Source organism: Mustela erminea, chromosome 16 (assembly GCF_009829155.1).
Source record: "Mustela erminea isolate mMusErm1 chromosome 16, mMusErm1.Pri, whole genome shotgun sequence".
NCBI lineage: Eukaryota > Metazoa > Chordata > Mammalia > Carnivora > Mustelidae > Mustela > Mustela erminea.
Genome location: NC_045629.1, coordinates 78627930 through 78916287, shown reverse-complemented (window position 1 = coordinate 78916287; position 288358 = coordinate 78627930). Strand labels below are relative to the sequence as shown.

The 288358-nt window shown below is 41.9% G+C and overlaps 1 pseudogene; it reads left to right on the top strand.

Annotated features, from left to right (window-relative positions):
- Positions 1-54199: 54199 nt before the first annotated feature.
- On the top strand, positions 54200-56072 carry LOC116574986 (annotated as a pseudogene).
- Positions 56073-288358: the final 232286 nt, after the last annotated feature.

The window sequence follows — 288358 nt, the reverse complement described above, 5'->3', positions numbered from 1 at the left end:
ACTTGTTATTCTAGAATAGAACAGAATTTAGGGCCAGAAAACTTAAGGAAGCTACAGTGATGGTACTGCAGCAGTAGGTGGTATTTTGAAAGTTAATTTAACAGAAAATAGAAGATGCTGAGTAAAAACACTCGAGGCCTTGAAAAATATCCCTGAGTCTGTTGGGACTAGGGAAAGAGCAACAGGTCCTAGAGCCATAAAGTAGGCAACAGATGGGCGAAGAATAAGTATGAATGGATGGATATTCACTCACCACACTGTAACTCTTTCCTGTGACTTGTGATATGCTGAGGATGATGCTGGGATCCAGGGACAGAACACAGCCCCAGCAATCTCAAGAACAGAGTAGAGTTGAAGGGATGAGTAATAAGAACTATGGCAATTTTAACATCATTATCTATAGTAAGACTTTCATCATGCACAGTACTGGTTAGGATTTCTATTCAATATAACACTGATCTGGTATGAGGATTCTCTCTCTCCAAGATAAAAACAAATAGAACGCTGGATAAAATATCACCAAAATTCATTATTTTTTTTATGTAAAGTAAGATTAATGCAAAAAAGAGATGAATAACAAGCACATTGGAAAGGAGATAACAAAACTAAAGGACTTCCAGGAGAGTAGGAATTAGATATGAAATTCTATACCTGGGGATGGGTCTTTCACATCAGGAAAGGTCATGAAGTCAAGGCCATGGTCCCTGTGCATAGCCAGAGCTATCCACTAGCAAACCAAAGCATCAATATCCAGGCTTTATGTGAAATGGGAAAAAAAAAAAAGTTCTACCCATTGACCCAGAGGGTATCAAGAAAGCATACAGTTGGGGCACCTGGGTGGCTCAGTGAGCTAAAGCCTCTGCCTTCAGCTCAAGTCATGATCCCAGTGTTCCAGGATTAAGTTCCACATCTGGCTCCCGCATCAAGCTCTCTGCTCAGCAGGGAGCCTGCTTCCCTTCCTCTCCCTCTGCCTCTCTCTCTGACTGTCTCTCTGCCTACTTGTGGTCTTTGTCCGTCAAATACATAAATAATTTTTTTTAAAAAAAGGAAGAAAAGACATTTTAATAATGTTTATTCTTCAGATCCAAAAGCATGGAATAGTTTTCCATCTTTTTGTGTCTTCTTCAATTTCTTTCATGAGTGTTCTTGAGTTCCTTGAGTACAGTTCCTTTCCTGTACTCTTTGGTTAGGTTTACTCCCAGGTATCTTATGGTTCTTGGTGCTATAGTAAATGGAATCGATTCTCTAATTTCCCTGTCTGTATTTTCATTGTTAGTGTGTAAGAAAGCCACTGATTTCTGTACATTGACTTTGTATCCTGCCACGTTGCTGAATTGCTGTATGAGTTCTAGTAGTTTGGGGGTGGAGTCTTTTGGGTTTTCCATATAAAGAATCATGTCATCTGTGAAGAGAGAGTTTGACTTCCTCATTGCCAATTTGGATACCTTTTATTTATCTTTGTTGTCTGATTGCTGTTGCTAGGACTTCTAATACTATGTTGAACAAGAGTGGTGAGAGTGGGCATCCTTGTCATGCTCCTGATCTCAACGGGAAGGCTGCAAGCTTTTTCCCATTGAGGATGATATTTGCTGTGGGTCTTTCATAGATAGATTTTATGAAGTTCAGGAAAGTTCCCTCTATCCCTATACTTTGAAGGATTTTAATCAGGTCAAATGTTTTTTCTGCATCAATTGAGAGGACCATGTGGTTCTTCTCTCTTCTCTTATTAATTTGTTCTATCACATTGATTGATTTGCAAATGTTGAACCATCCTTGTAGCCCAGGGATGAATCCCACCTGGTCATGGTGGATAATCTTTTTAATGTGCTGTTGGATCCTGCTGGCTAGGATCTTGTTGAGAATCTTAGCACCCATATTCATCAGTGATATTGGTCTAAAATTCTCCCTTTTGGTAGGGTCTTTGCCTGGTTTGGGTATCAGGGCAATGCTGGCTTCATAGAAAGTGTCTGGAAGGTTTTTTTCTGCTTTAATTTTTTGAAACAGCTTCAGGAGAATAGGTGTTATTTCTTCTTTGAAAGTTTGGTAGAATTCCCCAGGGAATACGTCAGGTCCTGGGCTCTTGTTTTTTGGGAGGTTCAATCTCGTTACTAGACATCGGTTTATTCAGGTTGTCAATTTCCTCCTGGTTCAATTTTGGGAGTTTATAGTTTTCTAAGAATGCATCCATTTCATCTAGGTTGCTTACCTTATTGGCATATAACTGTTGATAATAACTTCTGATGATTATTTCTACTTCCTTGGTATTAGTTATGATCTCTCCCTTTTCATTCATAATTTTATTGCTTTGGGCTTTCTCTCTTTTCTTTTGGATTAGTGTGGCCAATGGTTTATCGATCTTATTGATTCTTTCAAAAAACCAACTTCCACATAGACTGGTGGAACAGAGTAGAGAGCCCAGATATGGACCCTCAACTCTGGTCAAATAATCTTTGACAAAACAGGAAAAAATATACAGTGGAAAAAAGACAGTCTCTTCAATAAATGGTGCTGGGAAAACTGGGCAGCTATATGTAGAAGAATGAAACTCAACCATTCTCTTACACCGTACACAAAGATAAACTCAAAATAGATAAAAGACCTCAACGTGAGACAGGAATCCATCATTATCCTAGAGGAGAGCATAAGGAGTAACCTCTTCGATCTCAGTCACAGCAACTTCTTTCAAAATATGTCTCCAAAGGCAAAGGAAACAAAAGCAAAGATGAACTTTTGGGACTTCATCAAGATCAAAAGCTTCTGCACAGCAAAGGAAAAGTCAAGAAAACAAAGAGGCAACCCACAGAATGGGAGAAGATATTTGTAAATGACAGTACAGACAAAAGGTTGATATCCAGGATCTATAAAGAACTCCTCAAACTCAACACACACAAAACAAACAATCATATAAAAAATGGGCAGAAGATATGAACAGACACTTCTCCAATGAAGACATACAAATGGCTATCAGACACAAGGAAAAATGTTCATCATCACTAGCCATCAGGGAGATTCAAATTAAAACCTCATTGAGATACCACCTTACACCAGTTAGAATGGTCAAAATTAGCAAGACAGGAAACAACATGTGTTGGAGAGGATATGGAGAAAAGGGAACCCTCCTACACTGTTGGTGGGAATGGAAGTTGGTGAAGCCACTTTGGAGAACAGTGTGGAGATTCTTCAAGAAATTAAAAATAGAGCTTCCCTATGACCCTGCCATTGCACTACGGGGTATTTACCCCAAAGATACAGATGTAGTGAAAAGAAGGGTCATCTGTATCCCAATGTTTGTAGCAGCAATGGCCACGATCGCCAAACTGTGGAAAGAACCAAGATGCCCTTCATCAGATGAATGGGTAAGGAAGATGTGGTCCATATACACTATGGAGTATTATGCCTCCATCAGAAAGGATGAATACCCAACTTTTGTAGCAACATGGACAGAAGCAACTGGAAGAGATTATGCTGAGTGAAATAAGTCAAGCAGAGAGAGTCAATTATCATATAGTTTCACTTATTTGTGGAGCATAACAAATAACATGGAGGACAAGGGGAGATGGAGAGGAGAAGGGAGTTGGGGGAAATTGGAAGGGAAGGTGAACCATGAGAGACTATGGACTCTGAAAAACAATCTGAAGGTTTTGAAGGGGCGGGGGTGGGAAGTTGGGGGAACCAGGTGGTGGATATTAGAGAGGCCACTGATAGCATGGAGCACTGGGTGTGGTGCAAAAACAATGAACACCGTTACGCTGAAAAGAAATAAAAAAATTAAAGAGAAGAAGAAGAAGAAGGAGGAGGAGGAGGAGGAGGAGGAGGAGGAGGAGGAGGAGGAGAAAAGAAAGCATACAGTCATATTTGTGATGAAAATCGAGACTTGTCCCATAAGAGTATCTGGCCTGCATAGATTAATATTTCAAAACTCTTTTAGGATCAGTGGAATTCATACCGCCCCAACTCTCTGAAGCAGATACAAACACAAATCTGTCTAAGTGAATACTCTACAACCAACAGCCCAGATCATTCTCCAACATGTTTAACAGCTTCTGAGACTTAGCTCATAGTCAGAAATTAAAAACCAAAAAAGACTGCAGTGCCCAGGACAGAGTTATCAGAAGGTACAAACAAGAAGATGTAGAGATAATGTATTTAGTCAACAAATATTTATTGAATGCCTACTACACACAAAGCACATTTTTGGCATTGGGATATATCAGAGAATAACATAGGCAAAAATCATCACCTTCATGAAATTTATACTGCAGTAAGAAAGTTACTTGAAAATAAGCATCCAGGTAAGACCTTATAGCTAATGAACTAACTATAAATGATATGTTTCCTCCAAAGAGCTTGGGGAGCCACCCTGGACTTGAAACTTCAGAGATGCACCAATTCTTCAGGATCTTTATTCATTTCTTAAGATGAAAACATTATCACATAGTAATACATACCATTCAGTTATAGTACATTTCTGATGATCCAGCCCTGTACTGGATTTGTGTTCAACTGTTTCTTCTGCTCCTATCACTGAACATCTCTTACATCTGGGACAGAGCATATCCAGGGATTAAAGTGCCAGCTATGGAATCAGCTAATCTGGGTTTGAATGTCAACTCACATCCTAGCTGAAGGACTTCAGGAAAGTTGTTTAAATCTAACCATTTCCACTCTCTTAAAAAGATAGTTATCATTAGGCTGCAACTCATACGGAAGTTATATTTATCTATGTAAAGAACTTAACAGTGTTTGACATATAGTAAGTCCTCAGTAATTATCAAATATTATTATACCAGGGGTGCCTGAGTGGCTCAGTGGGTTAAAACCTCTGCCTTCGGCTCAGGTCATGATCTCAGGGTCCTGGGATCGAGCCCAGCATTGCACTCTCTGCTCAGCGGGGAGGCTGCTTCCTCCTCTCTCTCTGCCTGCCTCTCTGCCTACTTGTGATCTCTGAGTGTCAAATAAATAAATAAAATCTTTAAAAAAATTTTTTTTTAAATATTATTATACCATTTTGATGCCAGATAAAATTTACCCATGGTAAGCATTTATGCTTCTTGATTCTTCATTCAAAAGATGAGATTCTTTTCAAATCCTGGGAGGTGCCACTACTCAAGCATTTAAATTTTTACAACTTTAGTGAAATGTGTCCCTCCCTTTTCATGGATAGACAGCCTTAGGAAGAGAGGAATGCATATGTCTAATTGACAAGGGATGGCAAGGATCATTCCAGAACTAGAGTAAGTAAAAGCTGTTCAATAGGGGCGCCTGGGTGGCTCAGTGGGTTAAGCCGCTGCCTTCGGCTCAGGTCATGATCTCAGGGTCCTGGGATCGAGTCCTGCATCAGGCTCTCTGCTTGGCAGGGAGCCTGCTTCCCTCTCTCTCTCTCTCTGCCTGCCTCACCATCTACTTGTGATTTCTCTCTGTCAAATAAATAAATAAAATCTTTAAAAAAAAAAAAAAAGCTGTTCAATAAATTTTGACCAACATGTTAACTGTGGTACAGAAGAAAATTGTTCAGACATGTGATTTGGGATGACTTAGAAATAAAGCTCCTTTGAAATGTACATCCATTCTGTCATCTAATACCTCCTGAAGGTTGATTAACTCACTAAGCTGGGTTTTATGAGAAAGCCCCTGTGATATCTGTGGGTGAAGTCATGCTGAAAATGACAGAGTGTGGCATTTAGGGCAGTTAATCTTACCTTGTGGCCATTTGATGTCAGTAGAGTCTGATCTGCTAAGATGTGTTACCCATACCCACTAAAGTCATCAGAGACAAATATGTAAGCCTTTTCTTTGGGGACAAAGATGCTGTTGATGAGGAGGATGATAACACTGCTGTGTTGACTACTGTATGTGAATACTATATGTGAATTTCATCCATAAAATATTTTGAGGTATATCTATGAATATCTTCATTTTATAATTCGAGAAACTAAGAGTCAGAGGTTAAATCACATTATTAACTGGACAATCAAGATTCCAAATCAGGCAGTCTGATTCCAAAATTTCTGCATGGAATCTGCTTTAAAATAATCAAATCAAGGAAATCTGTAAGTAGATTTTCTCCATGTTACTCCTCTTTAGTAAAAAAAAAATAATAATAATATTAAGTATAAGGAGAACATACTGAACCATATTTATAAATATTATAAATAATACTTTTTAATAATAAGGTGCTTTCACTTGAAAAATTGCTATATGATTCTGATATTTCTGTGGTATATCATTTATCTATCCTGCATGCTTGGTTTCACAAACACTTTCCACAGTGCTCACATGTCTCTAATAAAACAATGTGGCACTTGCATTATGGGCTCTCCACAAATTAGCTAGACAGCTAGCAAAAATCATGTTAAGAAAGAGAAAAATCTCAGCTTCCAAAGTGTGATGGGCATTTATTTAGACATTTGACAATAACATTTAAGCATCTGGAGAACACACCCTGATTGTAGTTTACAATTGTTTGGCCAGCTATCTTATTCTGTTGCCAATGGGTGTTATCTAGACACATATCTTAATCATTCCTGAGCTTTGTGGAAAGATTCCAAGAGGAAAAAATAATGGGGAGACCATTCTTGCCTGGATGCTGTCAGACAAGATGTAGAATCCTCAAATGTCATAAATGAAAAAAACACAAGTGATACTTTAGCCTAACTACCTCTTTTTACAAACTAATAAACTATAGCCCAGAGAGAGGATGTGATCCACTTAAGGTCAATGTATTAGTCAGGATTAGGCAAGGTTACATTGCAGTAACAAGCAATCAGTGTGTTTTGTTTGTTTGTTTGTTTGTTTAGAGAAACATTCCACTTTTATGCTATACTACCCAAACCATAATTAGTTGGGTATACAGGTCATCAGAGTCCCTCCTCCCACATGGGTTTACATTGTCATAACAGTAGGACTAGCACAAAGCAAATTGTACCTGGCGCCTTGCAGTTTCTTCTGCTTCATTTTGTTGACTAAAATAAGTCATGTGCTTAACTTCAAAGGGAGAAAAAAAGTATAATCCTGCCAAGTACTCAAAAGGAAAAAGCCAGAAATATTTTTGAATTCCCATAAATACCATAATCCACAGTAACTACTACCACAAAGGTGACATTACCACAGGATTCAGCAAAAGGCCTGATTTCATCATAGGATAAAACTCAGAAAGATACTTTTTGGCAGCCCTAAAGGTCAGTGACAGAAGTGACAGGTAATACTGGAAGTCAGAGGGAAAGCAGGCATGATGTCCTAATAATCTCTCCACCTGGGGCAAAGTACTTCGGATAGTTCAGTACATCTGGATAGCTCAGGAGGTGGGTGTACACTTCTGATCACGTGGACAGAGAAAACCATGTTGGAAGAAGAATAACACAAAGGAAAGTAAACATTGGGGACTAATCAAACTCCACTGTAGGTCTACAGATCGCCAGCAAAGGTAGAACCCAGACCAGGATGGAAAATAGTCAAAACAGGAGGTAGAATATTTAATAGCAGGCATAGGGTAGTATTGGCCCTGGAATTAGCCACAGTGGGAATCTACAGCTGCCCCTGGTTAGGACAAGGGGGCAGTATCTCAGAACCTGATGGGAGTGTCAGGGGAACAATTTGCTCATGCGAGCTATAGCTTTAGATACAAGTACACAGCTTGTACTCAATCTCTGGTGTCACAGGGTCAGAACAGTGTGGTGTCTTTTGCTCCAAACTTTTGTGAGTGCCTTCTACCTGCAAGTAGAAACCAGAAACATTTCCCAGATGATGTGGTCCACAAGGGCCACCTCCAGGGCACAAAATAAAGTGAGGAAGGATGGAGAAATGGATGTCCTGGGCAAATGGAGAATAACTGAACAAAGGACTTGAGATTCTTGAGGAACATGACTAATGTCATAGATCCAGGCAGACACTGAGCTTGTCAGTAGAGGCACAGAACACTTCCAGACCTGGTCTCTTCCCTAAATACAAAATTTGCCTGGTTGGAGCTCTACAATACTGATCATTTATTTTACATACATAGAAGCCAAAGGGGAGAAATTGATGCCGGCCATCCTGGAGTTCACTGAGCCAAGCCAGGGTCCAGGTCCTCTTAGGGTCAGTCTTACTCTTTACATTGGGACATTTCTCACTCCTTTCATCTCTTTATCACTTACTATTCTTATACGCTAAGTTTCAACCACATTCATTGACTTGCTGTATCACCAACACCTTGACACTCAAATGGTGGTCCATGGACCAGCTGTAACAGCATCACCAGGGAACTCAGCAGTGAAGAGTCTCAGGCTCCATTTCAGAATCCAAATCTACATCAAATCAATATCTCCAGATTCCTGTGTACACAAGAAGTATCAGCAGCACTGCCCTGATGTACTCTGTCTTCCCTGAGTTGGAGACTACATATGGGATGGACCCTCCTAATCTTTGGATGATGTAGCTTATGTAACATAGATTTTAATTTGTGCACAGACCTTATTTTTTTTTAAAGGGACTCCCCTGTCCAAATGGTGGGAATACCAATTATATGGATGGTTCCCCACCTAATGGGGGCCCAGTGATTCAGCCTGGCTGAAGTGTACAAATTCCAGAGTCCAGAGGTTAACTCAAGAACAGTGATTCTAACTAACTGCACTGAATGAATCAATACATGAGAGTGAGAGATTGAGGATGTGACATGGATAGGACAAATCAGCATCCTTTTCTGGGGAACTGACACAGGCCCCAACAGAGGATTCAACCATATAAGGACCACACAAGTCTTCATCTATTTAGGGTCTCCCCCTTGCTGACTAAGAAGAAGACTCAAAGAAAATAAAGAAGAAAATTAAAGGTATGTGTAGGAAAAAGAGAATTGTAGACATTGTCTGAACTCAGGTGCCACATTTGTCTAAACAGTCCCTTGAACCCCTCACTTATGGAAGCCAGTATATTCATATTTTAACTGAGATTGTTCTTTTTGGTATTTCTCCCTAACATCTGAATGATTTCCAATGAACCCTTCTGGGTATTTGATATCCATATTCACCTTTCTGGACAGAACTTAGGCATCACCTTCTCTTGGCAGACTTTCATGACACTACTTCCTCAAACAGAGACAAGCGGCCCATTTCTTTGCCAGCACAATCTTCTAAGCATGTCTCTGCCAGCACATTTATCATACTGTATGACCACAACCCTCCCTCGTGTCTCCCACGGGGTCACAGTGAGGATCAAGAACAGGTCCACAGCTGTCTCTCCCACCACGGAAGCAAAAGCATATTGGAAAGTATCTGGCACAAAACAGGTGCTCAGTCCATATACTTTGAATAAAAATTCATCAGAAATAACTCTCCCACATTCTGCATTCACAGAATGCATTTTAAGTCCTTGTGAAAATTTCAAATTAGTAGTATTTCAGCAAAATTGGACAAATTCTCCTGGGCAGGTCCAGTAATAATGAAGGAACAATGTAATCACCACTCTTTTCAGCTTCATTAAGTAGGGAATTGGAGGTAAAACTGAGAAGGCAGACAGCACTTGGGAATTTGATACATGTCTTTTAAAGAACTTAAAAAGAACAATTACGAAGACAGGGTTCCGCAGTTAAAATGAATCTTAATTGAATCAGTCTGGAAAGAGAAGCCTGAATTAGATTTAAAAGGGATAGTTTAAGGGATTCTTCATAATTAGGTAAGTTAATCCAAAACATTCACAGTCTAATAGTTTTATCCACTCCTGGGCTGGATTGAGAGGAAAGAGAACACATTAGGAAGAAGTACCTCTATAAAATCTAGGTTGTGTATTTCGATCTCATTTCCTTGATGAACTTGGACCTGAAGTAGTTTAATGAAGATGGTGCCTCACACTGAAGATCAGAAAATGCAAAATCTGAGGAGGATTAAAAGGAGTTGTTTTCCAAAGACAAAATGAACTAGAACACCAAAAGTCATATTAACAAACCTAAATAAAGCCTAAAATGCAAAAGGAAGCTAAATTATCTTCCCCAGCCTACAACAGATACAGAATATGTTTATGTACATCTAGAAATCACCAGAAAGTACTTCCAGGATTAATTAAGGGGGCTTGGGGCATCAGGTAAAGTGAAGTTACCTGGCATTGGTGAAGAAGAGAGGATGAAGTGGGATTCCCCAGAATGGAAGTGATCTTGACCCCTACTGTGTTTGCATAAGACATCAAGAGAATGACTGAGTGCCTACTGTGTATGCATCTTTGTAAGATGCTGGAAGAGTTGGAAATTGATATGAGTACTTTAACCGATTCCATTGTGTGAATTTTATTTTCTCTCTCCACAGCTTCTTGAAATGAAATCAAGTTTAACTAACTTCATAAGGGTTTGTGCATATACTAAGATGAGTCACAAACAGCCTTTTCACTGTAGAAGTGCATGATCATGTAGAGATATAACACATGACACCAGAATGTAAATCCTACCAGACAAAAGTAACATGAGACTTCTAAACAAAGTAAAGTTGGTAAAGAGATTAATTACATCCAAGGAGATGGGACAAGATTGGGTAATCTCTTCACCAGCCTCTAAGCTAGGGAGCATTTTGAAAGTAAGCGAAGTAAAGGAAAGGGACCTCCAGCTAGAGAAATCAGCATGAAAACTTTTGATTAAGAAGTCAAACTCCCTCGGGCGCCTGGGTGGCTCAGTGGGTTGAGCCGCTGCCTTCGGCTCGGGTCATGATCTCAGGGTCCTGGGATCGAGTTCCGCATCGGGCTCTCTGCTAAGCAGGGAGCCTGCTTCCTCCTCTCTCTCTCTGCCCGCCTCTCTGCCTACTTGTGATCTCTGTCTGTCAAATAAATAAATAAAATCATAAAAAAAAAAAGAAGTCAAACTCCCTCTCTTTGTGGATGACATGATTCTTTATATGGAAAACCCAAAAGACTCCACCCCAAACTACTAGAACTCATACAACAATTCAGCAACGTGGCAGGATACAAAGTCAATGTACAGAAATCAGTGGCTTTCTTATACATTAATAATGAAAATACAGAAAGGGAAATTAGAGAATCGATTCCATTTACTATAGCACCAAGAACCATAAGATGCCTGGGAATAAACCTAACCAAAGAGGTAAAGGATCTGTACTCGAGGAACTACAGAACATTCATGAAAGAAATTGAAGAAGACACAAAAAGATGGAAGACCATTCCATGCTCTTGGATCGGAAGAATAAACATTATTAAAATGTTTATATTGCCTAGAGCAATCTATACTTTTAATGCTATTCCGATCAAAATTCCACTGGTATTCTTTAAAGAGCTGGAGTAAATAATCCTAAAATTTGTATGGAATCAGAAAACACCCCAAATCACTAGGAAATGTTGAAAAACAAAAATAAAATGGGGGGCATCATGTTACCTGATTTCAAGCTTTACTACAAAGCTGTGATCACCAAGACAGCATGGTACTTGCATAAAAACAGACACATAGACCAGTGGAACAGAGTAGAGAGCCCAGATATGGACCCTCAACTCTATGGGTAAATAATCTACGACAAAACAGGAAAAAATATACAGTAGAAAAAAGACAGTCTCTTCAATAAATAGTGCTGGGAAAACTGGGCAGCTATATGTAGAAGAACGAAACTCAACCATTCTCTTACACCGTACACAAAGATAAACTCAAAATGGATAAAAGACCTCAATGTGAGACAGGAATCCATCAGAATCCTAGAGGAGAACATAGGCAGTAACCTCTTCGACATCAGCCACAGCAACTTCTTTCAAAATATGTCTCCAAAGGCAAAGGAAACAAAAGCGAAAATGAACTTTTGGGACTTCATCAAAATCAAAAGCTTCTACACAGCAAAGGAAACAGTCAAGAATACAAAGATGCAAGCCACGGAATGGGAGAAGATATTTGCAAATGACAGTACAGACAAAGGGTTGATATCCAGGATCTATAATGAACACCTCAAACTCAACACACACAAAACAGACAATCATATCAAAAAATGGGCAGAAGATATGAACAGACACTTCTCCAATGAAGACATACAAATGGCTATCAGACACATGAAAAAATGTCCATCATCACTAGCCATCAGGGAGATTCAAATTAAAACTACATTGAGATACCACCTTACACCAGTTAGAATGGCCAAAATTAGCAAGACAGGAAACAACTTGTGTTGGAGAGGATGTGGAGAAAGGGGAACCCTCTTACACTGTTGGTGGGAATGCAAGTTGGTGCAGCCACTTTGGAGAACAGTCTGGAGATTCCTCAAGAAATTAAAAATAGAGCTTCCCTATGACCCTGCCATTGCACTACAGGGTATTTACCCCAAAGATACAGATGGAGTGAAAAGAAGGGCCATCTGTACCCCAATGCTTATAGCAGCAATGGCCACGGTCGCCAAACTGTGGAAAGAACCAAGATGCCTTTCAACGAAAGAATGGATAAGGAAGATGTGGTCCATATACACTATGGAGTATTATGCCTCCATCAGAAAGGATGAATACCCAACTTTTTAGGGGTAGAAGTCCCGTCCAACATGGATGGGACTAGAAGAGATTATGCTGAGTGAAATAAGTCAAGCAGAGAAAGTTAATTATCATATGGTTTCACTTATTTGTGGAGCATAATAAATAGCATGGAGGACATGGGGAGATAGAGAGGAAAAGGGAGTTGGGGGAAATTGGAAGGGGAGGTGAACCATGAGAGACTATGGACTCTGAAAATCAATCTGAGGGGTTTGAAGGGGTGGGAGGTGGGAGGTCGGAGTACTAGGTGGTGGGTATTATAGAGAGCACGGATTGCATGGAGCACTGGGTGTGGTGCAAAAATAATGAATACTGTTATGCTGAAAATAAAAAATAAATTAAAAAAAAGATATGTGTATATGTCTGAGGGACATTTTTTCTAGGGCAAAGATTATATGTGATTCTATTACCGTGACATCTATACACAACTATCTCCACTATGATAGATTCTTTCATATAATTTTTCTTGTTTTATTGTGTTATATTACTATATATTATAATTATAATACATATTATAATTATATATCATTATACACTATGTATATAACAATTACTAATATAGTTGCTTTACATATTATATATTTTATAACTATAGTTATATAATATAGAATTATAATATATATACATGATACATATATAATTATATGTATTGTATATATTTGATATGGATTTTATTCTTTTCCATATGATAATATTGAAACTAAGGCTGGTGAGCCAAAAATGGCAGAGCCAAAGCTAGAGGTTTACTACTCCCAAATCTGATTATTTTTGCCATTCTACAAACCAATGAAAAAGGAGCAATATGAAGGAGAAGGTCATAAGACTATAACCACACTTTGTAACACCTTTAATTTTCCTCTGAAGAGTTCAGAACATAGAATGCGTTAGGTAATGGTTATTATTGCACTATTATTTTAATATTTTGAGCAGGGACTATTAATTTCAATTCTGTTGGAAGTCTTCATATGCAAAGATAACTTTGGATCAGATGTTCTTTTAATCCAAGTGTTTATTAGTGACACACCAATCTCTAAAGGAGTTCAAATCACTCTTTGACTTCCTCCAGCCTTCTTTCACCTGCCCTACAAAAGAAGCCCTGATATGTGTGTGGTGAACAGTCTCCAAGATGGCCCCCAATCAAGCCTGTGTTCATGGCCTTGAATAATACCTTCCCTCCTTGCATATGGGCTGGAATTGTTGACCCACTTCAAACAAATAGAATACAGCCAAAGTAAAAGGGTGCCACTTCTGATTAGGTTTTAAGGATTGTGACATTCTCATTTCCCCTTAAAGATCTCTTTCCCTGAAAGAAGCCAGATGCCATTCCATGTGTAAGTCTGTGGAGGGTCCCATTTAGTGAGGGATCACGGCCCACAAACAGCCATATACGTGAGCTTAGAAGGGAACACTCTTCACTGGATCAAGACCTCAAAAAAGACCACAGCCTTACTTGGCAGATTGACTAAAACCTCATGAGAGCATATGAGTCAGAGCCTTCCAATTAAGTTATGCTCAGAGTCCTGAACTCCGTTATATGTGAAATCATCAATACTTATTTTTTGAAGCTGGTAAGTTTTGGGGCAATTTGTTACATGGCAATAAATAACTAGTACAAATTTTGAAGACTGAATCTTCAAGAATATATAAGTTGACCATCCTGATGTGGGTATTTCATTTTTTAATTTCTTTTCATTTGTATTAGTTTTTTATTATTATGTTCAATTAGCCAACATATAGCACACCAATAGTTATTGATGTAGTGCTCAACAATTCATTAGTTTCTTATACCCCCCCCCCAGTGCTCATTAGTTTCTAAAAACCAACATTCATCTTATTCATTTGTTTGTCCTAAAAGAAACATGGCGAAATATGAACAGAGCGAGATTCAACATGGTCAGGGCAGGACTCAGAGATTTTCATTTCCAAATTCTGAAATACAGACTCTGAAGTACACCAAAACTTGAAATCCATAGACTTTATGGAAATTCTGTAGCCTTTGGGATAGTGAGAGCTAGATTCATTCCTATCTTCATTATATACTAGCCATATGATATAGAACATGTTACTTAAGTACTCTGAGCCTCGATCCCCAAATATATAAATGAGATTTCTATCACCCTCTCAATGTAATAAGAAGGATCATTTAAGACTAACAGAGGTAAAGGTCTGCTACTTGGCACATAACAAGGAGTCAACAAGGAGCACCTGGGTGACTCAGTTGCTTAAGCATCTGCCTTCAGCTGGGTCCTAATTTTAGTGCATGGGATAAAGCCCTGTGATGGGCTCTGGGCTCAGTGGTGAGTCTATTTCTCCCTCTCTCTCTGCCCCTCTTTCAGCACTCATGTATGCTTTCTCTCTCTCTCTCTCTCTCTCTCTCACTCTCAAATAAATAAATAATTAAATAAAATCTTTATAAAAAGGTATTCAACAAAATTACATTTTCTCCCAGGCTAGTGGAGTTTGATCTCAAACAAAAACTACATATGTTTGATGATTAATTTCACTGTGTCTTCTTGACTAGGCCAGGGAAGCCCAGGCACATAGTAAAGCTTTAGTTCTGTGTGTGTCTGTGAGGGTGATTCCAGAAGAGATGAACATTTGAACTGGAATATGGAGCAAAGAAGAAAATCCTTCTTAGAGTAGGTGGGCCGCTCCCAAACCTTTGAGGGTCCAAATAAAACAAAAAGAAGGGGAAGGGCAAATCCACTATCCACTCTCTCTTTGCTCGAACTGAGACATCCATCTTCTTCCACTCTTGGCATCAGTATCAGCCCTCCTGATTCTTACATCTACTGACTCAGATTGGGATGCTACCAATCAGCCCCCAATTCTCAGACTTTCAGACCCAGCCTGAAATAAGCCACTAGCTTTCCTGTTTTTCTAACAGATGGGAGATGGTAAGACTTCTTGGCCTCTGTAACTGTGTGACCCAATTCCTATCATCTCTATCTATCTATCTATCTATCTATGCATCTAATCTATCTATTTATGAATTATCTCCTATTGGTCTGTTTCACTAGAGAACTCTGGCTAATACAATATGTAAAGACACACAGGGGCAACACCACTAGAGCAGATAGCTTAGAGCAATGTAAGGTTATTGTTATTTCCCTCAAGGACTGGAAAAATTATCACCTGATATTTTTCTCTTTTAGGTCAAAAAGTTTGGAGCAAGTGGAAAAATAAGATTGAGGCATGTGCTTTCACCCAACCTCTCAATCCTCAGAAAGAATGCTATTACTGATAATGAAGTTTTTTTCAGCTGAGAAATGCTAAGACAGTTGAAAGATAATAACATACATACATATAGGTAGATAGATAGATACACACACATACATACATATATTCTCAATATATGCATATGTATACACACATGTGTACACATAGACACATACACACACATACGTATGCATGTATACATGTATTTATACACACACCCAGACACATATGGCCTTAGAATCAAACTAGAGAATGAATGTGTTGCATTGTCCAAGGATGTCTGTTGTTTTTTCTTTTAAATACACACAAGCTACCTGGCTCATGAGCTGTCTGCATGCATTTATTACCCCAGAACCAGGGCACCAACAAGTTCTAACAGACACTGCAGAATTACAGTCAGACAAAGACATATGTCACCTGATAACTCCCATACCACACTGCACAGCACCCAGAGCAGAAGCCCTTTGTCCTTGCATCTCACGGTTGGCAGCCTCCTCCTCCCAGCTCTGCTCTCAAGGATCCTTCCTGCCAGCTCACTGCCCTATATTGTCCCTGCCTCCTTCTTGCTACTGCTTCCTCCTTGCTGCAGTTAACTAGTTCCACTCACATGCCATGTGACCTTCAGTTTTCCTCCCCTTGGGAGCTTCCAAGTGACAATAAGTTGCTACGGAAGACCAAAGTTGCCAGCCTGGTTGGGGAGGGCAGGAATTTGGTCAAATCTCAAGGGTAGTTTATAACTAACTGGAAGATCTACCTATGCTCTTGCCTGTTCTCTACTTTTTACTGCATGAATGATCTTAAACACATCTCTTAACCTCATGAAGCTTCCAAATTCATGAGGTTATCCAGGAGATTAAAGGAGAATGCCTGTATAAAACACCGCTCATGGTAAGAAATCTTTAAATGTTAACTCTTTTTTTTTACTTTTTTAAATTAAAAAAAAAATTTTATAAACATATAATGTATTATTAGCCCCAGCAGTACAGGTCTGTGAATCACCAAGTTTACACACTTCACAGCACTCACCATAGCACATACCCTCCCCAGTGTCCATAACCCCACTACCCTAAATGTTAACTCTTATTACTGTTGCACTTTTATTATATTTAATTTTATATGTAAATCAATATTCTAATATATTTCCATGGTGTTATGGAAATAATTGGATGAGATAATCTATGTATTGTAGCTATGATAAGGCCAGACACATTGTAGAAGTGCAATAAATTTTTTTTCTTCTATTTCTTTTCTTTCCTTTATCTTCTGAAATCTTCCAAAACCTGGAAAGATATGTCAGTGATAGAAGAATAGATGTGTCTGGTTCAGGAAACTATTATCAGCCCCTCAGAGAATTCCAAAAAGCTATTTGCTACTCTAACAATCCTAACACTGTCTTTAATTTCTTCAGAAGGACAATGGCAGTGCCCTATTCTTAATGACATTTTCTGAGAGTCCCAGTTTCCTCCACATTCAAGAATATTATCCAATATTATCTAATATTATTCAATACTTTTCTCTCTGAGAACAAAAACAAAAGGAAAAGAAAATGGAACAAACAAACAAACAAAAAACAGAAATATAGAATTTGCTTGGAGTTTCTCATATCCCAGTTTTACCTGGAACAAAGTGTGCTGAAATTATATATTCATTCAACAAATCTTATTGTGACAAAGGCTAGTACCTATTCATCAAAGAGTGTGTTTCCCTTTCAATATAGAGGTGTTACTGACACATGGGTGTTACCGTTTAGCCAGGATCCAAAATTGCTAACTCTTCTTGTAGGGAGCAATTTGTGATTGAGTCTGGCTGATAGCAGGAACAATTTACATCATTTCCTGGCTTGATTCCACTCAGTAATCTCCCAGATCATCCTCGGTTCTCCCACTACCTCACTCACCTGAGCTGAAATGAAGAGCTGGACACTTAACAGACTGCACCACTGAGGCACCCCTCTCAGTCATCTTTAAACCAGTATACTAACAAATGAACTCATCTCAAACCCAGGACATCCCTGGGACTTCCAGGGAAGGGTAAGTGAAAATTTTTCCATGGCAACATTTCCAAAATCTAAAGTTTTCCGATCAACACCAACAATAAAAAAAAATCCCTTATGAAAATATTACCTCTGATACCCATATTTGGATACCAGCTTTCTTTTAATATAGGCAAGACTGATACTAATTAAGTGAATGCAGAAAGCATTAATATGGATAAAGGTGACCTTTATAAATGATAAAATGAATAATTCACCAGAAAGATATAATCCCGGACCTATGAGTCCTTAAAAACATAGATGCTAAAAGTAAAAGCAAAATGACAGTTGATTAATTAAGGAATACTCAATGAAAGATTTTAACACATTTTTGTGGAAAATTATAAATCAATCAGACAAAAAAAATACTAAAGACATAGAAGAGATTGTAAAATGTTTTCTGTAAAAACATTTCTGTAAATAATTTAAGATTAGCAGGCTACATACAATCTGTGTAATGTATTCTCTCTCTATCTCTCTCTCTCTTTCATATACAAAATCCTTTAAAGATATAAAAACCATTCTGAACTCATAAGCCACACAGAGCAAGCCTGAGCTGTGAGCTGAATCTGACCAGTGGGACAGTTTGCCAGACCTTCATCCAGAAGTTAAGAAAGCAGATAATGACTTCATCTAATGGATATTTCTTCAATACTGCTCCAAACAAGTAAAGTGTTCTAATCATTTATAGATTATCATCCATTCATTCCTTTTGGGCAAATATGAAAATTTTATAATAATTGATCACATAATGATCTGTAAAGCAAGACTCAATCAATATAACTAAGAGCCAATATCATGAAAACACAATCTCATACCATAATGCCAGAGAATTAGAAATTAATATAGGGGCACCTGGGGGGCTCCGTCGGTTGAGTATCAGACTCTTGATTTCAGCTCAGGCCATGATCTCAGGGTCGTGGGACTGAGTCCATCTCCCTCTTGGCTCATGCACATAGTCTCTCTCTCTCTCAATCCCCCTCTAAAAAAATTATCACAAAAGAAAGACCAAATGTGCAAACATTTAGAAATTTGAAAACAAAACTTCTAGCCTCTGACAAAGCCTGTGTGGGGAGGAACATGTGGGGCTGTAGATGAATGTCAGTGGTTGGACTGACAGCACGTGCCCAGTCACCTGAGTGGGCCTTTGTTAACCACCTCAGCCCACCTTCTCATTGCTTTCAGGAAGGCAGGCAGGACTAGCCACATGGCTCTCTAAATGGCTGCTTTCCACAGTGCACCTTGTTACCAGCAGTAGTTCTTAATCTTAACTTTGTGCAATGCTCTTTTTATGACATATTAAGTGCACCTTTAATAATCATAAAATAATGGGTGATGTAAACAATTTGGTATAGATGATACAAAAATGACAAAATGTTTAAACTTTATTTAGAACAAAATGAATCTTAAAAAACCCTAAGCTTCTAAGTTCTGTGTTGAAAAAGAAGTCACAATATAAATTACACAGTATTCCAAATTGAGTGAACATGCAAACACTACTTTAAAATGAAAATGTACAGACAAAAATGCATATATTAGAATGGAATTAAGATCAAAATAAAGAAACTACTTTAATTGCATTAATAGTGTCTTCCTGAGAATGTTAAAAGTTTTTCTTTAAATTCAGGAACCAGCACACAATGTTTACTTTCAGGGTACTGGAGATGCCTGTCAGGGCAGTAAGGCCACAAACAGGAAGAAGAAATAGTATAAGGACCAAAAGGAAAAAATCATGTTGTCACCATGATAAATTGATGAGCAATATGATAATACCCAGAAAAATGACAGTGTTCAAATTATTAGAATTAAAAAGATCAAGGTTGCTAAAGATAGGATCACAATAAAATACCAATAATGTTCTAAACATCAGGAATAATTGATTAAAATAAATTATTCTTGTGAACAGTGTAGACACACAAAAAGATCTAAATTATTAAAATAGATTTTGTGCTTTGAAAGAAGACAATCAATATTGTAAAGGTGTTGAGATTACTGCCAATTAGTCTTTAATCAAAACCAATGTGGTTTTGTGTAACATAACAAGCTAATACATAAAGTTATGCAGAAAGATGCAAATCCAAGGACGGCCACATCAAATTACAAGTTGGAGTGGAAGGGCAGGAAACTCAGCTTACTGAAACTCAAATACATTATAAGGACACAGAAAGAACAGTATGAGATTTGAGTAGGGATAGAAAAAATAAATTAAAAAAAACAATACAATAAGAAACATATTAAAGAACCAAGAAAAAAAAAAGTTTGTGCACCTGTATGGGTGTATTTGAGATAACTTGATACATGATATATGACAAAGATGACATTACAGTTATATAGAGACTATTTATCACCTACATGAGAAAAACACAAATGAGATCTTTATCTGATATTGAACTCATGCACACATATCACATATAGATGGATTTGGACAAGGGTGGGGGATAGATACAGACATGATACAGATATATACATAGAGAGCAGGTGGAAAAAGATCAAAATAGAAGAAAAAAATTTTAAGCACAAAAATTCCTTTTAGTCAACATTATTTGGTAAAATGCATGATATAAAAAGAAAAAAATTAAAATATAATTTGGGGGCACCTGGGTGGCTCAGTGGGTTAAGCCGCTGCCTTCGGCTCAGGTCATGATCTCAGGGTCCTGGGATCGAGTCCCGCATCGGGCTCTCTGCTCAGCAGGAAGCCTGCTTCCCTCTCTCTCTGCCTGCCTCTCCATCTACTTGTGATTTCTCTCTGTCAAATAAATAAATAAAATCTTAAAAATATATATATATAAAATTTGATAAAGTTGCATTGATTAAAATTAAATAATTCTGTGTGACAAAAGTCATATTTAAATAAGCAAAATTAAAAGATAACTCACAGCATGAGAGTAGACAAAACATATAAATACACATACAGATATATCACATTACTGTATAAAATATATGAAGAAATCCTACAAACAAGTATTTTCAAAAGTAAGTAAACCATTGTGAAATAAGAAAAGAATAAACAAACAGTATGATAGAAAAAACTAAAATGTTCAAATATTAGAATATTAAAAAACTTAGAAGAGGGGCACCTGGGTGACTCAGTCGGTTAAGCATCTGACTCTTGGTTTCGGCTCAGGTCATGGTCTCAAGACTGTGAGATCCAGCCTCAGCCCCACATTGGACTTGCTGATCAACATGAAGTTTGCTTGAAATTTTCTCTCTGCTTATCCCACTCTCTGTCTCTCCCTCTGCTCTTGAGCTCCCTCCCTCTCTCTCTCTCTAAAATAAGTCAATTAGTAAATAAGTAAATAAATAGATAGATAAAATTTTCTAGAAGATTCTTAACCTTTCTAATGTTTAAATAATGTAAATTAAAGCAACTTGGATATATCACTTCTTAACTAATGGGAAAAATTAAAAGATTTAATAATAAAAGTATTGACTTTGAAGTAGGAAAACAGAAATAATTGATACTCTGAAGTTTGAGTATAAATTGATTGAACAATTTTGGATTATGTTTTAACAAATTTTATCAAGTTCAACCCAGCCGTTTTCTTTTTAGGAAAATAAACTGGAAATAAAACTGTCATACAGGTATACAGGAAACATTTCATGTGTCCCCTGTGGTTATATGAGAGGTTTTATTATTATTTTATTTTTATTTTTTATCTTCTTTTTTTTATTTTGTTTTATTTTATGTTTTCAGTGTTCTAAGATTCATTGTTTATGCACCACCCAGTGCTCCATACAATACATGCCCTCCTTTATACCCACCACCAGGTTCACCCATTCCTCTACCTCCCTCCTCTCCAAAACACTCAGTTTGTTTCTCAGAGTCCACAGTCTCTCGTGGTTTTCTCCCCTTCCAATTTCCCCCAACTCACTTCTCCCCTCCAGATGAACAGCAGACTTAGGAGGAAAAACAGAAGCTTGGCTTGCAGATGGCTAGATTCAGGATGTAAATGTGAGCCAAACATGGAGAGCAGCATCCCAACAACCTCTCTCAGAGATGGTTGAAGATAAAGATAATGATGATGGTAAATCCTCCCAGTGGGCAAAACTTCAGGAGGTATACATGGTCAACCAATTTATGTGTAAAAAGAAATAGCCCCAAATTAAAATACATAAAGAGTAAATGGTCTGGATACATGTTCAGGGGTTTCAGGAGAAAATATTGGAATTCCGATAATAAGGAAGTTTGGGATGGATGTATGAGAAGGATAACAAAGTGTGAAGTTCTTAGTATCAACATTTTGAAGTCCAACAGGGAGCATTTATGATGAAAGGAGTTCCAGCCAAGTAATAAAAGGGCCAAGCTAGCTGGTATCAGCCAGCCTCTGTCATTGGCCACCCAGAAGCTGCCAGAGTAGGCACATGGATGGAGTGTCCTCAGTGGCACAGGTGAACACTACTCATGGGTCTAAAGGCAAAGATTCACTCACTGAGATTGATCTCTTCTTACTACCAAATGTCAAACCTATAAACAGCAGAAATAAATGCCTGTTCTCACAATAATAGACACATACTCCAGGTACAAATTTGCTTTCCTTCCCTAACCATAGGGTCTTAGTCAGCATGACTCCTCAATGGATTATGGAGCATTTAATTCACATTTAAAAGGTCTCATATAATGTCATGTGAATCCAGGGAATCTATCTTGCAGAAAAGATGTTGGGAGAGTAGGTCAAATGACCATGGAATCCTCTGGATGTATCATACCATACCATACCACCTGGGAACTTCTGCCTTGATAGACTGTTGAACTGGCCTACCAAGCACAACTGAAAACAACAGTATGGAGATAAGAGTTTGGAAGGGTAGACTCAGTCTACTTTCTGAACCAAAATCATTACATGACACTCTGTTCCCAGTCGGAAGGATATATGCTCAGGGATTCCAGGCAGGTACACAGCACTCAGAGAGACCCACAGAGTAAGTGTGTGCTTGCCTTCTGTTCAAGTATGAGTTTTTTCAAGTTATATGTTCTGGTCCCCAAATATATTGAGAAAGACATCTACCAAACAAGGGGAGCACCACATTTGACATGGAGAAGTGTTGTCTAATCTCTTTTCAAAGGGAGACTCACTGCCCATGGCAGAGAGTGTAGCCTGGAAATAGTCAGTGATAACTTCCTATATTTAGCTAACTATCTGTTATTTTCTCTCTTCTATATATGTCCTTTTCAAATGTAATCTACACAATTTATACATGATTAAATACTGTTTTATGACATTTTGTACTTCACCAGATATTGTACACATTTCTGAATATGACTAAATATCCTACAATATGACATTTGTCACTACATTTATGGCTAGTTCTAGAAACTATAAATATCATTTACTTCTCTGATTTTGATACTTATTTAATTGCATTTCCCTTCTCTGTATGGAGCAAGTCATGAAGTTTTCCTACAGAAAAGGGCAAGCAGGAATTCCTAGGATATCCTGAGAGGAGGTACACCCACTAAAACCTATCCCAACTCAAGTTGTAAAGTACTGTTAAAAATTTAGAGATGAGACTTGCAAGACAGAATGGACGTATTACGCTCTTTATACATCTTATTCAGGTCTTTCCTGACTTAGAAATTTAAATACCACCTGCTATTCTTGAATCTGCCTCCTTCAGTCCCGTGTGTCTAGCCCCAGGTAAAGCAGGCCAGAGCAGATGGGACCTTCCCCAACCCAATCTCTACTGACCCTATTTCCCCATCATAATTATTGGGCACAAAAGTAACTTCATGGTATGAAAAAAATAATAAAGTGTATATAAATCTGTTTCTAATTTATGCCTGGAACCTAATAGCTGTGCCTAATAGCTTAAGCCAACCACCAAGTCATAATAGGAAGAGAATGATAGTGTGTATCTAAGACTGGACTTGACAGGGGCTGCCCCTAGATGACACAGACCAACCCTGAGAAGGGGCAGAATGGCAGTTTGCCCATTTTCAAGGAACAACTACCAGGACTTTTAAAAGCATATGCAAAATGTGATTTTTCCTATTTGTGTTTCTATTCTTATTTTGACTTGCTTCTCTGACCCCAGACCCGTGATTGGAGTGCCTGGGTCAAGGACCATGATAACGGCACCAATAATAGCAAAAGAGAGGATTTTCTGGGAGCCTTCGGGGAGCACAGAGATTTCTCTCCTTCCAGATCCAGCCTCCTCCAATGAGGCAATGAGGCCAGGGAGTTGGTGGGGAGAGCAGTCTTCCCTGCAGAGCTGACTCACTCTCGGGTTGGCTGTCTGAAATGCAGACAACATACATGTTCTTTAGGGAGAACCTCTGAAGGGGACAGGACCGTCATATGCACCACCGAGGAAGATAGAGAATATAGAAATCACGGACAAGTTTTATGACCAAGTGCTAAGTATCCTGTGGTCCCCAAAGATATTAGCACAAATCTTAAATATGTCCCTGAAAGGAATAAAGTATGGCTAAATTGCTTAACCTTTCAAATCTTTAGCTTCCTCTCTTCCATATGGAAAAAGGATGCCTATCTCTACGACTATCTGTGAGGAGAAGTAGCCTAACTCTTAGCAAGCCCTTACAGGTGTAGAAGACAGTTTTGGTGTTCGGCTTGTCCAAGCCTCAAATCAGTGTGTTCTGTCATGTACACAGAACAAGAAAAGGCACTTTAAACTATTTCTTAATGTAGTCCTCACAGCTTTGGGAGGGCATGATTTTATTCATGACACACATAAAAAACAGGCTAAAGAAATCCTGTGACCTGACCAGTGCTTCATTATTGGTGATGTGATGAAACTTGGCCTTCTTTTGTTTTGTTGTTGTTGTTGTTGTTGTTGTTGTTGTTCTTTTGTTTGTTTGTTTGTTTGCTTGTTTTGGGGTTCTTTTTGCCTGTCTTCTGAGTCCAATTCAGAAAATGCCACATTGTCACCCTGGACGAGCCCACAGCACATGGAACAGAGCTGCCGCTTTAGCTCCTCTGGACAGTCTGAACCATGCAGGACCCATGCTAGCAGTATTACTCTATTGTGTTCAGTTGCTTCCCTCTTCAGATTTTTGAAAGTAAGAAGAGTTAGAAATATGCCCTGAACCCACTGTGTGGGAGGAACTACGTCTGCTCAATAAAATACCAACAGATTGTGAGTCACGGGGATGGTCACCAGGTATCACTAGTGCTTTCCACACACCACCTAAGCATATATTGACTATGAATGTTGTCCATGTCAACACAACAGATTTTTAGGCAATAAGTACTTGTCTACATAGACATTCATAAACTTTAAATCAAATCTTTGTTACTGAAGAGTGGTAAGTTAGAAGCACCTCAATGTGGGTCACTAGCTACTACTTTCTCATCACCGACAACTGACTGTGCTCTCCTAGGGATAAAGGCAAATCTGTGTAACTTCAATGCCAACCTTATATTTATTTATACTGTGGTTTAATTAAATAAAATGCTAGTTAGTGTGCATTTACTCAGATATGATCCTTAAAACAGGGAAGAACAGAGCCTTAATTACCCAGAATGTATAAGCAGTCTATATAGGTCTTTAATGATTTCTGTCCCCCATAGCTATCTGTAAATCTATGAAAATGATAAAATTCAACAAGTGTGGCTCTCTTTGAATGCAAGAACATGACAATAACCTCTGTAAAATGCTATGGAGCTATAGTGGGAGGGGTTTCATTACCCTCTGTGGGTCTTAGGGAATAAAAAATGTCATTTTCCTGGCTGACTATTGCCTGGAATGCTCACCCCAATAACTATTGTACCTTTTTATTTTGTTGATTTCCTATCTGCTGCTTTCAAATATCATTCCTCCCCCCACCTCACCTTCCACGTCCAGCCTTCCTGTCCTGCCCAGCCCTGCTGCAGCAGATAGAATATGAAGCCCCACAGAAGCACAAAATGAGTTCTTCCTTGGGCTCTGCTTTTCAATCAATGCATGTCAACTTCATGGGAGTTAAATTGAAAACATATGAGGAAAGAAATCACATTGTTTTTGCTTTTCTCTTTTTGTAGATAATACATTTTTTGCTATAAAAATTCAAAGATATATATGGGAGGAAACAGAAATAACCTCTGAATTACATACTGACATGTTTATATGGAAAGATATTGATAGAATTATTTAATTCAAAGGGGGCATTTCTCATGTATGATAACAAGGACAAAATATGTGTTTGTAAGTATGCAGGTACATATAACGTTTTAATCATTCGACAAATAAGGTGCTTCCACATGAGGCAGGATCTAGGTGTGGGATGTGGAGATGAGTAGACACAGTCCCGGCCCTCAAAGAGTTCACTTTTAGGAAGGGGGGCCAGGAACACAAATGGCACAAGACATGAGCTATTTAACATGATCTCCCAGAGTGCAAATACGCAGTGACACGGCATGAGACCGAGTTTCGTTGCCTGAGTCTCTTAGTGATCTTAGACCAGTTTGTGTGACTAGTGTGAGGTCAAACAGCTCATCAGTGCGAAAACTTCCCCACACTCTGCAGCTGTCAAACCAGAGGGTCAGAGAACAGTCTTCTCTCAAGAGAGATCATGTGCAAGATGCCTGGGGGAAATCATGAACATTTTAAGAAGAATCAGACAATAATTGTCCTTTACAGAAGAGATGAGGAATGGGACAAATCAGCACTCTTTTGTTATTAGCCTCGTGTTTATAAACAATCCCAGGAAAGACAGACAGAAGAACAGCTTTTCTGGTTTCTCTTAGACATCTCCTTCTCGGTTTTCTTCTACTGAACAATCCCAAACCAACAGGTAACACACACGCACACGTTTCATCAAGCACGTTGTCCTTGGGCAACTGTGACATAATACAGTTTCCCTACAGTCGTGTTGGATAACAATCTTCATGGGTGGAGAAGGCGAGTGCAGGAGGCAGGTTGAGGAAACCACTCCGAGAGAGAGAGTGGGGGATGCTAGGGCACAAGGTTGGGCGGTTGTTACATGTGTGGGTTCCCGGGGGCTGACGTGGAGTGGGTTGTTCTATAAAAGAGAAAATCTCTACTGAACTGAAACTAATCCCTTAATCCCTTCCATTTGTACATCAATTTACAGTTCTCCAAGCTCTTTTCCAACCATTATCACATTTAATCTTCACAAATGCCAGGAAAGAACATAGGACAGGGATTAATCAGTCCTTTTAATGTAGAAGGGAGAGGAAGTGATTTGGCCAAGGTCACAAAGACAGGAGGGACAGACTGGCTGAAACTTCTGCTTCTTTTTGACCTTTCGTCTGACACCTCCTTTTTTGGGACTATTTTTAAGCCTGGAGGTAGATATTAATGCAGACCATGGGAAAAGAGAAGTAACACATAAGAGTCTTGTGTTGTGTGCCAATCTTCCATACCAGGTAAAAACAGACTTCTCCTACTACCCTGCCTGGTCTCCAACACTCAGTCAGAGGATGTCACAATTGTGGTTCAAGGACATCTGCCAGCACAGAACTGAGGATTTCCATTCCATGGTGAGATAAGGGTTTTGTGTGTGAATGCAGCCAACTGTCCCAGACTGAGCACTGTTGGGTGACATGTTTTTCACAGCAAGGTTCTCCTAAGAGGAGTGCACTGTCCTGTATGCTTGCACAAACACACATTCCCATCATGACCCTGCCTAAGCAGTTGCAGGACAAACCCTTAGAGTATCATGGCTCACAACCAATAAAACGAATAAAACCAAATTAATGAAACACCTAGTGTGGAATTTCAGAGAAAACTTTCTCCATGATAACCACCTGAGTTCCACTAGAGAACTTTGAAATTGGGAGGTTCCTCACACCCATAGTGTCCTCATCTTCCCGCCCCTCCCAACTGGAGTAAGCACTTGTTTTTCCAAACACACACTTTTGAGGTCTTGTTTCTTCTCAATGGTGGACCATGGGATCATGAAATTTTAGAGCTGGCAAAAAGCATTTATAGGAGAAAGACTAAGGATAAAGACACAAGCATGCTCAGAGGGCTCTGCAGAGACCAGGCGGGGGCCCCTACATTAGAGTAAGTGAGGGAAGGTCTTCAGGAAAGATGCCAGAGAAGAAGTGACAACTGCACAGAGCCTGATGAGTGCTGGAAATGTACCAGGTAGAGACTAGAGGAAAGTGAATATCCCACAGAAGAAATAGTGCATGAAAAATCAAAAGGAGAAAGCGTACAGAACTCCAAGCATGTTATTATTCAGCAGGGAGAGAATAGCATAAGTGGGAGGAGCCTGATCATAAAGAATCATAAAGGACATACTTTGCCAAGGTAAGAGGCTTAGTTTTTATCCTGTGGGCAGTGGTAAGCCATTGAAGACATTTATTCAAGGACAGGAAGAATAAGGTCAAAATTTCTAAAGAATATCACTCTGGAAACAAGATATTTGGAGGCTGTTACTGACGGCAAAGAGATCAGTTGACAGATTTTTGCAGCAGCCCAGGAGGCCAGTCTGCTGAGCCAGGAAAAGTCGAGTCTTAGAAAAGAAAACTGGAATTTTTACAAGGTTGAGTTTGATAATTAATGATAACATCGGGGTGCAGGGTTTGGAGGGAGGGAAGTATTGAGGGCAATGGAGTTCTTGGTTGGTACGAGATGCTAATGTACTGGTTCCCAACCCAGCCCACATTTCTCTCCATAACGAAGTAAGCTGTATGAGGCAGTCAGAGCCCACCTGACCCTGTCCCTTGGCCTCTGTCCAGCACTAGCCAAGTTCTGTAGAATAACCAAATTGGGTCAGGGTCACAGCCTATCACTCAGGACACTCTGCACATGTTCACAACCTGCTCCTCTATAGATTAGGGGTCCAGAGTTCCTGGCCCTTGCTACATCTCATACCCCTCCTCTCATCCTACTATCTCAGACCTGGAGACTGTTTCTGTTCGCCCTGCCTTTTGACTCTGCCTCTCCTCAGTGATCCTGAGTAGGATAACCCATCTCTTCTCCCTGCTTTGACCTGCCTTGGATAAGATGCCTAACATAGCCAGCACTCAGGATCCAGGCTTGCCTGATCCCAGCTCACCAGCAAGCCTCCCAGTTTTGGCTGAGTGCCTCTGCTCAGAGCTCTGTGCAGTTTTAATTGTCCCAGTGGCCTGGTGTTTGCTATATCCTCCCCGAAGACTGTAGGATGGCCACTTCTCTTGGAGATTGCATAGCTTAAAGGAAAGGTTTTGAAGCCTGTTCTGCCCCACTTCTCCAGCACACCCTGCCATTCACCATTGTACCTAGCAAGCAAAGGGATGGTGGACAGCTCACAGCATGTATTGGAACTCAGTGGGGATGAGAGACCAGAAGAGTAGAATAATATTGTCTGAATTGCATTGTGCCTCATTGAAGCCTCATAACAAAAGTGGTTTGCTCAACATGGAACTGATATGTATTGTATCCATATTATGTAACAAGTACTCTAGAAGGAATTCGAGATTCAGGGGGTAGAAAAAGAGGAAAAGTTTCCTTCTGGTTGTGAAGATAAGGTTTTAGTGGAGGATAGATGGATATGAACAAACAAAAATATGGTTACTGTTAAGTTCTACGGAGAGAATATACCGCATAAAGAGACAGAGAGAGGTAGAGGCTAATTTGGGTGAGTGGGTAGGGAAGGCCTCTTTTGAGCATTGGCCTTTGCACTGAGATAGGAACATAGGGAGGAATCAGTCCTGTTTTCTGAGAAGGCTGCTAGGAAAAGCATTTTTGCCAGAAGTAGCAGCTGGTACAGATACTCCAAGGCGAAACCTGGCATAGCTAAATGCAAGGATCCTACAGCAAATTTGTCTTGGATAGCCATGTAGGAGCTAAAGCTCGTTTCCAAAATTCTGTTCTGGAAGAACATTATTGCTTCTTAATTTCCCAGTAGATACCTCTTTTTATTCTTTAGAGAAACACTTTGGCACATTAGAAAGAGCACAGGATTTGGGGGAAGACATAATTAGGCTTGAATATCAGTTCCATCTCTCTTTATTTCTATTGGGTTAGTTAAGGTATTCAAGATCGCTCAGCCTCAGTTTACTCACCCGTGTATTAAGAATGGAAAGCTTGACTGCATATTTGGAGAGAGACCCAGACAAGATAAAACATTTATTAACACTTAGTTTCCTGAAACGTAATGAGCACTTAATAAATATTAGTTCTTCCCTTTCCTCATTAAAAAGCCTTAAAACTATTATAAACAAGAGCATTATTAGAACTACTATTAAGTTCATAACCCTCCTCTTCCATTTAAAGGAAATTCTTTTTATTAGCAGAATAGAATATGAATAGAAATGAGAACATCACACTATTTTTAAGTTCTACTAAATATATTTAATGTAGTAGGTGGGTAGTCTGTTAGGATACACCAATTTCAACGGGACTTGAGGTTTTAAAATGGCAACAAAGAAGAAAAAGAATTGAGCTTAGTCCAGGGCAAACTGGTCAATGAACATTCAATTTCCTTCATCTAAAGAAACAATGAAATGAACCTGCCATTTTTGGAATGATTACTGTGTGCCTCAAGTTTCCTGTGTTAGACCTCTAATTCTTTTTTTTTTTTTTTTTTTAACATATAATGTGTTCTTTGCCCCAGGTAAACCTATAATTTTAAAATAATCTGAAAGTTAGGTGTTTTTATTGGAACTCCAGCCACTGCAAATGACAGCATCTCAGTTTTAACTCACAAAAGACATGATTTTGTGAAGCACTCACTGTGAAGTTCAAGCTTGGGACCAGAGTCAGTCAGGGCTGGATTCAGGCGTTCAAATGAGGTTTTGAATTTTGTTTCGACTTTGCTTTCCCTTTCCATTGTCCTGCCTTTCATCTTCCTGGGTTGGCTTTCTCATGAGTTAAGAAAGCTCTTCCCAGGAGAGGAGGCATCATTGCTGGGGTCCCAAGAGCCTATGACTCATGATCCAAACCTCAAGAAATTTTCCTTTCACCGAGTTCATAGACCAGTCTCAGAGAGGACACTCATGGGCCCTGCTTGGAACACATTTTTTGTGTAAACACTTTCTCATGATCAAGGTGATGAACTCAAATGCCCACCCTGTAATGATGTCAAGAATGGTATTTAAGGACTGATGGGAAATAGGGTCCTGATTGTCAGCCCTATCAGGACCAAATGGATATGGTAGTGTTGTCAAAGAAAGGATGTTAAACAGACATACACTCTGTGCTATCTTGCACTCTCAGTTTGCATATAAGAACACTGAGGCTTGGATATATAAATCAACAGACAGACAGTTACCCAAATCACACAGCTGTGCAATGGTAGAACAAAGATTCAAAATAATGACTGATTCTGAAGTCCGTGTCAAGTATGTCAGCTGCTTTTCTGACCCTTCAGTAATGCACAGGTACTTCCAATATTTCAGCAAGGAGAATTAGATTATTGTTTTCCAAATTTGCAGTGTCCAATTTTTAAGGTATTTTTTGTGCACCATTTTGTCTATGTTTTGGCCTTTTTTGTTATACATATATTAGGTTATTTGGGCATGATGCTTCTTTGTGCTGTTTTGTATTTTTCAAATGCAATCTACTAAACAATGAACTTATCAGAAAAAGAACAGTTAATTGGAAAGGACTCAGGCCATGTGCAAATGAACTCCATTAGTCTTGCATTTTGACCGGTATTTATTTTCCAGTCAAATCCACAGGGCCGTGCAGAATGCCAGAGAAAAATGAAGGAGATAAGTTGTGATGGTTTCAAATTGTCCTCACCAGAGCCATGGGCCTCCAGCACTCCCCAGGGACTCCAGCAGCAGCCAAAAGGAGGTTGAGAGAGTTCCATGGCTCAAGCATGCCCCATCCCCATCCAGTTCTATCTGCATCATTGAAAATGTAAGGGTCACTGCTTTAATAGAAAAACCTGCAGCCTCACTCACAGGTCATGGTCATGGGTGCCATCTCTAGTACACGATGGTGGGGTGGTTGTTTTGGCAAGTTGCCTATTAAGGTGAGACTTGGCCTTCCCCTTTTGAGGTATTGAGCTTCAGAACACTCCCCACAAGCAAAATCAAGTATTTCAGAGGTTTATTACTGGCACAGGCATAGACCAAGTGGTCAGGAGCCCAGAAGAAGGAACTCAAGATTTTTATTAAATTGCCCAGAATCAGCAGAAAAACAGATTAGTGAACTTGTTGGCTGTCTGGGCTCAACAAAAAGACTTGGGGCTCAGCCGTTAGGGACACTAGCTCCACAGTAACCCATCAGTCCTCACCAGGTGACCAGTAATTTGTAACCAGTCACTCCTCTTTGTGTAACTGTGTGGTTCTGCCTTTGTCTGAGAGAGGTAATCACTGGAGCTACTCTCGCTCATACCCACACTGAGGAAAATCCCAAGGCTTTAAAACAATGATTTCTAATTATTCTTCACAGTTTAGTACGCACTGTTCTTTTTATTGTTTTTTCCCCTTGCATTAGTATTTTTTTTTTTTTTTGCATTTTGACACATCACACTGAAGAGTTTTAGGCATCTCTTACTTATCTCGTCCAGTGGTATATGGATATGTCTATGCACTCTGCAAATATTTGTTCAGCAGGGATTCTAAACCATGTCCTGTGTAACACACCAGATCTATAAATCGAATAAATTCCCCCAATACCAAGTGCCCATCATGCAGTGAGGGTAGGGGGAGGATGGAACTACAAATACAAAATGATAACACAAAGGTAGACTCGTACTCAGAGAGAGTCGTGTTCAAGGAAGTGAATAAGTACAGAGAAGATGCCCGTGACCCAGCACAAGGAGAGTGAGGGTCGGAGCAACCTTCCATAGAAGGGGACGTCTGGTCTTCCTTTTGAGCCATTCTTCCTTGTACTATGCATAAAGAAGTGGCTAGAAGCTGGTTGCAAATGTTTGTTTAAAAAATGCCAGCTGCTGGGGCGCCTGGGTGGCTCAGAGGGTTAAGCCTCTGCCTTCAGTTCAGGTCATGATCTCAGGGTCCTGGGATCGGGCCCCGCATGGGGCTCTCTGCTCAGCGGGGAGCCTGCTTCCCCCACCCCCTGCCTACTTGTGATCTCTCTTTGTCAAATAAATAAATAAAATATTAAAAAAAAAAACCAGCTGCCAACTGAGGACAAACACCTTTACGCACCATTGGATAATGATTTAGGTAGCACATACCTATGGTACCATCAGGAAGTCTTATGAAATCTTGACCTTCATGGAGTCTGATGCTCAGAGATGGTGTCCGATTTCAACTGACCCCATATTCACTTCTCTTACCTCTGAGAATGTTGCTCAAGACATCATTAAAACTACATACTTTTTTCCTTAGGCATGTTATCTATCTCCCCATGAAGATACCTCCTTCCAACACAGGCAAATTTCAATAGGAAAGAAAAAGAGAATGAAACAATGTGACTGTAGGACCTCCCAGGTTCTAGGAATCCATTAGCTGTGTGGTGTCCAGACTGGATGGTACCAGAGGGAATGCTATTTGAGGGTGTCCCATTACACATTTTGCTCATACCCTCAAGAAAATAAGAAATGTGGTTTTGTTTTGTTTTGTTTTGTTTTGTTTTTTTGTTTTCCAGAGCAAGAGATGCAAAGCAGAGTCTTGGTACAGGTGCATTGGGGGCTGAGGCTTAAGAACATTGTTTTGGGTATCAATAGAAGAGAAGTTCACACGCTAGTTCTGTCGATCACTGCGTGAACTTAAACATGTTAGTTCACCTGTCTGATCCCCAGTTTCCACATCCCTGAAATAGATACTGTGGGGGTATCTACCTCATAGTTTGAGAATCGAACCTGAGAATATGAGGTGAGGAGAGCTTTGGCCAATAGTTGTTTGGTTTTTTATAAATATATATAAACACTCATCTCAATTCCTATAATGTATCCTTAGAGGAAGTTAAGTGTGGTTCGTGTTTAGGAAATGAGAGGAGACTCTCATGACCACAGAGTGAGGGCAGCCTCAACAAGAGAAGGAAGGGTGTTCAGTCCACTTGGAATGTATTTGATGAAAAGCAAGGGATGGCTAATTGGACTAAATGCTGATTTAAGTGAGGCATTCTACAAATAGCCTGGTTTCAAGAAATAGGTTTTACATCTCGTCTCTATCATTATCAAATACTGGGCAGAGAATTTTGGGGGACACAAGGGCAAACTGATGCCTTAATGGCAGGGATTGCATTTATCCATTATTGTCTGTCAGATAATAGATGGTCAATAAATATGATCTGAATGAAAGGAAGAAAAGGTTTCTAATTTATAGAAACCAGGTGTGTGAGGCACAATGCAGTGTACAACATGGTGACTGATCTTGAGTTCGTCACAAACCAGGAGCATAATGGAATGGAATAATCGCGGAAGTGTGATGGGTCAGGAGGAAGGAGGACTTGTCACCTGCATAAACTTGGCTCAGATGGGTGTTTGTTGGGCTCCCACAGTCACACTGCCCCAGACATCAAACTTTCAACGTGATGCACCATGCTTCTGCATGGGGGAGTGCCAGCATGCTGTCTGTACAAACGGGATGGTGCTTCCACAGACATCCTTTGGTTCTCCGTGAAGTTTCAGTGAAACAGAGTATCCCCACACGCTATTTCCAACTAATAAGCGGTTTTCCAGTGTGCCTTGTTGTTGAGAGTTCTGCTATGGGAGTTCATGAAAGAGAATGAGAACTTCTAGGTGGAGTAATAAACAGGCACAGCCTCATAGGAACCCAACATTACCTGATCCTAATACATTTTATCTATTGAAGCATCATGTAGCATTTATGAATGTTTCCAAAGAGAAATAAGAAAAATGTACTAATTGAATAAAAGCTAAATGTTTAAAAATGTCATTCAAATGGCTTCAGAAAACATGCTTGGCTAATTAGCTATTCTGAACAGGTATCTATGGAAACAGCTGTATATCACTACTCAAAATAGACAATCATTTAACCATTTAACAAAGAATCAGAAAACAAAAGCAAGCCTCGTTCAGTGATATTTCTCTTTTTTTGCAACACACATAGTAGGAGAAAACTGCAGATATTTTTAAAAAATATATAACATTAAGATAAAAAAAGAGCCAGGGTAGGGGTGAGGACACAGAGCAGAAGCAAGAATTTCACATCTCTGGACACTGTGCCTGCTTTATGTGCATTAGTAGCAACACACTTTGTACCCCTGATGAGATGATAATTGGTAGTAATCTTCAATATATATTATAATACAAAATGCTTTGAGTTTCACTTTCATTGTCTAGTAACACAGAGATGAACTCAACCTTTGTCCTTGAGAAGCTCACCGTATGGAGATCCAGAGGAAGATTGAACAGGAGAGAGACACGTGGAAAGCGTGCTGGGAGCATAGATAAGGACTTTATAAATCTGGTATTGGAATGAGGTATCGGCAAGAACCACAGGGAGAGGTGGCTTCTAGGCGTGACCTAAAGCCAGAGAGATATGTATGCTTGTGAGCAGAGATGGTAAGAAATGGTACCAGCAGCATCCATGCCCCCTGAATTATATGCATGGTGCCCTGGGAAAGGGAACAGCAGTGGATTCAGAGATTTTTCCAAGACTTTGAACACATTAAATATATCCTAATTTAAGCCTTGTTGCAACCCTATATTGGGTAGGATAACTTTATCCAAGTTTTACAAATAAGAAAACAGGTGGCTCAGAGGTACTAAGTAAGTTGCCCATGAGTGCCCTGCTAAGAGTCAGGATTTGAACTACCTGACTTATGACATTCTAGAAAATCTCATGGACAAGAACAGAAGAATCCAGTGTCACTAACATGCCCTCCACATGCCTCTATTAATGTAAATCACACCTCTACCATAGTGCTATAAATTACAAACCGGGAATTACAATCAGGGATTAGAAACTCAGCATTGTTTTACATTGTTTTACAGAACCTCTGACGATATTCAACTACTTCTCCAATCAGCATAGTCCTGCATGGAATGATTTGGTTAACAGTGGTACCAGAAAATTTCTAAGATGGTAAAAACACACCCATGCACATATATACATGTATGGACACTAACATACTCATTATTACAGATGCATAAACTTTATAACTACATTCCAAAGTGCTTTAAGAGGTATACCTGCAGATGGGAATTATTGTTCTACATCTAATCCAAAATAAACTGGGATATAAATGAGCATATTTAATAATTAGAATGAATATGATTTTTTTTAATTAATTTTTTATTTTTATAAACATATATTTTTATCCCCAGGGGTACAGGTCTGTGAATCACCAGGTTTACACACTTCACAGCACTCACCAAAGCACATACCCTCCCCAATGTCCATAATCCCACCCCCTTCTCCCAAACCCCCTCCCCCCAGCAACCCTCAGTTTGGTTTGTGAGATTAAGAGTCACTTATGGTTTGTCTCCCTCCCAATCCCATCTTGTGGTGATGCAACATGGGGGCTTAAGTGGGTAGGAGAAGAACAAATGAAAATAGAATGAATATGATTTTAAAAGCTAGAAATAAATCAAGTGCTATTAAAAAAAACACACACACACATTGGTGCAAATTACAATCCTGGTGTCGAGAAGAGGAATCACTAAGTAAGTCAGAACTTCCAAATACACTGATCCAAGCTACATACAGAGGAATATGATCTGATTTGGAATTCCATCCCTTTTAGTCAGATTTCCTATCCCAAGTCCGTGTCTTGGCAACTCCTTAATAACTCTGAGCCATAGATTCTTGATTTATAAAACAAAGAAAATAATTATTTGTCAATGTTCTTGGATTTCTATAAGTGCTCATGACTTTCCAAAAACTGTCTTAAGTCCTTGAATATATTTCCAGACTTTTAATTCTCATAGCATGCTGCCAGGTAGCATTTTGCACATGAGGGAATTGAAAGACAAGGAGATTAAGCCCATCCTTTTCTTGATCTCCTGCTAGTCTCTGATGCTTCCAAGTCCATCATCAAGTAGCCACAATTTCCAATCCTTTTTTTTTTTTTTCAGCATAACAGTATTCACTGTTTTTGCACCACACCCAGTGCTCCATGCAATCTGTGCCCTCTCCAATATCCACCATCTGGTTTCCCCAACCTCCCACCCCCACCCCTTCAAAACCTTCAGATTGTTTTTCAGAGTCCATCGTCTCTCATGGTTCACCTCCCCTTCCAATTTCCCTCAACTCTCTCCTCTCCGTCTCCCCTTGTCCTCCATGTTATTTGTTATGCTCCACAAATAAGTGAAACCATATGATAATTGACTCTCTCTGCTTGACTTATTTCACTCAGCATAATCTCTTCCAGTCCCGTCCATGTTGCTACAAAAGTTGGGTATTCATCCTTTCTGATGGAGGCATAATACTCCATAGTGTATATGGACCACATCTTCCTTATCCATTCGTCCGTTGAAGGGCATCTTGGTTCTTTCCACAGTTTGGCGACCGTGGCCATTGCTGCTATAAACATTGGGGTACAGATGGCCCTTCTTTTCACTCCATCTGTATCTTTGTGGTAAATACCCTGTAGTGCAATGGCAGGGTCATAGGGAAGCTCTATTTTTAATTTCTTGAGGAATTTCTACACTGTTTTCCGAAGTGGCTGCACCAACTTGCATTCCCACCAACAGTGTAAGAGGGTTCCCCTTTCTCCACATCCTCTCCAACACATGTTGTTTCCTGTCTTGCTAATTTTGGCCATTCTAACTGGTGGAAGGTGGTATCTTAATGTGGTTTTAATTTGAATCTCTTTGATGGCTAGTGATGATGAACATTTTTTCATGTGTCTGATAGCCATTTGTACGTCTTCAATCCCTTTTTATCACTTCCTCTGGCTTCCAGGCCTCCAGCTCCTCTAGGCTTGGTCCCTCACTGGCGTTTGGAGGTTAAGAGATGCTCAAGGCTCCAAAAGTGCTGACCAGGGCCATTCCCAGCAGGATCCTTGGAAAATAGACACTAGTATATCTCTCTACCCCTCAGAGAGTTGTCCCCCCAGACCACCATCTTTCTTGGAGCTCCTCCAGTATTTGGTACACATAATGGTATCACTCAACCATCAGAGATTTCTTGTGAGGAAGAGATAATGTACCTTCTTTTCATAGTAAGGAAGACAAAATGCAAGAAGATGCTGTTCCTAGAGTCAGAAAGTGGTGAACCGGCTGCAAACTCCAGAACAGGTTCCATCATGTATGACTTAGTGTCTGTAACTGCAATAGTTATTTCTCACTTTATCAGTCTTCTGTGGTAGAATTAAATGGTACACTTCCAGGAGTATACAGTTTTTTGATGCTCATCATCTACCCCACACTCAGAACACCAGCATAGAACCATACAATCTGGATAATCTTTTTCATGCGGCTGAATCCCATCCAAACTTTAGGCTTCCTTAAACATGATAAACTCAGGGAGCTCTTTCTTGACCTTTACCCTACTTTAAGATCTCTGGTTATATAGTCCTGTGATTCGTGTGTGTCCCCTATCATGGCACTCATTGCATTTAATTAAAAGTTCAATGACTAAAGGAAGAGACGGTCTGTCTCATCTACAAACACACCCCCAGTGCCCAAAGCCTATTTCAGGGCTTGGCACCAAACACATGTATGATATATATTAATGTAAGACTGAAGTAATTAAATTTTGATGCATATAATAATTACTGTCGAAGTTTATTAAAAATGTAGGTATGTCAGGTTGAGTGGATCTGTGAGAGGGCTCAGGTAGCTGCACTGAATCAAGCACTTTTTAAATTTTGATGCAGAAGGTATTTTGCAGATTCTATCAAGTGAATTAATGTTTGGGTGGATGGGTAGATAAATAAAAATGAACAAATACATCAATTAGCCATTTAATTAATGAATGGACAGATAAATATATTATCAAACTGAGGCTAGATCTGAGATTGTGTTGACCCCATTAAGATTCATTCTGTTTTGTTGTGAGTCTGGCCTGAACAGGCAGTAAACCTCCTCTTGACATCTCTTTGAACACAAATGCTTTGAGATGAAACAGTTCTCTGATAATCATCATTATATTTTATACGCCCCAGCAACACTCCAAATGAAGCCTTTGTGCTAAATCTTTATAGAAACAAACAATTGGAAACTAGTAAAAGTCTTAATCAACTTGAAAGTAAACACAAGGTTGCCATTTAAATAACTATCATCTCCCCAAATGCAAACTTCTCACGACCAACACTGAATAAATGCAGAGAACACATCTATTAGCTGAAAATGAATAAAACAGTATTTATGAAATGAGTAATTTGAATTTGATTAATGTTTATAAATGTGTTTACATATGAATTGAATATTAACCTATAGCTTGAAAGGGTTTAATTAGCCTTGGAATATTGTTTTGGAGCACAATGAAAAATAACCAATTCACAAAGGGAAAGGCAAAGGATATCTGCATGCACAAATGAGGTCAATTAATTAAGCAATTTGCATATGTTTGAATGGTTATTTCCAGGGCTTTTTTTTTTTTTGACATTTGGCTCTTCTTATTCCCATATGTGTCTCCAGTGTTCTATTTATACAACACATCAATCACTCAGCCACTCTGAGTGCATCGTGATCTGCTCAGGTGCAACTCTGGAGGCCACAGTCTTCCCTGAGAACTAGTCATCTCTGCACAAAAGACACAGTCACTTGCCCAAATGGGCCCTAGAATGACAAACAGGGAAATCAAGTTTAAGCTGAACCAATGAATTTGATAGAGAACCATAAAATATGTGTAGTAATCAGAATATAGCGAAAGCTCAGTAATTATTCATTTAATGAATGAATAGATGAATTAAAACTATCATGGATTTCAAGAATTATGCAATCGTGTTTCTAAAAAAATCATTGCAATAGTATCATCTCAAAACTTTTTTAATCCAACTCTCAACATTGCTTCAGCCCTCTCTATTTTGCATTTATCCATCTCTCAGGAAGATTTTGTGAAGTCTTACTGTATTTCAGTTGCTTTTAAAAAATAAAATGCATATATCATATGCTATTACAAATGAGTTATTTTGGCCCTCCAGGTTTTGAAAATTCCTGCAAGTGATCCTCTATCTTCTCCAAGACCAAAGCAGCACTATTGAGGCTCTTAATGCGAAGTCAAACACCTCGTTAGCCAAATAACAAAATATGCAATAAAATAAACAAAAATAAGATAAAAATATTTTGCATAGTAGATATGCAATAAAATAAGATAAAAAGATATTACATTATACATATGCAAGAGAACCTCACCTCTAGTCTCTGTCACCAGACATAGAAAGAGACCACTGTTAATCAGCTGTCCAAGCACTGGAAATGAGGCAGAGGAAGGAATAAGCATCATCAAAAAATAACTTATCCCTTACATATTTTACACTGTATCAAATTGTACTATACATGTATTATTCAGTATCAGTTTGTGAAAGAAGTATGAAAGATGTTATTGACCTGATCTGAAACAGGAAGCATGTGTTCTTTGTATTGGAGTAGGATAGCTGAAGCATTATCACTGCTACACTAATTCTTATTTCCAGGGTTTCTCAGATTTTAAGGCCATGAAATGGTCTTAAAGAGAGAGCAGTGCAGGAAAAAAAAGAAAGAAAGAAATCCATATACTCAGAGTAGGACTGGCATTTTGTGCTGTTGTGTGAGCATTTCCTGCAAGCCACAACTGTAGGGACACTAGAAGGGATTCTACCTATCACCCATGAAAACTTTCCCAAATTTCTTGAAAGATACTTTCAAGTATTTAAGTGTGGATGAGGGCTCTCTTTCCACAGAGATGAATAACAAATAGGAAAACAGTGATGCTAAGAGCAATGATTTTTTAGGCTAATAATAAAAATTACACATGTACGAGGAAGAGTAAATCCTGTCTCTCCAGTTTTCCTGGTTAGTTGGAAGTTGAAATGGAGCCTGATAGAAATAAATTATGCAAATGAGGTCATCAGAATGAGTGTCTTTAAAAGACAAAATAATTCACCGGAGATATTCTGTTGTACTGAACTCAGTCTTCGCCAACTCTCCAACTTCACCAAGATCTATCCAGATCTAATTATTTGGCACATGAGGCTGCACTGGGTGACTTGGGGTATAAGCATGGCATAAAGTGTGTTGACATTGGAGAAGTATTTTGTTAGGAAGAGCAGGAGTCAATATATTAAGAGCGTGCAATCTTTCAGGCATTGTACTAGGTCCATGGAAATACATTATCTCACTGAATTGTCTCAAGAATTCTTGGAGGAATAAATTATATCTACTTTTATTTATTTTGCAGCTAAAGTTCACAGAACATTTAATATATCCAGTTTCCCCTTAGAAACAAGTAGCAAAGCCAAGACCATGCTTCAAATGTGTCTGACCCCAAATCTCAGCTTCTCACTTTTGGCTCTATACCTGTTTGCTGTGAGGTCTACTCACACAGCCCACTGAGTACCATGAGCTCTGGTCCCAGGAAATGAGATTGCTCTTGCCAGATACTAAGATCACACAACCTGACATATAACCTGACTAAGAACATATTACCCATCTCCTCTTCTACATTCAGGTCAGAGAATTCAGACTCCTGGCAGAACAACCATTTCCAGGAACTGGAACCGAAAGCTTTATTCCTGCTGTCCTCCACCCCATCCTCTGAAACACACACATTTACTTCTTCTTACCTCTAATCTTGATCTCCTACCTTCCCCCCTTCCTTCCTAATCAATGAAGGCAGGATGCCACAGGCTAGCAGGCTTAGGTTTTGGATCAGGTGGCCATGGGCTCTGATCACGATGGAAAGGCTGGTTCACAGTGGGACCTTGAGCAAGGTGATCTCTCTCATTCTTATTCTCCTCATTCATTTTTAAATCAAAGTTTTGTGAGTGTCTGGTTTACAAATCTAGCTTTTATTACTCTCTTCCTTCCTTTAATACAATTCAACAATGACTAAGGGTGCACTATATCAGATGATGGCCATGGGACAACTGGACCTTTCTATCAGACTAAGTACCTCCCAGCCAAGCCACTAATCCCAAGACAGGAGAACTTCCTGGTTTACTCCATGGTGTGGTCCTCCTCATCCTCTGGTTTCTTAGGTTGATCCTTATCTCCTGCCCCTGTCTTCCACAGGCCCCAAGAACCTAAGACTTTACTTCCCTCTTTGCCCTCTTTGCCCTTGCATTATTTCCTGGGTTCTAATTGCCTGTTGTGCCTGTGATTATACTCACCTCCAGCTACAAAGAAAAACGGCTGTCCTTTGGCATCCTATCACAGGGCAGGCATCCTGGTGTTAGCTTTTTCGAAGGAGATGCACCCATTTGCACAAAAAGAAGCCATCCAGAGAGTCCAGACCTAGGCTTTGGGAATTCCAATGAACAAAACACTACTAATGTTTGTATTCAGTGAAGGAGAGTGTATCAAATTTGCATGCTTTTATTGACCTCTTGCAGATGTCTATCACATGAGCTTTCTTCAGAAATAGCTGCCAGTTCCAGTGTTCTCACCCTGCGACTTGCTGGGATTCCCTCATTGCTCAGTTTCACAGAAAAACTCACAGATCTTTAACAGCAAATGCTGTAGTTTAAGTTGTTACCTTGCTTAGATTGCTCTTTTTCCTTCTGTCTACCTGTATGTCTACCTAGTTTACGCTCTTTCATTTAAAGAGAACAGGAGGTAGACAGAAAACCAATATCTGAGACACTGTTCACTGCCCCACCTTCTGAAAGAGGCACCGTGGTCCCAAAGAACTCCCTTTCTCAAGTCTTCAGAATCAGCCCATCCCTTTCACTCAGCTCTTTTGATTCATTAATGCTGACAAACGTCAACCAAAAAGCTCATATATTCTGAAAAATAAATCCCAAGTGAAGTTGTACTACCTCTGCAACTGAAACTCCCTAAAATTTCAACTAAATCAATTTAACTGAAATCTGGTCATTTGAAGAGGAAATATCTTTGCTAAAGTTAAAATCTGGGCAACTATCAACTGTAGGAAAAGGATATTAACAAGCCCACATTTAATTTAAGATTCAGGGTAAATTGTAAATTTGTGTTCATTTTGAACAACCTTTACTTATTTATTCTTTATGGCAGGGGTTTTCACAAGAAACTAATTCATATGGATGAAGTATTGCTTTTTTTTTTTTTTTAAGTATTGCTTCTAAATATCATATTATAGGGGCTCCTGGGTAACTCAGTTGCTAAGTGTCTGCCTTCAGCTCAGGTAATGATCTAGGGTCCTGGGATGGAGCCCTGCATCGGGCTCCCTGCTCAGTGGAAGTCTGCTTTTCCCTCTCCTACTCCTCCTGCTTATGTTCACTCTCTCTTTGTCAAATGAATAAATAAAATCTTTTTTTAAAAAAATTTAAAAAGTGAATAAATATCATATTGTAGAAAAGCCGGAGATGTCAGCCTCTTAATTCAATTAGCAAATTGAATGGCAAGATACTAATAAAGTTTATTAAAAGGATTAGGTTTATTAAATTTTATTAAAGTTTAAATAAAGTTAGTTAATCTTTAAAATAAAAAGTTTAATTAAAATAGCATGCTCAGATTTAATAAGAAAAATCATAAGTCAGTTATAGATGAATTATGAAATCCTAAGTACAAAAAATTAGTTAGCTTGTGGTTTTTAGTGATACATATTTTACTCATTCATTCATTCATTCATTCACATGCTGATGAATACCTATTATGTTCTAAATTTCATGGTAAGGGCTGTGCGAGATACAGAGATAGAAACGCACTGATCTTTTATTCAAGGACTTCTCATTGAGTGGGGAAATGATCCTTGTATCATACTGTGGTGTCAGACATGTAACTCTGTAACTCCCAGAGTCTTTGTTAGCTTACACATGCAGTAAAGTCAGCTGTTGTAGAGAAGCACCCCTTATATGAGGAGTAGCAACAATGTATTCATGAAGAGCACTGCTGTAAATCCAGGAGCACATACATGATGTATACATACATATTTGATCTAGATATATATGCATACACACACTTATATAATCTGTCAAGTCCAAAGATCAGTTCTGAGGAAAGAGTCCATCATACTAAATTATCATAAGAAAGAGAAATGAGCTCTGGGAAGGAAGGGTTGATTCTTTGTGACCTCAGGAGGAACTTCTCTTGGCTAAAGGGACTGGTAGTCATACCGGTTCTTTTTGCTTTAAATTTTAATTGCCTCTTGAATGGCAGCACCTTGTTTTGGAGAGCGATCCTGTTCCCTTCTACCTTGTGCATCATAGCAGGAAACATGAAGGGTTCAACAGATGAATGGATAAAGAAGATGTGGTCCTTATATACAATGGAATATTACTTAGTCATCAGAAAGGATGAATCCCCAACTTTTGCATTAACATGGACGGAGGAGATTATACTAAGTGAAATAAGTCAAGCAGAGAACGTAAATTATCATACGGTTTCACTTACTTGTGGAACATAAGGAGTAGCATGGAGGACATTAGGAGAAAGAAGGGAAAAATGAAGGCTGGGGAATCAGAGGGGGAGATGAACCGTGAAAAACTATGGACTCTGAGAAACAAATGGAGGGATTTAGAGCGGAGGAGGGTGGGGGGTGGGTTAGCTCAGCGATGGGTATTAAGGAAAGCGTATATTGCATGGAGCACTGGGTTCTATATGCAAACAATGAATCATGGAACACTACATCAAAAACTCATGAGGACTGTTATGGATATTGGTGAGGGTATGTGATACAGGGAGTGTGCTGTGAAGTGTGTAAACCTGGCGATTCACAGACCTGTACCTCTGGGGTTAATAATACATTAAATGTTTATAAAAAAAATTAAAAATTAAAAAAAATGATGACTAACATAACAGAAATAATAAAAAAGCAGTAAAAAATAAAAATAAATGAAAATAAAAATGAGAATTTGTTACAAAAAATAAGTCTGCTGAAATTCATGATAAAGATAACTATTAATTTGAATGATAATGTACATCTTGGATAGATTCTTTTCCTGAAAGGTATTAATAATTAAAATTTCCTGGCTCTCTATTAAATGATATATTTAAAAATCTTAAAACAAAACAAAACAAACCAGAATAGGAAACATGCAGCGTATGCTAAGCCTTGAACATGTTTTGGCTCACAACCCCGAGGTTTCCAATCAGAGAATTTCCCTGGGATTTTTCAAAGGGGAACAAGGCTAAAACAGCGGCAAAATTAGCCTTGCAGGTGCCCAGTATCTGTCCTGTCTTCAGAGAGAACAGACCATAGCCCAACTGCAAGCAGAAGCAGAAGGCTTTGAAGGAAAGAAAAGTGCTGCCATTCCTTGGGTTTCTATTTTAAGTTCCTTACATCATTTAACTACATCACTGCATTCCAGATTTTAATTAATTCAAATTAATTAAATGCTAATTATTTATTATTTTATGATTTATTTATAAATAATTTACAAATAATTGATCATTATTTAATATTGATTAATTATATTAATAAATCAATCTAATTAAATTAATTAAAATTTAATTTAATTAAAACTAAATTTTAATTTAATTGTTCCAAAATAATTAAATTTATGCTTAATACATTTCAGTTTTTTCTGTCATTTGAATTTTATTTTTTTTAATCTGTTTCATATGCCTCCTAAAGAGAATGTAATAAATTTGTTATTTCAAAGATACACAAAATGCCTCCTGTGTGCAGCACCATGCTGGGTGGTGGGAATCGAGTGTAAAATTGGAACAGATTTGGCTCCTGATGAGGAATATAAGAACTATGGAAGACAAAGGTGCTGTTTAATAATAATACAATAATACAATACACAGGTTTGATATACTCAGGAATATCAGGGAAGGATTCCAGAGGAAGTGACACTGGAATTGGGGTTTCTTGATGTCCCTTCTAACTCCAAATGTTACTAATCCCCTAAACTCTCAGGGAGGACAAATGTCAAACCCTTCATTCCCCTGGTGCTCACTTAAGGGAATAAAGAACAGTTTTCAGTGTCCTTTGCCTCCTTCTTCCCTTCAGAGCTTTCAGGTTCTTTCACCAGACATACTCTACATTTAACTTGATTTTCTCCAATTTTTTCAGTTTGCAAAATGGCCACCTTCTGCTGAAAGAGCAATCTCTTCCCTGATTACAAATGGACAAGAATTATCCCTGCAGCTTCTCAGATCCAAATGGTAGCTATCTTCAGGGATAAGAAACTGACCTACGCCACCCCCAGTCTGTTGCCTTTGGGGTTCATCTCAGTTTCCAGAATATACCGGGTGCTGTTGCTAGGAGTTAACTGATCAAGAAAATTATTCCCCCTCACTGCCCTTCTTATAATTTCAGGGACAGGAGCCAGATAGATCATATAATCAAATATTTCTAGACTCCAGACAATGAGACTTGTTGTTAGACTAAAGACATTACACTTCATTACATACTTAAGCTGAATGGAATATGCGATGGCTCAAAATTTTTAACAGATTCTAAAGTAGATTACAGATAGCAATGAATAAATCATAAGTGTTTGTTAAGTTGGTTAGGTGTTCAAAATACCCAGCTTCTCACAATTTAAACTTAAATCTTCCAACTTCCTTCTGCAAGTTTCCCTTCAAAAAATCTCCTTGACTATTAACTATATTTTCCCCCAAAATGGGAAGAGACAGAACAAAGTAGTAAGGGAACCTTGTACTTTTTAGTCCCTGTTCTGAGCCAAACTCTGTGCCCAGTACTTTTATAAGGATTTCATATTACAATAACAAGCACTTTCACCCTTAGATATTATTATTGCAGTCACAGGGAGAAGGGAAACAGGACTTCACCCAATTCCCCAGGTCATCTGAGGGTGGTATCACCTTCTCAAGGTGGGGATCCTGGTGATCTGAGCTGAAATGATGGGGGAACTACCAACTGATGATCAATAGATGACTTTTTTTCTTACAATCACTTCTTTTATACTTTACTCAAGATCTGGTTACCAAGAGCATGTAGATTTACGTGCAGGACATGAACTGCTTGTGAGATGTGAGCTACGTGCAGGACGCGGGCCACATGCGGGATGAGCTACGTGCGGGACGCAGGCTACGTGCAGGCAGTCAGGTCTGGCAAGTGAACAGCAATGATTATCTCTTAGCTTTAAACGACAGGAGCAAGTTAAGGATTCTCCACCTTATCGGATCCATCTGAAGGAGGACATGAAAGCACTCTGGGGTCCTCCCATGTTTATTTGGCCCAGAAAGACTCTTGCCCTCCATCTCCTGGAGTTTTCTCCCAGGATCCGAAATGACCCCAGTCACATTGACGAGGATCCGGGCTGTGTTCCAACAGTGGGACTCACACCTTCAATTCTCTTTCTCCCCACTTCCCTACAAGACAAAAAGTGCCCTATCCATTGCACCAAGGTACCATTTGGCTGCCTCAGAAAACCATACAAGGTCCACCATGCAGGTCTTCTTTGCCTAGCAGGTCTGTGAGGAAGAAAGTGCATTCTCTTTCTGGCCATGTAAACCCTCATGCCTCAGGGCTCAGGGTCTACCTCCAATTCTGCCACTTCCCCTCCTTTCTCTCTCCAGGGTTCTGTGTCTGCCTGAGACTTTTGTCTTAGCCAGGAAAATCAAATGAATGTTTCTGGGGTTCTACAGCGTCTGCCGGTATTCTGAGGCCATCCCTCCTTGGAAGGTGACTCTGGGACTGCTGAGGGGCCAGTAGCTCCTGACACTTTCAGCATGAGTAGGTTGATAGAGCATCAGGAATGTGGCTGTTTCTACAGGAGTGCGCACAACAGCCCTCTGAAAGGACTAAGAATTCTTATTGTCCAGTGCATTTCTCTGAGTTCTCAGGATCAATGTGCAGAAGGGAAAGGTGCGGTAGCAGTGATTAATGAAGCAAGACTCATAAACATGAGCAAAGACACTAGCAAGGAGAGGGGATGCAAGAAGGGATGGAGAAAAGTGGAACCTCTGAACTTCTATCCTTGTAAAATGTCTTTACAGAATAAGGTCCTTGCTGCCCAACTTTTTGCTTCTCTACAGACCTGTCACTACATTTTCCAGGTGAAGGTCAATTCCACTAAATACTTAAGCATTGTCTGAGCTCCTCCAGTGTTCCAAAAAAAGCTCTCCACGTGGGGGATGCAGACAGTAGTAAGAAGAGTCCTTGCATGGTCTTCGGAAAGAGCACTTCAGAGTGAAAGAGTTTGAATTTGGTTCTCAGCTTTGCAATCTACAGCTGTATCACCTTGAAAAGGTTAATATATGTTTCTGAATCTTGGTTTCATCTGTTAAATGAAGCAACAACGTATTCTTCAGTGTGGTCATCTACAACAGTGTGCTCCAGAGTGTTAGCACCAGACCAGAGCTGGTGGTCAGTGCACAGCAGCTATGGCAACAATCCGCTCCTGGAGCAGAGCACGTCCCCAGCCCTTTCCCTCCATCTCTTGGGATGCCTGGGAGAAATCAGAATGGATGGGTTTGCAGTTTGGCTTTGAATATGTAAAGTAAATATAGAAACAGAGACCGGGTAATAAAAACTCAATTTTGAATAATTCTTTATACTTCACTGAACAATCCCACACCTGTTATCCTGATCCCCAGCAAAATTTCAGGAGATCAGTAGATAGGATGTAGCATATTTTTTTAATTGTTATTTTCAGAGGCTCAGAGAGCAGAAGGGCATTTCCCAGGATCACCATTTTAAAGGGGAAGAGACAGGAGCTAAATTAATTCCATGATTTTTACCTAAAAGGTCAATCCACGCAAGCCAGCTAAATGTTCCAATTATACCTGTCCTGCTGTTCTGTGTTTATATAGCCTAAAGCTGAGTACTTAGAGAACAGCGTGGAGAGTGGTCTCTAAGGAGTTGGGCTTGTCGGACACAGTGCATCTTCCTTAGCTGACTTTGTAGAATCAATCACTTCCTCTGTGCCTGAGGTCTGGGCAGGCAACAGGAGATAGTGTGGCTGACAACATTAGCTCTCGACATAAGCAACAAGAGTCCATCCCAGAGCCCCAGGGACATGCCTCCTGGCCAAATGGGCAGCCCCCGCCAGTGGCCTGAGAATAGCTGCCTTCTCATCCCACAGAGGCTGCGAGAGCACGGCCTGGCTAGCTCACGCTTCATTAACTGCACTTCTATTTTTGAATTCTGTCTTGTTTCCATTTGGCTTCAGAATGGAATCTCACCCTGGGGTCAGAAGCACTTGTGTCAGCAGCAGCCAGAAACCCATACATCTTAGTGTAGTGAGTTTCTTTCAGGGCTGCTTGGCCAACATGTGCTCATCTGGGTTTCCTAATGGAAGAGAGGGTGACAATGGGGTGGTTTTTCTAAACCTAGTTTAGCACGATGCTGTCTGCCTGCCTGCCTGCCTTCCTTCCTTTCATTTTCTGTCCTTCCTTCTTTCCTTCCTTCCTGTCATTTTTTTTAACTTGTTTTTATTTAATGAATGGTAACTCTATCCCATGCACCCTCTAGGTGCTGGACTAAAAAGTTAAGAGGAACTTAATCTTTTAAATCTCCAACAGCTTGTGAAGGAAGACAGGTACCTCAAAAACACTAATCACTTATTTGGGGAGCATAACAAATATCATGGAGGACAAGGGGTGTTAGAAAGGAGAAGGGAGTTGGGGTAAATTGGAAGGGGAGGTGAACCATGAGAGACTATGGACTCTGAAAAACAATCTGAGGGTTTCGAAGGGGCGGGGGGTGGGAGTTTGGGGTACCAGGTGGTGGGTATTATAGAGGGCATGGATTGCTGGAGCACTGGGTGTGGTGAAAAAAAAAATGAATACTGTTTTTCTGAAAATAAATAAATTGAAAAAATTAAAAAATTAATATGTTTGCCTGTTTCGTGTGTGTTGAGTTTGAGGAGTTCTTTATAGATCCTGGATATCAACCTTTTGTCTGTACTGTCATTTGCAAATATCTTCTCCCATTCCGTGGGTTGCCTCTTTGTTTTTTTGACTGTTTCCTTTGCTGTGCAGAAGCTTTTGATTTTGATGAAGTCCCAAAAGTTTATTTTCACTTTCGTTTCCTTTGCCTTTGGAGATGTATCTTGAAAGAAGTTGCTGTGGCTGATATCGAAGAGATTACTGCCTATGTTCTCCTCTAGGATTCTGATGGATTCCTGTCTCACATTGAGGTCTTTTATCCATTTTGAGTTTATCTTTGTGTACGGTGTAAGAGAATGGTCGAGTTTCATTCTTCTACATATAGCTTTCCAGTTTTCTCAGTACCATTTATTGAAGAGACTGTCTTTTTTCCACTGTATATTTTTTCCTGTTTTGTCGAAGATTAATTGACCATAGAGTTGAGGGTCCATATCTCGGCTCTCTACTCTGTTCCACTGGTCTATGTATCTGTTTTTATGCCAGTACCATGCTGTCTTGGTGATCACAGCTTTGTAGTAAAGCTTGAAATCAGGTAACGTGATGCCCCCCATTTTATTTTGGTTTTCAACATTTCCTTAGTGATTCGGGGTCTCTTTTGATTCCATACAAATTTTAGGATTATTTGCTCTAGCTCTTTGAAGAATACCGGTGGAATTTTGATCGGAATGGCATTAGAAGTATATATTGCTCTAGGCAGTATAGATATTTTAACAATGTTTATTCTTCCGATCCAAGAGCATGGAATGGTCTTCCATCTTTTTGTGTCTTCTTCAATTTCTTTCATGAGTGTTCTGTAGTTCCTTGAGTAGAGATCCTTTACCTCTTTGGTTAGGTTTATTCCCAGGTATCTTATGGTTCTTGGTGCTATCAATTTCCCTTTCTGTATTTTCATTGTTAGTGTATAGGAAAGCCACTGCTTTCTGCACATTGACTTTGTATCCTGCCACATTGCTGAATTGATGTATGAGTTCCAGTAGTTTGGGGGTGGAGTCTTTTGGGTTTTCCATGTAAAGAATTATGTCATCTGCGAAGAGAGAGAGTTTGACTTCTTCATTACCAATTTGGATACCTTTTATTTCTCTTTGTTGTCTGATTGCTGTTGCTAGAACTTCTAATACTATGTTGAACAAGAGTGGTGAAAGTGGGCATCCTTGTCATGTTCCTGATCTCAACGGGAAGGCTGCAAGCTTTTTCCCATTGAGGATGATATTTGCTGTGGGTCTTTCATAGATAGATTTGATGAGGTTCAGGAATGTTCCCTCTATCTCTATACTTTGAAGCGTTTTAATCAGGAACAGATGCTGGATCTCCTCAAACTCAACACACACGAAACAGGCAAACATATCAAAAAGTGGGAAGAAGATATGAACAGACACTTCTCCCATCAAGACATACAAATGGCTATCAGACACATGAAAAAATGTTCATCATCATTAGCCCTCAGGGAGATTCAAATTAAAACTACATTGAGATGGGCGCCTGGGTGGCTCAGTGGATTAAGCCGCTGCCTTCGGCTCAGGTCATGATCTCAGGGTCCTGGGATCGAGTCCCGCATCGGGCTCTCTGTTCAGTGGGGAGCCTGCTTCCCTCTCTCTCTCTGCCTGCCTCTCTGTCTACTGTGATCTCTCTCTGTCAAATGAATAAATAAAATCTTTAAAAAAAAAAAAAAACTACATTGAGATATCACCTTACACCAGTTAAAATGGCCAAAATTAGCAAGACAGGAAACAATGTGTGTTGGAGAGAATGTGGAGAAAGGGGAACCCTCTTCCACTGTTGGTGGGAATGCAAGTTGGTGCAGCCTCTTTGGAGAACAGTGTGGAGATTCCTCAAGAAATTAAAAATAGAGCTTCCCTATGACCCTGCCATTGCACTCCTGGGTATTTACCCCAAAGACACAGATGTCGTGAAAAGAAGGGCCATCTGTACCCCAATGTTCATAGCAGCAATGGCCACGGTTGCCAAACTATGGAAAGAACCAAGATGCCCTTCAACGGATGAATGGATAAGGAAGATGTGGTCCATATACACTATGGAGTATTATGCCTCCATCAGAAAGGACGAATACCCAACTTTTGTAGCAACATGGATGGGACTGGAAAAGATTATGCTGAGTGAAATAAGTCAAGCAGAGAGAGTCAATTATCATATGGTTTCACTTATTTGTGGAGCATAACAAAAAGCATGGAGGACATGGGGAGTTAGAGAGAAAGGGGTTGGGGTAAATTGGAAGGGGAGGTGAATGGTGAGAGACTATGGACTCTGAAAAACAGGCTGAGGGGTTTGAAGTGGTGGGGAGGGGGAGGTCGGGGTACCAGGTGGTGGGTATTATAGAGGGCACGGATTGCATGGAGCACTGGGTGTGGTGAAAAAAATAATGATATTGTTATGCTGAAAATAAATAAATGAAAAAAAAATCCTTAAAAAAAAAAAAAATAGAAACAGAGCTACCTTATGACCCGGGAATTGCACTACTGGGTATTTACTCCAAAGATACAGATGTAGTGAGAAGAAGGACAATATTCACCCCAATGTTCACAGCAATGCACCCCAGCAATGTCCACAATAGCCAAACTATGGAAAGAGCCGAAATGCCCTTCAACAGATGATGGACAAAGATGATGTGGTTCATATACACAATGGAATATTATTCAGTCATCAGAAAGGTTGAATACTCAACTTTTGTATCAACATGGACAGAACCAGAGGAGATTATGCTGAGTGAAATAAGTCAAGCATAGAAAGCCAATTATCATATGGTTTCATTTACTTGTGGAACATAAGGAATAACCTGGAGGAACTTAGAAGAAGGAAGCGGAAAATGAAGGGGTGGAAATTGTAGGAGGAGATGAGCTATGAAAGACTGTGGACTCTGAGAAATAAACCAAGGGTTTTTAGAGGGGAGGGGTGGGAGGATGGGTTGGCCCAGCGATGGGTATTAAGGAGGCATGGATTGCATGGAGCACTGGGTGTTCTACGTAAACAGTGAATCATGGAACACTACATCTAAAACCAATGATGTACTGTATGGTTACTAATATAACATAATAAAAAAATTAAAAGAAAATACCAATTGAAAACATTTTTTTAATTTGAAAGCATACATGGTGAAATTAAAATGGGTTTCATTTTGTTTTTTGTATTGTTTGAAATAGTTCTGTACAACTCAATTAAAGATGAAGTTTTCTCCTTTTGTTTCTCAAGTCTGTTTGTAGTCCTCTAGGCTTGGGGGTGGGAGGGGTTTGGCAGGCAGTGCAGGGGATTCAAAAGGATGTCATAGTCTGCCCAATGCCATAGTCTGCCCCAGCCTGGCCTCTGGGGACGCCGGAATGCACGAGGCTGTTGGAGGCTGTTGGAAGTTGTTGCAGGCTCATGGCATGTGTGCTGTGTGAGACTGGCACACCAACACTGCCGGGAGCACATGTGACATCTGTGCAGGAACATAGGCCACATGTGAGTAAGCTGGGATGGCTCGGGTCATGGTGCCAGTGTCTCTAGCTCTTGTCACTAATCTGGCTGCTGACTCACTCCTCCCTCTTGAGATAATTCCTTTTGATTCGCAGAATTTTTAGAAAATGCAGGTTGGCAGAGATAACTTGGGGAAGGAGGCTAAAGAGGGCATGGTGGGTGGAAAGGGCCAGGAGAAGAGAGCCTCTGCTCCCCTCCAAGGGGACCTGTGTGGGCATCCCAGTAAATCAAGGGGCAGGTGCTTATCCTTTGCAATTGTCTATGCATTTTTCCTGAAGAGGAGAACGGGGTTGTGACCTGGAAGTCCAGCTCCTCTGAGTTCTGTCCTGCCTGAGTTTCTGGCTCTCATTAGAGGATTTAAGATAAAGGAAACCCCATCCCCTTTTAGGCTTCACCTCCTCCTGCTACCCCAAACACATCTGCCCTTTTCCATGCTAATCATATTCCAGATTCAGATCACACAGGCATCCCACAACCTAATTCCTTGGGTGGGAGCAATATATCTCTTTGGTACTGAGACTAGGACCTGTCACTTTTTCTCAAGTAATGTTGGCATGAGAACCCCTCATTTCTTCACCAAGAATCCAGAATCAGATCTGTGCGTTCTGTCGCTCTTTCTCCCTCAATTCCTTTGTCTTGGTCCCTCTCTCTTTTTCTATCTCTCATATCCCCTCATTTCTAAGACTCTTCTCTAGCAGTGTAGAATTGTTTGCCATCTCTTTCTTCCCTCTGTGATTATAAACGATGTCTCCTTCCTTTTCTAGCTAATTCCTATTTGTTCTTTAAATCACAGATACCACTTCCTCCAGGAAGCCCCCTCTGACACTTTCCAGGCTGGATTAGCTGCCTTTGCAATGAACCTTGACAGCATTTTGCTTTCCTGTACTGCAAATGCAAGGCAACTCCTGCAAAAATATTTTGCTTCTCTTCCTGCCATTAGAACATGAGAACTCTTAAGGGAGAAATTCTTGATTTTAATATGTCATTGATGATAACACACATCGTCAGTTTTGTGACTTTTTGTTGATTTTTAAAAAGACACTACTTTATGGAATATAAACATTGATTATAAAACTTACTCCAATTTCATAATGTAAGCTATAAAACAGTGTGAAACTTTATATTGAGAAAATGCGATTTATTTGTGAAATGCTGTATTCTTAGCACCTGACTCACAGTAGGAATATAGCAGAGGCTGTTAATGGTCACAAAAACCCATGCACTCTTCCTCATTTCCCAGATCCCCACCACCACCACCAGCACAAACACACAACAGTGACATCCTGTGACTGCCCTTGCAGTGTGACATAAGCAGATTTGATGTGCCACTTCTGGTAAGAGGCGGTGAAGAGAACAAGAAGGAAGGGGAGAAAATGGTGACCATGGATCACAGTACCTGTGGCCAAGCTGTAGCCCTGCAGGGCTAGAGTGCATACACCTCTCAACCCACATAAGGATATGCACAGACCACCCAGAAATGCAGGCAACAAAGTTAGGGAACCTGACAGCCCACTGATGACAGCTATACCCAGGCTCAGACCTATGGGCAGACCACTTATGCAACTCTGATGGACAGTCTCCCACTGCTTATACAACTCCAACGGTCCCCCAGGCATGCAGTCATCCTGTCCAGGGGTACAACAATGGTGCTTACAATACCACCACTGCTTTGGTCCCTACCACCCAGGCCTCCTATGCAGCTCAGTCTGCATATGGCATTCAGCCTGCTTAGCCAATTAATGAATAGCAGCCAGCAGCCACCACACCAGCAAGACCACAGATAGTAACACACCCACTGAGACTAGTCAACCCCAATCCAGCACAGGGGGTTACAACCAGCCTAGGCTGGGATATGGATTGAATAATTACAGTTATCTGTACATACCTAGGACCTACCCCAGGCAGCCAGTTACAGCACCACCATCTCTTCTTCTAACAGCTATTCTTCTACATGGCTGCCTAGTTATGAACAGAGTGGTTACTCTCAGCAGAACACCTATGGGCAGCCCAGCAGTTATGGAAAGCAAAGTAGCTATGGGCAACAAAGCAGCAATGGACAGCAGCCACCCACTGTTTATCCCTCCCACACTGGATCCTATAGCAGGGCTCCAGGTCAACATAGCCAATAGAGCAGCAACTACAGGCAGCAGAGTACATTCCAACAAGACAACCCCAGTAGTATGAGTGTTCATGGGCAGGATTCTGGAGGATTTTCTGGATCAGGAGAGAACCAGAGCAGGAATGGCCCTGATACCTGGGGCAGAGGAAGAGGGATAATTGACTGTGGAGGTATGAGCAGAGGTGGGTGGGGAGGAGGACATGGTGGAATGGGCTCTGGAGAGGGAGGTGGCTTCCATAAGCCTGGCGGAATTCTGGACAAAGGACCAGATCTTGATCTAGGCCTACCTATAGATCCAGATGAAGACTTTGACAACAGTGCAATTTATGTGAAAGCCTTAAATGACAATGTGACTCTAGACAATCTAGCAGACTTCTTTAAGCAGTGTGGAGTTGTTAAGATAAGCAAGACCCACCACTGTGAAGACCCACAAACTGCCAAGGCTTCCATGGAGTGGATTGATGTGAAAGATTTTCAAGGGAGCAAACTTTAGATTTCCTCGCTCAGAAGAAGCCCCGGATGTGGGGTAGTATGCCTTCCCAAGATGGCAGAGGGATGCTGCTGCCACTCTGTGGAGGTCCAGGGAGCCCAGGAGGTCTTGGAGACCCCATGGATCTCATGGGAGGCCATGGAGGAGACAGAGGTGGCTTTCCCCAAAGGAGCCATGGGGTTCCCAAGGAAACTGATCCAGAGGAGGAAACATCTAACACTGAGCTGGAGACTGGCAATACCCCAGTCTAGGGTGTGGAAACCAGAACTTCACCTGAAGAACAGAATGAACCAATGTAAGTCTCTGGAGCCCTCTCCCCCAGGTGATGACCATCACCATGGCAGAGGCGGTCCTGGTGGCATGCAGGGTGGAAAAGGACTGTGGTGGTCCTAGGGGAATGTTCAGAGAGGGCTGTGGTGGAGACAAAGGGGGCTACTGTGGTGGCTGGGGCATGGACTGAGTTGGCTTTGGTGGAAGAAAATGGGGAGGCCCGGGTGGGCACCCTGCCCCTTTGGTGGAACAGATGGGAGGAAGAAGAGACCAACATGGAGGGCCTGGAAAATGGATAAAGGCGAGGACAGTCAGGAATGCGGACACCCGCCCTCCTAGATGCATAGACCCCGCAGAGCTGCACTGATTCCCAGATTCATTCTTTATTTTATTTTATTTTTTTAAAGATTTTATTTATTTATTTTACAGACAGAGATCACAAATAGGCAGAGAAGAAGGCAGGGAGAGAGGAGGAAGCAGGCTCCCCACTGAGCAGAGAGCCCGATGCGGGGCTCGATCCCGGGACCCTGGGATCATGACCCAAGCCAAACGCAGAGGCTTTAACCCAATGAGCCACCCAGGCATCCCCAGATTCATTCTTTAAACCAAAAACTGTTTTAAATTTGTAATGTTGGCCACAACAGTTTGATGATTCCTTGTCTCTCCTTTTGTATTTTTTAACATTTGTGAAGAAACATTAAAACAATTTAAATGGTAATAATAATAATAATAACAATAAGAAGAAGAATAATAAACAACTTTAAAAAAAAAATAAAAGGCAGTGAAGAGCCTCTTTTATTTTCCCTGCCCTGGAAATGAGGGGCCCCCCCAAGGTGGTGGAGTTGCTGGTTAGGTCTGCGTCACTGCTTTACCTCATCCAACTTGTGAGGAGACCAAAATAAGCATTTGTTGTGTTAAAGCCACTGAGGTTTCCGGTTTCTTCTTGTTCTGGAGGTTGTCCGTAGACCACAAGCTATCTTAGCATCATTAATGCAATAGGTCAAAATAAGTGCTTTATAAATTATTGCTTGAGTCCTAAAATTAGAATATCAATTGCCATCAATTATCCTCAGACAAATGAGTAAGCAGACATGATTTAGTTTTACAGGCTGACAAGGGCTGTATGAACGTGAAACCCTCCTTTCAGGAACGCAGCTGCTGAAAGCTATTACACTGTCTATTTTAATACCCACGACTCTAGATGATGCCATCTCCCCATGCAGGTGAGGAGCCCGAGCTTCAAAGAGCTCCAGATTCTGCAGCTAAGTGACAGGGTCCAGACCCCCAGTGCCTCCTTCAATGTGAAGTCCAGACTGATCTCCCACCCATCTGCCACCCGTTTGCCACAAAAAAAGGCACCGTCATTACTTTGGGTCATCACGAGTGTCAGCTTTGCACACAGGAAGCTCACACACAAGGAGAGTTTCCAGCTCAAAATGCCCCCATTGTGTAGCAGGTTTTGATGACTGAGGTCTTCCTGTGAAAGCCACGTGACCCATATGACCTCTCTCTCTGGGGAGAATCTCCCACTCTCAACAGAAGTTCCTCAAGTAATGCAGAAGCAGCTGTCACTGGACTGTTGTCTGGGGCCCCATGAGGGCACTGTGAGCATGTGACCCATCAAGGGCCCTCCATCTGGCAATCAGCGGATGGGGCCAAGTGGGGAAAATCTTCAGGGGTGGCCCTAGTCTGACATGCAGGTGTTCTATGAGTTGAAACCTCTGCACACAAAATGAGCCTTCTTTGAGGTTACAGGAGCAGCCCCTGGCTGCTTTGTGTGGGTTTCTTCGCCTTCACATGGCACAAGTTTGAGATGATAAATGATCAATTAACAAATATTTGTCAGGTGATTATCCTGACCCAAGTTCTATGCTAGAACCTGAGTCAGAAGGCTGAACATTTCTTCAAAACAAGGCAGATGTGCTCCTGCCCCTGATGAAGATTTAAGCCTCAGAGAAAACAGGCACAAAACTAATAATTACACCAGATATGAAAGTCACAAGGTTCAGGAAGTCAGAATTAAGTAGTTTAAAATTACGGTTTCTGAGTGAATGCCTTACTCAGACCCCAGTCCCAGCTCCCATCCTCTGTGTTGTCCAAATGCTCTGAATTTCAGTTGCTTTGTATGTGAGACAGAGATAACACAACCACTTCTTATATAATGCAGCTGTGAGAAGCAGGGTGACAACTGATGGACACTGCCCCAAAGTGGCTACTGCATAGCAAACCCTCAGGACATGTTAGCTATTAATCATGTTGTTACTCTAACCAAGACCCTCAGGGAGCTGCATTAGTGTACACCAGAGTCATCGCAGTCAGTGCAGTCAGGAAAGTCTTCCAAAGAAATGATATTGAAAGTAAGATCTGGAGAAAGGCTGGGGATTAGCCAGGTGGAGAGTTCTGGAAATGTCTCCCAGAGCACTCCAGGTAAAGGACTGGCATGAATAACAAGCTCAGGTAGCAGAACATTGGTACAAATGTAAGTATGTCAGTGTGGCTAAAGCCTGAAGGCTTTGCAGAGAGTACGTGGGAGGTCAGTAGGGGCAAGGGTGTGGAAAGAATGTGAAGCTCGGTTAGGGAGGTCAGAACGGATCTTAAGTACACGGTGAGTTCCTAAAAAGCTCTACACTTGCTTTACCTGGTTGCGACATGATATGGGAGGCTGCTTAGTCTGGTTTGAAGAGTTTTGCCTCTCATGCCCTCCTTTAGTAAATAGTGTCAGTATATCTCCAAAATGCATCCTGACATTCTACCAAGTTCCATTTCTCCATGACCATGAACTGAGCACAAGCCCTGTCTGCTCTTCTCTGGATTTCCCACTTTCCCTCTTAGCATCCTGGACCCTCAGCAGCTTAATACCCCACACTCAGCAACCAAAGTAATTTCTTAAAGCATAATAAGATTATGTCATCCCCTGCTTAAAACTGTCTAATCAGGGGTGCCTGGGTGGCTCAGTGGGTTAAAGCCTCTGCCTTCAGCTCAGGTCATGATCTTGGGGTCCTGGGATGGAGCCCCACATCAGGCTCTGCTCAGCGGAAAGCCTGCTTCCCCTCCTTCTCTCTGCCTGCCTCTCTGCCTGCTTGTGATCTCTGTCTGTCAAATAAATAAATAAAAATCTTAAAAAAAAAGTGTCTAATCATTTTCCCTTTTGTTTATGAAAAAAAACTCTAAAATCCTTACCATGCTCTACACAGTCCAACATAAATTGGAGTCTCCTTTTTAAATCATTTCAGCTTCAATTCAAACACCTGCTACTCAGAAAACTTTTTTCTGACAACTCTAGGTAAAATATCTATATCTTCCTTCCCTGACCAAAGACAATTAATAATAACAATGATGGTGATAATAGTATCATTGCTCTTTATATGTAATTCCTGCTATAATTTTAAGAGATTTTGTTAGTACCCAAACATATCTCCTGTATTTGTTTGTCCATGCACTTCCATTTACTTTCCCTCTTGAGAAGATACATCCTCTTGGGCAGACATTTTGTCTGTCTAACCTGTCACTGTGTCCTCAGCACATGGAAGAATTGATGACCCACATTAGAGAGGAAATTTGGGTTTGGATGTCAACTGAGTAGGTATTTCTTCCAATTCTTCCAGTCAACAGTATGTTCCCAAGTCAATTTGTTCATCTTTACACTAGATTTTAACACCTTTGCTCCACAAGATTGCTAAGCAATGAAGCTGTGACCATTCCAAATCCCAGACACTTAGATATGAATTCATTGGTTATTACCAATGCTACTAATCATCACCACCATCACCATCATCACCATCATCACCGTATCATCCCCAACACCATCATCACTGTCATCCCCATCACTATCACCATCATCACATCATCAGAATCACCATCATGACCATTATCAGCATCACCATCATCATCATCACTATCATCACACCACCATCACTAACACCATCACCATCAATTCCACCATCCCCATCCCCATCATCACCACCATCATCATCATCTTCATCATCATCATCATCATCATCACTATCATCATCACCACCATCACCATCATTACCACCATCATCATCAACATTGTCACCACCATCATCATCAATCTTCATCAGTACAATCAGCAATATAATAGTTGTGCTTCTATCAAAAATATTTCAAGTGCCAGAAACAATGCTACTTTTTCATTTAGTTCTTACAATGAGAGCAGGTTGATACCATTTTCTTTATTTCAAATGGAAAGGGGGGCTAAGAGCACAGAAAGTTCCAAAGACTTGTTCAAAATCACATGGCTAATATGTGGGGAAGTATGTTTCAAGCCTAGGGGCTGCCTGAGTCCAAATGTGGTGATTTCCACAAGGCAATCTTGCCCTCTTATTTTATTCCAGATTCTCCCAACTCATAAACATTGGTTGGGTATCTAGGCCTCCAGCTCATCACCACTTTTATTTTTTAAAACTCATTTCATCCCACTCTTTCTTTCTACAAGGACTATGCCTTGGAATTGACCTGATTCTTGTGCTATTAGCCACCCTGGACAGTGTCCTCAGGCCTCTTAATGAAGCCCTAAAACCATGTTCATTCCAGTTCTCATCTCAAGTGGAAACATATGATAATATGTTTATATCACTGGATTGGTGAGATAAAGTGATTAAGACAAACTCTCTGAAAGACTCTCAGTGTCCACGTGTGATCTTTTGTCGTCTACACTGAGTGCTTACTGTCTTAAATTTAATGGAAAAGATTGAGCCTAGATAATCCAATGTCTTGATGTGCACATCCCTCACAGACAGTGATTGGTTGAACTCTGTTTGCCAATTCCCTTGCAAAGATTCCTTAATAGAAATTAAGAGATCTTCTTGAAATGAGTGTGATGAGATGGAGCTTTCATCTCTCATCATGTTAACCACATCAGAGCCCAGCACATTAAGCCATGCTTCTGGAATTATACAAGATGCTGAAGAGCTGCAGATTTGAGTTCAATCTTTGACATCTCAAGGAAAAAAGTAGTCAGGAAACATGTCTCATATTTTCTCTCCCTTGTCAGACAAATTGGTATTCTGTTGATCTTGTTTTTGAAATATCTTGCAATTCAAGCTATTAGAGAGAGAAAACACTTATTTGTCATCACTTTCCTGAGATGCTTAGATGTGCGCTGTCAAGGATGATTTTTCAGACACAATCCAGTCACATGAGGATTGCTATTTGTGTTAATTAGTATGTGACAGCTCAGATTTCTCCAGAGGGCTTCCTAATTTTGGTGGCTTATTTAAAGCAGGGAGCAAAGAATCTATTGCACAGTAGGTGGGATAGAGGCCTAACATTTCCTCCGTCAGACTTCTTGTCATAAGTGGTTTCATGTTTATTTCAGATATGGCCAAGGGTGTTTGCATCTGGTCTGGCTCCTTTCTTAAGGTCTATATAGGCTGTCTCTCAACTGCAATTTTGAAATCCAAAATTCTGAAAACTAAAAGTCTTTTTCCAACCTATTTGTTAGTAAAATGTCATCTGACTCAACATGAGGATCTTTATAGTCTTTATGTATCCCATTGGTGAGAATGGTCTTATGGTTCATTGCAGAAACATCCATTTATTTGCTATCTCTGACCCCACTGAAGACACAGCCTTTCTAAAGTGATGAAGGAAGGAAGGAAGGAAGGAAGGAGAAGAAAAGGAAAGGAAAGGAAAGGGAGACAGGAAGAGGGAAGGAGTTGGGAGGGGAAGGAGGGGAGAATTCTCAAGCATATCAGGCCTAAGGCTTCTGGATATGTGATTGGAAAATTGAGTGTACACTGATGACGCTCATGAAAGTACGTGCAGTTGTCACCAGTATTAACCCAGAGTTCAATGGGTAAATTGATCCAGAATTGACAAATTAGATTAAAAACCCCAAACTTGCCTTTTCTCCCTATGAAACCTCTCCTCCTCTCCCCTTCAACACAGATGATGTCCTCTGGTATCTATTAAAAAAAAAAAAAAAAAAAACTCACCATATCCCAAATCCTAAATTCACTCCTCTATGATGCCTTCCTTATCCCCCAGTTATAATAATCTACTTTATTCTCCAGGACAGCAGGACAGCTACCTTCCTCACATTTGAATATGGAATTATAATTAATTGCATGTCTCCCCTACTCAACTGTAGAGCTTATTCATTCATTCATTCATTTATTCATGCAATTATTCAAGTTTTAATGCCAGGCTTTATACTAAGTACTTTTATATATTTTTAATTAATCATTGAAGAAAGCTTAACATACTTATTAATGCCTCCATTTATTTTTTTCTGGAAGAAAAACTGAAAATAAGCTCAGGAAGTTTAGACTATGGTTTAAGAACATACAGCTAGTGAGTTGTAGCGTTGGGATTTGAGTCTAGGTCTTTGTAATCCCAAAGTCATGTTTTATAGATATTCCACAGTGTTTGGGGAACATATCATCTTACTTGCTTTGTTTTTGCCACAATATAACACACTATAGAAGTGGTTTTGTTTTTTTTTTAATATTTTATTTATTTATTTAACAGAGATCACAAGTAGGCAGAGAGGCAGGCAGAGAGAGAGGAGGAAGCGGGCTCCCCACTGAGCAGAGAGCCTGATGTGGGGCTCGATCCCAGGACCCTGGATCATGACTTGAGCTGAAGGCAGAGGCTTTAACCCACTGAGCCACCCAGGCACCCCTAGAAGTGGTTTTAAGTAGGTAGTTGGATATATTATTCGTTTTTGTTTTGTTTTGTTTTGTTTGTTTGTTTTTCTCCATTACATGACTCAGAGCACCTCCTAACTCTGCGTGATAGAGTTAAAGCATTATGTCTTGGCCTTAGGTTTTGACCTACTGTTTTCTATACAGACCTTATTTGTTGAAGTTTCCTTTTTTAATGCATGCTCCAAAAGAAAAGATGATATCTAAAATCCCTGCCACTTAAACACAAGAGAACATATTATTTTTAGTTTGAGAGCTCTCTTTACAACTGGCTGCCATAACAATCAGCCGAAAGTAGGGCCCCAGACCTGCTGGGCCCATGGCTTGCATCTGCTCCAGGACTCCCACCTCGGATGCCGTAGCACAGTAGCTGGAATCCATGGTCTGCCCTGCAGAGGCAGTCAAGAAAGGGAATCTGAACCTGGACTACATTCCTGGAAATGACACTCTAATCTGTGGCCCCTGGCTTTGGTAAATCGGACCTGATTCTTTGTGTGGCGACTTCCAAAGTTCTCTTGATTTTTTTTGTCCCCCCTCAGCATTATATAATGAGACTTATCCTTGTTGATAAGTGTCGTGGGGATTCATTCTGCTTTACTGGCTAGCAATCCAGTGCTGAAGTACACCAAGACTAGTTCATTCATTTTATGGCCAGTGTGTGTCAGGCTGTTCGTAATCTTCTCCCATTCCTTCATCCTCCTATTTATCTAGTCAACAAATATTTGTTGAAGGCCTAACTGTGCCAGATGGAAACAACAGCAAACAAATGGAGTATTGGCCACATGGAGCTTACATTCTAGAGAGTAAACTAGCAAACAAAAGTAAACATAAACACAGAGTATGTCAACTGTGGAGGAAAAAAAAAAAGCTGAGGATAAGGATTATTAGGCACAGGATATGATGAGCACTGGGTGTATATACACAACTGATGAATTATTGTGCTCTACATCTGAAACTAATGATGGCTAATTAAATTTATATTTTAAAAGGGATTATTGGGATTGAAGCATGTAGGTTTTTTTTGTTGTTGTTTTTTTTGTTTTGTTTTGTTTTTTAGCATAGTCAGAGAAATCTTCAATGATACGGTGACCCTTTGTGTGGAGATCTAAATCAGGAGCTCCTGGGAAAAAAGGATTCCAAACAGAATGCAAGAGGCTTAAATAAGGAGGGTTTGGGAATATTCCAGATGTGGGCACTGGGCCATGGTGCCTGCATGTGGGTGACGGCGGAAAGGGAGGAACTGAGATGAGAAAAAAAAGTTCCAGGGAAGCTACTCATATAAGACCCTGCGAGCCAAGAGAGAGATCTTTGCTTCATCTCTAACGGGGATGGGAAGTCCTTGGAGAGATGTGATCAGTGCCATGATTTGAATTACCATTTAAGAAAATCACTCTGGTTACTGTGTTCAGTGCGGACATTCCAAGAGCCACGGACGACTCAAGGAACCTTGCTGGGAGGTGATTGTGAAAATCAACTTGTACCAGTGCAATGAGAAGGAGCCCAATTATATAAAGACAGTAGTAGATTGACATCGTAGGGGGTTTGCTGTTTTCTACCTCACGGTGCCTATACTCACACTGACTTTGGGCTTGGCAGATGACTTATTTTGCCCAATAGGATGGCAGCAAATTGAAGTAAACAGGAAATTAAAAACTGCTTTCTTGTCACCATGATACCAAGATGCCTGGACCAGCCTGCCTAAGGGATGTGAGAGATGGGGAGTAGCACTGAGCCCTCAAGCCAGAGCAAACAGCACTAGCTCCCAGCCAACCACAATCACACAAGAAAGCAGAAATCATCCCCGACAGGTCCGAATAATCAGAGCTGTTCCGCTGACCTGCAGGCCTATGAAACATAGTAGAAGAGCATTACTTTAGGTTTTCAAGTAGTTTGTTGTAGGTAATTAACTCACTGATGTCATATGATGAAGGAGGACCAGGTAAGTCCTTGTGTTGGTGGGAATTTGACAGTTATTCTCTGTTTACTCCCAGATAGTCATAGAAACAGAAAATAAGGTCAGTGAGTTGAGTCATCTTACCCAAAGGTAAGAAAGCCAGGGTGTATATCCAGCCCTTCTGCCCATCATGGGTTGTGGCTTGTTCCCTGGGGAGTTACTCTGCCCCATTCTGCTGCCTCTGCCCTACTTGGGGCTGGGGTTGGAGGGGAAGGGAGGGATCATGCTCTGGCCGGCAAGGCCTCAGCTAAAGAATCCCGGATACTTGCAGAAGAAAGGCCACAGGGTAAAGAAATGGTGAGAGGTGGGGACCAGATAGCTAACAGCTGCTGCCATAAATAAATGAGGCATTGGAATTTAAGATAGCAGGATAGAAGGTACAGCCAACTTCACCACAACTGCATTATACATATTATTGCTGAAACACACATTACAACACAAAACAAAATGTAAGTGAGAGAAAGAACCTATATTGAACTGGAGAACATGGCAACTCATAGGCTCAAGGGTTCAACTCTCTTCCCTGAAGATTTATATATTTTTTAAGATTTTATTTACTTATTTGAGGTAGAGAAAGAGAGAGAAAGAGAGCACAAGTGAGGAGATGGACACAGAGAGAAGCAGACTCAGGCCGAGCAGAGAGTCCAATGCTGGACTCCCTCCCAAGCCCCTGGGATTATGACCTGAGCCGAAGACAGAGGGGACGGAGCCCCCCAGGCGCCCTTCCTTGATGCTTTAAAAAAGGAAAAAAAAGCAAAAACAAAAACCAACCTGCAGTTCAATGCTTTTGGCATTGAGGGAACAAGGCCAAATGACCTCTCTAGTTTCCTGCGTGAAGAGCTTCTGAAATGTCAAATAAGCTAAACGAGATTTGCTTCATGTTGGCAGAGGAAAAAGGTACTATAGAGGATCTATAAATCAAAGTCCCTCATTTTTTTTTTTTGTTCATTATGTTTATTTTTACTATCATGTATTTCATTGTAAGTTTCTTCTACATTGCTTTTAATAACGGTTTTAATAGACCCAGGGTCAAAGATCTCACACTCGGTCACTCCAAAGATTGGACAGTTTGCAGATTGACCTCCCTGGACTCAAAAGTCCTCCGTGAGGATTATCCAAGTTCTCTTTTCTAGTAAGAAAAAGTGCTTTTTCCCTCTTTTCTATTTTTTCTATTTTTACTTTTCTGTGTTTTAACTCTCATTAAAAAACCACATAAATAAAATGTAGTGTCATCCCCATTTCTCAGTGCTGAGCCCAGCTCAGCTGTGCTAAGTACATGCACTCTGTCGTGCGACCATCACCATACTCCATTGACAGAACCTCTTCATCTTGCAAAACTGAAACTCTGTAGCTTTTCAACAATTATACCACATTTCCCCTCCCTCCGGAGCCTGGCAACTGCTACGCTACTTTTCATCTCGACAAATTTGATGACTCTAGATATGTCATGTAAGGAGCCTCGTTTTACAGTACATCATTTGCTTTTTGTGACTCCCTTGTCTTGCTTCACATAACGTCGTCAAGGTTCATGCCCCCTGCTAGCAGGTGTCAGAATTCCCTCCCTTTTTCAGGCTGCATAGCACTCCATTGTAGTGACCGACCACACTGTGTATACTTGTCCACCTGGCAGTGAATACCTGGCTGCTTCCACCTCCTGGCTGCTGTGAATAATGTTGCTGTGAACACAGATACAGAAGCCCTCATTTTCTCCCCTGGGGAGGCCGAGTCTTGACAATATGGATTTAATTTACTTCCTGGTTCCAAGGTTATTGATGGCAGGATTTGGGCTCTGATCCAGGTTGCCTAAGTCGAAAGGTCAAGTGATGTTATTTTACTGCATCTTTCCTGCGCCCAGACCCTCTGAAAGCCACTGGACATAGAGAAGTGAGTAAGACAGACACAGCCCTTGTCCTCCTCGTGTTCCCATTCTGCCGAGGGAAAAACAGAAAGCTGATGAACAAGGTTACTGATTATGATATATTCTGCAAGAAAAGATGACAAGATTCTCAGAGAGAGTCACTGGTGAGCAGGGGTCTCTCCAAGCACTTGTTCCTGAGCAGGCCCAAAGGATAAGAAAGATCTGGGCAAGAGAGGTGGAGAATGAGCCATCCAGGAAGAATGCATGGAAGGAATGCCCTTGCGCTGGAGCAGGCTTGGTCTGCTGAGAAGTCCACACATGAGCCATGGGTCTGTGGAGTCTACGGAGCAAGGATAAGAGTATAGGACTTGAGGATGAAGAGGCAGGCAGGGGCTAAGTTGTGCTGGGACTGTACTGAGGATTTTATTCTAGGGGCACCGGGAAGTATTTGAAGGGGTCTGAGCATCAGCATGCTATAACCTGATTAAGGTTACTGCTCTACTGTGCTACACTGTTTCAATAATAATCCCCATCACTAGCTTACTAGTGTGCTAGTAAGCATAAGTGTGTTTTCTGTATGACTGATAGGGGTTCAGCTTATAGTAACTTATTCTTATAACACTTCTAATAATCTACTACTGTCTGAGACACAGAGAGGTTAGCAATTTGCCCAAAGTCACACAGCTTATAATTAGTAGATGTAAAACCTAAACCTTTGACATTTGATTTCAGTGACTATCCTCTTAGTGAAGACCACCATGTCAATGAAATATCTTGATACAAATCTGTTTGGATTTAGTTTCCCACTTGTTTATTCTCCAAAGGCCTAGTGTATAGGGCTTTCTAGATAATAAAGACTCAATGCCATCTTATAATGGTAACTCCATTTGGCCATCATTGTTTTCAACCCTCTCCATAGTCCTTTGAAGTAACAGACATGAAACAAACATTACGGTGCTGGATGTCTGTGGGTAGAGGGGACACCTCCTTCCACACCTGACACTTCCCTGCGAGTGCAGGCAGGCCCTCGGAGATCACACCACTGAGTTCTCTTCCCCATGTGTCCTTCACTGCTCTTCTGGGGAGGTCTAGAGACATATAACTGGCACGCACGAAGAGAACCTGGAGCCTGTCTGACTTGTGCGTTTTCTCCTCTCCTTGGGAGCTGGCTGCCAACAGATAGCTGGAGGCCTCCAAGCCTCTAGGACCTGCAGAAAACTTGGCAACAGAGTCTGAGGGAATGCAGCCCGATCCAGGAGTCTGGTGACCAGGGAGTGAGCCTGGCTCATTCCCAGGATCTGGGTTAGAAGCCTAACTGTCTGGCTCTGTCAGCTGAGTCCTGTAGCCTCCCTCAGCTGACGGTACGGGGATATTTTCACACTCCAGTCCCGATCTAGACACATTTTTGTTATTCTCTGGCTGGTTTAGAACACAGACAGGAAGGAGAGGCCTGGCATTTACTGCCCTCCCCCAACACTAGACAGCCACAACACTAGACATATAATGGTGACTCCATAACTTTCAGGTCATTTCTGTTTTTCAGGCAGGTCCAGGGACCCCCGGGGAGTCACAAAACTCATCAGTGATATTTGAGATTCAAGCTCACATCCGTCCAATGTGCCTCAGGGATTTATGAAGCAACGAATTTAGCAGAAACATGGATAGGGCCCAGTGTACGAGAGCCCCACGGGTGCCGACCACAACAGCACACGTCTCGGGAGGGTTTCTCAGACCTGGAACCCTCCCTGATGAATTCTAAGAGTTTCCAGCAAGGCAGTGGTACCTCTAGCTATGCCTCCGATAAGCCGGGTGCCTAGCTCTGGAAACACAGGTTCTCTGGTGACTCTTGATTGGGAGGGAGACAAACCATAAGTGACTCTTAATCTCACAAAACAAACTGAGGGTTGCTGGGGGGAGGGGGTTTGGGAGAAGGGGGTGGGATTATGGACACTGGGGAGGGTATGTGCTTTGGTGAGTGCTGTGAAGTGTGTAAACCTGGTGATTCACAGACCTATACTCCTGGGGATAAAAACATATGTTTATAAAAAATAAAAAATTAAAAAAAATAAATAAAATAAATAAAACTTAAAAAAAAAAAAAAAAAAGAACCATAATAGCTTCAGGCACCGCTGGCCACATGGTGAATCTGCTATCAATAATTCAAGCAGACAGAGAAGCCAATGTCTGCTGCTCTGCAAAAACACTGGTCCTTCTACTGCTCCCAGCGCTTCAGCCCTCTGTGGTCATGATGAGGCAACTGCTTCCTCGTCAGGTGGGAAACAGACACACTGAACCAGGAATGGTAGTTTTCTCTTCTGCAAGAAATAGGTACAAAATAAACACCCGCAAGGGTAGATGACATCAGCTCGCACTGTAACATTATACAAAGGTCAGAAGTTGGAGTTAAATGTCAAATGCTGGGAGGAAAGGTCGCTGCTCTGCTTTGCATCTCTGGGTCTCCCCAGTACCTGCTGTCAGAACTTCCAGCAGCGGAGGAAGTTCACGGCCTTAGGAAAACCTTGTTTGCCTTCATCTCTTGACACTGTTTTCCTCTCTCTCTTTTATAACAGAAGAAATAGGAAATAGGTGCCATTTGCATATTAAATTAATCTTTAGGTATTGCTTAAAAAATATATTTTCACCATTAATGAGAAGTTAATGTCTAAACAGTGGTTTGATTACATTTTATAAGTTTTTATTGCAAGAATAAAGTGAGGCCAGAGATTAGGGTTGTAGTGGTAGTCTGCTTCTATAATAATTGAAATAAAACAATAACATGTACATGTGTTTGGGCTGGCATCCAACTGACTGTTGTCAGCATAGCTCACGTCATGATACTTTATTCCATATAACCTGCCGTGACCTTGAGTTCTGTAAGATAAAGTGCTGAAGTCAGAGTTCACAGTGTCTTGAATTTTCTCAACTTTTTTACTATTTTTGCACTACTGTGGACAAAAATTCCGATAGTTCATTCTTGAACAATCTTTAGAGTATAACATAAAAGTTGGTTTTTTGTTGTAGTTTTCCGGGTTTTTTTTTTTTTGTTTGTTTGTTTGTTTGTTTTTAACATCTGACTTCAATGTCTCATTCTACACTCATCGTCTAAAATCTCTTCCCATTCCCCATGTTATTCCCTACTGGGCATCTTTAGAACAAGAAAAGGGATTGTAGCCAAGCAGTTTCTAGGATCTCAGGTGTCTTTACTCACACCTGGACTGGAATACCTGGGCTCCTTAAGCCTCTCTCTTTTCTTCTGTCTCTTTCTTTTTCAGTTTTTCATCTCTCTGTAGGATGGTGAAGCTATTTGTCCATTTGGCCTCCCCTGATCTGGCCTCACGAGTCACATGGTGTCACATCTGCCACATTCTGTTAGTCCAGGAAACCCCAAAGCCTGCTCAAGGGGCAGGACACATTTGCTGTCTCTTGAGGGAAGGTGTGACAAGGATTTCCTGGGTGTGTTCTATCCATTTACAGAATACCTTCCATGTTCAGATGCTGTACTTAAACCTGTAATAACCTTTTTTAATCCTCCTACCAGTCTCTTTGCAAAGGCTGGTTACCCATTTTGGAGAGGAAATTTGAAGCGTAGAGCAGTTAGGTAACTTCACAGAGGTAGGGATTGATAATCCAGGACTCAAAGCCAGGCCCACCTCCAGATTCCTGGGTGTGTCCCTCTTACCTCATCAGGCCTACTGCATTGTGAGTTCTCAAGTCATACCTGGTCAATGAATGAATGAATGAACATTAAATTTCAAATCCTATAAGCATTCTATACTACTGAATACAAGTTAAACATCACAAACTTCTCTTTTAGACTCTAGACTCTGTTTTTAGATTTAAAATGTGAACACAGATCATTGATTTATTAATTCATTCATACAAGTATATCTCCACCATGAATCTATCTTAGATTTACTATGATTCAAAGACTTTTCCAGATGCTAAGGGAAAGCAATGGACAAGCCCAGGGGTCGCTGGCATCACAGAGTTTACACTGCAGGCAGAACAGCATTTAAAGAGACAATGACCTGATGAGTCAATGAATCACAGTTGTGATAAATATAACGAAGGTTTATCTTAAGGTTCTGATCTAAAATTGCTTTCCCCAAACAATGATACTTTTTACCAGGAGTCTCGTTATTAGAAAGACAAAACGGTGCCTCCAACTGGCCTGATTAGACCACCTTTGCTTGTGATGCCAGATTCCAGTCAGCTGGTGTTGACCAGATCCTTGGGCATAAAGGTTTGCAATGGTGTCTGTGGGTGTCTGCTCTGTGGTCATTTCATTATTACATTGTGATTATAGTGTGGAGGTCGATCAGTCTAATTGATCATTGGTTAAAGCACATTTGCTAAACTTTGGCAGTAGTGATATTTGGGTATGATAATTCTTTGTTGTGAAGACTGTCCTGTGCATTGAAAGAAGTTTAGGAGGTCCTAGGCCTCTACCTCCTATAAGCCAGTAGCACCAACCTTCAGTTGTGACAATCAAAAATGTCCCCAGCCATTGTCAAGTGTCCCTAGCAGACTAAAATATTACCTGTTGACAACTAGAGGGTTAAAAACAAACAGACACTGATATAAGCCCAAGGACTTCTGCTTTTTAGTTGTGCGATCCTGGAGAAGTCACTCTGTCTCCCAAGGCACTCTGACAGTGTCTATAAAATTGTCTTATATATAAGTGAGTTCCTCACAAGGTTTTTTATAAAAACTGTCATAATTTTCACTCACATTTATTAAGTGCTTATGATAATCTAGGCACTTTTTTCTGGATGTATTAATTTGTAGATTATTTATTCAATTTACATTTTCATGAAGTAGAATACTATAATCCAAAATACTCAGCTAAGCATGAAGTACCCTTACTTTAATCATGGAACATGTCATGATAAATTTAAAAGAAATCATGCCCAAAGCATATTTTTAAACGATATGTGAATGACTTGACTACATGATGTTCTAGAACTGTGCTGTCCAATACAACGTTCACCTGACCACAAGTGTCTATTAACATTTAAATTCATCTAGGTATCCTTTTAAGTTTTTACGTATTGATTCACTGAACCCCACAGAAATGTCATGAGGAGAGTGTAATGATTTATCTCCATTTTATAGATGAGGAAACCAAGAGACCTATAGTCTATGGTCTATGAAGTGTTTGTGGAGATGACATTAGCCACACTGTGCACCACTGTTGCTTGTCACAAATGGCCACTGCTTGCCTCACAGATAAACCCTTAAGAGTTACAAAATAGGGGCACTTGGATGGCTCAGTCAGTCAAGTGTCTGCCCTCAGCTCAGGTCATGATCTTGGGGTCCTGGGATTGAGCAGGACATAAGGCTCCCCTCTTGGCAGGGAGTCTGCTTCTCCTTCTCCCCCAACACCACTCCTTCTCTCTCTCTCTTTCAAATAAACAAAACCTTAAAAAAAAAAAAAGAAAGAGTTACACAATAGATATCTGGACATAAAGTAAAATAATAAAGAGGAAAGCTAACAATTACAGAATATGCTCTCTATTCTTTGAATCTTATTAAGTGTTGGAAATCCCAAGGTGAACAAAGGCCACAACTAACCCTCAAGGCTCTCAAAGCTCCCAGTGATGCCCCTGTCTGGAAGACTCCAGCTCTCTTCACTGCATTGCAGAGGTCCTGGAGGACATGGATGCCAGCAGCATCCTCTGTCCTGAAAGTGGCCCATCAGAAGGAATCTGAGAACACACGTGATCTCCCTGCTATCTGATGGCTGCCTGAAGGCCTCAGAAAGTGTTGGAAGAAATGGAGCCTAGCGGCAGCAGGTCCACAAAGGAGTTGCTCCTTCTGTGCCTGGGCAGAAGTCAAGCCTGGGCTGGAGCACTGACCATGGAAATACAAAGAGGAGGATCTTACAACCTTTGTGATTTGGAAAGGCAAATGTTTTGAGTCTCAATTTCCCTATCCACAAAGTCAGGATAATGGTACCAATTATCTAGATGCCATAAAGATTAAACAGATAAAATATACAGCACAGGACAATGGTGAATTCCTCAATAATTTTTAGCTACTATAATAATTACTATGAAGCAATAAGCACAGAGTAGGTCTGAGAAACTGATGGCTTTTTCTTGCCTAGTCCTCTTTTCTCATGCTTTCAGCCTCTTTCTTACTGCCCTGAGGATAATGTTATTGCAAACATTGACCTAATAAAGATGCACAGAAACCTCTTTTTATACACTGAAGCAATGCAAAACAAAACAAAATCCAAAAAGGCAAAGCAATTCTCTTTCATGTTTTGCAAGTTCCAGTGGGATTTCTTTTCCAAATGAAGATATTCTATTTCTATTCCAGGAAATAAAGATATTGAAAATAAGAAAATTCCCCTTAAGATTCACTATTCAGGAGCTCAGCAGTTTTTCCTTTTTATTTTCTCATTTTCCCATATATCATCTGACTTATATTCACTCTCCTGTGTTCTGCCAAGAGCATGGTGAATACATTTAAAGAGGAAAAAAAAAGTCACTCAATCCAAAGCATCCAAACCTAATAAATATTGTTCCTTCTATTCATTCATTCAGAAAATAATCACTGTCCACGTGCTACATGCTGAGAATGTTCTAGGCACTGAGCAAACAGATTTTTTTTTTTTTTAAGTCCTGTGCTCCAGTGGAGCTCCACTTGAATGGGAGAGAAAAACAAGCAAACAAGTAATATCATTTCCACTAATGCTTAAAGTTATTCATCAAATAAAGTGTCCAGTGGTAGGGACTGATGGAATGTGGGTGCTTCCTAAGACAGAGAGAGGTCAGGAGAAGTCTCCTCTGCAGAGGAGGTATTTGAGTTTGATACCCAAAAGCAAGCCGAAGGAAGCTCTGGAAGGGGCAGTTTAGGTGAGAGAAAGCAGGAAACACCCTTGATGTGGGAACCATCTGAAGGTCTCCGGAGGATAGCAATCCATCAGATCAAGGAAGGATGGGCAGGAGCAGCAGGGTAGGGGGTGACTCTGGAGAAGGAGTGGAGGGCAGGTCACCTAGCACCTCCTAGGCCATGGGACAAATGTCAGATTTTCATCCTAAGAGAGATGGTCAGATAATTTGAGTGGAACCATAGCAGAATTTGAGGGAACAGATTTACATTTGAAATGATCATCCTGGCTGATGGATGGAGAAAAAGACCAACTCTGAGAGAATAAGTCAGTACTCTGAGTCAGGTGGTGGTGGCCAGGCAAGGGTGGCCATCCAGAAGCTGGTGAAATATGCCCACATTGGAGTTCACCAGTTGGGAAAGAAGCAGCAGATGGAAAAAAGCACTCAACAGTCATGAAGGTGTGGATTATGGAAGCTAGGAAAGTCCAATATCTTTAGGGTCGGCTGGCAACCTGAAGACCCAGGAGACCCCACTGTGCAGATGAAATCTGAAAACCATCCGCTGGAGGATTCTCTCTTACTTGAGGAGGCCAGTCTTTTCCTCCTAGTCAGGCCTTAAGCTGAATTGAAAGCAATCTGTTTACTCAAAATTGACCTACTTAAATGTTAATCTCACCCGAAAACACTTTCCAACTTGACACATAAAATTCACCATCACAAAGCCTGATGCACTGTTTAAAAAGAGACAAACAAGTATTCAAAACCCAACTTTACCATACTAGTTCAACAATAACAATGCTGACCATTCCATTGTGTGATGAGTACTATAGGAATCATTTTATTTTAACTCACTCAATCTTCACATAAACCCAGTAAGAGCTGCCGATACTCTTCTCTTTTACAGAGAAGACAAGTGAACTCCAGAAGACTGAATACACTTTCCAAGGACAGATGAGTCAGAGCAGGGTGTGGTCCCTAGCTGATCTCAAAAGCCATCCTCTTTAACCAAACTCTGCTGTGACCACCTGAGTCTCTTACACTCAGTTTCCCTGACGGACTATGGAAATTAGTCATACTAAGAGCTGGTAGAGATTAAATGGCATAAAATCAGCTAGCAAGATAGCTGAAATTTAGTAGATGGCAAATAAAATCTGATGTCCTTCCTCTCAAATAGTCAGTGGCTTATTCCGTTCCCTTCCTTCCTTTCTTTATTCACTCATTCACCCACACATTTAACCAGTAACCATCAGGGTCCAATATTATTAATACCATGATTGGTATTTACAGAGAGATTTGATTCCCATTCTTTACTGATCATGGTTTGGGCATTGGAAATATGCTACATTTGTCATAAAACAAAATCCAAGGTGTCCCAGGCCTTTCAGCCTTGAGCTCCCATGGCCATATCTCCAGCCCCATGTTCTGCGTGGTGATAAGACACCGTCATAACCTACGCGTGGCCCCATGGTGGGCAGCCACATGGGCTTGTAAGCATTACACAGACATCTCAGTCTTAGGCAGAGCTTTTTATTTTTCCTATTATCTTTGCTGTTATCTTTTCTGAGAATTATGGCAAGTACTACTACAGTTATAAAGTCGCTATTATTTTTATTACTATGGGAATTACTACTTTGGTTATAATAGCATTGTGAATTATTGTGAATATTCAGTGAATATTCAGCAAGGTATTCATTCATTTAAAAAATATTTATTGAGCACCTTTTACTGTGAGTAATCTGGGGACCTAAAGAAGGGCTTTGAGGAAAGGTGATACGTTCTAACATAGACTTCAAAAATAGGATTCTGATTCCTTTATTGAGAGGACAAACAAGGCAACAGCAGAGGGACGCATTGAGAAGCTATTGTAACGATCCATATGAGAGAGGAGGGGAGTCTCAGGCCATTGTGGCACTGGTAGAAGGGGTAAGAGGTGGCCGAATTGGTTCAACTGTGAAAGGATGGGAGTTCGCAGAGGTAGGTGAAAGATCAGATGCCAGTTATAAGAGAGAGAGAAGATCCAAGGATGACTCAAGAATGTGGGTCTGAGCAACCAGAAGTCTGGAGTCACCGCTCACTGAGCCGGGAAGAATGTGTAAAGAGCAGGATGGATTGGTAATGCTTGATGTGTCTTAAAAGTCCGTGTGCAGATCATCAGCTAAATGACTTCCTTAGTAGTGATGGCATCAGGGAGGCTCTGTCCGTTAAGTTTCCAGCTCTCCATTTCAGCTCATGATCTCAGGGTGTGGGATCGAGCTCCATGGGAGCTCCTCTCTCAGAGCAGAGTCTGCTTGAGATTCTGCCTCCTCTCCTTCTATCCCTCCCTCTTCTCTCTAAAAAAACAAACAAATTTAATTAATTAATTAAATGTTTTATAAATAAACAAATAAATAACTTGCACCAGACATTTTAGAATGTGGGTGGGAAGTGGGAAAGTAAAGCTCAAGGACTTAGTCCTGCCTTCAAGTGCCTCACAGTTGGCAGGAGTTACTGGAGCTATTTTAACACTGGTGTTGAGAAGGTTTGCCCAGGTTAGAAGCCCAGGGGCACCAAAAAGGAGCACATGCTATGCGCAGAATTCTGAGAGGAGCAGAGACTTAAAATGTCTCGAAATCCATGTGAGGCCTTTGTAGCCAATGAACTGGGGATACTATAGTAGATTAATTAATTTAAGAAGTCTGCTAAAGAGAAGATCATAAAAATGATACCTACACATTTTAAACATTTCCTATTAATTTAAAACTTGAGGTTTGCTGGGGTTGGGGGTGTAGGATAGGGTGGTTGGGTTATGGACATTGGGGAGGGTATGTGTTATGGTGAGTGCTGTGAAATGTGTAAGCCTGAAGATTCACAGACCTGTACTCCTGGGGCAAATAATACATTATATGTTAATAAAAATAAAAAATAAAAATAATTTTTTTTTTAAATCTAAGAATAAAAGATACCTTCATTTGCCAAGATTCAGATGTACATCCAAGTTCTTGATCTGAAGACAGGTCTCCGGTTAATTATTCTTCCTTTAGTCTTTCTTGCGTAGATGACACTCATAATGTATGGTCTTTGGTTTCCGGTATGCATTTTTTGACAGTAGAGTAAAAATTTAAAAATATTTAGAAAGTTATAGGAATGCAGACTTCTGGGTTGTTCAGCTTTTTTTCCCCATAGTCTTTCACTGATCCAACCGTAATTTTTTTCAACTACTCACCTTCATCAAATCTTCCCAAAGCATTTAGTATTATAGAAACAACTCTTGTCTTTGTGTTCATATTTCATTATTTATACCATAATTAAATCAATGTATAAATACACCAACAGGCACAAATGAAACAAATATAAGTGCTTTTTTGGAAGCAGAAACTCTCCCTTTGGGAGCAGAAGAATGCCGGAGTATGGAGAGTAGCTTACTAGTGCTCTGCCATCTAGCTTGCTCTAGACATCGTCAGTACATTTCATTAAGATGAGCGAGGTGCTATTTAACCAGCACATAATTAAACAAAACTCATTTCAGAGACTCCTTGTACAGGATAGGGAGATAGAAAGTCTCTATAAGCATCTTCTCTTTCCACCTGCATCTCTCTCCTTCCACCCGGATTTCTAACACCATTTTTGACTGCCGACAAGGTAATTAATTTTAAATGAATACAGATGGTCCCCAATTTACAATGGTTCAACTTCAATTTTTTGACCTCACAATGTTGCAAAAGCAATGCACATTCAGTAGAAACCATACTTGAATTTTTTTTTAAGATTTTTTTTTAATTTATTAATTTGACAGAGAGAAATCACAAGTAGATGGAGAGGCAGCCAGAGAGAGAGAGAGAGAGAGGGGGAAGCAGGCTCCCTGCTGAGCAGAGAGCCCGATGCGGGACTCGATCCCAGGACCCTGAGATCATGACCTGAGCCGAAGGCAGCAGCTTAACCCACTGAGCCACCCAGGCGCCCCCATACTTGAAATTTTTAATGTGGATCTTTTCCAGGGCAAGCGATGTGTGGGCCGACCCTCCCCTGGTGCTGGGGGGTGGCAGAAGCCACAGCTCCCTGTTAGCCGGAGATCACAAGGGTCAACAACTGACACACAGACAACAGTTCTGTACCCCTATACATGTTCTGTTTGTCACTTCCAACACAGTACCCAATACATTACAAGAGACAGTCAACACTTTATTATAAAATAGGCTGTGTGTTAGCTGATTTTGCCCAGTTGCAGACTCATGTCAATGTTCTGAGCATGGTTAAGATAGGTGTGGCTAAGCTGTGAGATTCATGGGTTAGAAGTATTACATGCATTTTTAACTTACGATATTTTCAACTTAGGAAAGGGTTTATTGGGATGTAATCCTGTCATAAATTGAGGAAAATCTATATGACTTGGAACACACATGCTATCCAATATCTGATTTTTCTTCTTTGGCTTCAAGATAATTAATAGTAAACATATTTTGACTGCCCCTGACCACCTTCTATGCATTAACCCATGCTGAACTCAGAGAACCACAGAAGATGGGTACTACTACCCTAAGCATTTGACAGATGGTGTGAGAAAGGGGGCACAGAGAGATAAAATCCAAATTCCTTAGTGGAATCAAGAATCTTATTTCCCATCTCCTTTCTTCTTTCTGTGTCTTTACACAGGTAAAACACTAGAGCAGAAAACGCAATTTTTTTTCTCCTGTAAAAGGCCAGAGAGTAAACATTATCAAATTTATGGACCATATAGCTCTACCACAACTAATCAACTCTGCTGTTATAGCATGCAGACAACCATAGATAATAAATAAATAAATAAATAAATAAATAAATAAATAAATAAGGCCCTGTTCCAGTAAAACTTTATTTAACAGACAGATGATGGGCCAAATCTGAATCGTGCACCATTTTAAGTCCTTGCCCTGGATAAAGGGAATTACTTACCATTTATCCAACAAACCCCACAACTCTCAGTCAGATTGCTTCTCTCCTTGCCTTCTGAAGTTCACTTATTTAACTCACCACTTTGCTCTATAGTGGATTATTATTTTGTTTTAGTTAAAGTAAACCCTAAAATTATGTGGCCATCAAAGTAAAACCTTATTTCTTACTCATATAAAGTCCAAAATGATTGTTCTGGCTAGAAACAAATCTCCTTGGAGTGATGATTTAATCTCCTTGAGATTAAAGTGGTGGACAAATCTCCTGGAGTGGTGATTTAGGGATCCAGCTTCTTTCCACCTGGGCTCTACCATCTCCTGAAAGTGGATTCTGAGGTCATTCCAGAAACAGAGCAAGCACAGAAGACTGGGCATGGGAAGGCTAGAGGTGGAGAGAAGAGACACAGTAGCATAAAGGAAATGTCATCTAATAAACATCTTGAAAACCAGGCAAGATTTTAAGGAATGACGTGGGTAAAGGCTAACAACTAAGGGAAGAACGTGAGATAACATAGATTATCTTCACAGGACCAAAATGTCCTGCTTGAAATAGAGCAGACATGATGAGTAGTAGATCAGGACACAACATGCAAAGGTGTACATAGTGTGTCCCTGCCAGAGGACAGATGGTATTTAAAATAGTCAACAGTGGAAACATAGAAAAGAATTTTTAACCCTGATTCGAGACTCTCTGATCCTCTAAGGACAAAATCTGTTTAGGGAATTTAAGCAAGAGGCCGTTTGAAAATTGGTTGAGAAAGGGGATCAGGGGAAGCAGGAGGCACACTAAGACATCATGGCCAACACGGAATCTCATTATAGTTACCTGAATAAAACCTGGAGAGGAGTGTGATGTGAGGGAGAGGAGAGAGCATTGGACTTCAAGGCAGAAAACTTGAGCCTGAAGCTTGGCTCTGGCAATAAGCAGTTGTTACCTTGAGTAAATCACTTCTCATCCCTGGGATCTAGAGTCTTTATTTCTCATGGAAGAAAGTCACGGTGTAAGAAAACAGAAGCATCTTCTTCCAGCACTAAATTCAGGGGCTTGGTGAAAATTAAAAATAAACAAGGAAAGTCTCTAACGCCTGTAATCCAGATGCAAGGTCTAATGACAAATTCAAGAAGGCTCTAGAATGAACCAAAGGCTGCAAATGAGAATCTTTTGCACATTATCAACTCCATGTGCCTGTGAAAGAGTTAGTTCCCTCAGAGTAAAAATAAATGTGCTCCTTTAAGAACACCTGAGGGGGGCATTATTTCCATGGATAATAATGTTCATTAATTTATTCAGCTTGCTTGCACTATTTTTTCTACTATTGTCTGGAATCCATCAAATGTTCTTCCCTCTCACAAGAATTGCTGATGGCCATTGATCGATTACTTTGTTTACAGAGGCTTGCAATGTTCCAGCTTTAAAATAAAATTAAAATGGGGAAAAAATCCTAAAGCAACCTTGCAGCAATTGGGAAATTAATCGTTGGCTTCCAAAGCATACCGGAGGCTGAGATTAAAAACACCGGCCCTCCTCTCCCCCTCCACAAGATCACAGTGCATAGGGGCATCCATTCGCCACCAGCAAATTGTTCCAGAGTTTCAAGAGAAAGCTAAGTAAACGGTTTTCTTCCTGGCTGCTCTCAGAAACGTTCCCCACAGCACTCGGCCTCGACACTGATGAGTACCTGCGGGCGTGCTTACACAAAACAGAGCAGTTTGGAAGCCATTTTGATAAATGATACTTTCCTTTCTGCAAAGGCTGGACATGGAGGTGTTGTCACTTCTAAGTGCACCTAAATTGCCCAGCACAATTAAGATCATCTAAGCTCTAGGAATGTTTTGTCTGATTCTGAAACACAGAGCCACTTAAATCATAGGTCTGGGCCAGACACATAATAAAAGTGTGGGGATTTTTCTTAGCAAATGCCTCTCAAACTCTGGCCCACCCTGGAATACCAATATCTCTCTGTCTGTCTATGTATCCCACATGCATCCTCCTGAGTCGTATCAGCCATGAGAAAAATCCTAAGTGTGGTTGACAGTTAGAAAAGTCCCAAGACCAAAACACCACTCAGATTTCCTGAGATTTTAAACTTCTTCAACTACTTTAGTTGGTCTGACGTCTGGGAAAAAAAAATGTGACTTCGATTCTTGCTATGAAACATGGCAGCAGCAACTTGCACAGGGAAGGACAAGAAACCATGAGGTGGAAGGAAGAGGAAAAATCCGTGTTTTTTGACTTGTAGAGGCATAGTAGATTTGTTCTAACACAGAAACAAAGAAAGCTCTAACAGAAACGGGAGCCGGGGGTTGAGGAAAATGGTGAGATACTGGTCAAAGGGTGCAAACTTCTCGTTAGAAGACGATTAAGTCCTGGAAGTCTAGTATTCAGCACAGTAACTGTAGTTAACAATACTATGTTATATACTGGAAAGGTGCTGAGAGAGTAGATCTGAAATGTTTCCACCACAAATACGCGCACGTGTGTGTGTGTGTGTGAGTGTGTAAATTATGCAAGGTGATGGGTGTGCTGAGTAACCTACTGATCATTTCTCAACATACACAAATATGAAATCATCATGTTGAACACTGTGAGTTTATATAATGTTACACATCAGTTATATCTCAATAAATTCCAGGGGAGGAAAAAGCAGAAAGAAACTAAGAGAGAAGGAAGGAGAGAAGGAAAGGGAGAGATGGAGGGAGGGCGGGAAGGAGAGAAACAGAGAGAAAAAGGGAGGGAGAGAGGGAGGAGGGGAGGGAGAGGAAAGAAGGAGGGAAGGAAGAAAGAAGGGAAAGGGAGGGAGGGAGAGGGGCAGGTTGAGGAGACAGAGATACATTTGGAAGCAACCTACCGGTCCAACTTTTTATTGTAGGACCAGCAAACTCAGTATAAGACACGTGATCGATACCAGAGAAAAACAGATACCATCCGGCTCTCCTCATTCCTGGTCTCTTTACTGGTTTTTCTTTTTTTTTTTTTTTTTTTAAATTATTTATTTATTTAAAATCAATTAGCCAAGTTGTAGTAACATCATTAGTTTTTGATATAACGTTCAATGATTCATTAGCTGAGTTTATCACCCAGTGCTCCTCATATTACATGCCCTTTTTTTTTTAATTAATTTTTTTATTTTTTTTATAAACATATATTTTTATCCCCAGGGGTACAGGTCTGTGAATCACCAGGTTTACACACTTCACAGCACTCACCAAAGCACATACCCTCCCCAATGTCCATAATCCCACCCCCTTCTCCCAAACCCCCTCCCCCCAGCAACCCTCAGTTTGTTTTGTGAGATTAAGAGTCACTTATGGTTTGTCTCCCTCCCAATCCCATCTAGTTTCATTGATTCTTCTCCTACCCACTTAAGCCCCCATGTTGCATCACCACTTCCTCATATCAGGGAGATCATATGATAGTTGTCTTTCTCTGCTTGACTTATTTCGCTAAGCATGATACGCTCTAGTTCCATCCATGTTGTCGCAAATGGCAAGATTTCATTTCTTTTGATGGCTGCATAGTATTCCATTGTGTATATATACCACATCTTCTTGATCCATTCATCTGTTGATGGACATCTAGGTTCTTTCCATAGTTTGGCTATTGTGGACATTGCTGCTATAAACATTCGGGTGCATGTGCCCCTTTGGATCCCTACGTTTGTATCTTTAGGGTAAATACCCAATAGTGCAATTGCTGGGTCATAGGGCAGTTCTATTTTCAACACTTTGAGGAACCTCCATGCTGTTTTCCAGAGTGGCTGCACCAGCTTGCATTCCCACCAACAATGTAGGAGGGTTCCCGTTTCTCCGCATCCTCGCCAGCATCTGTCATTTCCTGACTTGATGATTTTAGCCATTCTGACTGGTGTGAGGTGATATCTCATTGTGGTTTTGATTTGTATTTCCCTGATGCCGAGTGATATGGAGCACTTTTTCATGTGTCTGTTGGCCATCTGGATGTCTTCTTTGCAGAAATGTCTGTTCATGTCCTCTGCCCATTTCTTGATTGGATTATTTGTTCTTTGGGTGTTGAGTTTGCTAAGTTCTTTATAGATTCTGGACACTAGACCTTTATCTGATATGTCGTTTGCAAATATCTTCTCCCATTCTGTCAGTTGTCTTTTGATTTTGTTAACTGTTTCCTTTGCTGTGCAAAAGCTTTTGATCTTGATGAAATCCCAATAGTTCATTTTTGCCCTTGCTTCCCTTGCCTTTTGCGTTGTTCCTAGGAAGATGTTGCTGCGGCAAAGGTCAAAGAGGTTGCTGCCTGTGTTCTCCTCAAGGATTTTGATGGATTCCTTTCGCACATTGAGGTCCTTCATCCATTTTGAGTCTATTTTTGTGTGTGGTGTAAGGAAATGGTCCAATTTCATTTTTCTGCATGTGGCTGTCCAATTTTCCCAGCACCATTTATTGAAGAGGCTGTCTTTTTTCCATTGGACATTCTTTCCTGCTTTGTCGAAGATTAGTTGACCATAGAGTTGAGGGTCTATTTCTGGGCTCTCTATTCTGTTCCATTGATCTATGTGTCTGTTTTTGTGCCAGTACCATGCTGTCTTGATGACGACAGCTTTGTAATAGAGCTTGAAGTCCGGAATTGTGATGCCACCAACGTTGGCTTTCTTTTTCAATATCCCTTTGGCTATTCGAGGTCTTTTCTGGTTCCATATAAATTTTAGCATTATTTGTTCCATTTCTTTGAAAAAGATGGATGGTACTTTGATAGGAATTGCATTAAATGTGTAGATTGCTTTAGGTAGCATAGACATTTTCACAATATTTATTCTTCCAATCCAGGAACATGGAACATTTTTCCATTTCTTTGTGTCTTCCTCAATTTCTTTCATGAGTACTTTATAGTTTTCTGAGTATAGATACTGTGCCTCTTTGGTTAGGTTTATTCCTAGGTATCTTATGGTTTTGGGTGCAATTGTAAATGGGATTGACTCCTTAATTTCTCTTTCTTCTGTCTTGCTGTTGGTGTAGAGAAATGCAACTGATTTCTGTGCATTGATTTTATATCCTGACACTTTACTGAATTCCTGTATAAGTTCTAGCAGTTTTGGAGTGGAGTCTTTTGGGTTTTCACATATAGTATCATATCATCTGCGAAGAGTGATAATTTGACTTCTTCTTTGCCGATTTGGATGCCTTTAATTTCCTTTTGTTGTCTGATTGCTGAGGCTAGGACCTCTAGTACTATGTTGAATAGCAGTGGTGATAATGGACATCCCTGCCGTGTTCCTGACCTTAGCGGAAAAGCTTTCAGTTTTTCTCCATTGAGAATGATATTTGCGGTGGGTTTTTCATAGATGGCTTTGATGATATTGAGGTGTGTGCCCTCTATCCCTACACTTTGAAGAGTTTTGATCAGGAAGGGATGCTGTACTTTGTCAAATGCTTTTTCAGCATCTATTGAGAGTATCATATGGTTCTTGTTCTTTCTTTTATTGATGTGTTGTATCACATTGACTGATTTGCGGATGTTGAACCAACCTTGCAGCCCTGGAATAAATCCCACTTGGTCGTGGTGAATAATCTTTTTAATGTACTGTTGAATCCTATTGGCTAGTATTTTGTTGAGTATTTTCGCATCTGTGTTCATCAAGGATATCGGTCTATAGCTCTCTTTTTTGGTGGGATCCTTGTCTGGTTTTGGGATCAAGGTGATGCTGGCCTCATAAAATGAGTTTGGAAGTTTTCCTTCCATTTCTATTTTTTGGAACAGTTTCAGGAGAATAGGAATTAGTTCTTCTTTAAATGTTTGGTAGAATTCCCCCGGGAAGCCGTCTGGCCCTGAGCTTTTGTTTGTTTGGAGATTTTTAATGACTGTTTCAATCTCCTTACTGGTTATGGGTCTGTTCAGGCTTTCTATTTCTTCCTGGTTCAGTTGTGGTAGTTTATATGTTTCTAGGAATGCATCCATTTTCTTCCAGATTGTCAAATTTATTGGCGTAGAGTTGCTCATAGTATGTTCTTATAATAGTTTGTATTTCTTTGGTGTTAGTTGTGATCTCTCCTCTTTCATTCATGATTTTATTTATTTGGGTCCTTTCTCTTTTCTTTTTGATAAGTCGGGCCAGGGGTTTATCAATTTTATTAATTCTTTCAAAGAACCAGCTCCTAGTTTCGTTGATTTGTTCTATTGTTTTTTTGGTTTCTATTTCATTGATTTCTGCTCTGATCTTTATGATTTCTCTTCTCCTGCTGGGCTTAGGGTTTCTTTCTTGTTCTTTCTCCAACTCCTTTAGGTGTAGGGTTAGGTTGTGTACCTGAGACCTTTCTTGTTTCTTGAGAAAGGCTTGTACCGCTATATATTTTCCTCTCAGGACTGCCTTTGTTGTGTCCCACAGATTTTGAACCGTTGTATTTTCATTATCATTTGTTTCCATGATTTTTTTCAATTCTTCTTTAATTTCCCGGTTGACCCATTCATTCTTTAGAAGGATGCTGTTTAGTCTCCATGTATTTGGGTTCTTTCCAAACTTCCTTTTGTGGTTGAGTTCTAGCTTTAGAGCATTGTGGTCTGAAAATATGCAGGGAATGATTCCAATCTTTTGATACCGGTTGAGTCCTGATTTAGGACCGAGGATGTGATCTATTCTGGAGAATGTTCCATGTGCACTAGAGAAGAATGTGTATTCTGTTGCTTTGGGATGAAATATTCTAAATATATCTGTGATGTCCATCTGGTACAGTGTGTCGTTTAAGGCCTTTATTTCCTTGCTGATCTTTTGCTTGGATGATCTGTCCATTTCAGTGAGGGGAGTGTTAAAGTCCCCTACTATTATTGTATTATTGTTGATGTGTTTCTTTGATTTTGTTATTAATTGGTTTATATAGTTGGCTGCTCCCACGTTGGGGGCATAGATATTTAAAATCGTTAAATCTTCTTGTTGGACAGACCCTTTGAGTATGATATAGTGTCCTTCCTCATCTCTTATTATAGTCTTTGGCTTAAAATCTAATTGATCTGATATAAGGATTGCCACTCCTGCTTTCTTCTGATGTCCATTAGCATGGTAAATTCTTTTCCACCCCCTCACTTTAAATCTGGAGGTGTCTTCGGGCTTAAAATGAGTTTCTTGGAGGCAACATATAGATGGGTATTGTTTTTTTATCCATTCTGATACCCTGTGTCTTTTGACAGGGGCATTTAGCCCATTAACATTCAGGGTAACTATTGAGAGATATGAATTTAGTGCCATTGTATTGCCTGTAAGGTGACTGTTACTGTATATGGTCTCTGTTCCTTTCTGATCTACCACTTGTAGGCTCTCTCTTTGCTTAGAGGACCCCTTTCAATATTTCCTGTAGAGCTGGTTTGGTATTTGCAAATTCTTTCAGTTTTTGTTTGTCCTGGATGCTTTTAATCTCTCCTTCTATTTTCAATGATAGCCTAGCTGGATATAGTATTCTTGGCTGCATGTTTTTCTCGTTTAGTGCTCTGAAAATATCATGCCAGCTCTTTCTGGCCTGCCAGGTCTCTGTGGATAAGTCAGCTGCCAATCTAATATTTTTACCATTGTATGTTACAGACTTCTTTTCCCGGGCTGCTTTCAGGATTTTCTCTTTGTCACTGAGACTTGTAAATTTTACTATTAGGTGACGGGGTGTGGGCCTATTCTTATTGATTTGGAGGGGCATTCTCTGAACCTCCTGAATTTTGATGCTCATTCCCTTTGCCATATTGGGGAAATTCTCCCCAATAATTCTCTCCAGTATACCTTCTGCTCCCCTCTCTCTTTCTTCTTCTTCTGGAATCCCAATTATTCTAATGTTGTTTCATCTTATGGTGTCACTTATCTCTCGAATTCTCCCCTCGTGGTCCAGTAGCTGTTTGTCCCTCTTTTGCTCAGCTTCTTTATTCTCTGTCATTTGGTCTTCTATATCACTAATTCTTTCTTCTGCCTCATTTATCCTAGCAGTGAGAGCCTCCATTTTTGATTGCACCTCATTAATAGCTTTTTTGATTTCAACTTGGTTAGATTTTAGTTCTTTTATTTCTCCAGAAAGGGCTTTTATATCTCTTGAGAGGGTTTCTCTAATATCTTCCATGCCTTTTTCGAGCCCGGCTAGAACCTTGAGAATTGTCATTCTGAACTCTAGATCTGACATATTACCAATGTCTGTATTGATTAGGTCCCTAGCATTCGGTACTGCCTCTTGTTCTTTTTTTTGTGTTGAATTTTTCTGTCTTGTCATTTTGTCCAGATAAGAGTATATGAAGGGGCAAGTAAAATACTAAAAGGGTGGCAACAACCCCAGGAAAAAAATGCTTTAACCAAATTAGAAGAGATCCAAAATTGTGAGGGGGGAGAAAGGGGATAAAAAGAGGTTCAAAAAGGAAGAAAGAAAAAAAAAGAAAAAAGAAAAAAAAAAAAAAAAGGAAAAGAAAAGAATTTAAAAAAAAAAGAAAACACCTAAGAAAAATGTAAAAAAGAAAATATATATATATTAGATAAACTAGTAAAAAATCGTTAAAATAGAAAAAGGTAACAGTTAAAAAAAAAAATTTTACCCAAAGGCGAGAAGAAAAAAAAAAAAAAAAAAAATTAAATTAACTGCAAGACTAAAAAAAAAATCACAGGGAAAAAGCCATGAGTTCCATGCTTGGCTTTCTCCTCCTCTGGAATTCTGCTGCTCTCCTTGGTATTGAAACCGCACTCCTTGGTAGGTGAACTTGGTCTCGGCTGGATTTCTTGTTGATCTTCTGGGGGAGGGGCCTGGTGTAGTGATTCTCAAGTGTCTTTGCCCCAGGCGGAATTACACCGCCCTTACCCGGGGCCAGGCTGAGTAATCCCCTCGGGTTTGCTTTCAGGAGCTTTTGTTCCCTGAGCGCTTTCCGTAGAGTTCCGGAGGACGGGAATACAAATGGCGGCCTCCTGGTCTCCGGCCCGGAGGAGCCGAGCGCCCAGGGCCGCACTCCTCAGAGCGCCCTCAGAGAACAGCGCCCAGTTACTCCCGTCTGCCTGACCTCCGGCCGCGCTCCGAGCTCACCGAGCCTGCGACCAGCTCAAGGTAACACCGAGCTGTGAGCTTACTGTCGGCTCTGTCTCTGTAGCCGGCTTTCCCGTTCCAATACCCGCAAGGTCTGCGACACTCAGACACCCCCGATCCTTCTGTGACCCTGCGGGACCTGAGGCCACGCTGAACCCGCGTGGGCTTCGCCCCGGTTTAGCCTCTGGAGCGATGTCCCTCAGCGGAACAGACTTTTAAAAGTCCTGATTTTGTGCGCGGTTGCTCCGCCGCTTGCCGGGAGCCAGCCCCTCCCCCCGGGGTCTATCTTCCCGTCGCTTTGGATTCACTTCTCCACCGGTCCTACCTTTCAGAAAGTGGTTGTTTTTCTGTTTCCAGAATTGCTGTTCTTCTTCTCTTCGATCTGCCGATGGATTTTCAGGTGTTTGCAATCTTTAGATAAGCTATCTAGCTGATCTCCGGCTAGCTGAAGCAGTCTCAGCCTGCTACTTCTCCGCCATCTTCTCTTTACTGGTTTTTCTGACCCAGACCTCTAGCTTTGATTCTCCATTATGATCTGGGTTCTTTGAATCCAAGCCATGGAAGTAATTTTCTAGCCTTGAAGTCATTTCCTCCCTTATAACTATATTTCACACTCATTCTTTGTATTTCAACCAAGGTTTCTACAGATTAATGGCTTGTCTATTGCACCCTATGGTGAAGACTCTATTCTGGATAGAGAGTGGTTAGGATTTAGAGCTAACCTATTAGAGCCCTGGATGCAAGTCTCTAATAATGTCCAAATGGACATGGCAGAAATTGGACCAATGTGGCATGAATTCCAGACCCAAGGAATATGGCAGCAGGAGGAACTTGTTTCAAGAGGAAATACAAAATCCACGCTATTTGATCGTAAATTTGGGCCCTTCTGCCCTGGATGACAATGTTAAAAACTGGCATGACCAGTAAAATGTCACAGAAACCCATCAGATCTAGTTCTGCAAGGTGTTTTTCAATCTTCCAATTCAAGCAAAACTAATGCAGCAATGAAGCCTGGACATGTACCTTCCTTCATTTGTACTAGCCTCTGATTCATGATCAGGTTCTTTTAAGATAGAATGCATCCCTCAGGTAGTGGCAAGATCAAGACATTTGGAGTCACAGAGGGCATGGGTCCATGACTCAGTTCTGATACCCATTGGGTCTGGGGGTCTGAGGAAGTAATCTAAAAGTAATCTATACTGCAACTTCTTCATCTCTGAAATGGAGAAAAAGAAATACTTGGCATTACTGTGGATCTAATTTAGAAAGTCCCAGTGCATACCACACTGATCTTCAAATGCCCATTTGTTTCCTGTCACTATGATGTTAAAGGAGGAAGCAACCCCCAAAATTAACATCTTATGAATCAAAAAAGTTTAGAGTAATTATGAGATTTTGCCAGAGTCCAAATAGTTAGCTTGTATCAGAGACTGACAAGAGCTCAGGATATCTAATATTAATATCAATTTTAATATTAATAATTATAGTAGCAGATATAAATTGAGTGGTTCATTTTAAACTTAATCATATAGTTTAATTAATTTTGAATAAGTAATTCATTAAGTTCATTCAAAATAAAAAGGATAAGAAATGCTACAGTAAAAAATCTTTCACCGTTCCCTCTTTCCCCTCCCCTGAACAAGTAACCCCTTATTTATAAAGTTTCTTATGTGTCTTTCTAGAGTTTCTCTATGTATAAGAAAGCAAATGAAAGTATATATTCTTATTTTTCTCCAGTTTTATACAGAAGATATGATTACACAACTTACTAGATTTTAGAGATATTTTCACATGGATTTTTCTCCATTCTCTTTTACAACAACAGCAGTTGGTTATATGAAAGTATCAGAATTGTTTTTACAAGTGCCCTGTTAATGGGTATTTACATGGTGTCTTCTCATGTTCCTAAAAACAGTGCTGTAGCGAATAATCATTTAAAAATCATCTTACATATGAGAATTAACACAATAGGATAAACTCCCAGAAATGGAATTTATGAAATAAAAAAAGCATATGTGTTTATCATTTTGATAGTCATGGCCCTTTGTATGTGGCTCTATGTTTCCACAAGCTGTATGTGAAAGGATCTGTTCCCCCCTCACCAGTTTTGCCGAAGAGTACAACCACTACCTTCTTAATCCTCGACAATAGGTCGGTATAACAACTCAGGGGAGGTTTAACTTCCATGTGCCTTACTGCAAGTGATGCTAAGCATCTTCTTAGAGGTTGAAGAACCCGTTCTGTGAACTTTCTCTTCATATCTTTTGTGTATTAATGGTTGTTGCCTTAGTCTCTTAAGAGGATCAGGTTTTCCTCTCCGTCTCTAATTATATTTTTAACAATGCTAATGACTACGTTTTTATTCAATGATTTCTTCTAGAGTTTGAATTTTGGCTAGAAACTTCATCCACGCTCGAAGATGACTAAGTACTTCTTCCATCCTAGGCCTTTTGTGTGTGCTCTTTTGTCTGCCCCAGACACCCCTTCACCTCTTGGAGGTGCTGACTCAAACCACCTTGTCGAAGAAGTCCATGGGTCCTGCTGGAAAGTGTCTTCCCCCTCATTCTCCTTTCTTTCTCCCCATAGCAATTGTTCATCTTTTGTATGTGCATTTTAATTTGTTAATTTATTTTATTCTTTCATTTGTTGCCTATTTCCTGCCTTTCCACTATGTAGACCTAAAAGGAGCTGGGGTCTTGTTTCTTTTGATCTGCACTACACCCCCAGCACTTCTAAATCCTGGCATACGACAGGCACTCAGTAAATATTTCTTGAATAAAGAAACACTTTTTTCCCCACTATGTTTATGGTTTCATTTTTGTATTTAAATCTTTAATCCCTCTTAATTTTATCCCAGTTTATGGTATGAGTTTCAGATCCCATTTTGTAATTTTACATGATTAACTAATCATTCTAACGCTGCGTATAGAATAACTATATTTTCCCAGCCACTGTGACTATGTTTTGTATATTTTGGAATTTCTCTTTAGTCACATGTAATTTATTTGCATTTAATCCTCATAACAATGATCTCAGTATACATTAATATTTTGATTTTAAAGATGGGAAGATTGATCTTTCTTGAGGACAATGAACTAAAATAACAGGAAGTAGCAGTATCACAGCTGAATATACACACCAGGTGGTAGCAGAACATCAGTCCAACCTCAAATGCCACATTCATTTTATGCTCCATGGAAGTCTCCATGGTACTCTGTGGACAGGGCATGACAATGTACGCTGCTTTTTATGAAAGCAAATTCTGAATTGCTTTGCACAACGAATTTTCATGAATACGGTGTCACAGAATATAATTAATTTGGATGTCAGAGATGCTCAGAAGGTAGTATTGTTACTTCCTCAATGCAACTGGAAAACTCATGTTCTAGTCTCTGGTCCCCTGAGAACTTCATCTCAGACCTGGGTATTCTCTAGGCAGAATAAAAAACCAAGCTCTCAAAGATAAAACAATAAATTCAAATATTCTTGGTCAAAGGATTTCTAATTTTAATATACTGAATATATTATATATGTTTTTAAATTTATAATTTACTAAGAAAAATATGTTAGAAAGAACTCCACAGGCTTTAAGGTTTTCCCATGGAGTGGAATGTCTTCATAAGACTTTTCTTATAATGGAGAGATTTTTGGGTTGGGCAGCTCACAGTTATAATAGTAATTACATTCATTGAGTAACAGTAATGGAAGTGATGGGATTTATGTGGTATAAAATATTGTCATTTGTTCAAAAATACTAATATGATTATTCCTTGTACATATAAGAAAACCAAGACTTGGATAAGGTAGAGAACCTGCCTCAAGTCTCTTGGCTAATGATGTTGGATCCAAGATTCAACACAATTCTCACATCAAATGTATGATTCCCCCCACAATACCCTGCTGCTTCCAAACACGTGGCTGTTCTCATTTTGGTGTGGTTATTGAGCAGAGCAGGACACACTGAAGGGTCTGAGATATTATTGTAGTACCTGCTGGCATACATTCCTTTTTTCTTGCTCTCCTTACCTCAATTCAGTGAGCCATGGAGGGAGGAATCTCCTTTGCTTGGGTCCTTCAAGCCATTCCAGCCCAACAATGTTCCCCACACCAGCTGGCCCTACAGGCAAGTGACAAAAACCACTGTTGTTTCTACCATCATCTAGGTAGGTCCACCTTCTGGCTCCTGACCTCATCTTTCCAAACATGACTCTGACTGTTGTCTCCAGGTTTGGAGCGATTTATGCACCAAGACTTGGACCTTGGTGTTTCTTGACTGATTTTCCTATGATGAATAATTTTCCTTTGATTTAAATCTTAGGGGTGCCTGGGTGGCTCAGGGGGTTAAAGCCTCTGCCTTCAGCTCAGGTCATGATCCCAGGGTCCTGGGATGGAACGTGCATCGGGCACTCTGCTCAGTGGGAAGCCTGCCTCCCCCTGCACTCTCTCTGCCTGCCTCTCTGCCTACTTGTGATCTTTGTCTGTCAAATAAAAAAAATAAATAAATCCTAACTCTCCTCTACTGCTTAGACTTATCTGATCTCTCCACTTCTGGGTATTTTGGGGGAAGCTTCAGGTAGGAAACATTCACTCTAGATGCAGACGTAAGACCAGGTATTCCTAAGCTCAATCTGCAGGATGAAGAGTCAGGCAGGTGAGTCCAAGACATGTTCACTCCACTGCCTTCCTGATTCTTCTCTCACTGTTCTCTAGTCTCTTTTTAACACAGTGGGTAGACATCATTCTCTTCAAAGACTTCTACTGGCTTCCACTGACTCAGAGTAAAGGACAACACCAGGTTTGCCCAGGTTCTACAGAATCTGCACTACCTTTCCCAGCTCTCTGGCTGCAACTCTTACTTTTCCTCTCATTTTGCTCAGCCACACTGGTCTTATCATTTCTCAAACTCTGCAAGTATACTTCTCCCTTATGGTCTCAACACTTACTGTTTTTCCCTCTTTCAAATGTGGCCTTTCACTGAGGCTTCCCCAAAATATATTACTTACCATTACACCCTCCTCAAACCCTCACATCCCAACTTTATCCACACTTTCACTTTCTCTTAACATTTCAACATATAAACACACAGAGACACAGACACACACACACACACACATTTATTTTAATTATTGTCGCTCTCCCCGCACAAGATTATAAATTCCACAAAGGGAGGATTTTGTGTGTTTTGTTCACTGTTGTCTTCGTAATGCTTCAAATGATGCTTGGTACTTATTAAGTACTTAATAAATAACTGTTGAGTGATTGAATGAACAAAATGGCAGCCAGGGAAAGATATCTAAGTATTAAAGAATATTCTCCCAGATCCTACATAAAAGGCAGATAAGGAACCAGTGAGGAGGTTTGGGAGGTCAGATTTTCTAAATACTATTTTTTTTATAAATACTATTTTGTAACTGTTGTTTTATAGTGAGTATTTAAAGAAAAATTTTACTTCCATTTCTTTGTGAGATAAGAAAACCGTGATTCCCTTACCTTGAGGAAACAGCTCTCGCTTAGGACAAAAGATGCCCTACAATGAGAACCAGTGAAAACTGAGATTCCCAGAGTGTAGTCTTGTATGCAGTATGGTATTGCTTTGTTTGATGGCAGTGTTGCCCCAGACCCCTTGAGTATACGTGACATATAGTGTACCCATTCAATATTTTAAATGATTGAATTTCAAAATATATCTGACTCCAAGGAGTTCAGATAAGTGGCTTTGATCTTGTATTTTCACAGCCAGATGCAGCAGAATTGCAAATAAAAAGATCACGAAGTTTAGAATTTGGAATCATTGGGACAGTGTGCTACAGAGACACAAATTTCTTATTTCTAAAAAAAAGTGTCAATAGTTTATTTATGATTTCCCATTTTATTGAATATGAATCATTTACTGGGGTCCTATTCCCAAAGACCAACTGACAATGTCTAAATCTGATAGGGAGGGATTGGAGTGAGAGTCTCTGCAGAGAAGATTCTAACTTAAATAGGTTGACCAGTGAAGTTGGACACAATCTAGAGGATGAGTAACTGGATTTCAAGAACAATCTCCCCGTATTTTGGTGGAAGTTATAATTTTACTAGTTTTTTTTTTTTTATGTGATCAGCCTATTTGAGTGACCAATCCTTTTGCTTCTTAATGATTATCTTATACATCCAAATACAGGAATGGTTTTGACCTTCAAATGTCAAGGATCTGGGACTCAGAGAGGGAGATAAAATCAGAATAATATCAAATCTTATCATCATCAAAGACTCGGTAGGTGAGTTCTATTGTTTCCTAGATGCACCAATAACCTAAACTGCAGTATTAACAGACATGACACCCAGACTGGGGCACAAAGGGAAAGCAAGTTCATGAAAAAGAAGATGATGTGAAAGTCAGCTCAGAACCAGTAAGTCTTTACTTGAATGAACATGGTTGGAGTCTGGATGACCTGGAAGTCTAGAAAGTAGGATTTTTTGGAGGGGAAACATAATATTCACATGGGTGATAATGAAGTTCAGGATATCTACTGAGTTTCAGAACAAAAGGGTAGAACCCAGAAATAGAAAATTAGACCACAGAAAGGCAAGTAGAGATTTTCATTTTGAGATAGGATATTCTTTGGTTATCCAAAATTCCCAAAACAACGAGAAAAGCAGTGTCCCTTTCCCTGACCTTGGGAGAGAGTGGAGGCAGCACAGGAGACTTGTCATACTGAGTAGAAGCTCTCTGACTGCCCTCTCCCCAACCCCTGCTTAGTTCTTAGGAGATCACACTGAGCTCATGCTGCTCCCTTCCTGAACTGGCCTCTTTTCTTCCTTACAGCAGCATCCACTCCACTGAGAAGACTTCCTGCAGGCCCGAGACACTCCCCAGCCTTCACTGCCTTGACCTCCTATTAGGGCTTGCCTCCTCTTCCAATACAGCATGCTCATTCAGCAATGGGATTTTTCTTGTGTCTGTTCCTGGACCATACTGTGTAGACCTTGAGGGCAGGGACCACGTTATATCTTCATAGGTCCGAAACCTACAAAGGACTTTCCCTGCAGAGAACCTGTGCCTCAAAAGGGGGCATTTCCTAAAGCCAATGGAGAATGGAGCTGGTATATGTCTATTTGTATGTGTGTTCAAGACACTGGGCTTTTCTCCCACACAGTTTCATTTGCTGATGAGTAATCAGTTCAACCTGAAGAAAATTATTTTATTATTGGGAATTTGATTAACTTTTAGCTCTGTGGGTGTGTGGACACTCTGTGCTTGATGTTGAGGTTAGAATATCAGCATCAGGAGCTAATTTAATTTTGATGTCTCATTTTTCTCTACTTTTTCTCCTTGGTAAAGTGCCAACAAATTGTAAGTTAATCCTGCTTCTAAAATTACCCAAAGTACATGACCAATTTGTTTGCAGGAAATATAGACAGGCTATCACCTGATTCTGCTACGTGCTTTCAATATATGCCATTACTATTTTAAAAATCTAGTTCTGTATGTTGGGTTCACTGTATAGCTCATTATTCTGTCTTTTCTCAATCAAAAGAGGCTGAATTATGCAGATCTCTGGCTAGCAAGAGCTTCTCTGTGCTAGGACAAATGCTGAAAAAAGTGTCCTTATAATGTGGAGAATCTGTCTTATAAGTACAGATGCCTGGTGTGGATCAGTGACGCCATACACGTTGTTGAAAAGAGGGAAAGGACAACGAATGGAAAAGACATAATAACCAATATGCTGAATATGTATGTTAAGTATCTTATATCTTATTAAAACATATTTAATCCTTACCATACACTTTGGGATGGCTACTTAAAGACAAAGAAACTGAGGGATAGACTGTCATGTAACTTGCTCCCAAGTCTATGTGTATCCAGAGCACATGATCCAATATGGACACAATAGAGGTTAAAAGTGGGTAAAGGATAAATGAAACAAGATGGAATTGGGAGGGAGACAAACCATAAGTGACTCTTCATCTTAAATCTTAAAACAAACTGAGGGTTGCTGGGGGGAGGGGGGTTAAGAGAAGGGGGTGGGGTTATGGACATTGGGGAGGGTATGTGCTTTGGTGAGTGCTGTGAAGTGTGTAAACCTGGCGATTCACAGACCTGTACCCCTGGGGATAAAAATATATTATATGTTTATAAAAAATTAAAAATTAAAAATTTAAAATTAAAAAAAAAAGTGGGTAAAGGGCTGATGGTGGAATCCAAGTTCTGTGCACTTAAGTCACTTAACTTGTCTCATTGAGCCTCAGTTTCCTCATACTTAAAAATGGGGTTGCTGATATCTATCTCCTATGGATGTCCAGAGGAAAAAAATGAGACAATATTTGTAATCTGCTCAGCTTAATCTAGCACAAAGGAAAGGTTCAGCATACAGTTCCACCAAGTTTTCGTGGTGTCAGAGCTATTTGGATGTTATTTTTAGTTTTGTTGGTTTTGTTGTGGCTGCCCAACTTAAATCCTTTTAGAGCTAGTGCCAGGGAAGAAGGAGGAATGAATGATGCTCTGACCACAAAGCTTGCGGTAGGAGGAGTGGCTCAGACCTGCTTATGGCACCTTTTCTTGAGGTAGAGGTGAAAGAAGTGGACTTTGAGTCGGCTGACAACAATAAATCATAGCTTAAGTGTATCCGACAGCACAAAAGCCATAATTGCTTCCTTTGTTGCTCACAATTGTTCATTATGGCTTGGAAAGGCCCCCAGATCATATAAAGGTACATCTGATGTAAAATATCATTAGCCATAGCTCTCTCTGTGCCCTCACCTTTGCATGTTATTGAAAAGAGCTGGGAGAGAAAGAACCAGCCCCAAAGCAGCTCCTAGCATCACAAAAAAAGTGACAGCTTGGCATAAAGGTGGAGATTTTTAGACTTTTTCCCCAAACACTGATGGAGCACCTATACCAGACCCTGTCTCCAAGTGAGCTCTGTCATCCCACCCACCATCCCAGCCTAGAATGCGCACAGGGTGGCATGTACTCAGCCTGGAGACCTCCCATTTAGCACCCCACACAGCGTCCCATGTCGACCAAAGGGAAATACTCATGACCTTGTAAAGGTAGTCTGTCTGAGCACTGTCAGGCAGAGGGAGAGGTTAGTTTCTTGCCTAGCCTAGGCTTACCCTTCCCAAAACACCACTGACCAAATTGGGCTAGAGGCTGGTTCACCTATTTGAAAGGTCAGTGGTCTCCCCTGAACATGGTCTCCCCTTCCACTCTACTCCACTGCAAGATGATTCCATAGTTATTCAACTTTAATGGCAATTATAATAATGATAAAGAGAGTAAGAAACTTAAATAAGCTTGAGGCACTGTTCTAAATGCTTTATATATAGTAACTAATTCTAACCTCAAAGCAAAGTAATGAGGTACATAGTATTTCCATTTTACAGGTGAAATAACTGAGTCACAGAGCAGTGAAGACACTGGATTAGATTACAGGACCAACAATCTCAGGAGTCCAGAGAGGACCACCTATGTTTCATTCTCTCTTGGGTTGGCAGTTAGAATAGGCAGAGATGATAGCTCCACCGTCTCTGCAACTTGACACAACCAAGGTCTACAACCTCATTCACAACATATCCCAAGGGTTGGGAAGGGTTGGCAAGGCCGTTTGCTCTATATTGTCTTCACTCAAGAACTTGGGAAAATGTTGTCCATGTTGTCTCTGTGCTTCCTTTGTCAGTGGTACAGGATAAAGAGATTGCAGTTGTGTCCTGTTCTGGAAATCCAATGCTTCTTTTCAAAAGCAACACAATAGCCCACAATTTAATTAATCTGCACCTCCCGCACCACCCCCACCCAGCATCTCTGGTCTCCAGAGATCTCCATATCCTGCAGTAGCTGCACTGGTTCTCTCTTGTTAGACACTTAGGGATCATCCATGTTTCCTATTGCCCCCCCCCCCCCCGTGGTTGACAGTCACTCACAGCGCCTCATCTAGATGTTCCCTGGGAAGCCCCTTCCTCTCCATCACTACACCATCTGTCCTTGGGTAGGCTTCCGCCATCTCTCCTGAACCACTACAAATGCTTTCTGACTGCTCTAGGGAGAGCAGTCAACTCCCTCATAATAGAAAGGGACAAAGAGGTGCCCAAAGCACCTCATTCTCCCCTCCCAGAGACAATCTCTCCCTTCAAGTTTAACTGCTTACTTGGACATTTGCTCCACCTCAGTGATGTTTAAAGTGGTAAATGGAATTTATTTGCACAAACTAAGTTGAATCTACTATGTATTTCTAGGGTAACCACTATTTCCAAGCATTGGTTTTAGGATCATACAGACCGGGAATCCTAGCTCTGTGGCCCATACAGCACTGAAAGTCACTGAACGGCCCTGAATCCTGGCTTCTGATTTGAGTACCGGCAAAAATAGAAATAATATTTATCTCCCAACATTTTGATCAAAAATACATGAGAGGATGTTTGTAAAAAAGTCTAGCATATTTCCTAGTGCAGTCGAGGAACTCAGAAAATGTTCACTGCATCTAAAGTACACAAAGTATTCACCAAGAGTGAGCTGGGGAGTTGGAGGGAGCTGTCCTTTGCTCTCTTCTTGGAGAAATAGTAAAGTCTGTGAGTTAAGTGTGGGCTCTGGAGCTAGACCGGAGAGTGCACATGCTGAATTTGTTGCTTTATCCTCTCTTTGCCCCAGTTTTCTTGGGGTTGTAATCATGATGCCAATACTAATTGTGAGGTTATTGTGAGAATCTTCATTGTCATTTTTCATCTTCAAGAATTTAGGAACAGGTTGAAAGCACAAGATTGGTGTAGATAAGAACTTGGATAATCCCGCAAGGGACCGCATGAAGCATCCCAGGACAGAAAATGTTCACGCTGGAGAAAGCAGGTAGGTGTTTCATGAGATCTTGAAGAACCTCCACATGAATCCCGGATCACTGAGGAATCCTGGCATCACTGAGGGATCACAAACACTGAGGTCATAAGAGGGTTTTTTTTTTTTTTTTTTTGAGAAAAACTACTCTGATCATCTCCAACTCAGTGAGCAGAAATGGCATAGTGTTGTAACAATGAGGTGAAACGTGGTGTTGTGCAGTACCTTCCATGCAGCCAGCATATTTTTGTTATTGTTGTTTAATCTTAAAAGCCCTGTCCTGCAGCCTTAGCTTTATGAAATTGAAATGGAACTACTCTGACACATCTCCTGACCCTTTGATCCATCACTCTCCAATGCCCATACTCAGGAACAGTCTAATTGAGTGATTGAAGACAGATGTGTCACAATTGCCTGAGACCCTTTGCTATGACAAGGGTGCTGGCTTCACTTCAGCAGCCCAGGAACTATGCTTTCCTGTAAGAGCAAATCCCACTATACAAAGTATTCAATTGCTACAGTAAATTTAGGTCTAAAGAAGAAAATAGAAAATTTACCCCAACTTTGTCTAAGGAAATGTGCTCAGGCTATCCCAGAACGCATTCTTTCAGAAGCATGGACTGAGCTGCTGTTATCATCAGGAGTTTTGAGGGCCTGAGCATACAAACACAGAAGAGCAGGCCAAGGACTCAAGGGGATTCAATGACCACCATGCTAGTCCCAAGTCCCCAGGCTCCATACAAGCTCAAACTTTGCCAGTCAATTAGGAAATCATGTTGGTCCACAGAACCGCATTGTCTCACCACAATGCATTTCCATTTTGCATGGCATTCCTTTGGATCTGTGAACAAAGCTGTCCTGGAAAGTAGCTAGGTCCCTCAAGTTCTTCCTATGTTGGTTACATTCTTCTTGTGAACTGCTTAGCCAGCTTGTCTGCTTTTCTTTCTTCTCATACTCCCTGTAGAAACTCACAACTTTGGTTAACTACCGACTCGTGCCCTCAACCCTTGACATCTCAGATCCAATCAATACCATTGTTGGGTCACCTTAGGATAGAGCGGTGGCCTGAGAAATAGGGCAGAGGTCCTGGACTCTAACCATGCCCACTTCGCCTCATTTGATTAGCACCAGCTGCATGCCCCCAGGTAACAAAGCAAACAGATGCCTCTCCCCTCCTGCCCCCATTCCAAAGGCACAGGGATCAGATTGGGGTTTCATTTTGCTTGTGGCCAGACTTCAGAGCATTGTGTAGTTAGCAGCCTGCGGTTTAAAGCTCAAGAGTGAGGAATGGAAAGAATAGGATTTACTGTCAATCTCTCTTTTCTGAAAATTAAAAAATTCCAAACTCCCTTATCTGTGACGCGACAGTCCCAGGGCTCGCCCTGGTCCATTTCACGGTGTTCGTGACAACCAGAACAGTGTAGGGGATGAAAGCCCTGTGGGAATCACTGGGCACCCAACAGGTGCTACAGCTAATTCTTTTTTTTTTTTTTAAGTTTTTATTTATTTATTTGACAGACAGAGATCACAAGCAGGCAGAGAGACAGGCAGAGAGAGAGGAGGAAGCAGGCTCCTTGCCGAGCAGAAAGCCCGATGTGGGGCTCGATCCCAGGACCCTGGGATCATGACCTGAGCCGAAGGCAGAGGCTTAACCCACTGAACCATCCAAGCGCCCCTACAGTGAATTCTTGAGCAGGTTGGAAACAAGATGATATTTGAAGTCAGATGTCACTGGGTTCCAGTCGCAACCAGGCCACTGTAATGACTCCTGAAACCCAGGACCCCTTTTCTCAACCTTCAATGCAGTGAATATCCAGTGCAGTAATTCTCAACCTTGGCTGTGTGTTAGGTTCTTCTAGAGAAATTCCAAAAGACGATGCTCAGGCTGCAATTCATTGTTTGTTTGTTTGTTTGTTTGTTTCCAGAATGTCTGGGGTAAGGACCCAGACGCCAGCATGTCTGGAAACATCCCTCTACTTCCAGTAGTAAGCAAGTCACACTGAGAACCTCTGGTTTACCACCATGAATGTAAGTCATCAGCTTCTCAGTTCCCAAACTCTCAAACTCCTACCATCCGTGCATTCTAATCCCTCCGCTGTCACTTTGAGTGGCTGAGGTCTTGTCAGTCTCTATCTTACAGACCCTGTTCATTCCATTTATTAAGTAGCAATAATAATGGCCATGCCACCGCCTTATTGGATTGTTGTGAGATCAACCTGAACAGCCGTAATTGTCTCTGCAAACAGGGCACCATGGTGGGGATGACAAGATGTTATTAAACCATGCGTGTTGAGATCCCTCAGTCATTAGAAGACCAAGAAGAGAGAATGGACATGGTTTAAAGTGCATCATTCCCATTTCCTGGGCTCTTATGACAAAAGGCGCTTTTACCACTCCTACTTTGCAGTGGACCACAGAAGGATCTGGGTTCAAGTGGAACCTAAGAATGAACCTCGCTGTTCAGAGAGCTCCTAGTAATTCAAATGACAGCTGTTTTTTTTTTTTTTTTTTTTCCTCCTATGAAATGATCCATTGCCCCTGACTCCCAGCAGTTTTTGTGTCCAAAGAAATGAGAACAAGGGGAGGATTCAGACTTCAGAATGGCAGGCTCTTTTGTAAGAGAAGGCTGCGGGGAACTTTGCTGGCCTCCTCTGTCCTCCCTCTTGCTTGCTAATTGATTTAATGGGAGACCCTGATAGATGTATTTCAGCTCTGCAAGGGCCTGTCCAGCTGATTTATGTCATGCAAGGAGAAACTTATATTTGCTCTCCTGGTTTCTCTTTTAATTGCTACTGAAGGGAAGGCATTAACTTTAAGAGTAGGGTAGTCATTCATCAACTCAGCAATAGCTCATGTTGAGGTTTCAGTCCTTCCGATTTAATAAAATTCTCATTTCTTAGAGGGATGACTTCTGGAGGGCATGGGCAGAAATAATGCCAGCCGAGAGAAGCCATTTATGTGTCTACCTTATTCCTGGCCTTTAAAGTCAGCCAGGTGTATGTCCACGAGGCTAGTGGAGAACAGCACATGCCCCTTTTCTCATCTGCATCTGGAGAGCCTGGTTGCGTCAGGCTAAGCAGCTCCTTCACATGGATGTCAGGAAGCCACCTGGGTCATATTCAGGCTTTTTCAGTCTCAGCACTAGTGACACTGGAGTCAGATGATTCTTTATTATAGGGAGTAATCCTGAGCATGGTAAGATGTCCAAAAACCTCTCTGAAATTAACTCATTAAATGTCAGCAGTAACTTCCCCACCAAAGTTACAACAACCAAAATGTCTCCAGACATTTCCGAATGTCCCATGTGGGGCAGATCGCCTCTCCTCCCCAGATCATAATCACTGGTCTAGCGGGACAAGGAGGAGAGGTCACGCATGCCCTACTCTGTTCTCTTATGACTGTGTCACACTACAAAATCACCTCCTTCCTATGACTCCTGGGGTCTCATCCCAAATACACATTATAAGGACTGAATGTAAGAACGTGTTTGAACATGTTCAGGGAAGGACAACACACAACAAATGGACAGTGATGACAATGATAACAACAAAGAAAACCATAGCAGGGTGTTTTCTTTGCGCTTGTAGGAGCTTCTAGCAGAAAAGCAGCTTTGGTCAGACATGTATGGATGTTTTAGACAGGCTGCTATGTAAAACCATCCCTTTTAGATGTGCATTGACCTTGTTCTTACAATGTCAAAGGCCTCTTCTTGCATGTGGGGACCTGCCAACTCTATTCTCATTGGTGGACAGGTGTGTGTGTGTGTGTTCATTAGTATAAAGGTGTGTGTGTTTGTGTGTGTGTATCACAACTATGGAACGGGACGTGTGCCAAAGGCATGGGAGCTAGCTGTGCAGGACATGGACTCTGGGGCATGGGGGATGGGTATGAATATGTATAGGATATGTAGTTGAGGAAAGTTTGAGGACCCATCTGTTGGTGCTGTGTAAATGCTTATTGATTGTGTTTTTGTACATGAGTGATAGCTGTGTGCCTACAGTGTAAGTAATGTGGGTGAGTTCTGCATGGTAGAAGTAGATATGCTGGTGTGATGTTTATGTAAATCACACTCATACTGTTAAGTGTGTACATGGGAATGCATGAGTGAGGTGAGGATGTGTGCCCCAACTTGGGGAGAATGTAGGAGGTGTCTGTAATGGAAAGGCTATTTATTGTCTGTCACATCATTTCTGTAAATCAGGTGTGCTCTGCACTAGAGGTGCATATCATCAGGTGTGATGGGTACACATCTGTGTGGAATGTGTATGTGTGAGCTTGTGCTGATCAGTCCTTTATGATAAGCTTTTACAACTCAATCCATCTCTGTTGAATGTGCTTGAATTGAATGAAAAGGAAATAGCCCCCCAGTCCCACATTATTCCAGGACTCATGCATCCACTGCCTTCCAGACCATCCCCAAAGCAATCCTCTACTGGCCCTTGGACCCTCTGATCATTCTCCACTCCTCCATGAGTAGCCTTAGCTGCCAAATGGAACAAACAGAACTCATGTGCTACTGGGAGAAGGTGTCACCTAATTTTGCTCTATGAGGGGCTTCCAAGTGGATTGGGTCAATTAATGAGAAAAAATAGGGGGAATAAAAGTTCATTTGTTTCTCTGTTTTGATTGAACTACTTGTTGGCACCCTCTCCATTCTACTGATGCTGAGGTTTACACCCTGAGTAGCAAACAACTGGAGAAACCATCTTGAGAATAGTAACAGAGTGTTAACTCTGACTCCTCATTATAGTCTCCACGGTCCAGGCTCAAGAGTCTACTGCCATGTTGAACAAATGTATTTGGAGTTTCCTGATATGTGATGAATCTTCTGGAGGGTCTGGAGACTCAACACTTACCAAGAGATGACCTCTGTCCAAAGCGTTCATAATAAATCAGACAGAAACAAACAAACGAAAGACTGATTTCAGGGTGTCGTAGATGTTGATGGGGGCCATGGTCCTGCCAAGGCCTGAGAGTCTGGGTTGTAGAAAGCAGGCAGAACACCTATGGGATGTTGCAGAGGAGGGGGTCAAGGTCTGTTCTACTGACAATGCAAGAAGGGAATTTCAAAGTGTAACATGTGATGTGTGATGTGTCCCTCCTGTAACTGACAAATAACTCAGAAAGGTGAATACAGAGGTGTTTCAGGCTTGCGTTTTATGAGCTGAAGGGAGCCACTGAGGAGCTCATGCACGGGAATGGCATGAAAAGCTCTGTGCGACTCTCTCAGTTTTCTCCCACCTCTGAATGTGCATGTCAGGAAGGATAAAAACAATTCCTGTCTGAGGCAAAAATCATCTCCATCCCATAGACCTCTCATGCCTGGTAGGTCCAAGTGAGGTGAATAAATCCCCTGATGTCATTTGTTTTTGTGTCATTTGCTTTTGAGGATAAACTAGCTCTAATCTATGTCCAAATACCTTGTTTAAATTTATGTTTTAGAACATGAACAAACAGCTCCTGGGAACGTTTGTGTCAAAGGCAATTTGTAAATATAGCCACAAAGTTGCCGCTGTTGCTAGGGAGAAATATTTAACTTTTGGCTAACACCAAACTTCCTGTGTAAAAACGTGCAGGGAATAAAATGCTTCTTTAGGCTTTTATTTTATTTTTTTCTTTTTAAATAACAGTAACATAAAAAGGCAGATACTTCTGATTGGGTCAAAAAGATCATCACTGTATAAACTTGCAGTGTGGGCCCATTTTTAGAGCAATTTTCTCTTTGGCTTCATCTTCTCACAGTTGGAGGATGGATAAGAGTAATCCTAAGGATGGCCCCACACATGAGGAACAACATCACTGGAAAGTGTGAAATGAGGCAAGGCAGAATCCACTGCGCAGGTGGGAACACCATCCCTAGCAGCTCTCAGCATCCTCCCCAGGGATTCTGGGGGCGGATCCCTGGGGTGGGCAGGAGATCAGCCTCTGTCCTAGTCTTTTTGTGGAGGCTTTAGGACAGAGGCAGGGGCTAACAATGTGCATTTCTGGCACTTTCCTTGAGATGCTGAAGCTGCTAATGGTGGGGCCACACTTTGAGAACCAGTGCTCTCTGGATCCCAGATCTCCCAAGCCCTTTACAATGTGAATAACAAAATCTCAAAGTGAGATACAAATTTAAAAGCACATTTAAAAGTTCTTACAAGGTAAATAGGCACTCAACCAGGATATCCTGGAGTGTGTAGCAAGACTTCAAACCACTCCTGTATACTCCTGCCTGCCACCCTAGCCTCCTTTGATCAAAGAAAACAGGCTGTATCATCCCCCCCCCACCAAATAAAAATGTATTTAATTTTATATGCAATTTGGCCTAAAATCTAAGAACTGTATCCTAACAGTGAATGATATTCATGAATCCACAGAAATATTTAGAAAGGAACATTTTATTTTGTGCAAAACCCATATTCAATCCAGGCATCAGTGACATACTTTAAGGATTAGGGAAGAATGTGAATTTACCTAAATGGTTATTTCTGTCGAAGTGTACCATATATAATTAACATTTCTGTGATTTAATATTTGCACTCTCCAAATAGAGTTGCATTTGAGATTCAACTAACATTATTTTTCAACTGTGAGTGTCTAGAATGCAATGTGGACAGAGACAGAGCTATGGTGACTGCAGCCAGAGGCTCTCTGTGGACTGAGCGGTAACTTGTAGAGCCAGACAACGAAGCTTGGGGTAAGAGCAGGTGATCTGGACTCGCTCACACTGGCTCCTCCTCTCAGGTGCCAGAGCTGGAGGGCTAGGCTTTTCCAGTTGATTCAGACATTCACCAGGGATTTGGGGCCCTACACTTTGACACTCTCCGTAAGATTTGTAGAGGCTCCCATCATATGACGAAGCAGTATTACTTCATCTACTCTGTTGACAGACACATGCTCTAAAAATGCAAGTAAAAAAAAAATAATAATAATAATAATTGTTTTTTAAGATCGAACATAAGATGTAACTAAAATACTCTGCCATAGGGTGCTGGGACAATAAGTCCCATTTCGTTTGTGTAAGGACAGCTGTCAGTGGTCGGCCAGGCTAAGCCCCTGCTCCAGGCACCGCGGGGCCACCCCCACGATGAACCGGGAGAGAGGAGCTGTGGAAGACCGCGCACAGGGCTCCAGGAACGGCGCACGGGAGAGGGTGTGCGGAAGCAGTCCCAGCTCCCCTGCCCCTCCAGCCGTGTCCATGCCTATGTCTACTCCTCAGCCTGCAGCGACACTTAAACCTAGAGCCACACCCACACCTACGTGGACGTTTACATCGCCATCTGACCCTCATAGGCATCTTATCTCCGTGTGCAATTGCATCTGCATCAACTTCTCTCACCCCCACCTACGACCACGTCTGTGCGGGTCTTCACTCCCTCACCTGCGTCCGCATCTACGCCTAGGACCGTGGCTGGATTTACACGCGTGCACCTGCTCCCCACATCTCCATTTCCAGCTGCACGGCCGCATGGCTACGTCTACCTGCATTTCCGTCTTTGTCTGCTTCTCCCCTACGTCTACACGTGTGTCTATTCTTTTTAAGATTTTATTTATTTATTTGAGCGAGAGATACAAAGAGCACAAGTGGCGGGGTGGAGGCAGAGGTAGAGGGAGAAGCAGACTCCCCACTAAGCAGGGAGCTCCACATAGGGGTCGATCCCAGGACCCCGAAATCATGACCTGAGTGGAAAGCAGATGTTTAACTGAACCCCCCAGATGCCCCCATATGTGTCTATTCTTTTGTGCAACTTCAAATCTCCAGAAAAGTACATGAGAAGTGGGTAATGGTGTTTGACTGGTGGGAAACAGGCGTCTGGGATAAGACAGGGCCTGAAAGACTGTTTCGTTCGGACTTCGTACTGTTTAAAGAGTTCGCTAATGGCATGGCTTAAGTGTTCACTATATATGCGGCCACCGGCTCTGGAAGAGAGAGAAAGAGTGTCACACTGTCAGATGAGAACGTGATTGAGCCACAAGCTGGCCTCACACTTTCTGGGGTCTCTGTGTCCGCCCTCCTGATCAGCCCTCCGTGGGGATTTGACCTTGAGTTTCATTATGGAGCCTTGGGTTCCAGAAGGCCTCTGTGTGAACTTGACTTCTGCTGTCCAGCTTTCCACCCCAAGCTTGTTCTGAAGATGCTGACTCAATTTTCATCTAGTTCCACCGATATCATTAGGGTCAGTGTTACAAAGGCAAGAGAACCTGGGTTGGGAACACCTCAGAGTGTGGACACTGTGGACACTGTGGACTCTGTAGACACTGTGGACACTGACAGAGCTGGGATTTGAATCAGGTCAGCCTGGATCCAAACTCTGTGCTCTTCCTCACCTGTGCATTGCTGGCTCAGTGCCCTTGGGTCCATCCTGGAACTTACAGCTTATCACGATCTTAGGAACGTGTGACTGGGGACATCTCCATGAAAATCTTGCTCACGTTCTTCGTAAGGTTGTAATTATAAAAGTTGTTTTTTTTTTTTTTTTCCCTCCTTCGCTCCACCACCCCCTAGGCCTCCTCTTCTCCCCCCCCCCTTTCTTTCAACATTGGCTCTTAATTCCCCCATCTTAGGTCTGGCATCAGACTAAAGTGCTCACCTATGCATTTTTCATTAATCTGGCAAGTTTCTTAAACATTTGGTATAAATAAATCACCACCATATAATTTATTATGAATAGCATCAACCTGGGGTACAATTCTGCTACAAAGAAGTCAGCATGTTTTAAAATTTTCAGTAGGGGGATTTTTGTTTTCGCTCCCTCTCTCTCTCTCTGTCCTTTCTTCCGAAAGCAATTTTAAAGCGTTCCTCACATATGTATATGTAAATGTCATTATTCTTATGTTCTTCAACCATTCATCTCTGAGCTGCCTCCACTCAGCTCTGCTGTGGGAAAAGGTGATTGATCATTTCTGTTTTCACAGTCAAGAGAACAGAGAAAAATGAATCCACATGGCGGTCATACCAATAGACATCGGGGTGAGGAGTCTTCATGGGTTGGCGGGTAGGTCAGAATATTGCTTTCTTTTTATGATCTTCTCCCGAAAATTGTTACAAAATGACCAGCTGTTTTAAAATGCCGAGAATGAGGGCACCTGGGTGGCTCAGTCGGTTAAGCATCTGCCTTCGGGTCAGGTAATGATCTCGGGGTCCTGGGATTGAGCTGCATGTGGGGGGGATTTCTGTTTCTTTCTCTCTGTCCCTCTGCCTGCTTGTGTTCTCTCTCTCTCTCTCTCTCTCTCAATAAATAAAATCTTTAATAAAAAATATTATTTATTTTATTAATGCACAGGTGATGGTAATAGTAACACATTTTTGTTGGTGCCTCCTACTGTACTTGGGTGTGTGCATGTTTCTTTTAATTTACCTCAGTCCTCAGACTCACTGTCTGAGCTAACTTGTCTCTTCATTTTCTCAGGAAACAGAACTTCTAATGCTGAAGTTGCTTTTTTAATCCCACATGCTAACTAGGAAATGGGATTATTGACACTCAAATCAGATCAGTTTACTCCACAAATCTGATTGGTGTTTGTCTCTGTGTAACCCACAATGTGTGGCAAAGCTAAGTAAAATAAAATAAAGTGGGTGCATATTTTTTTAAAAAGTTGCTTCTGAGCCCCATGTGTGTGTGTGTGTATGTGTGTGCGTTGGCACCTTCCTGCTTTTAGCCCTTCTGAGGAAAATCTGAAGAGCTATACAGATTCTCCTACATTTGAATTGTATTAATATGCTTAATTAACATGAAGCAGCATTAAGTCAGTAGCTGAAATCTGACACTGGGAAAACTCTCTTCCCCTGTGCTATAAAACTTCAGCTCTTGTAAGGGTTTGACCCAATTTATGCTGCCCGATTGTACAAGATGTCCTAACACGGAGTGAATCTGGATGCCACAGTCTGTCTCTGGTGATGGGTATGCCTCTCCTCAGCCTGCCCTTCCTGGATGTGTGAGGCCACCTGTGCCCAGAGCTGATTCAGCAGTGGGCTGGCCTCTCCCACGCTAAGATCCATGGTTCACAGTTCATGCCTCCCCCACGCCTGTTCATTCTCTTGATCCCTCAGACTGCTCGTCACCAGACAGGACATCAGGTCATCGTTCTGCAGAGGTATCTCTGCTTCTCAAGTTGTTTCTTTCCAACTTGTCTACAGTTTCTTTCCTGGAGGCACCCTCAGCAGCACATGGCAGGGACTCCGCGGTCAGCTGTTGTCTGCAGTGTCTGCTGAAGGCAGGACCAAGGCAAGGGCAATGGCTGAAAGGGCCAGAGCAGATGAAGCTGGGAGTCCAGGGCCCAGAAGTTTACTCCAGATGGGGGGTGGGGGAGGATGGAATGACGGCAGTCCGTCAGATGTGGGTGACTCAGAGATGTGTCCTCGGGAAGGCAGGCCCGAAGGCAGCTTCTAAGTTGGGATCTGTCATGTTTGCTCTTATCCCATTGGCTAAAACATTGCATGGTCAGGTTCAGGGCAGTGTGGCAGGAGCTCCCCCAGTGCACGGACACAGAAAGAAGTGTGAACAAATCCAGAATGTGCTGTAACCACGAGCGTAAGAGCAGAAACAAAATCAGAGCTGGATTCCCCGTCTCAAATATCCCATCTTAGGAGTGAATGGAAGCTCTAATATGGAGAATGAGTAAGAGAGGGTCTGGAACGGAAGGGCTGAGAAGGGGCAGGCAAGGCAAGTCAGATCAAAAGAGTTTGGGGCATGAACTGTGCTTCTAGAGAAAGAAGGAATCAGAGAGCCACCAGCAAGGAGGGAAAGACATCTGGGACTCCGTCAGGGAATCAAACCCTGCATCAGTGAGTGAGGCAACAGCAGTTTGGGTTTCCTTAGAGCACAAGTTAAGCCACAGAGCTGGCAGGGAAGGAGAGAGAGGGTGTGAGCCCAGCCATGACGTGCTCTCGAACATGTTCAAAGGGACTATTGGAATGATTGTCAGTGCCTTGATATGGCTGGACAAGGGAGCAGCTGCAAAGAAGTGAACGAGTCAATCTTGGGCAATGTCTCTAATAAATACCAGAGGTGTTATCAAGTGAACTGCAATCATCAAAGAACGGCAAAGTCAATCCATTCTCACTCATTTAAAATGGGTTAGTGAGCAGCTACTGTACACCAGGCACTGTCAATGGCCCATGTCTACTTAGCCTATAGAACTTTAACTAGCAGGGGTTACCTGTTCCTTCTGTGAACACTTACTTTAGCAGAGCTCACTACGCTTTCCCCACCCTCCTCTTAGAATCGTTTTCTGGCTGGGAAACTATAAAAGGTAAGAACATTTCTTTCATGTTCCTCAAATTGGGATTCATTCCCATTCCCCTGTAAACACCAAAATACCATCTTCAATTCAAATACCGCTATGCAAATTTAGTTTTTTATAGAAAAATCCAGATATGGAAACCCTCTGCATAAGCAAAGCTCAGAAGTCCATCATTAGGAGAATGGGAGAGGCTGAAATCAGCTAAGACTTTAGCAAGCAGCCTCTGATCACGTCAAACATGATTGATCACTATGATATTTAGGGAAGACACGAGTGTATTTCAACTTAGAAATGGTAGTTGTCCAAATCTTATTCTTCATTGAACAAAACTAATACTTTAAACAAAACTAATACTTACAGATTATTAACAATTTACACAGCAATTAAAATACTCGTGTTTTATAGAGAAATCAGTAACTGCCTGCATTTGGGTTTATTTCAACAGACTCAGTCACGCCCACATGAGAGTTATTTAATTATGTTACCCAAAATGCAGAATCTAAATCAGAGAATAAAGCCAGGGAGGTTTGAAAGGAAGCACATAATCTTCCGAGTTCCATTGGGAAGACCTCCGTTTCACACGAGCCAACAGTAATGTAATTACATTGATCTAGAAGCTTCTTTGAAACTAGTTCATATGAGTCTTCTTCATTTTACTAAGTGAAGCTAGTTTCTCGTTTCTAGAACGCTCTCACCTAGGGAAGGTTGTATATCCTTTCTATGCCTTTAGGCTTATTCCCTTATTCACAGGGTTTTATAAATGATTATTTTTTGTTTCTCTTTCTTCCATCTACATCAGATTCTTAGCTCCTTGAGATTAGCAACCATATATATGTCATGCATACACACACACATACATATGTGTATGTGTATATATATATGTATATATATATGTATATTTTATACATATATAATATACATATTAGCATGATGAGATTTGGAAAATGTGATTTGAAAACAAACAAATGTGTATATATTGTCTGTTTTCTTTTTTTTTTAATTTTTTAAAGATTTTATTTATTTATTTGATAGAGATCACAAGGAGGCAGAGAGGCAGGCAAGAAAGAGGAGGCAGCAGTCTCCCCGCCCAGCAGAGAGCCCAATGTGGGGCTCAATCCCAGGACCCTGGGATCATGACCTGAGCTGAAGGCAGAGGCTTAACCCACTGAGCCACCCAGGAGCCCCATATTGTTTGTTTTCAAATCACACTTATTGGAGATCTGGCTCATAGGAGTTACTTAGTAGATGCTTTCAGAAGCAAGAATACAAGACACTTCCAGAGGATATGTGTGGTGTGTTTCCTCCATAAACTAAGGATCACTGGGTAATGTTCCTGGGGCTGACACAGGAAGACCCAAAAAGAGAGGTGAAAACATGTAATCCAGACCTGTAAATAAACCATTTTTTTTTTTCTAAACCACTTGCTATGTAAAATAACAGATTAAACCACTGGCAGTCCTTCTAAGAGTCCCTTCCTAGGCTCACATGCCCAGACTGCTCCCATGGGTCCTGGTTATGTCTCACTAATCAGTACAGCAGAGAAAGAACCAAGAGTCACTGCTGGGAGGGTGGGGAGTGAGGCAGCAAGTCTGAATTTAGGAGCAAGTCTAAATTCAGGGATTTTTGAGAAGTGCTGTGCTATTACAAGTGTTTAATAGGATTGAAATAAGAGTTAGATCACATCTGCTTGCCCATAGAACCCCCATCGACTGTAGGACCTAATTTTCCCGCAGAATGCCTGCATGCTTGGGAAAGCATTACTTTCAGCCTTTGTTATCAATCACTGCTTTTTAGACCGTTTCTATCCTTCCTTCTCTCTAGAAGGCTTTGCACTATCTCATCTGTTTTCAGAAACTGAAAATCACATTTAAGTCTTGACTTTCCTAAGAGGCTTGTACATTAACATGGGAAGCCCCACTGCACCTTTATCAGAAGGAACCATCAATGGTGTCTACAAATCACTTCCAGGGTGAAGTCTGCTTCCAAAAGCCGTCACTTCTTCAGGCAGACAGCACAACCCAAACAAGACTACTAACTTTGAAAATAGCTCCTGGTGAAAATAGGTCTTGGTGAGCAGCTGGTGGGGGAGACAATGCAAGTGTATGATTATACCACCAGCATCTATCAAAGTAACATGCTCTTTAGTTGACCTGAAAGATTCTTACTAGTACTGGTGGTTAATTTCTGGGGGAGGCAAACCCTTCACTATAACAAATATGCCTTTAGACTAAAGACTAAAACTCTCTTTCCCTGCAGACTCAAGGTGTAGCTTTGGGCCTTGAAATACGATCTTTTTACAAAGCATCCTTACTTCTCCATGAAGAGTGTAAAACAGAACTTAGCTGAACAGAACAAGGTTAAACACATTAAAAGAGCTTCTTATTTATCGATACGAATGAAACAGATGTGAATGTAACTCTGGACTCCAATTTAATACTTGTATCATGCTGGACATGCTTCACTTTTCTCATATGCAAAGTTGGATTAATAAAATAGTCTGTCTCATCATTTTGCTGAAAGGATGTAGTCGTGTGAGGAATACACAGCTCCTGGCCTTGCACACAGCCCAGTGCATGATTGATCCATTCCTTTATTCCCTGACACTTACCCAAGAAAAACTGGGTGGATCACTGGAAATAGTGGAATGAGAGATTGTTGAATGGACAGAAAACACAACAGCAATGCAATGAAAGTAAAGAAACTGTGTTTATCAAGGATTATGTACTATATGCAGGTAAACAATGGAGGCACCAGGGAGCTAGGGGGACAGTGTTTGGGGAACATAATAGGCCCTGGCATTGTCCTTTGGTTGTAACACTTACGAGTTAACTTCAGCTTCATATCAGCCTGGTCTTGAATCCTTTCCAACATCATCTCCATCAGGACTACCAATGTCCTCATCATTGAAGTTGCTCAGATCTGAAGGTTTTTAACAAATTTAAAAATCCTTTCTTGCTTTTGATCCTCACAAGAGGGCTGAAGGTTATATGGGCCATGCATTGTCTTTCACTTAGAATAAAAATATGAGACCCAGAGAGGTGAGATGACTACCCAAAGTCACAGAGCAAGTGAAGGAAGATCTCGGCTTCCATCTGTGGCTACAGGATCTCCACTCAGCTCATCTCCTCTGCTCTGTTCAGCCCTCCAGTCTACAATCACCCTATGTACTCCCACTCTTACAGCATGACTTCCCTCAAGAATGAGTCATGGTGATCCATTCCTATGACGTAACTCCCAGTTCCTTCCATGAAGACTGCTTTTATCCTTAAAAAGGTTTCTACAAGGACCCCTTCAGTTGCTGAGTAAATTGGCTTCCTTACATGCTATCAGTTACTCACAAGAACTCTGGCCTATTACAGAGAGTCAAAACAAGGCGGAGTTTCTCTGCTAATTTATTTCATTCCATTCTGTATTCCGGTTGACGGACCCCCTTGGCATTATAAACCCAGAGCAAGTAATTAACACCCACACTTTGAACCCGAGTCTCTTTTTTCCTTCCTAACTACCTCTGCCTCCTTTGATCTGGTTCATTTTCTTAATTAACTTATGTGCTTGCTGGATTTGTTTCCTTGGGTCTGTGTAAATTTGGAAGGTTTGGAAGTATGAAGTAGGACGACTGACCTTATAGGAAAGGGGTAAAAGAGGGGATGGCCTCCATCACGAAAGCAGCAGAGAGCCAATAAGGAGAAACTGGCATCAACCTCCACCATGACCAAGTCACCACTTACTAAGCAGCCACCATGTGTCAGGAGCTCTGCAACCTTTGCTTCTGGGAGTGCCCTGGGAGGAAAGTGCCAGGATCCTGCCCACTTCAGAGATAAGCAATCAGCCTCAGAGAAGATAAGTGGTTTTCCCAAGATCCCACAGCTTGGAAGTAACTCCAAACCTGTTTTCTGTTCCAGTGAGAAATACATAAGGAAAGGGCCTAAAACTTTGGTGGAGAGCAATCTAATATCAAGCGTCTGGTGGTGTATGTAGTATGCAGGCTTAAGCAGAGTGGCCCTGAGAGCAGGGTGACTCTGACTCAGTCAGGCACATGGGGAAGCTGACAGGGAGGAAGAGGTTTCTTCTGCAAGCCCATCATTTCTGGTTGGCCAACCTCTCAGTAGCTGACCTCATGCAGGGGTTGGTGGACCAGGACTACCAGCTTGGGCCCAAAGAAACAGGAACCAGCAAACAAGAGGCAATTTTTCAAGATTCTAGACAACCAAGTGGATTCAGAGTGAAAATTTCAGATCAAAACAAAGATCATGTCACTTGATAATGTGTTACTTGGTAATACATTACTTGATTCTTTCATCAGCTTTATTTATCTGGCTCCATTTAACTTATAAAAAAGTTTATATAAGAAAATTTTTTATAAAAAGGATGGATTAACTGATAAAATAATGTATACTTCAAATCATTCTCAACTTTGATTATACTCAACTTTTGGTAGTTCCAATTCTAGTTAATTCATGAAGATGCATACACCCCTTTATGCATGCAAGACAGGTTCAGAAACCACTTATTAACCCAGCTGGCTAGAACTAGAGTGACCTTTGCATTAATCTAGCCTCCTAGATTAAGAGGCCCAGAGTGGGTCACCTAGGTCGCAGAACTGTTGAGTATTAGAGTCAGAATCTCAGACTCTCAGAATCTCAGAACCTCTCCTGTCTTCAGTTCTAGTCCTCCATGGCTAATTATTTTTAATTGAGAATTGGAAAAAATAAAAGGACTGCAGAGCTAGAATAGTCAAGGATAAGATCAATATCTTTACTCCTTGCATGAGGAGGTTGCTGGAGAGTGGGTAAGAGGGCTGATGGCACCAAGGACTCTCTTTTTGTATGAAATTTTCTGAGTAAGGAGAAGGCTGGACGTATTCTGGTGCTTCTAAAAGGGGTTTAGGATTAGCCCAAACAAACCCTGAAGACCTTTCCTGAGGTCTGCTGTACTAAATACATCAATAAATATAACTGTGGCTTTTCCTTTACTATACACCCATGCTATGTTCTGCCTCTGCAACCATAAGAACGCAGAAGGTGAGCATCAACTCTCCTGTCTCTACACCTTGCTGCAAGTTTCTTCTCCTTGTGCTTGTGGCCAAGAATTTTCCACTAAGCAGATGGAAAATCCAGCAGTAATCACAGGCTGGGTGCAACGCCACAGATCTCATTTGTTGGGTGTTACCTAATATGTAGTCAAATTTCAGCTGATCAGAAGGCTTGCGCAGGAGATGGTATTGAGCTAGAATTGCTCCATAGAGTGATTATCGATTATGCCTCTAATAGTGCTGCAGCACATTGACCGTGAATCCAATTAGAAGTAATTATATGCTTTAAACTAATGCATCCAAATTGAGAGGGTTGGAATTTGTGAAGGACTCTAGGAATTGTTGTGTGATCAGGGAATATACCTAAAGAGAGGGGAGTTACTGAGTTTTGTTGAGGGAAATATCATGCTCTGCAAAGCTGTTGTGGCAGAAAGAGCCACCAGAGTCCATTATTACAGATGTCAGAATCCAAGAGGGCGCCTGGGTGGCTCAGTGGGTTAAGCCGCCTCCTTCAGCTCAGGTCATGATCTCAGGGTTCTGGGATCGAGTCCCGCATCGGGCTCTCTGCTCAGCAGGGAGCCTGCTTCCTCCTCTGTCTCTCTCTGCCTGCCTCTCTGCCTACTTGTAATCTCTCTCTGTCAAATAAATAAATAAAATCTTAAAAAAAAAAAAAAAAAGAATCCAAGAAATCACAGGATGATGGTAGGTGACCAAGTCCAGTAGAATCACAGATGCCAATCATCATCATCACCATAATCTCCATAATAACTACTAATTTATTAGGTACTTTCTCTGTTCCAGACATTGAGCTAAGCATTTTACAAATAGCATCTGATTCAATTCTCTTGACCAAAGGTTCTCAAAACGTGGCCCAAAGGCCAAGTACAGTCTGCCCCTGTTTTTGTAAATAAACTTGTATTAGAACACAGCCACTGCCTTTTATTTACATACAGTCTGTGGTGGATATCCCACTTAGTCAGAATTTGAGTTTGTCCCCACCCGTCGCGTCTAGAAGAATAGATGGAGAGCTATTCTGCCTGGTGCCTTCTGCCATTTCCCAAGCCTGTCTGGCTGAGCTCATTCTGCCGGCAAGCTTGCTGCGTGGCAAGTTCTGTGATGACTATGTTTCAACTAATGATGCAACCAAGAAAATATCCTGTTCAATTTCACCGATTTCCCCTAGAAATAATTCTTAAGTGTGTCAGTCACAGGAAGTTAAAATTTAAACATTATAAAATACAGGATGGGAGCACCTGGGTGGCTCAGTCAGTCAAGCATCTTGCTTCAGCTCAGGTCCTGAACCCAGGGTCCTGGGATGGAGCCCTGATTCAGGCTCCCTCCTCAGCAGGGAGTCTACTTCTCCCTCTGCCCCTCCCCCACTTTCTCTCAAATAAATACAGAAAATCTTTAAAAAAGTAAAATAAAGGATGAAGATCAACCATCCAACTCTAAGGGGATGATTAAGAAAAATAAGTTAAGTCTCTGATAGTAAGAGAATAGGAAGCAACCCATCGAACACATCACTGACGTCTGATGTTTATGATGTAGTGCTAAATGAAAAAGGCAGAATATAAAAATGTGTCTTTATAATTAAGTTCAATAGTTACGTGTGATTCACCTAGGATCCAGTCATTCTGCCAGGGACTGCATATACAATGATGCATAAATAGATATCTTCCACCTTCAGGCTGCTTATAGTCTCGGTGGAAAAAGGACAGAGAACTTACTTTGGTAGAGCAAAGTAAAGTACAGGCTTCCCCGAGATAGTTTTATGAGAAGAATCTAATCTGAATTGGGGCCAGAGACAGTCCTGACATGTGTGTGCTGCCTTGGAATCCTCAAGGAATGGATAGAGGGAGAATTCTCTGAACAGAGGACGAAGCAGGTCACAGAGCTCTAGCATGGCCTGCAAACCCAGAGGATGACTGAGAACCTGGGAAGTCTGTGTGGCAGGAACCTGGTAAATAATCAGGATAGTGGTGAGACTTAATGTCCAAGAGAGGAGACAACCCGCCCTGGAAGGCTGTGTTTGTCTGGCCTACTAAGGAGTTGACGAATTATTCTAAAGAGCCTAAAGAAGTCCCTGCAGAGTATAAGCAGAGCACAGTGTGACCAAATTGGCAGTTTTAGACAGTGTCTCTGCCTGGGGAGAATGGGTTGTAAGGGAGTAAAATTAAAAAATGCAAAAATGATGTCTATGGATCACCAGAAAGAGGATATGAGCATCAGAAAATTAAAATACTTCAATTTGTTTTGGATTAGATCTGTTTGTTTGTTTGTTTGTTTTTCATTTTGTTTTATCTTTTTGCATTTCTTCTCTTGTTTTCCTTATAATTATAGTGGCTAAAAATAATAATTCAAACAATCATCGCCAGCCAAACAAAATATGATGAGGAGACCCATGAGACCACTGTCTATCTAGATTGGATGAATACAATCTAGAGACCCTTCTCTGCTGCCCTGCCCAGGCTGCAGCTCCTTCCTGGGCTCCCTCGGACTGCCCAAGGCTGGACTCCTTGCCTTGGGCTCCTCTCTGCTCTGGGCTGCACCCAATGAACAGCTTTTGCCATTGATTAAATGCTGCCGCTCGCCTGGAGTCATTAATCAATTTCACCAGCTGTTTACGGCTTTATTTACTACAAAGGAAGCAAGGTAATCCCTGTAAACTCAATAGATCTAAATTAACTGCGTGTTCAGGAGCCAGCTTAGAAAGAATTATTGCTCCCTGACTCAGGGGGACAGAGGAAAAGAATGAATACAGAGACCTGTGGCAGAGGCTCTGACTTGCTCTCTGGCGCCCGGGAGGGTCACATCGCAAAGGGCGCTGTGTGATGGGCTCTCTATTAACCAGGTCTCTCAGCGTAGGGTTCAGGGAAAACTCTTCCTTGTTCTGAATCAACATTACCTACAGGGAACCACGGGCCTCCTTTCTCTCTCCTACCCCCTGCTCTGCCCTCCCCTGCCTTGCATGTCCTTTCCCTCTGTAGATGCCTTCTTGCTGGTGATAGACATTTTCTCCACATTCTTTTATTAATGATACTGATTGTTTTTAATTTGTTTATGTTTTCTTAAGGAAATTCTATTCAGTCCAAATTTACTGGGCAGCATGGAATGCCTGGGGAAGAAAGTAATATTAACTTGCCAAGAACAGTGCCGGGTGATTTTAAATGCTGTTGGGATTTTTTTTTTTTTTTAAATCTGCCAGGCAAATCCTGTAAGATAAATACTGATGTACTTGTTTTAAAAATAAGAAGACTGAGGCTCAAAGAGAAGAGCTATGTTGCCTAACGTAGGTTAGGCTAGTGGGTGACCCCATAGGGTTTCACCCTCATGTCCTAATGCAAGCTTCTGCGACATAGCCCTGGGTGATTGACACTGCTGGGTCAAATCTCTTCACAACCAGTCAAACCAGAGCCCCTGCCTACAAGACCACTCTGTGCCCCACCCCCTTCTCAGACCCTCCTTTTCCCTATACCTGCACCCCTTCCAAACTCCCACCATCACTACTGCACATTTTAGACCTCAGTATCCCAAAGGCTTGCATTACCCCCAAACAAACATTGCATTAAACCCCAAACATCTGGGCTGTTTCTTCTGCCTGAAAAGTTATGGCCTCCTTGCCTCCCTGATACATTCCTATAAGACTTCCAAAGCCTATCTCTGCCACTTCTTTGAAAATTTACCTTGTCTCTTTTACCCATTCTTGCCATGGGATGAGTTAACAAGCCCTGTTCTGGGCCCTTCAGGGCACTTACCCCACTCAGACCTTTGCACCTATCACTCTGGTGTATTTATCACCAGGGGCCGCCATGCAGCAAAGACTTGGGCTTACAATCAGCGCTCAGTCACTGTGTCAAAGTTCATGACTGGAAAGAAGACGTGTAACCTCCTCTGCACTGGGGAGACAGACTTGAAACACATACAGAGCAATGAGAGGCACAAATAAGCAAATAAGCTTACACCATCGCAAAATGACCATCATTTTCAAAGAAAACAACCTAGTTTTTTTTGTTGTTGTTTTGTTTTGTTTGTTTTGTTTTTTTTCCTGACAAGTCATGACATTGGCAAAATAGCAACAGAGCAGATATTTATCCCAAATCCCCATGGTGTTCCCTCCTCTTGCCTTCTTTGCATACTTTTGTTCCTGGCAAGCTAACCAGAAGCAGATGGGATACAGCACCCTCTCCTTCCTCCAAGGACTGAATCCAGTGCAGAATCCACACACAGTGTCATTACATGTGCTTCCTGCCTTCACACCCTTCCCGCCTTCTGCCAGGCTCCTCTCCCAGGCTCCTCTCCCTTCCTGGGATCCTCAAGACCCTCTACAGAGTAGAGATTCCAGACTGGAGACTTCCGGTGTCTGGTCATCTGCACAAATCCAGAGATGCAGTCGGTCAAGGGCTTCCTCAGATGCCTAGACCTTTCTCACAGATTTTCTTGAAATTGTCTAGAGTCTAGGACTATAGACTTCCCAGGAATTTACTCTTTGTATACAGTTTATACACAACAGACAATAGGTCTGACAGCTCTCAGCCTAGGCTGGACAACAGACAGTAATTATGACTCCTCAAAAGAAGTTGTAACTCGTGCTCACAGTTCCTAGCACGCCCTTTACTCTTCAATCTTTAGATTATTTTGCTGCTTATGCCTCTTGATGCTTCTGCAAATAGGAGCGACATGATGAACAGGTAGAGAGAAGGTGTGTTGCTTGCCAATGAAGTAGAAAAATTACCTTTTTCTTCTCCTCCTCCTCCTCCTCCTGCTTCTTCTTCTTCTTCTTCTTCTTCTTCTTCTTCTTCTTCTTCTTCTTTTAAGAAGGCTCCACACCCAGTGTGGAACCCAACACAGGGCTTGAACTCACAATGGTGAGTTTGAGACTGAGCTTAGATGAAGAGTTGGTCGCTAAACCGACTGATCCACACAGGTGCCCCAAGTTCTGCTACTTTGTAAGCACTTGATTTGAGAAGTGATATAACCTCTTTGAACCTCATCTGCAAAATGGACACAGGGCATCTTCCTCATTGAGCTCATTTGATGATTAAATGAGGTAAAGAACTACAAGTACTTAGCAAATTCCCTGAGTGAAGTAAGACCTCAGTAAATAAGACAACTCATGTTTTGTTGTTGTTGTTGTTGTTTGTTTTGTTTTGTTCTGTTTTGGTAAAGGGTCAGGGAGCTGCGGTACCCAAGGCATCTAGGACTAGGTGCTCAGTAGTGGTCACCACCTTTTCCTGACCCTTCAGCAATTTCCAGCAATGGGGAGAGAGTGACTATTCCAAGTAGCACCTCTGGGCAATTTAGCAATAGGTATCAGGAGCCAAAAAATATTCCTAATCGTCAACCTAGTAATAACACTGGAAGAAATCTAACGTGAAGAATGGTTCCCTCCACACATGCTATACGTCGGGGGTATTATTTACAAGTGCAAATTTCAGGGAGGATCTAATGTCCAACAGAAAGAGAATAGCTCATTAAGACCACTGAACATCTATCGGGAAAATGTTAGGTAGGTATTAAAAATGACCCCACGAAGTTGGTAGAGCGACTTCCCAAAGCAAGATGGAAAACGATATACAGCCAGATTGCAATGGTATAAAATTATACAGGCATTTGGACAAGCCAAGAGATGAACATATGAGAATGAAAATCGTCATTTTGGGGTGACAAGATGGAGGCTGATGTGAAGCCTGTTTTCTCTTCTTTCTCTTCTATTGTTCCACTGTCTTTACCAGGGAGAACAAGAAACAAAAAGAAGCATCTTCTGCTACTCAAACTTTGACCTGAGCTTACCTAAAGCAATCAGAGCCCCTTGCTCCTGTGGGAAATGGGGCTTGAGTGCCAGGTGCTGATAACAGTTATCTGACCCTCCCTGTTGTAATAACACCTTTCTGAGAGAGGCACAACAATCCTCTGAAGATAATGGTTCTCCCTCCTCCTATTGTCTCCTTCAGGCCCTTTTTTATCACCAGAGTGATCCTTCTAAAACACAGCTGGTCATTTTGCTCTGTAGTCACAAAACACTTGGCTGGTGTCATGTTCTTCTGACAACATCTAGATGCTTGGAGGCAGCACTCTGTGTCCCGGTCACCCCCAACTACTCCCAGTCCAATCTTCACACCCAGGCCTTTGTCCACACAGCATCTCCTCCCTGGAGATCCATTCCTCAGGCCCCTTCTTTCCAGTCTCAGCTTAGAAGCAGATCGCACCAGAGAGCTCCCCCCAACTCAGATGCAAAAGCATGTGCTTGCACGTTCTTTCTACATGCTACCACTGTTCCATGGCCCAAAATATATACACGGTGATTTCCTGGGCAGTGGAGTAATAATTTCTGAAACATGAAGGTATTTTTCTCTTTGGTACTTTTTAGGAAAATGATTTCCTACCCATGGAGCCAGAGGCTTCCAGATCTTTGAGGAAGCTTAGGATTGCTAACACAATAAGGAGAAAATAGTCATGATCTCAGGCTGTCGTGCAGGGTGCCAAGACCTTCCTGCAAAGGGCCACAAACACCTAGGAGCAAGCAGAGCAGGGTGACCCCCACAACTGCAGAAAAGAGTGCCTACCTGAGAGGCAGTGTACTTGTCCTCCAGGGCTACCATAACAAATTGTCCTAGACCAAGTACCTAAAACAATACCCATTTATTATTTCATGGTCCTTAAAGTCAGAAGTCTGGAGACAGTATGGACTAGCAGTCCTCTGGGCTCTCATGAGGTCAAAATCAAGGTGTCTGTGGATTTGTCTTCCTTCGTAGAGGCTCTAGTGGTCCATCTACTTCCAACTCCACTCAGGTAGTTGGCAAAATACAGTTCTGTGTGGTCATCTGGCTAAAGTCTCCATTTCCTTCCTGATGGTCAGCAGGGCCGGTCTTTGCTCCTACAGACTGGCCCTTTCCCCCTTCTCATGCTTTCCATGTGGCCCCTCCAGCAATAAGGGGTCCAGTCCTTTTCATACTCTGAATCACTCTGACTTCTCCCACTACGGCTCTTTCACTCCAGCTAGAGAAAGTTCTCTGCGTTTAAGGGCTCGCGTGATTCGACTTAAATCCAAGATAATCTCCAGATCATGAACTTCATAACCTTTATTTTATCCCCAAAGTCCCTCTTGCCACATAAAGTAACAGAAGCACAAATTTCAGGGATTAGAGCATGGACATATTGGGGTAGAGGGTGTTCTATCTACTAGAGGAAGAAAGGCCAGAGGATGTTTATGAACCCCTTTCCTAAAGAACCACAGGGTCACATCAGCCACACATTCCTTCCTACAACCAAATCCCCTGTAAGCCAGAAGCAAGCAAGGGGTGGATGGAATCCATAAGCCAGAGCATTACTCAGGCTAAAGAAGCTTCTGTGTTTTTCTGTACTGGGATCAGACTTGGTTTACCAAGAGAATTGTAGAAACATCTTTTTCTTCTACCCAACAAATGTTGGCTCATGAAGAAAGGAAACATTCGTTAAAAGAAATAAAGCGGCTATAATTGATAGCCTTCACATCAAGGCTCATTTGACCAGGCTTATAAAAATTATACGAAATTGGGCATCTGGGTGGCTCAGTGGGTTAAAGCTTCTGCCTTCAGCTCAGGTCATGATCCCAGGGTCCTGGGATCGAGCCCAGCATAGGGCTCTCTGTTCAGCAGGGAGCCTGCTTCCCTTCCTTTCTCTCTGCCTGCTTCTTTGCCTGCTTGTGATCTCTGTCTGTCAAATAAATAAATAAATAAATAACTCTTTAAAAAGGAAAGAAGAATATATGAAATGATATCAAAAATAGCCTGACAGCTAGAAAATAAACGCTATACCTTTTAAGTGGATCTCATGGTAAAAGTATTCACTGTGACCTAGAGGGGAAAGAAGGTTCATGAAGACCCATCTACAATAAGGGAGAAAATTTCCAAAAGATTTCTAGGAAATATGTTCCCAGCATATAGAGGTAGGGGTGATGGCGACAGTCGTGTGAGATTTACGAACTCCTGTCGGAGAGGTGGGGAAGCCCGCCTCTGGTTCTTCCCTAACGATCTTGTCTCTTTACACCTGTGGGTGACTAGAGAGAGCCACTCTTTCTTTTAAAAATATCCAAAAGAAGGAAATGAATAGCTTTGGGAACGATGCCCTGTTCCAAAGCCAACGTGAGCAGAAAAGAAAGTCCACCCTAACAGTGGGTGGTGGCAGCGTCCAGAGTGGACAGCATGAGGAGGTGGGGGTGAGATAGGGAGACAGGGTCCCCGAGGCCCTGGGTTCCACCTCCACTGCCTGATGTAAGTGCAAGGACACATAACGTCCCTTGTAAATGAAAATATCCGTATCTGTGTTCATTCATGCATTTTTACCTCGTAACACTCCCGAGCTGTTCATCCTATCCAGCAGGGACTGGAGCAAGCACGGGGAGGTGCTGGGTGAGCGGGCGCCCGCGGAGCAGCATGAGAAAACTGTGAGCAAGACAGAAGGCGAAGGGTCAGCCCCAGAAGTCTCAGCTCTGAGTCCTGGAATGAGGAAGCGAGAAAGAAAAACCCTGGAGTTGAGGGAAATTGGAAGGGGAGGTGAACCATGAGAGACTATGGACTCTGAAAAACAGTCTGAGGGGTTTGAAGGGGCGGGGGGTGGGCGGTCGGGGTACCAGGTGGTGGGTATTAGAGAGGGCACGGATTGCATGGGGCATGGGGTGTGGTGCAAAAATAATGAATACTGTTATGCTGAAAATAAATAAATTTAATTAAAAAAAAAAAAAAAACCTGGAATATGTTGAAGTTATTCGCTGAGCCTTTTCCTTTACATGCCCTTAACCCTCACTCAGGTAGAGCCTGTAGGACCAGCACACAGGTGTGCAAACAGAGCTGCGAGGCGAGGAGGCATCTGAACGTGTTGGGGTGGACGTGGACGTGCCGGGCTGGGAGGGACCTCGTCACGCGACTCCGAGGCTGAGGCACCTGCCCGTGTCTCCCACGCCTCGCTGGCCCGGCACTGAACACATGCCCCTCCTGTCCTTAACTCGGCAGGTGGGGTCCGCTCTATTTCAGTACAGAGCAAAGGGGAAAGATACAACTTAATAAATAAAAACAGTTACCAGAGATGCTCCTGCCTTCAAGGAAGCATGAAACCGTTGGTTTTCAAAGCCCTTTCACTCTGAATGGCTCCTTTCATGGTCAGGGCAACTTTTGAACGTGGGCAAGGCAATTGCTCAGGACACCCAGACCAGTGAAAATGGAATGAGCAGGCCACGGTGTCAGAGTTTCAGTTTTGAGTTACAGATCCATTTACGATAAGGCAGTTTAAAGATATTTTCAACTTAAAATTGCATGTCCAGTAACTCTCTGTGGACATGTGTGTCTCCCCAAGCCGACTGAGAGATTTCAGAAGCACAAAGAGACTATCCTTCATTCTGGTTACCTCAATAGCTAGAATAGTGTCTGGCTTGCCACAGGTATGTGATAAAACATGTAATAAATTCATGAATGGATTAAAAAATAAATGAGTGAAGAATTGGAATCAAGCACTGTCTGTTACCCCAGAAAATCACCACACTTTGGGGCGCCTGGTTGGCTCAGTCAGAAGAGCGTGCAATGCTTGATCTCGGAGACATGAATTCGAGTCCCACGTGGGGTGTGGAGATTACTTAAATAAACAGAGAAAGTCAATTATCATATGGTTTCACTTACTTGTGGAATATAAGAAATAACAGGGAGGACATTAGGAGAAGGAAAGGAAAAGTGAATTGGGGGAAATCAGAGGCAGGGATTAAGCATGAGTGACTGTGGACTGTGGGACTCTGAGGGTTTTAGAGGGGAGGAAGGTGCGGGGGATGGGTGAGCCTGGTGGTGGGGATTAAGGAGGGCACGGATTGCACGGAGCACTGGGTGTGGTGCATAAACAATAACCGAAAAACAAAATTAAATTTAAAAAACACTTTTTAAAAAATCACCAAATGTTGAAGAGAGCTGTGCTGTCTAGTTTAAGGATTCTCAATCCTGAGATTTCTTCTGTGCCCCTAAGAGAAATAAGGACAATTCAAGTCAAACTTTGACACAAGGTTTCCACTTGAGAGAGTTAATTTAACCAGTGCAAATGCTGGAGCTAAATTAGGGGAAGAACTTGGCTCTTAGTTGTTCATATACTCAACTGAAACATCAATTTTAGCTTTCCATAAATTATCTAAACAAAAAACATGAAATTTAAAAATTCTCACTGAATGCTCAACTACTCCAAGAGTCTGTTCCCAAATCCGAGTAGGACCATGGACCACAGTGTATGAAACAGCTAGTCCAGCTCCCTCAGTTTACAAAGAAACAAGTTATAAAAGTAAATGCTTTCCCAATGTCCATTATTTAGTGACAGATCAAATTCTAGAAGGCAGATGTTAAGACTCCTAATACAGTGCTCTTTTGCAGTACACTGAATGGCCAGTGATCCAACAGCTGGCTAAAAAAGTGTTGCCTGTAACACCAAATTAAGGGGTTAAAATAATATATTTGGAGAATAAACCAATGACCACAGCTTCGTTGTCACTGGCTTCTGACTGGCTGACCCAGAACCCCTGGCTCTGCCTCATCCCTGCCCCCCACCGCACCTCTGAGGAAAGGGCCTGAGCTTTCCTCCCCACCAGGCAGGGCAAGGTGGGGGTGGGAAGTAGACTCAATGCCGGAACTCATTACAGCCCAAGTGCAGAGACTGCAGAGTTCCAGTTCCCCTGAGGCATGGTGGTTTTCCTCTGTTTGTAAAGAAAAAATGAAGAGTAAGCAAAATTGGTGCATTATTTTATACCCAATACATTTAGAATCATTACGTTGATCAATGGAGGCTGAACCACAGTTAGCCTCTGGTTTTACTACATTCTCAGGATTTGGATCATGCATAACGACATGGATTGAGGCTCAGAAAAGCAAAATTCAGGGCAGAGATTAATTCAGCAAATGTTTTGTTGTTTGACAGAAATAGCATATAGTTTGATTCCCAAGTTTCAATAAGAGTAAGGCATAACAACGAAGGAACATGGAAAGTTCCAGTGTGTTTTGTCTTCTGATATGCCTACACATTCCACGGCTAAAAACAGGAGGTTAATTTCAAGTCAGCATATATTTTTTGCATTATATGTAAGAATAGAGAGTTCTTTGGGACCATAAAATATTGAATAGAAGGAGAAGACTATGAGAATACTCACCCCTTTGTTTTAGTATTTGCAATTTTCAGATACTGTTTTGTGTCCAAACTTCCCATGTTACCTCCTTTGCTGCAGAATGTCAGGCTATACTGTGTGGCAGACTGCTGGTTCACACACCAGCAGGGGATGGAGGTCAGGACAGGCACTCCAGATCGGCAAGTGGCAGGTTGGACAAGCAGGGAGACTTACACAGGAGGCTTGTGTTGGCCTCAGGACAAGAGTTCCCCGCTCCAGGATCTTCCGAGTTTATAGAGAGAGGATGGGGTTAAGCCACCTCTACCATCCAGGTGGGAGAAACACCATGTCACTCTCTCAAGGTTACACCCTTGGAAATGGCTCCCGCTGTGAGGGGGGAGTTGGGGGTAGCAGAGTGCTTGTTCCAACAGCAAGGCAGAGGGGAGGAACCTCTTATTGCCCAGCGACAGCTCAAGGGTCAACTGGCAGTCACTGCCTCATGATGACCTTCCCCCAGCATAGACTTGGGACTGGAAGCCCAGAGATGCGGCTCCCAGGCCACCTCTCCCAAGCAGAGTCACCTTGGGCACATCAGGTAGGACAAGATGACCTCTGGGCCACTTCCATTCATTCATCTAGCCAACCCGCCTTCCTCTGCAAAGTATCATTGTACCGGGCACAATGTTAAAGCCAGGAGGCACAAAAATGCAGTCACAGGTCCGTCCTGTGTTCTAAAACCTTACCAACTAGATGACCTACAGACATGCAAAAGGGCAATCCCAAACAGTCTGCTCAGCATGGCCCAGACCAGAGTCAAGTTCACGGGGGCTCCGGGGTCAGACTGCGTTCAGATCCCAGGATCTACTTCCCAGCCTGTGAGACCTGAGGCAAGTCCCTGGACCCCTCTGAACCTCAAGGTTCCCTAAATCTAATCATCTCACATTGCTTAAGTCTTTTTCTGTATATCAGAGGCGATACTATAGGTAAGGAATTTAGCCCAGTTCCTGGTAAGAAATGGGAATTACTCATCCTGAGTCTTATTTTTACTGTTACCATGATCATTATTATAATCATTTAGAAGCAGACATGGTAGGAGAAGGAGGAGTGCCTCTGTGGTAGCCCAGAGGAAGCAGCGCCCTGTGAACCTGGGGGAGTCACAGAGACTTAGCGAGGAGGCTAATTCACGGGGATTAGGGAGGTGAGCGGACACACAGGGTAGAAATCAGCAATGTGGAGAAAACAGCCCAAGAAAATGTGATTATTATAATTTTGATTACCACAGATACGACAAGTAAAGGTAGAGTGTTAGGGTTGTTTTTGTTTTGTTTTTGCCTGAGATCACTCAGAAAATTAGTTGCAAACACAGAAGCAATACTAAACCACTTTTTGGTATTGGGGGAGAAAGTAAAAACAACCCAGGGGAAGCAAGGTGCCACGAACCTGTAAGGGATGACCTTAGGGGCCTTTCCATTCCTCATAAAGAATCAGGCCTGTCGATATTAGGGAGCACTGCTTTCTGAGCAGGGGAGTACCTATGACTCTGGATTCTGGACTCCCCACCTTCCCAGATTCAGGGCTATAACCTTACATGAGCATCTCCCAGATAACTGCCCACTGACCTATCGTGGTGATCCTGGCAGCTGCCAACACGTAAGAAATGGTGCTTGTGGTCTGGTTGTCTGGCCCCAATACAAGCATCTTTGCTAAGCAGCATTAAATGTCTGGAACTTTGGAAATTAAACTGTATCTGTCCATTAGATCTGAAAAGCAGAATCTAAAGATAGATTCAAGGATAATTTGTATATTATTTATTTTGTATATTTGTATATTATAGGCTTATATATAAAAGTTGTATATTATATATTCACCTATAATTCATATATTAATATTTATATTTCTATATAATTTATATATTATATATTAATATGCCATACATGAATATAAGGAGATTTATTGTAGAACTTTGACTTTATGCAATTGTGGATGCTGTTAATGCTGTTGTTTTGGCATCTGACTTTGGAGCCTGAGTTCTGCAGAGCAGGTGATCAAGAAGAGGCACTGGACGCAGAGTGGGCGAGTGCAGTACCTGCTGGATCTGAGTAAGTTGGTACATCTAGGTGCTGTGAGTGTCCAGAGGAGAAGTGACTCCCTTTCCACAGAGCTAAGAGCACAGGGGGCCCAAGAGAAGCTGCAGGGGAATGGGAAGCATCTGCAGGCCCGACCTCTGGCCTGCACCGTCAAGGTGAGTTGGCAGGCAAGTTTGAACAGGGGCCAGCGTTGCTTCATTTCCACCCTCCTGTAGGGTGACCAGTTGTGTCTGTTTACCCGGAACTGTCCTGGTTTTAGCAAAAGAAGTCCCATGTCTAGAAACCTTTCCCCCCCAAGTCTTGGACAAATGGAGATTACCGTCACCTTGCCTCTCCACTTTGCACCAGAATCTCCCTCCAGGCCCACCCTTTCCTGAAATATGCTGGAAAAAAGATTCTGGACAATGTAGCCCATTTGGACCCAGTGGACTCATTGCAAAGGCACCACAGAAGAGAAAGAGTGGTCATCTTTTCTCTCCCTACATACAATTCTTGCTTAAAATCCCAGGAAAAACTATTTTATTACACATGGTGCTATATAGAGTTAAGGATATATGTAAAAATAATATTAAAAATTAGGAGTAGTCATGAATTTTGTCCCTTACTATTTTCGGTCACTACCCCACCAAATCCTTGGCTGCCTTTTTACTTTCAAGGGTTGTTTGTAACTTCCTCCCACCTCCTGTGCTTTTAGATTGAGGAGCTCTGGGCCTCAAGACTATTGATAGTCACTGACTGGTATGCGCAGCTTGGGCGCAAGAGTCCTTGTGGACATTCTTTCTGCTGTCTTTTTCACTGAGCCCTGCTCCTGGAGGCTTTGCCTCATGTGGATGCCTCAGTACATCATGAAAGCATTCCAGAGAATGGATCAAGCTTGGCTACTTGTCACGCCCTAACCTTTCCCATGGCCTACTCACCTTCACTGTTGTGTTGGGGAAGGGCATTTTCCTCTTCCGGGCCAGAGCGTGAATGACTGAGACAAGGCAATTGTGCATCTGTCATCTCCCATCCCTACTTATTCCCAGCAGGAAACAGGTGTCACACTCAACAGAGGGAAGAGAGGTGTTTAACACCAGAACTTTTACTAAGGCATGGGCAGAACTAAGCTCAACAGCAAGGGATGAAGAAACACTCTGGGTTAATGACGACAGAGATGAAGAGATGAGAGGTTGCCATCTGAGGTATGAGGGGCAGCGCATGGAATAGTTAGGGGACCTGGAGAGTGTGCTGTAGCTGTCCAGCTGCCGCAGGGAAGCATTCCCGGTAGGAGGTATAGCGTCAGACAAGAACATCCCACCACCACTGTAGCCCAGAGGAATAAACACCCCAAACCCTTCTCCTGTCCTGGTGCTTCCCGGTGACAGAATCCAAGAGTAAATGGGCAGGCAAAGAAGTGAGATTGAGAGGCACCGGGGTGGCTCAGTAGGTTAAAGCCTCTGCCATCGGCTCAGGTCATGGTCTCAGGGTCCTGAGGTCAAGCCCCGCAAAGGGGTCTGCTCAGTGGGGATCCTGCTTTCCCCTCTCTGTCTGCCTGCCACTCTGCCTACTTGTGGTCTCTCTTTCTCTCTGTCAATAAATAAATAAAATCTTTAAAAAAAAAAAAAAAGAATAAAGAAGAGGTAAGGTTGAAGCAAGGCTTTTAAGGTCAGCCTCCCAGAAGCAAGAAAGGCAAGCTGGGAGGAGCTAAAGGACAATATCCAGCGCACAGTTCTTATACTTATGTTCAAACCAACATTTCCTAATTCCAATGAGTTAAGAATTATCTTAGCAACTAAGTTACTAAACCAGTTTGTTAAGTCCTCCAAGTCTTCGTAGATCCAATTAATGTGGTCATGTCAGGGCAAAGCCATATAATTTCACAATATATTCAGATCAATGTGCCTTTTTTAAAGGGTTCATGGCTTTATTTTCCCTAAATATTTCCAAAAAATGAAAATATAGCAGAACAAATGAAAAGAGGCTATTGTCCCTCATATCTACGTTCAGAATCATGCTTTGGGACAATGTAGCAAATTAAACCATGCAAGAAAAAAAAAAGACATTATCAATAATTAGCCTAACTGTGTCCCTTGAGCCTAAGAAAAGCTGATGGGAAACACGGGGGAGATGTCGGTTTTGCCAAGACTTGAAAGAGATGGGGCGCATGGGGGCCTCAGTTGGTTAGGCATCTGCATTCAGCTTAGGTCATGATTCCAGAGTCCTGGGGTCAAGCTCCACATAGAGCCCTATGTCGGGCTCCCTGCTCAGCAGAGAACCTGCTTCTCCCTCTCTCTCACCTGCTGCTCTGCCTACTTGTGCTCTCTCTCTGTATCAAATAAATAAATAAAATCTTTATTAAAAAAAAAGAGTTGAAAGAGCTGTATGTGAGCCCTGCCAGCCACTTAGAAGTGGGTCCGTGGGCAAATCATTTACCTCTCTCATTCATGCTTCTCACCTGCTTACAAAAATAATTGCAGTGACTCTTTAGTATGTTGTTATGAATTACAAATAAAAACTTAAAATGAATGCATTTGAGAAATTGCAAAGTTTATGCAAGGATTTGTTGATTGTTGACAGACAACTGTGCTTCTTGGAACTGAACGTCACTTTCTGGAAAGTCTCAAGTCTGGGTACCAGATATGCTTGAAGGAAAAAAAAAAAAAAAGTCATTGTAAGGGGCGCCTGGGTGGCTCAGTGGGTTAAAGCCTCTGCCTTCGGCTCAGGTCATGATCCCAGGGTCCTGGGATCGAGCCCTGCATCAGGATCTCTGCTCTGCAGGGAACCTGCTTCCCCCTCTCTCTCTGCCTGCCTCTCTGCCTACTTGTGATCTCTGTCTGTCAAATAAAGAAATAAAAATATATATTTAAAAAAGTCATTGTAAAAATTACCTTGCAAGATTTCTTTAAAAATTGTGAGGAATACGTGTCATTATCTTCATTTGGTAATAGTAAGATTGCATTTGGGCATTTATCCTTTCATAATGCTTACTGGGTTGGTTCGTTTGTTTTGTTTTCTGAAGAACTCTTGGAGGTAGACAGGACACTTTTGTTGCTGCTGCTGTTGTTCCATTTGGCAGTTCAGAAAACCGAAGCGATAGGTTGTTCATAGAACTCAGAATGGAGCACCGAAGCCAAAGGTCCTGAATGAACTGATGATGTGAAATACAGAAAGATCCGCATGAAAGATGCTCTACTCTAGAGGTTAATATCTCCCTCCAAGGAGAAGAATCGCCTCAATCCCTAAGTCTGTGTCCCACCAGATCTGTTAAGTTGGGCCATAACCATATCCACCTGCCTGGAAATGAGATTTTCAAAGAAATTATATGTATACACATACACCCAGTCTTTGGTAGGTATGATCCTTAAATGCCATCTGATTCTAGACTCTTCTTTTTAACCTAAAGATTCTAGGGATCTTTCTCAGATACCTTGGACTGAGGCTCCTGTGTTTTATTGGTCTGCACTTTTTATTTTATCCTGATTTCCAAAGATGTTTCACTGGAGGGATGCATACCATGACTGTCATTAGCATGGATAGTCCTTATGTATTCATAATTGTACTCATTCTAAAAACACTGAAGATAAAGCTATTATATTAGGTATTGGTTGCTTACTATGTGCCAGGCATTGTGCTAAGTGCTATGTAATCATTTCATTTAAAAAAACTTGATGCATGTACTGTCGTTTCTGTTTCGCACATGTGCAGATGGAATCTGAGAGATGTAAGGTGAGTGCACGCAGACCCTCACTCATGGATCATCTGAGCTCCTGCACTGTGGTTGCAAACTGCTACTCAAGTAAGGGAATCCTGCCTCCTTGGAGCTCACATGTCCGCAATCCATCATCTTGCCCAGTCACACCACTGGTAAGTGGTTGCACCAGGATTACAATTTCTGTCTCTCTGGGTCTGGACCCTGGGCTGCTGCTAAGCACTGTGCCTTCTAGCAGCTTGTTCTCAGTAACAATAAGGCCCAGTGAGATGCTCCTTTCTTTGGATATCCAGCCCCCACCCATATTCAGCCAGGAAGGAGAAAATATCCATGATACATTGACAAGCTGCAATCATGCTGAATGGCTATAGGAATCAGAAATGGTCGCTTGTCTGAACATTAATATTTTATATATATTCTGAAAAGAGGATTTATTTTTACTGACCTACTTGGGTCACTTTTCCTGGACTTAGGGTATGGGCAGAGATTTTATTGTACAGTAGGTTTTATTATTTATTTGTTTGTTTGTTCATTGCCTGTAAATTCTCTTCTGCTACTCAGTCACTGGGAGGCAGCATAATATTGCTGAAAATGGATTATTACCCTGGGCTTCAAGAGCCTGTGTTCAATCCCAGCTGTACTGAGAATGACAACAACAGTGATGGTGATGATCATACCATTTATGCCCCAATCACATATGACATCTTCGAAGACACCCCTCTATCCCACCTACCCAGGTAACATACCCATTACCCTATAAGTCCTTTTCCTTCTATATTTATCATTGTGGCTATCACTATTTGATGTTATGTCCTAGATGAATTTTCTTGTTTTACTTATGTTTTGTCTCCTGGTAGAACATAAATGACAAAGAGTCTAGGACTTTGTCTGCAAATTACATCTATAATAACCTCATTTCCAAATAAGGTCACCTTCTGAGGTTCCAGGGGTTAGGACATCAGCACAGCTTGGGGAATACAATTCAACCCGTAACAGATGGGAAGCTGTAAGCACGTTGGAAAGTATCTACCGTGCCTGCAGGTGAACGCCGGGGTAAGCACTGGACATTCAGGACAAGACAGCAACAGCTATATGTTACCACCTGAAATGGCCCATTTAGGGATTTCCTGGAATGAAAATTACCTGAGGGGCAGGAGGAGAACCAAAGCCAGTCCCAGGAGAGGTGACCCTCTGTCAAGTCCTCCACAAGAAGAAGTAACCTATTTAGCCTGAGAGCTCATTCACATTGGGGTTTGCTTTCTGATAGAAGATAAGGTCAGCAGAGTCAAAGGTAGAGACCTACCATTTCTAAGAAACTTAGTCATCTCAGGAACCAAACATCCAGTGTAGAAGATAGCCACATTAAAATGGGCATATCACTCTGGAGGGTATCCCACTTTAGAGAAAGTTCCAGCACACGAAACCAGGCAGGTCAAAGGGCAACATTTAACCATCACCCTAATTAATCACTCCAGACAGAAAGCTGGTGACCCGCATGCCGGCGTCTGTATCTTAACTCCCATCTGCAATATCTACATTAGAAGAACTTCTCAACCCTTAGAAATTCTCTTCCCAAGAGGGTCTTGTTGTAGAGCAGATGTTTGCAAATCATTTAGCCTGTCGGTGATGAATTAGTTTTTAATGGCATTCTCGTGTACTTGTTATAAATCATTAACTGTCCAACAGACTGGCTCCTATCTGCATAGACTTGGTCTGCTGGGGTGCCTGAGTAATAAAAATTCACAGCAGTGGGGATGATGTTCTCAGTGGCAAATGGTAGCCCTTGGCTGGTCCTTGCACTTCTCTTTGACCTCTGTCCACACTCCTTTCCTCAGTGGTCCACCTGCCCCATTCTCTCCCTCATTTCTTCCCTTTGTCTCCAAGAGACACTTGCTTCCCCCGCCCACTGGTCCCTCCTTGCCCAACCTTGCTCACGACTCCTTCTTACTCTTATCTCTTCCTCACTCGACACTTCTTACTTCTCTTGCTACCATCCCAATCTTTTCTCAGCATTAAAAATAAAAGCTGCTTTCTTTTGATAAGCTGAGAGAGAGAGATCCACATGCTGACACAGTATGATTCTTAACACCAGTAATAAATTCATAGTCAGCTCTTCCTGGAAATGCAGGAAATTAGTGCTGGGTGGGGGGTCCAGGGAGAGAACAAACCTAAAGAGAGGAAAAAGATTTCCAAGTCCACTGAAGAGCGAGCATAAGTACTGACTGTACGTGACACAATGCACTCATCGCTAAAGTTAACAGTGTAGTGTTCTCATGCTGGGGGCCCCATGTCTCTCAGAGCCATGTGAATAATGGTCTGAACCAGAGACGTGCTACTTGCTAACCATGTGGCTTGGGGGAGAATTTGGGAAATCTGGAGTTTAAGATAATGTAAATAAAAGATCGTAACACAGAGTAGGTATTTCAGAAATAATTTTCCTTTCTCATCTTAGCATCTACTTGAAAGTTTAAGAATAAAGGAAGATTAGAGATAAGATCAGTCAACGTTAAAAATAGACACGTATTGAATGTTGCCATGTGCTGGCCTCATGCAAGATCCAGCACTCAAAGCCAACTGTAGGCAAGCAGCCCAGCACGTGTTTCCAACCTCACCGAAACTGAAAACTGCATGAAGCTTCCCGTCAACACTGTCAAGTTAACCTCATTTTAATCCAAGGCTGTTATTATTGGCCAAAGCATCAGACCTTCATTCACTGAGGAGATGAAGATGGACACTGATCTGCTTTGGCCTCTGTCACTCCTCATAAAGGATCCTGCTGGCCCAGCACTCTCTTCCGTCGCCTGGTACCGAAGCCTCGGGGACATTTTCCCTGTGCTCAGGGCCAGTCTGGCCGCTGACTGTGCCATCTGTCAGTTCCTCACTCCACCTCCGTCTTCACTTCCCGTCTCCCCTGCTGGGACTCTACTCAGCTGTGAGAGAGACTCAGGCTGTCCTTGTCCCCAGCTGAGTTGTTGTCCTGTCCTTACCCCCTTCCACACATCTGGAAGAGTGCAGCTCACACCCTGCCACCTATCCCAGGGAGCGCCTTCCTTGGCCTCAGTGCCCCTCCACCCAGGGTCAAACCCTTTTTCTTACCTGTAGGTTTTCCTCTGGCTTCCACAACAACCTCATACTCCGAAGACTTCAGCCATGTCAGAGCCTGAGGAACTGAGTCTGAGTTAGGCAGCCCAACTCCACGTTCCTCCCAACTTGTAGACTTGTCCCTGTCTCTTGCCTGCTGTTTCTTGAGGGTCTGCTCCCCCGTCTCTCCTCTTCTGTATCTATGCCCCACCAGGAACTCTTCCCTACTTCTACACTTGCACACCCAGCTCTCTGCACTTAAGGTAAAAATGCCCAGCTTCAGACAATTCTGTCTCTGGGACTCCTGATTCTGGAATACTCCGCCGGCAAGTTCTATGTGATCATCTGTCTAAGCTTCAAATGCGATACACCTAGAAATCCGTTCTTGATGTCTCTCCAAACTAGTTTGCTAGAAATGGCACCATTCTCCTTCTGGGTACCCAAACTCTACAGCCATTCTGTCGTCCTTGGCTCTCACATCAATTGCTGTCCCTAGTTCTTTCCATACGGACTTTATGTAGCCCCACCACACTGCGAAGTACCATTTCCATTGTCACGTCCCAGGTCTGGGGACTTCTACCACTTGCATGCCTATTTCAGCAATCTTTTAAATGATCTCTCTCTCCTCTGTGTCTCCCTTACCTACCCACCCTGAGCCAATCTGCTCCTGAATGAAATTGTCTCCATGTGCTTTACCAACCCACCTGTTAACATCTGTTAAATGGCTAATGGGCAGGCACTGAATTAAATGATATCGTGTGTGTGTGTGTGTGTGTGTGTGTGATTATTACATTGTCTGACAAATAGTAGGTGCTCATCCTATCATGAGTCCTCAAATAATAGCTATTTTCATTATTATATTGAGAACCCTGAGCATCAGTTTTCTCTATATAGCAAAGGGGGTCATACATAATTGACTGAATTATTGTGAAGATCAAATTAGATAATATATTTATAAAGCTTAATATATTCTTCACTAAGCATGTTGTAGCTGCCCCCACTGATGTCGGTTTTCTTCCCATCCCCATGTCCCTGGCCTGGTGGCCATTCTCCAGGGCTTTCAAACTGACTTGGGGAGACACCCACTGACTCAAGTGTTTCCTAGGTTATTGCAATATCCAACAGTGCACTGCTAAAACTAGGCTGAATGGGACAGGGAGCGAATGCTCTAGAATTGAAGAGAAGAATGCAGCTTAAGAATAGAGAGAACTTAGAAGTGAAGATGACAGACATGACAGATCAGCAAAAGGAAACATACACAAAGCTTAAAGTAAATTAAAGTCTATTTATTCCAAATAAAACATCGCTACCTATTCCAGGCAAAGTAGAAAGATTTTCATTTCGATCAGTTTCCACTCATTTCTTTTAGAATAATATGCTGAGCTTCTTTGCAGACAAAAACAACTAATACTTGTTGATCACTTATGAAGCAATGTCATATGCATTATATATTTACACCAGCCCTGAGAGTTAGGTAAATTGACCCTTTCCATTTAAAAAATAAAAAATAGAGGAACTATGAGTTAATTTTCTATGTTTTCTATGTTCTATATTTCTAATTTTCAGCTATGTCAAGAGACATAGCTGAGTATGTTGGCTCATCCTGAGATTCCAGATTTCAAGATCTTTTGAACCTACCACACGGATATTTTTATATTATTCCAACTATTGAAGTGAATATGTATGCATATATGTAGGTATGTGTGCACACACATATGTGAGATATCTAGATACACACACATATATACATACACATGCATGCTTATATGTACATTGTTTAGGATGAAGCCTGGCACACAGGAGGTTCTACCCACCAAATATTTTCATTATTCCCTCCTTCACGCATGCAAAAGAATGGCACGTCCCTAAATCCCTGGTTAGGGCTGATCACATAATTGGCTTCAGCCAATGAAATGTCGGTAGAATTGACATATGTCAATTCCAGAAGAAAGCTTTTTTAGCTGGTAGCTCCTTTGGTGTTCCTGCTTTCCTTACATCACTGAGACCCAAGCAACCCAGGTAATGGCTGCTCCATCTGCCTGGGTCCTAGAGAGTTGTCACCCTGAGTCAGAATCCCTGGGTAGATGAGAAGTCTGAGTGAGCAATAGACTTTTGCCATTTGAAGATGAGATGCTGGGGCTATTTGTTTCTGCACCACAACCTAGCCTGTTTTTGTTCCTGCTGTTATTGCTATTATGACTATCATGATTTTACAGCAGCCCCACCAGTGTTAGTGAGGTGAAAATGGAAGTGTCCAGGGCAAGCCTCCCATGCTACCCAAATAGAAGGTTCATTTTGCAGACCAGGAAGTGTGACTCAAATTGCCTTTACCATATTCCATTTGGAGACCCCAGATGGCCTCAAGTCAATCCCCAGGGGAGAAAGGAGAAGGAGTGTAGGGAAAGCCAAGAGTATTTAATCACACTCATTAATTTCAAAGTTAAAGTTGGGTTTATAGCATTATAAAATGCAGAAGTACTCCCTTGCCTAACTCCTTAGGAGACAGGCCTGAATGTCATTCTTGGTTTATTTCTCTGGGGAATTAACTGCTTGGATTCCTTCAAAGTTTAATTAAATTGTCACATAATGCATAAAATAGCAAATAAAACAGGCTTTTCCTATGTCCTGGTGTTAATTTTATGTCATCAAAATTGTTTAGCTTGTTAGCTGCATAACTCTGGTGGCCCCAGTTACCAATTAAGGGTTCTGTGTGAACGCTTCTCCCCCATTTCAATGCCAGCTCCGGCTGCACTCTTGTTAAACTTTTCATTTCCTTGGACCTGCAACTACAAATTTTTTAATAGGTTCTTGGTCATTTAAGTTTTATGCTGCACAGCTTTGATAGCAGAACATTCAAAAAGTTTGACTCAGGGAAACCGTATCCACAAACCAAAGTGTTTCTGGAAGGAACCTTACAGATCATCAGCTCCAACCTGCTTGTTGCGTGGATGAAGAAACAGAGTTCTCACATGACGAGCAGATGACAAGGGTGGGGTTACAATCCAGGAAGGCGGATTCTTAGGATGATGCCTTTGTGAGTGGGTGCACCTGCTTCTGATGAAGTCATCTCTATTCAGTAATGAGTTCCCGAACTGAGGGCCTCATCTCCTGGGCAGGTGATTAATGCCATAATCTTCCCACGGGCCCTTCTAAGTCTGGGCACAGGGCTCGCTGGGAGCTCTCTGTATCCCCCAGCCTTCCCCCTCTGTCCTCACAGCAGCTCAGTTTCTACAAAGATGAGGAGGTCCCCATTTCACTCCCAGGGAGGAGCAGAGTTGGCATGAGCTCTCAGGTCATCTAGCCTCACCTACTTTGCCTACTCATCCCACGGAAAAGGGAGTGACCCGCCTGATTAATGTGCCTCTGAGGCGTGACACGCAGTGGACCACAGGAGCTGGGGGCAGAGCCACTGCCCTGTAAAGCCAGTGCAGTACCAGAATCTGGATGTGTGAACAAGAGCATCTCCTGTATTCCAAGGGCTGGACAAGTGTCTTGTTGGTAGATCATGCTCTTGCCACTAGTAAGAGACCTGTCTTCATGAGTTGTGGGAGGCAGGAGGAAGCCTCATTCTGCCATGGATTCAAGCTATCTTCCTGAACACAGTCCTATCAGGGAGCCCTGAACATAAAGAAGTAATGGGAACTGATCTGGCCCAACCACAAGTGAGCTTGCACTCTGACCTCCAAGTTCACTTCTTACATTTTTAGAAACCCATGGGAAGGAGGGGCAAGTGGTCAGCATACACAGATTTCCAACACAAATTCTGCTTTTATTTCATCCTCCTGACTTAAGATATTGTTGGATGGCTTAAATATTCAATATGTCCCCAAGATCTAAATTTGGTATCAATTTCAAATTTTTATGAATAATGGAAAAAAAGACTTTTCTTATGTGACCCCTCCCTACCTGTCTACTAATGTCTCTCACTACTCCCCTCCCATCTGATGATTTCTCCGCCATACAGAGCCATCCGGAGTTCCCTCTGAATACTGTTCCATGAATATCTACATCTGTGCCCAGAACTATCCCTCTGTGTAAATTCTATACCCACCTCTTCTCCTTCACTCCCACTTCCACATATATGCAATTCACTGCTTCCAAACTCCTACATTCCTTCCAGCATATGCTAAAATGTCACAATCTCAATGGGCAGACCAAATTCCAAGTGAATAGATTAGCAATGATTTCAGCTATGTTCAAGGAAATAAAAAGACCACTTATGAGTAATTGAAGATTTCTTTTCCAGTTTTTTTTCTTTTTAATTAAAAGTTTTAATTTTTTTTATTTTGGTAAGAATATTCAATAGAAGACTACCCTCCTAACAGAGTTTTAAGTGCACCATACAGTAGTGTTATCTGTAGGCACATTAGATCTCTAGAACTTATTCAACTCACATAACTGAAATTTTATACATATTGATTAGCAACTTCCTATCTCCTCCTCCCTCAGTGCCAACCATCATTCTATTCTTTGCTTCTATAAATTTGTCTATTTTTTAGCTTTAATTTAATTTAATTTTTTAAGTATTTTTAAATTTATTTTCAGTGTTCCAGAATTCATTGTTTATGCACCACACCCAGTGCTCCATGCAATATGTGCCCTCCTTAATACCCACCACCAGGCTTCCACCCAACTCCCAACCCCTGTTCCCTCCAAAATCCTCAGTTTGTTTCTCAGAGTCCACAGTCTCTCATGGTTCATCTCCCCCTCCAATTTCCCCCAACTCCCTTCTCCTCTCCATCTCCCCATGTTCTCCGTGTTATTCTTTAGGCTCCACAAGTAAGCAAAACTGTATGATAATTGGCTCTCTCTGCTTGACTTATTTCACTCAGCATAATCTCCTCCAGTACCATCCATGTTGATATAAAAGTTGGGTATTCATCCTTCCTGATGGAGGCATAATACTCCATAGTGTATATGGACCACATCTTCCTTACCATTCGTCCATTGAAGAACATCTTGGCTCTTTCCACAGTTTGGCGACTGTGGCCATTGCTGCTATGAACATTGGAGTACAAATGACCCTTCTTTTCACTACATCTGTATTTTTGAGGTAAATACCCAGTAGTGCAATTGCAGGGTCATAGGGAAGCTTTATTTTTTTTTTTAAGATTTTATTTATTTATTTGACAGACGGAGATCACAAGTAAGCAGAGAGGCAGACAGAGAGAGAGAGAGAGGGAAGCAGGCTCCCTGCCGAGCAGGAAGCCCAATGCGAGACTCGATCCCAGGACCCTGAGATCATGACCTGAGCCGAAGGCAGCAGCTTAACCCACTGAGCCACCCAGCTGCCCCATCTATTAACTGTCTTGTTAATTTTGGCCATTCTAATTGGTGTAAGGTGGTGTCTCAATGGGGTTTTGATTTGAATCTCCCTGGTGGCCAGTGGTATGAAAATTTTTTCATGTGTCTGTTAGCCATTTGTATGTCTTCATTGGAAAAGTGTCTGTTCATGTCTTCTGTCCATCTTTTGACATGATTATCTGTTTTGTGTGTGTTGAGTTTGAGGAGTTTGTCTGTTTTAGATACCTTATAAAAATTAGTGCTTATTTATTTCACTTCGTGTAATGTCCTCCAGATTTGTCTATGTTGTTGCAAAAAGCAAGATATCCTTATTTTTTAAAGCTGAATAAAATATTCCATTGTATGTATTTGCCACATTATCTTGCATGGGTGGTTCAGTGGTAGAATTCTCGCCTGCCACATTATCTTATCCATTCATTTGTGGATAGGCATTTGGGTTGTTTTCATAACTTGGTTATTATGAATAATGCTTCAATGAACATTGAAAAGCAGAAATGTCTTTGAGATCTGAATTTCGATTCTTTTGAGCAAATACTCAGAAGTGGGATTGCTAAATCATATAGTAGCTCTATTTTTTAATTTATTTTTTTATTTATTTTCAGCATAAGTGTATTCATTATTTTTTCACCACACCCAGTGCTCCATGCAATCTATGCCCTCTATAATACCCACCACCTGGTACCCCAACCTCCCACACCCCCACCATTTCAAACCCCTCAGATTGTTTTTTAGAGTCCATAGTCTCTCATGGTTCACCTCCCCTTCTAATTCCCCTCAACTCCCTTCTCCTCTTTAACTCCCCATGTCCTCCATGCTATTTGTTATGCTCCAAAAATAAGTGAGAAGCTCTATTTTTAAATTTTAAAGACACTCCATACTTGTTTCATAGTGACTGTACCATTTTGCATTGAAACCAACGATTACAAAATTTCCAATTTCTCCACATCCTTGCCAACTCTTGTGGTGTTTCGGGTTTTTTAAATTTATTTAAATTCAATTAGCCAATATATAGAACATTATTAGTTTCAGATATACAGTTCAGTAATTCATCAGTTGCATATAACACCCAGTGCCCATTACATCACTGGCCCTCCTTAATGCCTATCACCCCCTCCCCTCCTTCAGTTTCTTTCCTAGAGTTAAGAGTCTCTAGTGGTTTTTCTCCATCTCTGATTTTTTTAAAAGATTTTTCATTTATTCATTTGACAGAAAGAGAGAGTACAAAGAGGGAGAGGGAGAAGTAGACTTCCCACTGAGCAGGGAGCCCTATTCAGATCTCGATCCCAGGACCTTGGGATCATGACCTGAGCTGAAGACAGACGCTTAACTGACTGAGCCACCCAGGTGCCCCTCTGATTTTTTAATAACCATTCTACATGTGTGAAGTTTCATCTCATTATGATTTTGATTTGCTTTTCCCTGATGATGATGTTGAGTTAGTGATGTTGAGCATCTTGTCAATCACCTCTTGGCCATTTGTCTGTCTTCTTTAGAGAAATTTCTCTTCAAATATTTAGCCCATTTTTAATCAGGTTATTAAGGTTTTTTTGGTTTGTTTTTGTTTCTGTTTTCTTTTCATATTTGTTTTTGTTATGAGTTGTAGGAATTCCTTACATGTTTTGGACATTAACCAGATATCAGATATATGCTATATCATATATACATATGATTTTCAAATATTTCTCCTGTTTCATAGACTGTCTTTTCATTCTGTTGATAGTCTCTTTTGCTGTGCAAAAGCCTTTTAGTTTTATTGAATCCCACACATCTAATTTTGCATATTTACCTCTACATTTGGTGTCAAATTCATGAAATACAGTGCCAAGACCAAAGTCATGAAGATTTTCTCCCTGTTCTGTTTTGTTTTGTTTTGTTTTTGGTTTTGTCTTTGTTTTTTCTGAAAGTTTTATATTTCTGGGTCTTACATGTAAGTCTAATCCATTTTGAATTGATTTTTGTGTGGTGTAAAATAAGGACTCAATTTTATTCTTTTGCATGGGAATATCCAGTTTTCCCAAGACACTCTCCTTTCCCTGTGTGTATTCTTAGCAACTTGTCAACAACTGACCATATATGCATGGATTTATTTCTGAGTCCTCTTGCTCCACTGGTCTATATGTCTGTCTTTATCTCAACATCACAGTTTTAATTACCATAGATTTGGCAATAAATAGTAGCTGTTCCTCTCCCCTCCAATGTCCTGGAGTTACCCTGAAACTGAATGACTGGGCTTGTCATTTTAATTGTGTTAGTATTTTATTTAGATAGAGTAAGGATATCCAAAATTATTATAAAGTCCTTTCTCATCCTTATTTTTGAACAGAAAAGATATTACCCTGAATATCAAAAAGATAAGCTCATGTATAACATCATAAAGTCATTCATTGATTTTATTCAATAAATGTTGAATGAGCACCTAATTTATGTCAAGTCTTCTGCTATTCCTTGAGGGTTTCAGGATGATTAAGATCTATTCTTGCTTCTATGAACTTCACAAATTAAAGGAGACAGAACTTGGATAAATATAGTACAGTGTAATAGAGCAATGGACAAGATTTCAATAGGACCACAGAGAAGAGAACTTCGGCCTCCATAGGGTAGTAGGAACCACTGTCTTAAACTCCCCAGGGATGGGTCCTAGACTTACATTGCTTGCAATGCTGCCACCATGATAGAAGCCACATGTCAGGTCCATCCAGTCTCTCAGTGTCTCTGGCCTCTTCTACCACTTCCAGATTCAGATGTTGTTCTAAACCAGATACTGGTCCCATTCACAGTGACTGGGTTGAATACTGGAGCTGGGCAATTTGGCTTCTTACCTGGCCATTGATTGAGTGAACTTTCTTTTCTACATCATTTGTAAAAAGGATCCAACGTAATTCATAATTACATGCAAAGATAGTAGATCATCACTTCCACCTCAAGGTTATGACCCTCCAATTTTCTGTCAAAAATATTCTGCAAGGACTTTGATCATCTTGGCACTCTCAGGCATCAAACTCGCTCACCATATTGAAGACATCATACTAACCAGACTGAATGAATAAGAGGTGGCAGGTACTGTAGATAGCCTAGTAAGTTACATGTGTGCCAAAAGATCAGAGATAAACCCCCTGATGATCCCATAAAGTTTTTAAAGGTCCAGAGTATTCTGGAGTCAGACTATTTAAAGGCTCAGAGGTATACCAGAGCATTCCATCCAATGAAAGGATAGGTTTGTTCCCGCTTGGAACTTTAATCATTAAAATAATAATAATAATTTGATGGGCTTTTTTGAATTTATTGTTGTAATACGTATTACTTTTGGTGATGTTGTGCTAAAACATGGATTGAGCAATTCAACAGTTTCCACTTTTTTTTTTTTAATTTCTTTTCAGCATAACAGTATTCATTGTTTTTGCACCACACCCAGTGCTCTATGCAATACGTGCCCTCCCTAATACCCACCACCTTGTTCCCCCAACTTCCCACTTCTTACCCCTTCAAGACCCTCAGTTTGTTTTTCAGAGTCCATAGTCTCTCATGGTTCACGTCCCCTTCTAATTTCCCTCAACTCCCTTCTCCTCTCCGTCTCCCCATGTCCTCCATGTTATTTGTTATGCTCCACAAATAAGTGAAACCATATGATAATTGACTCTCTCTGCTTGACTTATTTCACTCAGCATAACAGTTTCCACTTTGACTGAGGGCCAAAGTAAAACTGTGTAGCAGGTCCGGAAATCAGGGTAAACTTCTCTATCCCTTAAGCTAAATGACCTGGCAGATCCCATGGTATTGAGGTCTCCACAGCCGATAATGCTGGTGTCCAGACTCTCTGACAGTCCCATTAAGAAAGTTGCAGGACACTCCTAAAATTCTGGAGTAATGTCATAATCTCTGCCTCAGAGAAATACTCTTCATTTGAAAATTACCACCTGGCAGTAGAGACTACCACATGGCCATGAAACACCAAGAGCTTCTGCCATCTCACCTGCCCATATAAAGTTGTAAATGCAGCCAGGCAAGCAGGATTTATTGCATGGTGGGTCGGGTATTTTCAGAACCAGACCAGAGCAGATCAAGAGGGTCTGAGGAAATTTCACTGAAGATGACCCAGACATCCATGTCACCTTTATCTGTTACACTAATGTCTCCTCTTGATTTCACAATGACCTAATAGGGAGGGAGAGGGGTAACCCTATAATCAAGTGACAGAAGAGGAAAGAACTTAGCTGCCTCAGTACAGCCTCACCCTGGGGTGGTTCTGAAAAGTCACAGAGGAGAAGCAGATGTGCAGATATATGACCAAACAACCACTTTACCCACAGGGAGGAAGGAACAAGGTCCGGATATACACTGCCTTCTGGGTAGTGGTTAATGGCTTGGGTAATTGGTCAGGAGCTTCTAGACACATGGCCAGAGATCATGGGAATTTAAGTCTGGGAAATACTATGTGAATGAATTGATAGGACTGGCTACAAAGCAGGTGGATCTTTATGTCTCAAATTAATGCTCAGAGCTCACTCACCACATAGGAGGCACTAAATAGCCAAGTGAATGGAATAACTTATCCTGTGGATGGCCCCCAATTCTTACACTGTGGGCCCATGAGTATATTGTCTGTGGTAACACAGATGGGGTTTATGCATGAACTTACGTGTCTCCTCTATCTAGAAGGATAACCACTGACACTGTTGGATGTCCAACATGCCAGCAGACACCAACACAAATCCTCTATATAGCATCATTCTTCAGGGAGATAAGTGAGCCATTAAATGGGTAGTTGTTTATATAAGATACCTTCTAACCTGTAGGAATAGTGATTTGTCCTTCCTGGAATTGATACAAACACCAGATTCCTGACTACATTGCCTTCTTCAGCAGGAGCAGTCTAAAACCTACAATCCATATTATCTCACACCAAAATCCTACAGAACAAGAGAGCCATTCAGTATGAAGAGGCAACAATGGGCCCAAAGCAATAAGCTTCCCAGTCTAACCATGTGTGCCTAAAAACCTAAAAACACGTGGCCCGAAGGAACCAATGCTTATACATTCAAAGGTACAGCCAAGATGCCAACCTGGAGACAATGCTTTATGGAGTTTGAATGCTTGTTTCTAGGATTTGATATATGTGTCAGATTAAGTGCTGGCAAGCCATCCTTTGCATGTCAAATATGATCCAAAGCATGGGTCATATTTATTTACACAGATATAACTGTGTAAATAAAGTTTTATTGAAACACAGCAATTTCATTTTTTTGTGCTTTGTCTATGGCTGTTTTCACACTAACAGTGCTCTGCTGCAGGCCACATGCCCACACTAGCCATGGTCACCACGGCATTCCTGCAACCCACTCTTTTCACTATGAAAAGATGCAACAAAGATGGTAGGTCCCACAAAGTCAAACATGTTCATTAACTGGTCCTTTACAAAAATTTTACCTGCTTCTGCATTAACTTGCAGGACAGTTGTGTCCTCAATAGCTAGAAAAAAATGGGTATAGGAACCAGAGGTTGGAAAGTAGAGCTGGCCCCTGAGACAGTTACTGCCAGTGACCTGCCTGCTTCTTATTCCTTCCACCTTGGATTCTATATGGTTTAATATCCTAGTTCCAAGCAGAAAACTGAACAAGAATCTGTGACTCTCACATGGCCACTTTGGGTCCCCCAGCAAGAAAAGAAAGGAGATGTTGACCTTTGAGTGTAATTGACCCTGACTTTCAGAATGATACACAATAAGAGAAGGGAAGAGTTTAATTAGACACCAAGTATTGACTGTGGTTTCCTCTGATACTCTTGTAATGGTCAACTGGAGTAGTTATGACCTATCAAGTATAGGAATTAAAGGCTCAGCTGCCTCTGGAATGAAGATCTGGGTCACTAATCAAGTAACACTGAACAGCAGAAGGATAGGATAAGGGTAAGGAAAATCTCAAATGAGTGATAGGGAAAGAGATTATGAACATCACTTATATTTCTGAGATAAGCTATGGTACCAGGAATTGCAACTGGTTGGTTACTTCTATGTAAATCTTCTGAGAGATTACCATTGACCACCACCTTGAAGAAGTGGAAGAAATGAATCCATCCTGTTGTAGTATCACAGTCTGAAATCCAGATGCTCTAAAATAGTGAGTGGATCTGAGTACACAGGAAGTAGATTTATGTATCCCCAGTTATATACTTCCTCAGATTTCTGTGACACCAACTATCTCCCAGGTTTGGGCACTAGTTCCCATCATCTCATCTCATAATACTATTGGATGTTTCATCCTTACCTGGCCGAGGGTTGGGCTCTGCTATATCCTCTGTCAACTCTACCACTGTAACTCCCATATCCAAGTCCAATCCAACTGTACCCACAGAAGATCTGACTCTTTTTCCTGCTTCTTCTGATTTCAGATGAAAGATTCCACCATAATACATGATCGGCTCTTCCAGTGGCTACCTGGAGAGGTAAGGTGACACCGCCTGAAGAACAGGTGAGCTAACAAAACACCCTATAAGGCAAATGTGGACCAGTAAGACAGAAGATGTCTTCCTCTCCCTCCCAGATTGATTTCCTTGCAGGGAAATACTGCCATTCAACCTGTGTAAAGATATCCTTTGCACCAGTAATGAGCTGTGTTTTCCTATGAACCTGTGGCCCGCTCCAATGAACTCCCTCATATTTGCTTTTTATCCTTCCATGTCTCATTTCCCTTTACCCTTTCTCTCCCTGCCCTGGAATTACACTTCCCAATAAAGCCTTAGCATGCAATTCTTACTTCTTTTTTTTTCTTTTTTTTTTCCCCTCGTGGGACAGTGCTCAGAGAACGTGTTTGAATATTAATCTTGAATGAGGCTTAGCTGAAGAAAATAAATCAGAGAAGTTATTCAAATCTTTTCACCTCAAAGGCATCCAAGATATACTTCATTTCAAACTAGTAAAACCTTATTAAGCAGAAATGAATATGAACATTGAGATCAGACAAATCTAATTTCAGTACTTGTTTCTGCCATCTACCTGGCCTGGCCAAGTCACACATCCTTTCTTGAGCCTTAGTATCTTTATCTGAAAAATGGAAGTAATCACTTCTGTTTAATAGAGACATTTTTAAAATGTGACACGTCACCATATAAAGAACCAATAGATCACTGAGCACATAATAGGTAGTTAATAAATATTAGCTTCTCAGTTTGGGGTCCTAACTCCTAGGGATCATGAGTTCTATGAACATACTAATACCAGACCTCTCTAGTTTCTTCTTTTCACTTAAGTCCTGGAGAGAGAGGCCATATATCAGAAAGAACCAGTGGTGGCTTCCAGGGACAATACATTTTCCGAATGGTATCCGCATGGCAAGGGATTGACATTTCTGGCACCCAGGTGGCCCATTTCCTTCCAGATGCCTGTCACATCTCAGAGACCTTATGTCATTCTTCAGAACTATCTTGCCAGGGGACGTCTTCCACATGTGACTTCTACCTATGCTCCCCTTTTGGCAGAAGACAAATGAGAAGATATAATTCATAACCATTTCACACAGTCCAGGAAAAGCAGCTTGATATTTAATCTGGCAACCCTTCCCAGTGAAGTTCTCCTGAATCTTAGTATCAAGTTCTATGAATAAATTGTCATTTTCAACCTTCTGTGTGGGATATTCTTTCCCATTGAATCCAGGAATATATCTACATAAGTATGAATATTAACATGCAAATGCATGGAAATGAGGCCCAAGCGGGGCTAAATTTAGGGTTGTAAACGAAGATTAACTTGTATATGTGAGCATACGAATGCTCTGTATGAAAAAGGCATTCAGTTATTGCTCTCTACATTCATGAAATCTACTCAGGAGGAAATTGCCTACAACAAGAGAGATCTTAATTAAACATGGGGAAGAACTACTTAATTTTCTCAGAGCAGGAAGATAAACACAAGTCTAGAATGGGCGTCTGAGGAAAAGTATGGCATCTCTGTCCACTCAGTTTTAGCCAGAACGTAGAAAATGTTTGAACATCAATATGCCTGGAGGCAGGAAAAAGGAAAAGATAGATTTGTTTCACAAGATGTCAAGTCAGGGAGAGATCTGAATACTTACACACTCCAAGCCTTCCACTATCCTATTCTATCTGTAAGGAAACTAAGCCCCAGGACGATAAGGAGGACTTTACCCCTCAGGACTTCTGCTGCCCCCATGCTAATGGAACATTCTGGAAAAAAAACTAAGGAAAGAAAGAGAGGAATGTGAGCTGGGTGGGACCAAAGGGAAGCAAGGGAGAGTGAGACCTCCATGGGGCAGAAAGGTCTTTGGCAATTTCAGACTACTCCTCCCCATCATACTGATCCCCAGCATTCACTCCAGGCTGGGGTTCATTCTTGACAACCTGAGACATATCCCAATGTGAATCTAGGTCCCAAGCTCACCTCCCTAGGACAATGCTTCTGCTGGACTGCACCTAGAGCAACAGGAGAGATCATCTAGGTGAGATCAGAGGAATACTCAGGGTGAACCTGTCAAAGATGCACCTTATCTCCTCCCCTATGTGGCAAATTATTTCTGGAGAAAGGCTGAGGAACTGTGTCTTATTCATCAAGTGAACTCCCTCTCTACACAATACAGACCCATTTAAATACTGCATTCTTGAATAAAATGACCCCCACATGCCATGACCAGCTTACTCAGACTTCACTAGCTTTCCCTGACATGACTGCCAGTCAGGCAGTGAGCCTGCCTTCCCAGACTTATGGTCTCTGTGGAGCTGGGGCCATCAATATAACCCCATACCCGAGTGTGGAGCCACTTGGCTTCCAAACTCCTTCTTTGTCATTTGTCCCTTTGCCTATTGATCTGCTAAGATCTATCCAAACCCTCCTGTCTCCACCATCTTTCCATTTAAGAAGTGAAATCTGGCTAAACTCATCTGAAGCTCGGAGGGAAGCTGCTTTTTTTCTGTAGGATAAAAATCCAATCCCTTAAAGGCGTAAAACAAAGGATGGAGGAGGAGAGAGTGTAGGGATGGGAAGAACACAACCAAAGGGCGTAATTCTGTGCTTGACAAAGAAGCCCCTGTTTACCTTCTCTGTGTGTCATGGAGAAAGTACTCTGGTTTATTTTGAGTTTTCCTGAGGGACACAGAAGAATGAGATGAGCTTTTAAGCAAGACAGTGGGAAGGAATAGAGAGGAATGGCAGACGCCTGAGGTATGTAGAAAGGGGGCTGTTTGGGAAGATCAACATGACCTCCTACTAGAATGTGAATAGGCTGCAACCTTCAGACAATTTTCAAAACTGTGACAGCCAAAGATAGATGCTGGGTAACAATGGTTCTGAATGCCTCCCTTTCCTTCATTTCCAAGGGACCAGGAAGAGAGAACATGTCTGCCATACCTGGCCTGAGGAAACAGGCTCTGCCTGCCTCTGCTTACTTTCCTTGAGGGCACAAGACAGAGGAAAAGCAAGAAAGAGGGACACTAGGGCTCCAACCTATATGGCAGGAGAGCTCTTCTCCTGATCCAAGGTCACTCAGTGTATGTCTTGGGTTCTCACCAGTCCTATCTTTCCTTGTCCCTTGCCAAGTGGGCTTGCCTGGAAGTGGTGGAGGGAGCAGGCAGCCTGGCAGGAGCAGATGGCTGAGAATCCACCTCTCCCACACTCGGCATCCAGACACATGAAATACAAACAATTTTGTACATAGAAATAATAATAAAAATAATAGCTAACATTTATTGAAACAACTCTGAGGCCTACATTGTAAACTGCCTGACATAGAAGATCTACCTTGTAGATATTGTCTATCTTAATTCTCACAAAAATTGCATGAAGTCTGCATCACTAGTATTATCTCTATTCAATAGATAAGGAAATAGAGACACAGAGAAGCTCTGTACCAGAGAACTACAGAATGTTCTGGAAACCCATGTGGGTATGTATGGAGAAGGAAGTTCATGTGACCCAAATTGAAGGGAATACAGAAATATAACAAAAAAAAAAAAAAGAGAGAGAGAGACTTTGGAGTCATCCTCGACTCCTCTTTCTTTCATTCCCCACATACAGTCTGTGAGAAACACTTCCAGCTCTATCCTGAACATATTATCAGTACTCTGACTGCCTCTCACCACCTCCCCTGGTGCCACTCCGGTCCAAGCCACCATCATCCCTTGCCTGATCTGCAGTAACCTCCTAATTGGTCTCTCTGTGTCCACTCTTGCCCTCCTTTAGCTAATCTCAACCCAGCAAGTAGACCTTGTTAAAACCTATGTCAGTTCATATCTCTCTTCTGCCGACTTCCAAAGAGTTTCCCATCTCACCCAGAGTTAGACCAAAATACTTAAAATAACCAAAAGTTCTCTTTAGGCTAACTCCAGTTTCCTGTCTAACTTCATTTTATATTTTTCTACCCTTTTTTTGGTCACATTCCAGATGCCTTGAGACCCTCCTTGTCCCTGGAATAGGCAAGGCACACCTTTTCTCAGCACCTTTGCCTGGCCTGTGTCCCCTTCCTTAATGCATCTCCCTCAAACACCCATAAGTCTTGCAGCCTTCCAGTGTTTTCTTAAAACTCTTCTCTCAGTTTGGGTCTCAAGATAACTTGTTTGAAATTGTCTTGATAGGGGCATCTGGGTGGCTCAGTGGGTTAAAGCCTCTGCTTTCAGCTCAGGTCAGGATTCCAGGGTCCTGGGATCAAGCCCCACATCAGGCTCTCTGCTCAGCAGGGAGCCTGTTTCCTTTCCTCTCTCTCTACCTGCCTCTCTGCCTACTTGTGATCTCTGTCTGCCAAATAAATAAATAAAATCTTTTTAAAAAAATTCTCCTGATTTTGTAGCAACATGGAAGGGACTGGAAGAGATTATGCTGAGTGAAATGAGTCAAGCAGAGAGAGTCAATTATCATATGGTTTCACTTATTTGTGGAGCATAACAAAAAGCACGGAGGACATGGGGAGTTAGAGAGAAGGGGGTTGGGGGAAATTGGAAGGGGAGGTGAATCATGAGAGACTATGGACTCTGAAAAACAATCTGAGGGGTTTGAAGTGGTGGGGGGGTGGGAGGTCGGGGTACCAGGTGGTGGGTATTATAGAGGGCACGGATTGCATGGAGCACTGGGTGTGGTGAAAAAATAATGATACTGTTGTGCTGAAAATAAATAAATGAAAAAAAAAAGAAGAAGAAGAAAAAAAAAATTCTCCTGATAATTTTTTTCCTGAGCCCCAATAGCTACCACTATTACCACACTCGTCGTTTCCAAGGTGATTTTTTTTTCCATGTTTTGACATCTTTGCTCTATTCTAATTGGTGGTAAGTCTTGGCTTCGGTTCCCCTGAGGAACAGGGTTAGGCTTGAGGCACTAAATGCCAATGCTCATCCCCACCATGTCATCAACTCCACCAACGCAGTGTTATGGCTAAGGTCTGGACTGAGAGCTCTCGTGGCATCAGAAAAGCCAAGCTGATTGATTGATTGATTTTTATTGTTGTTGCTGTTTTTATGTATTATTTTTTATTATTATGTCCAATTAGCCAACATATATACATCATTAGTTTTTGATGTAGTGTTCAATGATTCATCACTTGCATACAACACCCAGGGCTCATCACAACATGCACCCTCCTTTACACCCATCACCTGGTTACTACATGCCCCAAACCTCTCCTTACTGTACCCCTCAGTTTATTTCCTGGAGTTCAGAATCTCTCACGGTTTGTCTCCCTCTCTTATTTCTTCCTAAGGCAAGGAAAAGTGAATGAGAAGAAGTTAAGCAGATTTAAAGAAAAAGTCATCCCGGTGCCCATGGGATGTAGACCTCTGGCAAATATGACTGTGACCACCATACTGTGGGACATCAGGTGGTAGGAGGGGTCTGAGTTTCCTTGGCATCATCTTTCTTTCTCAGGGGCCCATAAAAGAATGGTACAAATTACAACCAATAATATATTTGACTTAATGAGTGATGGACATTTTCTTACTTACCAGGAGCCTCTGCCCTGGAATCCAATCTCCATGTTAGCACTCAGTGCTCCAAGAGGGGTACAAAAAGGAGAAGCTGTCTTTCTTGAATATGCCTGGCACATAGTAAGAGTTAACCAATTGTTGCTGGATGAATGAAGCAAGCAAATAAGTAAATCCTATAGGAAAATGCAACTAAATGAATCATCATGGGGAGCTTCCCCTGAAACTCCAACCGCAGGCGCCGTTAACAGGATGGTCTAAGTGACTCTACAACCAGAAATGGTCTCCTTGATATGGTTAATGACAATGGTCCCCAGAAAAGATCCAACACCCTTTACGCAATATATGTCAGAGAAAGAAGTTTGGATATGGACAAGGCGGAGGATGTTACTAGGCTGCCAAGTTGGGGAATAGGGTGTTTGGCCGGGTATTAAAAGTGGGACAGAGGGCGCCTGGGTGGCTCAGTGGGTTAAGCCTCTGCCTTCGGCTCAGGTCATGATCCCATGATCCTGGGATCCAGCCCTACATTGGGCTCTCTGCTCAGCAGGGAGCCTGCTTCCCTTCCTCTCTCTCTGCCTGCCTCTCTGCCTACTTGTGATCTCTGTCAAATAAATAAATAAAATCTTAAAAAAAAAAAAGTAGGACAGGAGAAAGGACTTTTGGAGTGGAAGCAGGAGTTACACAAAGGCTCTCATGTCTTGGTGGTATGGTCTTCCTTCTGGAAAGTCTTTGGTTCCTTTAGAATGTATCTTTTTCTCCTTCCCCATACTGAGGGCTGTGGCAGCATAAGGGACCAGAAGGAAAAGGGGCTTCACTCACCTGAGAGATGTCTAGCAAGAAACAGCCATAGGGGCAACACACAGCTCTGTGGTCTAAGGGACAGAGGATCTCTTTGTCATCAAGCTGGATTGGGCTACATGGGGTTCATAGGTGCTCCGTTTGACCCAGTCCAGCTCCTCAGCCCTGGAATTTCCTACAGGGGACCAAAGCCAAACAAGTCACAAGTGGAGATTTTTTCACAAAATCCTAGCCCCCTGTTTCTCATGTGACTCTTGGCATCCGTTGGCAGCTGCAGGGGGAGGTGGGAGTTTGACATCATTTGAATACACGTCCACCACATTCCAAGGAACCACTACAAAATCATTAATCATAAAGGGATAGTTCTGTGAATGTGTTTCTGGGGGCCTCTTTCCATCTAGGTTTCTATAACCCTAGAATCAGTTATGGTGCCCACAAATAATAGAGATTCAATAAAGCTGTAAGCAAGAGAGTAGAGGGAAAGCTTCATAATAAATAAACCAACACCCACTGGCATTTTGCCTTAAACTTTCCTTCCCACTGTTTTACATTGAAAATAAGCATAACAGGGCTCTGTCTAACCCTGGGCAAGTCACTTCTCATTCTGGGGTCCCATATTTTCTTCTACAAAAAAGGCACAATCTGTATTATCACTTGTATCCTTCATATCTTTATTGTTTAGTGAATAGATAGGATTCAAGTTCCTAGATTTCTGATTACTAATTGTTGTCTCCAGTATAAAACTCCATGGGTCTACACTCAGAGGTCTTATATCTCCTGGGATGAGGAGGATAAGTATTTTAGAGAAGGGAAAGCTTTTTAAGTCCTCATTTTGCACTGGCTGATTACTTTTACCCCTGCCCCACTGCACACAAATTCTTGTGTTTTCAAAATACCCAAATGAAACATAGGACTTTTCTATAGACTTTAAGCCCTGTGGTCCGCTCCCTAACCACAAAAAGCTGTATGTGACTCAGCGTACCAACAAGTGGGGTCTGTAAAGTAAGGAGAGAGTAGGTGCACCAGGGTCCTCAAGTTTGCTTTCTTATGTCCAGGCTTTCTGTGTTCTTTCTGCTGCTAGGGTCTCCTTCCCAGCTCTGCTGTGCCCACAGCATAAATCCACAAGGCTTTAGCTTGCCTTGAAGTCCCATCACCCTCCAGTGTCAGGTACACATTGCCAGCCTCCCCTGGCATGACTGCCCTCCAGATTCTCAGGGCTGCAGCCAAACTCCCTTCTGAGAACAAACACAGAAAGAATGGGCAGTTCTGCAACAGACTGGATGTGACAGGCCAGGATGACAGAAGAAACCAAATCAACTCTTGAAGATGAATCAAGAGGAAGGGTGTTATCACTACCAATGCAGCACTCCTCCCGAACAAGACACTTACATCGAGAGAATAACACATTACCCCTCCAAGTGTGATGTGATGTTTCCCAAACTAGTAGTTACTTGATGGGGACACACTGAAGTAACAATGTTAAGGCCACACCTGTTCAGAAGAAGATCTGGTATACAAACCCTGGGAGGGCCTTGCGATTTTCCCTGCTTGACATATATCTGTCAGGATGAATTTCAAGGAAGATCTTCATGAAACAGATCATAGATCAAGTACAGAGATCTAAAGACCACGCTTGTGTCTGAGAAGTTAACATCATCGTGAATTTCCTCACCAGCATTTATCCAGGTTAATAATGTTTTCCCCAGGGGCGCCTGGGTGGCTCAGTGGGTTAAAGCCTCTGCCTTAGGCTCAGGTCATGATTCCAGGGTCCTGGGATCGAGCCACACATCGGGCTCTCTGCTCAGTGCAGAGCCTGCTTCTCTCTCTTTCTCTCTCTCTCTCTCTTTCTCTGCCTGCCTCTCTGCCTACTTGTGTTCTCTGTCTGTCAAATAAATAAACAAAATCTTTAAAAAATAATAATAATGTTTTCCCCATTTGACAGATGGACAAATCAAGACAAGCCTAGAATGATCATCGACCCACTCCAGTCAGAAGATCATTTGGGTCTGTTTGTTTTTGCCTTTGGTACAATGCACCAGCTGTACCATAATGGATTCCATATGTATCCATTAGGGATGCTTTGTCTGCAGGTAGTGGAAAACCCAACAAAAGGAGGCTCTGAGCGATAAAGACATCATATTACCTCATGGAACCCAAAGACCAGAGTTTTTGTTCTGGGGTGTAAGTAGGCCAGCAAACACTCAGTTTCCTTCTAATCCTCCTGGTCAACTAACCTCAGAGCCTCAGCCTTTCCTTTTCCTTTGTTCATTGTCTTAGAGTCACAGAAAAACTTGAGCTTCAGACAAGTCTTTTCAATAATATCTGTCTCAGGTGAAGGGGAGGAGGGGCTAAATGTTTTCTCTCTTTAGACTATGATTTTTTTAAATTTATTTTCAGTGTACCAGAATTCATTGTTTATGCTCCACACCCAGTGCTCCATGCAATACGTGCCCTCCTTAATACCCACCACCAGGCTCACGGAACCCCCCACCCCCTTCCCCTCCAAAACCCTCAGTTAGTGCCTCAGAGTCCACAGTCTCTCATAGTTCGGACTTTTATTTGGAAACGAAGCCCCTCCCACACTCTCTTTTATATCTCACAGGGCAGAGTTGGGTTCTAGTACGCCAAACACTGGCAACGACTATGACATTTCCATAGCAGTTTTAGATCAATGAAGACTGATTCTTGAGGGGCTAGGGAGGGATGTCCTTTCTCAAAAGTCATCACACAAGTGCTGCTGGTCAGGCTGAGACTAGAATTCAGGTCCCCTAACTGCTTCCTGCAAAGACTAGAGTCCTCACCATCACCCACAGAGCCTGTTAAAGAACAACCACCAAATCAACAGCTAAACACACATTATTCAGTAAGGTATTTTTAATTCCATGTTTTAATACATAATTAGAAGGGGAGGTGAATCATGAGAGACTATGGACTCTGAAAAATGATCTGAGGGTTTTGAAGGGGCGGGGGGTGGGAGGTTGGGGTACCAGGTGGTGGGTATTATAGAGGGCACAGATTGCATGGAGCACTGGGTGTGGTGAAAAAATAATGAATACTGTTATGCTGAAAATAAATAAAAAATTTTAAAAACTGAAAAAAAAATACATAAACAGGAATAAAATATTAGTCGTGACTTATTTTTAAAGTCAAAGACCATCAACAGATCCTCTCTCCAGATGATCCAGAAAACAATGATTTGGAACATGGCTCTTGACCTAAACATCATTTCACAGAGCTTTGCCTCTGACATGAGAGCCCCAGACTCCCTCACCATCCAAACCAAACCTAGCCAGGCCCAACCACAAGCTACTCTTTCTAAATGGATCCAAGCTGAGTATCAACACAGGGGACACTGAAGTGGAATGAAGAGCTCAAATCTGGAGTCAGGACTGGGTTCCACACAAAGCTCTGCTGCTTATAACCTCTCTGAACTACAGCTGTTCTGCATAAAGACGCAGAGCCCCTTCAAGGGAGGAGCTATGCTAGGATTATTCGTAACTTCAGCTTACACCAAATGCCTAGCACACTGCCGAGACTCAATAAATTCATTCATTCATTCATTCATTCATACCAGGTGGCGGAGACCTACCAGTGGATAAAACAGATCTATCCATATCTCCAGCACATACAGTCCAGCCAGCAGTGATGCAATGAAATAAGCAGTTACTGCAGAGTAGGATCAGTGTCTCTATGAGGGGAGGGGTTCCGCGGGAGTGCTTTTAAGGGCAGCAGTTACAAGTTCAAGAAACCCTTATTTATTAGGGATGAATCAGCTGGGTTCTGAAGCATGAGTGGAAATTAGCCAGGTGAAAAGGGAGGGGAGAGGAAAAGCACCCCCGGGGGATGGAACAAAGACCTGAAAACGGGAGAGAACTTGATGCCTTTGAAGAATTAAAAGCAATTCCAAACAACTGAAGTACAAAGTACACATGCATTTGGGGTCGGGCATATAGGGGACAGTTGGCTGCTGGTGTCAGCAGTATTGAGAATAGAAGACACGAACCTGGACAAGCAGACAAGAGCCAGATCCTAAAGGTTTGTAGAAGCCCTGCAGTAATGTTTGTTCAATATCCCAAATGCAGGGAAGGGCTTTACACAGAGGAATAAAATGATCATATTTACATTCTATAAAATACCAATTTGGTTGTTATGTAAAGAATGGATTAGAGGAGGCCAAATCTGGTGGTGTGAACATTAATTAAAATGCTATTAAAGTAGTCCAGGCTAGAGATAATAGACACAAACAATGGGACAGAAATGATATTACTTGATCTATCTGTCTCACAGAACGTGCATTCGTTTATTCTCCCATTCACAGACTCACTCATTCACCAACCTTCCCCAAGCTGCCACTCATGAGTACCTAGTCCTCCTACAGGGCAGGGCAGGCTCCCACGTGGCCATCAGGATTGCAGCCTAGTAGAGGAGAGACCACTGAGTTGACACAACAAACATTAGAAAATAGAGTAGTAATCTGAGGGTCTTACCTGTTGCTTTGTTTTTGCTTATCCAGTCTGCCTTTAATCTTTTTCCTGATACCAGAAGCTGTCTTTCCTGTGGGAAACACATTCTGTATGCTTTGGGTGGAGATGAGCAAGCAAATCTGATCTCCTGACCATATAGTTATTTAAATCTGGGTGTATCAATCTCCCAGACACAACCAAGTCCCCGCCATGAGATTTAGCACTGGAGACACTGAAAGAGGGAGGGTCTCTCTTCTTTGGGATCAAGACTTGTGAGGACAATGAAGACTCAGTATTGCTGAGGGCCAACTTACGTCCACACCCAAAAAGCAGCTGAGATTGAAGTGAAGGTAAGAGGGATAGAGAGAAAGGCCACAAATTCCCTAACTGCAACATTTAAACCTTAGAGTAAACTCCATCATCTCCCTTTCCTATTTATATGGGCCAATAATTTCCATCTCCTGACTATGCAAGTTTGAGTCAGGTTTCTTGACAGAAGTTTCCTAGTATAAATAGATTAATGGGAATACAGAAGAAGAGGAAAGTAAAGCCAGTTGTAGAAATATGAGTTCCCAGAACTTGATCTTGAATGATAGGAATGAATCCATCAGGTAGGAGCAGAAGAAGAAGGAGCCATCCAAGCAGGGAGGAATGGACTGTGCAACACTTGAAGGCATGGAGGAAATGTCAGGGAAGCCCACGTGCTTTAATGTTGTGGAATTCATGGATGTCTACAGGCATATGCATATGTGCAGTAGGTTAGGATGGAGATGGGGCTGGAGCCTTAAGGAAGGTCCACAGTGCCTCCTTCTTCTGCCTACATATCTCCCCAAATTCACACATACCCTGACTGAGGAGAGGGAATGCTCTAAGCTATTCTGGCTGGACGGGGACTTTAGGATCACCTGGGTTTATTATTGTTTTTCAGAGTCCACACTCTCTCGTGTCAATGCCCTCCAGTTTCCCTCAACTCCCTTCTCCTCTCTATCCCCCCATGTCCTCCATGCTATTTGTTATGCTCCACAAATAACTGAAACCATATGATAGTTGACTCTCTCTGCTTGACTTATTTCACTCAGCATAATCTCTTCCAGTCCCATCCATGTTGCTATAAAAGTTGGGTATTCATCCTTTCTGATGGAGGCATAGTACTCCATAGTGTATATGGACCACATTTTCCTTGTTCGTTTGTCTGTTGAAGGGCATCTTGGTTCTTTCCATAGTTTGGCGACTGTGGCCATTGCTGCTATAAACATTGGGGTAGAGATGGCTCTTCTTTTCACTACATCTGTATCTTTGGGGTAAATACCCAGGAGTGCAATTGCAGGGTCATAGGGAAGTTCTATTTTTAATTTCTTAAGGAATCTCCACACTGTTCTCCAAAGTGGCTACACCAACTTGCATTCCCACCAACAGTGTAAGAGGGTTCCCCTTTCTCCACATCCTCTCCAACACACGTTGTTTCCTGTCTTGCTAATTTTGGCCATTCTAACTGATGTAAGGTGGTATCTCAATGCGGTTTTAATTTGAATTTCTCTGATGGCTAGTAATGATGAACATATTGTTTCATTTTTTTAAATATATTTTCAGTGTTCCAAAATTCACAGTCTCATTTTTATATCCAAAACCTGTGTTATTTCCCCAAACTTATTCATGGCATTCCTTACAGTCTGAGTTCTCCTTACTCTCCCTATTATCTGAAAACTTTTAAGACTTAGAATACACACATACACGCATGCAGGTGCCACTTTCTTGAGAAGTCTCCTTTGGTTTTACCAGGCAGAATTTACAGCTCTGCTACTGAGCTCCCACACCCTTGGTGTATGCCACTTTTAAACACTCATTTCATTCTGCCTCATATGAAACTAATTTCTGTATGGCCTAAGTATCATGAGATTTTTGAGAGCAGGGACCTTGGCTCACTCATCTTTGAGGAGTCTAGCAGTGTTTGGCCACAAGTGTTGTCAAATATATACTTTTTAAAATGGTGCCAGTGATAAATTGTTGCCCACTACATCTGAGACTAATGTTGTACCCTATGTTGGCTAATTGAATTTAAGTTAAAAAATAAAAATAAATAAAAATGGTGGAGGTGTTGACAACAGAATTTTAATTGACTCAAAGAGTTCAGCTCAGTTGCAACATCTATACTGCAAATCCAAACCAGAGGACACATTTGAACTTTCTGGGTTGGTTATAAATCTTCACCTACTCTACAAATAGTTACAAATCTTCAAGTTCTGAAATTTTCCATTAAACTAAAGGAAAGTGTGAGACCGGTTTTGCTCCTAGTATTTTAGCTTGACAGTTTCTGGGCTCAGTTGGAGTCAATGAAGAAATTTAAATAATGGAAAAAGTCCACCCACATGGCCTTTTGGAGCAAGAAGAAGAGAAGTGGGGAGCCTGATCATCTCACTTCTGAGCTTCTGGGACAGTTTTTATAGTGCCAAACAGTCATGTTGAAAGACAAAAAAAATCCAGTCATTCTGCTCCAGGTTTGCAAATAATACATCTGGAAACTTGGCATTATAAAGTCCCTCACTGGAAAAATCAGGTGATTTTTTCATCATTCATACAAATGTTGCAATGTCAAGCAAAGTCAACTTATGGAGCACATTTCTACAAATACGGCTGCTCATTGACAGTTCAAAAGGAAATAAACATGAAACAGATTCTTTGGGTATAAAAGAGCCTGAAAATATGCATCTTTAATCTGTAGGATTTGCGACCCATGTCCTTTTTACACAAGATGTAAAAATTGTCCAGGTTCAGTAGAGCACCTTGATGACCTGTTAGCCCCTGAGAGTGGTCCAAGGGAGTGATTGGTCTGAGTCATAGATGCTGTACTCACTTGGCTGCCCATCGAGGCAAGTTCCAGGGCCAAGCCAGAGAGGCCAAAACACAAGACTTTATGCACTAGAAGTCAGGCTTTACAAATAATGTCTATAAAACTTTCATATAAATATAGAATATGCTTATTGCAAAGTGAAGTTTAAAGCAATGATTCAAGTGCATGGGAGACCAACTCCACACACACACATACACACACAGGTGCATATGTTCATATATACATTTGTAGGTTTTGTGGTTGTAGATGGGAGACATTGTCACAAAAGAAAGACTACTTTGACGAGTTTAGTGCAGTCCAGGTTCTGGGCTTGCGGATACAGAAGAGAAATAATCTCAGCCTACTCAGAGACACTCAAACATGAGTGATAGTCTGATGCTGATTAAATTAGCAGAATAACAATGTATTAATTCATGATACAGACTTCACTTCAGTAACCCAATTGTTATGTCTCTTATCCAAGACATTGCTGAGTCATAGGGAAAGCCACCATAATAATTAGAAGGTTGATGAGTCTCTCATTTAGGACTTTTCCAGTTGCAAGTGGCAGAAATCTGGGTCACTTTCTCTTCATCCCTCAGCTTTGTCTTCCTCTTTGTTACTTTCTTCCCCAGGCAGGATCTCACCTTTAGACGCACGAAGGCTGCCTCAGCTTTGGATTTTGCATCATCTTGAATCAAATACTGCAGTTAGATAGTGAGTTCCTTTTCCAGAATTATATCTGGAATTCTGTTGCCTTTGATTGCCTCATGTGTCCATCCTTGAGTCTGACAAATCCAAGGAAAAGTAATGGTCAGCTGTGCTTGGTCCCCAAAGCGGGGAGATGTAAGCCCCAACCAAATCACTGGAATACAAATAGTAACTGTCACTGGAACCAAGGATGCTTGGTGACCGAAATCAATGAATGCTAGGTCACTGTGACCGAGCATGGAATTAGCATACGAAGAGGTACATGGTTCTGAACACTTGTCTGCAAATGCTGATTGCCCCTCCTCCTGATAGGTTTCTCATGCGCATAGATGATTATCATGAATCAACCTTAAATAAATCAGCATTCAACTCTAGAAAGATCTACGGACTCTGCTGCCCCAACCTGATCACTTATAACGTTGACATTAAGCATGTAAAAAATCAATACTGGGAAAAAGGAAAATCTTTCTTTTTATTTAACAAATTAATATTTGTTAAATACATGCCATTTACAGACATTGATAATACATAAGTAAGTAAGAAAATTGCTACCATTTCGTTGTGTATAATCTAAAACAGAAACAATTAGAACAGAAAAGCAATTATAATTTACTGTGGGAGGACTCATAAGCAAATGTAGAGCCACTCTCTTCTCCTCCTGACCTGCCTTTGCCTTTTTCTTCCCAACCCAAAATTCTCTTTCTTCCCCCATTCAAAAACAGAATATTTTACTTTTTTTCAATGGTAATAAATAGATACTGCAGGAAGGAGGGGAAGGAATTGTGAAGTCTAGGATGCATGCCTGGGTCTACCTGGCCAAAAGATTCTGCTTCCTATAATTAGAATATCAACCACTCTGTGCCACCCACACATTAGTCTGGTTATGCTTGTGAGAAGTTTGATTTCCTGTCCTTGTAAAGCTTTGATTTCAATACGCAAAGTATAATTCCTCAAAACATGGGGAAAAAAAAGGCTACTCCAAAGGGAAAAATCACGTTAACTAATTGCTACATACCAGAACAATTAAACAATATAGAATATAATACAACAACAACAACAAAAAAAACCCAAAGAACAAAAAACACTGGCGCACACATATTTATCCATTACTAAAGCATACAACTTTGGACACACTGTGTACAGGGGCTGCATGGCACAGAGATGAGACGTGCAGGAAGCTGCTGATGAAGACAGCAGGGAACTCGGGACTTCCTGTCACCAACGTGGTGGGCACTGTGGTGGAAGTGCACACGAGGTACCAGAGAGTCCAGGGGGAGGCAACAATTTCCAGGGAAGAGAAGAAAGTTTGAGAGAGATTCAAAGGAAAAGATGTCTGGGCTGCATTATCACCAGCTGGATAATCAAATTTCATCAGAGGAGTTGGGGGGAGGACAAGGTAGGCACACACGTGTGAAATGGAATCCTGCCACGTTTGTGGAGTGGTGAAGAGCCCCTTGAGTCTCTTTTTGATTTATAGAATGCAACTGGAAGGACAGGGTTATACTTACCGGATATATTGGTGTCTTATTAGGGGCTGACCCAGCAAGTCAGCACCTGGTAGCCATCTACTGGGGTGGTAAATATCACAGGAAATGTGAGTTAGAGGAAAGGTTGTTTATCAAAGTGCTCTGGGAAAAGTATTCCAATAAGACATGTAGGGGCCAATGAAGAGTGAACCTTCCCCAGAGAGCTTTAAACTACAGACAGGGAATAAATAGACCTCCACGGAGAATAAAATTGGGTCCTTCTAGAACTTGCTCTGCAGGGAGAGAGCTAGTCTGCTGGCCTGAATCTTCAGTGGCCCCACCAAAGAATAGGACTCTTACACTGTAAATCAGCCTCTTTCTCCAACTTTCCTCTATACAAGATTAAGCCTTTTCCTGATAATTGTTTAATAATTGTTATTATGTTGCATCTCTGTTGCATAATAGCGATTAGGCCTGTATTCAGTGACTATCAGCTTGGGGGGTACTGAGTTACAAGTCTGCCCAGAGGTGGACCTGTCTTGGTCTTGTCCCGTGACAGCCCTGTCTGTCTAAGACAGATCTTGGGGTTTTCACCTCACTGGCTGGTTCATCCTCACAATTTACTGCTAGGAGGTTCATATAATATAGGCCAATTTTCCAAAATGAGGAGGCTGAGGCTCAGAGATGGGAAGTGACTTTTCCAGGGTCTCAAAGCTGGAGGTATGAGATCTAACAGGTGAACTCTTTATCTGGATTCAAACAAGGGATCTTGCCATAACCTTCACTCCATGCCACTTTCCCTTCTTTCTTCCTCCTCCACCAAAAGGCACTAATTATCCCAAACTTTCCTCCTTTGGGAAGCGTCTGCAAGGATTTCATGAGGTATCAAGGCAGGCAAACTTTGTGTCCCAGTCCTAGTAATTAACCATGAGACTGCCCCAAAATGAATTGATTACAGCACCCGGGAACCAACGTCAGCCTTACCTACCCAACTGGCTTTCCTTAGGGCTTCAGGGTGACACGGCTTGTTAGGTGATTAATGAGTTAATAATGAAGATGAAGGTTTCCGGGTGCTTGAGCAGAGGCTAGCTGTCCACCAAAATGGATTAGCCCCATCCAGCGGGTGTGGCCCTGAGGGGAACGTTGCTTTATGCTCCTCAAGGGACCTTGTTTAGCACCAGCCACCTTGTTATAGGGATATATTAAAGGAAAAGTAGTTTGAGCTGCCTGCTTGGAAATGCTGGCTGCTCTGGCTGCTTGATGATTTTAGGTTTGCAGAGGCAGCCCTGCCCTAGACGAGGGGGAACAGAAAGGGAGACAGAAGCCCGCTTCTCTGACTCCTCTGGAGGTAATTTGTATATGACCTTGGAGAAGTCACTTCCTCCAAGCCTCAGGATCCTCATGTATAAAGTAAGAGTATAGGAAAAGGTGATGGTCAAGACCCTTTCTGGAAAGATGATGCATGGTCCTATTATTTAAGCCACTGAGTAAACCGTCAGGAAGAACAATTCACTGTCACCAAGAATAGCATCTGCTGTGAAATGGAGTCAAAGTCATCAGTTCAAAGTTGCCTCCCAGCAGGACACGACATAAGAATCATCTTAATTCAAAGCGTTAAAACCTTGGTCTTAGCTGCCACCATAGAAGGAAAGGATTATAATCTGCAGGGGAGGATCCTGAAATCAGTGTTTTTAACAAACACCTTGGGTGATTTTGATGATCACACGAGCTAGGAAACACTGGGATCCAGCAGTTCAGCTTTGATGGAGCCACATGGAGCCTGGGGAGGTCCCAGACCCACAGCTGTCAGACTTGGGAGCCTGGGGAACAGGCAGGAGCTTCACAAAGCCTGCCACTCTAGTGCCATCTCTGACATTCAGACTGAATTGAACTGGGGTGTGCCTGGACTTTGGAGATTTTAAAGATACCCCAAAAAATCCTTATGTGTGAACAAGACTGTGAATCCCTGTCCCAAACTCAAACTGAGTGATTCATATGCCCTCAGCATTCATCCTCTAAAACCAATGGGATAAGTGACCGTCCAACCAAGCTCTGATGTTCCCATAAGGACTGCTGGCCACCTAGGACCCAGAGAGACTCTGAAGACTAGAGGATCAAGTCATGTTCCACCACAAACCAGCATGGAAGCAAAGGTTCAGGGTCTCATCTTGCAAAATGGAAGTGTCCATTTCTCCTGCCACATTGCCTAGAAGGTGAAACTCAGGCAAAGTCTACTGGTATCATGAGTACACACTAAGTGTTCATTGGATTGAAATCTGGGAAGGATCAGCAGTGACCTTTCTCAGTCCTAGCATACTCTCAAATAGCTGCCCATAAGCATGTTAATCATTTTATTTAATTTTTAAAATCAGACATAGTAGTAACTTAAGCTGCCATATTTTGTGCTCCAATGACATCCTCGGCACTGGGCAAGACTCCACAGTTGGTGCTGCCAAACCTCACAGCATCCACATAAAGTAGGAGTGTGACCCCTCATGTCTCAGGTGAGAACACCCAAGGTCAGAGATGAAGGCCACACAGCCAGCACAGAACAGAGTTCCAAATCCATAACCACCCCTTCCCCATGCCACACCGGTCCTGCAATTTGTTTGGTAGATTGTTTTAGCTCTGAGTAATAAAGTCTCCCCCTCTGCCCATCACCTAATTCTATATAATTTACGTGAGAGCCCTGTCACTAGAGTATTGTCTCTGTGGGAGATGTCAGCCCATCTCAGCCTTTTGAAATGTCTAGAGCAGGAGCCAGGAGCCTATCTGTGGGAGGCGTTGTAGCACTTCAGTGATCAGCATGAGTCTATGAAGGGAGGAGCGTCCATTTTGAGAGTGACTTGACATTTTTAAAATGTCTATTTGTCACCAACAATATCCTTTCAAACCTTTCAAAATCCTCTAAAACCAACAAAATCAGCCACAATGTGAATCAGCCTGTCTTTCCTGTCACTGCTGAGTAGTGGTGTTTCAGCAATGAAGGAGATGCTTGTGTGTGCGTTTATATGTATGTGTGTACAGATGTCCATGCATGCATGTGCCTCTGTGTGTGGAGGCGTGAGTGTGCATGGGTGCATGTGCACACATCTATGTTTCAGGATGCATGTGCATGCACATGTATGGTCATGTGTGTGTACTGCATGTGTGTGTGTGCATGTGTGGGGGCACACGTGTGTGCATGCACGTCTTGTGTGTATTGGCATGCCTTGCAGGTCTCCATGTTTGTGTGTGGGTAAGTGTGTGCACATGTGCATGTCTATGTGTGTGCATGTATGTGTATTGTGGGCACATGTGTGCATGTGCATGAACATATGAGTGTGTGTGTTATGAGAGATGCACATGTGCATGCTTGTGTGTGGGTTGAATCCTGTGGGTTGAGGAGGTCACAGGGACTAGCATGTATAGAGAAGACAGAAAACTAAAAATGAAGCAGACATAGGATGGCACTAGAAGCCCAGTGTTCCACTCACTTTTGCCAGCCAATGCAAAAACAAAGGCACAGATCTGAAGGCATCACCAGCCAATGGATCCTAGCTCCCACCCACAAACAGACTGGGGACCCAGATCTCTCATCTGTAAAAGGAGAATACAGTGACATATGGGATTGATACCCACCTTGAGCACCTGCAACTCCCAACAAGTCATTTGATTTTTTGGTGCCTCAGTTTCCCCATAGGACCATAATGATGATTAAATGAGCAAATAAATGTAAAACAAAATAAATGGCATATAATAAACATTGTTATTATTCCTAATTCAAAAATATTATTGCTTCATTCTGCTTCACAATCTCGGGGAAGAGATTAAAGACATATTTCCTTTAATATTCAAATTAGAAGAACTCCCACCTCCATGACTGTAGATCAACAAAGCATCCACTCTTTCTCCTGGGGTTTCCCTCTCCCCAAATTTCCCTTACTCTCCAAACACTGTTTATAAGTTCTACTAACCCCCTCTCATTACAGATCTTTTTGTCCTCTAGCTATCCATACTCCAAGTTGTCATTGCCCCAAAATTTCTTTAACATAGAGTGTCATGGTTTGCTCTAATCTTAAACAAAATATCTCCCTAAACTTCTGTCCCAAATATCTCAGTATTGCATGGGGTACAGCAAGCCTTACTCCATGCTTGAGGAACAAAGAAGAATAAAGCAAGGAATGGCTAAGATGGCTCCCATGGTCATCCATAGACCTCACAAACTGCTGACAGGACCTCTGGATTTCATTTCATACTTGGCAGGCTTCCTAGTGGAGGAGTCATCCAGCCTTCACTGATAAGACATCTCCGGCCATGCACTCCTTCGGAAACCAGGTGATCATTCCTTGGAGCACAGAAAGAAGGTTCCTTCTCACTCCCTGTCCACATCCTGCACACACTGGCTTCTTTTTGACAAAATTAGAAATAGCAAGAAGATCCATTTTTTCTGCAGGAAACACCCTTCTATTTTCCACCCATAGCCTGAGTGCCTGGGACAGGATTGTTGCTCTTGCTGGCATTTCTTGTAGAGTGAATTGTTCAATCTTAATTAACACTTGTTGAGAGCACTGAGTTCGGTAGAAATCCAGATTTAGAAAGAGTACCCCTTCAAGGGCCAGGACAGGAGAAAAGTACAGTCAAATTATATCAGAATTCCAAATGCCCAGTTCACCAGACTAATAGATGGTTGGTTTTACTGATATGTAAAAGGAATCAGCACTAATTCTCCAAAAGATAATTGATGTTTCCCAACTGCAGGAAGCAAATGTTATCTGTGACCCCAAAATGTCTATATTCCAATGAAAGAAAAAAAATTAAAGACTTCTTCCTTGGGCATCTCATCAACAGGGATGCGGTGAAGACAAAATGAAATGTGCTTTGTGAATTTTAGAATGTTTAGCAAATGAGGGCACAGAAAGTGTCTCAAGAGGAAGACACCAATTTTCCTGCAAATCAGGGTAAATAGATCCTAGAGCAGTAACTCAACGAATTTAAGAAACATCAATGTTTTTGCCCCAAGCTGGTGACACCAGCCGTATCTGGAGCCTGAGGGCAGCTGCCTACCTTACAAGCTGATGTGTGGAGTAAATAAAATAATGGATATGGCATTTCAGTGTAAATGTCCTCACTACCTCTTTTTGTATGGCTCCCAGACTGTACCGTATCCACTGGAAAGTGTCAAATTCTTTTTATACAGCAAGTGATGAATACAAACCTGGAGTCTGGGGAGGAGGTGAAAGGCATGCTTTGTTACCCCAGGGTCAAAGGAAGTGAGGTCTCAAAGGGACATTAGAGATCATGCCAGCTGAACCTTGTGCTATACAGTTTAGGAAATAGATGTCCGGAAGGGCTGAGGAGCCTTTCCATGGCCACAGGATAAGCTTCTTCATTTCCAGAGGGGAGGTCCTCCATGATGGCACATGTCTTCCTCTTCCTTTCTATGACACCACACACAGCCTCCAGCTTTTACTGCTGTGCATCAGGACAAAGTACCAGCACCTAATTTTCCACCTGCAGATACATGCCTGTCCAGATAAGTTAAGTCATCCCCCTTGCTGAGTATTTCCGTAGGAACAAGTGTGTGGGCTGGTAAGAACAGAGAGACAGGTGGGGATGTACAGGAACTGAGGAGGAGTGTGAGAGACACTTCACAATTTATCAAAGTTATGGCCATTGGCACATCATCTTTCACAATAGCAGTGCTATTTGTATAGACTACACACATGTGTGTGTGAAAAAGAGAAAAAAATGATAAACTCTCTCAGGTTTCCGTAGCCAAGGGCATAGTTGCTACTGCAAATGAGTATCAAACCCTCACCCTGGATCATTCCAAATGCCTTTTTATCAGCCCTTTTCCACAGACTGCCTGGAATGGATAGAGCAAATCACGCCAACACACAGATTGGTGTCGCTATGAAGGAATGGTCATTAGTCTCAGACAGCTTTTGTCCTTACTCTGGATCCTAGGAAGAGAGCAAGGTAAGAGGCTGGGTGCCTTCTCCAAGTGGGTACTAGGAGAGTACTAGTAAGTCATTCCCTTGTCTCTTTAGTCTGGCCCAATCTGGGCAAAGAAGAAGATATTAGGGCCAATGGTTACAATGATCTCATGCCCATTAGGGCACCTCCATGGCATTAGATGGGTCTCATGGATGGAGCCAAATTATGCAGGCTTCTCTAAACCTGAGACACAGAGGCAAGAAAGGTAAACACCTGTGAGTTCCAAGAATGACAAATCAATACTCTGCAGAGTATGAGGACTTTGATGGAAGCAAGCTCCCACCAGTAGCTCATGATCTCTACTTGGAACTATGCCATAGCATGAGTTCAGCATTGGTCTTTGCAGTTGACAGGTGACATTTGTCAGCAAGAAAACCCAGGTTGGTCTTGGTAAGAGGGAGCCTATGTTGCTGGGTCCATGCATAACAGTCCTAAGACTCACTCTGGAGGCACCAGGCACCGAGTTATCTGAGGACAGAAGACAGCAAACATCCTGGAAGGGTCTTGGCTGCCTGTTGTTTGAGTGTTGTGGTGTGTGAAGCCTGGTGGACAAAAAAAGAGCAAACACTCTGCCTACAGACAGTCTCGTCACCTGCCTCTTTCTCAAATGTCCTTGACTCTGTTAGACAAATCATGCTCCTTTGTGGCCTCTGATCAACCAACCAAACCAGTCTCCTTGACTGGGATTCCATACAGTCCTGTAACTTGAACCTCATTTTCCTCATGCCCATTTGATGTGCTGCATGTTTCCTGGCCTCCTCACTGTTCTTTTTCAGGGCCTCTCACCCATTTTCAAATGACAGGAACATATAGTGCTGACCCATCCATGAACCAGGCCAGAATACTTCCCTCTCCTCTGTCAGTTAGTTGCTAGGAACCACCCATGAATGAAGCCATAGATGTGAACTTAAGGAATAAGTGTTCATAAAAATAGAACAAGTGATTGGGACCTGAGCCACCTCTCCAGGAATTTCCTTTTGCCCTCTGGACCTGCTTAATCTTGATCCAGTTGTACCATCTACATAGAATGGTGGATCACTGATGTGCCCACCCGACCTTATGACTGGGTGGGCCTGACTATATCCAGCTCATAAAGGGGGGCTTTAGGTGAATACTTCCCTGTTTCATGATGTCTCATGATCAACCTCTCAGTCTCCCCTAGAGACCAGGAGCACAAGAGTGAGCCCTTGCTCAGTTGACAGTGGTAGGACTTGAAGCCCCCCCTACCCCCCACTGCTTGAATTCCCTCAACCCTACAAGTAAGCCCAAGTCCCTTCTAGGGAACCTGAAGACTCAGTGAATCACTATTGGCAAATAAACAAATTGGGTATTTTTTTCTGATGCTTTCTGACTTGGCTCTGCTGTTTGTGATACTCTTCTTGGGTCAATCTCTATTGTAGAAGTAAAGCAAATAGAGCCATCCCCGGTTTCAACGTGACTACTGTATCTCTCCCGTTACCATCCTTGCCCTGGTTTCCTCTTGCCCCACTATCAGCTACAGGAGACCAAGCATGCTGCAATATTCTTCCCATTACTGCAGTGGGAGGTCTCATGCATCACACTGCCAAATGTGACCACAAGTCTTAGCAAGCAAATGCCCACTGGTATTTCCAATCTGAATGCCAAAGTGGGCAGTGCCTCTTTCCTGAGGCAATCCTGTCTTTCTGTAAGAATTCACCATTTCTCTTTTCACCTACCAGTCCCCTTCCATAATTACATTGGAAGCCTCTGATTTAACCCATCAGTCACGTGTTACAGAGCAACATTTGGAGAGAAATGTAGATGACCTGGTTCCTGGTCCTCAAGAGCAATACCAACTCAACATCCTGCCATAATGCATTAACCTCACTCATTAAGTAATGTCCTCTTTTCTGACAGAAATATTTATGTCTTAGGTTCTTTGAAAAACCCATGGATAAACTGCAGAACTCAAATGAGGCACTCGGGATGTACCAGGGAGAATGTGACCCAGAATGGACATGATGGAGAAGAAGGTTTGAATAAGGGAATAGTAATGGGTTATGCTGACTGAGAGTAATTTTCTTACCTCAAAAACCAGGGATACAGAAATAATCACCCAACTTCCTCAGCTCAGAGGAGGAGGAGTGGCCGGGCTTCAATAGGGGCCACTGCTGAAGGCATCCTGGAAAACACGAAGCAGAGCCCCTCCCCGCCCCCCAGCATTTGTGTAGAGCTGTGGTGTCACTAATAGGCAAAGAGCCTTTGAAAGACCCCAGATGCAGCCACAAGTCTTCCAGTTTGAACTTTTTAAGTCACTGCAGAAGAAGAAGGATTTTAAAGTCTTGGGGTACCAGCCCAGTTACAAGGAAGCCTGCATTTGCTATAGACCAACAGAAGCAACAGCAGATTCATACCCTCAACTGGGAGTATGAGAAACCTGCAGGAGGTAGAATAGGCTTCAAAAGCAAAATGAGAACCTTCCAGAACCAGCAACTCCTCTCTCAAGACTTCTGTCAGACTCTTGAGAGGAAAGGTTATTAGTTAGCACCTGAGGGATACCTTGGAGGAGCTCTGATCTGAGAGAGAGGTTTTGGGGTCATGACAGACCTTAGTTTGTCCCATTATATGCTAGCGTATGACCTAGGGGAAGTTCATTACCACTGCTAAACATTCACTTCTTCTGGAAATGGGAATAATGTTTAATTCACAGGGTGATTGTAAGAATAAAATGGTGCCTATAACTTTCTTAACATATGTCTGATATAAAACAGGTGGTTAAAAATGTCAGTTCCCCTTTTCCTTCCTGCATGCAATGTGCTTAAACATATATATTTACATCTCAAAAATATATATGATCTCATTGGAAAAGTTGTCTGCGTGGAGTCTACTTTGTCATGGTGCATGACACATAGAATAATTACTCATTATATTTTCATTGAAGTGAGCACCATTGCCATCATCATTTAGTGAAGGCTCACTGGGCTGGCCATTCTTGAAAGACTGTATCTATATACCTGTATCTTTCAGCTTAGCTCTGCCACCAACAGCCTGTGGGATTTTAGGCAAGATAATTTAAAAATCGAAGCCTCAGTCTGCTACTGTGAGATGAACATTTAGCCACGTGACCCCATGAGCCCATTGCCAAGAAAGCAATGCAGACAAAGTGTAAAGGGAGTTCTGGAAGAGATGGGGACTTGGGCTGGAGCAGTGTTGGGATGCTTCCTGTTGGAGGCAAATATTTGGGTGTTCCACTGAACCATTCAGGTGGGAATCGACCCAGAAAGTAAAACAGCTGCTTGTGAAAGTCAAGCATTTCTGACAATAAGAAATGGAATAAAAGAAAACACATGTGCAGATTCATTACATGGGATGTACTCAATCATGTTGAGAAAAAAAAAAAAAATGTTGCCTGTTATGAAGGTGAACTCATTTTAGTTTACCCTAATTAATTAATACAAATACAACCCTTAATTCTACTGTTTTCCACAGTGGCTGCACCAGTTTGCATTTCTGCCAAGAGCTTCTCAAAGAGTTAATATGAAAACTACCCTATAATCAGTAATTGTACCACTGGGCATTTACCCCCCTCGAAAAACAAAACAACAACAACAACAACAAAAATCAAACATTAAAGAAAAGAAATATACAAAAGCACTAATTGAAAGGGATGCCTGCCCCCTATATTTATAGCAGCATTACCTACAACAGCCAACTTAAGGAAGCAGCCCAAGTGTCCAGGGACAGCTGAACAGATAAAGAAGATATAGTATGCATGCACAATAGAATATTACTCAGTCATAAACTAGAATGAAATCTTTCCATTTGCAATGACATAGATGGAGCTAGAGAGTACAATTTTCAGTGAAATAAGTCAGAGAAAGACAAATATCATATGATTTCACTCACGTGGAATTTAACAAATAAAAAAAAAATGAGCAAAGGAAAAGAGAGAAAGAAAGAAACATCTCTTTTGATGCTATAGAGAACAAATTGATGGTTACCAAAAGCGAGGTGGGTGGGCCTGGGTAAAACAGGCAGTGAGGACTGACAAGTGCATTTGTTGTGATGAGCACCAGGTGACGTATGGTGTCGTTGAATCACTCAATACGCACCTAAAACTAATACAAAACTATTAATTATTCTGGAACTGAAAATTTTTAAAAATTTAAAATTTATTTATTTGTTTATTTTGAGAGAGAGAGAGAGAGAGCGAACATGGGGGGAAGGGCAGAGGGAGAGGAAGGCAGCAAATCTCAAGCAGACCCCCCTGAGCAGGGAGCCCAACATGAGGTCTGATCCCATGAGCCTGAGATCACGACCTGAGTCAAAACCAAGAGGCAGACAGATGCTTAACCTGATTCAGCCATCCTGACTGAGGTGCTCCCCAAATTAAATTAAAAATAAAACACAAGAAAAACAAAAACAAAACCCTGTTCATTATACCCTCAAAGTGGCTCAGCTTTATGACTTTTTATGTTTAATACTTGTCGTAAGTGACATGACCATGTCACCAGTCACAAGACCAGAGAAATATTAGAGTTACCATGGCAGCTTTCAGCATGGTACCCTCCTTCTCCAATCCCTACACCATCACAACTCTCTTCTCTAGATAACCAGTCCCACACTTTCCCCATTTTCTCTTATACAAAAGGTACTAAATCCTGCTGTTCATGATATCTTTCAAAAATAGACAAAACAAAGTTCATGGTTCACCATTGCCTACTGAATGCAAGATGAACTCCTGTTTGGTCGTCTCCCTTAGAATCCTTGAGCACCCACCTTGGGCCAGGAGTCATTCCAGTTAGAGGATAAAGGGATGCATGGAGACTGGCCCCTGCCCCTGAGAATCAAACATTCTGAGAAAAGATGAAACCAACAAGTCAACAGAGCATATTAACACTGTGCTGTGTGTGTCTCTGCAGGAGAGTCACCTGATGAAAGAGTACTGGGGGCGGTGGAGGGAGGGAACGGCTTGATTTTAATCACATCTGCATTCTCGTGTGGACAACGTGGGTCATCAGACTACAATCCGTAGACTAAATCCAGCCCTCTGTCTATTTCTATAGGCCCTCAAGACAAGAAACTATGTTTAAAGATGACCATTTTGATCAATTTGATGATGGAAAACCCTAACTTGAAATCCCTGTTAAGTGAAATGTTATCCACCTGGATTAGAGTTCTTCAGACAAACAGAACCAACAAGCTATTTTACATTAACTTGGCTCTGTATGTCCCTGTGAAAGCCTTCTCATTATCTAAGTTGTGACTACAGCTGTGTCCCTCCTTCTGCCCCATTTTTAGTTCATATCATGTATCAGTGTCCTAGGCCTGGCAATGATGTATAAACTTGAGCTTTTAGGTGACAAGGACAAGAGCAGGAAGTTCACCAGGAAAAAACACAAATGGATAATCAGTATAGGAAAAATATTTAACTGCAACAATTATAAAAAATGTCTTCATATAATAACACTGAAATATGATTTTATTCATCAAATTATCAAAATCTTTTCAGTTAACACAGCCGCTGATGTTCATCAAAACAGAATCTCCAAAGCACAAGAATGTCCACACCCCCTGTGACCCCGTTAGATGGAAGTAATCTCTATTACATATTCAGGGAAATGAGTCTCCAAGAAGATAAAGCCTCTGACTGTTTAAATCATCCCACCCCCAATCCCAAATCCTCTTCATCCCTTAAGACTATTTTCAGGCATTATCTCTTTCAGGAAGCCTTCTGGGATATGGCATCTTAAGCTGGCCTTGGCACACCCCCTGAGCTCCTGTGCATCCCCCCCATCTCTGAATTTGTACAGCATTCTGTATGTTTGCTTAGAGATCGTCCCCCACAATAGACTGTGATCATCATCAAAGTCCTGAGTGCTCCAGTTAATTTCTGCATGCCTCTCCCGCATCTGCTGCTTCCCCCCCTTGCCGTGATGCTGGCCTCAATGAATGTGTGTTAAATTAAGACTGGAAGATGGGGAGCCGGATCCTTTCTGACCTCAGCACTCAGGCTCTTCCTGATACATAACACTGCCTTGCTGAATTTCCTGAAGTCTAGCTTCTGACGGGTTTGTAAATGCAGACTGCAGGGCTGGCAAGCCGGGACTCCTCTCCTTTGCCTGGTACAGAGGACACACCTTACCTGAAAAAAAGCTTGCTTCACCTAGACAAGTATCCAATAATAAATGTAACATTCTCTAGGAAATCCTTCTAGGAAGCCTTATCTGTTCTTTACCTGCCAGGCAGCCAGAGGGTCTGAAGACACACCTTACTCAACGTGATTGACAACATACTCCTGTTCTTTCCTGGCTTATGGATAAACAGAATCCAGGATCCCCTGATAAATGAACTCTAAAATGGTTGATTCCTTGAGCCTTTATGTGCTCCAGATAATAAGCTGTTTTACTTGATTTATCGAATTTGACCTCAAGCTAATTTGAGGTAGACTTTAGAATCTCTATTTTTCAGCTGAGAGTATTATGGTTCAGAGAGGTGAGAAAGTTGGTGCATAGTCACCCAGAGCATGAGAGACAAGAGTTGGAGTAGAGCCTGGTCCATCTGACTCCTGACCATGATGTTCTGTATGGCCTAGGACTCCTGCCTTCCCTTTATGTTTTACAGTTTGGTCCTGCAGAGCCCCCTCTGGGGAGTCTCACTGGCCCAGATAATCTGCGGTGACAATGTTTTGTGCCTGCCACTTCCAAGTCCAGTCACTCACCCCTTTGCACTGCCATGTGACAGTGACCTCTGTCGCTCTCGACCCGCAAGAACGACCCGTAGGCGAGGTGAGTGGCAAACTTCTTTATTCACAATCTTCAGCCGGGGACCCCTGACCCGTCTAAGACCCCCAAGTATATCTCCACCAAGTGCGAACTATATCCAATCAGAGTATACCACGACTAACAAAACTACCAATCAGAAGGACTATCTATGTGCACGCATCGTGCTCGTGAGCACGTATGTGACTCCATAGGTTTTCTTTGTTCTACAGATCATGCGCCTTTCCCTTGACTCCTGGTATCTATCAAACGTCACCCGCGAATGCACTCACAGTCCTTGGGTTAATCTCTCACTCCTCCCACTCTTCTGGCCTTGCTTAGTGCGTGACTCCCTGCATCTGCTCGCATTCCTTAGGCAAACTATCTACAGCCTTGGCCTCTCATGCCTTGCTTAGTACGTGACTCCTTGCTCCTGCTGCATGGCTCTCCACAGCTCCCCCTTTTTGTATTTTTATATGGCAGGGATCGTGCCTGTCTTAGGTCGCCAATCCTCTGCACACATGCTTACCCGTCATCGGGTACTCCCCCTAGCCGAGGAGCCCCTGTCTTAGGTTGCTATGGTGAGGGATCAGTCTTACCCGTCTTTGGCTACCGATCCAGCATTGCCAGCTATAATTTTGAGGGGGAATGGCTAGTCTCTGGAGCCACCATGGCCAAGTCTGCCATGTGTTTTAGCAGCAACAGCTTTAAGAGCATCAGAGTCACTCTCATTAGGCTTGTTTGTTTTTCCAGCCTGAGGAGGAATAATGTCAAACACTTTCTATAATACCAGGGTCAGAGGGCACCTATGTGGCGATTAAGGTCGCTCTTTGAGCTTCCCACGATGGACCTGCTGTTGTTTACGCATGATGGCTCTCAACTTGTAAACTTCTACAAGTATAATTTTAGCCGCACACGGTAAAAGGCACATAAAAATAACAACCACTACTAGCACACCTATAATAGATCCTATAACATACCATGCATGCGTCAGAGAGGGGAAATGAGACAGGAAGAGGGCTCATAAAGCTTTTAGCAAGCTTGCATTAAAATAAGCGTCAGTAACAAACATGAGTTAGGGTGAGAAGATTGCACTCTATGCTGAGCCATTTGAAGAAGGGCTTGAAGCTGGGCAGTCTCTTGTCTCGGCCACAGTTGAATTGACTCCGCCTTCACGGGGACAGGTTGCAGGACGGTCGTCGTTGCTATCATCATCATTAGCAGCATCCTCCACAGGTTCCACGGCCACCAGCCTGGTGAGGCGTTCCGGCACCCAGAGTGGAGCAGGCACATCCTGTGGGAAAACACAAAGGGAACCTCGGTGCCACCCAAGCACCGGGTTGGGTTTGGATAATTGGCCTTGCAAGTCTCCTGCCCCTCTCAGAGTCTTTTAAGCCCTGAGGGCCGCCGTGGCTATCTGTTAATACACCGCAGGGGGGTATGTACTCTGCACTTGGGCCCCGAGATATGGCCCCGTGCCTGTCAGCATTTCCAAATTCCATTGCGGGTTACCCGCGGCTGCATTTCTCCGTGCTGTGTCCAGACAATTGTCCTGATTTTGGATTTTCCATTCTAGATATTGTCCTCCACTTAATATCGCCCTGGTCAAGTTGGCCCAATCCTCGGGAGCGAGGTAGAGTGCTCCCAGCGACTCCACAAGGGAGACCGTAAAGGCTGCCTGGGGCCCATAGCCGGTAACTGCCTCCTTCAGCTGCTTTACCAACTTAAAATCTAGTGGCTGGTGGTACCTCTGCTGATTCTGATCTTTTAACACTGGAAAAAAACCTTTTCCCGGGCCAAAGACCTCTCTCCAATTCTCCGCGGCGCAGCCCGAACAATAGCACGTCTTGGTGCAGCTGGGCTTATAAGGCGGGGGCCACTCATGGGGTGGCGCCGTGGAGCTAGAATGTGGAAGCGGCGTAACTTTCGTTTTTAATTTCGATTGCGCTACAACTGCGGCTTCCGCCCCTGCTCTCAGCTGCGCCATTACTTCTCCCTGCACTCTTAACTCTCTTAATGCTTTTTGCAATTCCGCCTCTTTATCCTCAAATCGTTGCCTCATGGCTTCCAAGTCTGTCTGGAGACCGGGAGATTCCTCCTTCTTGTTGTTTGCCTCTATCTTTCCTAGCTCCTGCAACTCGCTTTCTGACATCCCTTCTGAGCTTTCGCTTTCGGAGTCAGAGTCTCGGGAGGAGCCCTTACGGGATTCTTCTTTCACTTGCAAAAAAACTTCCCCTCCCTGTAGTACTGCTCGCTGCAGGGGCTCTCGGGGGGAATGCAAACATACTTTCACCGGGGACCACACGGCGAGAGTCCCCGGGGATGTAGAGGGGCAGAGTTTTAAGTCCTCGCCCAGGTGTTCCCATTGTGGCACATTTAGGAGCCCTTCTTCTATAAACCAGGGGGCAATCTCTGCTACTTCTTTTAAAAAGGCATGAGCCGTCTTAGATTTTAAAGGAGTGCCATTTGCTTTGAGAATGTCCTTTAGAGGACCTTCCATCCTATATCTAGCAAGTTCGTTTCCCATCCTGGAAATCTTTTGTTACTATAGTCCCTGAGGAGCCTAAATAGCTTTGTCTATGATCGTCCCCAGAGAACCTTCCCTGTCCAAAGACAGAAATGGGTGCACACTTTCCTTATCGTTGCTCTTACCCCAATCCTCGCTCCACGTCCGGCGTCTCGGTCCCCGGGTTTTCAGCACCAGTTGTCGCTCTCGACCCGCAAGAACGACCCGTAGGCGAGGTGAGTGGCAAACTTCTTTATTCACAATCTTCAGCCGGGGACCCCTGACCCGTCTAAGACCCCCAAGTATATCTCCACCAAGTGCGAACTATATCCAATCAGAGTATACCACGACTAACAAAACTACCAATCAGAAGGACTATCTATGTGCACGCATCGTGCTCGTGAGCACGTATGTGACTCCATAGGTTTTCTTTGTTCTACAGATCATGCGCCTTTCCCTTGACTCCTGGTATCTATCAAACGTCACCCGCGAATGCACTCACAGTCCTTGGGTTAATCTCTCACTCCTCCCACTCTTCTGGCCTTGCTTAGTGCGTGACTCCCTGCATCTGCTCGCATTCCTTAGGCAAACTATCTACAGCCTTGGCCTCTCATGCCTTGCTTAGTACGTGACTCCTTGCTCCTGCTGCATGGCTCTCCACAGACCTCCACTCCTCAAAATCCCTCTCCCCTTCATCCCCGCTCACCCAGAACTTTTCTGGACCTCTCCATATTCAGCACAATCAAATTTTCCCTTTATATTAGCCAGCTACGGGTCAGAAGCTCTCTCCAATCGAAGATTATTATAGATAGGCCTCACACAACTTTATTTTTCTTCCTCTGTGTGTCCTTTTCAGAAAATAGAGATGCTTTATTTCTCCACCTTCTCATCTTCTTTGGCAGCTGAGGTGGACAAGTGGTTTCTCTTCTAGTTTCCTCCAGGCAACATCTTTCCCTCGATGTCTTTTATTCAATTGAATTTAAAACCCCAGATGAAAATAAATACATGGCAGGCAGCAGGCAATTCTCATGAAGAAAGGAAAGGAAGCTGTCAGGTAGATGAGATACTTAACAAAATTTAACTCAGTCCAACATGTCTTTATTGGTTGTCGTCTCTAGGGAAAAGAGGGAAAGAAAGACAATAACTGTTTACTGAGCACCTACTATGTGCCAGGACAGCACTAGGTGTGTCACAGCTGCATCATAAGATATTTTCCTCATTTTTAAATGACAGACCTCATATTACTCCAACATGTGTGGTAGACAGGGATTTATCAGAAACCAGGTTCATAGCAAATCATGCACAGTTACAGAGATCAGAAATTGTTCCTGCAGTCATGGGAGCCAGCCAGCCACAGACACCCACAGGCCCCACCATCAGGCTAAAATTCCCAGAGCTCAAGACAGAGCCAGAAGTGCATCAGCAGCCTCCAGATGGCAGCAGGAGAGTCTAGAGATCATAGGTCTTGGACTTGGTGACCATTAGGATCCATCCTACTCTTCTGACTCAGTCTCTGGGATTGCGTGCTGCCTCTCCTATGGACCATTCATGTTCCCTGTTTATAATTTGAAACCTCTATGGATACCTGGACACTTGTCTCAGACCAGGTCCAGTCTATAGCCTGGCCTCCCACTCTGCCTTTACCTCCCCAACACGGGCCTGGGTTCTGCCTTGGTATGAACTGTCTGCAAACACTCAGAACATAATGAGCACATTTTATGCTCTGTGCCAAGGTACTATTCCTACGTCCTCTGGGTGTGTTTTTTCCTACACTCTGGAGAAACCCATAAAGTAGGCATCTGTGTGCTCCCCAGCTGGAATGAGAGCTCTGGCCCTGCTTCCTCATCCACATCTCCACACCAGCTTTTTCCCCTCTTGCGCAGTCTGGTTGTCCCACACTGAGAGTTGACTGTGTGAGCTTGGTGGTAATCTCATGGCACAAACCTGGCAGACTTTTCCCTTGAACCTTCAGGCTCCTATGCTCTGTGGCTGGACACCAAGGTCCTTAGTTTCCCCCAAATCCTTCTCGGGAGGAATACTGAGCAGAATAGCTTTAGACATGGACTTTCCCAGGGTGGCTGTCCAACAAGGATGATTGTTCAGTGAACAACATCTGCTCTGTTCCTGGGAAGTCACTGAAGCTGGCCAATACAACCCCAAGTTCTCTATTATCTGTGGTTATGGGTAACTCCCCCAAAAAGTTTGAGATGGATGAAGGTTAGCTGCTCCCCACCAATCTTGTTCTTGGGTTGTATCAAAAGCATGTCTTGTGTCAAATTCTATCACAAAGTTGGATATTGTGAAATAACCCCTTGGTAGGAAAGACAGCAAAAATAATTCTTAAAATCTATATAAATAGGCCTTCCCTTCCAGGGACCAGGAACACTCTCTACGTGAAAGTCTCAAGAGAGCCAAACACCAAGATTCCAGGTCCAAGGCTCTGTTTACATGTAGTCAACAGCATCCAGAACTCACAGTGTGATGTGGATCCTTAGGGGATTAGCACCAGGTATCCCTGACAGTGAAAGGTATAGGATTTGTTGGGCTTTAAAACTTATTCATCAAAGGCAGAAGTACCTCTAAGAGTTAGACATATATTCTGAACACCTTGATTTTATCAAAAAGTGTCCTTTGTCATCACTAACCAGGCTAATAAATAAGTCACTGGTCTCACCAATAAGAATTTATCTTTAGTTTCAGTACATTCATTAGCTACTTCCCACTTGGGGTGAGGGAGATCAGATGTTTGTCATAGCTGCCTCTGGATTTTAGCTCTCTGGATAGGTTAAAATTTCACATTATCTTGTATGAACTCTAGTGAGACCATTTATGGCTTTGAGAATCCAACTTCACCTGAATATTAACATTTTACTGCAAAAGGGTTATAGGTATTATATGACAGGGCACAGCCTCAGACCCCACTGAGCGATAATACCCAGGGTATGCACAGCGTCATCTTCCTAAAGTCCAGAAAACAATTTTTAACACATTCCCAACACCCTCAAAGGGTTCAGAAAAGAGATACTGGATCTGCAAAGTACAAGGCAATCACCCCCTAGATTTGCAGGGGTGAGGAGGCATAAGGAACATGCAGACTGACTAGCTCTGCTTTTAACCCTCCATTCCCCCTTACTCAGACTTCTAGGGCTGAGGGGTTAACATCCAGGAGCTCATCCCTAACTGTCTCTTCCTTCAGGTTTAGAGGTAAACCCTGGCCTCAGAAGTGCTTGAGGGAGGAGAAAAAGCAAGACCTGAGCCCTTGGCCCTCACCTTCAGCTCTGAATGGAAAAAAAAGACTAGAGTCTGGCCTCAGACCCCTTCCCAGCACCAACTACCTGAGTAGCAAACACCTGCAGGGGACTATGAGCTCAAAATGCAAGACCCCTACAATCACATCAAAAATGAAACCAGAACCTGGCAGATACACACCAAAACTAAAGGAGAAATGGTCCAAAAATAGAAAATAAACATTCTCAAGACACATCAGGAACAAGGGAAGAGGTTAGCTATATGAGACAAGTTTTTCCTTAAACACTCATCTATGAAAGAATCTGATCTTGCTAATCTTGCTAATCATATATACATATGCATATGCATTTATAGCAGTTCCTCTGATGCTACTTCCTAATTTACTCTCTTCAACTGTGTTCTAAACTAGAGGTTCCCCCCTTCATGCTTTCCTCCTCTTCCCTCTTTTTTCCCTTCCCATCACCCCGAGGGGCCCCCCAATATCCTAGCATGATTTTCCCCGCATTGGGTCTCTGAGTTTCCCAGCAGGAGACAGAAGCCACATTCAAATTAGGAAAAGTTTAGGACAATTTAATAAACAGTTTATGTCAGAGGAGAAGGAAGGGCATGGGGACACCCCAAGAATGGCCTGGTCCCAGGCTTCTGAGCACCCATAGGGCTGCAAGGATGAGGGGAAGGAATAATGGTCTGAATCCAGAAGATCTTCCTTCTGAAGGCACAGCCTAACGGCAGTGTGACCGTTCAATGAGAGGGTTAGTGAAGCTTGAGCTACTTTCCTTCCTTTCAAGTCTTACTGGGGTTCCTGTTGGCTGAATCCATTAGATGTTCTTTGACCTAATCTATAGATGTGAGCTTCCCCTGGCAGCAAGTAAACTGGATAATTCTCCGGCATACCAGACCTCACCCAAATCCCTGAGGAAGAAAACGAGGTGGTTTACAACCCTCCTGGCAGATGCAGTGCACAGCAGGAGGCACTGGGAGCCAGTTTGGTGCACTTGTCATCACTGGGTCTACTTGCTTGTTCAGGGCAGCTCTTGAGGAACAGAGTGGTTTGCTCACCTTCCTCTTACCAGCCCCAAACCCAGGCTGTGCCAGGTGCTCAGACGACTGTAGATGGATGAAATTCTAAAGACAGGGCATGAGCCTGAGGGACTCAACGTGATCTTTCAGATCTAGTTGGTTTTGTTTTATCTGGGGCGATGGGATGAGCACTTGGACAGGATCATCTCTAAGTTCCATGAGAACACTGGTCATCCTTGTGGCCAGGACTCTAAGAGCATTCCATTCATCTTTGTCAGTGAACTCTGAAAATGCCTGTTGTTGTCATTCAGGCCCTAGGGATTCCGGTCAGCCCGAGAAAACTGTGAACAGGAACTGGAGCCTTTGGGTAACGTTAACAAGTGAGCCCAGATCCTCCACCGCCGACCGCCCTCCCAGCTGCGTGGCTCATTCATGCCTTTGTTAATTCATGGCTGCCGTGTCCCATCTGCCCTGCTGTGGCCTCCACAGCCAAATTTCCTGCTATTCAGGAAACCCCAGCTGCCTCTGCTGCATGAGCACAATGGCCTCTCTGGAAGCCAAGCATATTATATGAGAAAGACGCTTTCGGATTCATCTCATCTGGTGCTTTATTGGTTTACAAAAAGTGCTCTGTGCATACACCTAGTATAGAGGAAGGAACTAGCATATACTAAGCACCTGCTCCATTGCCTTATTTAATCCCTGCAGGCCTCCTTAGACCCTAAGTCCCCTGCCATACAAGAAGGAAGAGAGACATGTCCAGGCTAGATGAGACTCCAAGGCAGCCAGTCACTGTCAATGTCTCCCAGAAAATGAGTGGCAGAGCAGGGAGAAATGGTCAGTCCAGCCTTCCTGATCCCAATCTAGCACTGCTTTCCAGAAGTGTTTGTCCAATGATTACTATATGGGTGTCACGCATCTGCTGAGCCAGTTTTAGCATGCTGAGTGCACCTACTTGAACCGTAGTTCAGAAACCTCTGCTCTTGTTGCCTGGGAGCTAATAAATCTAATGCACATGCTCTAATGGGACTGCTAGTAACATTAGCATTATTAATACTATTTAGTTCAATGGGAATAATAGTAGGAGGAAATCTTTTAGCAGTTACTCTGTGCCTATCTATCTCTCACCAAAAACTCTATTCACAGAAACTCATTTACCTCTTACAATCACCTCCTGCTGCAGGGATCAATATTATTCCCCATTTCACCTGTGAGGAAGCCGGGACAGAGAGAAGCCAAATCCCGGGGCTGAAGTCTGGAAGGCAGCAAGGAAGGAGGCTGAGACCCAGCACAGGCTCCGTGTGCTTTACTGTCTAACTCGAAGGGACCTTGCAGGGAATATAGGGTTGGACTTTATTAGTAGTATTTTATAGATCAGGAAACCGAAGTGAGCAGAGGGGACTTGCTAATAAACAGAATACTATTTCAGGGGTTAGTGGATGGTTCTAAAGTACTTTTGAGCCAGGAGTGTCTCCCAGGTCCCTTACCCTGAGAATATATGCCCATTTCTACATCTTTAGGTACTTGTAGGGATTTCATCAGATAATGGACATGGAAGCATCTCGTAAAGAATTAGTTCCTCAGCTATGTTTCATTTCTTTACAGTTTCTGTGCTCTCTCTTTCTCTCTCTCTCTCTCTCTCTCTCTCACATACACACACACACACACACACACACACACACACACACACAATCTGAAGTCCTTTTAGCAAGTCGTAGAGCAAGCAGTTCTGATGCTTTGAAATATAAATACATGAGAGAGAGAGAGAGATTTTAGAGAATAAGAAAGGTACAAGCCTCATTCATTCTAAGGCTAGCTTAATATGTCCTAAACCCCTAAAGATGGTACCAGGAAAGAAAGTTATTAGAAGTCATCTCATTCATGAACATAGGTGCCATGATTTTAGTCAGAGTATTAGCAGCCCTAATTCAGAAATAGATAATAGATAGATAGATCTGCCTGCCCTTAAGACTCTGTCCACTGCTCTCAGCTTTATGTGAATGAACTCATCAGCTTCCATACAAGATGAAATTTGGGGGAGCAGAATTCTGGAAGGGGACATAGGGTAGCCTTGCTTGGAGGCCTTGGGTACTTCAAACTAAACTGAAAGTCCAGATGGCACCTAGAGATGGGGTCAAGTATCAGATGAAGGAGGGAGGACACCAAGGAAAACCCCAGAGACGTTAGCATGGAAAGTCTGGACAGCAGTCTCATTGTGGGCATTGGAGAAATATGTCACTCTTCATCATTCCCCACACTTTTGACAGATATTTATTGGGCACTCTATATTATGTTCCAGCTTCTGTCCATCCAAGATGAGTACAGTGTTTGACCCCTTCCCTCAGGGAACTTACAGTCCAAGGGAGGGTACAGATAAGTTAGCAGAGTCTTGAAATAGGAGATAAGAAGTGTCAGAGTGGGGCAATGGGCCCAAACACGAATCACTTAAAAATCCCAGGCAGCTTTTTAAAGAAATTTTTCATTTGAATTTTCATTTTCATTTGAATTCAAGTCAAGTCAATTATAATACTCGTATAGTGTATTATTAGTTTCAGAGATAGAATTTAGTGACCCATCAGTTGCATGTAACACCCAGTGCTCATTCCATCATGTGCCCTCCTCCATGCCCATCCCCTAGTTACCCCATCCCCTCACCCACCTCTCACAGCAACCCTCAATCTGTTCCCTAGAGTTAAGAGTTCTATGACCCAGCAATTGCACTATTGGGTATTTACCCTAAAGATACAAACGTAGTGATCCAAAGGGGCACGTGCACCCGAATGTTTATAGCAGCAATGTCCACAATAGCCAAACTATGGAAAAAACCTAGATGTCCATCAACAGATGAATGGATCAAGAAGATGTGGTATATATACACAATGGAATACTATGCAGCCATCAAAAGAAATGAAATCTTGCCATTTGCGACAACATGGATGGAACTAGAGCGTATCATGCTTAGCGAAATAAGTCAAGCAGAGAAAGACAACTATCATATGATCTCCCTGATATGAGGAAGTGGTGATGCAACATGGGGGCTTAAGTGGGTAGGAGAAGAATAAATGAAACAAGATGGGATTGGGAGGGAGACAAACCATAAGTGACTCTTAATCTCACAAAACAAACTGAGGGTTGCTGGGGGAGGGGGTTTGGGAGAAGGGGGTGGGATTATGGACATTGGGGAGGGTATGTGCTTTGGTGAGTGCTGTGAAGTGTGTAAACCTGGTGATTCACAGACCTGTACCCCTGTGGATAAAAATATATGTTTATAAAAAATTAAAAAAATTAAAAAATTAAAAAAAAAGAGTTCTTATGGTTTGTCTTCTTCTCTGCTTTCATCTTATTTTACTTTTCCTTCCCTTCCCCTGTGTTCATCAATTTTGTTTCTTAAATTCCAGATCATGAGTGAAATCAACTGATATTTTTCTTTCTCTAACTGATTTATTTTGTTTAGCATAATACCCTCTAGTTCCATCCATGTCATTGCAAATGGCAAGATTTCATTCATTTGGATGACTGAGTAATATTCCGTGTCATTTGCAAATATTTTCTCTCAGTCTGTAGGTTGCCTTTTAGTGTTGTTGACTATTTCTTTCGCTCTGCAGAATCTTTTTATCCCAGTGAAGTCCCAGTAGTTCATTTATGCCTTTGTTTCCCTTATCTTTGGAGACATGTCTAGCAAGAAATTGCTGTAACTGAGGTCAAGGAAGTTGCTACCATCAAAGGACTTTGATGGGCAGCTTGTCAAAATCAAAGGCTCCAGGGCCCCACACTATGTGAATCAGAATCTGTAGAGGTAGGACCTAGGAATCATTATGAGAGCTCTCCAAGGGAAGTTCTGAAGGGAAGTCGGGGCAGTCAGCTGTGACTCACCAGTCAGATTTCAACTCCACCATTACTTCGTCCTAGGTCTCCTGATACACAAGATGCAACTAGACCCCACATACCTGCACTCCTTCTTCCTGGTGTTCATCACATTCACAGCTGTTTGGTCAGCATCTGACTCCCTAAAGGTCATTCATGTCATCACAGTCAGGATCCATATGTCTTGTTTACAGTGATACTCTAATAACTTAGCACCATGCCTAGAACAGCTGTCATTCAACAAATATTGATTGGGTAAATAAGTGAGTAGAACCATGAGTGGATGGACAGGTGGATGTAGGAGTGAAAGAGTAATAAAATTTGTGGGATTCCTTTCTCCTTGAGGTACAGCTAACTTCTAACATAGCCTCCAAGAGAACAGGGTTCTACTGCTGTATTTCACTATTCTTGGGCCTTATCCTTGGATTAATTTACCAGCTCATGAAGGCTTGGATACCTAGAGACAGGCTGGGCTTCCTCTGTACCTTCATCAGGTAACATAAAATCACTGAGCCTCAATTTCCCCCCTTTAACCTGGAAATAGTAACACTGCCTTGTAGGAATTTGTAAGGAGGAAATAAGCAGAGCACCATAGAGACTGTTGCGTACTTAGCTGAAATGCGAGAGAGGGAAGTTCCCTTCCTTTCCCTCATCTCCACTCCTTCCTTGTGCTAGTTGCCTGTTCAGTGTTGGCCCTACAGTATCAGGATGCAGGAAGAGCGACAGAGAGTGCTCTTTTCTTCCTCTCCTGAGCTCAAAATCTATTAAGAAATAGAGAAATGAAGATCAAAGCACCAGTTTAATGATGGATCCACCTGTATCAGAGGAGGTGGCTTAGATATGTGGCCACATTGGGTTTGCTAATTAGATCTGTTCTGCAACTGGCACAGCTGAACTACACACGGCAAGGTCTCTCACCCCAACTCCAGCACACTGTGGGAATTTTCAGAACTATTTCTGGCCCTGAGAGGGGTTTATAATGCTGTATTCCTTTGACCTCAGGCTTGGCCATATGACTTTTAGGAGTAATGAAATTTTAAGTGATAAGTAAAATTTCTGAGTACAAGTTCTAATGCCAGAGGGCCTTTGCCACAGGACATTGGTCCTGTATGGCTTGGTTGGCTTGGGCTGCCATAGAAAAATACCATAGACAGGGTGGCTTAACCAACAGAAATTTATCTCTCACAGTCCTGGAGGCTGAAAGTCCAAGATTATAGTGCCAGCAGGATAGAGTTCTGGTGACAGCCTTCCTCCTCACTGTGTCCTCACATGGGACAAAAAGAGAAAAAAAGAAGGCTCTCTCTTGTGTGTCTTCTCATAGGGCACTAATCCCATCATGACAGTCCCATCTTAATGACCTCATTGAAACCCAATTATCTTCCAAATACCATCACACTGGGGTCAGGATTTTAAAATGTGAATTTGGTGGGGGGAAGGGTGGATAGAATTTGGTCCATAGCAACCAGAAAGAGGCTTTTCCATAATCCTGAGCCAGTTGCAAAGACCGTGTGGAGTGGAAACAAACCTGACACCGGTGGACAAGCGTCTTATTACCTGTAGCCTTTGAAGCTTTGTGGCATTTGTCGCTTCAGCAGGTCCTAGCCCATCCTGACCAGAATACCACCCTACTCCCTAACATCTGTCCCAGCTGACCTTGCTCCACAGGTGAACGGAAAACTCACCCTCCCTCTGGACAGACAGATTTGAAAGCAAGGAGGGAGACACAGAGTTGGACACGCTCAGTTTCTTTTCCTAAATTCACGAAGCATTTAAGTTATTTCTGCATCAGTCTGGGATTGTTCACTTCATATTTTCCCCTCCTGAAGAAAGAAGTAAAAATCCCCATCTTATTATGGAAGCATATTCAGTGGCAACGTTAAGTTACTTCCACATAAGTCTTGTCCAATATAGGACACAGATACTAAGCACAGAAACAATATAAGGCTCACCCATGCCCCACCCCCTTCCCCTCTAAACCTGGTGGGGGTATTAAGGAGGGCAATATTGCATAGAGCACTGGGTGTGGTACATCAACAATGAAACTTGAAACACTGAAAAAATAAAATAATAAAATAAAATGAAATAAAACAATATGAGATTTTTTTTAAGAGCTACATGAACACTATCATTTTAGTATTCCCATTTGGAACCCAGACTTTGGAGTGTTTTACAACATGTCTTATCCTTAGAATTGATTCCCAATACTCCATTTTTGCTCCCTCCTTTGCTGTCTCTACTGTAAGGTCCTTGCATGGTTGGTACCAGGTCTACTTGAGATCATGTTCCTCACATAGCCTCTAGCCTTCCATCCAAGGTCAGTTCTTGACATTAGTAGGTTTTCAACAAATAATTGTTTATTATGTCTTTATAACTTGAGGTGTGCCCCAAGCCCTTGCCATATCCTCTTTCCCATTCTCTTCTTTCCTCAGTCTCCATTCCCTAGGATTCAGAAACACATTCTGAATGTAAACACATTCTGAATCCTAGGGAATACCTACTCAGAGCCCTGGGGCCAGTGAGCAAGCATCATCCAACATTTTCACTGTGGCTTTATGCATTTCTGACAATCCTGAACCTCTTCTCATCTTGCTCCCTCCTGGCTAGGGATCCACCAGCTCACTGTCACAGCTGCTCCTGCCAAATCCCATTCCCCAGGGAGTTCACTTGGCTCTTTTGCAGTGCTAGCTCCAATCCTCCTGCCAAGAATAGAGGAAGGCAAATGACACTGTGCACAGATGAAATAAATCCCAGCTACTGAAATTGTGCTGTATTTTTTTAGACCTAGATTTTTAAAAAATAGACAAGTCAGGAAAGATATTACATAACATTTGGCCCAATCTTCTAACTTCTCACATTGAGAAAAATAAAACTGAAAGAGTTTGTGGGATTTGCTCATGGTTATACAATAAGGAAAGTCATGTCTCTTTCAAGCTTTGCCCTGCAGAGCACTGATTAATTAGAGTGCTGCACATCTTGGGAACACTCTCATATTATAAAGATATAAGTAAATATTTAAATTCACCTCAACAGTCAGTGTACTGAACATCTTGGTTAATGAATGTTTCCCTTAGGCCAGATCATCTAGTAGAGAGAAACTTCCATAATCACATCAGGCAATTTTTTTAGAGTAGGCATCTCTCTCTGTCTCTGCCTCTCTGTCTTGCTTTCTCTTGTCCCACATTGATTCAATAGTGATTCTTGGACTAATTTAATACCTCAGTGAGACAATGGTGTGGTTTGATACCCCGTTAATGAGGCCGTCATTATGCTAGTACCTCTTTCGCTCCACCCCACCACTTCTGTCAGCTTAAGTTTTTGTTTTCTCTCCCCTAGGTTACTGCAACTGCTGATTAATGGTCTCTAACTAACTGAGTTCTCTTTTCCATCCCTTTCTAATTCATCTTCCTCATTATTATAAAATTGATTTGCCTAAAAGTCCATTTGCCTAACTTTTCCTTTTAAAAACCCATGAATAATAATAATAGAGCCAGACTAACTTAAAGACATGATTGTAAATGTATTATATAATCCAACTCATTAAATTCTCCCAACAACACTATGAAGTAGAAACTTTCGTTATTCCCACTTTGTAGATGAGGAAGTCAAGGCAGAGAGTGGATAAGTAACTTGTCTGCATCACACAGTGGTGAAACAAGGATACAAGTGTCCTGATAGTGTGTCTTAACCTCTGTACTATCGTACATATCATTTATCTTTGTCATGAGGAAAAAAAACCCTGTTCCTTACTTAGCATGTGGGCCTTGGTGGCTGTGCCTTAGAGGTACCCCACTGTACAACTCCAAAAGCATCCCTCATGGCCTCTGAACCTTGCCAGATGTGAATTCTCATGACTCAGTATTTTAAACTCTTGCATATGTTATACTCCATCATCAGGAGATTACTTGAAATCCCCAAACATACCATATAGATCCCAACATCACTTCCTTACACAGATGGCGATCTCCACCTGAGGTGACCTTTGCTGTGGGCCACTTTGGAAACCTCCTCTTTGATCCCACTCATCTTACCTCCCCTGTAACTCCTCCCCTGAGATCCTGGGTACCAGGCAGGGCCTCCAAGTGCCCACAGAGGGCTGAACTCTCTCCATCCCAGAATAGCCCATCTTAACTGGAGCCCTCTATTTTGTACTTCTGCTTCTCTGGGTCTGTGACAGTGTATTGACTCTTCTAGACCTTCATATATTCTAACGGAATAAACTGAGTAAGTCACTAAATGAATAGGTTCCTAGGGTTTATTAAAACAGAGGGTTTTAGAGATTCCAGAGGATTAACGAGAACCGTAGGGGCAAGGCTGACCTAATTCTTGGATACAGACACAAAGCCACATCCTCAGAAATGCTGTCCTGCTGATTAGTTAAAGCCCATGATTCCACCATTAACGTTTGACTCCTTTAGCTTAAAGTTGTAACTAACTTCAGAAGTAAGTCCGCCTGTGAGAGGTCACGCCAAAGCTGTAACCATTCTACTGTATCCGTGAGGAGAACCGATTCAGTACTTCCCTAAAAACAGGTCTGTAGAGGGCCAGAGTCCACAAAGAAAAGAGGGGTCGGGCTCGTGGGCAGAGGCAGGCAACCACTGAGTCATTTTTCTGGGCTTGTCAGGTGGAAACGTGAAGTCAACACCCCGAGTCTGGTATTCAATAATTTTATGGTGACCTTCCTTCTCACAGACACAGCCCTCCTCCATGCTTTGTCCCCAGGCTAAGTCATGCCTATTAGTCACACTATTTTTTGTGGATTTTTTTTTTTTTTTTTTTGCTTTTTGTTGTTGTTTTATTTTGAGGTGAAGGGAGGTAGTAGAAAGAATACTGACTTGGAGTCAGCCTCCACCATTAGCACGAGTTCTGCCTTTTCCAACTGTGCGTGTGTCCCTGGCTGTTGCTTTAGCTACCATACAGCATATCCTTCTGCCACGCCAGTCCCTCTGCTCAGAATTTCTCACCTAACATCTTCCCTCAATTCTGTGAAGCACGTAGTTCTGTCATCATGTTACACAAGAGGCAAAAAGTCTCCAGGGACATGGCCAAGGCCGCAGGACCAGCAGCAAGTTTACCTGAACCTCTGTCCTTCCTGGGCTCTTATGAGCCTCTCTCAGTTTGTTCATCTATAAAAGAAGGGGCTGGAACAGGTACCTTTCCAGCTCTTTCGTTATGACTTGATATTCACTCATGATTGGGGCAGGTTCGAAATTACTTCAGAGACCTAACGTCTGCCAAACTGTAATCAAATTGGCTGCCCAGTCTGAGGTCTAATGAACAATCCTGTGTCCGTCGCTCAGCCCCGCTTGATGGTGGTAGTGGCACAATTCCCAGGGTTTCTGCAGCCTGCCTGGGGGCTGGTCCTCTGTCACGTTGCCCCTTACACTCAGCGCAGTAAAACACTGGCCTTTCAAACACATCAGCATGTTCCTTTTTGCTGCATCAAGACCTCTGCTCATATGATGTCTCAATCACTGTGATTTAATTGAAAAGTCTTCTGGCCCCCTTTTGCCAAAGCATCTGGCCACCTCCTATTTGATTTCCGACCAGAAAACTCCCCACTAGGTTGCAATGACTGCACAGGCCAGCAAGGGGAGGGGTGGGTTGTGACAGGCCATTTGGCTTCAGCCTAACATTTAAGATCTTCAAATTCAGATTTTAAACTTGTTTTCCAAATGATTACACATATATAAATCATTAGATGGACTTTGGCAGCAGTTTTAAAAGCAGTTATTTTTAATAAGTAGAACTTGATTTTACCTTGTTTTGATAGGTTATTTTCCTCTTTAAATTTAGTGAAAGCATCAAACACATGTGAGAAGCCAGGGTCCCCTCATTGGCTGAGATGGGGGCAGCCCAGGCTTCGTGCTTTTTTCCTGCCCCGAGTCTACATAAATTCCACATATGAGTGAGATCGTAAGGTGCCTTTCCCTGACTGACTTATTTCATTTAGCATTATACCCTCTAGCTCCATCCACATCTTAACAAATAGCAAGATTGCATTCTTTTTGATGACTGTGTAAGCTTCTAGCATATATATAGACCATGTCTATGGTCACACTACCCTGCATGCACCCAATTCTGTCTTCCCTATGCCTTCAGATGACTTATTTAATTTCTCTTCATCCTGGCTTTCTCATCTGTAAAACGGAGCTAAAGCCACCTGCACGTGAGCAGTTTTGTTTGCTTGTTTCCTTTATCCTTTTTCTTTTCTCATTCTCCCTTTCAAACTTGTTCATATTTTTGGTGCAGACCAGCTGAGAAAACACCCAAACATATATTTACAAGTTAAATGGGACCGGGAAAGATTAAGAAATGTCTATTATTACCAAGGAAAGTGAATGGTAAGAAATACAAAAAAGAAAGCAATGTGGAAGACAAGTAGGGAGAGAGGAGGCAACGAGAGAGGGTGCTCTGGGAGGATGTGGGGGTGAGCATCGTTTCGGGGGGGGGGCACTGTTCGTCCAGATGGTCCTAGCTTATCCTCCTTTCATTTTCCAAAAAGGATCAAGGATTTCTCATTCTTACCTTATAGATGGGGAAAACCAGGTTCCAAGAATTTGAAAAACTTGTCCCAGGTAACTCTCTTGTGAGGACAGGGGTCACGATCTGAACAGAGCTTTTCCCATTCCAGAGTCTAGGCAACATTACCCACATGGAAGTAGTGGGCACATCACTGGAGTCTCTGCTCTGGGGTGGCTCAGAGGTGCATCCAGAATCAACAGGGGCATCATGAGCTTATGAAGCCCCTAAAGGTTGGCTTTGACAATTGTGCAAAGTGCCAAAAATAAATGTGCCACATTTGTATATTGGTAGGAAGCAGATATGGTTGTGACAGTTCCCAGGAAGATACAAAGGAGGGAGGGGAATCCCTTCTAATATCTCATGCATTTATAGCATGGTAGGGATGGAAGAGAACCAGTTCAACTTATGCCCAGTGCATAAAGTCTTTATACCAACCTCACAATGAATGGCCTCTTAACCTTGGCCTGATTACCTCCAGCCAATGAGGAGCTCACTCCTCTCATAGCAGCACCCTGTACAGAAGCATTCTAGCATTCACAGACTGAACTAAAAAATTATATTCATTTGTGGTAGCTCTGCCCTCTAATCTTAATCTCTGTGGGTCATGAGGGACTTTACAATATAAGTTCATGTCTCTTTTGAAGACTCCTGTTTAGACAAATAAAAGTTATTACAATTCCTCCCATGAATGTTAGGCTGATATTCATTACCCACTATATGGCATATGGGTTCAGCAAGGCCCTTTGATGTCTTCCTTGTCAGAGCACCTGTCTGTCAGGTTTCCGCTCCCTCCGTTTCTCTTTATAATATTGACTGGGTTTTCTTCTGATTAACGAATACATACCAATTGTGGTACCTTAGAAAGTAATGTGAACAAACAGGTCATTTATTAACTTCTAATTCTGAACTAGGCACTGCGTTACATACACTTTAACACACATTATCTCATTGAAAATTCACAACAGGCCTGCGGGTCATCTTTATTTTCATTTTAGAAAGACTTAGAGGATGTAGGTCATTTTCTCAAGTTCACATGCATTAAAAGAGAGTCTCTACCATTGCCCAACAAAGACAATGAAAACCACTAGTAAGTTGGGGGAATAATCCCAATGTATTTTAACAGATCTTCCCTGTGTTTATGATGCCCTCGGACATTTGTTCTTCATCAAATTGAACATACTGTATGTACTGGACAATGTTAGGTACAAAGACCATTCAGTGGCTATCCTGCCGATTTATTCAAAGTTTCCCATTGATAAGCATTTAGATAGTTTTCTGCTCATTTGCTAAAATGAATAATTCTGTGAAACACATTCTTACAAATACATATTTCTACAATTTGCAACTATTTTTTTTTGTTGTTGTTCAAATAAATTCCTTGGAGTAGAATTCTCTTCTGAAAGTACCTGCAGCTGACCACAATCCCACAAGAGTTACTACTATATGTAATGTAAAAACAACTATGCCCAGAAAATGCTTTACCTTTTTCCCAGAAATTATAGGAACTCAGCATCCTTAATTAATTCATTGGCTTTGGAGCTTAGAAAAACATCTGGAATATACTAATATTTGTTGAATGACTGACTACATAAATGAGTGAAATGAAAGTGATTTCATTGAGCCTCCTTTAGTGGAAGGTCCTCACATTTCCTAAAATCCATGGGGAATGAATGACCAAACTTATGTAACAAATACAAATATGAGAAAGCTTACAACCTTTAGACTCCAAAGCACTTGGAACACAACCTGGTTTTCCTCCATACACGAACGTGTACCATTCTTCGGTATGTACCCGTGTGCATATACAAGCTGGAACAACCTGATATCTCCAGGTGGCAGCCCCTCGTCACCACAGCTGGTTGGAGCACATAACTTCTAGGTTAAATTTTCTATGTCTGAGTCAATAAGAGGATTTTTGTCTTTGAAGGTAGAATTTGGATAAAAAGAAAGTAATCTGGAAGACCTCAGCTAGTTGATAATCTGATTTTCATTTCTGCAGCACCTTACAGTTTATATCAACTTGCATGCATACAAGTCCTAAAATGAGGTATACATTATTATTTCCATTTTACAGATTTGGAAAGTAGTATCTGAAATTCATTTTCTTAACTAACTCAAGATCACATAGGTAGTAAGTATGCAGTATCAGCATCTGTTGCCTTGTCTGTATGGAACCCAAGCTGGTATTCTCTGCACTACACTACTCTGCTGACCCTGCTACCTGGCTCCCACCTCACTTCTCCCCTCTGATAATGCTTCCTCTAACTTCTGTATTTCTCTGAGGTCTCCAGTCACACATGGACATGCTCAGATCTGCCAATAAAGGATCCCAGGCTACTTTCCCAAAAGGCTAGCTCCTGATAGCTGCCTCAGGGACCATGCCCACAGAGAAGAAGGGGACAGGCATGGTGCTGAGTCTGCCCTCACCATAAGAATAAGAAATAGCTATTCACTAGGGCTTGGCTTGAAAACATATCATTTCTCAGACACACTGCAACCCAGCTGTCAAACGGAAGCACTTTTTATCACCAGGAATCTGGCTGTTTTCAAACCAGTGACCTCGAGGTAAAAAGATTCAGCCAAGTAGCTCATTAGCAAGCCAGAAAGAATTTGAAGCCAGCCATTCTGCCCCAACTGGATTGCCCAAATGTGGGATCATTTAGGAGGATGTAGCAATGGGTGCCATCTGTGGTGATGAATTTAACTGGTGTCATCTTTATTTCCCAGGGGGAGTTCTGTGAGTTCCAAGTTTCCTTGCCCAGCCTTGGAACAAATCAAAGACAGCAGCTGGGACCTTGGCTTTCATAGAAATGGTGCTATTTTAAAACAAGGGACACTTCCTTGATCATTCAGAAATTAGGAATGGCCAGTGACATTTTGAAAGGGCCAGTCCTGGGTGTGGCTGAAATGGTGACTAAGGACAGAGTCTGGGAAGTGGGATCTCCAGCAAGGACACTGGGAGGCAGATAAAACTGTGGGAGGATAGTGGGGTAGAAATGAGTCAATGGGTGAGAAAGCACAGTTGCACAAATTAAATTTGAGAGCAAAGGCTGAGCAAAAATGGGTCCACCTTAGGAAATTCATTCATTCACTCATTTATTCATTCATTTACCAAAAGTTTGTTGAAACACCATTCTGGGACATGAAAGTCTATCAATGAAGAAAACTGGCAAATATTTCTGTCCCAGTGCAGGTTGTATTCTGGTGGGGGAAGACAGACAAAAGACAACTAACCTAAGAAGTAAATAAATTGTAAGATTTTTTTTAACTTATTCATTTTTCAGAGAGAGAAAGAGCGTGCAAGAACACAAGCAGGGGAGCAGCAGGCAGAGGGAGAAGCCGGCTTCCACTGAACATGGAGTCCAAGGTAGGACTCGATCCCAGGACCCTGGGTTCATGACCTGATCCAAAAGCAGACAGCTAACCACTGAGTCACCTAGGCATCCCAGAAGTAAATAATTATAGAATGTTCCTATAGAATAAGAATGAAATCCCAAGGAAGGGCTCAGAAGACAAGGTAGGATAAAATGTGAAGGCAGGTGCAGGTAGGAATTTGGAGATAAGACCAAACGGACTAGGGCAGGGAGTTGAAGAGCCCTTAGGGACAGATGGAGAGTTGGTTTGTTTTGACACCAGTCAGGGTGCTAACATTCATTCTCATTCATTCATTCAGTTAAGGATCACGCATCATCCACCTTAGGTATACAGATCACTCTGCCGAACACACAGTTTATGAAAGATGTCCACCCCCAAGGAACTCACAATTCAGGAAAGGGTTTTGAATACACGTGACATCATCTAGGAAAGTTAATAAAATTCAAACTTCCAGTCTTCACTCTTAAAGAGCATTTTTCTATATCATTGGCATTTTCAAGAAGATTTCCAGGTGGTTTGACATATAAATAGTTAATGATAAATAGGAAGTCATTTAATGCAAACAGAAGATTACATCTGCAAAGCCTTCTTAGAGAAGAAGTGTCCACTTAATTCTTCAAGGTTAAGTAGGAGTTGCCCAAGCAGGTATGAAGAAAGGTACTCTAGCAGCCAGAGGGGGAAACATGAGCAATGACACAAAAATAGGATGAGCTGCGTGGGGAATGATCACCATTTGGCAGTGATTAGAGTTAGTAAGAGAAAGTTAGGGTAGGAGAAGTCACATTGAAAAAGCAACTGTCAGTTAGATCTACTGGTCCTCCATTCCACAGGCTCACATTCCTCCTTGAAGAAAACAATAGACAGGACTTCTACTGTGGACTTGGCCAACCCTTTGGTATTATTCTCAGGCCTCACTTCTTTTGCTCTAACCTAGTGTCCACCCACTCTCAAGTACCGGTAAGATTCACATCAGAACATTGGGTTATTCCTGAAACAGAATAGCTAATCCCCAAATGTTTGTTAGTAAATCCATTCCAAAAGCAGTTGTTGATTTGGGGAGATGTTGCATAGAAATGATTTTAAGCTGTATCTTATAAATTTACCAAGGCTACTCACAAAAAAGAAAATGCATAGAGTATATAGGAATCCAAGCCTACTTGGGAAATCACAATGGCTTCAATAATGTTGATCAGCAATAGTCAGGGGGAAGTAGGAAATGAGGCTAGTTAAAAAGATTAAAGACAGATTTTGAGTGTCTTGAATGTTACACAAAACAGACTGAACTTTATTCTGAAGATAAAGATGCCATCTGTTTTTTATTTGTTTGTTTTAAATATGGGTAGAACATTTTCTATATGCTGGTCATCATGACAGGAGCTGAAGATATGACAATGATCAAACAGAGGTGGTTCTGTCTTCTTGGAATGTATAGCCTAGAGAGAAAAAGAGATAACAGACCAGTGCCTTGGTGTGAGTGTCTACCACTATCCCAGCCAGATGAGAGACCCTACGTTGGCCACTCTGGTGCTATATGAAGATCCTTCCTTCATGCCACCACCCTCTGGTGGCCCCCGGTCCAACCCTCTATCCCTGAGGAATCATGGATGTCCTAGAGAACTTAACAAGATGGTGACTACTCAGGCAGGTCAGATTGAGAGCTGAGCAGAGCATGGGATATAGACAGTATCATGTCTAGCTGATCATTCAAAGGTATTACTTCAGCTGTTGTCAGCAAGAGGCTTTAGGTGGTTGCTAACAAGAAAGAAAACCGGGTACTACTCAGGCTTGCACATTTCTCTGGTTCCCTGATGCTGGTCATGGAGACTTTATCCAGTCCACAAGTAGCAATACTCTTCACAGTGATTGACTATTGACATCTTTCTGCTTCATATTAGAAACAGTGCCTTTAAATCTTTAAATAGTCAACTACACCAAACAAATGTAATCACAAAATGCCAAGAAGCAAAACCCACATAAATAAATGATCATTTTCCTTCTCACCGCTTTCTGAAAGCTCATTATATCTGAACTCACTAAACAAGATTTCACAGACTCTATTTGTCTAGCTTGTAATTAAAGCACTAGTTTCCCCCAGTCTGAAGTCACGTGGGGGGGAAAAAAAAAACTTCGGCAAATTGTTCTCAAAATGGCATTCTTTCTAAATTAGTTGTAAAATTTACATTGCAACCTACTCCCCATTAATAAAGTGTATATTTTAAATTCATGTTATTCTAACTTAATTAGCTATTTGCTACTCAGGAAAAAGGTAATCAGGAAGGCAGGGGATGGAAAATGCACAATGTGTATGTCTAATAACTGTTTAATAATTACACTGGAACCTTCATAGCCAGAAAATTCAAGCACTCCAAAGTCCAAGAGTGCTGGCTTTTCTCTACTGGAGGATCTACCTACAGAGCAATTTCTAGGATTTATTAGAAGGAAAACAAGTGTAGGATTATGAACTTTGTCTTTAATTCAGCTAAATGGTAACATGGAACAAGATGAGAACTGTAGTTAAACAGTGTAGTATCAGTTAATTTAAGGTCCATCTGAGAATGACAGGGCATCCAGACTAATACTTAAGTAAAAGACAAATATATTTTCTCTTCCATAAAAGAGGTATGGATACTGGAATATTAGGCAGAGTACTCTTTTAATTTGTAGGAACCAAAGTCCCTCCTATCTTGCTGTTCTGACATCTTTGGCACCTCAGAGTCCAAGATGGCTGCTCAAGTACCAGGAAGGAAGGAAGAGGGTAAATAAATGGCTGCCTTTGGGAACATTTCCTCCAAATCATACATGACCTACTTACATACATACCATCAGCCAGAACATGGAAATTTAGACACACTGGACTGTATAAGAGGATAGGAAATGTATTTCTACTTATGACAAGCATGCATTCAGCTTAAATTTGTTTATGAATGAAACATAAAAGAATATTTGGAGTTAAAAAAAAAAATCAGTGTCTACTGGGGTCAGGGAGTAGAGTACAATTTCTTAACCCAAGAGGAGCATCCATCCTAGGGACTAGAGAAAAATTAGCTTGAGTACTTGCTGGATACAGAAAGCCTCAGGGCTTCTAGAACCCATCAACTGCTTTCTCGGATGCCATAGAATCCTCTCACCTTTCATTTCCCTTGCTGAGAAAGAAGAGACGTAGAAAAGCTCTGTGCATTTGTGAGAGAGATTTTTGGCTCCTTTTCCCTCCATACTAACCAATGAAAGCTTCTCCTGTTTAATGAGAAGGAGTTTAAATCATTTCATATTTTAGATGGAATTTTCATAATATATTCATTTCGACCTGACTGAGACATACCTTTTACAGTTATTCATGATCCTTCAGATGACATTGGTAGGCTGTGAGCAGAAAGAAAAAAAAAAAAGAAGTTTACTCTCCATAGTGAGACACCAAAGTGTTTGCCAAGAAAGAAAAGTCTGGCATGCCAGAAATCCAACTTCTGGGAAACCAACCAAGAATTGTTTGCCCATTCATCCCTGCTGTTCAGAGGAAACAGCCCTTCTTTTTACAAAAGTTCCATCCTTTTGTTCTTACAAATTCTTCAAATGCATACTGGGGCAGGGAGCGGGGAGGGATGGGGTGGGTGGAGAATGCAACAATCAAATGTCACATCTCATCCCAGATTCATGACGTGGAGATAAGGGGAAAAATCAGGGTCAAGTGTGGTTTTGTTCAAAGATAAAAATCCAAGTGTTACAGAATGGTCTTAGAATCAGAAAGGAAGTGCAGAAACACTAGGTGACATCTCCCAATCCTTTGGGTATCTGTCTTGGCCTTATCTTTGTGTTTATTATGTTAAACCAGTTTTTATCATTTCAAAATGATTCCTTGTTAATTTCACATCATATGAAAAATAAAGTACTCCAAAAACTAAATGAGGAAATAGAAATTCCCTCTTGTTTGGGGAGGTTTCCCTTTAAATACCTTGGTTGTCCGACCACTCTGACCACCAAGAAATGCTTTCTATTGCTCTTGATATGGGGTTTCCTATTCTTTTTATGGAAGATATCCTAAGGTCTACATGAATATTGTGTGGAATTCCTGGAGCTATACTAGATATAAAGGATACCAGCAATCTGGCTAGTTTAAGATAATACCGATAAGCCCCCTCCTGACATAAAATCACATATTGCTGAAAAAATATAACAAACTGTTTAACACAGAAATTGACTTGAAAGAATTAAAGGGCTTTCCAGGCTTCAGAAATAAAGGAGAAGTAAAATCAGTATGACAAGCTCAGACGATGCTGGGAGGATTTGGCACCATGATACGTGTCATAGGTCATGAGAACTTGAGTTCTGCTATCCAGGAAGATGCAGGAGATAGGATTGTAGTTCCATGAAAGCAAAGAGCAGGAGCTGAGTCTTTGCATAAGTTCCAGATTCCTTAAGGGTTGTCACCTCAATGAAAACACTGTTCACTGCCCTTGGAGATAACAAGGAAGCTTGATACCCTCAAGAGAATTAACTGTGCTTAAAAGGCATTAAGGAGAAATTGACGCCCAGGACTGTGTTATTAAGATCATAAATTACAGTAAAAACTAGTCTGATAATAATGAATGCCTGTCATTACACATTTGTCCAAACTCACAGAATGTGCAATACTAAGAATGAACCCTAATCTGAAGTATGGATTTGGAGTAATAATAATGTACCAAGGTAGGTTCATCAATAGTAACAAATACACAAGGGATGCCTGGGTGGCTTAGTCGATTAAGTATCTGCCTTCAGCTCAGGTCATTACCCCAGAGTCCTGGGATCAAACCATGCATCAGGCTCCCTGCTTAGTGGAGAGTCTCCTCCCTCTCCCTCTGCATATGTTCTGTCCTCTCTCACTCTCTCTTTCTCAAATAAATAAATGAATTTCTTTTTTAAGTAACACATGCAACATTCTGGAAAAATAAAAGAAAAAAAAAGAATGTATCATTCTGGTGAGAGATGTTGATAATAGGAGAATCTGTGTGGTATAGAGTATATGAAAAATCTCTGTGTCTTCCTCTCAACTTGGCTGTGAACCTAAAATTTCTCTTTAAAAAATAGTCTTAAAAAAAAAAAAAAAACTTGATTCTAGTACATTAAAAATCCAAGACTCCCCCAGGAACAATTAAGAAGCTCCTCATAGCATACCCACAGGGAGAAAAAAAAAAGTGGTTTAAAAAAAAAAAAAAAACTTAACAACCACAATGAAACAGGCTACCACAATGTATGGTCAGGTGCAATGCATATAAGAATTAATGTTTTAAGAACTGGCAATAACAGCAACAACTACCAAAACAAGAACTAAGACCAACTAAGACTTACTTTTAAATAAGTAAGTAAATACTAAAGAGAGAAAGTAAATTGAAATATAAGCATCAAAAATAACTTAAGCAGCAAATATGGTGTGAAAAAAGGACACAAATTTGAAAATGTCCAAAATAAGATTTTCATTCATGAACAAATAGGTTGCTGTAGTTTAAGTTGAATAAATTTAATTAAAATTCAGTATTACTGAAATAACTTCTAGTAAGCTGAATGATCTGACAGAGTTATGAAGAATGTAGGAGTGCAGGAGATGGAGAATCAGTAGCAAAGAGAGAGAAAGAGACAGAGATAAAGAAGTCTAACATACATCTAAGAGGAGTTCAAAGATTCAAGAGAATGAGAGGAGTTTATATTTGAGGAAACACAGATGACAAGCTTTTAAGTATTGAAGAAAGATTTGCATCTCCAGCTTGATGAATTACAAGTTCTCAAAAAGACAAATACAAATATAGTTTTCCCATGAAAAACCAAAGAGAACTACAGAACATCAGAATAAAAACAAGAAAAAATACAGATTAATTCCAGGAAGAACAAACAGAGAGTAGGTAGACTTTTCATCAGCAACAATAGATGCCAGAAAATAATGAAGCGCTATCTTCAAAGTAGCAAAAAAAGGTTACGATCAGCTCAGACTTCTAGAGCCAGAGAAATTACCAAATATGAGGACAATACAAAGACATTTTTAGATCAATGTTTGTAGACTCTTCCTCAAAAATGCTACATAAAAATGCATTTCAGAATAAAGGAACATGTGAAGGCAGAAAGAAAGAGTGCAGTACAGTAAGTACAGGTGAACAAACAAAATTCATGACTTGTGGGTTTTTAAAAAAATGCTTTGTCTTAGGGCCACCACACATTCATCCTCACATTCATGGGATAAGCTCCATATTTATCATTCATTTCAAGAAAGTGTTTGAATCTTGGTTCGAATTTGTTGGCCTAACAGTGTTCTTTGTTTTTGTTTTTTATGTGTGTGCGTCTGTGTGTGTGTGTGTGTGTTTTCAAGTCAGTTACATTTTTCTAAAAGCCTATGTCCCATATCAGATTAAATAAGCTTTAATTGTAAGAATAAAATTTATGAGGATGATAATTTGGATGGCTTAAAAACAAGGTGGAGCTTGAATTGTAGATTGTATTATGAGGAAGGATAAGAGTATTAATTAACTTTACACATTGTAAGAATGCTTAATACAATTGAAGAGAGCCATGGAATAATTATAATAATTATGTTTAAATTCCAAACAAGAAAAGGAAAACAGATTTAGATAAAACTCAAGCTTTCAAATAGAAGGTGGAAAAAGAAGAAAATAAAACAACAAAAAGTTAAATACAAAATGCAAAATAAGATGTAGAAATACATCCAAATACAAGCCCAATCCCAATAAATATTGGGTCCTCAGACTTGATTTAAAAAGTAGGTTGTTTACTCTTCATCACACCTAAAACAAGATCTCTCATTTCAGCAGATGTTTATATCTACCCACAAGTCACTGTGCATACACCAATAAATAGAAGAGATGATTATCTTATCTTTATGGAATTTATATTCTAAGAGGGAGAAGTAATTAGTGAACAAATACATAATATCGATATAAATAAGTCTTCAGTGAGTTGAATAGTGTCCCCCAAAATTCATGTCCATCCAGAACCTCTGGGTGTGACCTTTTTGGGAACATGGTCTTTGCAGATATAATTAGCTAAGTTAAGGTAAAAGCATACTGAATTAGAATGGGTCCTGGGTCCAGGGACCTGTCATTTTAAGAGGGGATCACACACAGAGACACACACACGAGGAAGTGGGCTTTGTGGAAATGGGAGCAGAAGCTGAGCAATGTGTCAACAAACCAGGGAACACCAAGGAGTCCATCTTGGTACCAGAAACCACATGACACTAGGAGGAGACAAGGAAGGATTCTTCTTTAAGGCCTTCAGAAGGAACATGACCCTGTTGATAGCTGGATTTCAGGATTCCAGCCTCCAGAACTGTGAGGGAGTAAGCTGTTTTTGTTTTAAGCCAACCAGTTGTGATACTCTGTTATAGCAGCCCTAGGGAACAAACACAAAGTCTTATGGGTTTTGTTTTTTGTTTTATTATTGAAGTACAGTTGACATACAATGTGATATTACTTTCAGGTGCACAACAATTGTGATTCAACAATTCTATACATGACGCAAAGCTCACCAGGAGAAGTATAGTCCCCACCATCCAATGTTATTACAATGTTATTGACTATATTTCTTGTGCTGTACTTTTCACCACTGTGACTTATTTAATAACTGTAAGTTTATACCTCTTAATCTCCTTCACCTATTTCATCCATCTTCTGACCCACTTCCTCTGACAACCACCATTTTGTTCTCTGTATTTACGAGTCTCTTTCTGTTTTTTGTTTTGTTTTGTTTTTGTTTTTTTCTTTTGTTTTGTTTTTTAGATTCCACATATAGATGAAATCTTATGGTATTTGTCTCTCCCAGTATGACTTATTTTACTTAGCATAATATATCCTCTCAGTCCATCCCTGTTATGGCAAATAGCAGGATCTCGTCCTCATGGAAAAATAAAGCTGGTTAAGGCATAAAGGGTGACTTCAGGGCAGGAACTGTTAGATAGGAGTGCTGAGAATGGCCTCTCGGAGAATCAAAATGTGAGTAGTGAGCCTGGAGGTCAGTGGGGAGGGGTTCTCATAGTAGAAGACAAAGCAAGAACAAAGGCCTAGAGAGAAAACATTCTTGGTTCCTTCTCTGAGCAACAAGAAGGCTTGTGCTTTAAGTGGACAAAATGAGGAGGGGATTGATAGGAAACACTCAGAAATACCCAGGGGCCCATTTTATTGGACCTTATAATCCATGATAAGGAGTTTTGAGTTTTATCATATATGTGCCTGAAAGATCTGGAAGACTTTAAGGTAGAAAGCATTCTTAGCATATTTAATAAGAAGTAAAATGAAAGGTAAAAATGAATCAGCATATAAAGGCTTTTAAGGAAGGAACAGAAGAACAAAATCTGGGCAAATAGAAATCAAAGGACAGCTGGTATAATCCATTAATATCTACCAAAATAAAATAAGTAAAAAGAACTAGCTAAATCATGATAAAACAATAATACATAAAGGTCATAAAACAATTATTAACTTCTATGTATCAAACAATTTAGTCTCAAAATAAATTTGAAGAAGGAGGATGTGAAACACAAGAGAATCACAACAAAAATTACAAATACACAGAATAGGAGAGTTGGAAACATGTCTCTGAGATTTAAAAGAAAGAAAATACAGACAGAGATATTGGACAAGTCAATTAGCTAGTCTGATTCATGTATAAAGTTTAGATCACTGATTAGCCCTGTACCCAAAAAACAGAAATTGTATTTTATTTGCAAGCATATATGGAATATTTACAGAAGTCGGTCACACAGTGAAAAAAATGACATCACATAACTCATATTCTCTGAATATCATAGAATAAAATTAGAAGACAAGAAAAGGTGGGGTAAACTCTGACTAGTGTTTCTCTTAGTCAGTATACACTGAGTATATAATAAGTGCCAGATATTTTTCTGTGTTTTGTATATCAGTTCATAACAACCCCAATAGTGCACTCATTTCAAGATAAGGAAAGAGGATTGGGATTTGGGACAATTTACCACAGGCAGGCAGCACTGTTGGGTGGAGATCTTGTTGGCTTATTCTGTGCTGCCTTTTCACTGATTTAGCCAAATGTATTATTTTTAATTTTTTATTTATTTTATTTTGAATTAATATATAATGTATTATTTGTTTTAGGGGTACAGGTCGTGAGTCATCAGTCTTACACAATTCACAGCACTCACCATAGCACACACCCACCCCAATGTCCATAATCCAGCCATCCTATCCCTACCCCTCCAACCCCCGCAGCAACCCTCAGTTTGTTTCCTGAGATTAAGAGTCTCTTATGGTTTGTCTCCCTCCCCCGTCCCATCTTGTTTCATTTTTACCTCCCTTCCACCCATGACTGCCTTCCCTGCCTCTCAAACTGTTCATCTCAGAGAGATCATATGATGACTGTCTTTCTCTGATTGACTTATTTCACTTAGCATAATACCCTCTAGTTCCATCCACATCGTATCGCAGCCATAGGCTGGGTGGATGTTCATCTTTACACCATGAGGCTACAGGTACACGGATATGAGTAAACCTCTGGAGCTAGACTGCTTGAGTCTGATTTTGAATTCAGACGTTACAGCAGGAAAACTGTTTCCCTCCTCTTCATCTCCTGTACTGTCACAATATGCCAATAACAGGGGGCAGGTCCCCAGATTACCCACAACTTCTGTTGAATTTGGCTACAAATCAGTGCTTCCCATGACCCCCTCTTTAGGTTTGATTAATTTGCTAGGGCAGCTCATGGAACTCAGGGAAAGACTTACATTTACCAGTTTAGTAAAGGATGTGATAAAGGATACAGATGAGGAGCCAGGTGAAGAGATACACAGGTGGGGTCTGAAACAGTCCAGAGCTCAGGAGCTTCTGTCCCCTTGGAGGTGGGGAGTGCCATCCTCGCAGTGTGGATGTGTTCACGGATCTGCAAACTCTCTTGATGCTGTACTGTTGAGATTCTATAACAGCTTTCTCACATAAGCAGGATGAAATAGTAACTGCATTTCTAGTCCCTCTCCTCTCTCTGGGGGTAAATTCTGAGTTTCTGATCTTAACCTGGCCTTTTTGGTGACCAGCCTCCATCCAGCAGCCGTTTAGGAGCTCACTCAGAGTTCCCATCATTAGAATGAAAGATGCTCTGCTCCTAGTGCTCTTAGCACTTGGGAATTTACAAAGGTTTTAGGAGCTTTGTGCCAGGAACAGGGAGCAGAGAACAATATATCTATATTTTTCTATTATCTCACAGACATCAAATGAGTAATTAACTTCCTTTGACTTCATTTCCTCCCCTACAAAATGGGTTTAATAATAGTACCTACTGTAAAAGCTTATTAAAATAGTTAAGTGAATTAATACATGTGATATATTTTAAGTCCTGTGGGGATCAGGGTAATCACCTAGTCCCTAATAAGGTAGTCCCTAATAAAGGACTAGTCCCTAATAATCAGGTAGTCCCTAATAAGGGACTAGCCTTTGCTATGATAAACATTCATACCCCCAGGCTTCCATGATCTACTTTATTATCCATAGTACAGTCTACCTTAGGCAAGTTTTAAAATTCCCACTCATTTCAACTCCTACTTGTATACTGATGATGTTGATCTTCCTCTGGGTGGTCATAGTAGGGAGCACAAAGTTCTGCAATACCCTCACCATCTACCCCTACTCCTACTTGACACCCCCTTTCACAGTTCTAATCACTCCATCTTCTTAAACTGTCTTTCCATTCAGGATCATTTTAATCATTTGAGATCAAGGGCCTCATATCAAAGATGTTCAGCAATTCATTTCCTTCTGGTTGACACTCACGGCTCCTGGCCTCTTTGAATCACTCATCATTGTTCATACCAACTATCCCAATGTCCTTTTAACAAGCCCCTTATGCCTTCAGCCAGTGTCCTTCCAATCTACTACAAATTCAATTTAATTTTCCAAATAATTATCAAATTTCCCACAATATTAGTCTATTTAATATTTTCTCTTAATTCAATAATATTTATCTAGTTGGCCTCTTTGGTATGTCTAGAAAGACTTAACTTAGTAGAAATGTAAATTTAATCATGGCACTTCTCTGCTTTCCACTGTATTAACCACTCCCTGATGCTTCCAAACCAACTTGACCACCTCCAAAGGGTATTCAAAGTCCATCCTCAGGATCATAGGATCTCAGGAGCCAAGGGAATGATTCTGAGTTCCTTAAAGAGCAAATTCTGGTTCATGTTTTCATGCCATTTTAGGCCATTCTCACTCAACGTATTTTCCCTCTTCTCTCTGTCTAAAGAATGCCTGTCTGTAGGTAAAATGACAACGCAAACACTGTAGCTCTTGGTATATCTTTTCTACTGATTTCTGTCTTACTGCATAATAGTTTATCAACATGATTTATAAAAGGTATAATTAAATGTCCTGTAAATTTATGTTTCCGTGACTTTTTATTTAAGAGGGTCCATAGATCAGAAAACAACTTGTTGGCAGATCCCACGTCTCCATGTGGGATTTGCAGAACCCAGTGAGTGTTGAGTTTGGGAAATTTCTGAGCAAGGTGGAGTAATTCCTTAATCTCTGGAGTACTAGGCAGGGAGTTCTGGATTGTTCCTTTCAAATCCAAACCTCAAGGACTCTGATTTTGCTGTTTGTGTTTGCCTACAGCACATAATTTAACCTCCCAACTTGGAGGAAAGAATTATCCAACAAGGTTCTTCTCAACCCAAATCTGGAGAGTCAGTCAATGAACAAATCAAAAACCTGGTTTACTTTTCCCTAGTAGTACTCAGAGGTTGGAAACCATCAAGGGGATTCTTTAAAAGAAAGAGTAAAATAATGAAAGTAAAATTTAAGTTCTACTTCTACTGTTTGGCATAAACTTGAACAGTGTGTGTGCAGGAAACTAATTATTAGTTAATACACATCAGGCTTGTTTATCCAGAGTAAACTAACCTCAAAAATTCAAATCACATGGATCTTCCTATCTGTACAACATCAAGTAAACAAAAATCTGGTCTTGTCTTCTGTATTATGGGGTACAGAAAAAGATATGAGTAAGGGACTGTATTTATGAGAGCTGAGACACCACACAATGTACCATGGACCCACCATGCCAGGGTGGCAGACGCTGACTGATCATCAAAAAGTCAAGAGATGTGACTCAATCCACATGGCTCGTAAACCAGATGTTGTGAAAACTGTATGGAGTAATGCATATAAAGTATTGAAGAAAATGGCTAGCATATAGGATGCCTTCAATAATATTGGATGTTACTAGTACAGCATATTGGGCAAAATTTGACAGTTTGTAAGGTGTGTATGGTACACGCAGTTGTGTCAGTTGAGTCAAGTTTGAAAATAACATCAAAGAAGAAAACTTATGGAAGGATAATCAAGAAACTGCTAGTGGGGGAAGGATCCTAGTGGTTTGGTAAGAAGATTTAATTTAATTGTATAAACTTTTGATAGTTTGAATTTTTTTGCTTACGCATATGTATTTTTATTTTTAAAAAGACATTGTATTCTTTATCTACTATAGATTAAGATCAGGAAATATATTCCAATTTTATCTCTAATGCTTTCAAGGGAGAAGGATGATGTCACCTCAGATTATGATTTGGGCTGGGAGAGGTGGTAGCCTGAGAAAAGTTATACAATGACTAATCTTACAGTAACTGGTCATCTGCTTCATCTACTCCCCCAAATCCCTCATCATATCCAGATACCAGGCAGGCAGGCAGGAATTCTATCTTCCAAGTTCTCTGTCTCAGAATAAATTTGCTCACAATTCATTCAACTTGAAGATGGTCACACTGAAATTCTGCTCTGCAAGTGTTTGTTAAATCTTAGTCCTGTATATATGAAAGTTTGTTGAATTACTTCCTTGTTTTGCTTCAAGGATGGATTTCTTCATCATACTCAATATATTTCTATTTATTTTTCATGTTCCATATTTTTGCTTCTTATTTGTAGGAGCTTTATAGAAGCATAAGGGATATACCATGAACTGCACATATTAAGTGTGCGTGATTTGACACTGGAACATATGCACGTACCCAGGATACCATCACCATCAGTAAGGTAATAGATTGTGCGCTTCAAAAATGTTTAATGTATAGATCTCACATTAAGTATTCTCACCACAAAAGAAGAAAAAAATAGGAGACAAGGAAGATGTTGGATATGTCAATAGACTTTTATGGAATAAAGCGATACTAACACTTACAAGCATTTTCCAGCTGCTATCACTCTTAGTTTAATAATATGAAAAAGAAGTTTAGGGAATTAGTGACGCATTTAAGGTCACACAGTAAGAAAAGGAGGGAAGACCCAAACTTCATCCTACTGACTTCCAAGACTGATAACTCATTATGACAACAATGTTGCCATAATAAATAAAAGCTATTCCTGTTTCTAGCTACTAGACATTTTCAGAGTCACTGGATTCTCTCATAGCTGTGAAAAATGTTTTAAGCATCCTAACAACAATTAAAACATCCACTTCCTTTTTTTTTTTAACTTCATTTTATTTTTTCAATGTTCCAAGATCCATTGTTTGGGCATCACACCCACTTTCTCTTCTTTACATGCCACAATATTTGACCATTACTTTTTTTTTTTTTAATTTATTTTTTCTTTCTTTTCAGCGTAACAGTATTCATTGTTTTTGCACCACACCCAGTGCTCCATGCAATCCGTGCCCTCTCCAATACCCACCACCTGGTTCCCCAAACCTCCCACTCCCCACCCCTTCAAAACCCTCAGATTGTTTTTCAGAGTCCATAGTCACTGTGCGGATGACTGACCTTTCAACCCGTCCAGTCAGGTTGTGATGCAGCATCCCAGTGTAGACATAGACTCAGACCACCTTTAGATTGGTTTCCTCTCTACATCCTTCAGAGCCTCCCAGGGTAATATTTTCTATGATTTAAATTGAAATGATGAAGGATGCTTATCCTGAAATGAGTCTAAAGCATATGTTTCCACCTCTCTTCGCTATATCCCTGAAATTCAGAACTGTTACATCAAGTCTGATTTTGTCCAGGGCCTGGTGAGGTCCTTTTCTTTCTCTGTTCCCACACAGCAGCTTAAAGCCTGGCACTCTGCCCACATTGTATCATATGTCTTTTCATTTGGAGTTTTGCTTTATTCTCCCCCCTCTGCTATGAGAGTGATTCCCTCCCAGAGCTGTGGAGCTTGGGTGCCATATAAATTAAAATTTAATATGTGTTATTATGATCACTATTATTATCATTACTGTTATTAATAATGTTCTTTTTGGCAGCATTTGGAAGCCATTCCAGCAGTGACATTTGGCTCCCAGGATAATGGATCTTTTTATGTACAGGCTTGTAGACTTGATGCCTGCTGTTTTCATTGCAGAGAGAGCAATTGCCTGACATCAGGAGGCCTGCGGGAGCTGGGAAACTCTACGAGCCTTGGTTGTATTTTCCAATGTGAACCAAATCTCTCTGGATGTCCAAGATGGAAACACTCTGCCACAGTCACTGAAGGAAACAATGAACCCACGCAACTATTTATTCATTCATTCATGTAATAAAAGTTCGTTGTTCACTTGTGGACCATTTACTTTATTCTTTTTAAAATAAAATAAGGGCAAACACTGTTGTAAATGCTGAGGATGACAGGGTGGAAGACTGTAGCTTTTCTTGCCATTATAGAGCTGAGGGTCTTACAGTAGAGGGTAAACCATAATTGAGACAAGTGCTAGGAGAGTCAGGAGCCTAAGAGTGATGGGTAGTGCAGGTGACAGCGATGGTGTCTCTGAACGATTGGTGATCGAGTCTGAAGAATAAGGAGGAGTTCACCAAACACAAGAAGAGGCAAGGTTCTAGAGAGACAACATAACACGTGCCAGAGCCCAGTGCGTGAAGATGAGAGCAGGTCCTAGCTCTGGCTGTGTTAGAGGAGGCTGTGACCAACAGGGAAGGGATGCAGAATGAATCACCTATGGGTCCTCATTGACCCCACCTTGCTTACACTATAGCAGGGAGATAAGGCACGGCTGACAGTTCACATGCTAGAAAAAGTATGATTTGATTTTGGAAAAGACAGAGAGAGAGAGAGTTGACAGCTGTAGGCTATCAGGAGAGCTCCCTGAAGGAGGTAGAATTTGAACATAAGGATGATAGTCCAGCTCCCAGATCCATGTTGAGCCTAGGGGGTTTCAGACTGGACACCATCACCTGGAGTTCAGTGTGGGTGTCGGGACAGATGTGTGAGGCAACTGCAAGGCATCAGGCCAGGAAGGGTAATCAGGGAAGAGCATTTGAGGAGAAAATGACTCTAAAGGGGAGGCACATCATAGACCCAAGTTGTGGTCCCGATAGAAGAGCCCCATTGCAAGTCAGTGGGGCGGCATCCAGCAGGACACCTGGAAAAGAAAATATGAAAACCGGAAGGTGGTGGGTAGTGCTGGGAAAACTCCTTGGCCACCAGGAAGTGGCTCAAGCCCGTGTTTTCAGGTGTTACAGACTCTGTCGTGAGGGCGGAGAGCGCCAGGAACGACCCATCCGGCCTGGGTGGCTTTTCCGTCACCCGGCACCACGCCGCGCTGCTCTGGCAAGCCACACTGAAATGAACATCTAAACCCCTTTTGTTCAACCTCATGTTACTTTATCGCTCTGCCTCGATTTTATTTATTTTCTTGTTTTCACCAAACACAACTTTCTTGGCCCAGAACAACTTGGCTTTTCCAACCCTGAGGGTATGAGCAAAGCAGCAGTTACGAAAAGAGAAGTCTCTGAGGTCCAATATGCAAATGGCCACATTTTTCATGTGCCTGAGGGTTCTCAGAATCACAACTCCCAATAGCTAAATATCCTCCGGAAAGTGGCAGAACGGAAAATTACTTTTTTTTTTTTTTTTGGAGTGTTTAACCTAATTTATAGAGAATGAATTCCCTTAAACATTTTAAAGATTTTCTGATTCAGATTCACTGCTCGATTACTCTGGAGGTTAAGCCCGAAATTGTTCTTTCTTACTTTCCTACTAACTGGGAATCCTGGGAAGACTGACCTGGAATGACTTGATGCCCTTACACCTGCCCTGGGGACACACGCAGCAGCTTCATGAATTCACATTTCCTTTGTATGATGTAAAAATTCTTTCAAAGATAGTCACATTTTCCAGGATAAACCTGAGGTCATATAAGATCACGCCAATTTCCCAGGTTCATGGAGACCACTTGTGTCTGTCTGATCCCAAGCCTGGTGCTCTTTCTGCTTCATCCTGAGGACTTCTTTCCAGCTGGAGTGCTGGAAGCCTCACCTCCTCTCAGTAGTCATGGCCTCCTTAAAGCTTGAGAACAGTGTGGAGAGAGATACTGAGAAGAGTGTCAGGTATATAAAATCAGTGGCTCCTTCCCTCTGTGGAACCAGGTGAAACACTATTTGTGACCAAACCACCCAATACTTCAGGTGACCTGTGAGGCATTTAAATTCTAGATTTTGGTAGTTGTAGGTAATTAAAAGTTCACTAGAGTGATTGAGTCCCTCATTAATTTTCTTTTTGCATTTGTTTACTGCATGCTTTTTCTTAGGCAGTCATGTACCTACCATTTTCTTTCAAGCCCCAGTCTAATTTAACTAGATTAATCTGTCCCCTTAATAGACTGCTAGAGGTACATTTAGTACATGCAGATTTACTTCTGGGTCCATTTTACACAAGGGCATAAACTTGGAACAAGTAAACAACCAGTTAGTGACGTACTAAATGCAAAGTCCAAACCAGTAGTGGCTCAGTCTCGAGTATCTTTCTTGCTCTCAGTAAAGATGAACTTTTTCCACACTCATTCCTCCAGGTGTGGCTTTTATTATTTCCAAGATTCATCAAAATACATTCCCCTTGACCTCTTTTGTTATATGTGTTTCCAATGTGTATAAATATCAAAAACATAATCTTGGATGCCATTATTTTTAACATCACAAAATCCCATGCTAACTAGAATACTATGACATGTGAATCCTCATCCCACCAGAAAGCAGATGAATGAAGATAATAAAGCAATGGCCGTTTCTGTCACATTCACTGACTAAATGTTTTCACAGACCCCCCTTCCCCATAAACCATCCTAAAGAGGACATGATTCTTAAAGCATTATCCTTCTCACAAAAGGTAAGGCATATTTTAAATTATTTCCCCATCCCAAATAAGAAAGGGGAGAAAAAAGAGCCAGAGTCAGAGTACCATGCAGATGAGATTGGTACCATGACAGGAAATTGAGTGGTTCCATAAAGGCTAGTGAGGAAAATTGCAAGCTGTCTCCATGGGCACTACAGGACAGGGTGCAGCTGGAAGATGAAAGCAAGTTGAAGAAAACAGAAGAAAGAATCAGTGAACTCAAAGACCAAACAATATCATGCTGGCCTTGATGAACAAAGTGGAAAATGTTTTGTTTTGTTTTGTTTTGTTTTGTTTTAATGATCAAGGCCTTAGTGAGATGTAGGATAATTTCAAAAAGACAACCACAATGTGAAATCAGACTCCTAGAGAAGAAATGAATGAGGCATAAAAGATAAATGGAAATTAAATTTATGGCCAGAATTTCCCCAAATTTTGTATTATTAATAATAATAACTTTAACTTACAGATTTAAGGATGGATTCAGTAGGTTTGCTGAGTTAAATGAGTAAAATGAAACTCAAAGCATTGATATATTAAAATCCAACTTCTGAAAACTTAAATGAATACAAAGATCTTAAAAACATAAAAAAAAAAAAGACTACAATAATAGAACAGCAGAGGAGGGAAGACTGCTTAGCAGAAACAACAGAAATCAATAGACAATAGATATCCTTAAAATGCAAAAAGAAACAAGTCAACCCAAATTTCCACATACAGTTAAAGTGTCCTTAAAAATTAAGGACAAGCACAAGACCTTTATGGAGAAACAGTATCTGAAAAACATTGTGGACAATAAACTACACTGCAGGAAATGTTAAAGGAAGATTGTTAGGCTAAAGAAAAAGGATACCAGTGGGAAACTGAATCCATCCAAAAGAATAAAAGTACCTGAAATATGTCCCTGAGCAAGTAGAAAAGTTTGTTCTTCTTTTAGAGTTTTATGGTTTTAGCACTTACGCTTAGGACTTTGAGATCCTTTAAGTTAATTTTTGTACATGTTGTGAACCAAGGGTCCACCCTCATTCTTTTGCATGTGGCTATTAAGTTATCCCAGTTGGCCATGTGTTGACATCTACTCTTTCCTCTTTGAATGTTTTTGTTACCCTTGTGGAAAATTAGCTGATCATTGATGTAAGGCTTATTTCTGTACTCTCAATTTTCTTCCGTTAATCTATACACCTACCCTTGTGCCAGGACTGTGCTGTCTTGATTACCATTGCTTTGTAGTAAATTTTGAAATCAGGGAGTGTGAGAGCTACTTTATTCTTTTTTTTTTTTTTTTCAGGATTGTTTTGACAGGATTTTTTTTTCCATTTTATATTAACCTGAACATTTCAAACTGTGTAGGGAAGTAAATGTTATATCTATTTTTATTGAGCTATAATTGACATGTAATATTATATTAGTTTCAGGTATACAACATGATTTTTTTTTAAAAATATTTATTTTAAAGTGAAACAGAGAGAGCTGAGTGGGGTGAGGGGCAGGGGGAGATGGAGAGAGAGAATCCTCAAGTGGACTCCCCCCCTGAGCACAGAGCCCATTGTGGGCCTCGATCCTAGGACCCTGAGATCACGACCTGAGCTGAAATTAAGAGCCAGCTGCTCAACCGACTGAGACACCCAGGTGCCCCAACATAATTTTATTCTTGTATATATTATGAAATGATCACAATGAGTCTAGTTAACATCCCTTCACACACAGTTACAATTTTTTTCTTGTGAAGAGAACTTTAAAAATCTATTCTCTTAACAACTTTTAAATATACAATATAATATTATTAACTTCAGTCACCTTGCTATGCATTACATCCCCATGACTTATTTATTTTATAACTAGAAGTTTGTATATGTTGACCAATAGTTGAAGATTGTTATTTGAATTTTATAATCAACTCACTGATTTCTACAAAGAAGTCACCCGGGATTCTCATAGGCATTTATTACACTAAGTCTGTAGTTTAGTTTGGGGGAAATTGCCATCAAAGTTAAGTCCTTTAATTCATGAGTATGGGATGTCTTTCCATTTTTTAGATCTTTAATTATTTTCAGCAATGTTGTACAGTATAGATTTCTCTCTTTTGTCTTTCATTTTTTTTTCATTATTGTGAATGGTCTTGTTCTCTGAATTTTGTTTTTAGATCGTTCATTGCAAATGTGTCAGAATATAATTGATTTTTTGTATTGATTTTATCTCACAATCTTGCTAAACTCATTAATCCTAATAGTTTTTAGAGGATTCTTTAAAATGTCCTACATGAAAGATTATGTCACCTATGAATAGAAATAGATTTACTTCTTCCTTTTCCAATACAGATGCCCGTTATTTCTTTTTCTTGCCTAATTAGCCTGGCCGGAACCTCCAGTAAATGTTTAATAGAAGTGGCAAAACAGACATTCTTATTGTCTTTTTCCTGATCTTAAAGATATGGCATCAAATCTTTCACCATTAAGTATGATGCCAGCTGGGGTTTTTCTGTAGATGCCCTTTATATCAAGTTGAGGATATTTCCTTCTAGTCTGTTGAATTTTTTCACAAAGCTTTTGGTTATGGCTTAAACAATCCTTGTACTTTATACTCTTTATTTAATCTTGTCTTTTCTCTCTCCCTTCTTTCCTTGTGTTAGCAGGGAATAAAATATATACTAAAAAGTTGGTATTTCCTTGGCTAACATTCTTTCTATATTTCAGAGTTTCTAAAGGCAGGCTGGAACTGGAGACTGAATCTTGCTGAGATTCAATGCTTAAATAAGGACATCCAAGAAAAGATGAGTATAAGCTTCTAGGATAAGTGCAAACAATCTGTAAGAAAGAGCTGATGGCTTAAACTGGCAAGCCAATTATGTCAAGACAAGAGGTCAGCAAGAGATCAGAGACTGAAGACTAAGCCAAAAGGTTTAGGAAATAAACAAGCATAAAACTGAGCCAGGGAACAAACAGAAAAACAAGAAATAGGTAGGAGAGTTCTAGACTTGGTACATGAATCCAGATTGAGTGATCAACCAAGATGCCCTTCAGCGGACGAATGGATAAGGAAAATGTGGTCCATATACACTATGGAGTATTATGCCTCCATCAGAAAGGATGAATACCCAACTTTTGTAGCAACATGGATGGGACTGGGAGAGATTATGCTGAGTGAAATAAGTCAAGCAGAGAGAGTCAATTATCATATGGTTTCACTTATTTGTGGAGCATAACAAATAGCATGGAGGACATGGGGAGTTAGAGAGGAGAAGGGAGTTGGGGGAAATTGGAAGGGGAGGTGAATCATGAGAGACTATGGACTCTGAAAAACAATCTGAGGGGTTTGAAGTGGCAGGGGAGGGTGGGAGGATGGGGAACCAGGTGGTGGGTATTATAGAGGGCACGGATTGCATGGAGCACTGGGTGTGGTGCAAAAATAATGAATACTGTTATGCTGAAAAGGAATAAATTTAATTTAAAAAAAAAGTTTCCTAACTGAAAGCAAATAAGTAGCTTATGGTAGCAAACCTGGCTGCATCAAAGGCCCAACAATGTGGAGATGAAGCAACATGACCACTCAGAAGGAACAAAAGAGGTGCGCAATATGAGCTGCTTATTCTCAGACACAATGGAGAGAGTGTCCTCCAGTAGCCTAAAGAAAGTTAGAAAAAAGTGGAAATAAGTTTACTCTGAAAATTGTTCAGGTAGCTGTTTTCTCCTTTTAAATTTTGTTTTATTAATTGAGTATTGTAAGACATGCTACAAAAAAAAATCCAAATCTAGTAGACTTGCTAAAAAATGAATTTAGTTTGTATGCCTACTAAAATGATCTGTCCTGATACTATAAGATAAAAAAAAAGAAATGAATTGCAGTAAAAACAGAATCTTGACACAAAAACATGAAAGAACTGTTCTCCAGAATACCTAATTAAAGTATATCCTGCTTTGAAATTAGATAACCCATGATATAAGATTTGCTGAAACTCCATGGCAGCCTGGTCTTGCAAGAATGGAATATAGGTATGGCATCCAGAATGTTTGTGTTCCCCCCAAATTCATAAGTTGAACACTAATCTCAGTGTGATGATATTTGAATGTGGTGCCTTTGGGAGGTGATTAGACCATAAGAGGGGAACCTCATGGGATCAATGCCTTTATAAAAAGAGGTCAAAGGGCTATCTAACTTTTTTATCTCCCCCTGCCATGTGAGGTCACAGCAGGAGAAAGGCCCTCTGTAAACCAGGAAGAGGGTGTTCACCAAGAACTTGACAATGCTGGCATCCTGATCTCAGATTTCCAGGTTCTGGAACAGTGAGAAAATACACGTTTGTTGTTTAAGCCTCCCAGCCTGTGGTAACTTGTTATAACAGTCAAACTGACCAAGGCATAGGTTATAAGGTTAGAAAGTCAAAGCACCAGGAGAAGGATGAGGGTTTAAAATTATGTAATGCTTTGAGGGGCGCCTGGGTGGCTCAGTGGGCTAAGCCTCTGCCTTCGACTCAGGTCATAGTCTCAGGGTCCTGGGATGGAGCCCCACATTGGCCTCTCTGCTCAGCAGGGAGCCTGTTTCCCTTCCTCTCTCTCTCTTTGCCTGCCTCTCTGCCTACTTGTGATCTCTGTCTGTCAAATAAATAAATAAAATTTTTTAAAAAATAAAATTATGTAATGCTTTGAGATCAGGATCCAGACATGAAACCATTTTGGACAGGGGATACAATCTCAGAGGTCAAAGTCTAGAGGCTGGAAGTTGGAGATCAGACTGCCAGCATGGTCTGGTTCTTGGTGGGTGCATCTTCCTGGATTACAGACAGTCATGTTCTTGCTATGCTAGACATGTCTCCAAAGGGAAGGGAAACAAAAGCAAAAATGAACTATTGGGACTTCATCAAGATAAAAAGCTTCTGCACAGCAAAGGAAACAGTCAACAGTACTAAAAGGCACTGAACAGAATGGAGAATATATTTGCAAATTACATATTAGATAAAGGGCTAGTAGACAAGATCTATAAAGAACTTATCAAACTCAACATCCCAAAAACATGAATCCATTCAAGAAGTGGGCAGAAGACATGAACAAACATCTCTTCAAGCAAGACCTACAAATGGCCAACAGACACATGAAAAGAAGTGCTCCACAGCACTTGACATCAGGGAAATACAAATCAAAATCTCAATGAGATGCCACCTCACACCCATCAGAATAGCTAAAATTAACAAGACAGGAAACAACAAATGTTGGCAGATGCAGAGAAAAGGGAATCCTCCTACACTGTTAGTGCGAATGCAAGCTGGTACAAACACTCGGAAAACAGTATGGAATTTCCTCAAGAAGTTAAAAATAGAGCTACCCTAAAATCTAGCAATCGCACTAGTAGGTATTTACCCCATAGGTACAAATGTAGGGGAGCACCTTCCCCCCAGTGTTCATAGCAACAATGCCCACTATAACCAAACTATGGAAAGAGTTGAGAGGCCCATCAACAGATGAATGGATAAAGAAAATGTGGCTTATCTATAATGGAATATTACTCAGCCAGAAAAAAAAGGATGAACTCTAAACATTTACATTGATGTGAATGGAACTAAAGGGTATTATGCTGAGTGAAATTATCATATGGCTTCACTCATATGTTGAACATAAGAAACAGGGAAGAGGAACATAGGAGAAGGGAAGGAAAACAATATGGGAAGTCATCAGAGTGGAGAAAAAATCACAAGAGACTCTTAACTGTAGGAAACAAACTGAGGGTTGCTGGAGGGCATGTGGGTAGGAGGCTGGGATAACTCGGTGATGGGCATTAAAGAGAGCATGTGGTGTGATGAGCACTGGGTGTTATATACAACTGATTAATTTTTGAAAAACTTGAGAAATAGAGCTAGAAATTCAAATTCCGTTCTATTCTGTGCCAAAGTAAATGTTTTTTCCTCTGTGTCAATGACTTTATAAAGTATATTCAAGATATTCAGAGCCTCATTTCTTAGTCTAGAGTGTACTGAGGGCAGATCTGTGTCCCAGATGGAGGAGTTAAAAGGTGAAATCCGTGGGGTAAAGGCAAAGTCAAGAGTTTTTCTGGGTCCAAAATTCTGAGTGTTATATGCAACTGAAGAATTACTGAACTCTATATCTGAAACTAATGATGTACTTTATGTTGGTTAATTGATTTTAAATAAAATAAAAAACAAGTCACTGACTATTCACCCAAATAATTCGACTTTGTTTGGTTATCCTTAGTTGGGAGAAGAATGGATGTATGAGAAAAAGCAGGGTAGCTGGAGGGAACAGAAGTCATTAGAAATCATCCCACTTAGGAATTTAAGGGAAAAATGACTTGCTTATTCCACGAGAAGACGGTTATGTTTCTGAGTGGCTTCATGCTTTGCTTTTCTTCTGGGAGTCCATTAGCCTCAGATTTACTGTGGGGAGAAGATGCACTGGCCCCCAGTCAGCAAAGATAAGAGGCTTCCTGGCGAGAAATAAACAAAAAAGACAGGAAGCAACGAAGAGGGCCAGAGAAAGAATAGGAGAAAATGCTGTCCTAGCAGCAGTAAATAAATCATTTGCTAAAAAGGATATTTGGCTAAATTGCCTCCCACTGTCTATTCCCACTGGGCATTTTTGGTCAGCAAATGCGGAGCATCAAGAAAAGAGTTCAGATGCTGGGATATGTTGCCCTGAGAACATGGAGGTTGCAAGGGAGAAGCCATGTCTCCAAAGTGCATGGGGGCTCCATTCATACCTTGCAACTTCCCAGCTGTATGACTTTGGGCTAGAAATAAATCCAGAGGTTGCCATTTATTCATCTGTAATACAGAGACAATGAGGGGTGGGGGGTGAAATCACATGGTGCTAGTATCCTTAACTTCTTCTTCTGATAACATATAAAAGAAAAAAAAATAAGTTGCTTTTTTAGCATGGCCTACTATATTTTCATGAAAGACTTACTAACAACTAAGGCTAATTAGGAGCTTTAAAAAGGGCAGCTGAATCCCTGAAGCTCAGGACTTGGAACCTGTGCTTCCAAGGCCAGTGGTTGAGTCTTGCCTCCTGAATGTTATTAACTGTGTCAGCTTGCTCAGATTGCCTGGCTTTCTAAATATCAATTTCCTAATCTATAAACTGAGGAAAGGGATAGCCATTTAAAAAGATTGCTGTGACTTTTACATGGATGGATATAAATTTGTTTTATAAGCCATAAAGCCCTGTAACAAAAAGTAGCATGTGTGTGTTCTGTGTTGTTTGATGTGATGGTCAGTCAGGCACAGCCACAAGAGAAGGCAGAGGAGAGGCTCAGGAAAACAAAGTTTATGGTACCCAAAGGTCCTAGAAACAGGAGAAATGGTGCATAACACAGGGCCACATAGAGAAGAACCAGTGTATTCAGGAAGCAGAAGGGCAGGAGTAAGGGGCAAGACTAAGCACAGATTTTATTGGAGTTTTCACAGGAAAGGCAAGATAGGGCAGGGAAAATATTTTAGGATTAGCTAGTTTGAATGCTTTCAGAGGGTTATAATCTGAATGGGGATGGGTGTCCATAGTTACCTGGTACCAGTAGAGAAATACTGTTTTCTAGGGTGTACAGACCCAGACAGAGAAGATATGGCTCTGGATTTGTTAATTTGCATATCAAAATCATGCTCCTAGATGAGCCCTTTGCTCTAAGAATTAGCTAATCCCTGGAGAGGTAGGTTCTTCTGCAGCAGAAGAGTTTTTAAGATGTCGCAACATCACAAAATACAGGAAGCAAAAGGGTGTGTGTTCGTGCACATGCATATGTCTGGGGCACCATATAGTTTACAGAGGACTTTGGTAATGCTTGCAATAACTCTGTGATTCAGTTTTAAACGATGATGCCCATTTTATAGATGAGGGTCAAATTAAACATGACTACTAATTATGGAGAAAGAATGGAAATTACAGGTGGTCCAAATTGATCTACCTGGTTAATGTCAATCAAAGTCACTAAGCAAATGTTAAGACTGAAAATGCTTGATTTGGTGGATGTGAAACCAAAGGAAAGGAGGATTTCCCAAGTAAAACCATTCATACTTCCAAACACTGTCCTTCCATGTTCTACTCACCCACTCTCTAATCCAAAGACAAAAGATGTAGTTAAGACTTAAGATGAAGTATGTCCTTTATACCTGAACAACATCCTTGTAGCTCTCAATTTTATCCTCAATGCCTGGTCCACAACTGGTCCATATAATACGCTCCGTAAATATTGGCTGAATAAATGAAGCATTGGGCTGAACATTAAAGTAACTCACCCACAGTCTGGCTCCACCTACCAAACTGTCAGTTCTGGGATCTTGGACCAGACACTAGAGGAAACAGACAAAATATTTTTTTGGTTTTCTAAGGGTGCTGACAAATGTTGGCATCCAGGGATTCAGACAAAACAGAGATAAATCTTTTTTGTCCTGTTCAAACTCTGACTCTATGACTCCATTTCTTTTCTTTTTTGACATTCAGATTTTAGAAAAGTTTTTGCTTACAAAGCAGAGAACACAGAGAACTTAAATAAAATCTCTAGTTCCTTCAACTTACTATTGCATCTCTCTCTCTTCTTTTCTCTTCTTTCTTACACCTTCCTTCTCTCACATTTGCCTTTCTTTCTCTCTGTCCCCACTTTGACACTGATTCTTATTGAAAGATGGAAATAATTGAGATTTTGTCTCTTGAGGATATGAAGACTTTATGAGGATTAAATTAAATAATATGTGTAATGAGTTTATCACAACAATTACCACATAGTAAGAGCTCAAGAAATGGTTTATCATTATCCCCATCATATTTAACACTTAAAACAATCTTAGCAGGTAAAGAAGTGACTCACCCAAAGCCAATTACTAAAATTGGACCTGGATACAGGTCTTCTGATTATAGAGTCTATAATGACCCATCTTCCCAGGCTGGAAGAAAAGACAGAAAGATGCATGGGACCGAGCGTGCCCCCTGAGACATCTAGAAAAGTTGCTGGAAGGAACCAATCAAACCACATAAGGTGAAGCCTAGTGCCATGGATAAGGCACAACACAACTACTACTTACAATAGAAGTGGACAACGGACCTCGGAGAGCCAAGCTGTAGGAAGTTTCAGGACTAGGGACTAGGTTACCCTCAAGTCAGAGGGATTTCTACAGGCTAGAACATTTAGAGATACAAGTCTGCAAGGAAAGAGAGGAAATAGTTAGTCTGGACTGCATTCACCAACAGGAACTGGGGCCAATAACTTGGGGGAAGAGAACAAACCTGAATGAAGCTATATCATATAGACAGGCTCTCCAAGGGTAAAGATCAGAAGAAAATGTGAACTATTAATAAAAGATATATTTTACTGATTTTTTCATATTTTCAGGTGCCTTATATTGTGGGGTTTTGTTGTTGTTTTCTAAGATTTTATTTATTTATTTATTTATTTGTCAGAGAGAGAGAGAGAGAGAGTGAGTGCATAAGCAGGCAGAGTAGCAGGCAGAGGCAGAGAGAGAAGCAGGCTCCCTGCCAAACAAGGAGCCTGATGTGGGACTTGATGCCAGAACCCTGGGATCATGACCTGAGCTGAAAGCAGTGACTTAACTGGCTGAGCCACCCAGGCATCCCCTTATATTGTGGTTTAATTTTAATTTATTTCTAACATCATCTCTTTAACGTGGGTATAATTATTTCTGATAGCCAAAAATACTTAGACTTGAAGAAGGTAAGTAATTTCTCTTAAATTGTCAATAAGTATATGAGAGAGCTAGAAATTCCAGTTGGCTTCCCAGGCGAATTCTACCAAACATTTAAAGAACTAAGATCCGGGGCCCCTGGGTGGCTCAGTGGGTTAAAGCCTCTGCCTTTGGCTCAGGTCATGATCCCAGACTCCTGGGATCGAGCCCCACATCGGGCTTTCTGCTCAGCAGGGAGCCTGCTTACCTTCCTCTCTCTGTCTGCCTCTCTGACTGCTTGTTATCTCTCTGTCAAATAAACAAAATCTTTAAAAAAAAAAATAAAAATAAAGAACTAAGATCCATTCTTCTGAAGCTGCTTCAAGAATTAGAAATGGAAAGGAAACTTTCGAACTTGGTCTATGAGGCCAGCATTACCTTGCTCCTAAAACCAGATAAAGAACCCATCAAAAAGGAGAATTACAGACCAATATCTCTGATGAACGTAGATGCCAAAATTCTCACCAAGATACTAGCCAATAGGACACAATGGCACATTAAAAGGATTATTCACCACGACTAAATGGGATTTATTCCTATGCTGCAAGGTGGTTCAACATATGCAAATCCATCAATGTGATACATCACATTAATGAAAGAAAGGACAAGAACCATATATGATTCTCTCAATTGATGTAGAAAAAGCACTTCACAAAATACAGCATCCTTTCTTAAAACTCTTTGTGGTATAGGGATAGAGGGAACATATCTCAATATCATAAAAGCCATCTACAAAAGCCCACGGAAGATATTATTATCAGTGGGGAAAAGCTGAAAGCATTTTCCCTAAGGTCAGGAACCTGACAGGAACACAATATGCCCACTCTCATCGCTGCTGTTCAACATAGTAATAGATGTCCTAGGCTCAGCAATCAGACAACAGAAAGAAAGAAAAGGCATTCAAATTGGCAAAGAAGAGTCAAACTCTCACTCTTCACAGATGACATAAAACTCTATGTGGAAAACCCAAAAGACTCCACCCCAAAATTGCTAGAACACATACAGGAATTCAGTATTGTGGCAGTGTATAAAATCAATGCACAGAAATCAGCTGCATTCCTGTATACTAACAATGAGATAGAAGAAAGAGAAACTGAGGACTCAAACCCATTACAATTGGACCAGAAACCACAAGATACCTAGGAATAAACCTAATCAAAGAGATAAAGGATCTGTAGTCCAAAAACTCAGAACATTTATGAAAGAAATTGAGGAAGACATAAAGAAATGGAAAAACATTCCATGTTCATGGATTAGAAGAATAAATACTATTATAATGTCTATGCTACCCAGAGCAAACTACACATCCAATGCAATCCTTATCAAAATACAACCAACACTTTTCACAGAACTGGAACAAATAATCCTAAAAATTGTGTGGAACAAGAAAAGACCTTGAATAGCCAGAGAAATCTTGAAAAGGAAAACCAAATCTGGTGGTATCACAATGCCAGACTTCAAGCTATATTACAAAACTGTAACCATTAAGACAGTATGATACTAACAAAACAAAACAAACAAACATAAAAAACAAAAACAGACACATGGAACAAAATAGAGAAACCAGAAATGGACCCTCAAATTTATGGTCAAATAATCTTTGACAAAGCAGGAAAGAATGTCCATTGGAAAAAGGATAGTCTCTTTAATAAATGGTGCTGGGAAATTGGACAGCCACATGTAGAAGAATGAAACTGGATCAGTTTCTTATATGATACACAAAGAGAAACCCAAAATGGATGAAAGATCTAAATATGAGACAGGAATCCATCAAAATCCTAGAGGAAATCATAGGCAGCAACCTCTTTGACCTCAACCACAGCAACTTCTTGCTAGATACATCTCGAAAGGGAAGGGGAAACAAAAGCAAAAATGAAGTACTGGGACTTAATCAAGATAAAAAGTGTCTGCATGGCAAAGGAAACAGTCAAAAAAACTAAAAGGTAATCTGCATATTTGCAAATGACATACCAGATAAAGGGCTAGTATCCAAGGTCTATAAAGCACTTAACATACAAAAAAACACAAATAATCCAGTCAATAAGTGGGCAGAAGACATGAACAAGCATTTCTCCAAAGAAGACCAACAAATGGCCAACAGACACCTGAAAAGAAATGTTCACCATCACTTGTTTTCAGGGAAATACAAATCAAAACCCCAATGAGATACCACCTCACACCATAAGAATAGCTAAAATTAAGAGAGGAAACAATAAATATTGGCAAGGATGTAGAGAAAGAGGAACCTTCCTACACTGTTGGTGGGAATGCAAGCTCTTACAACCACTCTGGAAAACAGTATGGAGGTTCCTCAAGAAGATAAAAATAGAGCTACCCCATGATCTAGCAATTGCACTACTAGGTATTTACCTCAAAGATACAAATGTAGTGATCCAAAGGGGTACCAATCCCCCAATGTTCATAGTGGTAATGTCCACAATAGTCAAACTGTGGAGTGGTGAGGTTCATCAACAGAAGAATGGATAAAGAAGATGTGCCATACATACACACACACACACACACCAGACATACATACATACACACGTACATATCTATGCAATGGAATATTACTCAGCCATCAAAAAGGATGCGTTCTTACCATTTACATTGATGTGGATAGAACTAGATGGTATTATGCTAAGAAAAATAAGTCAGTCAGAGAAAGACAATTATCATATGATTTCACTCATATGTGCAACATAAGAAACAGGGCAGAGGACCATATGGGAAAGGAAAGAAAACAAAAATAGGAAGTTAGCAGAGGTGGGGGAACCATGCGAGACTCTTAACTGTAGGAAACAAACTGAGGGTTGCTGGAGGGGACATGGGTAGAGGGATGGGGTAACTGGGTGATAGTCATTGAGGAGGGCATGTGATGTGATGAGCACTGGGTATTATATGAAACTGATATATTATTGAACACTAATAGAGAGCGAGAGCTAGAAATTCAATGTCAGTTCTGTTCTATGCCATAGAAAGTGTCTTTTCTACTGTATCAGTGACCTTGTAAATTATATTCAAGGTATTCAGAACTTCATTTCTTAGTCTAAAGTATTCTGGGGACAGATCTGTGTCCCCAGATGGAGGAGTTAAATGGTGAAAGCCATGGGGAAGAGCTTTCTGGGTCTGAAGTCCCTTTTGGAATGACTGACCATCTTTCTTTCCATTCCGGCCCTGGGTAGGCTTCTTCCCTTGAATAACATTAATTGTATAAATGTCACTACAAACATACATTCCTTATTTGCCCCCAAAAGCCCAACTTTTGTCCTCCAGCCCATCTCCCTTCCCACCTTGACTTTCTGCCCTTCTCATCTATGAAAGTCAAGTCCTGGTCCCACCTGAGTGCTTCTCTGAAGACAAGCCATTGGACTGTGTTTCATCAAATGAAGTCATCCAAGCAGGGTACAGGAATCATATGCTCTCTGGGAAATGTTCCCCTGGTGATGGTATCAGGGCAATCCATTACCAGGAGGGAGGCTCATGGCAACATAACTTACCTCATATGCATGACCTGCACTGCCATCTCCTCAAGTTCTACTAATACCCATTGTTCTTATTGATAAACCCCTCTTTATATACTCCAGTGGATTTTGTCAGACACAACCAATCACATTCAGAAAAATGACTGAATATTTACCCAATGTGTTGACTATGTAGTCTGAGAAATTTGATACAAGTAAACTCCTGTATCAAAATAAATCAGAATATTACAAACCAACGCCTTCACCTGGTTTTAATGAAAGTGATGGAGATTGAACTGTGAGAAAAAAACAGTCTCATTTAAGCCTTACAGTAGCCCCATGAACTCAATATCAGTATCCCCATTTTGTTAGTGGAAACACCGGGGCACAGAGAAGTCTATGAAAATTAGCCAAACTCCAAATAACTTTAAGTGACAGAAAAGGATCTAAAACAAGTGTAACTGACATCTGTCCCTTGTTTTCTATTGTTTCATCTCAAGAAACTAATTCATGAAGTTTAAAAAATCATTTAATTATATTTTACAGAGAAGATACTTCCTTAGATATTATCTGGCACAGGTTCACAAACACAGAGCTTCTGCTTCATGGCTGAAGAAGCTGAAATCCAGAGAGGTGCAGTAATCTGCTGAGAGTGTGAGCCCATGCCAACCTGAGAACAGAATTCACAGCAGGCAGTGCTCATTGTGCTGTGCTGCCCAGAATCCTTTTCGGGACCAAGGCACTTGTTTCCCGTCTTGGGAGTATAGGATACTGAGCTTTTTCTAACAACTAAGCAGTGAAGAGAAACATCTTGCCCAAAGCCCTCTGTGGGAGTAGCCAACACCCAAAGACTGTTCAATGAGTGGCCACAAAATCCTGACCACCTTATTTCAAATCCCAGCTCCAGACCCTCTGCATGATCTACTGACCCCCTGGTTCAATAGCATCATAGTCCAACCTCCTCCTCTGTCTGATTGTCACTCCTTTACTTCTTGAGAACAGGACCGCTTCTCAATAGACTTCCTTCACACAAATTTCTGTCTCAGAGTCCGTTTCCCACAAGTCTATTCTAAGACAGCTGGTATATGGAGCAGGGTCAGAAAGCCAACCCTAAAATGGGGTTTGGGAGCATATGGATCACTAGCTGGTCAGCAATGAGGGCTCCATCTCTCACAGCCAAGAGCTACCTGCATTCTGGAACAGCACAGCTGCTGAAACTTCTCAAGTGGGACTGGGGTTTGGTAGCCAAAGAAGGGAGTACTGGCTTGTTTCCAGATAAAGTAGTGATTTTAAGGATTATGGTCACCAATAGGTATTGTTGAGGACAACAGCTTACTTATGGATGCAGTAAAACAAGCTAGTGAAAGCATGAGGATGACTAATCGCCAACTTCAGAAGACCACTTTGGCAGCATGTAAAGGGACTTTAGCTGCTCCAGACAGAAGGCTTAATTACAAGGGCCTCATATTCCCTAAGGTTAGCTTAAAACCAAAAACTGGTCAAAAACGACCTTGATTCTGGGGCGCCTGGGGCTCAGTGGGTTAAAGCCTGTGCCTTCGGCTCAAGTCATGATCTCAGGGTCCTGGGATCAAGCCCCGCATCGTGTCGGACTCTCTGCTCAACAGGGAGCCTTCGTCCACACCACCCCCCGCCTGCCTCTCTGCCTACTTGTGATCTCTGTCTGCCAAATAAATAAATAAATAAAATCTAAAAGAAAAACCAAAAAAAAAAAAAAAACACAAAAAACGAAAAACCTTGATTCTGGACAACTCTAAGGACAATGCCATTTCCAGAACACCCTACAAGACTGGGGTTGCCACTGCCTCCTGGGGTAACCTCTCCTTGGCTCAGTCCTGCTTCTCTCCCTCACCCCACCCCCATGGCAGAAGTTGCTCTCAAGAACATTTCCCAACAGACTTACCATGCACACCTCCTATCATGCCTGAAACCCAACCTAAAATGGCATATGTTTTAATGATAAAAGCCAGACTTCAGCAATAGACAGGTATGGATTCAAACTCCCTCCAAGCTGTATAACCAAGGACATGACTGAACTTGCCTGAGCCCCCAGCCTCTCAGTAAAGATGGATAGGACCAAGTCACTCAAAAAAAATGTGCAGTCATCTTGCTAGCTGTTGCTCTTCCCAGTCGTCAGCATTGTTGCAGACCATGAAGGCAAAGACTTTAGCAGGGTGTCTACAGACCCTAGGAGACATTCTCACAGCATTAGAGATAGAGCCAAAAGTCTGGCAGGAGCTCCAGGGTTCACCATCTCATCTCAATAGAGGAGTATGGAAGAGTGAAGGCAAGAATCAGAGACATGATGCTTTACGTTTCTTCGCTGTGATTTTGGATAAAGTGGAATTTGTATCTTCCTCCTGCTGCTGACATACTCCAACCAGTTGAACTTATCCCAACTTAGTCCATCATATATTTGTAAAAGTGATTTCATAATTTCCCAAAAGACTATAAATTGACTGCTAGCAAGTCACGTTTGGACTGCCACCCCGCCCTTCAGGAGATAAAGCACGGGACCGAGAGCCAGGAACACACCCGCCCTGAGCATGGGAATTCTCCCCGGACAGCTGCTTCCCCAGCCTTCTAGGCTGCCTATTCTTACCCCTCATCTTTCCCCCACCTACTGGAGCGTATTTTTAGAGACACTGCAAGTTGTTTCAACATTGCAATAATTAAAGAGCAATCACTGAGAAAAAGCAAACAAATTAAATCCAAATGCATGTGGGATGTGGCACATTAGGAGGCTGTTTCTAGTTGGCAGACAAGAATTTATTTTTAAAGTTACAAGAATGTGTTTTCCAACTTGGTTCTCTCACTACCCAAAGGCCCTGGGAGTCTTGCAACAAGGGCTGCATTTACCCCCTTGTAGGAAATCCCTTGGGACAGATGCTGGCTGCAAACTTCGAAAGAACTCATCAAATTAATCATGCCACATGATCTTGAGACAAGTACAAATGCAAAAATATCGCTGTGTTCTCAAGAAGTCAGACTCGGCTCAATATACCAGGGAGGTCATGTTACCCAGTGCAGAGGATTCCAGCCGGGAATTCAGGCGAGCTGGAGGCAGTGTGGTAAAACATGAAAAATCTAGATTTCAGGGTCAGGAAGGCGTAGAGCTTAAAATCAGACTTTACTCTCTATAAAACCTTTTTTGTTTTGTTTTGTTTTTTTGCACTAAGCCATTTGCTATATCTGACCCTCTTGATATTTGCCTGGAGAAAAACAGACAAAACAAATCCTAAACCAAAGTTTATGAACTTGGTGAGTTGTGTATCATGATAGTAAAAGCAACTAAATTAGTAATTATTAACATTTTTTAAAAATTTGTTTTCTGTTATGCTGACTTCAATGCACTAAATACATATCCAGCTATCCTTAAAACAGGGACAAAAAAGATTTTTTTTAAGTGCATTTAATTCAAGAGAAATGGGGATTGTAAGTAACACTCTAGTGTATGACATCTTAATTTTCCTCTATGACTTGATGGACTTAAGAAGAAAGAACATCAGTGGATATGGTTGAAATTGTAATCTATTATATTTTTTAAAGTTTTCCCCTAACTAAAATGGAAATGGATGTTCCAATGCTAAAGAAAAAAAATTACTTTCCATTATAAGAACCAGAGTCCAATTGTCGAGTTAGCATTTGCACCTGTCAAAAGCCACTGAGGGCCAGATGACTAGAAAGTCCCAGGGTTGCAAGAAGCCAGCACACGAAGAACAGTCCTTCCTTTACAAGTATGTTTTCTTGAGTAAGAAATAACTTGCTCAATGTCACGTTAAAGCTGTCTCTCTCCCCCACCATATGATGAGCGAACAGTATAATTATTATAGTGATAGAGGTGAACATGGATAAGGAGATTAAGCATAATTATTTTGACTATGTAAAATGTGAAAAGGAGCCTATTTAATGTTAATAAGTCAAGGAAGAAAAACTGCCTGTTCGTTTTGAGCCAAGTGTCTATAACATGGAATTGTGTGTAGTAGGTTAGATTTCTCTCTGACTGACATACTGTATTTCATTAGAAATTGGGGAATTCAGCAAAGGCAAACTGTATCTGCAAGTGGCTAACCAATCTCTAAAACCGAACAAAACTTCAATAATAATAATTGAAACCATTAATAAATGTATAATGTAAATGTTTTATTAAGGTAGTAATTATTGACAAGTAAGGTGACCGTGTCAATAATGAACAGCTTTATGTAAGGCATTGGGCTGAGTAAGGGACTTTATGTCAGTTGAGCCCGCTAACAAATCCAAATGAGGGGGTAAAAAAGAATTATAATCTCTAGTCTACAAATAAAAGTGATGGGGCAAAGAGTGAATAGATAATTGACACATCAGCTCGTAACTCAAAAAAGACGGAGCCGGTGTTCAGGCCTGTGCGGACTGACAACCCAGTGAGAGTGCTAGTCTGAGGGTGGGTGTGAATGGGGGCTGTTGTTTGTGGTTGAGCCTCCGGTTGTACCTAAATATGCAGCTTCCTGTTCTGCCCTTTCTGTAAAAATCCCTGGATTTAGCTGGGCTCATAACCACCCAAAGAATGGACGTCATGTCCAACTTCCCTTGTAGCCAGGTATGAGCACATGATGAGTATCTGGGCACAGAAACTCATGGATATGGTGTGCCACCCTTCCAGGCTAGGTTGTGCCTTCGGAAAGGATGGTCTGGCCCTAGCCTTCCCTCCCACACTTCTCTTCCCATGGCCCTTGCACACCCAAAACTTTTAAATCACTCCCTTCTGTCTCTCCCTGTCTACAGAGCTGCAGACCCCTAGGTGTGACCGCTGCTGGAAGTCTCTGCCCAAGCATCTTCTGTGAACATCTTATTTCAGCCTGCCCCAAGTCAGCTGATGAGACATCAACCAGCCCGCCTTTCCTCCGTTGTCCTCCTTCGTAAAGCAGCCCTTTCTGAGGGTGCGGAGCAGGGAGGGCTGCATGCAAAGAAAAGACCCGAGGAGTGGAAGGGGTGGTGGGACACCAAACTTCCCAAATGCAGAGTTCGCCCCAGAAGCAGGCTACACTTGAAAGACGAGCCATGGCTCTCTGCTTGGGGTCAATCCCAATTCTTACACATTATGCAAGTCTCTGGCTTCCCAGTCTGAGAGGCTGATTACCTGTCTGCTCCCCCTTTGGAGGGTGTCTCTCCCCACCTGTCAGTGACCCCAACCAATAGAATCACTCTTATCTGCAGAATGATTTAGCAATTTACATAAATAAATAAATAAATCATGCACATTTGTCTCTCTTTCTCTTTTTTAATGCCTTTTCCTTACAAATCTGAATCTATTTCAGGCCCATCAAGGAGATCCTTTGGTGGTGTGACTTTTCCAGTCATTACGCATGAGTAATGGACTCGGGTCTACTTCCATTTTATTTTCTTTCCACTAGGTAAAATATCTCCCAGTGTAGATCAAAGTCCTTTTTCCTGAGCTGGTATCTTTAGCAGTGCCCCATCCATCAGATGAGTGGATGTTGTTAACACAGATATTACCAAAAACAAATAAGCAAAAACACTTGCAGCTATGTTATTTCATCAAAGTACATGATGTTCCTTAGGGAACCCTTCAAAATTATCTTTTTCTTGCCCACAGTCTTCTCTCTTTTTTTATTCCCTACCATCTACTAAAACACTTGCTGCTATTTTTTTTAACTGATCAGAAAATGATCTTCTTCTGTTGTTATCTCACCTTGAACCTTGCTGCCTTCACACCTAGAGCTCATAAAGGAGATCCCTCTATCACAAGAGAAAGCCATTTTGATCATTTGAGAGATGAGGGCGGTGACCCAAAGCAAGATAGGCCAAGACCATGGGAGGGACAACATGGTGTTGCAAGACAGAGCATTTCATTCCCGTTTCAGGGGCCATCATTTCTCAGTGCGTGAGAAGGGGTGGCCAGGAGAGGAATGACCTGGTGCAGCCATGCCCCTGCAAGGTTCCAACTCTGAACTTCCCCCTGATGTCATCCAGAGCATCCCTTACCCCCTAAGCGTCAAGGCCTGAGTTACTGAGACAGGTTATGACCAAGGTCCCCCGTACCTTCACATGTGTGAGCCCCCACTCTGCCTAGAAATTAAGCACTCTAGTTCCTCACTAAGTTGCCTAAGTGATTCATATTTATTTCCCTAAAGATCCACTTTCTTATCTGCACAAAAATTAGATAGTCGTTAAAATCCTAGGTATAGGGAAGTTGCAATGAGCTCTGAGTGTTCTAGAGGCCCCATAGGAGAGGTGGCCTATAACACACGGTTTCCAGCACACTGCCTCACAGTTGAGCTTTGTGACCTTAAAGCACTTAATGTATCTGAGCATCATGGTTCTTATCTGTAAAGTGGAAATATATTTTTAAAAAAATAGTAACTTGGGCATCTTAAGGACCAAGCAAGCTAATCTTTGAAAAATACTTAACACAGAGACCCCTGGCTATCTCAGTTGTTGGAGCCTGTGACTCTTGATTTTGGGGTCTTGAATTTAAATCCCACACTGGGCCTACAGATTACTTAAAAACAAAAAAACAAAAACTTAAAACAGGGTCAGTGAATGATCAGTATAATGCTAACATTATTTATGCTTTCCTAATTAGAGATTATTCCAGAGAGAATACTGGCTAGGATAGTTCAGAACAACAACAGAAACAATACACACACACATTTATAGACACACATATGTTACATATATAAATACACACCCACTCACATCTACTCTAATTATATCATTCCAGTTGCCCTCCTAGTGGTATTATTGTTGTCCTCTTTGACCCCCACAGCAACTTCAGGGTAGAGGCAAACATGTCTTTCCTGACTGGCAGATCAGCAAACTGAGGGCGGGGAAAACTGTATTACTAACTATTCCCACGACTGGCTGGCAGCAAGATCCTGGCAAACTTCCAGATCTATCAGCTTTTCCTCACCACCAGACAGTAGTACGGAGACAAATTTCCAAGAGCAGCAATTCATTCATTGGCGTATAAAGGAAAAGAAAGCCGCAGTGGCAGCCTATCTTCTTCCGAGGCAGGAGAATTGGATGCACACACCCTCCAGGACTAGCCTGGGCTGGAGGTTAGAGAAGTAACTAACTGCCCTTCATCATTCACACGCAGAAGTGATGAAAAATAATCCCTGATTATCTAGAGCAAAGAAAGAGAGTAATTTATAGCCAACCATGAATACTTAATCATAAGGCCCAGTGACGTTGCTCATATTAACACAGCCAAAGCAAATCAGCTGTAAATCACAGCCGACTTCAACATGGCATCGGGAAGATAAATCAGGGGGGCCTGGCACGGAGACTCTGTCTGTGAAGCAGCGCTATTAATAAGTGGCAGCCCTCCACCCTGCCCTTCCCGCCGCACCCAGGCCACAACCGCGGCCGCCCAGTAATGAGGGTAGCAGGACTGCACATTTTATAACCGGCAATTAGGGCTCCACAGCAATCCCAAACACATTAATTACTCCTAAAAGGCCCTAGGTTGTCTTTCTGTTCATTTTCCAGTGGATAAATTCTCTATGAGGCGACAAGTCAAGTAAAACTTCGGTAATTGACACTGCCCAGGGACCAGAGTCTGAGTTAGTGAGAAGTGCACGTTTCACATCTACAATTAAGGAAATGTGTTGCTTGTGCTTCCAAGAACACAGGGTAACTGGAAGTAGATTAGCAAAGGCTTTGAGTCACTGTGTATATTGGAAAGCAAAAGGAAAAAAAAATCTATTTTTACCTAAATATTATTTTACCATAGTTTTTTAGATCTGTTTTAATAAGAAGGTAAGATTATTGTTTATAAGGGGTATAGCAATTATTTGCAAATAGTACTAAAAATGATTTGGAATTTTTTTTTTATAAAAACTTTTTTGGTGTTTTTCTTCCACATTTACCTCTAAAAGTCTTTCAACATTAGATAATCTGCTTAAATTAACCAGCTTCCATGTCTCCGGTCACCATCAGACCAGGCTTTTTCCAAATTAGTTCTTCCTCCATAAGAACATTCAAACTAATGTGATCAGATAGTGTATATTTCTCCTCTTTGCCTTTCTTTGCCCTGGTCTACACTTACTCTCTCATCATTTGATTAAGTCCTGTGGGTCCTGACATAGTTGCTTCCTTTTAAGATCTGTTAGGACATATTTATTTTCTGTCCATCCAAAAAGATCCCCTGCTTCTTCTCATCTACTTGTGCTGCATATGAACCCAGCTCTCTTTAAGTGAGTATAATGGCGATTGCTTGCTGCCTTTTCTTTCAACATCCTTCAGCCAAATTCATCACACATTGTAAGGCAGCAGGCAGAGGTCCTCACTCTCCAGACATCCCATTTATCCTCTACTGTTGCACACATGGGTGGCATCATCTGTACCCAGAAGACAAGGAGAGCACTGGGAGATGGCTTGGTCCCCTTCCCCAAGATTGCACAATCCTCAACAGACGGTCAGATGCATCTCAACGAGCTAGCATGTATGGAACACGGGCACCAAGGAGGGAGCCAGGACATCAGAACATTTATACCTCAAAACAATCCTCCAAAACCAGGTAGTTCCAGAATTTGGCAAATGAATAGTTGGGAATTACAATAATGGCCCACTTACTCAAGATGTCATGGTTAGTACCCAAGTTGGGATTTAGACCCAAGTCCACCTGAATTTAAACCCCATAAGGAGAGAGACATTTAATCTGCTGAGTGCCCATCAGAAATCCAATTCTATTTCAATCGTCCTGGGAAATCTTTCTGAAGTATGTCAGGTAACCTTTCCTCACAAGGAAGTAAAGAAGGGAGAACACAGGTGGCCCTCTTTTCAGGCTGAGGACCCAACTAGTGTCAAGGAGTGACTCGTTACCAGAGGCTGTAGAAGGAGAAGGTATAGGAGATGTAGGCTGGCTCCCAACAACATGAAAATGGCGACTTTAAACTAAATTCCTAAAACCAGTTTCCTAGGTTTTAACTTTTTTCCTTAGGTTAAAACTTCAGACAGAATGAATGGAGACTTTGCTGAGTATCCCATATAAAGACCTGTTCCTTCAAATAAGAAAGAATAAAAAGATAAAATTATATATGATAAAGAGCACAGAATTTGAAATAAAGTAGTTTTGTTTTCAAAATCTGTATCAAATTAAAATTTATCAAAATTTTATCAAAATAAAATAGACAAGATCACTTGGGCTCAGCTACTTCTTACTAAAACTTTGAGATAATAGTACCCATTCTATGTGTGTTGTTGGCTAGATAAAAAGAGATAATGTATAGGAAATGTCCCCCCTCTAGCTGGCATAGAGCTTATGCCTAGTGAATAAATGGCTATTCTTTATGAACAAATTATTTCCTCCTTCCTCCTTTTTATTTTCCTGCAACTAAAAAATCATAGAAACGTCAATAGACCCAGATTCAAATCTTAGGTTGGGAAGGAATAGACACATGTTATTGTGGAAAAGTCTGGATTTTTACTATCTCTGTCCCTTAGGATATCTATTCTCAGAGAAAAAAAATAAGATTATATATATATATATATATATATATATATATATATATATATATATAAAATAATGTCTGGTATAGTGCCTGGCAGACCATTTCCTACTTTTCTGACTTGAACAAATGATGTTAATAATTTACATTCAATTTTCTTACATTTATTTACTATACAGATTATTAAGCAGCTTCTCTGTGGTGATGCTGAGAATATAACCACATGCAGATGGGTAAGGTTCATGGCCTCATGAAATTGCATTCTAGTGGGATAAGCCATAAGAAACAAGTAGTCAAAATGACGTAAGGCAGTGATTCAAGTTGGCAATAAAATAATCAGAATGAAGTAAAAGGAGTCCGTTGGGAGCAATGTTGCTTGAGGATCCCTCTGATTCTGACCCTGGGACTGTCTCTGGATCTTCCATTGGAACTTGAACCCAGGATCCTTGGACCATGGGGGTGTTCCCAGCGCACATCGCCTGCCCATTGACCCTGGAATCTAACCTGGACAGAGAAGGACGGCAAGCTGGAATGAGAGGAGCTTTGGTGGCAGAAGTTCAAGGTCTCATTTTGTTTCATCCTCTCCATGCAGCAGGAAATGAAGCACACAACGCCCATGCTGGGCCTCCCTTCTTTTGTCTGTGTGGTAAATATTTTTGAAACCGCAAGTTTTCAAAATTCAAAAAATTCCATTTAAGATTAGGTTTAACAAGGAATCTTGTTAAAATGCTGATTTTGATCAGTAGGTATGGGATGGGGTCTGAGGTCCACTTTCTAACAAGCCTTGGATAATGCTAATCTGCTATTTTAAAGACCAAGCCCTGATAACATGGAGCCAGACTGTTCTCCATGTGTATTACTTAAGGAAGGGGATGATGACCTAGAGAGCAAAAGGTGGGGAGATGGTAGTAGGAATGGTAAACACCATGGTGTTTATTCTGGTGGTCATAGAGACAGTAATGCCTGCGGTGGTGATGATGGGGACGGTAATGGTGGCTGTTGTTGGGAGGGAGGTGGTAATGATAGTGATGGTAATGGTGGTGACAATAAGGCTCATGGTGGTGATGGTGGTGATGTGGACAGTGATTATGGTGGTGGTGGGGATGGGGACATTGATGGTGGTGGCACTGGGGACAGAGATGGTGCTGGTGGTATTTAGGTGGTATTTATTCCTGGTAATGGTTTGGCATAGAAAGCCTCTGGACCATCCTTGGACAGTCTTGACAAGAACCAGCTTAAGATCCCCATGTGGCCAAAACACAATAAATCATATATCTGTTGCATCCATAAAATGGGCACAATGAGCCCTTATACTCATAGTTATATTTTTGCACATTATGGGAGCTGATGCCTATTGCAGAACTTGAAGAAATAAAAGTCTGTATGGTGGTTCAGTCTGTGAAGCTTTAGCTCAGATCATGACACCAAGTCTTGGTGGAGCCCCCAGGCTCTCTTTCCAATAAATGAAAAAATAAAATCTTTTAAAAAGGCTGTATACATGATATTATAATAAATCTATAAGCCAAAACCATGGAGAATCTTTGCTTATTTCACTGATATTTGCCTAGAGCCCAATAATTTCTGCCTTTAACTCTTCAAATTAGAACTTTCTGAGTCCAGATTCTCTGACACTTAATTTTTTTTTCCAAAGGAAGTATTTTTGGGCCTAGGGCTCTGTTCAGAACACCCTGAGATCACACAGCCTAGTCACTACCAATTCCTCCCACTTTCTTGACCAACCCTACTTAAATTGCAGATCCAATTATTCCTCCCACTGGACAATAAAAAACTCTCCTCAAAGTTTCATCAATAAATGTTCAGTGAACAAAAGGTGTGAGTAATTAATTATAGACACTTACAGCTTGCCTCTCTAGAATGAGAGGAGGAAAAAAAGAAAAGAATTTTTTTTAATGTTTATTTCAAATAGAGATTCTTTTCCCCCACTAAAATCTCTCCTGACCCAATCCCAAAGGATCTAAATGCTTCAGACTGAAGCCACAAAGAAAGGCATTCTCTAGAGGCAGTTCTTCCTGGAATTAGGGATGGCTGTCAGCTTCTAAGGCTTAGGGAGTTGTGTATTTGGAACCAGTGGTTGACAACCAAACATGGCAGGGCCTTGCTGCTGTCCAGGATAATAACCACTCCAGCCTCAGGATTACTGACATCATAATCAAGACAGAAAACACAACACCTGAGGTGCCTGGGTAGCTCAGTTGGTTAGGCACCTGCCTTTGGCTCAGGTCATGATCTCAGGGTTCTGGGATTGAGACCCTATCCAGATCCCTGCTCAGTGGAGAACCTGCTTCTCCCTCTCCCTCTGCTCTTCCCCCTGCTTGTGCTCTCTCTCTCTCTTTCTCTGTCAAATAAATAAATAAAATCTTAAAAAAAAAAAAGAAAAGAAAAGAAAAGAAAAAGCACAAGACTTATGGTGTGTGATTTTTATTTTGGTGAGGAAAGAGTTTTGACCTCCTTCCATCCCCATCATACCAGTTCTATTCTCAGACACAATTTAATCGCTCCTTCTTCCATTCATCCATCCATCAATCACTCTGTTTCTTATTCAATGTGCATCACTATGTTCTAATGAATTTTCCTGTTCTAGAGCGTATAAAAATATTAAAATGGTAAAAATGTGCCTCTGCACTGACATTCAGAGAGATTATAAGATACTAGAAATTTCACATTGTCTCTCATCTTTGTTACCAAAAGACTCCAGAATATCTTGAGTCTCCATTCCAGAGGCAAGAGGCAAGAGTTTCCTCACTCTGCAGAAACACTAAATCACATTTTTTTAGCTAGGAAAGAACAGGTAGGTTATACTGAAACCATAATATCTTGCCAACTCTCAGTATGTCAACACAATCAAGGCTTGTTTCTCCCTCACATCACAGTCCTGCAAGGGTTGAGTAGCTCTTAGTGACAGTCTTTGCAGTGGTGATTTTAGGCACAGGCTACTTCCATCTGGTAGCTACATCACCTGACTCACATGGCTTCCAAGGAGACTATAGAGCCAGAGCCTAGTTGTAATGCCCCAATATAACCAGAAGAATGGCTGGGAATAAAGAAGGGCCAAGTATTCAGTGAGCACCAAGATTCTTTCCACACCCATGATCCAAAGCTCTCCCTCACACTCTGAACTTTATAACCTGAGTCCCGCTTTGGCCCTGTCTATTTTCTATGTGACCTATACTTGCACACAAGATTTCCATGAGAATGCATTGCAGCACACCACAAAATTCACCTGCTCTTCACATGCACCCACACTTTTTTTTTTCTTTTTCCTTTTTTTTCCTAGTTTTTATTCAAATTCAACTTAGTTAACATATAGTGCAGTATTCGTTTTAGGAGTAAAATTTAGTGATTCATCACTTACAGATAACACCTAGTACTCACCAAAATGAATGCCCTTCTTGACACCCATCACCCATTTAGCCCCTCTCTCCACCAACCTCCCTTCCAACAACCCTCAGTGTTCTCTATAGTTAAGAGTCTCTTGAAGCATCAGGGTGGCTCAGTTCTTGCCTTTGGCTCTGGTCATGATCTCAGGGGTCATGGGTTCGAGCTTCACATCTGGCTCTATGCTCAACAGAGAGTCTACTTCAAGTTTCCCTCCCTCTACCTTTCCTTCCACTCTCTATCTCTCTAAAATAAATAAATAAATCTTTCCTTTAAGGGTCTTATGGTTTGCCTCCCTCTCTGTTTTTAATCTTATTTCTCCTTCCTTTCCTCTATGTTCAACTGTTTTGTTCCTTAAACTCCACATATGAGTGAGATCATATGGTACTTCTTTTTCTCTGACTGACTTATTTTGCTTGACATAATCCACTCTAGTACCATCCCTGTAATTTCAAATGTCAAGATTTCATTCTTTTTGATCACTGAGTAATATTCCAATGCGTATATACATATACCACATCTTCTTTATTTTCTTTATTCATTCATCTGTTGATGGATGGATATCAGAGTTCTTTCCATATTTTGGCTATTGTGGACATTTCTGCTATAAACATTGGGATGCATGTGCCCCTTTGAATCACTATATTTGTATCCTTTCAATAAGTACATAGCAGTGCAATTTCTGGGTTGTAGAGTAGCTCTATTTTGTAACTTATTGAGGAACCTCCATATTGTTTAACAGCATGGCTGCACCAGTTTGCATTACACCAACAGTGTAAGAGGATTCCCCTTTCTCGGCATCCTCACCAATATCTGTTGTTTCCTGAATTGTTACTTTAAGCCATTCTGACCTGTGTGAGGTGGTATCTCAGTGTGATTTTTATTTGTAGTTTTCTGAATATAAGTGATGTTGAGCAACTTTTCATGTATTTGTTAGCCATATGTGTGTCTTCTTTGGAGAAGTTTCTGTTCATGCCTTCTGTCCATTTCTCTTTTCCTAAGATTTATTTATTCATTTATCAGAAAGGGAACATAAACAGAGGGAGCAGCAGGCAGAGGGAGAGGCAGGCTCCCCGCTAATGAGAGGAGCCCAATGTGGGACTTGATCACAGGACCCTGGGATTATGACCTGATACAAAGGTAGATGCTTAACCAACTGAGATTAATTGGGTTTTTTGGCTTATGAGCTTGACAAAGGCTTTACAGATTTTTGATACTAGCCCTTTATCCAATATGTCATTCACAAATATCTTTCCCCATTCCATAGGTTGCCTTTTAATTTTGTTGATTGTTTCATTACCTGTGCAGGTTTTCTCTTGATGAAGTCCCAATAGTTCATTTTTGCTCTTGCTTTCTTGCCTCTGGAGATGTGTCCACACTTTTGAAAAGGGGCAGAACAAAGTGGTTCCAAGCTAACCTGGAATGACCTCCCATCTCCCTGCCACTTGTTAATTACATAAACTTGAGCAAGCCTCCTGACTTCTTTGAGCACCATTTTGTCTTCTATAAAATGGCAATGACCATACGTCTTCATAAAGTAGTTGTTAAAAATAGAAATAATATTAGTAAAAAGCTCAACAAGGACTTTTATACAGAATTCTAATAATATTGCTTAGTACCTATGACAGGTCTCCACTCTTCTACATATGAGGAGTAGACATCCAAGGCAAAGATATGTTCTGCCATTGCTGCTCTTACGACAAAAGGATATTTTTTTTTCCTTGAGCAACACAATAGTGAACCTTATCCCCAAGCCCACAGGTTAGTGAGATGGTTGGGAATGCTCTGCTGTACATGTGTTCATTCTGGGGTCCAGAATAAAGGAGTAACAGCTATGTCCAGTAGCATGTTCTCATGGCTGAGGTTGGAGACACAAGAAGGGCAGCCTGCTTTGTATGGTCTTGGCTTAGAACTGATACTCTGTTTACCCACCCACATATCAAAGATTCAGGCCATACCCAACATTGATGGGGTGGGGGGAGCAAATTCCTCCAATCCTAGCAAATAGCAGTATAGGGTCTTAGGGAAAAGACACAAGAAAGGGATAATATCAGAAATACTAATGCAATCTACCACATTTCATCACCCCCTTCTCCCCAAATTCCTTTAAAAAAATACAATTTTGGAGGATAATGTAAAAGCTAGACATAGTTGTACCTAGATTTGCCATTCTGTAGATAAGGAACTGAAGGAATTGAGAAGGCATCAACCTGCTCAATGCTGCAGGGCCTGTGCCTGATCTAATGAACATGTCAGCTTTCATTTTTAAAGGGATTGGCCTCAGAAAGGATCAGATGGTTGAGAATCATTTCCTGAGCCCTGAGTCCATCATGATCAGAGGTTTTGTGATCCAACTAGGTAAATCCTATTTTACCCACTTTAAAAACAAGGCAGGGAAGTCAAATGAATGAATAAATTATTTGACATCTCATTTTTTTTTAAAGAGAAACTGTTACACTGAAAAGAAATAAAAAATTTAAAAAAAAAAACACACACACACAATAAGGTATCACCTCATACCTGTCAGAATGACTAATGCAAAAACACACAAAAAAACAACAAATATGGAGAAGGATGTGGAGAAAAAGCAACCATCTTGTATTACTGATGGGAATGCAAACCAGTGCAGCCATTGTGGAAAACAGCATGAGGCTTTCTCGAAATTTTCAAATCACATTTATTATTTGCATCAATGGGATTATGCTATATCTTAAATGAATAGAAGAATATATTTAGACAACACTTCAGCATGACATGATACATACAAAAATATCCAACAGGGATTTCTGTGGGGTAAGGCAGGATGGGGAAGTCAATGACCAGAAGAAAGAAAAGAGTTTTTTTACTACCATAACAATTTACTAGCATTTTATTATGGCTTGATGGTGCTGATTGCAACTAGAACATTTTCTCTCTTAGGGGAGGATATCATATCAGAGTTCCAATCTAGGTTAATAAGAAAATTAATAAGAAATTAATTAATAAGAAATTAATAAGAAACTGATGGGAAAAAAAGAATTGAATACTCCCCACACTACAAAGGTAAGGGGCAGAAGAGTGGGGCACTACTGTATAATTTCCTTGAGTAGAAATCTTAATCCTCTCAGTCAACATTCTTCAATTAACAAACAGACAAGAAAACTGAGGCCCAAAGAGTCTGAATAACTAAAATCCAGGTCACCCAACTCAATGCTCATTCCTTCATTAAACATATATATTGAGATTTTTTTGTATGTACCAAGCAGTTCATTTGTCTCCAGGTCAAAGAGATAAATGAACTGGAAGTCTTTGCACTCAAATGATGGTTTAAAGGAATAAACAGATAGAAGACAGATGGACAGAATATAGATAGATAGATAGATAGATATGCAGAATACTGTATCTAGTATTATTGCTACATATTAATACTCTTCCTACTTATGCATGTCATAGGCAGTGAAGTCATGTACATTCCAGCTACACAGGTGCACACTCAAAGTGACAGGGATATGGTGCCTAAATAGACACATCTACATCTCATATGCTCAACAAAAGATATGTTCATAACAGCACTATTCACAACAGCTCCAAAGTAAAAATTTCTCAAATATTCATGAGCCAAAAAAAATGTAAATAAATTGTAGCACATTCACCCAATGGAACATAATATATCAATAAGGGTCAAGCATCACAGCACATGTAACAACGTATGCATCTCAAAAACTATGCTGAACCAAAGAAGCAGAGCAAGAGTGCACACATGCCATTCATACAAAGTAATGAGCAGGTAAAATCCACCTCTATTCTGAGAAGTCAGGACAGGAATCACCCACAGAGTGCAGAAAGCAGGCGATAGTGAACAGAGAACACTGAAGGGCTCTGGGCAGGTGATCATTCATGATTTCTGGATCTGGTGGTGCTGGTGACAAGAGTGATTTTAGCTTATGGAAATTCATTAATCTGTGCATTTATTGTGTTTTCCTTTGTGACTATTGTACATGACTTAGAAGTTTTTGTTTGTTTGTTTGTTTTGTTTTGTTCTGTTTTTAATGCAGTGATGATAGAAAAGAAGAAGACTGAGGCTGCATGGGAAAAACAAATTGAAACCCAAGGATTCAAACTGAGAGAGATTAGTGACTCAATGGAAATGTTCCAATATCAGAATTATTGGGGTCCCTGAGGGGGTGGAGAGAGAGGTCTTGTAGATATATTTGAGCAAATTATAAGTAAGAATTTCCCTAATCTGGGAAAAGGAACATATATTCATGTCCAAGAGGCAGAGAGGACCCCTCCCAAGATCAATGAGAGCAGGCCAATGCCATGACATATAATAATACAATTTGCAAATCTTTTTTTTTTAAGATTTTATTTATTTATTTGTCAGAGAGAGAGCGAGAGCGAGCACAGGCAGACAGAATGGAAGGCAGAGTCAGAGGGAGAAGCAGGCTCCCCGCGGAGCAAGGAGCCCAATGTGGGACTCGATCCCGGGACACTGGGATTATGACGTGAGCCGAAGGCAGCTGCTTAACCAACTGAGCCACCCAGGCGTCCCCAATTTGCAAATCTTAGATCCAAGGAAACAATCTTGAAAGTGGCAAAGGGAAAGAGGGAGGAACATCAGAATAATGTCAGATCTACACAGAGACCTGCCAAGCCAGAAAGGGCTACCAAGACATATTCATGGTACTAAATGAGAGAAACAAGAAGCCAAAACCACTTTATCCAGCAAGGCTGTCATTCAGAATGGATGGAGAGACAAAGAGCTTCCAAATATGGCATAAACTAAAAGAATATGTGATCACCAAGCTAGTCCTGCAAGAAATATTATGGGAGTTCTATAAAAGAAGAAAGACCCGAAGAGTGATAGGGAATTTGAAGAGACAATCTACAGAAACAAGGACTTCACAGTCAACATGATAACAATAAAATCATATCTTTCAATGATCACTCAATGTGAATGCCCTAAATGGTCTTATGAAATGGCAGAGTCACAGACTGGATAAAAAGACATGGCACATCCATATGCTGTCTACAAGAGATTCATTTTGAACCTAAAGATACATCCAGATGGAAAGTGAAGTGATGGAGAACCATGTTTCATGCAAATGGACCTCAAAAAAAAAAAAAAAAAAAAAAAAGCTGGGGTAGTAATTATCATATCAAACAAATTAGATTTTAAGCTAAAGACTGTAGGTAGGGGTACAGAAGGACTCTATGTCATTTTTTTTTACATATATGCATTATTTACTTCAGGGGTACAGGCCTGTGAATCATCAATCTTACACAATTCACAGCACTCACTGTAGCACGTACCCTCCCCAATGTCCATAACCCAGCCACCCTATCCCTCCCTCCACCATCCCCCAGGAGGACACTATGTGATTCTTTTTTTTTTTTTCTTTAAGATTTTATTTATTTATTTGACAGACAGAGATCACAAGTAGGCAGAGAGGCAGAGAGAGAGAGAGAGAGGGAGGAGGAAAAAGGTTCCTCGCTGAGCAGAGATCCTGATGCAGGACTCGATCCCAGGACCCTGAGATCATGACCTGAGCCAAAGGCAGAGGCTTAACCCTCTGAGACACCCAGGCACCCTGATGACACTATGTCATTCTTAAAGCGTCTATGCAACAAGAGGATCTAGCAATTGTAAATATCTATGCCCCCAACATGGGAGCAGCCAACTACATAAGCCAACTGTTAACCAAAATAAAGAGACATATTGATAATAATACATTAATATTAAGAGACCTCAACACTCCACTCTCAACAATAGGCAGAGCATCTAAGCAGAAAATCAACAAAGAAACAAGAGCCTTGAATGACACACTGAACCAAATGGATCTCATAGATATATACAGAACATTCCACCATAGAACAACAGAATAGTCATTCTTCTCGAACACACATAGAACTTTCTCAAGAAAGACCAAATACTGGGTCACAAATCAGGTCTCAACCAATACCAAAAGATTGAGATTATTCCCTGCGTAAATTCAGAGCACAATGCTTTGAAACTGGAACTCAATCACAAGAGAAAATTTGAAAGAAATTCAAACACTTGGAAGCTAAAGATCATCCTGCTTAAGAATGTTTAGGTCAACAAGGAAATCAAAGAAGAACTTAAACATGGAAAACGGTGAGAATGAAAACACAGCAGTCCAAAACCTATAGGATACTGCAAAGGCAGTCCTAAGGGGGAAATACATAGCCATCCAAGCCTCACTCAAAAAGACAGAAAAATCCTGAATACACAAACTAACCTTAAAGAACTGGAGAAAGCACAACAAATAAAGCCTAATCCACACACGAGAAAAGAAATAAGATTAGAGCAGAGGTCAATGAATTAGAAACCAGAAATACAGTAGAGCAGATCAACAAAACTAGAAGCTGGTTGTTTGAAAGAATTAATAAGATCAATAAACCACTGGTCAGGGGTGCCGGGGTGGCTCAGTGGGTTAAAGCCTCTGCCTTTGGCTCAAGTCATGATCCCAGGGTTCTGGGATCGAGCCCCGCATCGGGCTCTCTGCTCATCAGGGAACCTGCTTCCACCTCTCTCTCTGTCTGCCTCTCTGCCTGTCAAATAAATAAATAAAATCTTTTAAAAAATAAAAATAATAAATAAATAAATAAATAAACCACTGGTCAGACTTATCCAAAAGAAAATAGAAAGGACTCAAATTAAAAATTATGAATGAAAGGGGAGAGATCACGACTAACAACAAGGAAATAGAAACAATATTTAGAGACTATTATCAACAACTATATGCCAATAAATTAAGCAACCTGGAAGTAATGGATGCCTTCCTGGAAACCTATAAATTACCAAGACTTAAGCAAGAAGAAACAGACCAATAGACCACCTGAATAGACCAATAACCAGTAATGAGATTGAAACAGTATTAAGAAAAAAAAAAAAAAAAACCTCCACAAAAATTAAGAGTCCACGATCTGATGCATTCCCTGGGGAATTCTACAAAACATACAAAGAAGAAATAATATAATACTTATTCTCCTGAAACTGTTTCAAAAAATAGAAGCAGTGGGAAAACTTCCAAACTCATTCTATGAGGCCAGCATAATCTTGATCCCAAAACCAGGCAAAGACCCCATCAAAAAGGAGAATTACAAACCAATATCCCTGACGAATATAGATGCCAAAATTCTCAATAAGATCCTAGCTAATAGGATCTAACAATACATTAAAAGGATTATCCATCACCAACAGGTGGGGTTTATCCCTGGGATGCAGGGGTGGTTCAACATTCACAAATCAATTAGTGTGTTAGAACACATTACTAAGAGAAGAGAAAAGAACCACATGTTCCTCTCAATTGATACAGAAAAAGCATTTGGCAAAATAGGACATCCTTTCCTGATTAAGAGTGTAGGGATAGAAAGAACATTGCTCAACTTCATAAAAACCATCTATGAAAAGCGCACAGTGAATATCATTCTCAAAGGGGAAAAGCTGAGAGCCTTCCCCTTAAGATCAGGAACATGACACAGATGCCCACTCTTGCCACTATTGTTCAACATAGTACTAGAAGTCCTAACAACGACAATCAGAAAACAAAAAGAAATGAAGGGTATTCAAATTGGCAAAGAAATCAAGCCCTTTTTTGTCCCAGATACAGTACTTTATGTGGAAAACCCAAAAGACTCCGCCCCCAAATTACTAGAAATCATAGAGCAATTAAGTAATGTGGCAGGATACAAAACAACGTAATTATAGAAAGAGAAATTAGGGAATCGATTCCATTTACAATAACACCAAAAAACATAAGATACCTTGAAATAAATCTAACCCAAGAGGTAAAGGAACTATACTCAGAACACTTGAAAAAATTGAAGAAGACACAAAAAGATGGAAAATATTCCATACTCATGGATTGGAAGAATAAACATTGCTAAATGTCTATGCTGCCCAGAGCAGTCTATACTTTCAATGTCATCCAGGTCAAAATACTAATAGCATTTTTCAAAGTGCTGGAACAAACAATCCTAAAATTTGTATGAAGCCAGAATAGACCCTGAATCACCAAGGAAATGTTGAAAAAGAAAAACAAAGCTGGGGGCATCACGCTTTCTGATTTCAAGCTATATTACAAACCTGTGATGAGCAAGACAGCATGGTACTAGCATAAAAACAGACACATAGATCAATAGAACAGAATAGAGAGCCCAGATATAAACCTTCAACTCTATGGTCAAAAATATCCAAGAAAAAATATCCAATGGAGAAAAGACAGTCTCTTCAATAAATGATGCTGAGAAAATTGGACAGCTATATACAGAAGAATGAAATGTGACAATTCCCTTACACCACACACAAAGATAAACTCAAAATGGATGAAAGACTTCAATGTAAGACAGGAAACCATCAAAATCCTAGAGGAGAATATGGGCACTAACCTCTTCAACATCAGCCTCAGCAACTTCTTTCAAGACACAGGAAAGGAAACAAAAGTGAAAATGACCTTTTGGGACTTCATCAAGTTAAAGAAGTCTCTATGCAACAAAGGAAACAGTCAACAAAATTAAGAGGCAACCTGTAGAATGGGAGAAGATATTTGCAAATGGCTCTACAGATAAAAGGGTGGTATCCAAGATCTATAAAGAACTTCTCAAACTCAACAGCCAAAAAACAAATAATCAAGTCAAAAAATGGGCAGAAAACATGAGCAGACACTTCTCCAAAGGAGACATACAAATGGATAACATACAAATGTTCAACTTCATTAGCCATCAAGGAAATTCAAATCAAAACCACACTGAGATACCAACTTACACCAGTTAGAATGGCAAAAATTAACAAGACAAGAAACAACAAATGTTGGAGAGGTTGTAGAGAAAGGGGAACCTTCTTACACTGTTGGTGGGAATGCAAGTTGGTTCAGCCACTTTGGAAAACAGTTTGGTGGTTCCTCAAAAAATTAAAACTACAGCTACCCTATGACCCTGCAATTGCACTACTGGGTATTTACCCCAAAGACACAGATGTAGAAAAAGAAGGGCCAGATGCACCCCAGTGTTCAGAGCAGCAATGTCTACAATAACCAACATGCCCTCCAGTATAACCAGAGGGAGCTCCAGAAAGAGCCAAGATGCCCTTCAGCATCCATTCAGATGAATGGATAAGGAAAATGTGGTCCATATATACAATGAAATATTACTCAGCCATCAGAAAAGATGAATGCCCAACATTTGCATCGACATGAATGGAACTAGAGGGGCTTATGCTGAGTGAAATAAGTCAAACAGAGAAAGACAGTTATCATATGGTTTTATTTATTTGTGGAACATAAGGAATACCATGGAGAACATTAGGAAAAGGAAGGGAAAAATGAAGTGGGGGGAGGTCAGAGGGGGAGACTATGGACTCAGGGAAACAAACTGAGGGTTTTAGAGAGGAGGGGGTGGGGGTGAAGGGTGAGCCTGGTGATAGGTATTAAGGAGGGCACGGATTGCATGGAGCGCTGGATGTTATACACAAACAATGAATCATGGAACACGACATCAAAAACTATTGATGTACTGTATGGCGCCTAATATAAAATAATAAATTTTTTTAAATAAATAAAAAAACAAAAGAGAAACAATGTAGCTTTAGTAAATAAACAAAATGTTGCAAATTAAAATAATAAAATAAAATAAAAATGCAGTGAAGTAAATGATGGCATCCTCCACTTCATCTCTTGAATTTTCTCTCACTTGTTTGCTTTGTCCTGGCCTAGCCAGAGCTCAGATTGCTATAATATACCACAGTATCCTGGGTTAATAGAGCAAGGAGACATTTTTATTCCCATAACAAATCAGCAGGCTGATAAACAAGTATATTATTGAATGTGTATGTGTCTATTCTTCTGGCTCTTTTATTTTTCACTCCTTTAGCATAAAGACCAACACACCCTGGGTCTTAAGATTCTGTTCCAAGGAAAGCCCATCAAGTTCTGATTACTGCAATCCAGAATGAATCTTTTCAATGAATGAAAACGAGGGAGCTTTTATGGGCCTATTACCCGAGGGCATCCAGTGGTATTTTTACTCTCCATATTTGACCTTAAAAATGTTTTGTAGTTTGTCAAGGATATAATTTTCACCCAGTCAGGCTGCAGGAGCGGCTAATTAAGTGGTGTTTAATGACATTTGTTCCTTAAAGGAGGCCTGATTAAATGTACCATGTAATTTTTTACCAAATCAAGCAATTCACCCAATTTTCAAATGTGCTTAATAAGCCAGGCCCAAGTCATTACGGCCTGCCAGCTGTGTGACTGATGTGGCTTGGGCTGCAAGGGCTCTCACACTCGCTCATCATTTCCTACCTTCGTACCTTTGTCTGGGCTGTTCCCCTTCACCTGGAACATCCTTCCACACTCTCTCTTCCCTAGGCCGATCTGACTCACTCCAGACAATCTTACTTTGTTCTTGGAATTTTCTCCAGCTTAGGCCAGATATCAGTCTCCATCTCCAAACTCCTGTGACCCCTGGTATATATCCCTCATCTTAAAATGTCTGCCCACACCTCCAGCTGTTTGCCCCCCTCTCATCCAGGTCAATTCCAGTATAACCAGAGTGAGCTCCGGAAACCACTTTTACACTCCTCCTCGCCCTCAGAGTATGACACAGTCCTAGCAAGTGGCACAGCTCAAATTTGGGAAGAGAGGGCAAGTGCTCAAGGAAGAAATGCAGATGTCATAACCCCACCACTCTTGACTTTGTGGCCCTGGGCAGTTGGTTACTAAGTGTAATAAGCCTGAGGTCTCTCAGCTGTGAATGAAAAAAAAAATGTATACATATATATATCTGTTCTTTAATACACACACAGACACACACACGGTTGTGTGTCTCTATTGAGAATTAAATAAGAAAACGCAGTGACTTTCAAATTCTGCTTTGCCTAAGAATTACTGCAGGGGTTGCTAAAAATGAACATCCTGGCCAAGCTCCTGCAGAAATTTTGACTAGGTCTAGAAAATGCACAGGAACGCACAAGTTGATGAGCAGCTCTCGCCTTGTCACGTGATCTAGTGCAGGTGTCTAGAGGTACTGGCCTTTGAGAAACACTGAGGATGCAAAATAATCATAACCAGAGCAATAATGATATTTACGGCCACTAGCATTATACTAAAGCCAAATGATGTCAAAATTTAAAGTGGCCTCACAAGTAGCTCCTCAACTCTCCACCCAATTCGAGAAGAATTTAAGAGATAAAGAAGCAATACAATAGAATGGAGGTCACACTGTCCCCTTCATTTTTTAATAAAAGCTAGGAATGGACAGTGTGCTTGTATCTGCGTGCAAGCAGGTGGAATCCTGAACACTGAAGTCTGGGATTAGAAAGTGCCTGGTTTGCCACTTGGGTTGGGGGACTCTGAGTTGCCACAGAAAGAGCCCTTGATGAATACCAGGTCTCCGTCAGTCTCTGCAGTTCCCTCCCCACCCCCACCCCGTCTCAGGCGCACAGGCAGGACCCGCCTCCCCAAGCCTGTCCTCCCAGGATTTGCTCTTGGCCAAAGTCACCCACGTTAATGTACATGTGCTGTGCACACGCCGTGCGAAGCCTAGAAATACAAGAGGGAACAAGGAAGATCCAGGTCCAGGTCCTGCCTTGTCGTTGGCAGGGCCCAGGTTCAGAGAAAGGAAGCAGCTCCTTGGAGAAGGATGTGGTGAGCGTTGTGGGGGTGGGAGACAAAAGTGCACTCCCCCATTCCGCCCTGCGCCCTCCATCCACCACTCCTCTCCCTCGTGGGTGTGTACCAGACATCAAAACACTTTGAAGATCGCGCTACCTGCCTGGATGCAGAATAAAGGTCAGCTGAGCCGGAAGCCATATACACTTCAGTGGTTCGAATCCCTACTCTAGCTTTGCTTTTCAGATTTCAGGGAAAAAAAAAATCAACCAAGTAAAACATTTTTTTTCTCATTTCACTCTTTTTATTCCCAGGTTGCTGTTCCATGCCTCACTCACCCCAAATCTCTGTCCCTCGACATCGCTTTTAATCACCACTATTTCCCCATTGAAGCTTCATCTGGCTTTCTGACTGTTGCCCAAAGGTGAAGATTCAGAGAGGTAACTAGGGCCGTGGGTCCCTGGGGCACAGCTCTGTCCCTGGGGAGGGATTTCCTGGGAAATGATGCCTGAGGGGAGGGCTGGTACATGACTAGGAATTAACCAGAGCTGAGGAGACCCAAGGGGACACTCACCAACCTGCTGTGTTGGTGGCAGGCTTCCTGGAAAGGATCTCCAAAAATGTTGTGAGAAGGACTGAGCCTGGGTGGCTCAGTCAGTTAAGCAGCTGCCTAAGGCTCGGGCCATGACCTCAGGGTCCTGGGATCCAGCCCTGCATGGGCTCCCTGCTCAGCAAGGAGTTCACTTCTCCCTCTCTCTCTGTTCCTCCCTCCCTCCCCCCCCACACCCGCCGCCTCTCTCTCTCTCAAATAAATAAATAAAATCCTAAAAAAAAAAAAGGTGGGAAGAGCAGTCACTGAACAGATATTTATTGAGCATCTACTATGTGTCAAGTCCTGGATGCACAAATAGAGTTGACCATGGGAGCCGACAGCAACTGGTAAAGAGTAAGTCTGGGGGCCTAAGATAGATTTGGAAGTGACAGGTTTGGGACGCACAAACCCTTCGCGAGGTTAGGGCACTAGACACATTAGACGCGTGGGGAGAAAATCAGAGAGGGCCTGAACAGCAAGCTTGCATCCCAGGGGAGTTCAGTCCATGTAAATAAAGAAAACCAAAGGTCACAGTACTTTGGATGACAGACCTGGAATGGGAAACCAGGTGGCCCGACTCCCAGTCTGGGGCTCACCCTCCAGCTCCAGGTGCCTTCCTTGGCCATGTCTTTCCACTCTGGAAAATAATAACAGCAATAATTGATGTTTTTTGAGTGCTCACGGCATGCCAAGTGCTATTCTAAGCACTTCCTATGTTTTTATTTCTTGCAACAACCCAATGAAATAGACACTATAATTATTCTCTGTTTGGCAGATGGGTCTTTTGAGGCACAAAAAGGTTAAGTGACTCAATCAAACCTAACACAGATAAGTAAGAAGTTGTGGTGGATTCAAACCCCGGCGTTCTGGCTCCGAAATCCTCGAGCTGACCACCTACACTCTGCTGGCATGCTAAGTCGATGGTCCTGGGGCTGCACTAACCTTGGCAGCTATGGGCCATCCTGGCTCGAGACTGAACTTTGAATTTCTTGTCTACCCTTTCTTTCACGCTCAAGTCAGCAGGCCCGTTGCCTGGGGACCTGTAACTCTGGCCATCTCCAAGGTGCCCCCCTGCTCACCCTCCACCGCGTGCCTGGGCAAGCTCATTGACTATGATATTCTACTCTGTTATGGGCTCTCACCCTCTGAGCCCAGAATGGAGAGGCCATGGCTCTTTCTCCTACTGCAGTCGGCAGCTGAAACCTCCTAGGCCAGGAGAAAGCCGTGTCAATGATGGTCTGAGAACAAAGGGAGAAAGGACAGTCAGATGATCAGGTCTCATCAAAAAGCTGCAGGGACCCAGAAAGCAGTTCCAACGGTCAGTCTGGGGTCCCTTTACCTAGCAGGAGGAGAGGATGTTGATGTCTTAAGTGCGTGGAGCATTTTCTTACTGGTCTGCTTGGTGGAAAGAGTTGAGCTACATTTTTTTTAAAGATTTTATTTATTTATTTGACACAGAGAGAGAGAGAGAGATCACAAGTAGGCAGAGAGGCAGGCAGAGAGAGAGGGGGATGTAGGCTCCCCACTGAGCAGAGAGCCCAGTGTGGGCCTCGATCCCAGGACCCTGGGACCATGACCTGAGCCAGAAGGCAAAGGCTTAACCAATGAGCCACCCAGGCACCCCAACTACATTTAAATACCTTCTTTCAAGACATGACTTGTAAAATGTCTACCACAGAGCAGACTCGGTTCTGAGCCCTGAGAGTGGAGAGTAAAAATGTTCCCTTGCTGAGCACAGACTGCGTGCCAGGCCCCTCTCAAAGGGCCTTAGATATGTTACCTTTTGAACCTTCTGTCATGGGTACAGCCAGGGGCCATATTTTGCAAACAAGGAAACTGAGGCACCGGGTGGCCAGGCACTAGTGCAGCAGACTCTGAGCCCCGGGGCAGAGACCACTCATGTGTGAGTTCAACACCCACGGGCCGACAGTGTGGCGAATGCCAGGGCTTGGGAGTGGAGAAGCCAGAGACCCAGTTTCGGACTCAGTGAAATCAAGCTTATGGGGCTGAGACGTGGAAGTGGAGACATGGAGCTCATTGCAACACTCAACCCTCCGCTTCCTGTCCCCTGTGCCCCCTTCCATATCCCCATTAAATCACAACTAAACACGGACACCCACAATCTGGAAAGCCAACAGCTACTCATCTCTCCCAGGCTCCTCCTCCCTCTCGTGCAACCTGGGCCATTGTCCACAGAGCTTCAGCATCTCTGTGGGGTGACCTGGCCTCTCACTGAGGTGAGCCCCCTTACTGCCCACCCACACTAATGTTCCCCCAGTACACGCTGATATAGCTTCCCCCATACCGGCGGGACCCCTCCATCACCCTCTGTAAAGCTCTTGGTTGATTCCCATCACCTGCCATGTGGAGTCAACTACAAAGACAAATCTGAGGTCCCCTCCTCACCTCTCAGACTCCCTCCGGGTATCTGCCCGGACCATCACAGACTGAAACACTGACAACACAGGGGAACATGTGAAGAGTGGCTACCAGCCCTGCTTTGAGAGCTGCGCAGGAATTACCTTGTTTGATCCTGACAACTGTCCAACAAGGTGGGCTGTACTTGTAGACCCATGTTAAAGACCAAAGAAGGGAGGATTCAAGAAATCCAATTACATGCCTAAGCCCACAGGGTTAGTAAACGGTGAAGACAGGTGTGACCCCAGACTGCCTGCCTGCAGGAGCCCACGTTGCAACACAGCACACTTGCCCATTTACTGAGCCCCGCCCCATCTTCAATAGGTCTCAGCTCCCGCACCTCCTCTGTCCTGAGGCATCCTCTGTACCCAAGCGGACATGTGCATTCTCCCTTGTGGTCCTCTGTTCCCATCCTGGAGCCCGAATACCTCATGGGACTTCATTCCCTACACAGCTTCTCCCTCCACTAGCTCCTAAGCCCTTCGGGGACTACTCTTCTCTCATGGTGCCTAGCTCAGTGTCAGTCATGACCCAGGGACCAAAGGACTTCATGTTTGATGAAGGAATCTATGAGCCTGGAAACCCTCTGGGCTGGTGGGTTTTGAAGGACTAATTTTCTTGCTCTCTGTTCCTTGTTTCTTTCTGATTTTAGTTGGACTTTTTCTCTGACAGAGGTAGTGGGGAAACTAGTGGAGGGTTGACCCAAAGCAAAGGAAACAGAGCTCGCTGCTAAGCCCAGGAAAGGCTTTGGGCTTAAAAGAGAAAAACTCACATGTTTCCTTCATCAAGCAAGGAGACCTCAAAGGGCAAGTAGATGGTGGTGTGGGACCCAAACCCAGAGCCAGACCGCCTGCTTTGAATCCAGCTTGGCCACACTCACCAGCTGTGTGGTCTTGAGCACTTACCTCACCTCACCTGTATCCTTATCTTGGTACATGAAAAAGGACAAGAATGTCTCCCCTCTAAGGTTGTAGTGAGGACAAGGGAACTTAGTATAGGAAACAGTCTTGAAAATATCTCTAGCTTATTATTGTTTTGAAATTGAAAGTGTGTCTCAATTCTCAAGAGCTGTAGAAAATTTGATAGTGCTTTCCCCATTTTCCTTCATTTTAAATAATGCAGAAAGGTTTACAATAAAGCAGTCACGGATCCAGATAGCTGTAACTCATTTAACAGGACAGCAAAGTCGGAATCCGGAAAGCTGGATCTTCATCCCAGTTCGGTCTCTGACCAGCCTGCTTCTTTGAGATGAGTTTCTTCACTTCCCCTGGCTGCACTGTCTTCAACTATAAAACTGAGATAGTTAGAATGACCTTGATGCTTTTGGTAAAAATATTGATTAAAGAGAGCTTGATCAACTTGTCAGTGCTTAAGCCAACTGAAAAATATGTATACACTTCCCTCAGCGAGGGCAGCAGGAGCCATTCAGTAGGGAAAGATTAGACTTTCCAACAAATGGTGCGGGCACAACTGGATACTGGTGTGCAAAGAATGATGATGGGCCCTTACCTCACACCATATACACAATTAATTCAAATGGATCAAGGAATTAAATGTAAGAACTGAAACCATTAAAGCCTTAGAAGAAAACATAGGCGTCCATCCTCATAACTTTAGATTAGGTAACAGTTTCTTAGATATGATATCAAAAGCACAAGAAGCCAAATTAAAACAAACAAACAAACAAATTACATCATCAGAATTTTGCTTTGGCATGTTTTAAAGACTCAACCAAGTAGTCATGTGTTTTTTGGTGTTTCTCTTTGCTGAGTAGTGTTCAACTGTATAGACAAACCAGTATTGGTTTGTCTATATATAATAATATAAAATAATGTCTTCTATCATTCACCCGTTGATAGAAATTTGGGTTTCCAGGCTTGACTCTTACCAATAAAACTGCTATGAGCATTTGTGTAAAAGAAAATAAGGAGGCATCTTGCTGGCTCAGTCATTAGGGCACGAGACACTATCTCAGGGTCATGAGTTTCAAGCCCCACACTGGGCATAGAGCTTACTTAAAAAAAAAAAAATGGCATATTATAAAGGTTATTTTAAAAATATGATTCAGTTAAGATTTTTTTTATTTATTTTTACCTTGTTCACTAATAGTCGTGTGATGGGTGGAACTGGGTGGGGGAGGTAGGGGAGAGACGGGGAGAATAATACAAACTGATAATTCAATAACTATTCACTAATACCTTGTTTAGCCCACAGAGCTCAGAAAGTGACTGTTATTATTTCTGAGTTATAGATGATAAAATGTCCAGTGAAGATAGTTATGTCAATGGTGTGAAAACATATAAGCTGCATGACAGTGCTAATACATGTCTATCTAATTACTTACTTCTATGGAATTATTTCTTATTCATTTATTCATGCATAAGTGATAGATAAAAATAGTATTGTAGTTATGAAATTCAAACCATACAAGTAAGCCCTTCCTCCCCATACTTTCTCCCCATACTATGTCTCTCTTCAGTGGCACCCCCGGGGGTGGGGGTCAGCCAGCCCACCCTTTCTCCAGGCATGTGTATGTATAGAATACTTAAATTCACTGTAATTGGTGACTAATCACAGCTTATAAGTATAAATTAACATTCAATTTCTTCTTTTCATGTAACAGTACTATGTCTTGCAACTATGTCTCTGTACATAGTTCTAGCTCTTTAAATACTCACTGTGAACCAGCAGTAGGTCTCTAGGACAATCATTTCCAGCCTCCACTCAGCATTAACTTCTGGATCTGCTCACAGGGTGGATGTCACAGTTACTTGAGATGATGGATACCTACATGCTTTATTTTAATTGAGGTTAAGTTCACATAACATGAAATTCATCCTATTAAAGTGTACAACTCAGTGGCTTTTAGTGCATTCACAAATTGCACAACTATTGCCACTATCTAATTCCAGAACAATCCCATCACTGCAAAATGGAGACTAGAACCCTTTAACACTTTCCACTCTTTCTTCCTCCTTCCCTATAGGCCCAGACAACCACTGCTCTGCTTTCTGTTTCTGTCTGCCTACAGCGAACATTTCATTTAAATGTAATCATACACCATGTGGCCTTTTGTGTTTGGATTCTTTGACACAAATGACAATGTGTTCTAGATTCTTCTAGAATAATGTGTTCAAGATGCATCTACATTGTAGCATATACCAAGACTTTATTCCTTTTTATAACAGAATAACATTCTATTGCATGAATACATCATACATGTTTATCCATTCCTCAACCGATGGACATGTTGGACTGTTTCCACTTTGGAGCTATTAGAAATAATGCTGCTATAAACATTTGTTTGCAAGTTTTTGTTTGAGAGCTTATTTTTAAGATGAAAGATTTTCATTCATTTCAGTTAATAATTTACTCAGCATCTTTCATATCCTAGAGATTGCACTAGGTTCTGGTGTTAGAACCATCCACAAGACAGGTAAGGTGCCTGACCTTCGGGAGTATACATTCTATTGGGGGAAAGAGACAGTAAATGAATAAGCAAATATATAAACATTTTAATTGGAAATGGTGTCAATTCTTATGAAATGGAAACAGGGCAGTGATAGAGAAGAGGAACTGGTCAGGGAAAAAGAAGGAAGAATTTAGGCAGGATGATCAGGGTACTGATCAGGGTTTTCCAGAGAAAGAACCAGTAGGATGTGTGTGTGTGTGTGTATGTGTGTGTGTGTGTGTGTGGTATATGTGTGTGTGTGTGTGTGTGTGTAGATAGAGAGAGAGAGAGACCTATTTTAAGGAATTGTTTCATGCAATTATGGAGTTGACAAGTCAAAAATCTGAAGGATGGGCCAGTAGGAAGATCTGTTGTTACAATTTAAGTTCCTAGGTTGTTGAAAGACAACATCCCCTCTTGCTCTGGAGAGGGAAGTCTTTGTTCTGTTAAAAACTTCAACTGATTAGACACCAACATGACAAGCTCCTCAAAGTCCACCAATTTAACTGTTAATCTAATCCACAACATACATCAGAAAACATCCAGGATGACGTTTGACCACATATCTGGAAAATGTGGCCCAACCCAGCTGACATAAAATGAGCTGTCACAATCAAGGGAACTGTTTGTGAAGAGATGTCAATTCTGGCCACAATATGAGAATGCACAGGAGTCCTCCGTGCACAAGTTCAAGAGAAAAGCACAAGGACAGCAAGAGCCAAATCCTAGGCAGGCAGAGGGTACAAAGTTAGCTTGGAGTCGAGGGGAGAGAAGGTGAGGTGTCAGAGAGGCGAGCAGGGCAGAAACGTAAGGGGAATCTTCCCAGGGAGGGAGAAAAACCGTTTCCCGCCTGCAGCCCCCTCCACACCCCACTGCATCACATTACCAACCCACAAAGCCGCATTCCACTGGGGCAGGTAGGCTGGAAATACTTCTCCAGACAGCCACACAAAAAGAAATCATCAGGACTTTTGAAGGAAAACACAGGGAAAGTAACATCTAACATAAATATCATTTCTCTTGGTTCTTTCCCGTGCTTCCAGAAACAGACAAATTTACTTCTAAATTGTCCTGCTGAGTCGGCCTTTATTACCCGCCTTAGGAAGGCTGCATCTGGGCCAGCTGGGAAGCAGGCTGTCTTCTGTAACGCTCAGGCTCCTGGCTCAGACACCACGAGGCCAGCGGAAGCTTGATTTCCCCACAGATCCCAGCAGAGGCCCCAACGCCTTGATTGCTTCTGATCAAGGCAAACTGAGAAAGCAAAGCGGGGACATCTGTTCTCTTTCTGTCACTTGAAGCCAGCAAAAACCTGCAGTCAATGTGGTCACTCAAAACCCTCACAGAAGTAAATCCCAGCTCCAGGAAGCCCCCGTGGCAGAAGCCCGAATTAAAACTTTGTTCCATCCTCTGTTAAGTAGGAAAACTGCAGGCTGACTACAGTCAGAATCAGAGGTCAATGCGTCTCCGTTGCTGACGTCCATCAGAAGTGTTAACTGGTCCTGCATCCTGACCTCCTGGGAGTGGGAGGACGGTTGAGGGAGGCCTGAATGTGACATCTGTCTTCGGCCTGTCCTCTGCTAGCACCTTTGCCAAATTCAGACTGACACAGTTTCAGCTGGAAAACCTCCGCACCATGGCCTCTCACTGAGTTGCTGCAAAATGCCTAGTGTTCCCCCTGGGGGTTTCAGACTCTCTCTGCCACCCCAAACTGCCCTCAGAGCCCTAAGTGTTCTCCTGCTTCCTCTTCCTGCAATCCCACTTCCAATTTAGATCAGGCCACGGGAGCCACTGTCACGTTCCCCAGGGAGTCACGTTCCCTCCCTTTTCTGGACCATCACACGGTTGGTTTCTCCACCCAGAATATCTGCAACCCTCAGCTCCTACCCCACGGCATCCAGGTTCCTATCCCTCCACCAGGTCTCAGCTTTGGGGACCCTTCCCTGTCTGTCCTGTCTGAATTAGGTGGCACTCCTCCAAGGCCCCACAAAACCCCATTCTAAACACCACCCAGGGGGTCATAACCTTCACCTTGTATCCCCACCACACTGTGAGCTCTATGAGGGGAGGATCCATAGCCCCCATTCATCTGGGGTCCCCAGCGCCTAGGGTGCACCTAGCAAAGAGCTGGTGTCATATTATCCCTCTTGAAGGAATGAATGAATGAATGGCATAGTGACAGTCTCTAGGGATACAAGGGAAAAGGACAAGACAACCGGTGCTTTCCAGAAGCTTACAGACAGCTGAGAGGCAGCCACAAATAGGCAATGTCATCAGAGTGGAAAGTGGTGGAAACGGGGGAGGTTATCTACTTCCTACCAGGGGCTCGTGGTGCTTCCAGGAGGAGCCAATGGCCCACCTGAGTATTGAAGGATGAGTAGAAATGAGCAAGCTTGTGGGGGAAGGCAGCCTAGACTTGGACACGAATCAGAGTCAGAGGGAGCAGCAGCATCCTGGTGTTTGTGGGAAGCCAGTCCTGCACGAGCTTCATGTCCGTTAGGTGATGAGGCTGGAGTGTTTGGTCCACAGAGGTCAGGGCTGCAAACACAGATCTGACGGCCAGCCACCTACATTGGAGGCTAACTCCGGGTGAGAAGGGGGCGAGCACCGTCACCCACGCACGCGGCAGGAAGGACAGACTCCGAGAAACCTCCACATCTAGTTACTGGGCAGAATGGGGAAAGAAGAGGACGGACCGGTGAAGGAGAGCGGGAAGAACCAATCAGAAGCGAGAAGCACAACAAGGGGAGGGCCTGCCTCGGAAGCCAAGGGTGAAGGAATTTGCTGGAAGAATCTTGTGTGGTTAAATCACCAGTGTCTAGCAGAGAGGCCATGACCTACCTGGGTGTCTGTAAATTGCAGGGGCGGGGGGGGAGGGGGGGGGTGGTGCGTGTGCCAAAAGTCCGCCTTTCAGACCTCAGGCATCGGGGAGGAGATGGGAGATGAGCAAATGGAACCAGAGAGACGTCGGCGCTGGTCGAAGCAGTTGGTGAGTCAGAGGGAGAAGGAAGGCACGGGGCAGGCTGGGGCCACACTCGCAGGCAAGGGACAAGGTGATCCAAGCCCAAAGACAACAGTCATGCAGGGGATGTGGACATCCCCGTTTCTAGGGTGATAGAAATTGAGAGAGTTTCCACCTCAAGTCAGGGGTACTCACTTCCCTGACCTACAATCTTCTTGTTTGCCAAATGCAGAGGACAACTTTCCAGCTCATGGGGGGCTCAGGGATGTGAGAGCGCTCCATGATCCTCAAAGCAAGCACCCCCCCACCCCCGCTGCCCACCCCACCTTGCCGTGACCAAGTGAAATGCTAGTCTGTGACACTCAACATTCTTGGAGAAATTCTGACATTTTAAATCCATTCAAGGAGATGGGGAGGATTTCATGAAGACAGACCATCTTAATTTTTTTTTTTTTAAGTCATTACAGGAGTCTAAGTGAGTGTTCATAGGACGCTTTTGCCTCCAAATTTAAGTTCCGGTAGCACCAGGCAGCTTCTCATAGGTCAAACCTAGTGAAATTGGCATTTTTGCAAATCAACACAGGTCGAATGGCGGCGATTTCATAGGGTTCTCCCTACTGGCCCCCTTGGCAGCCCAGGCCTTTTTCTTGCCCCAAACCCTGCCTGTGCTATGCCCCTGATTTCAGTGCCTGCCTCTCAGCAGCACTCCTCCTTATGCACCCCTGCTAACTCCTGCTCATTCCTCAAGACACAGCTCAGGCTGCACATCCCCCAGAAAGATTTCATCAAGCATTGTGCTGGTTAACCATGGCTACGTAGCAGTATCACCACAAACAGCGGTGTAAATCCCCCACACGTGTTATCTTCTGGTTTCTGTGGGTTGGGAGCCCAGGCATGGCCTAGTTAAGTTTCCACCAAGCCACCACGAAAGTTATCAGCTGGGCCTCAGTCCTCATCCCAGAACTAACCAGGGGGAATCTTGTCTCTAGGCTCATGTGGGTTTGGCAGAATCTATGTCCTTGCGGACTGTTGAGCTCAAGACCTCGGTTTCTCTCTGGCACTTGGCTCCAGGCAGCCCTCAATTCCTTCCTATGTGGGCCTCTCTCTAGGGCAGGTCACAGGGCCACTTGCTTCATCAAAGGGGATGTCAGACGGCAAGACGGATCAAGTGGCTAATCCGATTGGACCGCAGGAGGAGACAGATCCTCCTGGTGGAGCCGATGACACAAGGACATGCGTGCCAGATGTGGGTGTAACTGGGGCCCACCTTAGACTTTGTCTACCACAGCCAACAAGACTGAATTCTGGGTCTTCCACTGCACACCCATTGCCCCAGGCATGACTCCTCCTCCACCTTTGTTACATAAACACAGTGGTTTCCTATTTATGTGTCTTTCTCCCCCAAAACTTTTGTGAGCAGTTGGGTGGAAGGCGTTTTGTCCTACTTACTGCATCACCCTGACCAGCCCAACGCGCCCAGCGCAAGCAGACACCCAGCACCACGTGACACACTCTAATTAGCGGCGTTGCTGCTGCATTGACGAGCCACTGGACAACGCAGAGCAAAAGTCTCTTCGAGGCTGCATCAACTTTCAAGAAGGCCTGGGTACGCGAAACCCAATTATTACATTCCACAGCTACATTACAAAATTAAAATTGGATGGATGAAATAATTAAAGGGATTTTCAGCGCACTAATGAGCAGAGATACTAAATGAGATTTCATGACGCCACATCAAAAACCGAATTCTGGTATGCGCTTGAGGTGTGCATTCCCATCTCAGAATTAAATGACCCAGCAATGAGCCACTCTCCAGGTGGGAGTTTGGAAGCTGGTATTTCCAGATCTTGATCAGTAAGACAGGGAGCGAGCAAACACATGAATGAGAGGGTATAGAAAGGGAGAGAGGTAGAAAGAGAAGACAAGAACAAAGGAGAGAGATATAAAAATGTTAAAATTAAGATATTTCGTGTGCAGACGTCAAAGATATTCCATCGAAACGGGGATGGAGCTTATAGAGGAAAGGAGGTAGCAGAGGGTCAAACCCAGCTTGTAGAACAAAATGACTGAGCCAGGGGGGAATTTACATCCCATCTCTGCCTGGAATTCAGGCAGCCCAGTCCTGTGATAATTAAATCTTCTTGTTCGTGAAACACCTATAATAAGCCAGACACAGTGCTGAACTCTGTGGATATGGTAGTCCCAAGACATAGTTGTCCCCTGCACCTAGAGAGGTACATGGCACTGCTGGGGAATGCTGATCAAACATCAAAAAATAATTGACCACAATCATTTCAATCTGTGACTTACTACCCAATAAATGGGTATGATGATAATGACAAATGTTGTTGTCTCTAATCACTAGTTTTACCATCTCAACTAGTTATTTTACCCTGTGACCAACAAGACTTTCCACTATAAAGTGTGGCCACCTATCCCTTCCTGCCAAATTAGCATAAAGATTAAATCAGATTAAATGAAAAGATAACAAGTAGCCCAACACAGGGCAACCAGGAGACTTTCAATGCCTTTGCTATCACTGTCCAGTTTAATTGTGCAAATGCATTTGTGGTTTGAGTGTTCAGCACTGCCCTGGACTACGAGTAGGTGCTCAGTTTCCACGGCTCAGCCTCTGAAGTGAGGCATTTTGAGGGGAAAGGCAGCATTGCTGTTTGGATGTGGACATGGGTTCCCTTGAAGAAAACCATCCTCTCTCTCTCATTTTACAAGCCCAGGGGTTATTAAATTAAATAGTTCTCTTGTTAATAGTCAACAATATTATCCCTACTTCCCAGCCATCCATGTTAAAATTAGTAAAAATTTTTATTGATTTAGATACCCAAGCGGATACACGGATAAACCAACAAAAACAATATGTCTTCATGACATTGTGGTTCGAGAAGGAAATAGATAGAGATAGAAATAAAGATAGAGGGCACCTGGGTGGCTCAGTGGGTTAAGCCGCTGTCTTCGGCTCAGGTCATGATCTCAGGGTCCTGGGATCAAGTCCCGTGTCGGGCTCTCTGCTCAGCAGGGAGCCTGCTTCCCTTCCTCTCTCTCTGCCTGCCTCTCTGCCTACCTGTGATCTCTCTCTGTCAAATAAATAAATAAAATCTTTAAAAAAAAAAGAAAGAAATAAAGATAGAGATAGATAGAGATAGAGATACCTACCAGTATGCCTGGCCTCTAGGAATAATGCGCCATTATGATCTTGGGAAAATCACTTTCCCTTATTGGGTCAAGGTTTATTCCCTTTAAATTGAGACAATTCAAATCTGTGTTTGGATAGTTTCCTTACTGGGAGAGATGGCTTCTCGGACGGTCCGCCTTCTGGAAAGGAAGAGTTGGGTCAGCAGGAATCATTGGTGCTCTCCCGTACGTGTCTGGCTCTTTGCTTGTGGACTTGTGGAGGGATTGCTCTCCCCGACCCCGTTGAAATTAGTCTATCCATGTGACCTGCTTTGGCCATGAGATGTGAGCAGACGTGAGGTAAGTAAGTCACTTCCAGTCATGAGAATCAAGGGTTTACACACAATTCGTCCCAATCTCTTTTTCCCGCTGACCCGACGATTGCAGTATTTGAAGCAGTGACTGTCCCATCATCAGGCCCCTGAGTGACTGCACCGAGCCGAGCCCTCTCTGGTGACATGCTTTAGGGAGTTGCTGTCACTGCAGCACGACACAGCCCATTCTGACTGATCAGGCGAGCAATAATGAGGGAGGAAAGAACAACCTGATTCCATAGCAGAGGACTCTGGTCAGAGGAGGAGCTCACAACATCAAGATCAGGAAGTGGCTTTGAGCTGAATGCATGACCCAGCTCTTACAGCAGCTCACCGGCTATTACAGGGGTATGTGGCCTTCTCTGGAACATACACAGACCCTTATTCTTCAACTTCCAGGCCTGGAATTTTCGGTGGTGTGGCCAGTGTTGTGGTAGATCTGAGAAGATTTGGTTAATCATCAGAGACAGGGGCTGACAGTGTCTTCCCCATGGGACTCCCTAATACTGGCCAACTTGTGTGTGCTGCTGGCCACACCAGGCAAAAGCATGAAGCTGACCTACAGTACCTTTAAATGCTGAGGGTCTTAGGGGGCTACCAAGGCAGTCTGAATGGGGGCCTGGTATACTTTCCTAGTTCTGGCAGTCTGTGACCCCGAGATTCAGCTGCACTTGGGAGAGACAACCCAAGAGAAGAGGCAACTCTGGAGATCTCTCTAAATAACAATCCCAGGCAGAGGGTGACTTTGCAGGAGAGGAGAGGAGGACTGTGAGCGAGGTATTCATCTTTCCTTGCGGAAGGCCGGGTGCCATGAGCCTGGAGGGAACAGGCTTAATAAATGGCAGCAGGTGGAATGTAGGTTAGCTCCAGAAGGAGAGCGTGTCAGAGCGGGTTACAAAACACAGAAGAAGTGACAGATGAGGTTGCCTCGTTGGCTCCCCTTGAAGACCCTGGGAAGGAGATGGGAAGTCTTTCTTAAGGTCAGAAGTTGAGGAACAAGTCCAGACTTAGTTGCATGCGGGTTTGGTTGTGTGTCTCATGGGCCGGGGCAGGAGCTAATAAACGGCTCTCCTCTTTCCTGTCTGGGTTCTCAGCCAACTGAGAAATCAGATGAATGGCGAGGCAGGTGCAGGCCAAAATATCAGCTGAGGGTAAGGAAAAAAATGCCCCTGTTAAATGAACTGTGGAGGGAGGCTGGCTTGTCTCCTGGTCCCAGTCACTGGTGGTCCAGAGGAGCCTTCCCACCACACATGGGGCCAGAGCCCTGGAAGAGCCCTCAGCCTCGTGTCTCTGCATGCACACTGTGCTCTACAGAGAAGGAGGAGGAGGCGCTGAGCTGACCAGACCCCATGTAATCTTGCTAGTCCTGAAGTCAGAGAGGCCTCTGCTGTGCCTGGGCAGACTGGGGAGAGAAGCAGAAGGATCATCTCCAGGAGCCCCCAGCACGGAAGGGGGCCTCTATGGTTTATAGACAAAGACCTGCCTTCCTCTGGCAGAACACAGGCCCCTGTGGACTGGGCATGGCCTCGAATGCACAAGAATGTGGTCTGAGCCACCACTCACGGGCCGTCCCCTGTGGGACTCCAGGTACGTCACCCGGGCGCTCTAAATCCCGGTTTCCTTAACGCCAAAGCAAGAAACCATCCTATCAGGGCCACCCTGCGGATGAGTTTTTGAAGGTCACCCGTGAGTCCTACAAGTAACTACAAGATGGAAAAGAAGTATTTGAAGCTTGGGCCGCTTCTGCAGGTCGAAGAAGGGGTGTTATTAATCCTGCACGTGATTATAGCATCCTCTGTGCTCTGGGCCACGGCTGACGTGGCTCTGCCTTCATTCCTTGTGGTCATGTCCCCGTTTCGGGCTTGAAAAATTCTTTTCAGTCCGTTTTATTTATGTACCTTTCTACTTTGTGCCTAGATGGCTCAAGCTTTAATCTCAGACCCAGGGCTCTGGAGAACACCTTATCCATGTGCCTGTGGGAAAGGCCCCAGGGCTGAGGAACTGGAGAGAAGGGATGGGCCTGCCTATGACTGACCGGCACACCCCAGTCCCGGAAGTTTTGAAAACACATTTAAATACTTTTCACAAGGGGCAAGTTTCCATTTTAAGTTAGTAAATCCCCTCAAGGAAGGAAATGTAGCAGAGCACACAAACAATGCCTAGCTGAAACTTTTTGTTCCAGAATTCTTTCTCCCAAACTTAGTGCTAATGCAGCAGAAAGGGGGAGAAAATGTTTTCAAGGGATACCTTATGGCTTCGGTGAGGGGAGGATTCTAGATACTTAGCACTTTCTGGGACCATCCCTTGATGTTCAAAATTATGCGTGGATCCCTCCAGACCAGTAGATGTCCACCTACTGTGCGTATAACCCTGGGGAAGGGGAAATGGGAGACACAGACATGGATAAAGGAGACAGGTCAACAAAAGCTGTGGGCTTAAAAATCTTGGCCGAATAAATCAGCCCATTGTAAATACTTACGCAGACCCACGCAAGAGGCAATGCCCTCACCCTGGAGTTCACCCACGACACAGAACAAGCCCCACTCTCATCAAGCTCACGTTCTTGTGGAATGAGATGGAACATCACCAGGTGGCCACATCATTTCAGTGACTCCTCGGGCTTACGGGGAAAATAAAATCAGAGATTCTGACCAACAGCGTCTGGGGCAGAGGGGATTCTGGAGACAGGGTCAAGAAGGGGAGTTCACCTGAGTTCTGAATAGCTGAAAAGAGCCCACACCAATTCGCACAGGGAAGAAACTTCCAACCACAAGGGAGGGAAGCTGCCAGGGTCCTGAGGTGGGAATGGGTTTGGTGTGTTGGATGAACCAAAGCAAGGCCTTTGGACTGGAGCAGAGCGAGGAGGGAGGGTATCGCGGGAAGAGAAATAAGGTTGTTTCTCTGACAAGTCAGGAAACCAAGGCCCAGAGACATCACTATGTAGCTGCCCTTACGTAGGGCTTTGTCATTTGCGTGTTCGCATACATTTCCTGATTGGCTGTCCAGCTCCCCCTTCCTCTGGTGTGCCAGGGCTCTTCTCACTACCCATACTATGTAAGTAGGGAAAGCCCAGAAGCCAAGATGCTAATGAACTTGTGGAATGTCTTAGTGAGAAAGGGAGGCAGGACCCAACCCAGAAAGCCCAATAGAAATTCTGTTTTTCCCATTTCCCAAGGTGACCATGACCCCAGAGGAAATCTCATCTGTCTCAAAAGTCACACTGTTTCTTCTTCTCTAGGCTAGGTCTCTCCCTTCACAACACAAACCCGGCTCTTTGGTTTCTATAAATCAGGTTAATCTTTCATTGCAGGACATGGCCCTGAGGAGATTTTGAGGAAATATTTGGAATTGAAAAAAGAAAACAAGCAGGAACACCTGGCTTGCTCCGTCAGTAGAGCCTGGGACTCGTAAACTCAGGGTCATGAGTTCAAGCCCCACGTTGGGAGCAGAGCATAGGAAGGAAGGAAGAAAGGAAAGGAGGAAGCAGGAGGGAAGGAGAAAAAGAAGAAGAAACAAGCAAAACCAAAAAGTCAGACTCCTAGCAACAGAGTAGAACAGTGACCATCAGGGGCTGGAGGGTAGAAGAAACAGGGAGAGGTTGGGGAGAACGCACAAACTGTCGGAATAAGATGAATGAGGTATGAGGATCTGAGTCACGTGCTGACTGCAGTTGACCCCACAACACTGCATGACTGAAATTTGTTAAGAAAGTGGAACTTAAATGTCCTCACCAGGGATACCCAGGTGACTCAGTCGGTTAAGCGTCTGCCTTCTGCTCAGGTCAGGATCCCAGGAACCTGGGATCCTTGATCCCAGGATCAAGTCCCGCATCAGACTCCTTGCCCAGCGGGGAGCCTACTTCTCCATCTAACTGCCACTCCCTCTGCTTGTGTTACCCCCCACCAACAAATAAATAGATAAAATGCTTTTAAAAAGGGGCTTGGATTACATGGAGCACTGGGTGTTATATACAAAGTATGAATCATGGAACACTACCTCAAAAAGTAATGATGTATGGTATGGTGACTAACATAGCATAGTCAGAAATAATAATAATAAAATAAAATAAACATTATGACAATAAACAAATAAATCTTCTCACCAAAATGGATCAATGAATCAAATCTTTAAAAATGAGATGATGGGTGTGGCCATTAACCAGCCCAGGATCCTTTCACTGTGCATGCATGGATCACATCATCACGCTGGCCCCTTGCAGCATCTTGGCATCTTATTTGTTATTTATACCTCAGAAAAGCTGGAAACTGGAGGCCAAAGGAGCCTCGGAGAATTAGCCTCAGGGAAACACAAGGAGACCACTTCCTGTCAGTGCTGCTTTGCCTTCACGCCTGCGCCCCGCCAGTGCCCAAGATGTCTGCAGGGCAGAGCTCGTTAACCAGGGCTGGAGATGCACGTGCCTGGCATGAAGCATAATTTATTTCACTTTGGTTCCGTGTCTCCTGCAGATTGAGGCTTTCTTTACATATTATATTTTGCATCTTAAAAAATACACAAGACGATGATGTGTTTTGTGAACTTTTTTTTTTCCATCGGACTAATGTTGAGAAAACCAATCTGACTCCCTGCCCCTCTCCCCCACAGCTGTGAAATCACAAATCAGGCATAATAATAGTGTTCTCCTTAAGGATTCACCCAAGCATTCCAGCCAGCCTGCTGTACCAATAATGAAATTTGCATTGTGCTTACAGGGCTGTTTTATTGATATAAATGGACTTTTTGTACCCAAGTGAGTGAGCAGTGGGTTCCTCTGTCTCAGTGCACGTGGGGCCTCTTGTTCAATCCTGGGTGCTGATGGGGGATGTTCTGGAGACAGCAGACGTGGTCAAATAGTCAGATGTCTTAGAAAACAGGAAGTTCACAGTGAGGCTGCCTCTCTGTACTGTAGGGCCTAAAATCGCATGTGCTCCTGCCTTGACATCTTTGAATTTCCCAGGGTCCCAACGTTCTCTCTGTGAGTTCCCCTGCTTTCCCCAGATGTGCTTCCAGCCGTCAGAAGAGGCTCCCCACCTGGTTCGTTCCCCTTATCGACCAGTCAGCGATGACCCACCCGAGCCCCAGTCTGACAGGTTTCATGTCCCTGCCATCAGAGGAGGAATTACTCCAACAAGTCAATCACATCCTTCCATAGGAAGCCCCACCCGCTTGTCACCAGCCCACATGCTTCCTTCCCAAGGACAACCTCTGTGAGACCCTGTGTGGGAGTGAGGTGCCCTGCCCTGGGCTCTGTGTATGTAACTAATGAAACGTTGTCACTCTCATCTGTCCTGTGTCCCTGCATTTGGCCATCGTGTACTATTAGGGCAGGGAAGCTCTTGCTCCCCAGGGAGGTTAACAGAAGGCAATCAAAACTTCCTTTACAAAAAATCCCCACAATTCCAATTTAGTTGCCCTAGTGGGTGGAGAACAAGAGGTGTGGCCATTCTGCTCTGTACTCGTCTGGTCAAAGGGCTCCTAGAGCCCAGTCCAGGCCCAAAGACCGATGCTTGTGGGAAGCAATCAGCAAACGGGAGCATGCTCTGAACACTGCCATCAGCTTACCTGGATAAGACAAGGCCGGGGGCTCAGACTTAGACTGGGCTCTCTTGTTCCGTTGTGAGTTGAGAGGGAAGGGGCTAGAGTGCAGACATGAAACTGAGAAGGAGCTGTAGTCAAGGCTGCGAGTGCTCGGCCCAGCCCCCATGTCCCATCCCTTGGCTTCTGCATGCATCTTTCCAAAGGGCTCTCTCTGAAACTTGATTCGCAGGACTGTCCTCGTGCTACTAGAGCTGCTGTCTCCGAGCACATCGTAAGGCAGAAGTTTATGAGCTCAGAGCCTTGCAGGAGCGATGGCCTGGTGTGAAGACGCGAAGTATCCCCTGAGCAAGGCGGAACAAGACCGGTGTGGTGTGATTTACACTCTAGGACCCAGCTCAGGTCAAGGTTTCACGGAAGCTTTACCGCTGTTTGGCCTCTCCCCACCTCTGTCCTGCTTATCCAGCTTCTGGGAAGGCTCCCCTGAAAGCACATCCTTCGTAAACTAGTCTCCCCCCTCCCCAGTCATCTCAGAGAATCTAGAGGACCTGGACGAATTAGCATCCAAGGGCCACGCCTCAATCAGGTAAAGAAATAAAGCATCAGAAGCTGAAAATGGGTGGAAAGAGGCAGAAATCAGTCACCACATGCCAAACAAGAAAACGGGACACCAGACCAGGCACACGAGTTTGTAATCAAGGCTTTGTAGCCTGGAGAGCTGAGGCACCATAGCAGAGAATCTGAACAGGGCCACCAGGACCCTGTGTGGTAGAAAGAAGCAAGCTGTGATGGACGAGAGCCACCAAGACTGAGAATGTGATCGCCTTGATTCACTCAAGTGTATTTCCTGGAAATCCAAACTGATTACCTTAGAAAAGAAAAGAACCGAGATAACTGACTTCTAATACATGAATAACACCCAACAGGGAGAAATTAAAAATGTTCTCTGGGATCCATCAATATACAGAATGAGGTGAGGACGGTTCGGGCTTGGTTTAAGGAAGATGATTCTAAGAGTCTTAACCATTCAAATGTGGCATGGCCCTCTCAGGAGTTAGTGAGCATTTAGTCACTGGAAGTGGACCAGAGTTTGGAGAGACATTATTCAGGGCATGGAAGCATCCTTTAGAGAAGACATGCATTCCAGCCAATAAATCATAGTTCCTTCCTCTCCTCCCAGCCCCACAAAGTGCTTGAGCAAATAGACCAAAGCTTCTAGTTTCAATTCCATTTATTTCCCTTGAGGTTTCTTCAACACTTACAAAAAAGTCAACAGGAAAAAAAAAAAAAAAGTCTCCAAAATAAAGAGTGCCTTAAAACAGTGTGTACAACTTTGTATATATCAGATTTTTTTTAACAATTGAATAATCGAGGTAGGGCAATGAATTTATTATTTTGTTAACACAGATCATTTTTTTAATTACATCAATTTAAAAGAAGTGCGTAGGTTGGTACTGTTACACTGACAGATTTGCTATGAAAAAGTGAAGATTTAATGACATACTCATCTTGACCCACAGACCAGTATCTGGGAACACACGCTCCAAAAAATATGTCCACTAAAGACTCGCCATCCTGCTGGTTTTGGCTTTCGTGATTTAGATAATATATTATGTAATTCAAGGAGGTCTCTTTCCTACTTTCATAACTGAATTCAACATCTCAGCAATAATAGAGTCAAGACTGTTAGGGCTGTATTTTGTTTCCTGCCATACCTCACAAATTTTTTGTGTGTCAAGTTTACAAGGCACCTTCACATCCGTTATTTCAGTGGGTGCTCACAGTCATCCCACGTTGGTGGGTGGAATGGTGTCACTCTTGCACACTGACGTGTGCCTCTGCTGAGCATGTGGCTTGCACTCACTCCAAAGAAATGACCTCATAATGTGAACGTGAAACCTGCCTGAGTGGAGAGTGAGGCCGAGAGGGAGAATACGCCAGGGAGGGAGTGGACCCGGTGTCGTAAGCAAAGGAAGCCGGAGTAATCAGGCAAGGCTTCCCAGAGGAGGGTCAGGTCAGGGAAGGCAGGAGCAAGTATTCAGACAGAAGGGACATCGGTGGGAAGGCGTACAAGCCGAGAGCCCAAGTCAGCTTGCGCCTGGGCCAGACCCTTTTCCCTCCTTTCTTTGCTTAGCTCATCTGCCTGCTGTCAACTGCCTGTTTTCTCAGGGGAAGAGTTCTCTGTCCCTAAACTACATTAAAAATTTAGTAATTCTGCTCCCCATCAGTCTCTTGTAACACCAGCTCCTTCTTATCTTATGCTTCACTTTACTGGAATGAAGCTTCTCCTCCCCAGCTCAGGTGTACACTTGTTGTTCTTCATCTGTGTATGCCCAAGGCCAAGCGCTGTAGGGACTAATGATTAAGAAAGACACGTATTCCAAAGAGTTTGAGCATTTCCTAGTTATAAGGAGGACCTGGTCCAGCATTTGAAGAAGGATCTGATCAGCTTTGCTGTTCAGAGCAGCAGGGTGGAGGAGGGTAGTCTGGCAAGGCATGGGAGGGGGCAGGCTGCCTCAGTGAACCAGATGGACATTACTGAGACCTCAAACTAGACTCTGGCAATGCAGAGCGTGGTTGGTGGGGAAGACAGAAATGCTACAGAGGGAATAGACTTGGCAGGACTCATTAGTTTCCTGGATGCCACAGGTCCAGTAGGAGTGAAGGAATCGGGATGTGATTGCTGCTTGAACACCAGGCAAGTCAGTGATGTTATCCAAGAAGATGGGACCCAGGAAGATGAGGAGATACACAGATGTATTAGTTTTCTGGGGCTGCTGTAACAAATTACCACAAACTAAGTGGCCTGAAACAAGTAAAAGTCATTCCCTCATAATTCTAGGAGTCAGAAGTGTGAAACTAAGTTATCAGCAGGGTTAGTTCCTCCTAAAGGCTCTGAGGGAGTGTACAAGTCAGGGTTCTCCAGAGAAAGAAGAAACAGGAATTGGCCCACATGCTTATGAAGGCTGATATGTCCCATAATCTGGCACCCACAGGCTGGAAACCCAGGAAAGCAGGGCTGCAATTCGACTGGAGTCCAAAAAGGAACAAAGTCTCAGTCTAAGCACAGAAGAAAACCAATGCCCCAGCTCAGCATTCAGGCTGAAGGCGTGAAATCTCCATCCCTCTTTCTTTTCTTCTACCCAGACCCGCAATTGAATGACACCCTCACACACAAGGGAGAGCAATCTGCTTTACTGAGCCTATTGATTCAGATTTTAATCTCTTCCAGAAACAGTCTCTCAAACACACCCAGAAATACTGTTTAATTAGATAAGTGGGAAGCCCATAGTCCACTAAAGTTGATGTATAAAATTGATCATCACGGGGAGAATCTGTGTCATGTCCCCCTTCTGGTTTCTGGTGACTCCTACAATCCTTGGAGTGCTTGATTTGTAGACACTCCAATCTCTGCCTCTGTCTTCCCATTGCCTTCTATCTCTGTGTCCCTATGTACCAAGTCTCTTTCTGCCATTCTTTTATAAGGACATAAGTCTTTGAACTTAGGATCCACCCTCAACCCAAGATGATCTCATCTTGTGATCTCTAACTTCACTATGCCTTTAACTAACTTTTTCTAAATAAGGTCACAGCCACAGTTACTGGGGGCTTAGGATTTGGACCTACCTTACGGGAGGCTACTGTTCAACTCATTACATAGGAGAATGGAAATGTTGGCTCTCCTAGGCATGTTTTATAAGAGCCAATTGTCTGGACATCATTCAAGATAAGTTGAAACAAGGAGGATGGTGGGAACTAGAACAGCCATCCAAAGGGCTACAGACAAAATTCTATGGGCAGCTGCAGACTAGACCAGCTGCAGAATCATGCCTAAGAGATTGGTTAAGATACTTAATCTCCAGTGTTTCTTGCTCGGTAATAAATTTAGTCACGTCGCCAATACTTTTGAATCCTCGTTTATATCCAAAATAAATCTGGCATAGAATGATATGCCAACCAAGCTGTTGGAACAGTGTTCTGTCTTAGAATTTTGAAGCTAGAAAGGAAAATATTGGCTCCATAATGAGGTGTATTCATCTTTTTCAGCCATTTACGTGTGAAAGAATGATTTGCTGAGCAGCTGAGCATGTGAGGCACTTGGTAAGACTGGAAAATGCAAGCATCACTCCGATGAGCACTGTCAAGTGGTCTTCTCAACCTCAGAAATGCTGACAGTTGGGGCCAGACCATTCTTCATTGTGGGAGGAGCCCTTTGATTTGTAGAATGTTTAGAAGTATTCTTGGAAGCCAGTAGCACTCTTCTCCTCTTAGTTGTGAGAACCGAAAGTAATACCAGCAGTGCCAGATGTCCCCTAGGAACAAAGTAACCCCCAGTTGAGAAGTATTATTGTGGTGCTATGGGAGGGGGGTGGCTGGACAGATTCCATAAGCAGGACAGTGCTGGGGCTGACCATGCAAAAGAGCATTTGAACAAGGTCATGGAGGCTCCCGGTTGTGCCCCAGGAGGGGAGATTGTGGAGGTCTTGAAGGTCCTGGGAAGAATCTGGAAGGGACTTGGGGAGAGGGTAAGGGGGGAAGAATATTGATCAACTCATTCAGAAATCTTTGCTATTTTAGTAAAGAGCAAGGCCATACCAGTGTCTTAATATGAAAAATCCAGAGTTGGGCCTCAAATCTGGCCTCTTTGTTTATAAATCCAGCACCTTTTATTACAGGAATGATCAACAAGCAGCACTTGTAGATATGGGGTTAGGCTGACACAGTGGACATCCTTAGCGACAAGTGGATTTAACCAAATTAGAGCCTTGCCCTGCTTAAAATACAAAGATCTGCATTGAGCCTCTCTTTTCCTTCTCATATCCCTAAACCACTTGATTTAAACACCCAGATTTTGCATTAACTCACCAGAATAATTGACATCTCAATGTCTTCTTCTCTTTGTCACCCGTTACTAAATATAATTCTCTTCAGCAAAGTTTTCAGATTGACTGCTCCTGACAGACAACACAGATTTCAACATTTACACAGAAGTTGTCTGTCAAAAAAAAAAAAAAAAAGGAAGAAGAAAAGAAGCAGAAAAAATATGCCCTATTTTAGGATGTCTCTTTGCTTAAAACGCAGGAGAGAGAGGAGGGAGAAATCTCTCCACATGCATAACAGCAATCTATGCCAGGATACACAGTCTTGCTGGAGAGGTTGCTAAGCAACGGCCTGGCAACATGTCAAGGGTCAGAGGGAGATGGGAGGTAAAAAGGTACCAAGGAGTGGGCACTGCAGGACATGCAGAGACCCAACACTCTCGGGACACCCACCGTCCCCCCTCCCCGACAGCTAGAACAACTCCGGTGGTGGGGTGAGTTTGCCTCTCAGTAGCCTCAAAGCCCATAAGGGAGATTCCACACCCAAAGCACAGCTTGGAACACAGCCACTGTGGTTGGCATTTTGTCTGCCGTCTCTTGTGCAGTCAGTGAGCTCAAGGTTGGGAGTCAAGCAAAGCTTCGTTTCTCCATCTGTAAAGTGGTGATTATAACTGTAGCTACATCAAAGGATTGTGGTGAGGATTTTACAATTTATTCCAGCTGCCTGTACTTCCCTCTCTGACAGCATTCAGTGTGCTACACTGACATTTTCTGTTCTATGTCTGCCTGTTACCACTAAGACTGTGTGCTCCAGGCACAGGGACCACATCTTCCTCTTCCATTGTTGTCCTGTGACTAGCACGTTGCCAGGAATACAACAAGGTCTCATTAAATAACCTGATTTTACATGATCTGAATCCTAGAGGGTCTTGTAAGACCACCAATGCTCTGGTTTCACTTAGATTCCTCATCACCAACTGTCCTTGTACCTTCAACCCATCTTGACCATCTCGTACCTACCACCACTTGACCATCTTCATTTATCAGCACATGTCTCCCTAACTCCTGAATGAACCACGATCCCTGAACTATGGTTCCCTCCTCCCCCACTAACTTCTGACTAACTCTTCCTTATCCTCCAAAACCCAACTCAAGGATGGCCTCCTCCATGAAGGCCCTGTGTGAATTTACTTCAGCCTCTAGTTTAGAAGTACATAGGGTGACAATAGGGAGTGGAGGGGACCATGGCACACCCAAAGCCCATTCTGGGTGCCAGAGAGAGAGAAAGCATTGTCCGCTTATGACCTCTGCTAGTCCAAGTCTTGGGGTAGTTCGTATTTTTGGCTTGGTAAATGTCACACAGAGAATAAATGGTAGGCAGATCTTAAATAAAACCCAATTCTATCTGATCCCAAATTTCCTGCACATCTCACTAAATCATAAACTTTCTATCACATGTAGCACAAACCATTCATTCATTAATTCTAATAACCAACAATAATGTGTTAAGCACATACTTTGGACTAGTTGATGAAGGGTGCCCGATTATTATGTATTCAGTAATTCATCCAGTTCAGTCATGTGTTCTTGTGTTCAATGAAAGGCATCATGCCAGTCACTGGACTTTCTAAGATGAATATACCCCTCGGCCATGATTTGCTCACAATTAGACTCTACAACACAATGTTGGTCTGGAGTCTTATCTCCAGACCTGGGAAATCAGCACCTTCATGGGTGTTCCAGATCTCAGAGAGCTGCTGGCTTGGGGCATGGACCACAAGAGATGGTTTATATCTTGGTAGAGCTTGAACTTTTTGTATATTTATTCTTGTTGTTGGTGGTTGTTTTTCGTTTGTTTTATTTTTATTGAAATTGAGTTGACATATAACATTGGGTAAATTTAAAAAGTACAACATATTGATTTGATACAAGTATATATTGTTTTGTGATTGTCAACATAGCAACAACACCTGTATCATATCACATTATTGTCCTTTCTTTTTTGTGGTTGGAATGATTAAGATCTAGCCTCTTAACAAGTAGATGACTATAATACAAATTGTGGTCTATATTCACTACACCATGCACTAGATGTCTAGGGTTTACTAACCACGAGTCACTGGCTTGTACCCTTAAACAACATCTTTCCTATTCCCCCACACCTGTCCTCTAGTAACTATCATTTTACTTTCTGTTTTGGTAAGTTTGTTTTGTTTTGTTAGATTCCACATATCAGTGACAATACACAGGATTTGTCTTTCTCTGTCTGACTAGTCTCACTTAGCATAATGTCCTCAAGGTCCATCCATGTTGTCACAAATGGCAGGACATCCTTCTTTCTTAAAGGCAAGAGCAAATCCTTGCGTGTTTCCTAATCTAATTTTCTGTGGCTCAATTCCCCAAAGGCAGAGCAGAAAAATAGCCACTATGGCATACCCACCATATTCCCTATCTTGTGAGCCTTTTTGCATTTGCTCACTTAATCTTTGCAACAGCTCTCTGAGGCAGGGACCTTTATCCTTGTCTTCACACATGAGAAAACTGAGCTCATAGGGAATAAACAACTCGCCCATAGCTAGTCAGTGGCAGAGCCAATACTGAAGACAGCTTTTCTCTAAAATCCATATTCCTTCCACACCAGCATGCTGCCTTACGCAGACCTCAAAAGATGGTTCAGAATTCCAGAGGCACAGAAGAACAGGAAAGAGGTGTCAGTGGAAGAAACAAGAAACAAGGCATCAAGGTGCACTGCAGTGGGGAAGCATTGAGTGTCTGGCATGGCCAAGGCAGAGTGTGAATGTAGACTTACACGGAAAACATAGCTGAAAAGATTTGGGACAGAGTGAGAAGTGCCTGGAGAAACCTTTGCAGGAAGTTTACCCTCCTGGTTCCATTTGCCCTGCAAGTAACCCAGTAAAGGAAGTCAGTCTTTTTTCTGTTAAAACCAGACCCCAAGCTTCCAGAAGTGGACCTAGGAAATGCACTCATGTTCATAAATATTTCCCTTGTCTGCCCCACAACAGAAACTCCTTAGCTCCACTGTAATTACTCCACTGCTCCCCAGTGGTTTATGAATTCATCCCCCTCTGCTAGACCCCATGACAGGTGCTAACCCAGTGCCCTTTCAGTAAGTGAGACCCTGATTCTGTGAGTGAGTAAAAAATACCTTTCATGCAACACGTGCCTCCATAATACCCACCACGCCAAGCTCGTATTGCATGGACCACTGGGTGTGGTACATAAACAATGAATTCTGGTACACTGAAAAGAAATTTAAAAAAAAAAAACACCATTCATTATTTCCATCTAAATAACAGCTTAGAATCCTTTGAGTAATTTGTACTCAGTGCTTAGGACTTAGTACTCTAGTGCTTAGGACTTGGTACTCTAGTGCTTATTTAAACCCTCTTTGGAAATATGTAACAGGGGACACAGCAGATAAACTTTTATGAAGCCCAAAGTGATTTGAAGTACTTGTCTGAATTTGACTTCTCTGTGACATCCCACCAGAGGCAAAGAGTAGGTACTCTTGCTGGGTTTGGGGAGGGGGGTGGTCAAAGAAATCTGAGCTTAGGCTGCTAATTGGGCTGTTCTTAATTATAGTCATTCTTTATGCTAGGGAGTGGGAAGGGGAGGCAGGGTTTTATTTTTAACAACTGCACTTTCTGTGAGAAGTGTGGCCCCCATTTACAGCAACAAATGGAATTTGTGCCAAGGAGATGCGGCTGAATTATTAAGTGCAAATAATTAGGCCCTTAGTTCCTGGAGTTGGGAAAAGGAGCTCTCTGTGCAGCACAGGGGTGGAGAAAGTACCATTCATTTTGAGTTTTTCATCATTTAAAATGATAATTAGTGAGAGATAATATGCCTCAGTAGCCAATTTCGCCTCTGATTATTTGCTTGAACATGGTAATTGTGTGGTTTTGTTTTGCTCTCTCTTCGACGTGCTTCCTAAAGTCCTTGTGATGTTTTAGGGGGCTAGGGGACTCGTTATTGTCTCTGAAAGTAACCATGGAAGTATATAATTAGACATTATTCAGGGTGGAATGACCTAGGTTGCAGGGAGCCTCAGTGGTACCATGCATCTAGCTGCATGGACTCTCTCCTGGTATCAGCAGAGTATTATCTTCCCACAGATCCTGTAGTCCCGTCCTGTGGGATTTTGAAGCAGCCCACGTTCAGGCAATAGGAGACCTGTTTCTCAGCCCTAGCTCTGCCTTGTCTGCAAATGGTGTTTCTTCTCTGCAAGTTTAGGGGAAGGGGCAGTAGGTGATGTCAAGCTTTCCACTAAGTGTGCATTTTTTTTGTTTTGTTTTGTACTTCATTTCTTCATTGCAAGTGGGAGACTGCTGTTGAATTTCTTCTCTATATTAGAAAGGCTGGGTACACCAGAAATAGGTAAAGAGAGAGTTCCATTTGTGTTGAAATATAAATATTTATTCTGTATATCATGGGTATATGAGAAGACTAATAAAAGGCATAGCCCCATGCTATGACAAACATCAAATATCAGTGAACCAGAGTGGCTCTTTGCTTCTAGAACAGATTGGGTAGCAAATACAAGGATTGGGTTGTATTCGCTGTTTGGAAATCCAGAAAGAAGTACCAACCCAGAAAGATAGCAATTAGGAGGCCACCAAAAGGTGGTGGGAGTGGGTGGGAGGCAGAAAAGACAGCTTCAAGTGAGCACTCCAGTGTAGTGTAATGTAGACGGGGACTAGAAGCCTTTAGCCAGGTATCGTGTGATTCCAGGAATGCCATCTATGTAAGACAGTGCGTCAGGGTCAGAGATCAACTCCTTCAAGGTAAATCCCAGACTCCTGAGCATGGCACAACATGTCCTCTGTGACCCACACTCTACACCCCCAACCTCCCTGCTTCAGCCCCTCACGTGCCAGACCAACTGTTCGTCTGCCTGTTTCCTGTTGTACTCACACTGAACTTCTCAGAGTTTTTAGAATGCTCTACACTTGTCATCATCTCTGAGAATTTGTCAGCGTTCTTTCTTCTGTCCAGAATGTCTTTGTCTTCCCTCTTGGTCTACATGACTATGAATCACTCTGCAAATCTAAGTTCAAATATCAGTTCCTCTGGAAATTTTCCATCATTATGTCAAATGTACTTCCTCATTACATCAAAAACTAATGATGCACTGTTTGGTGACTAACATAACATAATAAGAAATAATAATTTTTTAAAAAGTGCTTTCTCAGTACCTCCACAAGACCCTGCATTTATTCCAATGTTGTACTTACCTAGCACATCATAGGTGTTCAGTAATGTTTAAATAATTTATTTACATAGTTCTCTTTTGTGACTTACATAGGATCTCTTCTGTGTATTGCATCATTTGAGTTGGTTGAAGAAAGTTGCAAAGAGTGAGTTGGGTTGATGTGGTTAAACTGAGAAGTGTTGAGTTAGGACTGGATGAACTCAAGGCAAAGAGAAGCAGGAATGTCCCCAGCCAATAACCCAGGGCATAAAATGCCCAAAGGCCTGGCTTTCCACCATACATGACATCTCCTTTTCAACAGTGCTGTGGCTGGAAGATAGAAAAGCTCCAAAGCTCTCATGCATGGAGCCTGGCTCCTACACCAGGCATGTGATTTATCTGATGGGTAAGTTTGGAAGAAAGACCAGTGGTACATAGAGATTAGCTCCTTCTGGCCTCAGGCTACTCCATACCTCTATTATATGGGCTTAGTTCTATGTGCTTTCCTCCCAAGAGCACTGACCATGAGAGAGCTGGTAGATTCAACTCCAGAGTGAAATCTTAGGATATCCGCAGCAGTCACACATCTAAACTATAGTTTTCAATCAGTTTTATGTGGAATAAAGCTGACATTTTGAATGTTACTCTTCTGTCTCCATGTCTTATCTCTCAGGGTTCTGAGTGCTAAAAGGAAGAAGGAAGTCCCATTCTTCCCAACAGATATATTACATCAGCCTTCCATTCAATCACTCCAGGTTTCTGTTCCCCATCTCTATAGTGGGAATAGCCCTGCCAGTCACCACGGTGTTGTGGGAAATAAATGGCACCAAACAGAATGTTAACACCTTCTCCACCCCCACCTTAGAAAAATAATTGGTAAAAAATATTGATAATCAAATCCTATGATCTTCTTGCTCTATTCCTCTTCTTGCCCCCTCTTATTTTCCCTATTCTTATATTCCCCATTTTAGTGAAAGGAATCCCCTTCCACCCAGGAGCCACAGATGGAAACCTGTGCTGCTGACATTAGAGTCACATTTCTTAGCCTACATTTTGCTCTCTCTCTGTCTCCCCTCATGTGCACCCAAATGGTTACCCCAAACACATGACAGAACTCATCATCTTTCAACCAAACCCCCAAATTGTGCTTACTTTCATCCACCCAAGAAGAAATCACAATTGCTCAGGTCACATGGGCCAGGAGAAAATCCTACTGGAACAAAGTCCTCATTGCCCGTTTTTACTACTCATGCCCTGAGTCTGATCTTCAGCAGTTCCATCCATCACCCACCATAGAAGGTTCTACTACAAGAGCTACCGGCTTTCTCTTAAGTATGTCCCATTACTTATCACCTTCCCTACTAGGCTGTAAATTTCTACAGGCAGGGCTGATGATGTCTGGTACTCTGTATCCACTTTGTTTTCTACACAGATCTTGGCAGAGAGAAGGACCTCAACGATGTTAGTCAAATGAAAAATAGATGGATGTAACCTCTGTTCCCTGTTTTCTCCCGTCCAGAAATAATCTGATTTTATGGGTGGCAGTGAAGAGTTGTCAGAAAAGTGACATTAGACATTATTAATATTATGAAGTGAAAAATAATGTCAACCTGTTCAGTTACACCCCGTTTCTGTTTTTCCTCACCCAGTGGTCTAAGAGATCTCAGGCAGCCAGCCTGTAAGTTTCTTAGATAAAGACCCAAGTGTATCTGTCCAGGTTAAGGTCAGTATGATGATAACCACAGCTTCTACACTCTATTTTCAGCCAGCCCCAAGGCAACAAGTCAACTCTGCTCCAAAAACAAGACAACACAAAACAAAAAAACAAAACAAAACAAAAAAAAACTCCAGCATTTGGAAAACTTGACTCTATCTATAGTTCAACCATGACTGTGGTACTTTTAGTTTATTCAATGCTTTGTTTTTAAAAAAAAAATGTGCATTCCCCTATCTTATTAAATTGTAAAATGTCTCTCCTGTCCAACACTTGTCCCAAGTGCCCTTTCTCACAGATTTTCCCATCTCCAGCCTCAGAGGTTTTGCTGAATGAAAAGAGTAAGTCAAAAAATGTTGGTGTACAAGTTGGTGCAGCCACTTGGGAGAACAGTGTGGAGATTCCTCAATAAATTAAAGATAGAATTTCCCTATGACCCTGCCATTGCACTAATCGGTATTTACCCCAAAGATACAGATGTAGTGAAAAGAAGGGCCATCTGTACCCCAGTGTTTATAGCAGCAATGGCCACAGTCACCAAACTGTGGAAAGAACTAAAATTCCCTTCAATGGATGAATGGATAAGGAAGATGTGGTTCATATACACTGTGGAGTATTTATGCCTCCATCAGAAAGGATGAATACCCAACTTTTGTATCAACATGGACGGGACTGGAAGAGATTATGCTGAATGAAATAAGTCAAGCAAAGAGAGTCCATTATCATATGGTTTCACTTATTTGTGGAGCATAACAAATAACATGGAGGACATGGGGAGATGGAGAGGAGAAGGGAGTTGAGGGAAACTGGAAGGGGAGGTGAACCATGAGAGACTATGGACTCTAAAAAACAATCTGAGGGTTTTGAAGGGGTGGGGGTGGGAGGTTGGGGGAACCAGGTGGTGGGTATTTAGGAGGGCGCGGATTGCATGGAGCACTGGGTGTGGTGCAAAAACAATTAAAATTGTTACGCTGAAAAGAAATTTAAAAAAAAATGTTGGTGTGATTAAAAAGAAAAAGGCGAAATAAGAAGAAACAACTCTGACAGCTTCTTGATACTTATTACCATGAGAAAATGATGTAGCATCACCTGGGAAATAGAAAGGAGCCTACGTATTGGCAAGATATCAGGGCACTGTGTACATTAAACATGGAGGTTTACCTTGTTTGCTTGTCATGGCCTCCTTAGGTGAGTGCCTCCCTCTTACCAAAAATGACTCCTCTCCAACATGCACAGCCAATTTGCCATTCATTTCTGCCTCTTCTTTTTGTTTCCCCAGGACCACTGGCAGTCCAGGCTCACATGGAAGGGACTCCATGGCAGACACTATCTGCAACCCCTCATATCTGCTCAGAACCCAGCTCTACCCAGGGCAGGCTCTTCCTTGGCTCTGCTTACACGTGGGCAAACTAGAAGACCCTAAAAGTGGCACGCATCAAAGAAAGAAGCAGAGGGGATAGGTAATGTCCTGGTACCTTGCATCCAAGCTGTTCTACCCTGCCTGCCAGTTTCCTCGGAAGCACTGAGCTCTGTTGCCATACTGGTAACTTTCTTGACAGCATATAGTCTGCCTGCTTCCTTCCCTCTTCTGTCTTATGGCACCTCTCCTCTGCTAGTATCTCCAGGAATCATCTTTTAAGTAAATACTGGTACTCCATCTGGCCTCAGGCTCAGTTTCTGGAGGAGCCAAAAAAAGGTAAGCCCCTGCCCTGATTCAGATGACAGTTTCCCTTCCAAGCTCCTCTCCAGAGGAAATCTCCCTTCCTGATGAGCAAGGCCTCAGTCTCCTGACATCTTGGTCTGCAGCAATATTCCTCAAACTTAGTCCAGGTATAGGATGGCGTCTCTTTTCTTTAGGCACAGAATGTGGAACTGAAGAAGGGAACAGTCTACAGATGAGTGACATATGTAAATGCCAAATCAAATTGAGGTGCACATAGTAACTACAGCATCAACATCCATTGGGGATGAAGAGAGGATGAGTCATTGACATCTCAAACTCAAATGCCCTACAGGTATCTCATTCTACAAACATTTAATGCACATCTTCCATACACCAAAGATGGTGCTAGCTACATTGTCATGGCATTCTTTTTGTCATTGTATGACATTCTTTCTATAAGAGGGCTCCTATTCTCATCTTTTTTAAGCAATACCATAAATATTTTTATAATAGTAAAAAGAAGAAAAAGAAAAACACTTTACAATCCTCCCACAAAATGCAGGTAATAAACTAAGAGAAATCTCTTCTATGGATAAGGTGTAAAGAGCAAAGCATGGACCTAGGCCTCCCAAAGGAGCATATGGCACTTGTCTTGTGAACCCAGTGCTGTTGGCATAGAAACAACATATCTCTAAAGTTCTAAAATGTCTTCAGGTCAGTAACATGAGGATATTATCCAGCAGTCCATAGACGTGATTCAGAGTCAACATATAATCCTTCTGGTGCTGGAACAATAAAATGCCCAGAGGACTCAAGAACCAAGCAAGGGGTGACGATGGTTAGACCTGCTTCATTAGTTCCTCAGCTGTGACATGCCTCTTAACCATTAGGGAACTCTATATATGCTCTTCCCACTGCCTGGGCTTCTCTTGCTGCTCTCCAGGCTATTCTCCTAATCTCCTATTCATTCTTCAGATCTCAAATCTTTTGTCATTCTGTCAAGTGTATTTAAAGACTTCCTAGAGCAAATTCTACCCCCTTTTTATAAGAGGTTCCCTAGTTCTCTATGCTTTTATTTTATACCATGTATCATAGTTGATAACTGTGCATCTATTTGACATGTCTACTTTTTCTATGAGTTCCTTGAATTGAAACCGTACCTGTTTCTGTACCTGTTTCTGCTCACTGTTGAATCCCAGCATCTAGTTCAGGGTCTGACCAATAACCGGGGATCAACAATGATCACTGCATAATTAATGTAAACTCTACTGTTTTCTCCAACACCAGGGTGAACTACTGAGCCCATCCACATTCATGCCTCACTCAGGGCTTCTCGCAGTGCACTCTATAGGAACACTAGGTCCAGGTTCTAGACCAAAAGAAAATATGTTTCCTGAATCTGGGTTAAGTAAGTCCAGAAGTTCAGGTTTTAATAAAAATTGTCCAGTTCTCTTTACTTCTCAGAGCACTTAAAATACTAATGTGTTTGGTGACTCTGAAGATGGGAATCTGCTAAGAAAAGTGCCCCAGGCTATCTTCTCTGGCCTCATCAGCTCCATGCCACTTGCACTGTGTGCTTGTCCATGAAGTTTCAGTACTTGCATTGAAGCATCTAGCACAGTCCAGGCAGGAAATATGTTTTCATAAGTGCTAACGGTAAAAAAAAAAAAAAAAAAAAGTTAGAAAACAGATAGGGTAAGAACAGACACAGCCCAAGCTGTGCAAATCCAAAATCTTATACAATTTGGGAGACTCCTTTTGAAAAGTATACAGAAAAATCATAATTTTGTAAATTTTACAAAAATATATGATTGTGTGAATACATCAATAGTGACCTGTTTTGGAATCATGATCAAGCTGCTTGACCATCTCTGTGTCCTCTGGCAAGACATTCCCACTAAAGGGTTCTCAATTTACTCAAGTGTAAGAGCTTTTTGAGGTAAAGACTGTGTGTCTTCAACTCTACGTACCCACTTCTCTCTTCAGTCACTACCTTTTTTATTGGAGCAACACTGTAGCACACAGTAGGCACTCAGGCAATGGCTCATTGATGATGAACTGAAAGGAAGGCAGGCAGGCAGGAAGGCAAGAGAGGAGAAAAGGAAGGAAGGGAGGGAGGGAGGAAGGAAAGAAGAAGGAAGGAACTTAACTTGGTTTATTCTCCAAACACCATAATTTTTAGAATTTCTCATCGCAGGAAGTTCCCTTGAATGAAGCATGGAAGATTTATGAAGAAACTCTCTTTTTAAATTATCCAGAGCACAGAATAAAGGTCAGGAGTGAGTTACACTCTTCAAAACACCATGATGTGCAAGGGAGATGCCAGCTTCTCTTCTGAATCCGTCAAATCCATTCTCTTCCTATTGCACGTTCAGTGACTCTTTAACCGCTTCTGGTTGTTTCCATGTCTTGGGAAGTTGGGCAGATTCCACCCTGGGACTTACATGGATGCCTGAAACAACCTTACTTTGGCTGTTATTTATATCAGTGGATAATCCAATCTACAGGAGACCTAACAGGGAAAACATGGGCTGGAGAGTTAGTAGTTATACACATTCAAATCATCTGCAAAGCTCTTTCAAGACATTCCATCTCTAAGCCCCTTTCCAGAGCAATTAAGTCATACTCTCTGGCAGTGGGACCCAGGCATATGTATGTTTTCAGAGGTCCTATGTGAGCACAACGTGCAAACCAGTTTGGAGAACTGCTATTTCCAAGATCTGCCCTTAATTCATTATGTGAATGCAGGTAGGCTTATTACTTTGTCCAGACCTTAGTTTTGTCATCAGTGAAATGTGTACCATGAATGATATCCTGTTTAAAGTGAAAATGGTTAAAGTTCCAAACTTGTTAAATGTGTGTTATTTTTCTATACCTGACCCTTTTGTAGCTGGGACAAGGAAAGATACTGTGCAGTGTGCAAAGAAGAAAGTGTGGTCCTTGACCTCAAGAAATTTTGAGGTACCTAGGAGTAAAAGGCAGAGAGACTTGTTAGATGATGGATGGATGGATGGATGGATGGATGGATGGATGGATGGAGATATGGATGGGTGAATGGATGAATGGATGGATGGATGGATGGAGAGATGGATGGATGGGTGAATGGATGAATGGATGGATGGATGGATGGATGGATGGATTTTCATGTTTTCCTTGTGAAATATTCTACATATCATTTTAATTCCCTACATCTCCTTCTAAATCCTAGCACCACCCTGATGTGAATCAGGGAGAAATTTAATATACTATCATATAGGTTATAGGAAGATGCAAATCAGAATTTGATTTTTGTGTTGTTTACTTATTGGACATAAAGCACAGGAAATAGATTAATTATAATGCATAATTCTTGGCTCAAGAAACACTATTACCATCTTCCACACTTTCTTTTACTTTATATATTATTATTTTATCAAGTAAAGAGGATATATACATCTATCACCCAACCCATGAATAAGAACATTATCATGTATTGAATCTAGGAGTCTTCTCATCCCAAATTTTTTGCTTTCACCACTGAACCAAATCCAGAGATTAAAAACTACTTTAAATATTGTGTCTTACAAACTTTGTTTTATAAATAAGTTTCATCATGAACTCATGCTATGCACACAAGCACATATGTCTGAACTCTATATTATTTAGTTTTGCTTATGTCTTAACTTTACAAAAAGGCTGTCATAATACAGATAGTCTTCCAGATCTTGCTTTTTAACTAAAAATTATGTTATTAAGATTTATCTCTGTCTTGTGGGTGAATCATTTGTTTTCACTGCTATGTAATATTCTGTTGCATAAATATACCCTATCTTCATCTACCTCCCTTAGTGTACACTCTAGTGGTTCCTAATTATGTACTATTAAAAAAGGACTGTTATTTGCCTCCTTAAACATGTCCCCTGATACACATCTACAAAAGTTTCTCTTCAGTGTGTACCTAGAAGTGCAATTACAAGATTGTAGAGAATGTGCATGCTTAAATTTATAAGCTAACAGTTCGCTGTTCTCCAATGTGTAGAGGCTAAGTAAAAGTCAACCATAAATGGATAAGAAAGCTTAAAACAAGAATGTGGTTATTTGTGTAACAAACATTTATGGAAAGCATACCAAGCACTGTGCTGTACGTGGGGGATAAAAGGATGCAAGAACAGAAAAGGGCCCTGCATATCCCTGGGGCTACACACAAGTAGGAAGAAATGAAACTAGGACATCATGAGTGCACAGAGAGGGAAATAGCAGGATACTCTGAAATCAGAGAGGAAGGTCCTCTAATTCAAACTTAGAAGTTAGAAATGAGGGGCTCCTGGCTGGCTTACTCAGTTGAGCTTTTGTCTTCAGATCAGGTTATGATCTCAGGGTCCTGAGATTAAGCCTCACATCAGGCTCTCAGCTCAGTGGGGAGTCTGCTTGTCCCTGTCCCTCTGCTCCCCTACCTGACTCATACTCTCTTTATCAAATAAACAAAGTCTTTTAAAAAAGAAATCAGAGATGAAATCAAATTTTTTTTTTTTAATGACATCAAGATTGGGGAGGGTTTGTGCTTTGGTGAGTGCTGTGAAGTGTGTAAACCTGGTGATTCACAGACCTGTACCCCTGGGGATAAAAATATATGTTTATAAAAAATAAAAAATTTTAAAAAAATGACATCAAGAAGTAACAATAGAAATAATTCAGCCAAATTTCTTAATTTTCTAGGCAGAGACATAAATACTGAAGAGTGAAACACAGAGAAAAAACAGCAGTGAATGATCAAAAGATCATTTTATGTCAACAAAAAGTAACAGAAATCTCATGATTAGTGTGTTGTGACTTTTAAATAGAATCTTCAGGTAAAGATTTAGCATAGTGCCGGTCACAAACAGTACTATTACTATTATCATCCAAGAGGATGCCTCGGGCTTGGTACAGTCAATTGGGTGGATGAAGAACCACTCACGAAGATAGAGAAAAGAGCAAGAGGGAGCTGAGGACTGTGAAATGGCGTCAGTTTCAGTCATGTGATGTCTGAGAGACCCGTTTAGGAGGCCGTCCTATAGAAGAAGTCGGAAATGCAGAGACTTAGAGAACATCATCAACTGGAGCTTTGGGGAAAGGGGAAATCACCCAGAGATAGCATGTATAAATGCGAAGACGGAAAGCAGAACCCTGCCCCATTTAATATTTAAATGAGCAGAGAAAGTAGAACCCACAGAGAAGACCTGAGAAATGGAATGAACTACACCAGGAGATCATGAGGGCAGGAGCATGAAAACCTGGGGGACAGAGCATTTCAAGAAGCAGGTAGCACTGAGGATTGCCAAGAAGTCCAGAAAGGAAACACAGGGATTGCCAGGAAAGATAAAGCTGGAGGCCTTAAGAAATGCCCAGTCAGTGGAGTGGTACGGCTGTCCATCTAGACATTCCAGGGTTCACAGTGAATGAGAGGTGAAGAAGAAAAGGAATGCCTGATTCAGACAGACAGTGGAAAAAGTAACTGGGGGAATCATGGGTTCAAATAAATAATCTATTTGAAAGATGCAAAGACACAGCTTAAAATGTGTTGATAGGCTGAGGGAAAGAAGCCAGTGGAAAGAGAATTTGAAAATGTAAGAGCGGTCCTTAATTGAAGGAGTAAAAACCTCTGAGTGGGGAGAATGTAAGCCCTCTTCCCTTGTAGCCGGAAGCTGGATGATCTTTGCTTTGGAAGTTTGGATTGATAGTTTCCTTCAGTCCCTAGCCTATTCCAACAAAAGAGCTGTTCTAGATAATCAAGTGTTATCTTCAGTTTTTCAGGTCCCATATTTGTAACTTGTCCCAATGTCGTATTCCCCCCATTGTTTCATAGAATCTGAGAATTAGAAAGAATCATCTGGTGTCTAACTGTCTTACTTTACTGAGAAAACTGGCATCCTAAAATGTTATTCCTCTTCACTAAGGTGATAGTAAATATAATAAATTAGTCATGGAAATAAAAATAATGCCCAAGGCTTTATTTTAAAAAACGTATTCAACACGTATTGAGCATACAAAACTCAGACAAAATATATGTTCTCGGGGCTAATAAAAGATGTTTTCCACTAGAACAGAATGTCCTTATATATTTAATTTTATGTCTCTAAAATAATAAAACAACAACTTTCTTGGGATTTCTAAATGAAGACTAGAATCAACGTCCACCTCATTACAGCATTGAGAACATTCAGCCTCCATTTGCTTAAGTGGTATCAACTTAGTAAGTTCATAATATTTCATAATAACTGGGCACAGCAAAACAAGTCTCCGATATCTCCTGAACCCGTACTCTATCTGTCACAATTCTGCCATGTACCAGCTATATGACCTTGGATCTCTGTTTGCTTTCCTCCAACATCCAACATGCAAATATTTCTTATAATTATGTAAAGACCAAAAGGGGTAATATATTGTAATCTCCTGGCATATAGTAGACACCTGGTAAATATTGATAGAAAAGAAGTTTGAAAATTTTAAGCAGAGATAGAACGTTCAAACAAAAACAAAGAATCCAAATACAAGCCAGAGACCATCTTGCCCAAAAAAATTTCTTTGTGGAGGCTCTGAATCACCAGAGGCATGGATACCCTTGAAGAGCAGCACAGCCAATCAGCAGTCTCACTGTACCTTGAACCTGGATCTGTCCATTTCTAGCCAAGAGCTTTTGGTTCATAACAAATTGCAGTGTACCATGAATCTGGGTTTTGTCCTGTAGACAATGGAGACCTATCAAAGGTTTTCAAGAAGTGACATAATGAATCACCCATCAGAGTTTGACACCAAATGTTTGAAATAATTGGGGAGAGGAGTCTCTGCTCTTCACATAAGAGTATCCACATATCTGGTGAGGTCTATTTCTAAATTTAATAAACCATGAAAACTTTGACTTCAAACAGACACCTTAAAATAATGACAGAGTCCACAAAAATGCCAAGAGATGCACAAATTTAGTTTCCACAGGCCTGCCCCAGCTCCAGCAGGATCCTGAGTCCCTGAAAGCACTTGGTATGCATTGAGCTGATCAAAAAACATCAGTGAAAACATATTTCAGCTGTGGACATCATTTTTCTTTGGTACAGAGTGACTTTCACTCCTGACCAGAAAAAAAAAAGTACCCAAAATAAAAAGAAAA